Source organism: Falco biarmicus, chromosome 13, assembly GCF_023638135.1.
Source record: "Falco biarmicus isolate bFalBia1 chromosome 13, bFalBia1.pri, whole genome shotgun sequence".
Lineage (NCBI taxonomy): Eukaryota > Metazoa > Chordata > Aves > Falconiformes > Falconidae > Falco > Falco biarmicus.
Window position 1 is genome coordinate 18,022,375 of NC_079300.1, and position 254,893 is coordinate 18,277,267.

Below are 254,893 nucleotides of genomic sequence, written 5' to 3' on the forward strand. Positions count from 1 at the left end.
GCGCTCCCAGCCCTCAGGAGGCCATGCCAGCAGCACTTGCCGGCGGCGCCCCCCGGGTCGCTACCCGGCGGCGTTAGCAGGAGACCCTCGCTCTTCCCCAGCCCGGCGCTGCGAGCCCCTCCGTTCCTCACCAGCTCCTGCCCGCAAACGGGCCCTCGCTGAAGCCACTGCCGCTTCAGGAGCCGGGCGCAGGCCGCAGCCACCTTCCCTTCTGGGCAGAAGGAGGAGCGACGGCCGTGAAGCGAGGGGAGGGGAACGGCAGGGCAGAGGCCGCTCCCCGCCGGCGGGCGGCCCGGCACCCAGCTCCCGCCGGGCAGCGGCGGAGGGCCTGGCTGGCGGCCGGGGCCTGCCCGCGCGTCTCGAACGCGTTCGCCCGCAGCGGTGACGCCATTTTGGGACGCTGGAAGGCGGCATCCATGGCAACCAGGAAGAGGCGGACATCACGCGGGGTCACCGGGAGCCCAGCCCTCTCTTAAAGGAGCAGGGCCGGTAGTAACGCGGTGGCCGGGCAGGGTCCTCGCCCCCGCCGCCGGCAAAGCCCCGCTCCCCCGCCGGATCCGCCCCCCTCCCGCGCCCCCCGCCCTCACCCGAGGGGAGACAGTCGTGCGGACCCAGGGGTGACGACCCCGGCGGAGGGATACTGACCGCCCAGCGACGACCCCCGCCGAATGCAAGGAGCGGGGCGAGCATAGCAACGCAGCGGGGTCTGCGTGGGGGGCGGCAGCCGAGACAGGGGCCGCCCGTCGGCCCAGGGGTCGCGCAGGCCCCGGCAGAGCCCCGGAGACGGGAGAAAGTAGTCCCACAGCCTCCCCCTCACGCCGCTGGAAAGGGTTCGGCGGCGGAGGCGGCGGACGAGGCGCTGCTCGGTGCTGCGGCTTCAGCTGATAATTGAAGGGAAGAGAGGCGGCTGCTGCCGGGAGGAGGGGAGGCACGGAGCGTCTGCGGAGGCCGCATCGGGACAAACTAGGTACTCGGGGGCGCCGAGGAGGCGGGCGCGGGGCGCTGTAGCGTTGGGCCCCTCGGTAGCCTCCGGGTCGGGTGGCCGGGCCTGTTGTGTCATCCCCGGCATTAGCCGAGCTGCCCTTCCCGGCGGCCCGGGGCAGGGGGAGGGGAGCAGCGCCATCCCGGAGCATTGTTGCGGATTGGGGAGGTGGGGACGACACGACGCCGCGCTGGTGAGTGTGTGTGTGGCGGGGGGCCGGAGGTGTGTAATGGGGCGAGAGGAGGGGGCTCTTCGTTGAGGAAGGGAAGGGGTGGAAACGGAGCTGACAAAATGGCCAGGCAGTCACTGGAGCCCGCTCTAGGGACATCCCCTCTCCCCCCGGCGTCGAGCAGAGCTGCTGCCCGCGGCTTCGCCTCGCCCGGGCCGCCCGGCGTGTGGGGGGAGCGCGGCCTCCCCGCTCCGGGCCCTGTGGAGCTGCTGATACAAAAGGGCAGTGTCAGTGTTGACACTGCCGTACCGATTTGTATGCCCTTCCCCGTCTTCTCCCTCCCCCGCTCCGGCTGGCCCTCTTTTCCCCAATGGCTCTGCTTTTTTTTTTTTTTCTTTTCTTTTCTTTTTTTCTTCCCTTGAAGGAGCTATCGAATATCTTAAAGGAAAAAATAGCAATTCCTCTTGCCTTCCCCCCTGCCCGGCTCGATAAAAATGCTAAATAATCGGCCGACGTCCATCTTTCACAAGCCTTTGGGGGGGAGGAAGAAGGTGGCAAGAGAATGGAGGCGCCTGTAGGGTCGGAGTTTCAGTGCTGGCTAGCCACAAGAAGGGGTTATTTTCGCAGTTAATGTTTTAGAGCTGATGTTTTTGTTGCTTTCAGTCAAGAAGCAAGTTGCCTGGTCCTCGCGTTTGCTTGCATAATGCGTCGTACTTGGAGGCTGATCAAACGCTGGGTTCTGCCTTTCCTGCCTGGCGCTTCCTCCTTCCCCAGCGGGCTGGGGGGGCTGGGGAGTGGGAGAAGTTTTGAGGTGCTGGTAGCACTGACGCCAGCCACCTCCTGGGTCCTGCTCCGCTTATCTGGGGCTGGGAAACAAACTGATACCGGGGCTTTCGCCAGACCTGTAGGCCCATCTTCCTGCTGTTCAACTTTTTTATTGTTCCCCCTTCCCCCCCCCCCCCCCCCCCCCCCCGGCCTTCCTAGTGCACTGGCTTTCTCGACAGCCAGGGGTTTTCACAGAACGGGAGTCCGAAAGTCTAGACTGTGAACCGGAAAATAATAGGGGAAAGAATGGAAAGTTATGTCAAGGGCTTTGGGGGAAAAACATCGACGTATTGAACAAAGGTCCTGCCTGTATTGGAGAGAGAGGCCTGCATGTGAGGCCCGATTGTGTCGCATTTACACACGGGGAAGAAATGAGTGCTTGGTACTGGCCTAAATTTATTCTGTAAGTCTGGCATGCAACTTGGGAACGTTTTTAGAGTGTGTGCAGTTTGTTTTCAGGGTGGTTTTATTATGTGTAGCAATCTAATAATAATTTTAATTTGAAATAGTTTTTTTTCAAAAGGCTGTTCAAGTTTTTTTTTTCCTGGCTTGTTCAGCAGAAATAATATTGATCCACACTGTAACACAAAACTTTACTCAAACAGGTAAACTTCCACAGTTTGTGTTATGTGTATTATGAATATTGAGCTTTTCCTGGTGCTTTAAAGGCTGTCAGAAAGAGGGGTTGAGTAGTTGCTGCCTGACAAATATGAAGTACATTTTTCATAAAGAGAAAGAAGAGGAATTCCAAGCGCTTAAGTTAATTTTACAGGTTTTTATGATGGGAACTCTTGTTGTGGATATACTTTCATTGTAGGACTTTAAAAGCTGGTAAGCATTGCTGTGATTACTTCCGTTTATCTCCAGTTTATTATTTTCTCCCCACTTCTCTCTCTCTTCTCTCCCACCCCCAAGACTAGACTTTTTAATTGTATATCAGTGTTTTTTGGTATTTGATTTCTGCTGAAACAGAATTGTGAGGTTTTTAAGTTTTTCATTTAGCTTAAAGTTTTTTAAAATATTTTTTTACATATATAAAAAGTTGCATAATGAACATAAAAGCAATACTTGAAAAATACCTGTGTAGTGTTCTATTGTTTGGTAACCTGTTTATTAAATATTGATAGGGATAAAATGTATTTATGAAAAAAATAGTGTTTCAGTTTTTGCAGCTAATATTTTAACAATTAATATTAGATTTGAACTAAGAAGTTTAAAAGCAGTGTTCTGGTGAGTAAATACTGTAAATAATACTTCAAGTTTTCAGTAACTTACATGTTTTTAATGTGCAATAGTTGTAAAATGTAGCTGATGGTGAATGGCTTGGATCTGTATATACACTGTTTTTGATCTTAAAATGGAAGGGTATTTTTAGTTTTTATTGTTTGGTGTATCCTGTTGTTGTGTTAGAAATATGGGTAACCTGATTTCTTCCCCCCCTGCCCCTCACTCCTAGGGTCTTTCTGAAAAATTGAGAGTAGTAAGCTTGAATTGACAATTTTTAAGTCTGAATGTTTCTTCAATCTCCAGATAGTTACAAAGGTAGCAGCCTAAACAGGTCTCAGCTGTTAGTAGAAAAATTGTAGGTCATCCACAGTGTGACATTACTACTTATTAATATAGCAGATCTACCTCAATAGGAGTGCTGACCTGTTGAGTAAGAGGCTTATGAAAATGGCTTCTTTTGATGTCTTGCAAAAGTTCTTTAGGCTAAAGTGACCATTAGGGAAACAACCTGTATCTTCCCTGTAAACGAGTATTCAGAATTACCATTCTCAATGGGGAATCATGCACAAATTCATTTTTTTTTAATTATTCTTTTTATATTACATTTTGACTGTTTGTCCTCAAACCTGGAAAGTAAGTATTACAGGAAAAAAAATTGTAATGAAAACTTGTGTTCATAAAATAATTCCTAAATTTGAGGCTCAAAGCTATAGGCAACAAAGACACTGTATTCCTTCTGCAGCAGTTTAGCAAAATGTAATGCAGCTGACTTTTTGTCACGTCTTCATTCATGACATTATTTCTGTGTGGGTCATTACATCACTGATAAGTACAGTTATTTACTTTGAGACAATCCAGGAAGACAACCTGACTAAATTACTTTTGTTTCTAAGCAGTGAAGCTAAAGCACGAGTAGAAAGGTTATTGTTTTACTAACCTATGTGTTTGTACTTAATTTGCAGTGTAAGTGCATCTCAGAACTATCTGTGTTAATCTTAGATTTATAGGCCATGCTGTATTTTCCAACAAGCTAATTAGTAAGCATCATGTAGAACACTTCTGATCACGGGTTTGTCCTCTGTCACACAGACTAAATTATTGTGACAAAGAATAATCAAATCCTAAAGTTGCACAACATGGTGTACTATCACATTATGAAAAACTGAACCTTGAAAGTTTGTGGGATCTCCCACTGGCCTGTTGGATGATCTCTGTCCTGTCCATTACCTGTCAAATAGTAACGTTGTCTTTAAAGCACTTCGTGGACTCTGTGACACTCTTAATAGTGGAAACTTTTCACCAAGCTGTTGCTGCCCTATTCAGTGCTCCTTCTGAAGGCAGTAGTACATCTGAATTTTTTTTGTAGGGTAACAGATTACCTTTGGGTCAGTGGGTTTATTTTTCTGAAAAAGTAATACTTTTACTTTGCTCTTAATATTTTAATCCATACATAGTACCATAGATTTATGGCGGTATATGAAGCAACTTCTTGTTGAACATTTTTGTAGCTAAGTTATTCAGGACATGAGGTTGGTAACTGCAAAACAAAGTATCATTAACTGTTTCTTTTTTTCTCCTGATAATTTTTCAATTTGCACGAAATAACTTGTTTCTCAAGGAGCAGAATTGTTTTCAGACTTGTCACTGGTGATCATGACAAAAATGCTTGTATGTAGCTGCTTGTTTCAGGATGTCTTTTTTTAAACAAAGTGATTAACTTGAAAACATGAATTCTGCCATCTTCTGTAAGTAAAATTCCTAGCTACACATGGTATCAAGTGTACAGTCAGTGTGAAAGATGGTGCTAAATCAACTAGCTTCTTCACTGCATGCGAAATTTCAGATAGCAGTGATGGTTACTTTAGTGCAAAGATTAGTTTTGAGGAGCAATTGTTCTCCTAATCCTACCACGTGATAAAATTTTTCTCATCAAGTTGGTAGAATCTAACTGTGTAAATATGCAGTCATATTCTCCTTCAATTCTGTCTGGCAGCCAGGGTTCGAGCACATACAACCAATCTGTTTACGCTCACTGTCTATAATAAGGCTTGTCTTGCAATGTACTGACTGTTGTCAGTCTTCCTTGACTCATGAACATGCTCAGTAGAAATATGGCAGAAAACTGCCAGGTATAAGAGCAATAGATAGTCAGCTTTTGAAGTGAAGACTTTTATATAGGAAACATTGGAAAGGTTAGGCCTATATCAAAGTTAATCATGGTGATCTAATACTGAACTTCAATATTAAAGATGCATGAGAAGTACTAGCAATGCTGTTCAAGCCGTAGTTGCCTTCAGTTGCTCCAAAAAAGCCTCTCTTGTCATGATTCATAGAGTAAGCCAGTTTGGAGAGGACCTGTGGAGGTCACTTGGCCCTTCTCACCACTTGACTTTATCTACTCTTGTATAAATAAACTGTACTGATGAAGTAACTCCATCTTCTTGAGTAGTGAGAAAGGGGAAAAAAACCCCAAACAACCTACAGAGGTATATGTAGAGAGGAAACCAGAAGGATTCTATGTGTAACAGTACAATGCTGTCTCATAGAGAAGGGGGGAAAACACAGTTTCTCGGTGTTTTCTGAATGGATTGGTCTGCTTTGTGATGGTGTCCACAATGAAGTGTGCATGCTGAACTGCAAAGATTTGACCTTCTGAAAAGGTATGGAAGGGTCTGAGTCATCTCCTGGAATGTGAACCTGGAGTTATAGGGAGCAATTTGGTATTTCAAAATGGAAGCTGAGGTCCCTGGTACTTCTTGAAGATGGTGACTGTTTTTTTAAGATGTGAAAGGTGAAGTATATTTCACGTTTATTCTGCTTGCAAAGTAACTTGTTACTGACAACTTTTTTTTTATTTGTTCCATAACATTCAAATAAGCAAACTTAGTGTAAAGGGCATCTACTTGCTAGACTTCTGTAAAGGTGGAAATGAAAGAACGCAAACATTTTTTTTCTCATGTACATGTGTTATTTGGGGACAAAGGTATTAAACTTTCAGAAGTCTGTGTGATGTAATGAGACGGGCATTAGAGTCAATACCAGTGATATGCATCTCCTTCAGATCTGTGGCTGACTATTATTGTGTGTTTAAAGCATGGTTAGTATCAGTTGTTATTAATGCAGAGCAGTAACTATAATGAAGAATTTTTAATTGGATTTTTAGAGGTAGTTCCTAAAGGTAAAACCATTAGGAAAAACAGGCCTGGGACAAGCCTTCATAGGTCACCTAGTACAGATTTATGCTCCAAGGTAACTAGGTCTAGTCTCATGCTGTCTTTGCTTTTAGGAAACGTGTGTGCCATTTTCTCCCTAATCTTTCTCCATGTCTAACTTCTGTCTTACTTGCTTTGTGATCAGCTTGTTATGGTTTATCTGATCTATTACGAGTAGGAGAAATGATCTCTTTTTCTGTACTGTGGGATTTTATGTGCTTTAAGCCTGTTCTGTACCTCCTCTCTTGGTCCAAGACTGCTTAGATGTAAAAGCGGAAGTACAGGTAAATAAATGTGGACATCAAAAATATATTTAGGTACTATCTTCTAAGTTGAAACCAGGAAGTTTTCAGGAGCAATATAAATGAGTTGAGGCATCAAAAAAGGGAAGATGTAAACAAGGCATAGTAATGCTAGTGATGGAATTCAGCATCCCCCATGCCTGCCTCCCCCCACACCCCAAACACAAGGGAAAACACATGCACACATATACCTCTCCCCCCCCCCCCGCAACAATCAAGGCACTTGCATTAAATGTCTTTGATGCTGGTATAATGATTAGGTGCTTATTTAACTCCTGGAGTTAATGAGGAGAAGCTGTCTTTACATCATGTATCTTTGTGGAGTATGAACCTGTGGTAGATGCCTATTTTTGGACAAGATAATATTGTAAGACATGGTTAGCATCAGGGCTGGAAGATGGCATCTTATCCATGTTAATAATGTTCTGTGTCTTCCAATGTCAAATCCCTTATGTAATTATCCTATTCAGTATAAAGAGTGTCCCTTCCTGGAAGGTGTGTGCAATGTAACTGAACCTTCTGATCACAGGTGAGATGTGGCTATGCATTTAAAGGGAACTAATGAACAAAGTAACTTAAGGTGCATATTAATAGGCTGTATACTGAAATACAAACTTGGAACTCTGCCTTCCTTAGAGAGCAAATGTTCTCTTCCTCTCTATTTTGAGGATATACTCTGTTACAATCAAATTACTGACTGGGAACTGTAATTGCTCTTTAAAACTTGTTTCAGGTATAATAGCTTGATGAACTCATCCATGGTAAAGGGATGAGGGGAAGGTGGGAAACAGCTAACTTGAACAAGGACACGCAGTCATAGTCTGGGTGTATAAGCATGATATGATAGTACCTGAGAAGAAGCTGCATAGCTAGGTTTCAGATCTTTAAGTAATACCAGTAATCAAAATAAATGAATGGATGTAATTGAAGGGGCAGGAATACCATTGGTGTACGTAAAAATGCAATTTGATTTGAAGTTAATCAGAAAATTTCTGGAGAAAACCGCATTTCAATTGAATCTCATTTAAAGCAAGTGATAGAAGCTACATAACTTTGGCAAACTTTAAGCCAGGATTCCAAGTGTTAAAAGTTGTGCTTTGAAGATCTGCTACATTGTATTCCACAATGTTTTTCATGTTTATGTAATGACTGTGTGTGCTGCCATATCTTAACTCTGGTAGCATTCTGCCTGATTTATTTAGCAGATAGCTTTCTACAGTAAAACACTGGTAGTAACAATGAAGACCTGCATTATACCCTAAGATTATGGATTAAATAAGTTAGTTTCATTCTGTTACTCAGTTATGAAAAGCTGGACAGAAGAACAAATGTATTTCTTTGCCAAAAATAAGATGGCAAAGATCCTTTCTTAAAAGTTGTCATAGAATAAATTTGAAGTTGATATAGTTCTGTTGCATATTCCCTATTTCTCATTTACCTCAAGTGTTTGTAGACTTGCAACTGAATGTAGCCATGTTTCATACTAGAGCCTTGACAGAGGGAGTCCAGCTGAAAACTATTATCATCCCTTTGTAACTAGAATTGGAAGAAGCACTGTTAAGAGAAATGCTCTTTTTTTAAAAAAATACATTTAAATACTTTGTGGAGAGAGTGGCTCTCTTCAGGTTAACTGTGAAGAGGAAAGATGATTTTTGTGGAATTTAGTGTGTGAAGGAATGGTACTGCTTAAATGCCTTCCATTAATGTTTAAATACTTGAGCACTATAGTCACAGTAGTAAGGATGGGAGTTTTTTCTTTTTTTTTTTTAATAGCTTAGGGGTTCTTGACATACTGCCAAAACCAAAGTGGAGTTGGAACAGAATGGGCACTGAAGATTTTGATTTAACTGTGCTGTATGCAGATGAAGTCAAGTAAGCTAGAACCTGAGAACTACTGTATATTTGGAAAGTTAAGTGCAAATGTAGTAATCAGTTAATTTTGAGAGCACACTTAAAATAAATGTAAAGTTGCCTGTGATGCTCCACTGAAGTGACAGGCAAAGTAATCTCAATCTGTCATTTTCAAAACAATGCAATGAACACACTTGTTGCTGTACTTTATTGCTTCCAGAAGCTGTCTGGAGTAAAGTGTATTCTCTTGGTGTATTAGGCTTTTTCCTCTGTCGCAGACTTAGCCACAGGCTGTTAAAATTCTTGTAGTTCTAAATAAAGTAGACTGGTATTGGGTAACTTAAGTCAATGCGTAAAATCATTGTAGTTGTATCACCTATTTTTCAAACGTCTTTATTTCATGTATTTTGTTCAGATGAAGCCTGAGTTTCTATTAGACTGAGATCTTACACTTGAATTCTAGCTATGTTTCCTGCTGGCAACAGCTGTATTGTCACCAGAAACACCTGGTCAACTCCCTCAACTTGTTCTTAGCGGTCTGACTGTTCTAAACTAGCATTGTTTCTGTTGTGGTATCTGCTGTATTGTTGCAGTTTTGTGGCCACTTGAAGTTACTGGAAACCCTATTAGATCTCACCTGTACTATTAATGCAAGTAATTCTGATCTTGTTTTAGTGGTGGTAGAGCATTCTAAAAACTTAATCAAAAGTAAGCCAAGTAGGTTGCTGTGCATAACAAAATTGCTTAATATATTTTTATCTAAAAGCTGTTCCCCTTCAACTAAGAAATTGTTTCTTCCTTGCAGATTTTTAGATTTGCAATATTGTTTTGCTTAAACAAAATTATGTTAGGCTATTTGGAAAGACAGCTCAGTAAGATGGCAAATCAAGCTATATAGCAGGTGATATGGGTAATGGATCTAGCAACAGAGTTAAATCAGTACAGAACTTTCTCTGTTCTGTAACCCCTTCTGAGATTGAAGTTGTCTTGAATGTTGTTAACAACTCAGTTACAAAATATCTATGTTGTACTTGCATAGTGTTCCTGGGTTTTTGCCTGCTAGTTCTGGGTGGAGATCTTTCTAAAAAAATTGAGTAGCTCATTTGGTTTTCTGATTGTGATAACTCTGGCATATTTCCAACACCCCTACCTCCTTGCACACACATTGGGAGATATCAAACATGAACATATGGGCACAGAGTGACACAGCAGTAGAAGGATCAAATTGGGTAAACAACCTCTGCATAGAATAACCCTATCCAAAAGTGTGGTGTTTGGTTTGTGGTTTTTTATTTTTAAATCCTAGGACTTGCTGCTTACTGCAAGAACTTGCTTTGGAGAGCTATCTTCTGCCTTCCCCCCCCAACCCTTTCCAGCTGAAGGTGTGGGGACAAGTTTTCTTTCCAGAGTTTCAGTGGTAGGTACCATTGGACAGGACAAGAAAAACGTCACAAACTGTAGATAATATAGGTTTGCTTCTTTGCAGTGTCTTCTCTGACTTCTGCGTTCTGAGGTGTGGGTGTTAGGATAGCAAGAATGGTGTTCTAGTTATGGCCTTAGCAACAAAGTCAAAGTGGGGGTGGCCTTTGCTAGGAACTGAGCCTTTAAAATACTTTTTGTAGCAGAGTGTCTCAGTCCTGAGCAACATGAGCATCTTGTCTCTGTTGGTTGGCCTAGTAGAACAACAGAACTTGTTATTTGTCAGGTTTTGGTAAGGAGAATGAAGTACTAATGTCTAGGAATAATCTTAGTAAGAGACCTCATAATGCTAGAAGTGTAATCTGCTAATATTGTTGGTATATCACTTAAATCTCTTAATTTGCAGCCATCTAAAAAGCAGGTGTGTCTGTGTGTTTTGTTTTGATTTTTTTTCATACTTGCTTTTTTAATTCTTCAGCCCTCCTAGGAGATCCTTTCAGAATGTCATTTCTTGAAATGTAGGATCATCTAATTTCCAACCTGCAAGTTTCTCATAAGTTTTGCCTGCTAACTGCATCAGTGCTGTCTTCTCATCTTAAATAATTTTTTTCTCCTGGTGTTTTACCCTTTGCACTTACAGAAAGCATTTATAACCTTTCTGTTGCCAGGCTAAATAATACTGGCTTTATTAGTCGCCTTCTGTAAGAGTACTTTTCTTTCAACTGGAATTCATCTCTCTTGACCAAGGCCAGCTGTGATGGGATAGAGTATTCCAGATAAATACTTCTTTTGTACAAAAGCACTGGAGAATTCTCAGTTACTCTGTAATAGTATATATACTTAAGCATTGGTTCATCTTTTCATACCCCCCCTCCTCTCCATTCTTTTCCAGTTATCACTATGTAAGTAACTGTAACATATAGTCACTAATGCTCATGTCAACTGACAAGGGCTTGGCTTATAGCAAAAGTTCTTGTTTTTAGTACTGAGATACAGGATCTCTGTGCTGCTTGGTGGTTTTGTACTTCATATTCGTATCATTGCAGAATTTCTCATTAGAATATTTTACTGTTTTGTACTTTTGACACATACTTACTATTTTGAGGGAGGGGAGGAGGAGATGAAATGGAGCTTTTAAGTCTTGATAGTTTGGAGAACAGCTCTGGCTTTAGATAATCATATCACCTGGATAGTTATGCTGAAATAAGCAAGGCTGTAACAATAATACAGCTTTCATCTTATTTCATAGTTTCCTTTTATGGGTAATAGTCTGCTCATCATTACAAATGCTTTCTGCTGAAGTCATATGATGATGTGTTCTATTTGGATGCTACTTAACAGCAATTGGTTGTTTAAATGGTTAGGGATTTAAGAAAACAGAAATATAATAATGAAGGACCTCTCTTCTGTAAGCCTGGAAATAGTAGCAAGAGTCCTGAGTTCTGCCATCAAAAGATCTTTCACTTCTGGAATTTACTGGTGTCCTGTCATTACTGAAATCAGGGTTTCAAGATTTAATTCCATCACAAGTTTAAGGTTATTGCCTGTTTTCAAGTCTTATAAGTGTTTAAGCACCCATAGCTTACAGAAGCTGTCACTTTAAACTTTTTTGTTTTCCAGTGTGGGCCTCTGACTGCACATTAACAAAACCATGAATATCTTGAATCCAGCTATATCTAAAAGATAAAGTACTTAATCCAAAATATTCTTGCTCTTCTGTGTGTGTTTGAAACTGACAGGGGTGGAAAGCTCTAGTTTAATAGTCCTCATCAAAGAGTACTTGTACTCTTTTGCTAAACTCTGATTCAGTGAGGGTATCGATCTATCTATATATGTCCATAGAGTAAACAAATATAACTTCATGGCACTACTGACACAGTGGAGGAAGGTAGGCTGTCGTGAAAAGTATTTGGAAGAACCAGTCTTAAATCTTAGTTTCTCAGGAAGGGAGAAGGGCCTGTTCCTGGAAATACTGTGAATGCTAATGGGATCTCTTTTTAAATAGCATTTTAGTGTTTAGTTGTGGTTTTTTTTAAGCGAAGTGACAATTCTTCCTTACTGTGTTTTTTTTGGATCACTTCAGATTGAAGTACTTTAAATGGCTGACTTTTACCCTAAAATATCTAGTTGGCAGCTAAAGGCTAACAGGAAGAAAAAAACCAATATGCAGAATTGTGTCTAAGTGTTCAGCTTTTATACCATTAAATCTAGCTGAATTGTCATGAATGTTATAGGTATACCATGAAAGGCAGTTGCTCCCACAGGTACTGCTGTGTTTAGTTACCTTAAGGGAAGGTGGTCTAAAGATGTTAACTTGCAATACTTAAGCTTTGAACAGCTGAGGCAATGAAATAAAGGACCCAGAGTTTTGTGCCCATCGACTCATGAATGCTCCTCAGAGATCACAGTGTGAGACAAATAGAGAAGATGCAAACTACTGTACTTCTGGTTCTCAATAGCTTCTATGAGACATAAGTGAGCGTATCTTTGCTTTATATTATCCAACTCATTAAAAAAACCTACTTCAGAAGGATTTGGTCTTTCTGTTGACGATATCAGAAGTGGAAAGTGACTAAGGCAAGTCCAGACCTGTGACAAAGTCTTAAGTTTACTTAAATCAAGGTAGTTTGTTACTATGTAATAGTATTCGAGGTTATGGCAACAAACTAAATTTGCACCTACTCTTGGGGGTTTTTGCTGCATTGCTGGGAAGGTTGGTGGCCCAGTTACCAACTAATTTTAAAATACACATTTGTGGTTGGATGTAGTCTAAGCTGCTTTGTTTTTTATACCTGCATAGACTGGAGTAGTGTTTGTGGTGGGAGAGTAAAGGAGAAGCTGATGTAATTTCAGGTTGCTTCAGCAGAATTCAAAAACTTTTACTGGTGATGGTGATAGTTGGAAGTGTCAAGTTTTAAATAATCTATATAAACTTTACAGATGTAATTATTTTTTTTATCAGTTTCTGAAGTTTGTGCTGAATTCAAATACAGAACTGGTTTGCACAGGCATTAGAACGAAACTAATAGTGGTACTCTATCCCTGTACTTTCTGAGGTAATTGTGTAAACAAAGGGGTTTGAAATAATGTACTCTAAGGTAGGAACTTTGGATAAATATGTAGCAGTTGGAAAATAATTCCTATGAAGTACACATGACTTTCACTTAGGTTTTGTATCGGAGGAACTGACTTTCCTTTCTAATTTACTTAGACATCCTACTGAGTGCGGTCATCTCCTGGGAAACGTAGTTGGGTTTTTACTTCCTTCAGTACTGTTGTACTCTTTGTAAGATATAGTGGAGGTCAGCTGAAAAGCCGGTAGCGTTAATGCCCTAAAGTCTGGCTTGTTTAGATTTTTTTCTCCTTAGACTGTACTGTCATTTTGGTAGCAAGTTAAATCTTTTATGAAGAGTGTAAGGAAGTGTAATCACCATTAAGCTTAGTTAATGGAGTTACTAAAAAAAAAAAAAAAGTGGTGAGCCCAGAATGTCTGTCATACTTGAATATGTACAGAATGTTTATGCTGTCATTTTAATTAATTAGAGAAGTATCCATTATAAAACACACACTACTATACCACATCTGAAATGTTTTTCCAGAAAATAAAAAAAGCACCCCTGAAACTGTCAGGTTCTTATCATTTAGCTATTTAATGTAGTAAATAGTCATACTAGTATATGCTAATAGCATATGCTGTCATTGATATTTGAAATGACAACACCAGACCGCTGTTTTGAAAATTCAGTGTTAGAAGCTTTATACCCTCCACTCTGTAATTAGTCAAAATAGGTATTTAATAGGAAATAGCTGAAAGTGTTTATTAATAGATACCGCAAGTTTGGTGAGCAGTGTCTTCATTAACTTTCAGTTCTGTGGGAGAAGTTTGTGCTGGATGACAGATCAAGCTGTCTTCAAACTGCAGTATACAGTATCTGTGTCCCAAAACTGTTCTGCCAGGGGAGCCTTTAAGTACAAAGAAACATACAAGCGAAGTTTGAAAGGCATAGAAGAAGGACCCAAAGTTAGTAGTAGTAATTTGGCATGGTAGCTAATGGGGATTGGAGGTGCTAGGAAATAATTTTTGGGAGAAAAGATTTGCTTCAAAGATATGAAGTGGGAAAGTAGACGTAGTAAAGATACTGTGATTACTAGAACACTTCATTGCTCATTAATTATATTTGGCATGGGGATGTGCATGCTCCTAGCTGAGTATCTTTGATTAGCAAAACAGATGTAGGATTAAGAAAGGCTGCAGCCTTTATGAAATAACTAAATTTTGCATTTGATAAGATAATGTGTAGAGGGGAGGAAAGGAAGAAACTGTGCTCACTTCTGGGCCTACAGGTATTTTCCTTCTTCCTTCATAAGCCTGCCTATTTCATATTCCTTCTTTAATCTGAAGCCACTCCATTCCCTGTGTGCTTTTTATTCAAGTGCTCCAAAGAGAGTTATTCTGTCTTGCGTTGTGATGAAGCTGCCCTCTCCAGTGAAATCTCAGTTTGTCTTGTCTCCCTTACTAGTGTGTTTTACTAAATGACTTAAAATAAATAGTAAAGAGGATGACATGCGGAACAGTTCTGAAGCTATATGAGTGTCTCATGGATACTTTTTTAAAGATAAAAAAAAACCCAAACCCAAAACAAAAAGGCAATACATCTTGCGTAGGAGTTAAGTAAAGTCTGCTTCCAATTCAGTATCATCTTCATGGAATGGGATTATTTTCATGTTTGCAAAAATGTCTCTCAGGAGCATGGCAAGATGGATGCATAGGTTTGCTCCGAAGTATTCTATTGTTGATGTACACACAAAATACTTAAAAGAAACACTGTTTTCCTTTTTTCTCTTCCTCACCATGTTATCTTCCAGTCCTAAGCAAGGCCAGGATCAATACGTGGTGTTCAGGGGTGGTAAGTTGTAGTTTTGCTCATAAGGCATAGTTAAGTGTTAGTGTAGGATTAAAGGTCACGTGTATGGGAGGCAACTCTTGAGTGGTCTGACTGGGTCACAGAGCAAATTGCAAGAGCAAAGACTTATCAAATCAGCTATTGTAATATCTACTTCTTAAATGATAGTTTTGGTGCTAAAGTCAACCTGTGGAAGGCTTACAGCTCTGCTTATTATATCAGAGCTGTAGAGAAGATTTGTATTCTTCTGACACGTGTTCTGTATTATTCTTAGGTTGTGAATCCTTTCAGTACATCAGAGAGCAGCAGTTTAGCTGGGAGGTAACAAAAAGCATTGAACAGATTTAGGTAGCATCTATTGGAAAATCTCGTTTCTAGGAAGTAGTCTTTCTTCTGACTCTGAAGCAATTGACTATCGGCAAGGAATTCAGTCTTTGGCATGAACCACCTGACTATGCTATGACCCTGAGGAAAAATAACTTATTAGTGTCAGCTTGTTAGTTTAGTGAACTATGAAATACAGGCATCATTGTTGCTTCTGCATGGAAAGTGTGTGGGTAGCCTAGGAGAGAGGAGGTAAAAGTTATTGGTGAGGTAAAGCAGAAAAAATGGGCTGGTGGTACTTGCACATATGGGAAGGAAGAGAGGAACTTTGTAGTAGGCTTTTTTGGTTGGTATTAAGGTTTGATGATGGTGAGTTGTTGTCTAGCTTAATTTTAAGGCTGAGTTTGACATCCTGCTAAAAAGTATTTGAAGGAGCTCTAATATTTACATTTGATCAATATTTAGATTTGCTCAAGTTCAGCATCTTAACCCTCTGTATTCAGGTTCTTGGGACGCTCATTTGCTCTTCCCATACTCTGTGATGCCCATGTATGATGCTTCATTCCACAAACTTGTTTTGTTCGTCTAATAACTAATAACACTAAAAAAGTGCGTATGTGCAGAGTGGAATAGACAGTCTCATCAAGGAAGTGTGCCATAAAGCTGAGTAATTCTTTAATAAAGCTTGGTACTCTGGCTTTTGACAACTTGTTCTATGACTGTAAAGGTTGGAACCTTCCAAAAATGCAGTTGTGGAAGCTAATATTTTATGTTCTTTACCATGAAAGAATAGCTCTGAGCACTGTAAAGTCCTGATCCTATCAGTGATAGGATCAGCTTAAAGACAGCTTAATCCTTAGTGTTTAACAGGTGTTTCTTTGGGAGTGACTTCCTTTTGTTCAGCTTTACACAGAACAGAACTTCTCTTCTGTTTCTGTCATGGTCATGATTCTCATACAAGGTAAATGTCTTTGTGCCTGTGTCAGTGATCTGGTATGTATATTGAGTTTACTTTTAATTACATCACTGCAAAGTATGTTGATGTATAAATTATTTTGTTTTGGTCGAGAATATGCATGTGTGACATATGATTCCAAGATGTCATTGGTTCGAGCCCTACCTAGTTTAGAAACTTTACATGTGTTTTAATGCATTTGTCATTGCAGTATCCTTGTGATAGCTAAGGATCCATATGCAGTTCCAGTGCTGAGGAAGCCGGAAACTTAACCTGTTTTAATTGGATTTCTTCCTCAACAACTACAATTAAACCACTTCCTAGATTATATCATGTGGCATAGGAATCTTGCTATACATCAGGCCTATGACCTTTTTGGTGCAGCATTTGTTTAGAAGTCTTGGTTCAGGAGGGTACCATCATCTGCTTGAGATGTCTCAACAGACATCAGCTTGAGTCAGTGCTAAAATCCAGTTATTAGAAAAACAAAAGGAAAACTCCCAAGATCCTCCTGATTTATCCAAAACTCAAAAAGATATTTTGAAGATACAAAGACTTGAGACCCATTCTAGTTAAATAGAAAACAGGTGAGTACTCCCCTTCCCCTGGAAACATTTTTTTTTTTTTTAATTTTTGGTTTTATCTTTGAAGTGTTTCTCTTTAAGACATACTAGTATGAATGAACAGGCTTCTCAACTTTTGGCATTTCTGTATGTAACCTAGTTTCAGGCTGAATATTAACAAAATGAAGATCCAGTCTCCTCCCTCTTTACCTTGTTTTCAAGGTAGATCTGCACTTAAGCCTATAATCTTGGGTTTATCTGTGGCACTTGTCTGGTCTGCAGGTACAAGTCAACTGTTTTTTGTGGTTCTTCTAGCAGTAACTTCTGTAAGATCCAGTTTCTGAATTTCTTCATTCTACTGGCTAATTAAAGGCCTTTTTTTTTGTTGGTTTTTTTTTTTTTTCTTTCTGCCTCCCTCCTAGTTGTCTAGAAGACTGCAGAGATCATCTTATGCTAATTTAGACTTTGGGTGGTCAAATCATGTTTTGCTAGCTGTTGAGCTTACCAGGTTTCTGTAATTTAAGACACCTTTGTAAAAGTTGATTAGGAACTTGGCAGGGCTTAGGCAACCTGCCATGCTGCAGCTTGGGGCATGTATTGTCTAACAGGCTCTGCAGGTAGGACATGGGTATGTACCGTATCAGTATTTGTCTTGTGCTATTGCTCTTGATTTTACTTAAGGGCTGCACGTGCCAGATGCAGGTGAATGGCAGACTACAAATAAAGTACAGTCTGGTCCGTAAGGTTAGAATCGGGAAGAGGCTTGGTGTTGTAGCAGTAGGTTCTGCATTCAGACTCATAATGTTGAAGTAAATGGAGCTATGCAGCTCGAAGGCAGCTGAATGTTAAGCACTGGGCAGGACAGACTTAGGAGTGGGTCATGATTTTGGGTACTTTTTGGTTCACTTTCATGACAATAAAATCAGGCTTCTAAACTGAAATTTGCACTAATCTCTCAATTGACTTTTTTCTTCACTGGTAATAAATGCCCCCTGCCCCAACTTTGCTGCACCTGTTTACTTGGTCTTAACTTGACCACCTATCTGCTAGCTTGTCTTCATTTTTGGCAGTGTCACAGATTTGTACTTCATGAAGGATTCTGTGCCTTTGTTCGTGTGGTCTCACAGAAGGTAAAAACTCCTAATTCAAATTCATTCTCCTCTTCTGAAGAGAATGTTCTCCCTCATGCTTGCCAGGCAGCATGTGGCTTTTTTTAAAAAAAAAATGTTAGTGAAAGCTTAAGTCACTGCACAGATAGTGAATTTTGGCTCCTACTAAGTAAGGGTTTCTAGGGAAGCTGAAAATGAAGGACAGATGAGGTTTTGCTTCTGTTGCATGTGATTTATTTTTTTTGTTGTTGTAAGTCTGTTGGAAACAAAGAATTGACATCAATTCACTCTGGGTACAAATAGCAGAGCTTTGGTCAGAATTTGGCAGCTGGAATTCTTCTTTTCCCTTGAAGAGATACTGGTTGCTTTTGTTTAATTTAAAAAAAAAAAAAGAAAATTGAGTAGTATTTCCATGGCTGCTAACGAGTTGGAACCACGGTTGTATTAGCACCAGGTAGCAGAATTGCATACTGAGAGTCTCATAGTGTATAAACTTCTCTGTCTAGCAGCTTGTCAGTAAGTAGCAGTAATTTTAAAGTTCCCGTAGAAGTAAAGTCAGTCTCTTGCTATAGGATCCAATTTGGCAGAGACATTTTGCTCTGTGACACAAGTGTACAGAAGAAAAAACTTTGAACGTACCTATTGCTCACTTCTTCCCTTTTTTCCCCATTGCTGTGCTGAAAGGGAAAGAGATCTGTCAACAGAGACAAAAACTGCTTCGGTGCTTTGCAGCTAATGTTTGCTATGTTTATATGTGCCTGTTCCCTGTGTGTTATAACAAATGTTTCATGTTATTGAGATGGCTTAAATATCTCTAGGCTTCTTAAGCTGAGCTGTTGCTGGCTGACTTGTACCTATCCAGATAAGACTAATCTTTTACTGAATACAGGTAGAGTCAGAAGTTTCTGGGTTCTTATGCTTTTTGGTAATCTTCATATTTTTTTTCAGAAAAAAATTAACTACTGCAAAATTGACCGACTTAAGCAACAGAACTTAAAATAGAACACTAAGAACAGAGAAATTACAGGTGTTGTAAACATGAAAATATTTTCTTGAAGTGTTGAGTCCTGGCATTCTGCCACTGAGAGAGCATTCCCTTTGTTAATGAATTCAAGTCAAACCGTACACTGATGGAAAACTTACTGAGCTAGTTTAGACGTGTTAAAAGTGGTGACATGGAAAGGTGCCATGAGCTAGGTAGACTAGTTGTACAAATAATCTGATACACCTGAACTTACCTTTGTATCCCGTACAACCATATACAGAATAGAACATGAGCAGCATTTTTTTTGTTCCTTTAAATTGTCCAGCTGAACAAGAATGTTCTGTTAACTTCTGCAGGTGCTTTTTTTTTTTTTTTAGTTAACTTGTGGCCCTTCCCTCCATCCATAGGTTTCTCTTGGTTCTTGAGCTATTTAAATTCTTGTGAGGCACAGTTACAACTGACTATTCATCAGTTGTAAAGCCATCTGCTAACAGTACCTGTGCTACAGTTTTGGGTAGTGCTCTGTTTGCTATTTGTTTTACTTTTCCACAGCCCAAAAGAACTCACTAGAGTTCTGGCTGTGGTGTATAGGCAAATCCACTGCTCTCCTAAACCAGTGATGTGATGGGTGCTGGGTCTCAGTAATCTTTATGGAACAAGGTTTTAAGCTTCTTCCAGGTCACTGAATATATCTTCAGTTTGCTTTCTTGTATCAGGCCCAGTGAAAGGTCTCTACAGTCTCAGACTTCAAATTCAACTGACCTGCTTTGAAGCATGAGAGGCCATTCAGCTTCTGCAACTCGGAAGATCTTCCCTGTGTCACAAAACTATTCTTAACACTGGAGCATGTGATAGCATGTATATAGAATTTTTTTTTTTTTCCTCTTCGACAATACTTCTGAGTTCCCCAGACTATGTATTATCAAGCTATGGTATCTTTTGCACAGATACCTTCCAGTACTTTCACCAGACAGTAGCCAGTAGATACAGTGCTACTCTGTTGGCTTGGGTACATGGCATATGTAACCTGTTGGATCACACAGCCCTAACAGCCTGAGCATTCCTCTAGTGAGAAGTGTTGTGCACCTTTTGAGAGTAATTTTCAGTGTTCTTACCTCCTGTGGGAACCTGTAAATCTTCAGTCTGAGGCAATGAATATTGTAACTGCCAGTTAGCAGTGTAGTTCTGTGTAATTCTGAACCATGAGATCACAAATGAAGGTATTCTTATCTCCTCTCCCTTCCTCTTCCGTGCCAAGACTTTTCCCAGTCCTTGTAGGTCATTACGGCATGTATGCATAGATGCAGCCTAGAGAATTCTAACCTGGTGGTATATCCTTTCCAGTTCCTAGCCACTTATTTTGCTGATTCTGTGAAGGTGAGCTTCATTGCCACTATCGGCTAGAAGGCTAGGCAAGGTCTAGGCTCTTGAAAGACTGTTTAAGGGAAAGTCTTCTGATGGCTGTTTGTTGTAAAGTCAGTGGAATAAGGTGTAGCTCTGGCTCCTTTACTTCCCCCCCCCCCCCCCCCCCCCCAGTGGATTCCATAGCTTGAGTATATTTATGGCCTACTGGTGTTTGAGAAGTTTTCTGCTGTAGCCATACCTCTTTTAATATATGGGGTATTTTTAGGAATGGTTAAGAAGTCCTTCCGCTAATGATTACAGAGTAGCTGAATTAAAAAGAACTAGTCCATTGTAAGTGAATCTAGGAAGAATATTGTGCTGAAGCTTCTTTTTTTTTTTTGTCAGCAGTTTGAAAAGATCTGTTGCTGGCTAACAGCTTATGTATTGTATAAAGTTACCCAGTGTAAAAACAGACATGAGTTAGTCCTAAGTCTATAATGTCTTTGGTGACTGGACTGCTGTGATATTTGTAGTTTACATGCCCATTTTACTTCCTCCTCATAGTCTGGGTTACTGGATTATGTTTTTGAGGAACTGAAGGGGAGGGAATGTTTTCTGAGCTATATGCGATTGCAGTGAGCAACAGGCTGAGAGGTTGTCCTTGGGGGGATGGGAAGTGTGTCTTTGCACACCTGTGCATCTACACAGATCTGAGATCTTGTGTTACTTAAACTGACATCTGTTGCATGGGTTCTTATCAAATGCTTCTGCTGAAAATACTGTTTTTCATATATATATATATATAGTCTGTTAGTGATATCTCCATGCTTCTGTATTTGTCATGATGGTTTGATATCTTAATTTGTGATTATGTCTGTCTTCCCCTCCCCCCCCCCGCCGTCTTCAGGGGAAATCTCGTGATTCACCTTTTGCCTTTCTGCTTTTGCTCAGAGCTTGGAATATATTTTATCATCATGGTTGGAAACTGTCACTTCTCAGCAGAATGAGAGATCTCTAGTATAATCTAAGGTCCTACTTTAAACAGGAGGTTGGACCAGGTATCTTGAGAGATCCTTTCCAGCCAGGACTTTTAGAATGTTTCAAACTTAACTCTTGTACTCCAGCTGAGCCCTGTGGTTTGAAGAGGAGTTTGCTCTATATGCTGTTAAACTTTGCTTGTCTTGCTGTCAGTATGTTTTAATTGCTTCCAAGAGAACTGATTAAAGTGATGCAGCTCTTTCACTTTGTAGCAATTTTGTACTAGAAGAGGTGCAGAAAACTGTTTCCTTAACACCCAACATGCTTGTTTTACAAAGAAACTGCCTTGATACCTACTTGTCTGTCTTCCCAGCATTCAGGTAATATTACAGTACTAGAAGGCTGTATAATATTGTTTGTCGTGAAGATTTTCTTCCTGTGTACTGAATTTGTTCTAGTTTGTATGTCTGTGCATGTATTTCTGTGTGTAGGTTTTTTCTTTAGTATTGGAAAGGGAGAATAAAAAATAATACAGTCCAGCCTAATGTATAATTCACTGATTTTGTGTGCTTTTTTGCATCAAAGGAAGTTAATCTGATAAAAGTAATCACGTGACTCTTACATCATCAGATGCAGTGCAGCAGGTAAGCTTTAGTGTACTCTAGCATCTTTAAACCATGTAGACATCTTATGGCTGTTTACGGGGAGAAGGTAGAAATGGAAGCAGATAAGCAGTGTTGCTTTTATTCTTCCAACATAGGAAGAGCAAGCTTTGTTGTTCCTTAAGGCTCAATGCTTTCATGCAGCTGAATAACCCAGGATTTGCGTGAATGCAGCTGCAATTGATACACCTTTTTGTATCTTACAGCACCTTGCAGTTCAAGGGACAATATCTTTTTTTTCCCCTGTTTGTGTATAGAAATTCCCTGTCAGGAGGAAGGGAGGGATGATGAGACTATTGAGATGTCACTGAAAAATTTTCTAGGAAATCTTCAGGATGTTGTTGTACCCACTCCCTGAATTATTCTATGAACTACTTCTACAAGCAGAAGGCACAAGATGCTGCTAAACTGAGAATACAACCTTCTGCCTGCATGGAGCTTTGACGTGAAATTTATGTTTGGAGGTGAGGACTGCAGTGGAAAAAGAACTGAGCAGAGTGGATAACCATTGAATTTTGAGTACAGTGAGGAAGAATATTGTGTTAAAATCTGCTGCACAAGACTGTTGAAAGCAAGTCAAGACTAAAGAAAGACTAAAAAGTTATCTTAACTAATTTCTGAGTCAGCTGGTGAAGTAGTACAAGTAATTGAATGAGTGCTTGCAAGGGAAGAAAACAGGCGTGCATGTTTGTGGGTAAATGATGAGAACCTTTTGAGCAGCAAGCAAAAATGAGGTGCAGCTATGAGATCAGTTTAAAATGAAGGAAAGAGGTCCAAACCAATTCTGCTGTTAAACCATTTGCATTAAGTTCTTCAGTTGAATTGCAGTTAGTCTCAACTCTTAAATGCATTGTATGCTTATATATTTAGAATGTTGCTACTACCTTAACTGGCTAGACTTGTTACAGATACAGCTGATGAAGTAAATTAATGTTATCTATGTTGAAGGAATAAAAATCTGGAATATTAGACGTAACATTATCTGAGAAGTATGCTGAACACTGGATTCTGGATGGCAGGATGGGCAGCTTGCTAGAAGAAAATGTTCTGAACTTAGAAGGCATATAAACATCCTCCTGTCTTTTACTTTGTGCCCCCCTTTTGCCTAATACTGACTTCAGGGCAGTAAGTCTTTGCGATTTTGAGATTTGGTGCAGCAGCATCAAGTAAGGCACTGGGGTTTTTTTGTGGCCAAGGTACAAAAGAAGAAAGTATGCTGACCAGCAGATAACAGGTATTTTAATGGAGTATTATAGACAGAAGTGCTAGTCATATCCTTAAATATTTAGGAGTTAGGACTTAAAGAGCCTGAAAAAATCTTGCACTAGCAATACTATTGCATAAAACCTAAAACACCAAAAAAACCCCGAACAAAAACCCCAGGAACCAAAACAAACACCTTAAACAAGTTCTAGAGCTCATCTAAGTAGACAAAGCCTATTTCTTGTGGAAGGAAAGGGGTTAAATTCCATTTTTACAGGGGTTGTTACCAGTTTGCCTTGTTATGCTGTTAGTGGCCCTAGAGCCTGTTTAAGTGCTTCATTTTACTCATTCTCTTTCCTCTCTGTGGCCTACATCGCAATAGGCTACGTCACCGTTCCCAATATCCTTCAGGGAGTGGTTTTGGGTGTTAAGTTAAAAGACAGCACAGGCTTGTTCTATAGCTGTCCGTGTCCTCTGCTTCAAAGACGTGGAGAAGTGTCAGTTACTTCCTGTTGGCTTCTCTATGAGAAGAAAGGTAAAGGCTTCACTGCGTGTTAACAGGTGGCTTTTTTATCTTGTGTTCCTGTGGAACCTCTCCAAGTAATATGCTGGCTATACGTTAGCTGTAGTTTTCTAATAGGTATGTTAGGTCTACTGAAATTCTAGTTGCCTTCCTATACTGTAACAAAGATGGCTGTTAATGGTAATCAAACGGCATTTACTACAACTCAAGAATACTATGCTAGATAATAACCATTAGATGCCAGTGCTGCTAGATCTTCTCAGAAGATACCTTGTGGGTTTATTTGAAATACCGATTTTTAGAATTCATCCTCAATCTAAAGAGTCTGCTTATGAGGGAAGCATCTGCAGGCCAGTGCTTTGACATCGTTACAGGTAGGAATATGGAATTGTGAAACACTAATTAAAATGGCTTGTTTACAGAAAATTTTATGCTAGAAGTTCACAAATTGCAAATCCTGTCAACTGCAGCGTGGAGGTCTGATGTATAGTTGTAGCTTTTTCTTATTGTGTGTGTGGAGAATGCTTGATATATTTTAAGACAACTTCCTCAATTGTAACAGGACTGCACTGGTGTATTCAGTCGATCTATCAGGTTGCATATCTCCTTTGAAGGTAGGTATGTAAAGAGGGAGATGAATAAGCTAGGTGGTGGGAGTGAGTCTTACAGATGGAGTGACAAGTCTGAATGAGAACAGTTCAGACCTGGGAACCTCGGGAGTCTCTTCTTGTTCTAGCATGTGGAAGACACCATTGTGACCCACTGAAAAGTTCCCTTCCCTACTGGACTAACTGGGTACGTGGTATTCTGTGGCTTCATATGCTTGCAGTGAGACTTAATGTTTTGACGTTAAAGGCTGTAGCTGAATCATGAAGCAGCATTATATTTAAAGGCAAACTGGAAATCATATGGTAACACACTACACAATAAGAAATGCAGTTATGTTAGCTCTGGACATCATCTTGACTTGGCAGATGCCTTGCAGAATAAAACAGCTGCCATTTCATACTTCTATGCAGCTGAAAATGTCATGTGTATGACAACACACTATCTGCATAGCTTCTAAGCATAGCCTACTTAAAGTGGCTGGCTGACCCAGACAGATGAACATTAAAGTTTCCCTAGACAGCACCAGGACTGCCTGCGTGAAGTTTTCTTCAGCTGACCTAGCAGAACTCTGGGGTGAGTGTGTGTTCTTCTTGCAGCCAGTGCAAGGCGATGTAATAGATCTATGGCAACCATTTCGTGGTATGAATGACAGTTTGATGTTGATACCCAATTTCAGCCTCAGCAGACCTTTGTACAGGAGGTAACACTGCTCCCTCCTTTAAGAAAAGGCACAAAAGGTGCCTCCTTGCTGATGTTTATGAAGAGGTGTTTTTTTCATTTTGTGTTTGAATACAAAGAGATGAAGAGAGAATGCATGATGGCATTTGACAGTGCCTGTGATTAACTTCAGCAAGACCCTCTAGGTAGCGCTGGAGCCCTGGCCAGCTTTCAGCCTGGTTAATGCTAGGCTTGTTGTCTCGTATCTGCGGTGTACTCTGAAGAGAATGCTAGCACTTATGCTCTCCTAAACCTGACTAATCTGGCTGTACAGCAAGCTGGCATAATTTCCAGCTATAGCAGGCTTTTTTTGTTCCACTGTAAAGTATGTAGATTGTTATAAAGTATTAGTATATGAAATTGTAGACTGGAGGTGTTCTGTATTATTTAAAAGCTTTAAACCTTCCTGTTAGTGGGAATATTTGCTATGATTAAGGAGTTAAGGTAAGAGAAGGAGTTTCTCAGTTTCTGAGAAGTAGGGTTTACAGGTATCTCAACTTCCCAGTCATCAAGGCTTCTAGCTATGAGGTTCATTAAAGAACTGTAGTTTGTGGGATGGTGTATTTTATACTCTTACATTCTTTCAAATTCTTAATGGTTTGCTAATTTATCTGACTTTCCGCTTTTTCTGTCTGCGGCTGTGTTGAACCTCTTAGTGGAAAGAACACAAAGAACTTTAGAAAGATGCTTTTTGGCTCTTGTGATATGGGGAATTAGCTTGAGGAGCAATTCTTCTGCCTGACTTGTATTCTTGTTTGATTCCTGAAGCTTATCCTGCAGTGGTTGGAAAGGACCTTAAAGATCATCTAGCGCCAATCAGCCTTCCATGGGCAGGGACACCTTCCACTAGACCAGGTTGCTCAAAGCCCTATCCAACCTGGCCTTGAACACTTCCAGGGATGGGGCATCCACAGCTTATCTTAAATATTTCTGGCATGCTAACCAGGAGCTTTTAGTACTAGGTTGTATCATTACAGTATAACGAGATTGAGTCTGAGCTAGCAAAGTCCTGATCACTTATTTCTTGCGCTGTGCAGGTGTCTTGATCATTTATATGTGTTCCTTTTGGTATTGTACTAGGTATGTGAAGTAACGTTTGCGTAATACAGATTTATGTGCCTGGTTTCTTATGGCCTGACAGTAAAATGGAATAATTTAGGATTATTTTTTTCCTATTCACTTCTGTTCACTTCTATAGGCTCTTTCAGAGGAATAGTCTATCATAGTCAAGTGTTGTCTGGCTTTACTGACAATGCCAGATCTTGAGAGTTATTTAACTAAGGCTCAGTTCAAATTCAAATGCCTCCAGTTATCTGTAGCTGAAACGTTTTAAACTTTTCCCTGGCAGACTTCTTGCTTACTGTGCTATAGATATAATAGGTACTGAGTCAGCATATAGACTATTGTGTTCTTAAACCTGGTTTTTTTTTTTTTCCTTCTTATGACTCTTTTCACCTGCAAATACCTTTTTTACCAGATTCCACACAATCAGAAACAGTAAAACTGGATTTGCTAGTTGTGGTCCTGTTGCTATGCTGTCTGTATAGAAATACCAATTTAGCACAGGATATGAAAGTTACCTTAGCTTCTCAGTGAAGTGAGGCTTGTTCTTGAAATATCTCTGTTTCTGGGGACTGCAGCTGGGTGTTATGGTAGTCTTCCATAAATAACTACCAAAATAATACATATAGACCTGTAGCAGTCACAAAGCAATTCCAAAAGTAGTAATACAAAGTCATAATTGATTATTTTTTAAAATAATTCTGTACACTCATTAATTCTTCTGTCTCAGATACCTTTTCCTGCTAATTAAGCTCTCATGAGTAAGAAGGTCTTGCTCATTATAGCTAGATCTCTTTTCCGGAATTACTGTGTGTCTTTCTTTACACAAATGACAGTTGCATAAATCTGACTAGACAAAGCAGCTGTTTTACAAGCACGGTAGTTTACGTCTGTAATCTTGTGGATACTGCTGATTATTCCTGAAACTGTCATTGTCATCTCCCACAATGAGTTAAAATACTGGAATACTATTGCTCTGTCAAGCATTGAGTTTTCCTAGTCAGTGTGCTTTGTCTTAAAGTTGACAAATACAGGTTCTCCTAAACCGCATTTGTCTTTGTCTCCTTAAAATAGACACGTGCCAGAAAAGAAGCATGTCATCATAGAATAATTTGGGTTGGAACAGACCTTTTAAAGGTCATCTAGTTCAATAGGTCATCTGTATGCTATATATACAGAAAAGTGGTTGCTCTGTATCAAGGATCTAAATGCTCTTGAGAAGAATCTTGGCCTGTATGTCGTAACTAAAAATTGCCTAAAGGTTTTTGTCTTAAGTTTTTTGTGTTTTGCACATGCCTCTTCAGGCATGGCTGTGAGTCTTCATGTCACGTGTCCTACAACTGTATCTCTCTTTTCTTTCAGTGAATGATAGTGTCTAGAAAGGGTATGTCCCTTCAGGAGAGAGGTGCCAATGTCCAACCGGCCTAATAACAATCCAGGGGGGTCACTGCGACGTTCACAGAGGAACACTGCTGGGGCCCAGCCACAAGACGACGCAGTAGGAGGAAGGTATGACTGTTATTTATGACTGTGTTCTAATATATAAAAGCAAAATGGATGTGATTTAATTGAAGTCTTCCACCCTGCAGTCCAAGCACTGAAACTTAGTGAAATGTTTTTGCCCCTGAAATGCTATCTGTACTGTTATTGCATGGGATGAAAACATGGATAACTGGCTATCATGCATGTTCAGCATAGCAGTAGTAGCTTTATGGGGAAAAAGCATAATTGAGCTGTATTTCACAAGTAACAGGTAGTTTCGAATTCATTCCCCCTCTTCCTTTCTGGGTAACAAAACTATGTGGGGGAATGGGACAGGGACACTCTGGTATGTGAAATTTGGGAGTATCTGTGCCCTGTCACAGAAGTCTGAGTAACTGGCACCTCTGTGTTGCCTGGTGCTGCATATTAATCCTGTGCACATTTGAATAATTTAAGAAAAAAAGGCTTGCCATCCTTTAATATACTTGTACTTTGAGTGAACAAGTGGGCCAGGTTGTATTTGTTCTGTAAGTGGTTGGCTCTACAATGCAGAACAAAGAAGATCCTTGAAACTTATATCTGGATGCTGACTGTATAATTAATGCAATGTCCTTTAAGGAATTAAGAGTCTTCATCTGAGTGTAGCCTGTATGGATAAGTCTCCCTTGAATTTTGTTAAAATATTAGTCTAGTGAAGAAAGGTTATAGTATTATAGTAGGCAGCATCTGTCTGTATTCTACTTCTTCAGGTGTTTCTGGTGCAGTCATTTTAATGTATGTATCTTGGCCTTGGGTTTTTTGGTATAAGAGTATTGTGCCACTGACCTGCAATATTTTAAAACAAAAAAGTTTGTTACTGTGAAGAAATCAGGCCATAACATATAATGAAGACAAGGTGTATTTCTTACTAGTACAAAGTCTGACTGAGAACAAGATCACTGTTGAATAGATGAAGGAGAACAGCTGTTCTTCTAAGGAACCTTGTGGGGAATAATTCAGTCTGCAAAACACAGCTTCACTTTTTTCTGAACTGGTCTACTGTACAAATGGAAAACCAGATGATAAACACAAGGTTTCTGTCCTGGGCTTCTGCTGTAGCATAGAGAGAGGAAAGTTGCTGTGTTATGTAGCTGATTATTTTGCAAGCTAGAATTGCTTTGGAGAATACCTGTTTAACTGAGGCACAGTGAACCTTTCATTCCATTCTGTCTGTTCCATGTTACCTCTATATCTGAATGGATGTTGAGGTTAGATATTGCCCTACCAACTCTTTTCTTTACACTGAATTTGGCCTGGGGTGAATAACCCTCTGCCTAGAATAAATAATTAGAAGCAAGTTATTTGGGCATGGTGTGGGGGGTTCTTCTTCAGATATCTACTGTTTATTCAGATTTTATAGCAGAATGCAAGACAGAACCTCTACAGCAAGTCAGACAAATTGAAGAATTTTAGGGGTAGCACTGTTCTCTTGTGAGAAAGTTACTCATCTGGTGTTTTGGTGTATTGTGATCTGCTACTTATGCTATCACACAGTGATTTAAGATGCAACTTGTCTTAAGATGTCTGCACCTCTTCCACTCCTCACCAAATCTGTGTCCATCAGACTTCCAGGAGCAAGACTGTACTGCACTCTTGAGCTATGTTAGACCTTTATTGGAGCCAAAGCTCTTTGCTTAGTAACGAGGATGGAAGCTTAAAGTCTTCCTTGAAAATGTGGTCTCCCCTACCTTTCCATCTTTGAAGAAGCATGTTTGGTTGGCAAAGTGTATAAAAAGACCTGGATAAAGCATGGTGGTTAATATAAAATTTATAATGATTTCAGTTTCTTCTGCTGTCTTCTGTATCTCCTCTTCAGTAAGCTGCTGAGCAGAAATGGCTATTGTACAAGGAATGATATAAGACATCTATAGAGTCCTTGAAATTTTTTCTAAATTAAATGGAGGTAGACAGGCACTCAGGTAACAGTCACTTACTCTCTGGTTGCCTGTCTTTAGACATAAGCATCAGGTCACATCCTTCTATGCGTCTAGTATGCAGGGGGATATTGTGTTATAATTCTGCTGCTGAACAGCACATAGACATATCTAGAGATCACAGCTTGATATACCCTCTTCATTATGCCTTGCTGTACTCTGGTGATACATGCTGCTTTAGCTGCTGTATCTAAAAACAACCAACCAACCCCAAACCAGTGAACAACTTCTTCCCCTACCCCAACACACCTCTTCCTACATAAGTTTTCTTGGGGGCACCTGAGACACGAACATTTTCAGTCATTTTTTCTTGCATTTGTCATCTGTAAAGTGAAACGCTTCCATTTCAGCTGTGAAATCATTTAAGTAGAATGAACTAACTGTAGAAAGACCCGTTTCAATGATATGCTCATGTTGTGCAAATAACTGTGAACTTAAGATGCATCTATGTTAGTATTTTAGTTTGTTTGGAATGTTCTTTTGAAGCAAGCCTGTTATCCTCACCTGCTGTGCTTTGGCTAACGTCATGGAATAATCTTGGAGTGATTAAATTGGAATTGTTTTGGATGAAACTAAACTGGAAGTTGTGCTCTAGGAGAGCAGTTCATGCATCCTGGTCACTTGTGGTTTTAATCTGGCCTGCTTTGGGGTAGAAATCATAGAAGTGTATAGAGATGGTAATGGCAACTAGCTTGCTTTACAGATTTTCTTTTGTTGATTTGTACTACTTGTTGATGTCATTGTGCAGACAATGAGATCTTATTCACCTGCTTCTAAATCCACTTTTTAATTAAAAAACAACCCCCAAAAATACACATACACACAGAGGAAAATTTCCCCTCTGCCCCCCTTGCTCCAAAAAACTAGTATTGTAGAGGGAGTTAAGCAGTAATGTGAGTCTGTAAAGGGTTGTTGCCTCATGCCTAAAATAAGCCACAAAGTTTATAAGCAAACTTAAGGGCCACACCTACTAAAGTGTTGGGGAAGGTTACTTCACTTTGGTCATAGATACGCAATCATAACCCTTCGAGCAAGGACAAGTTTTGATGCTGTCTGAACTTGTGTACTTGGTTATATTTCTGCTTTATATAAATAGCTTTCTAAATGGTGGAAATGCAACAGCTTTTTTCTTAAAGCTGTCTTGTGGCTAAGGTGCATGCATTTTCAAAATACAAGTTAAGCAACAAAAGTTTGCAGTTTGTGCAGATTGTCACTCGTACCATGATTTTAGGCTTTAATGTGAAGTCCATAAATCTAATGTGAGTGGTTGTATAGCCAAATGGTAACAGCCTTAACTTTGTCTCTTACCCTCTGACTGGAGTGAACACTGCAATAGACTTCAGCTGAGGAAGGCGTTAAAAAGGAGAGAGGCTGGAGAGTGACATCACTTCTAAGCTGAAATGCTAATGCATGTCCTTCTATAGTCTTTGACCTCTTTGCAGCTTAAAGGCCTTTTGTTAACTTATCAAGTTAGCTTGCTCAGTGGCTACCAGTCACTTGCATGAAGACTTTGGAAATTAACCTGGAAGCAATGCAAACCTGTTTTCCTCTAGACTGGGCTTATTTGATACCAATCTAATAACATCTGTACTTGTAGTTGAAATGAGTGGGGGAAATGAGTTGAAATGAGAGAGTGTTTTCTGCTGGAGTTTTACTAGCAGTTTTACACTCAACACAGTAACCTCATAGGACATTTGAGTGTTTGATTTTTACAGTTGCCTTTTTTTAAAAAGCAAACTGATGCTAGGCTCACAGGCAGTGTAGAAAGATTGTTGTAGCACAAATTGGAAGTAAACTTAGCATCTATGATATGTGGCTTTCTTTAAAAGAAGTGAGGTGTGTGTTTGAAAACAGATTTGTAAACTGGTGAACTGTTTTTGCTCTCCATGTATGCACATAACCAAACTGGCCTTGGTGAAGTTGGACTAATATGTCCATTTTCTATCATCAGTAGTGATGTTGAAAGAACTCTGTGCTTTGGATGACTCTGCTCTTGTGGATATTATCATTCTTACTGGTTTTACTACCAAATTGAAAAGTATTCAGTGTTATCCTCCTAATTTAGAGTTACTGATAGGATGGCACCTTCCTAAGTGTACAGCATGAACCTTCTCTGAACTATCTCTTGCAGCACTTTCCACTAAAGGGTGACTCTTTGTAGGTTTGTAGGAAGCAATTATGGTACTAAAGCTTCCTTTTGTAGCAGTAAACCAAAGATGAGTGGGAAGCAGATGCATTAATCTGAGTTGGGGGGCAGGAGGGGTGGGGGGTAGAAGGTATTTACTGTCACTTTCTTGACTGTATCTATATTGTAACCATTGTGTATTGAAGAATTGTGCCCTTGTGGCTTAAGTTCCCAGTGATGCCATAGTATTTACTTTGAATGGGAGCAATTTGGAAGTGATATTGAGAGACACACAACAAGATCTTTTCTGAAAGTGGTGCAGTTGACTGTTCCTTTCAGTTATGGGCAGTTTCAGAATGTTGGTATGGAGTAATTGAAAAATAAGCACCTCTATTATCTCATGCCATTAAAAAAAGAGTTAAAACAAGTAAGTATTCTAGTACATGGGACCACTTCAATCTGCTGATTGTCACTCTTCTGAAATCTTTAGAAACAGCAGTATTTAAGCAGGATATCAATTTGACATAAATGCTGTGGTGTTGCAGTTCTATGTGAAAGTATGATACTTCATAAAAATTGTGAAGTTTTCAGAATATAATATGTATGTGTTCTTTTGCATTTGAGGTGGAAGGCTAAATGAGAAATAATAGATCCTTGTTAGCTGCCTATATAGAGGGCATTGGTATAAACAGAATCTGCAAAACACTTTGGTCTGACCTTTTTCAAATACTAAAGCAAGAAGAATGCTTTTGTCAGTTACCTTACTCCTGAACAAGAAGTAGGCCAAAAACGTTTGGTTTTGGACCAGTCTTGATATAGTAACTGTTAATATCTTACCTGAGACTTGTGTAAAAACTACACTTAATGTTTGAATCTGTGGAGAAGAAGATGGAGTATTTCTGAGGAGAGACAGTAGGTTTTCCTTACATGGTTTATTTAATCTGTGCTTTTGCTTTTATTTATCTCACTTTTGACAGAAGTAAAAGGGTGTTTGTTTAGTTTTGTAGACTTCATCTTTGGAAGCATTTAACACCTCACTTTTAGCTGCTGATGGACATGACTGTAGGTGAAATTTTGTCTATTAACTAACTTCAAAAGGTATTTTTTTTTAATATGTACAGAGTAACTCTTTGAGGACAGGTTCAAGTTGGTTTTTTATTACGGTTTTGCTAAGGAAGGCTAAGGGCTGGCAGTTTCCATGAGATTGTTTTTATATAAACACTGCAAACTAAATGGTGGGTCACTTGTCAACTTCTCTGTGTTACTCTGAATTGAGTGTCTGCTTGTGAATTGAAATGCATATCAGCAGACAGTTTTGTCCAGTTGAGTGAAGCTTTGGAGCAAGTCATGAAACTGTCTTTAAGTTGGGGGTGCGGATGGACCAGAAACAAGCAAAAAAAAAAAAACAAACCCCAAAACCCAAACAAAAACGCCAAAACACTTGCAGGTGCAGCAAGGCTCAGTCTTCCTTGATTTGCCCTTGTGAATGGAAATGGATGAACAGAAGCTCATAAAAAATTAACTTATTTTTCATCATTAATGAGGAGCTTAGCCTCTCAAAATACTTGTTGCTGGAATATTTGTTTAAATGAGGCTTCTGAATGAAGGATACATTAATGGAAAAGAATAAAGAGCATGTAACTGGGTAAGTTATGAATTAAAGGCCTTGAATTATGGTCAAAAGTACTGGTACCTTACAACCTTTAACAAAAGTTAATCTTCCAGCTGCCTATGTACCTTTCATAGCACGCACTTCTGCAAGCATTGCGCTTTTGTTTCTAGCTCAGACTATTCTAACTACCTTTGTATGTAAGTTAACTTTTAACGAGACCTTAAACAAGCTGTGACAACCTTAACATAAATTGGGACAATGATACTTGTTAGTCGGTGTATGGCTAAAGTTGTCTTAACTCAATCCTGCAGTCTCTCCAAATTGTCAATCTGCTTGCTATCATACAGACCTTAGAGAAAGGGATTTAATGTCATGTTTTTAACTGACATGCTACTACATGTACAGTTGCTATTGTGTACCTCTTCTTTGCAACGCATACAAGGTGAATGATTAAACTCAATGAAAAGTGAGAGCACAGTGTAGGTCTTTAGAACAATAAAAAAAATCTTTGTCATTTGAACTCCTCATGTTTCTAGTGTAACCTTTCTGCTCTGGCTATGAGTGTTATTTCTACTGATAGTTAGATGGATAAAGAAAATAAAGCAAGTGCAAATAGTCTGCACGATACAGTATTCACGATCCCCAGGCTATGATTGTAGCTCTGTTGCTCCATATAAATCGGCTGTTGGTATGAAATCATGTTTGTAAAATTTCTAAGAACCTGAAGGGTTTAAAGGTGAAAGTGGAGACGCCTGGAACAGGTGGAAACTCTTCAGTGCAAGATTTAAGTACTTGATGTTTTGATATATTGCTTTAGTTATATTTTAGTTGAAAAGATCTCCAATGGTTTGTGTTCTGTGAATACTTAAAGCACTAGGTTAAATCCAGTTCTGATTGAAGCAAACCAAAAATTTTAAGGTAAAATAGCCTTTTAAAATATATTTAGAATAAATGAACCCTGATCAGTTAGCTTACATAATTTACACTTGGCATGAATCTCATTTTTTATGTAATAACTCCTGTTCCTCCCATAATAAAAACATTTCAAGGGGAAAATTAAATTACACGCCTTAATCTTTTGTTGGGAGAAGGAAAATCTAAACACTCAAGATTAGGTGAAACTATTCCCAAGTTTACCTTGATGGATCTGCTATTGTGAGCTAAAGATCTAACTATTTTATTTCACTTGCTTTTGATAGCAAAAATGATTTCTTCTAGTATGAGAAATAAAAACAGATTACTGGAGTATGGAGAAGATGCTGTTAATCTGATATTTTCAGACTATTATGCTCTTAGGTGAGTCACAGGAAGTTTTGCATCTGTGCTGTCTAGGTCCATTCATCAGTTTGAAAAACTGATTACATGAGAATACTTCGGGGGGGGGGGAATAAACAGAGGAAGGAAAGTTTTCAAGAAAAACAGTCATGTTACAGAAGTTTTACCACTTTGCCTCTGTAGGCAGATAATCATGTGGTTGTCACTTAGGTGGTTAGGTGTGGGTTTTTTTGGTGGTGGTTTGTTTTTTTTTTTTTGGTACTAAGGGTTATGTTAAAGTTCATGTTGAAATCATTAAGAGGATGGTGAAACTCCCTGGTCAATAGCAGGCTTAGGTCTGCCTTTGGTACTGGATTTCTGGCATTTGATTGGAAGAAGCTGTTTGAAAGCTTGTGGAACTCTTCTTCCTCTTCCACTTACTCTTTTGGCCTAAACATTTTGGTGTTTTGGGTCATGGGTTGGATCAGGACACTGAAATCTGAAGTTACATTTCTCCCCTTCCCCTATATGAATCAAAGATGTTTGCATAGCTCAACTCAAAGAACTAGATAGCCTAGGTTAATAGTATAAGCATGTACTCAGCAGTTGTTTAACTCTGAAACGTTGCTTCTTCCAGCACTGATACTAGGCTAGTTTGAAGCCTCATTAAAGTTAGCGGTGCTTGGGGTTTCAGTGTGGGAAGTATATGAGCAGTAGAGTTTTCCTGGTGGCAGCTGAGTCAAAACTGTGTTTTATCCAGGGAAGTACAAATAAGATGTCTCTTGCCTCGGCAGTTATTTATACTATGCTGTTTTAACTGCTGATGAGCTGTCCCTGAGTCTTGCAGATGATAATTCTGATTAGTTTTGAAGATAGGTGTGGAATATATAAAGATGTAACTTAAGACTTAAATTTTATCTATGGTATAGTATGATCTTTGCCCTAAAGTCAGAGTTAATACAATACAGTTCTTTGCATACAATACAATTTTTTTTGCATGTAGCTGAAAGCTGCTTGGAAGATCTGTTGTGGCTTCTTGATGTGAAACTCTTTCTCTGTGTGTCTTTTTCTGACATCACAGGTTTTCTGTCTCATCTGGCTGCCTTCATTGCTAGCGTGCATTTCTTCATTCCTCTTACTTCAGCTGTTACCAAACGGCTCCCAGTCCTTTGAATTGGTGGATCTGCAGTCAGAAAATAACTGGCGGGGTTGAGTTTTCCTACTGAGTCGAGCTGGTTGCATTCCTATTCTGAGCATTTGATTTTGTTAAACTCAAGAGCCAAGAGACAAACTTTTAAAAACTTGTAGCTGGATAAAGTCTTAACACATGAAATCTTGAGGTTGATGAGTATGTATCTGTTTATGAGAAGACATCTTTGACAGGTGCTCTAATCTTGTGCCTTACTGTGCTACCTTAATGTTTAAGTGAATAATTCTGTAACTGCACAACAGAAAAAATTGAATTTTATCTGCACAGCTCAGATGTGAGAATGTTGTATACATCTAAAACTACTAAATAATCATGCGCTTTACAACGCAGTTAAAATGGTAGTGATTTGTAACTGTACCAGGTGATTCTTTTGAAATGTCGCTTTGATGTTAGGTGTTGATATGTAAAAATCTGAAGCTATAAACTACTATTTATAAATGGTCTAAAAAGCAAATAATAGTTCCACCTGCGGGTTTGTATGTGTCTTGGAATCCTGATAGCTTTCTGTTTTGACTTTCTGCTGACAGGTCACATTTTGGGCAGGCAAAACATAAGGCACATAGCCCTCCTGAGAGTAGAAAATCCATTTCAAAGACACCCAAAGTGCAGTCTAATACTACTTCTGAACAGTCCAAGGGACACTTTTCTAAAAGGTAATTGCACTTCATATTCATATGTTAACCAGTGTTATGAGCTTCACAACTGTGTATAGTTATACAGAGTGCTTATGAAATGTATGACTGATAGATTTTTAACTAATCCAGGTATTGCATTCAGTGGATAGGTTTCAGTGTTTCACGTTCTATTTTTGTTTCTTTTTATAATTTACCAACTAAGAGCATTACATCAGTGATGGGGAGGAAATGATTTCTGCGTAACTAGTACTGGAAAACTTGCACAGTCTTTCTCCTCTTCCTACTTCATGTGGGGGGAAGATTGCCCAAGGAGTTCTGAGCAATGTCCAGTATGAATTGAAACATTTAATAATCTAAAGTATGCCTGTGTTCAGGGTAGTAATCTTGGTCGCGCTTTGACTGCCTTTTGTGTACTTCTGCTATACATGCACTGGAACAGTTTTCTATCATGTAGAAGGGGATTTTGCCATTTTTGTGTGTGATTAATTGCCATCGATTTCAAGATGGTGAAACTACCTTTTCATTAAGAGTCTTCCTTAACTAGAATCCAGTTATGACTAGTTATGCATGACTGAACACTCTTTACGCTCTTGTGGGACTTAGATTCTCAAACATTCAGATGATAGCTTCAAGGCTTGGAGTTTTTTCCTTTTTTTTATCAGTTCGACGTACCTATTAAAAAAAATCAGATAGTAAAATCTACCCAAGTTACCTCATATCTTCCTCATTAAAAAAAGCAGAGCACTGTGCAATTTGTTCTAATTTTCATGCTAGCGAAGATTTGCCATGACTGTTCTCATACAGGCATTTTTTTCTTGTTTCAATGTAAACTTAATAATCAACAATAATAATCTTACCTGATGTTTCCTTTATTATTAGAGAACGCTGACATTTATTTTGCAAAACTATTGCAACTGTGAGGTTTCTAGAGTTCAACATTAACACTGTTCTTGCTTACTTCTACAGAGGCTGTAGTTCATCTACTGTTTTAATACCACAACAAGAAGATCCAGAGACAGTCAATACTTCAGAAAAGGAAAAAACGGGGCAAGTGCCTAAGAAAGACAATTCTCGAGGAGTTAAACGCAGTGCTAGTTCAGATTACAGGAGGACCGATTCTCCTAGCTCTGCTAAAAGACCCAAAGCACTTCAACACACTGAAAGTTCCTTGGAAACTAAGAAGCCACATACTAAATCTAAAAGAAGACATTTAGACCAAGAACAGCAGAAGTCCACACAATTGCCATCAACAAGCAAGGCTCACACCAGAAAGGGTGGAGCTGCTGGTAGCTCCCGAAGTCTGAAAAGGAAAAGGACAGAAAATCTGTCTTGTATAAAGAGTGGTTCAGCAGTTGAATCAACTGGCGCTGAGGAGAAGTCAGCAAAACTCTCCAAGCTGGCTTCAAAATCAGTGACCTCAGCCAAAGCTGGGTGTAGCACCATCACTGATTCTTCTTCTTCAGCTTCCACATCTTCCTCCTCTTCTGCTGTTGCCTCTGCTGCTTCTGCTGTTCCTCAGGGTGCCAGAGTGAAACAAGGAAAGGACCAGAATAAGGCTAGACGTTCCCGTTCTGCATCCAGCCCCAGCCCAAGAAGGAGCAGCAGGGACAAAGAACAGAGTAAAACAGGTGGCTCTTCAAAGTTTGATTGGGCTGCTCGATTCAGCCCAAAAGTCAGTCTCCCTAAAACAAAACTGTCTCTACCAGGCTCTTCCAAGTCGGAGACATCAAAACCTGGACCTTCAGGACTACAGGCTAAGCTAGCAAGTAAGTCCTATTTTTGTGGAAGAATAAGCATGTATGTTTTAAAATAGTCTTCTAAACAAAAATTTCTATCGTTTTTAGTGATCTTCTTGTGATCTTCCTAAAGAAATTTACTTTTAGTGTGTTCTGCTGAGCTTTTAAGTAAAGGAGTGACTGAAATTATTTACAGCTAAAGCAAATTACTTCAATACAGTCAGTGTTCTATAAGTTTAATTTGCTTCTGTCTTGTAAATCAATATTAAAAAAATATGCAAAATAGTTGAGTGTTGTGATGGGAACATGTATGCTATAAAACTCTTGATTGTTCTTCCTGTCAGATTTCTGTTTTTCCTCTTTTACTTAAGCTATCTGTCCTGAAGTGGGGATGTTAAATGATTGAAAACAAGTAGATAATGTGATTTCTCGTTTCAAGCCCGCTTACCTCATTTTTCCTTACTGTGAGAATATCTTCTCTGATACTACTTCAAAACCAGTAATCTTTTAAACCTAGTGTACCTAGTGCCTCAGATGTTAGTCACTTTATCTTTTTGTTCTTACAAAACATGTCCTCTCTGCCACTGAATTTGAATAGCAGGCTCTGTTCTTGGAAATTGTCACTAAGAAATACAGGCTGTCTCCAAGCAGAGCACCTGCATCAGTGTGCAGATACCTTTGTGGCTCTGTTGCTTTGAACAAAGTGGTTTTTTTTTTTTAAATGTGTTATGCTGCCTTTGTGTACTATATAACATGCTTATAACATGTATTCTTTAAAACTTGATTTAAGAAGTTGGATTCTTAAGCTTGCTTACTGTTGTTCCTTTCTCTGTGTATGGTCGCAAGTAGCCTGTCCCAAATGGGGCATGTCTATAGCTCATACTAATGCAGGAAATATGTGAAATAAACAAGAGCAACTGGTTGTCTTCCTGTATAAGCAATTTATGTGTAGATTTAATTGACCTAACAGGCTTGTTTTGGATAACTTGTGTGTCTGGAGTACTGATTCTGGAATGCCCTAACCTAATTGAGGAAGAGTAGCATTGGGGAAGGGGAGAGGAGTTACATTTTTGTAGCAAGCTTTTCTCTACCTGCTCCATGGTTCAAGACTTCATGGGTGATGAATTCCAGAGTCAAAACTCTGAATCCACAGAGTGGAATGAGAGGGAAGTGCATAGGAATCGGGCAAGAATGGGACTGACCCACCCACAAGTTCTTAGCTAAGTCTGTCACAGGCAACTTTTCAGCAATGAGGACAATCAACAGGGAGGAGAAAGAATTAACTCCATCAAGAGAGTGAAGGCAGCAAGTTACTGGCAAGTGACAAAATTTCAGCAAGTACTGAGAAGGGAAAGGGTGGGATAGCACAATGTAAAGGGAGTGTGTGGAGAATGACTTGAAAAACAGCATTGAGAAGATGAGCCTAAACTGTCTCCACAAAGAATGTCCTGAGAAAGCTAGCTTGACTGGCTTTAGCTCTGTCATGACTTGAAAGTGATCTCTTGCAAAAAGATAAACTGAAGTTGAACTAAGACATTCAAGTGTATGTCACAAAACCAAGTTGGTATGGACTATAAGGCTTGTGTGTATATGTATAAAATGTCACCAGTAGGGGACACAAAGCATGGTGAGGAATGCTTCTAGACTCAGAAGTTACTTTCTCTAGATGGTGTCCCAGTTTGAGGGGGAAAGAAAAGTAGTAACAGGTGATGCTAGAAGTCTGAAACATCTGATTCCTCTTCATTTTACTGTAGATTGCATCAAAACTTATTCCAATGGTTATTATATTGAATATCATTGCTATACTGAATACCACTTAAAGTAAGAACTCAACCTAGAATAGAAGTGTTAAACTGTGTTATTTTCAAATAGTCTCACTGTTTGAAAAATAGTGCATTAGAGCTCTTTGACAACAGATTGAAGTGATCTTGGAATCAACGGTAACTATTAGTGTAGAGCTCTTAGAGGAAAAGTCTGTCATACAGCTTCAGTAACTCAAATGTTGGGACAAATACTTTAACAAAATACACATTTTGGATAATGTTGAGAGGTGTCAAGAAAGCAGTAAGAAAATAAACCTCCAGTGTAGGTTTTTAAGGAAGAATGGTTAAGTTCAAATTAATTTTCTGTAGCACGCTAGTACCCTTAGAGGATAAGGAAGCAGGAATAGATGATTTTTTCACATGGATACTAACATCCTAGAGCTTTCTAAAGCAGTAAGGCAAAGTGATCTAAATTATTGAGAGGTGTATAGCTCTCTGCCTGGAAACGTGTCCTTAGAAGTCATAGTAATCCTGTGTAGAAAGTGAAAGCTAAAACTTGGTAGGCTTGCATAGGAGCATAATATCAAACAGATGTTTGAAATGGGGCTTATAGAAGTAGAGGCAGATAAACCAAAAACAAAGCTGCAAGCATAGCTCTTCAAGGAGCTGCAAAAATTGCAGGAAAGATGATGTGTGTGAGTGGTTCTAGGAAGAAAAGTGGGAAGAGAGGGGAGATTATTCTTGCTAGTACATGGTCAGTCATGTCTGTATAAATGCAGTGCTGTTCACTGTGGGGTATTGCATTTCAGGAAGTACAAAAGAATTATTAGTAGTTGTGGTCTTTAAAGAAAAGCCAGAAGAGCTGAGCTGTCTTAGTCTACTGAAGAGAATGAGGAGAGAAGTGGTTGCCATCATTGCAGAAAACTTTCACCTATTGGAGGGCAAAACCCTGAGGTTTCTTGTCTGGTCCTCACTGGATAATTAATAGGTGTTAAATGCAGCTGAGGTGACTTCCAAGGTTTTCAGCTGTACAGCAATCTGTAATTGAGCAGTGATATCACTGAGTAACAGCCGTAGAACTTGTTGGAAGAGCAAAAACAGGCTAGACTAAAGTTTTTCATCTCTCTTTTTGTAGCTGAATATTTTTTGACAGGGGAAAAAAAGCAAGTTCCATGTTTTGCTCTCTTGATTTGACTATTTTGACATCCCTTTCAAGCCCTATATTTTGTAGGGGCTTTTTTACAATGTTGCAAATTGGGTCATCTCACTGATTATGTAACAGTATAAAACCAAGCTTAATTGTGTCTCTGTTGTTATGGAGATCTTTACTGTCCTTTGTGTGTGGTGTCTTGTGGCCCTTAAGTAGGAAGAAGCTGGCAGTGATGACTAGGACAGCGATGAAGGCAGGGTAACTTAGCACAGCTGTCCCTGACTGAGAAGTCTCTACCTAATAGTTTAAGACCCTGGGGGTGGCAGTGGGCAGAGCTGGAGAGGTTATTGGGATATACTAGAAAGCCACATGAAGGTGAACACAAGAGCCTGAATGATGTATGACTCTTGGCTTCAAGGGATTTGGCAGAAGTGAGGAAGAAAAGAATCTGAAAATAGCTCTGGAACAGTTTATTTGGGGTTGTGGGTGACAGTACTGTCTCTGTGATGGTTGTTAGAGCCTTAAGAATTGTGGGTTTAGGATTGAGGCAATAAGGTGACTGGTTTGGAGAAGGTTTAATTGCAGTGATGGGCTCTGTGGGGCTATAATAGAGCTGGGAACATCTGGGTTGGTACTGAGGGAGGGGAATAGTGGAGTATTAGAGCAACAGGAGGCTGTCTAGTTTTCCCTTGCCACAACTATTTTCACCCCATCTTTATTGCATGAGGAGGAGAGCAGCCCAACACAGGAGCCAATCTGGAGTCTAAACTTGCAGTTTGAACAAGTAAATCTCTACTGATTATCTTTCTGAACTGCAAAATAAGGGCTTTTCAGGTTACGGACTGTAAAAGTTTGACTGATTTTGTTTTGGCTTGGGGAATACACTCAGACTTCAAGTGAATGCAGTACAGCTGCATTCAGGACTTGTTTCTTTCATGCAACAAAAAATGCTTTTTTAAAAAAATGCTGACCAGAAAACACACTTAAATGTGAAGATGTTCTTAAGATTTTTTTGTTTGTTTTGTTTGATTTCTGTTAGGCTATGCTGTTTCAGGTTTAGCCTGTTTGGGTCTGTTTTCCTTCTGAGTCATTAACATGAGTGTTTGGCATGCAAATAGGATGATGTCATGGCATCAGCAACAGATCAGTTTGCCATAAGGAAACCTATGCCTGTGCTCTAATTCTGAAGCTTATGCAGTTACTGAATATGAACTGCTTAAAGATAACTTTCTTCTGGTTTATTAAAAGTCCATCTCTGTTCATAAGTCTTACTAGCTCTTTGAAACAGATCTCTTGATAGTTCTGTGTATTACAGAAATAATGTTGAATAAACAGCTTCTGGAGATGAATGTCAAACCAATTCTGAAAGCCCTTGCTATCTATGGCAGTGTGACTGGTGTTGTCCTTCGTCAGGCAGTCACAGGGCATCTCTCTGAATGTGGGTTTTGCCCTCTTTGCCAGCGAAGGCTGGGGGCTGTTAGCCTCCTGCAACCCCTATAGATACAGGACTGACTCAGGCAGGAGTGCACGTTGGCAATGTGTTAATGGAGGATGAAATTTTGGTGACAATGTGAATGAAAGGATGAAAGTTCAGTCCAACGCTGAAGAAATTGGCAGTCCTGAGGTTTTAGGTTCATGTATGTGCCCTTGTAGATACATCAGAGGTAGAGAAGTAAAGACTCGGGAAGAGAAACATGCAGTAAGAGCTGACAAGGAGAACATTATTCCTGAGCAGCGGGAGAAAATGAGCTCAACTCTTCTGGGTGCTCAGGCTGTGATGTAACGTACAACTCATCCACCAAGCAGTAACTGGGTAACTCTTCCTATTTTCTAAAACCCTCTTATTGAGGTAATTCAGTTTAAAGAGGTGGTTGGCTAATTTAATGACTCTTACGGAAAAGGACAACCTATTTCACAGCTTCATTGCCCTACTGCTTCCTGGTGTCTCTGCTCATCTGACCCTTGTTAAGCAAGCTCAGCTCACCGAACTGGCAGAATACAAATGGAACGAGAAGGTGTATATGTGGTGTGCGCTCTGTGCATCTAGGAATCGGTTTGGGAGCAATGAGAGATGAGTGTACCAAACTGTTAAACAAGAGTAAGCTGTTAAGCTAGCTCTGCTGTTTTGTGAAACCTTTGCCCTTAGAAGAAATCCTTTTTTGATATAAATCCAGTCAACCTTACTTCACTTAGAGTGGATGTGTGGTGTGTCATTGATAGTCTGTTATTAAGCTGATAACAAGTTACTTAATATTTAGGTCTGACTACTTGAAAATCAGTACCCACAGATTTGAAGTAGTAAGTGGCATGCTGACATAAAGAATTAAAATGTATTTTTAAATTTTTCCACTGAATTACTACTGTAACAGGGTGACTAACTTATTTATCTAAAGCAGGGGTCCTCAAACTGTTTAACCAGGGGGCCGGCGCGCGGATGAAGTGGCAGGCAGTCATCTGCGGCTGTTTGGTTCCCCTCCCCCCCCCCCCCCCCCCCCAAACCCCCAGCGGGGGGTGTCTGTAAATACCGGGGGCTGGATTGAGGACCCTGGGAGGCCGTATCCGGCCCACGGGCCGTAGTTTGAGGACCCCTGATGTAAAGGTAAAGCAAAAGCACATCTCATTTAGAACTTCACCATACTGTTACAGGTACCGTACTGAGTAGCGTGCTTTTCAGTATACATAATATGAACTCAGAGTGGTAATCGTGTTTTACTCGTGGAGTAATGCAGTGCTATACCTAGTGCTAGTTAAAGCATGCATTTTCTGTTGTAAAATATAACCAGCTACGAGGGGTAGTTTTGTATCTGTGCGCTTCTACAGCTTAAAGGCTTACGTAGCTATGGCATGGGGTCCTGCTACAACTGTTTCAAACTGGTTTTCTCTTACATATCTATAACATACTCCCCCCACCCCATGTCTTATGGATATAAATAGGATTCGAGTCATCATGTATTTTTGTCATAGCAACTTAAATTTTGGGTTTGAAAGCGTGTGTAGTAAAAATATTATATTTTTTTTAATATTTGAGAAAGTTACATATTTTGTTCTGTATATACAGACCATCTGAAGCTTCAGGTGACTGGCCGGCTTTGGTTTAGTGCTTGGTGCCTGTTAAGTACAAAACCTTGTTGTTTTCCCAAGGTTGCCAGATTTCTTGAGTTAGTAAATCAGGTGTGTGCTAATACCTAAATATCAGGTTAACCTTTATCTCCAGGGAATTCAACTGCACACAGCATTGTGGTGTTGTGTCTAGCATAGTGTTTGAAAGGACTATAGACCAGGTCAGTAATAGTTTTTCAGATCACTTTTCCTTTCCTGTTAAATACGCAGTCAGAAGCTCCGTAGTGAACATGTCATCCCTCAGTACCACAAGGCAGCATTCCTGAAACGTTTTAGGATTAAGGAAATAGACAGGAGCCAGTTTGATAGGTAGTGTGCTCAAAAAACATAGCACTTTGCTATCTTTTTATTTCTGCTTTGTTGCCAGAAGGGGGAGCAGTGGTCCAATATTACCATCTTTTCAAATTTATTTACATCTGTTCTAGTAATAGTATCTCTAAAATGAATGTTATGGGGTTCTCCTTTACTTTATTTATTATAGAGATGGGGGGACGGAAATGTTGAGCTGGGTCTGATGAGGATTTTTAATTTTTGACCTTAACTATCAGCCTTCTGGTTTGGAAGCTGTTATTATAGGATATTTCAGCTTGATAATAACCTTGCTTATTATCAGAGTATGTTGTATTGCATGGGGGTTTTGTGTATTTAAGGTTTACCTGGTTCTGCAGTGAGATGTGTCATCAGAACAATGGCTTCGTGGCCTAGAGCAAGTTAATATCAGTTGGGTCAGCCTCCCAACAGTGCAAATGCTTCTAAATTAAAAATGTGAACTCCTTTTCCAAAGCTGTGAAGATATGCTTGGTTCCTTGCCTCAAGAAAGCCCTTTTGACAGTGAGAGGGGTTGAAGAGCTGTAGTTGAAATAGGAGCACAAATAATACACATCACAGATCTCAACACTGGCAGTGTTTGATTCCTGGAGGGGCGCATGGTTTTGATTTAAGGTAGTTATTCTTAAGCCACACTAATGTGAATAAAACTGACTGAAAATTATGATTTAGCTAGTGAAAAAGATTAAGTTTATGCTGCACAGATTTACTGGGGGGGAACAGATGCCACCACCACTGCTCTCCCCACAATGTAATTTCTCCTTTTCTCTTTGTCTAAAGCTGAAGTGTCATCTTTTTTTTTTTTTTAAAAAAAAAGTGGTTTGAACATAAATAAGTGGAAATAATAAACTTGTATCCTGTAAGGTGTTATCTGTTTAGCGTGAGAGACTTGGAAGCTTTTCTGTAACTGTAGTGTGTAGGTTAGGAAAAGGTGTCTAGGTAACAACTTCAAGTTTAATATTACTTGTTTCAAAATAATGAGTAAAAGTAAATACCTGAGCATTTCTCTTAGTAGTATAGCAATTAGTCTAAGGTAACTAGAAGCTAATGTGGGCTTATTGTGGTTCTTATGTTCTTCTACACAGAAGTTTCCTGTATGTAGAAGTTTCATTTCTTTGTAGAACTGCTGTGTATTTAAAAACTGATTTCCTCACGATTCTTAAAATATTATGTAGGTCTAAGAAAATCTACGAAGAAGCGCAGTGAATCACCACCTGCTGAGCTCCCCAGTTTGCGGCGGAGCACACGGCAAAAGACCACGGGCTCCTGTGCTAGCACCAGGTAAAACATTAAGATAATGAAACGAGATTACTGCTGTGGTTGACATGAATGTTGCTTCCATACATAAAACCTGAGCTTGTCTGTCTCTTACTTAGCTATTGTAGAATTAGCTGCAGCTTTTCAGGCCTGCTGGGTTACTCTACACACCACTGTTATGGACAGCGCATAGAATGTGTCACTGTCAGACCTTCAATAAGTCCCTCAGCTGTGGGGGTGAAGGGGAAGATGCATACAAAGCCTATATCACAAGTTTAAGTAATTCTTTCCTTAGGGAGGTGGTGATTTTAAAAAACAACCACTAAACACAAAGAGAGCATGTGCTGAACTACTGTCATCATGAAAAATAAAATAGATTACTGTTTTGAAAATTAAGTACCACACAGGAGTCTGTTTTAATAGTGTACATTGTTAAGCTGACTCAGCTGGTCAGCAGCTGCATCTGAACAATACTGCAAATATTGAAGAAGTTAATTTATGTTCTAATGCAGGGGAGAACTAGTCCTGAATTAATAATTTTAAACAGCTGGTAGATTAAGTGGGAGAGGAGAGTAAATGTCTTGTGATGCAAAAAATTTTTGTATATTTTTGTAGTTGCGTATATTCTGAAGCTAGACTTGTGACACCTTAACAAGCTTTATTTTTTTTCTTATGCCTAAACTACTTTAGTAGTTCCAGTACAACTGTACCCTCTTCCATGAGGGGGGAAAAAAAAAAAAAAGCTTCTGAAGTCTATTCTGTCATCAAGTGTGCATTTGAATTTGACTGTTTACTTTGTAAGCATATGTATTTGTAGTGGTGATGACAGTAGTGTTTAAAAAAGCAAATTCAAAGCAATTTGTGCTCTCAGACTTGTTCCGGCACTGAAACCCAAGTTGAACATCAGAGTTCTCTTTGCTTCCAGTAGTTTAGAACTTACTAGATAGTTACTCTGCCATTGAATTCTCCAATGTGTATGTGACTTGTAACTAACAGTTACTTTAATTGTGCTCATTTTTACTGTTATATTTTAGTAGACAGCTTTGTCTTGAAGGGTATAATGTAAGAACCTAACTGTGTAATGCATTAGTATAAACAAATGGCTACCATAGTGCAGGGCCTGAAGGGTAAAGAGGAGTTGGATAATTTTGTGAAGGTGGATTCTCACACACATCTGTTAGATGGCACAATTTTATGGTCATGATCCACATAAATGCTATGTGGTTTTAGGTAGTCTCACATCAATAGATCTCCTGTCTTAGTTCATGAGATCTGAAACTTTGTTTTTTGAATCTTTAGTCGGCGAGGCTCTGGCCTGGGTAAAAGAGGAGCAGCTGAAGCTCGCCGACAGGAGAAGATGGCTGATCCTGACAACAACCAGGATGGAGTTAATTCTTCAGCTGCACGTACAGATGAGGCACCCCAGGGAGCTGCAGGTAAGAAGAAAATCCAGCTGAAGCATTTTTAGTGTAGTTGCTGATATAAACTTCTCTGCATTTAAAAATAATTAAATAGATGAGTTCTGGGGAGAAATTGTTGAAGCTGGTACAGCTGGTAAATAATTCTGGAAGACTTTTGAGAGGGACATTTACTCTTGAATCTGGTCTTCTGGATATCTGGTACATGCTTCAGTTACGCTTTTTTTTTTTTGTAGTCTCCAAACCATGTCCAATAAACCAGACTTTAGTTTTCGGGCATCTACCTCTTTCTTTTTTTAAAGCAGCTATATCTGATGCTACGTAAATTACTGTACTGCCAACTGAAGAGACACCAAACTGTTCAGAATACAGAACCATGCATTTACCTGTAAAAGCTCTTTTTTGTAGCTACTCATAAATATTATACAAGTTTTCTTGAAATTGCAAGCATGTCTGTACTGGAGAAATTTGTAACAAATATTCTTACTTGCACAATTCTGTTAAATGGTACTTCATTTTACATCTGGTCATAATCAGGAGTGAGTTCAGAGGAGCTTTCCAGCTATTATGCTGGATTGTAGAAAAAGTCAGAAGTTCTCTCCTTAAAGCTAGCTAGTACAAAAAGTCAAAATTTAGAGAAACTAAATGCAGCATGACACTCAATTAAGAGAAATATAAATTTACCTAAGGATACAGGTAAACTTTTCTGAAAGATAATTAGCTCATCTAGCTGTATTCCCCACCGCGCCCCCCCCCGTAGGCTGGTATATTTAAAATTACAATTGTACAGTAGTATGATGGTGGTAGTGTTAAATGCAGGGCACTCTTCTGATGGTGGATGCTTTCGCCTTAATGATAGAATTAGTGCAAATTTTGTAGCTTTAAGGCACTGTAACTTGCTTTAATCTCTACCTTATTTCTTTAGCTTCTAGTTCTGTTGCTGGGGCTGTAGGTATGACAACCTCTGGAGAAAGTGAGTCAGATGATTCTGAGATGGGAAGACTACAAGGTATAAAAGTTTTTTATTAATTTACCTTTTTTTGTTTGCAGCCTATAAATAGCCATATCTACCCAAATTCTGTATTATGTGCAGTGGGAAGGCTGTATTTTTGTTTCTCTCTATGTGAACGTGTTGCTTTGCTTACAGTAGTTCTGAAGTACAGAGTTACAAGCCTTAATTCCCTAAAGATGCAGGAATTTGGAAGTAGTGTCTGGAGTGGCTGGCGTAGTGTCCTTACTCATTTACATGGTGTATAATACACTACTGTTGATGATTTTTCAGGAGGAGTTGGGGGGACAGAACAGAGAAGTCAGTCCTATTAAATGTGTAAGCTCAAATATGAAAATAAATCTCTGCAAGAATGTTTTCAGTTGACAGGCCAGGTTAGCACTACTGTTACTCTGCCTGCTTCTGGATAACATTTTTTTTTTGTGCTTGTCACTGATACCCATGTTTGCTCTAAGCTTTGACCAAAGAAAAAATCTAAATGTTCTTAAAATGCTTGCTTTTGTGCTTGGGCTAAAGGATTCAGGTTTTAAAAAACCTGAGAGTACAGGCGGGTATAAACTCAGTTTGCATGCCCTGCAACTGTTTTAATGATTCTGCCACTATGTCGCAAGGAATTCTGAGATAAAGATCTCTTTTGCAAATGACAGGTTTCATTTAATCTGGATATTTAATGTGGAAATGAGTGCTGTGTCACTACCGGTTCACTTGTTTATAGTCCTCAGTAAGCATAGGTATGCATTAGGAATATTGAGCTAAACTGATTTTTACGATTAACTATAACTATTAATCTGCAGTAGTCATGGTTGCTACAGTAAAGCTCAGAATCACCCACTTAAGCTAGATTAAGTAACTGAGAAGTATTTAAAAACAAAGCTAAAATCCCACCCTAATATCTAGCAGCGTTCTTCCCTTTCATGCTCATCAGCAAATAAAGCTGTGAACCTTTTTTTTAGTGTGTTTTTTTTAGATTAATACTGCCATTCAGTTCCCATAAAATGTGAAGATAAGCTTAACCTGTTCTATGTAGTTTGAGTTCAGGTTTGAAATTATGGGCTGGTATATCAGCTACTCTAAATCTAGAATTATAACAATTTAGTAGACCAGATTTCTTCTGTGAAGTATATCTCTGGAAACTCAGTGGGTGACTTCTTAAAGGACCTTAATGCTCTAATGCATACAAAAATGAGTTATTTGTTCCCTAAAGGTCATCTTTTTGGTGTTTTTTTAGAAACTGAGGTAGCTGCAGTCATCTAATCCTAACCCTTCTTTCTTAAAGTATCAAAATTCTAGTAGTCTTATAGCATCATGGAATTTAAGCTTTTAAAAATATACGTAGAAGCTTTGACAATGGCTGTTATCCTCTGTTTGCTTTTAGCTCTATTAGAGGCTAGGGGTCTTCCTCCTCACCTGTTTGGCCCTCTTGGTCCTCGGATGTCGCAGCTCTTCCACAGGACAATTGGAAGTGGAGCTAGTAAGCAAAGTTTGTCTAATTTGACTTAATTCTTTCCACTTCCAGACTAGCAGAATTCAGCCACTAGTGAATTCTAATATTTGTATTAGCTTCATAGTTTAATATTTTACATGTTGGAGACTTGTATGTCATGATAGTGCTAGACCACTGGTCAACGATATTGATTTGCTTGTCTTCCTGTAAGGAAGAGAAACTTGCTTTAGCCATATTTCTTTTCTTTTTCCTTTTTTGGGGCATTCCTGTCTAGGTGGGGAAGGGAGGGTTCTTGCCTTTTTACCCCTTCCTTATCTTTTTCTTTTGCATGATGGGCTGCTTAACAAAAGGCCTCTTCAATCCCCTTGGGTTTTTTTGCTAGCTTTAAACAAATGCTTAAGGTAGCTTTAAAACTGTCAGTAGATGTCAGTTCTAAGTATGTTGTTTATAGTTTCAAAAGCGTCTTAGGTTTCAGAAAGAAGTAATTTCCTTCAGACAGTGTGTCAGTGAGAACATGGGTCCTTAGTCTTACTCCACCATGTCTGCGTTAAGCAGCTGGATAAGATGCATACCTTCTAGTCCAAGTCTGTTTGGCTTCCCAGGAAAGCCAGAGGCAGCCTGTTACACTGCCTGCCAAGAAGAGGATGGGTCTTACGGATACACCCATGTGCTATGTTATCCAGGGGGTGTGTTGAAAAGTCCTTTGCTTTGTAAAGGTGGAGTGGTGTGGGTTCTTGACACCTGCTGCAGGTTGGCATGATGGCTATGGTGAGCAGTGTGGTGGACTCCCTGTGCTGACCAGTCTGCACTGGAAAGACAGATGAGTGAGATTTGGACTCCCTTTTCTATTCCCCCTGCCCCCTTTTTGTGACAGGGAAAGGAAGTGAAACTACAATTACAGAGGAAAACAAACTATCTCTGGTCTTCCACTCTGGCAGAAGTATAGCATAACAGTTCCCTTGAACACTTAAGTTTTCTAACATTATTTTTCCTATTCTTTTTTTCTGGATATCTAGGTTCTAAAGCCCAACAGCTTTTGCAAGGTCTCCAAGCCACTGATGAAAGTCAGCAACTACAGGCGGTGATTGAGATGTGCCAGCTGTTGGTCATGGGAAATGAAGAAACATTAGGAGGATTTCCGGTCAAGAGTGTTGTACCAGCTTTGGTAAAGATTAAATCTCGTATTTCTATTGGAGGATATAATATTTCTCTCAATATCTTGTTCAAATTACATATTCTTTATTTATATTATATGTTCTTAGTGATACATATGTGTGTATGTGAATTTATCTATACATCTCATTATTTGGTTTTGAGGGCATGTTTTGCTAAATTTTGATAGTCCTATTAATGAATAGCTCAAGAATAGGTAGTGGCTTTTTTGAAACTTTTACTAAAATTCAAAGTCCTGAGTCAAAAGCTACCATACTGATTTGTGCCCCTTTTTATGCTGATATCTAGATAATTTTTACTGAACTAACAATACTCTTTTTAAAAAACAGATAACGCTGCTGCAGATGGAGCACAACTTTGACATTGTAAGTGATTTGTAATGTTTTAAGATTATTTTTTTTAACTAATAAAATGTATCATCTGAACTTAAAACCAAATATCTGTATATTTAATAGATGAACCATGCGTGTCGGGCCTTAACATATATGATGGAAGCACTTCCCAGATCATCTGCTGTAGTAGTAGATGCAATTCCTGTCTTCTTGGAAAAGGTAAAATGAAATAAAAACAGTGTTCAACTAATCTGAGGGGACTTTATCTTTTGTTTTAACTTCAGGATATACCATTAAGATAATGGCTTCTTTTCATAGCTTACAAGGTAATACATAATGCTTGATAAGCTTTTAAAGACGCGTTCACTCTGTTTACCCCTTACTGAAAAGCACTATCTGATTCACTGAGAACTTTTTGTCTGATCGGTGTTGCAAGGATACTGTTTAATTATACAAACCGTTAACTCTTGGAGTAGCTATAAGCTGATCTAGCCTCTAAACTGGCTAGCTTGATTACAGCTAGCGGTATAGATGCATTAGCATATGTATCTCGGTACAGGTTAACTGTCCAAGTGTTAATGAGGATGATTATTTTTACAAACTGGTTTAGAAATTGATTTACAAGCTTTCTTGTCTTCTTGTAGCTGCAAGTGATTCAGTGCATCGATGTGGCAGAGCAAGCGCTTACAGCCTTGGAGATGTTATCACGCAGGCATAGTAAAGCTATTCTGCAGGCAGTAAGTAAAAAAGAAAGCAGTTTTACCTCTACTAGTTCTACACCTTGGTGCTCTTCTATGAAGATGAAATAAGAAAGCAAGTTCCTATGGTTTTAGCAGTACTGAGAGTGAAAATGTTTGTTCATTTTATTATAGGGTGGGTTGGCAGACTGTTTGCTGTATCTGGAATTCTTCAGTATAAATGCACAGAGGAATGCCCTAGCTATTGCTGCCAACTGCTGCCAGAGTATAACACCTGATGAGTTTCACTTTGTGGCAGACTCTTTGCCACTGCTTACACAAAGGTTAACCCATCAGGTAAGAAGCTATTATAAAATGGAAAGTTTTCATTTTGACCTGGAGACATTATTTTGTTCCTTAACAAATGCAACTAAATGGAAGGTTCCAGGTAATGTTTTTCTGTATTCTTGTGCTATTCTTCATTTCACCTACATCTTTTTGCTGAGAGACTACTTGAATCTTGGAGGCAGCTTTACAGAAGTCAAATGTCAGCTTTAGATGATGATTTGGAAATAGGAAGCACCATTCTTAGTTGTAGTAGGGACAAGTACTGACTCCTGCTCTCTGAAGAGAAGCTATGGCCCACAAAAGTAAGATTTCAAGAAATCTTGAAGTGGAATTTTTCTGGCAAAAAAAAACCCAAACTTGAGTTAGCTCTTAATTAGAACAGTTGAGGTTGGAAGAGACCTCAGTTGTCTAGCCCTAATACCTTGCTTAAGCAAGGTCTACTAGAGCAGATTGCCCAGGATCATGTCCAGCTGATTCCTGCTGTATGTACTTCCTTGCCCCTAAAATATCTCTAAGGATGGAGACTTAAGCTTTTCAGGCAACCGCTTAGTGTTCAACCACCCTTACAGTAAGTGTTTTATTATGTTCAGTTGAACTTTTTTTGAGTGTTTCAATGAACTTTTAACTAGAGCTATTTTTAGGGATGTCTTTACTGTCTTGGTGTTTTGGGATTTACTGTCTTACCTGCACTGCATGAAAAAATCAGGCTGCTTGTAGTCTGTAGAATGGTAACCTTCGCTCCTGCGTATTATCTGTATCTCCTGTTGCTTTGGCATTTGTGGCTCTCTTGCCTTTTGTTTCCTCCTTGTAGATTCCAAAAAGGATATTATAAATCTGTTTATTTGTCTCTAAAGGTCCCTCAAGTTATTTGTATTGTAAGTGTGGGATGTTTCTCAGGGAATATGCAGGAGCACAGCCTTATCAGGAGGTCAGTTTAGACTGTATAAACAAATTTAAAATTCAGACTTGTAATATTCCGTGAAATATGATTCATCTGGCCTTTTTGGAGAAACTGAGTGTCTCAAAATGACAGAATAACCTAATGCAAGTTAAAATATTTTAATTCAAATAAATACTTTTTTTATTATAGGACAAAAAGTCTGTTGAAAGCACTTGTCTCTGTTTCGCACGGTTAGTGGACAACTTCCAGCATGAGGAGGTAAGGGTGTGGTGTTTTGTTTCATTCCTTTTGGGGGCTGGATTTTTTGTTTCCTTCTTCCCTCCCTCAGTTTCTGCTTATGGCTGATCTTTCAAAGACTAACACTTTCAATTTTGCTGTTCTCTCCTGAAGAACTTGCTCCAGCAGGTTGCTTCCAAGGACTTGTTAACAAATATCCAGCAACTGTTGGTAGTGACGCCTCCTATCCTGAGCTCAGGAATGTTCATCATGGTGGTGCGCATGTTTTCCTTAATGTGCTCCAATTGCCCTACACTTGCAGTCCAGCTTATGAAGCAAAGTGAGTTCTTACATTTTCGTATTCTGGGGGTCCTATTTAAGTTAATGCCTACAGTCAATATGGAACTCTGTGCCCTTGATTATACAAATATTGTGGTGGTCTTATTTTTCTCTCTGTTACTATGCTTCCCCTGGGTTACAAAGCTTAGTCAATCTTTTTTTGAAAGGTGGTTTTGTTTTGGTTTTTTTTTCCCCTGAGGGTTGTTTCTCCCTTTTCCTATCTCTAGCTGTTGTCACTGGAGTGCTTGCCTAATTTTGAGTCTGTATTAGCTGCACAAGTTACTCTCATTCAAACACAAGTTGAAGAATTCTTTTTGTAGCATTTACCAGGTGGGGGAAATGTGATTTAAGTACTTCTAAGGGAAGACATTAAGAAAAGTAACTGCTGTGTAGCTGTCTTAGTCCTTGCTAGTTTTCTTTTTCTCATTTTGTCATTTTTGACTTGTCAATTTTACCATTTTCTTCTGTGGCCTGTATATTGAGTGAAATTTCCCCTCTAGATGTCCCTTAAACCCCAGACCTGACAGCGGAAACATTTCTTAGAACTTTCAAAGAGATGTCTTCTGTCTTACTGTGTACTGTCTGTTGGGCAGTCGCTTTGGGCAGTGGCTCTACTACGTAGTGTCCAATACAAAATGGAGTCCATATTCTGATATAGGCAATCTCATGAATAATAATTTCTATAGATATTGCAGAAACACTTCACTTCCTCCTTTGTGGAGCCTCAAATGGGAGTTGTCAAGAACAAATTGACCTAGTTCCGCGAAGTCCTCAAGAACTTTATGAGCTTACTTCTCTTATCTGGTACGTTATGCAGCCGGAGGTTGTGAGTCTGGGTGGTAGGTTAAAATCCCTACCTTCTGTGAAACGAAGGCAGTTTTCAGCTTGATGGACTTTATTGTATACTTAAGTGAAATACTGTTTTGATGTTTTTTACAGTGAACTGATGCCTTGCCTGCCAAAAGAGGGAATCTTTGCTGTTGACACTATGCTAAAGAAAGGAAATGCGCAAAATACAGATGGTGCAATATGGCAGTGGCGGGATGACAGGGGTCTCTGGCATCCCTATAACAGGATTGATAGTCGAATCATAGAGGTAGTAATTACACACATCTCTGTGGTGATGTTTTTTAAATATGCATGGTTGTATGGGGAATTGTGTGCTTTCTTTTTGGCTTTGAAAATATCAGCCTTGTTCTTTCTGAGTAAGAAACACATGAGTTTCTTCAAACCTCCTGCTGTGATATTGCACTGGTTTGGTGTTCAGTAATGGATGACCTGCTTAATCTCTGTTCTTACTGTATTTCTGTCAGTCGTTATTCTTCCTGCTGTTTTACCAGTCTCGTCGCCTTTCATATAGCTTCCTGTGTTTTAGGGATTCCCTCACCTTAATCTCTTCCTTGCTTTTAGGCAGCTCATCAGGTTGGTGAGGATGAGATCAGCCTGTCTACACTTGGGCGTGTCTATACTATTGATTTTAACTCTATGCAGCAAATAAATGAGGATACTGGAACAGCACGTGCCATTCAGCGAAAACCAAACCCTTTAGCCAATACAAACACTAGTAAGTACAGCTTAGGAGACACTTGGTGTGTCTAGCTATAGCCAGCTTGCGCTAGGTTATGCAGCAGTTTGCTACTTGGCTAATATATTTCTTATGGCTTTTGTGGAACATCAAACTACCCTGACTGATGTGAATGAAGACAGCTTTACAGCAAAACTCAAACTGTTGAAATGTATTCTTCTTTATATGTAAACTCTCTTCTGGGAACTGAAAACGCATAAAATCGGGGAGGAGCTGGGGTTGTTTCTGAATTGGGACTTGCTGAAATGGTTTTGTTAATACAGCTCTTCTATTTAATGAAGACTGTGTCAGGACTTCTTACTATCATACAGAAGTATATAAGGAAACTGAAGAAAAGATTTGACTTCTTGAAAGAGCAGGATTTGTACCTACATTCTTGCCATCAGTTTGACTTCTGGTTCTTAGTTTAGCTCTTGAAGAGAGATAATTACTTTCTTTTGTTAAAGCTGAAATAAATCAGAGCAGGGAGGTGGAGAACTATGCAGTGATTTGTTGCACAATTTTTCACAGGTGGACATTCAGAATTGAAGAAGGATGATGCTCGAGCACAACTGATGAAAGAGGACCCAGAACTGGCAAAATCCTTTATCAAAACATTGTTTGGTGTTCTTTATGAAGTATATAGTTCTTCAGCTGGACCTGCTGTTAGACACAAGTGCCTTAGAGCAATTCTTAGGATAATTTATTTTGCTGATGCTGAACTTCTGAAGGATGTGCTGAAAAACCATGCTGTTTCAAGGTGGGTTGTTTGACTGTTGTGAATGAAACTGATTTTGAGCTTACAACTCAAGCTTGTGAATATTTTTTAATCTTCTTTTTTGGGGGAAATTGTACTTTTAAATTCTTATATATTTTCCAGTTCTTCAGGAATTTTTTACATCTTACATTATGCCGTAGGCCCCAATTCTAGGCATTCTTGTTAGAAACTTAGATTATGGATATGGCTGTGTGTACTAGTGATGTCTAATATCAATGCTTACTGTTATCCTGATTTCTAAAACTTGCCTATAAAATTTTCTGAGGGCAAGATGACTTCTGAGGTAATACAATGTGAACGATAACAGACACTCATGGCATTCAACTGGTAAGTTCTATTCGTAGTTCTGTTCGTGAAACCTTTCTTATATATTATGCCATAAACCTAAAGGGATCTAGAGGAAAGAATGCAATTAGAAAATAAATTGACTAGTTTTTTTAAAGGCAGTACCAAGGTCCACAACACTATGTTCTTTAAAGGAAGAAAACTCTCTTTTTGCATTTATGCTGAGTGTTAAAACGTGATAGAAGTTATTTAGGTGGGAAGAGGACTTTTTCAGTCCTTTTATTTATAGCATTTACAAAAGCACAATGAAATTTGTTTGCTTTCGGTCTCCAGCACTATGTATGCAAGATGATCTGGCTTGATTTTTTTTCTTTTAAGAAGTGAAAAATGAGAAGACAAACCTAACCTAATTCTAATAAATTATTTGTTTTAGTCATATTGCCTCCATGCTGTCAAGTCAAGACCTTAAGATAGTGGTTGGAGCCCTGCAGATGGCAGAGATTTTAATGCAAAAGTTACCTGACATTTTTAGTGTTTACTTCAGAAGAGAAGGTAAATCTTGCATTGTTCTTCCCACACCCCACCCCCACCCCCCTTCACCTCTTTATTAGGTATTTTATAAGTGTGTGAGTGTAGAATCTATATCCTTTGCCCCCTGCTTCATTCCCCTCAAGCCCTAAAAGGTTAATACTGTTGTTGAATAAGAAAGGCAAATCCATATGAACACTATCCTCATACGACTAGGGAGGAGATGACCAAAACTCTGGAGGATACAAGCTGGTTTTTTTTCTGAATCCAAAACAAATTTGTACAGACTTACTAGATGTTAGGGAACTTATGTTTAGGTTGAAGGTGGTTTGCTGAAATTACATGAGTAGTCTTACTGGACAAAACTGATTTTGGCAGGAAGACTTTGTTCTAATCCACTGGGGATTTTTGAGTTTCTTTAGCTACTGTTCATGCTGCTGTCATTTTTTTAAACTATGTAGGTTAACTTTTTGAAGAAAGGATTAAACTGCTTTTAAAACTTTGTTTTGGTGGGTGGGGTGAGTCAATGCTGCCATAATCAAAACAGAGGTTTGAGTAGGTGACTTGTACCTTTTTGAGCACCTTTGTCCCTGCTGCCTGCCAAAACCAAACCAACCTGCTAAATAAAGATTTCTTCTTTTGCAAAGGGGTGATGCACCAGGTAAAAAACTTAGCAGAGTCTGAAGCTTTGCTAACAAGCCCACCAAAAGTATGCACTAATGGGTCAGGAACGCTGGGTACCACTACGACAATAAGTACTGGAACAGCCACTGCTGCTAGTAATGCAGCTGCGGATTTGGGCTCTCCCAGCTTACAGCACAGCCGGGAGGATTCTTTGGATTTGAGCCCACAGGGGTAAGTGCACTTTTTGTTGTGAAGAAACAGTCTGTTGGAGTTGCCTTGTTTTTGTTTGTGTTCAATATTGTTTTCTTCCTTTTCCTCTTCAAGGTTTGACTGATATGGGCTGCTACAGTATCATCTATGTTTTTGCTGTCGTGTTTTCTTTTAAGGAACTAAAATGGAGCTGTGTTGAAGCTATTGATGGGTAGTTTTGATTCGTTTATATGAAATGTTTAAAAAAAACCCCAAACCCAACAATAATACTAGTGACCTGATGGTTATGATGTAATGATATGGAACAATGTGCTGCTTGGGAAGACACTGGAGAATGTCAGGAGCAACAGATGTAGTCTCATGTAACTCTTGAGGACAGAGTAATTCTTTCAGAGAAATGATAGCTGTGGTGCATGGTTCCTTTATGCTGGAGACTGGAGGAAAAAAAGTCAACCTTAAGTTATGAAATGCAACCATTTTGAACACTTGTGGAATTAATTTCTTGTAGGAATGAATTATTTTAGTGTTGTACAGTGTACCTTAAAAATACAGCTGAAAAGTTTAACTTGATATATCGGCATAGTGAGGAAACTCACTTTGAACCAGAACTGAAATATGTGAACTTGGGAATTGTAGGGCTTGATGAGTAGAAACTCCATGAATTGTTTAAAAAGTGTTTTCTAGGCTTTAGTAGGGGAGGCAAGTCAGATGTCTAGTGTCTTGTGGTGTGTGTTAGAGAATTATATGTGGTGTTCAGTGGAAAATTGTGTAGTTTTCCTTTTAAGTGTATTCAAATAAATGAATAACCAGATGGTTACACAAATAAAAACATGAAAATTGTGAAACTCTTCTTTAGTGCCACTTCTGGCTGTATTTGGCAGCCCATAGTAGAAAGGTGACAGCAAGCAAAACCTCTTCCTGCTGGATGCCCTTTTGTCACTTTGTCCTCCCAATTAAAACAGAGTTGACACCGCTTCTCCCAGACCTCGTTCTTCCCTTGTGCCCTCCTTGTTGTGGGAGCGAACCTTTTTCTAATCCTTGTGCATATAGCTAGCAGATGCATCTTGAACTGAGGGATGGGAATGCGTGTGAATATAGCGGATGGAAACATGTTGTTTTATTTTTAAATTTGGACAGGCGACTGAGTGATGTTCTAAAGAGGAAAAGACTGCCAAAACGAGGGCCAAGGAGACCAAAATACTCTCCTCCAAGAGATGATGACAAAGTAGACAATCAAGGTAAATAAGTATTAAAATATGATATTCTTATCTCCTTTTAAATGTAAAAGTAAGCTTATAAGCCGTCAAAAGTACTAGCTGTAATAAGCTTGTTGATTATTTTTTCTTTGCTTCCTGCAGCTAAAAGCCCTACAACTACTCAATCTCCTAAATCTTCTTTCTTGGCAAGTTTAAATCCTAAAACGTGGGGAAGATTAAGCACACAGTCCAACAGTAATAATATTGAACCAGCACGAACAGCAGGAGTCAGTGGTCTTGCAAGGGCTGCTTCCAAGGATACCATTTCCAATAACAGGTACACACATGCAAAATGAAAATACTTGTAACACGGTGTTGGCTTTGAGGTGCAGCTACTTTCTTATAAGCAGCCATCAGGTGATTAAGTAACTGCTATCAAAGAAGTTTGAGTTTAACCACTATTAAAATAACTCTGGGAGATGAATCAAGAAATTAAGGTAGAGAAAGTAACCTCTTAATAGTTTAAAAGTAGCATACCGGGGAAAAATACGAGAATTTAGAAAAATGGTGCAAGAAGCGATCTGTAGAGAATAAGACCTTTACTGTGCTGGAGTAAGAGGGGAAGGGTTTTTGTCTGTGACTGCTGTTAAACGTGGGGAAAAAGGTACTCTGTGTTTACTTGTAATATTGGAGTATGTGTTTGCTAAGTGTGGCTGAATGACTTTTGTGTGCTTCCTTACAGAGAAAAAATTAAGGGCTGGATTAAGGAGCAAGCCCATAAATTTGTAGAACGTTATTTTAGTTCTGAAAACATGGATGGAAGCAATCCTGCACTAAACGTATTACAGAGACTTTGCACTGCAACTGAACAACTCAACCTCCAGGTTAGACGTGGCAGACTTCCTTGGAGTGGGTGTGGGAACGGAAGCAGTAGAATTATTTAGGAGGGAGCTAGAGGAAAGCTGACTGGTTTAGACAGTATGGCCAATATTTTAAGTATAGTTTTTGTTAACTTAAATGATGATACGATGTTTCTTAACTTGGAATGGTTTGCTAAGGACTTTGTTTTTTTAGTAATAGCGTATAAGTTCTGATACTCATCGCTTATGATAAATGACTAGTTTTAAGAATGGTATTCTTGATTCCTAGCAATATGTCACTTACACAGCATTTTATTTCAAATTTAAAAATTCTGTGGTGAAGTGTTAGGGGCTGACTTAATACCTCAAGAGGAACACAGCTTGTGATAAGAACTTGGGGCGTGAAGGGGAGGGCAAGGGAGATAGAAGAAATGCAGGTTGGGCCGTACCTACTAGTATCTCAAGAACTGGAGCCTTCCATCTCAGTTGTGATCCTTGATAGGTAGTCTAAACCTGTAACTTCTAAAGTAGCTAAACAGCCAAGTTACATTCTGTGCTTTGATCTAAGCAATCATTAAAATATGAAACTTTCCTTCCTCCTCTCTCCCACACAGATGATGTGTAAAATGTATGCCAAGCTGAATTGTGGTGTGATTGTTTTGGGTTTGGGTTTTTCTAATTAAAAACTTCTGTTTGGAGCTCATCTTTACATTGCATGGGGTAGAAATGGGATCTTGCTTTTCTCTTAAAATGGGGAAAATATAGATGTTGCCCATAATGGCTCCTCTTGCATAGAGAAATTGCTTACCCTCACGTTATTTGCCCTGTCACTGCTTGTATTGAATTAATATACACTCCACGCTCTTTTCCTCTCTGTTTAGAGCTGTTCCACACAGTAGGAGGAAAAATAGTATTTCTTAAGCCCTTAATACCTGGGTGGTAAAACACTACCTACATTTTTTTCAGGTGGATGGTGGAACAGAGTGCCTTGTAGAAATCCGTAGCATTGTCTCGGAATCTGACGTCTCCTCATTTGAAATCCAGCATAGTGGGTTTGTTAAACAACTGCTGCTTTATTTGACATCTAAAAGTGAGAAAGATGCTGTAAGCAGGGATATCAGATTGAAAAGATTTCTTCATGTATTTTTTTCTTCTCCAGTAAGTTTTCTTTTTTACTGTTTTGTCATTCTTAGCTGTCTTTCTCTCAAACTGTACTTACCTGACTGAGATGTTCAGGAATGACCTTGACTTAAAGATGGAGTATGAAAGGAATGTTTTGTTTATGCCTAAGCTGTAACGCTAACTTTCACATGGTTCTATGTCTTTACAGGTCACACGTTTTAGAATACCTTGTAATTACAGAAAATTCCACAGAACAGTGGAAAAGAATTCAAAATAGCCAGCTGTCAGTCTTGAACAACTTAAAAGTTGTTCCTGGTTTTTACAAAGTTGATATGGAAAGAGTTTGTATAGTAAGCCTATCACTTGCTCCTTTTGCTCTCTTTAATCCTAAATACGGCAAGAAACTAGATCGTCTTGCATTTAAAAGAAGAAATTCAAAGTGGAAGAGAAGAAGGTAGATAGCAATAAGCCTCATGGAAGCTTTGTTAAGGGTGAATGCTGAAAATCTGTAATGCTATTCATGTGAAACCATGAGAGAAATTTGCATTCTTTGAAACAGGTCTTTCATAAACTTGTTATGTGTCATTTAGTCATCTTGATACTGATGCTACTTTAATTTCCTTTTTTTGTTTTGTTTGTTTAACAACTCGTGGTATAAATTGTTAAAGATGGATTCATCCAAACACATAACTAAAAGATTGGAATATGTTTCAGCTTCCTGGAGAAGAACCCCTTGGAAGATTAGAGCCATTAGAAAATGCACCTTTGTTGGCATTGGTCCATAAAATGAACAATTGCCTCAGTCAGATGGAACAATTCCCTGTTAAAGTGCATGACTTCCCAAGTGGAAATGGAACAGGGAGCAGGTAAGGATTAATGCTCAGGTAACAGTTTTGTTGGAAGCTTTTGTTTTCCAAAACTTGTTTCAATGCTAGAAGTTCCAAGAGGTAATAGAAACTTCTGACCCTGTTAAAGAAGAAAACAGTTACACAGTTGGCTTTTTTATTCAGTGCAAGATTGAATATTTAACTAAATGTTTGCTTACCATCTTGAAACTTTTCTTACTTAGGAAACTTCTCTCACTTAGATTGGAGGTGGATGTGTAATTTTAAATAATATCTCTAAACTTAAGCTTTGAAAATTCTGATGTCTTCCTCGTCCCTATGTAACAAACAGTGGAAAGAAATTACATATTAATTGCTGAGACACTGATACCTTTCCAGTGAAGTAACTAAACTGCTGAGAGTCTGTATTGCAGCGCTAAACTCTGTTACTCAGATATGTTCTGGTCTTTAGGATGGTGATGGATTGAGTGATGACTGTTGGCTATCAACATAGTTCCATGGCTATCAACAAATAACTGTTGGCCTGCCTTGCATCTTAAGATAGATTAAATATGGAATCCAACTTGTTTTTTGCATTTTGAGTAACAAATTTGAGTGATTCAAGACCTATTTCTACAATTTCTTTTCTGTACTTTAATAAGTCAACACTGTTTTTCATTCATTATATAGCATTTAGTAAGTTTATTTCAGGCTTAAGTTGTGTGTAAATTTTGAAAGTGTTTTTTGGTGCTGGCTAAAAGCTCAGTTTGATTACAGACATATTCTTGTGACTATGTAGAAATCGGGAGGGGAGGAGCATTGAAAATTAATTTTTGAAAACTATTATTTAAAGTTTGAAATGCCAAGTCTTTTGTCTATTGGGTACTAAGGTGGCATGGATTTTTTTGTTGTTGTTGTTCCTAATTGTGACAAAATCCATTACAGTAGATGTATCAGAGCCTCAGACTATAGCATTCATCTAATTTACATTAAAATTCAGTACTTGTTTTATTGTGAAACTGGTAGAATTCATGGGAATGAATGCAATACACAGCTATGTGTACTCGAATGAATTAATTCTCTTGATACTGGCTTTTGCAAATGGTATGTGCTCTGTAATCTTACAACGTTTCTGAACATGCACTATTTCTGTAAAAAGTGAGATAACTGCAAAAGTTATAAAGCTGTTAATCATAGAAGAAAAACTGCTATTTTTGATGAAGTTAAACATGGGAAGTTAGACTATTGTAGCATTGTTTGACTGCTAGTCTTACTGTGGATTATGTCAATGAGGATTTTTAGGCATTAAGATTTGGTAGTCTTTCACTAGCACCTGGAAATAGTAGCCCAAGATAACACGTTTGTGTATAAGAACAGCTAGCTTGAGTATTGGTAGTTTGGGTGAAATGGAATATGTATATAAACTATACCTGACAAGAAAAAACAAGGGTGCTTTCAGGTTCTCTCTTTAGGTCCTTATTAAACATATGAATCAATACTTGCATTTTCCAGTCCTTATTTTGATTCTTATTGTACTGCATGTAAACACAGCTCTGAATCTCATGTGGTATTAGCTGACCACTGAACAAATTCAGATCTCAAAGGTGGTCGGTATAGGCCATGTTGTAGTCAGACCAATTAATCCACATGGCTTCCATTGGAAATCAGATTTTGTCTTAAGTTGGGTTCTGGTGTTCTTGTAGAATAAAATGTTTAATCTGTTCATCCAAGCCTTAATAGCTTATTTTTAGAGAAATAGACTAAGAAATAATATTTTGGACAAGTGAATTTGTAAATGCATGTATAAGTCTATTTAAATGCATTTTTAAAATGCAGTTATAGTTATTAGATTCTTTGTGTAGCAACTTTTTTCACAAATTATTTTGAGTTTTTCTCTTAACAGAGGATCCCAAGCTTTAAAATTCTTCAATACGCATCAGTTAAAATGCCAACTACAAAGACATCCAGACTGTGCTAATGTGAAACAGTGGAAAGGTGGACCTGTGAAGATTGATCCTCTGGCTTTGGTACAAGCCATTGAAAGATACCTTGTAGTTAGAGGTATGTATATATATTGTACAGTCACGTGTGTTTTGCTGCTTGGGATAGCCACTACTGTCAGTAAAAACCTGTGAGAATTACACTGAAGACAACCGGAGGTATTTATAAATGTATCTTGCTCCCAGGGGAGGAGACTAAGGCTGCAGACAATCTGTCCATTTCTGGGACAAACTTTATCCTGTTGTAAACAGTGCAATCTAAATACTAACAGAAGTATAATCTAGTTGACTGTTAGATTGGCTGTAACTTGGCATTTTTGATGCCAGATGGTGATACTGAAATCCTGTTCTAACATGTCTGAACCTTACATTTATTTAACTGATATATTTTGGAACTGTTTTGAACAGTGGAATTGATAAAATTCAGAGTACAAAAGCATTGCTACTTTTCATGTAAAGACAAATGAGGATGTGTTTCTCCTCTCTTGCATCAGGCTATGGAAGAGTTAGAGAAGATGATGAGGATAGTGACGATGATGGGTCAGATGAAGAAATAGATGAATCTTTGGTAAGCTGTTGTTCTGGGGGGAAGGGGAGGGAACAGTGTGGGGGGAGGCTTAAAGAAAAGCTAGCAACAAGTTTCCTAATGTGTGTGTGTGTGTGTGTGTTTTGTTCAGGCTGCTCAATTCTTAAATTCAGGGAATGTGAGACACAGACTGCAATTTTACATTGGTGATCACTTGCTGCCATACAATATGACTGTGTATCAGGCAGTTAGGCAGTACAGTTTGCAAGCTGAGGAGGAGAGGGAGTCTACAGATGACGAAAGCAACCCATTAGGAAGAGCTGGGATTTGGACAAAAACGCATACCATTTGGTAAGTTGGCTAGAGAAGTTGGGGATAACTTCTCCAGCTTCCTAGGTGTATATACATAAAGAAAATCTGATTATAGGTGTGGGGCATTGTTGTGTGTCATCCCCCCCCAAAATCTGTGAAGCTTTAAACTTTCTGATGTGCTTGAGATAATTAATTCTTAACTAAGATTTATGTGTTAGCTACTGTTGTTCTTTCTAGCTTATGAGCAAAGCTGATGAACAGGAAATGTGGAATCTTAAATGATACCTGCTAGCTGGAGAGAAAACGTGCTTAGTGTTAGGTAACTAACCGTGAATAATAGAGAACATGTCTACAATCTACAAATAACGGTCAACTTCACACTGGTTTTCATAGCTGGTTGCTGTGCAGGTACATATATTCTCTGGCCATACTTCGCAAGGAGCAGTATTGACCTATGATTGTGCCAAAAATTTTAACTTTCAGCAGTGGATTTTTTTTCTAAAATATTTCAACATGTTATTGAAAAGCAAAAAAAAGCCAACAACCCCCCAAAACCACAAACCCAAACCAATCAAATCAACTCTGTGCTTTTTGGGGTGTTTTTGTGTTTCTATACTTTCTGCTTCTCTTCTTCCAGTTCGTGGAGCTGGAGGGTCCCCATTTTTTCTTCTCCATGACATACTTTGCTTCTGAGGGCCTAGTTTCAAAGGCTGGATCATATCCAAATGTATTGTGTTTCTGCTTTTAACTGTCATTCAAGTAACATTCTGGTAATCAAGGAACTAACACTTTACATAACTGCTTTTGTTTTCATGTAAGTTAGTATTTCACAAACATGTTTCTAATTTTTAATTGCTTTTTAGGTACAAACCTGTGCGGGAGGATGAAGATGGTAATAAGGACTGTGTTGGTGGTAAAAGAGGAAGAGCACAAACTGCTCCCACGAAAACTTCCCCTAGAAATTCTAAAAAGCATGATGAATTGTGGCACGGTGAGTGTGTTTCCTTGCTAATGTGCTAGATCTGTGAAATTTCTGAAAGGTTGGGGAGGAAAAGTGTTTAGAGACACCATAGTGTTTCTTTTAAAGCAAGCATTGTATAAGAAAAGTAAGCATACATTTGGGTGTAGGACATTTAAACTAAAAATCAGGTATTTAATGCATTGTCTAACTGAACTGTTGTGGTTAAGTGAACGCTGTGATTAATGTTACTTAGGCTCCTAATAATTAAATTTCAGGAAGACTTCAGATTGATTTGTTTTGATAAAGTATTCTTTTTTTCTGCTAGATGGTGTATGCCCTTCGGTATTAAATCCTCTAGAAGTTTACCTCATATCTACTCCACCTGAAAACATAACATTTGAAGATCCCTCATTAGACGTTATTCTTCTTTTGAGAGTTTTACATGCTATCAGTCGATACTGGTATTACTTATATGACGTGAGTAGAGCACTTTTAAAGTCACTTTTGTACTAAAGACAGACAACTCTGTCCTGAAACACCTTAGAACAGCCTCCTTCCTCAGCTGGCCACCCCTCACCAAGACAGAATAATGAAATACTATAATCTTTCATCTTTCCCTATCTATTAGTCTAACTTCTGGTAAGATGAAGGCTATAAATTCTTAGTCAATCATGTTTTCTCCCTAGTGTGTTAAACATTTTTTCCGTGCTTTTTCCTTCCTCAAGTTCAAAGAGCAACATTAGTCCTGTAGTAAGAATCTACTTGGTCTTTCACAGCTTAGACTCTGTATGATCAAAGTGGCAATGAAAAGTTTTTTTTCTTTTATGATAAGTAAATTGTAAGCACAAAGGGCTTTAGTATTTCTTCCAGCATTTCTTTAACTAAAAGTACATTGTTTTCATTCATTACAGAATGCAATCTGCAAGGAGATAATTCCAACCTCAGAGTTTATCAACAGTAAACTGACAGCAAAAGCAAACAGGCAGCTTCAGGATCCTTTGGTAATTATGACGGGAAACATACCAACTTGGCTGACAGAACTTGGAAAAACATGGTATGAATGACATTCAACATAGTCTTTTGAGTTCAGTAGGCCTTGGACTGGGCAGCCCAGGTGCATCATATGTTACAAGGCTTTTGAAAGTGCTGGGGGAGAGTAAAATTCAGTCCAAAATCTTCTGGAGTTACATAGTAGACTTGGATGAATGCTTACACCTGTATTGCACAGTTTAAACCAAACATGGAGGGATAGACTAGCTGCAAAGTTTGGACCAGTTATCACAGGAGTTTCTGAACAATTTGAAGTTTTCTCATTGAAGTAGTAGTACTTGATTATTCAGGTCATATTTTTTTCTGCTGTTAAACTGAACATGCCAAGATAAATGTAGTGGTATGACAAAAATGCCGTTAAGCAATGTGGTATAAAGGAAAATATTTTTTTATCGTTGTGATAAAATATTATAAATTTTTATATAGCTATATTCATGGTACTTTGTAGTATCTGACTGCAGTGTATAAACTGTAGAATTCTTGCATTTGAAAGGTGAGAAATGAGAGTTGGCATTCTTGAGTTTTTGAAGCATGTTGACTGAAGCAATATTGGTGACAATTGACTGGAAATGTGTACTCTAGAGAAACTGTTTTTAAAATAAGATCTCTAAATTTCTGTATAAATGTTCCCAATAACAAATGATGAGCATGAATGTGTATTCTTAATACAAACGTGTAGCAGTTTGTTCCGTAAAACTGACTTTTCACTTAAATGTCAGTGGAGGACTACACTGTTAATGTACACATGCCTTTAAGAATAGTAGAACTGATAAATTACAATAAGAAGTTTCTCTGGTAGCCTTCATAGATATTTAAAGTGTTTTTTGAAAATAGTGGAATGTAGAATGCTGATGCTGCTGTAGGCAGGTTCTCATCTCCCCCTGTATGGGATCTTGTACCACCTTCTTAAAAATCTTTGATGCGAGTTGGATTTAGTAATTGTGAAACAAGTGTGAGCAAGTAAAAGAATATTGATCTTCTGATATAAACTTTGATTAGCCAAGGCATTTAAGTATTTTGAGTTGTTTTTCTGGAAGAGTTAGAAGTTTCTGAAATTTTTGCGTGGTTCCTTCTTATATTCTAGCTCTAAACCCTTGCTCGTAAGCATTGTGACTAAAGTGTGTTCTGGAAGGCTTCCTTTGGAGGCTGCTTTCACCACAGCGTTTTAATAAAGCATTGATTTCAGGCATATTAAAACACAACAAAGGATAACTGAACTATAGTCATAGATGCTAGTTGGAACCCATCTAACTAATCCAATACTCTTTACAGCCCATTTTTCTTTCCATTTGATACCCGTCAAATGCTGTTTTATGTAACTGCTTTTGATCGTGATCGAGCCATGCAAAGACTACTGGATACCAATCCAGAAATCAATCAATCGGATTCTCAGGATAGCAGAGTGGCACCACGACTGGACAGGAAAAAAGTAGGTATATCTTGTTTCAAAACAGAATGAGTGATCTGTTTGGTTTTAGATTGTTTTTAAGAATATCATTGTGAGCAAGACTTGCTTGTAAAACTTCAGGTTTTGATAGTATATACTGATGTAAGGGGAGGTTTGTTGTGACTCATTTAAAAGCTGCTGAGTAGCAAGCACAGTGTGTGCCAGGAGGTGGCACCAGGGGCTAGAGCATGCCACGCTGCTTTCTCACATCCTGCTTAATTTTGAGTTGGAAGTCTTTACCCAGTTTGTGCAACTGTACTTCAAGAATGTTTGCATTAGTGATACTCTCAATATATTAGCTTGTAGGCATCTGTTCTGTTTTATGTAGAATTTAAAAAGATTTCAAGCAATAGGATTTAGACTTGTAAGTGTTACCCGAGTAAACAAAAAAATTGCCTTGTGTTCTGGGAGGCTGTTAAACCTCCTACCACAACATGATAAAACTAAGCTGTGACTGCTTTAAATTGAGAGAGTCTTGGGTGTCTGCATTGAGTCTACAGAGATGTTTTCTTAACTGTATAGTGTAGATCTGCTATATGGTCTTGAATACCTCTGGGGGCAAAAAAGATGACACATGAGAATCTAGTTTAACTAGAATATAGCTTCCAGCATGTAGAGATCCCAGTGCTGTTGTAGTTTTTTTGGTGTGGTTTGGGTTTTTTTGGTTGGATGTTTCTTTTGTTTTTTGAAACCTTCCACTTTCCCTGCTAGAGAATCCCCAGAGGCAGGGTATAAGATTACTCCTTTAGGTTGGTGGATTTTTGGCATCTTTCTTCTGTGTTTTTCTTCTCCACATATTAGGTCAAGGTATGTAATGCCACATGACAACACTTCTCTGCTATGTTATAGTCCTACTGCCAGTTTCTTGGCAAGAGTAGTACCTAGTAGTTATAGAAATGTAAGGCATTGGTTTTTCATTTTATATCAAACACTTTAATTCTAGTCAGTTTTCATATAGAAGCAAGAATTATTTTATCAAAGTATAAGCTTACAAGTTGTTGAACTGTGGAACTATTAGCATGGGGTGGAAAAAATTGCATAACATTTTTCCTGTTGTAACTGCCTTGGGAGCTGTGACTTACAGACATAATTTCACTACTTAAAACTTCTCTAATGTGTAGCGCACTGTGAACAGAGATGAGCTGTTGAAACAGGCAGAATCTGTGATGCAGGATCTAGGCAGTTCAAGAGCCATGTTGGAAATCCAGTATGAGAATGAAGTAAGTAATATCAATGCAGTCTAATTTAACCCCTTTTTACTGAAGATTAATACAAAAAAAATCTACAGCTTTTCTCGAGTGACTCGGTCAGATTCTTGGTCCTTCCCATTGCTGGAGCCACAAATTTTATCTATTATTTATCCCTAATCAACTTGGTTGTGATTTCTGGTTGCTAGGAAAAACTTTTCTGACCTACTAAATTTCATAATCAGTCTTATTCTGCACAGCACACTTTTTCTAACTCTAAACAAACAGCTGTGTGTATTTCCTCTATAATATAATCATTAGGTGGCTAATACTTTCATTCTGCTATTATTCCCTCTGATATGTGGTCTTTCCAAGCTGTCTCAGTTGTGTTGTAAATGTTGGCATAGTTAGGTTCTCTGGATGCTTTCTTTTTTGCAAGTTGTCTTTATACCCAATGTTGCATTATATTTCTCAGGTTAAGTAAAGATTTTGATATTTGAACTGACCTAATCGACTATTTATTTATTTATTCATTCATTTATCTCGTTCCCCCTCTTCTCCCTACGCCCTCCCTCCCCCTGAAGGTTGGCACAGGTCTAGGCCCCACGCTAGAGTTCTATGCACTTGTATCTCAGGAACTACAGAGAGCAGACTTAGGCCTTTGGAGGGGAGAAGAAGTGACTTTAGCCAATCCAAAAGGTAAACGTTTTGCTACCTAAACTATCAATATTGTTCTAATATTGAATCGATTTTAAGTTGACTTTAATTACGTGAATGGCTTTGAAGGAGCACCACGGTTTGTGGTTAGTGATACATGCCTTGTGATAGTGTGTGGTTGTCGTTGTGGGTTTCTTTAATTCTGTAAGAAGCTTTATGTTATGGTTATCTGATAGTGTCATTCCAGATGCAAGTTTGAAAGCAACTAAGCAGTGCATGTATTGAACAAATGCGGGTTTTTTTCTTTCTTCCTCAACAGGAAGCCAGGAAGGTACCAAGTACATCCATAACCTTCAAGGCCTTTTTGCACTTCCTTTTGGTAGAACAGCCAAGCCAGCTCACATTGCAAAAGTTAAAATGAAGTTCCGCTTTCTGGGAAAACTAATGGCCAAGGCAATCATGGATTTTAGACTGGTGAGAATGAAATGGATAATGTGAATCTGAAGGGTTAAATTTAACTTCTGGCTCTGACTCTGAGGGAAAAAAAATAGCATCAAGAGTTGCATGGAATTAGTTTCTATTCTAGCAATTCGGGGGGAGGGGGGAGAGGGATGCAGCTGAACTTTTGAGGGGGGGAAGAGGGCAGTGTATGTTAAAGATCTTTACAATGGCTTTTGTGACCATAGTGAAGAAGGGAAAAGCTATTGCCTGCCATGTGTTGCAATCTCTCTGATCTTTTTTTCAAGATCATTGTGGGCTGCTTATTCCAGTTGCGAAGTTGCTGATTGCTCTAATGTATGTGCACTAGGCAGTCAGTTGTGTTTTCTCGGGTAAAACCACTCAAGACATGGTATTTTGGCATGTGCCAGAGCTATGATTTAGTAAATAATATTCTAGATCTAATGTAAGAGAGAAAACAGTGAAAGGTACAAAAGTTTTGGAAGATAGTTGAGTACTAAATATCTTGATTCCCAGGTGGACCTTCCTCTTGGACTTCCTTTTTATAAGTGGATGCTACGACAGGAAACTTCCTTAACATCACATGATTTGTTCAGTATTGATCCAGTAGTAGCCAAATCAATATATCATCTTGAAGATATTGTAAGACAAAAGAAAAGACTTGAACAGGACAAAACACAGGTGGGAAAGTAACCCTAAGAATGGAAGAGTGCATCTTCACACACGTTTGGATTTTATGAACTAGCCATAATTTGAGAGTGTATGGTAGTGCTTAATACTGATGGTAATAGTGGTGATTACTTCTTTCTAATAAAAGGGGTAGTTTTAAAATCAGTGGCAATTGTAACATGGTATTTGTGATGAGACTCGTAACAGTAGAAATTTATTATGGGATTCTTCTGTGGGATTAAACACGGGCTAGAAATGGCTAAAACTGCCAGGTGTTTGCCTAAGGTAACTTCTGGTTTTGGTTCACTTTGGAAAAAAAAAAACCTAACCAACTTTACTATTGGAGAAAAAAATTCTATCCTTGATTTTTGAGCATTCAAAAAGTTTAGGTTGTTTTATTAGTTGGTTTAGTCAAATCTTCAGGTTTTCTTAGAAGTGCCTTTTTGTACGTTTTTTTCCTCTGACACTGAAGAGCTTTATGCTGAACTGGTGTAAACTGGCTTCATATGTGAGCATACAGGTTCTTGTATAGATACAGAAGAGTCTTAATTTTTCAAGGTTATTCACTTGCAGAGTAGTGATAAAAGGTCTCTGGCATGCATGCTCTTTCTAGCATCCAATGTTAATAGATGGTAGGTGGTAATAACCTAATTTATACTCTTAATACATCTGCTTTGTTACTAGTGAAATTATTGCAAGCCTGTGGGCCTTTGTTCCTCTTCACCTCACTGTCTCACTCTCTCTCCTTGATCACCGCTTTTAATTTCCCAACAAGAGTTTGAAAAACCTGAAACCTGGTGGATGAAAGCTGAAAAATGTCAGTATGCATGCCAAATATGTATGCCATTAACTATTCTAAGGAAAAAACATAGCCTAAGAGCCTTAGCATATTACACATACCCTTCTCTTGCAGTAGTATTTTCCTAAACAAATATTGTGCAAGAAGTTAAAGCAATTCTGAAATGACTAGAAAAAAAGTGTAGTGTTATGATCTGTCAAGTTTATCATTAAGATAGTTTATTTGGTTTGCTTGGTTTACTGTTATGTATGAAAAATACAGAAAGAAAGCAAGGAGTACTGTAACAGTATTACTATTAATATTATAGAAATGTTTACTTAGTCAAAACTACTTTAGAAGTCATGACTTTTGGATAAGTTAATGTGAACGAATTGTTCTCACTGGTTTTTACTTAAAATTTTTTTAGACCAAAGAAAGTCTACAGTATGCATTGGAGGCTCTGACTATGAATGGCTGCTCAGTGGAAGACCTAGGGCTGGACTTCACACTTCCTGGGTTTCCTAATATAGAACTGAAAAAAGGTGGAAAAGATATACCGGTCACCATCCACAACTTAGAGGAGTATCTCAGAGTACGTAAAAGCAAAGACTAAAACTTTCTCTATTCTTGCTCCCAAGGAGCTTGTTTCCATCTGTATTTCAGTTCATTCTAGTCAACTGGGCACAGTAGTAATTTTCCTACTGATTGCTTCTCTTCTGCACTAGTTTATCACTACAGAAAGACAATCTAGTCAGCACACCTGACTTGAAAATTTTACAGTAAAGAAGTCTGGTTTATAGTTGATAAAGTCATCAGAAGTATGGGGTTTTTTGGATAAATATGTAGTAAGTGCAGAATTTGAGCTGTGGACTTTTAGAATCCTTTTAACAAGTTTCCACATTGAGGTATGATAATTAATTTGTTTGCAACACTGATTTAGCACCTGCTATCCACACTTCAGTGGCCTGTGAACTGTTATAGTAATAGTGAAATTTTTTTCAGTCAGAATTAAGAAAACATCAGTTCAGTTGTGAGTTAAGATTAGAACAGTAGTGTTTCTCAAAACCAAAAAGCAACTGATCACACAAAGACACACAAGCAACCCACCTCAACCATTACAAAATAAGGTAAGGAACAGAAAACAAAACAAGTGCAATAATAAGTTGAAAGTACAACTGCATATTGATTTATTCCTATGTCAGAAGGGACATAAAACCTAGCAAAACAGAAGGTTAATACTGCTGAGCAAAGGTAGGAAACTGTTTCTGTATAAGGAAGTGTTAAGGCGAAATTGTTAAAAACAGTCTGGAAGACATAAGGAAAGGCAGGAAGAATGCAATATTATCCCATAAACTCACGAGTAGGATGGAGGTAAGAATGACTGATTGCATCATGGAAGAAGTCATTATTCCAGCTCCTGAATAATAAATTTTCTGACAGGCTAGTCTGCTGCCAATGTCACTGTGAGGACTGTTAAGATTTTCAAATGCTGATGAGAAATATATCTGATGTTTTGGTAGGAATGATTCAGTAAGGGGCATATAAGCTCTTGGATATCAACTGAGAACTTTGCAAGTAACTCTAATCGTTACAACCGAATATTGAGCAGTTGCTGTTCACCTTCCAGAATCATCTTCCAATCGGTTCTTGTGCACATATTTAGTTCTTGTATCTTTGTTGAAAGCAAATTCTGCTAGTAAATATCACTTGCACAGTTGAAGGTATTTGGATATAAAGATGTTTGCAGACTTACAGAAGGGCTGTGCCAACAACCATCATTCATCAGAAACAGTATTTGCAGCCTCTGTTTATTGAGGGAAGCTGAGCAAGGTTGCTTTCAAGTCTGATTTTCATACAGCTTGCAGTCACATTTTTTTTCATGTGGGTAACGTATCGGGTATCTGATACACTGAGAAAGGCTTATGGGCATCTCAAATGTCCTCTAGTTGTCCTGTTGCAAGCCTCTGGCATGGTAAAGGAGCAGCAGATCACTACAGAAAGCTTGCTCTCTGCGTCTTTCTAAACAACTTTTGGGACTATTTTCTTGAAAGGGCAACGATGCAATTTTTCTATCCTTGTCTTTATATTCCTGCCTTATAGAGGAGACTTTAAACTATATCTCAGTGATTAGCATTACAAACTTGATGTCAAGGAAATAGAAGAGATTCCAGAAAGAAAATTAGTGTCCTCTGTATCACAAGTATGATGAATTGCACTTTAGAAACAGTGTATTTATCAGCTAGCCTGTACAGTTCCCTGTGGGTTGGCTGCTCTGCTTTTGAAAATGTCATTTTCATTAAAATGTTGTGTGTGGATTACCATTAAGAGTAGTTTATAAAGCTTGAATATCCTGCTGTTACTATTCATGCCTCTACTGCAGTCATTCCACTCACCCCACACCCCCCGCCCCTGCCACGGATGGTTCCCACAGGAGCTATCTTTATCAGAAAGTAGAACCATTTCAGCTACCAGTATAGTGAAAGACTTCATTCTTTCTCCCTGCCCCCTTCTCCCCTGTACTGTGAAAAAGGAGGCCAGCTTGCTTGTTCTAAATCTGTGGACAAAAAATTCCGTTTTTTTGCCTAGCAATTTGATCTCCTTTTTGAATCCACAGGAATACAGTGCAGCTTATTTTGCCACACACTCCTGGTCGTAAAAAGTAATCACAATTCTAAGTAAGCAACGCTGCTGCTAGGATAGCCATAGAGTATTCTGCGTTACAGAACAGCCTTCTGTGCTGCTGATGTTCACTAGCTTCCTCTTCAGTATTACAGCCTGATGTGTGAAGGTAGGGGTATCTTACCTTAAATTCAATGCCTAACTCCTTTATCGGAAAGCTTATCAACAGATCCTAATAGACTTTCATATCTGAGAGCTTTCTGGAACAAGTAACTCTTCAATTATTGGGAAAGGGTTAAATATTTAGTTCAGGAGTCCAGCAGTATCGATGAAGTTTTTAATCATTTTCAGATGCATCCATAGATGTCTCTAAGCTTTTCTCAGCATTCCAGGTCAGAGCTTTTAACACATCTAAAAGCTAGTAGCTATGTGTTGACAATGTATCTTCTGCAGCCAGCCTTCATTTCCTGCTAGAGCTGAGGGATATCCAAGGCGAGTGTAATCATCAGTGGCACTAACTGACAAAAGAATCTGAACTTGGCATGCAATATGCCATGTATAATATATTTTTTAATTTAGTGGAGAAATACTGGCTGCAGGAGATTTAAAAGAAACTTGGTCTTGCTTGTGTCATGTCCTTTTCCTTCCCCCTGGTGATCATTCTTCCAGTATGTGCTGCCCACTTTGAAAGGTGAGTTTAGTCCTGAGGGAGTAACTGCAGATACAAAATCAAAACAAAAAAACCCACCAGACACAAAAAGCTTACTGTCTTACTGTTGTTTGCCTTATGATTCCTAACCAAATCCCAGTAACATGAAATGATGCCATTTCTCTTTCCCATATATCCTTATAATAAGCTTTTAAATATAGCAAAACCACTAAAGTTACTTTTTGTAACAATGTATTAGAAAAAGGACCTATATATTTCCATGGGGAAAGTAATATAATACTGCCTGTGATGCCCTAAGGATTTCTGTTTCAGTTGCTGAATTTTAAATGGATATCCATATACACAGAGAACACCTGTGTTAGGCTTCTAAAAACACCTAATAAATGTTTAATTTGTTTTAAAATATTTTGTTAAATAGATTCAGTTTAACCAGCTATTCTGAATTGCACATATTAACCTTGTTATATCAAAAATAAAGGCCATTATGTTTAAATTCTGCATGAGTTGCATGCTTAGTGGTCTAAATATGGGGTTGTTTGGCAAAAGTCATTTGGGGTTCAATTTGCAATGACAGGCTACGTGACAGAATTGTAAAGGAACCCCAACAAAAATGCTGTCTGTTGCATTGCAGCAGGACTGCACTTTACACACATGCAGCAGTATGAGCTTATGAATTAAGGCAGGGTGAGGCAAGGCTGTGGATGGAGCAGCTCCATGAATCAAAGTTCAAACACTGCCACAACTACAGTGACCATAGGGCTAGGCTTCTGCAGGTTTTTTCTGCAGCTGTAGGCTTTTGTACAGTAGCGATCATTCCATGCTTCCTTTGTTCAAATGACTTTTTTTTTTTTTTTTTTTTTTTTTTCTCCTCCTCCCTCCCTGCAGTTGGTTATATTCTGGGCACTAAATGAAGGTGTTGCCAGACAGTTTGACTCATTCAGAGATGGATTTGAATCAGTCTTCCCCCTCAGTCATCTTCAGTACTTCTATCCTGAGGAGGTTGGTAAACGTGTTTTTGCCGATTCTTTTATAACCTTGTATCTGTATGTGTGGATAGTCTGAACTGGGTGCAGTGCATTTGTGACGGTCTGATTACATTACGTGTCTGATGCATGTTAGTAAAACTTGATGTCCTTTAAATTGCATACTTAGTTTTCTGTGTTCGGTGGTTATTTGATGCTTTTATCATGAACAGCTCAGTTTTCTTTAAGACTCAGTGTATCCAGCTTTTCTGGGTAGTCCTTAAATTTATATATGTAGGCTCTCTATTGGTATGGATACTTTAATTCCTTGTATTGCAGTACCTCATAGTAGCTATAGACACAGACATGGATGCTACCTGGACAGTCTATTAAAAAAACATTTTAGTTCTTTAATGAAGCTTTAGACAGTAAGAGGAAATTCAGATAGAGGGGTGAAGAATAAGGATAGTTGGTCTTGTTCTCGCCACCCACTATATCAATTTCCTTGTAAAATTCTTACATTTTTAAGTGGGCTGAATTGAGACACAATTATGGTTGTCTGGACTAGAAGAGAGAACGTTTTATTACTCTACCTTTAGGAAGTTTATTTGAAGACTGTACCTTGAAGGGATTTGTTTACCTTCATAAACTTATACCTTTAACTTCATGAAAAAATGTTAAGCATGCTCTGAAGGAGTATGTTAGCCAAGCCATTGTGTCACTCCCTTGTTCTTGACGCTTTGTGATATGAGTCTCTTAAAGCTGAGATCTGTAACTGCTCATAGTGATTCTTCTTTGTGCCTCTGTTGGTGCTGCTTTTTAAAAGTATCACTACCTTTTTTTTTGGCAATGAATTTAAGGCTAGTAAAAATGGCAGATTATTCTAGTTTCTCTGGTGTTTTACCCATTCTTCTCTGTTTTGTGGCATACGTGATGCTGTTCTTCTGTCCTGTTGTTTGGCATGGTTTGATGCCTACTTCTGCTTGGGAACTTGAAAATACAGACACTAGTCTATTGCTAATCTATTAATACACTTGATCAAAATTAAATCATAGAGGTAGTGAGAGAGATCCTATACCTTTCCCGTGGTGGAATACATGTGTGTGATCTCATGTTCCATTGCTGATAGCTATCCAGCCATTTGAACCTTTTTACAAACCTTTTGTAAACTATTATAAAGAGCTGGTAAAATTCTTTTGTTCATGAACAGAACAGCTAGGTGTGTCAAAATTACAGTTTTATTGAAATGGGGCTTTACAGCTTCTTCTGTAGCATAGAAGGATGCCCTTAGAAGTGCTCAGTGTTTTGGCTGTAGCCTGTCATCTCTGCTTGCCCGAATGCATAGAAGTAACAGGCAAAAGAATTTAAGTACAAAACTGCTATTTGACAGATCCATCTTTGTCTAATGATTATTTTTTCTCCCTTTATAAGAAGAGCTCAGAACTCTAAAAAGCAAGTGTAAACACTTTATTCTTCCCATTTCCCTAGATTTCTTTAAAATGCTGAGATTTCCAAAAAGTTAAGGCACTTTTGGTTCTCCAGTGTAAATTGCTTGTTAGGACTGTCTCTAGAGCTGTGTTCAGCTTCCCATGTGGTAGTGAATTGTGTGCAAAGGCAGATTCAGCAGATGAGGCTGTCACTGCGATGAAGCTATTGCAGTCAAAGAATTTGGGAGGATTATTTGGGGTGACTGAGACTGTTTTGCAGCAAACCATTCCAGAAAGTAGAACGCTGTAACAGTAGTCAGGATGGACAGTACTTGTTCTGCCTCAGGTTACAAAGGGGAAAACTTACTTCCTTATTTTTTAACTTTATAGTTGGAGCAGCTGTTGTGCGGCAGTAAAACAGACACTTGGGATGCAAAGACTTTAATGGAATGTTGCAGGCCAGATCACGGTTATACACATGACAGGTAATACGGTGGTGGTGTTTAAGAAATAAATACTAGCACTAGAAAAATATGTATTTAATCTTGAATGTAATTTTATTTTTTGATATATATAATGAATGTAACTGTAGCTTGAATAACAGTATATGAAACTAATTTGAAAATATTCATACTGCACTGAATGTGAAACTGATGCAATTATTTTAACTATAAACAAAATGAAAGTTTGCTTTTTTCCCTCCTTAGTCGAGCAGTGAAGTATCTCTTTGAAATTCTCAGTAGCTTTGATAGTGAGCAGCAAAGACTGTTTCTTCAGTTTGTGACGGGTAGCCCCAGACTGCCTGTAGGAGGTAGGTTTTGTTCATTACATATTGCTGTATATGAAGTCAGTGTTATTTCTGCTTTTCAGAATAAGTGGATTATTTCAGTATAGGAAAAAAATACTTTGTATTTTAGAGGTTGTTTGATGTTATTAGTTTCAGAAGTGGTGGGGTAGTCTTCAAGTAGAATTCTCGTAAGTTTTGTGTTGATCTCATGATGCTTCATTCAGTTGACTCTTTTCAGGTTTAATTTATGTTACCAGATAACCTATTGGAAGGCAAAAAGTAGTTCAAAACTTTAAAAAAAAAAAAAAAGGGGGGGGGGGGGAAACCACCCTGAAAACCTGTAATACTTTATTCCTTGGCTAGAAGTGCATTAAGTTATTATTCCTTGGCTAGAAGTGCATTAAGTTATGACAACAACAGCATGATACATTGCTACCTGAAAACAATAATCTCCTGTTTGGAAAGGAGACAATACTAGCATAGCGATAAACATTTTCCTGTGTTCTCAGCTGAATGCTTTGCTAGTAAAACCAGAATTTATGCATCTGTTCTGTTACTTCTGTTCTTTGGGGTTTGGGGGAAAGAGTTGATTAAAAAAAAAAATAAAAAAAATTTAGAGTTTTTTTGTGGAGAGGTGATGCAGACAGGATTAGGGTTAGGAGTGTAAAAACCTTAGCTGAAGTAAAAAAACTAGGTACCACGGTCATAGATTATTTCTGAGAATCTTAGAAAATGTGCATGTAACAAACAAACTCTTAAAAAAACCCAAAACAAAACTATTACAACCATAATGCTTTTTATACATGCAGAGAACAGAATTAGAAGTAGATGTGTCTAGCTTATTTCTTTTTTTTTTTCTAACTCATCTTGGAAAACTAATCTACAGACAGGATTTTAAGTAGTTTTTACCTTGCTACATGGCCTTATTAAGCCATATTCTAAACAGACTTCTTAATCTCCATTTTTAAAAGTTGCGAGATACACGATTCTGTCACTGTTGGATGTCTACAGTATTAACTGTGGGTTTTCAGGGCGAACAACCTGATTCTGAATGCTGTTTCTCATTTACAGGCTTTCGAAGTTTGAATCCTCCCTTGACAATTGTACGCAAGACATTTGAGTCGACAGAGAATCCAGATGATTTCTTACCCTCAGTAATGACTTGTGTGAACTATCTCAAATTGCCGGACTATTCAACTATTGAGATAATGCGTGAAAAACTCTTGATAGCTGCGAGAGAAGGGCAGCAGTCATTCCATCTTTCCTGATCACAATGAAAAATGCAATGTCTGCCTGTTACAGCAAAAGAGAAACTCTTGATTCTTTTCTAAATATATCACCTGAGTCAAGGAAACGTGTTACGCCTTCTTGTTGTAGAATAACGGCTTGCAGATTATAAACAAAGACACTTGGTTGATATTCATTAAAGGCCCCTATGGACTTAAAGTGATCAGGCCCTAAAAGTTGTTGTGACAAGGTTTCTTTAGCAAGTTCTTGTTTAAATTATCATTTATTTGATGAGTGAAGTTTTTAACTTGCTTTGCTGTGTGAAATTTAAAAAGGGATGTTTTTCCAGGCTGGAACAATAAATGTCGCTGTGCAGTTTAATACTGGGCTGTGTGTATCCATCTAGCTAAGTCTGAAGTTTTTCCTCCAAAGACAACTTTTGTACATAAGTACAGAAATTAAAGTACAGAAATTAAATTACACCATGTATTTGATGAATCTAGTTTAGTAGACTAGTTCTGTGTACCCTCACCTGCCTCTAATTTTACCCATCCTCATGTATCGTCTGATGTGCAATTCACTTGGTTCTTTTTGTGTGCAACATTCAACAATTGTTATGTTTTGGTTAGCACGGGCATTTATCTGCTCCGTGCCTCTTTCTCTGATTAAGATAATTTAAATTTTACTGAAATCAAATATATATTGTCAATATAATTCAGCCTTTGTAACTAGGTAGAACCTTTCTTATAGCATAGTTTTACTGTAGTGGTAGGATATAATGGCGACAGTCTTTACCAGTCAACGCTCTAGAGCTGTTTACACAGTGATTCAGGCAGCAAAAGCCTCTTACTAGAGGCTAGAAAGAATTATTTCTTTTACGTAGTTGAAGTCCACAGCTTGGGCTGGCCAGTGTGTATTGTGGTAAGGCCAGAGCATTTTGAATTGATGTAAAGTTTTTTAAAAGGAAAATTAGTTGTTTCATTCCCTGTTTGAGTAAACAGTTTTCTTGTTCCTGATCTAAGTTCCTGGTTACTTTTGTAGCTTTTTCTTTGTTCTTTTTTTCTTTTTTTTTTCTTTTTTTTTTTTTTTTCTCCCCAGCACTAGCTTGGAACAAACAGTTCAGCCTTTGTCTTTTGACACAGATAAAGCACCTGTAAGCAATGCTCTGTCCAACTGTTTTATGTGCTGATTTCTCAAATCTGCAATAATTTACTTCATCAGGTTAATGTTTTTACCTGAATATAAATAAAAAAGTTTGCTTCACCTTTTTGTTCATAGTTTTGTACTGTATGCATAAAGTTCAATTGTGTAAATTATTCTAATGCAAGTAAATCGTCCTAAATCTACTTGGCTAACAGCCTGCAACTTGTGGATGATTTACTACTAAAACAAGACCTTTTAAGACCTCCAACTCAGAGGGAAATTTTTTCCTTTCTATGGGTTCAAAAAATGGGCAATTACAAATATTCCTCAGATGTACCTGCTACATAGTTAATCTCTATGAAAATGTGATAGTTAATTACTTTTATTCAACTTTGAGAAATCAAAATTCATTTCAGTGCTTAGACATTGTTAAATTCTGGCTAATCAGGCTAGTATTTCCCCTAACTAACAAATTTTCTTTTATCTAGCTGAAGAACTTGTACTTCCAGAATTTGTAATGGACATTCTTCCAGTGAACATTAACAGAATTACATGTGGTTGCTCATACCAGTGCCACTGAAATGTAATGCAAATCTGTCGATGAGCATGAGTAGAATGTGAAATCCTTGCACAAAGAACCTGATAACTGAACAGTTTCTACTGTCGTATTAAAACTGAAAGAAGGTGCTTCACACTGTACATATAATAAAGGTAGTGCACAGTGCGGCATAGTTTTCATAAAACTTCAAGGCAGTGTTTAAACTATGGACTGGTGTTTAAATTGTTCTGATAACTTGATCAAACTGAGCACAACAAAGTGTTTATAGTGTGTGGATAGCAATTTGTTCATTTTTTAAGGTTCTATATTTTAAAAAAACTGACTTGTGTAAAAAGAAAAAAGAAAAAAGCTAATATTTTGTATTAAAATATCACGTGTATTGATATTTTTTTACCCATGTTGTCTCCCTCTAGAATCTGGCTTTCATCAACTTTGAAATTTTGAGGAGCTTTCAAATTTGATGTATAGCCATTGTGTAACTGTTTCAGTGGGAAAATAAGTTGTTGGTTGACTATTTAAAAAGGAAGGAAAAACCAGGTACCTGTGGTGATGATTTTTGTTGTGCTGTCTGTCATTTTCAGCACAGACTGAGGATGCAGTTGGCTTAAAGTGAATGAAACCCTTTCAGGTGATGCGCTTTTTTTTTTTTTCTTCTTCTTCTTCTTTCCTATCAAGGGCAGCTTTTAGTGTCCTAGAAGAGCTACAGTCTGGCTTAATAAGTTAAGATAGCAAACTGTAAGAATAAATTGAAGAGTCACAGTTTGCGTGACTGCAATACTTCCCTACAAACGAAGATGTAGTATCTAAGAGTAGTTGAGAACAAGTGGAAGGGTGGGGTAAGATAAGAATTCCTTCTTTTCAGGAATTTTGGTTTAAGGGAAAAAGCTCGCTAAAATCAATCATGGGTGTGTGCAGGTGCCTGTTGAGCCCTCATAAGAACATGTAGTCATCTTAGTACTGAACTGTTTTGTATGCCCTTAGAAGGTATAATAAAAGGTACAATAAGTCCTATTTCTGAAAATAGAGGCGCTTTTTTTTTAACATGGTACAATCAACTGATTTTAGGGAACACCAGCCTTTACTTACTCTGTTGGATGAGTTTCGTGTCCTAGATTAATGAGAGCAGCAAAAAATCATTCATGGAAAAAAGTGCTATTTGAGCACTGATAGCTGCTACTGAACTTGTTGCAGTGATTTTTTTTTATTATTATTATTATTATTATTTTGTGTAGGTGTTTGTGTTATACAGAAAACTTGTGTAGGGGAACACTTAAGCAGTATCACATTTGACACGAATCGGTCAGTTGTAGTGCTGCTTTACTTTGTATTCCGTAGGAAGATGTACAAGAATGAATTCCAAGTATGTGTAAAATCCTCGTGCCCGTTGCCAAACTCATGATATTCAAATTTTCACATGCTGAGTGCTTGCATCATTGACTCGCCTAGATTCTTCCTTGCCCCTCCACCCCCGCCGTGTGTTTTATTTTTGTTTTTTTTCTCTCTCTCTCTCCTTTCCCTAACTGCGCTGACCTCTGGCACCCACCTCCTCAGCAGAGGGCGGGCACTGATGCCGTTCCAGGTGCCTGCATCACTTGTGCCCTTTTTCTGGCCACTGCTGGAGGTTGCCGTGCCACCGGCGGGGTGTCTGGGCCCTCCCCACCTGCGTTCGGCAGCCTGGCTTCCAACAAGCAGTGCCAGCTCCCATCACCTGGGAAGCTGTACCTCCGCAGAGGGCTTTCTAACAGGAGCTTGGAAGTCTGCCTGACTTTGGGGATAGAAATGCCTCGTTTGTAACGTGAGTGTGCCTCCCCCAAGCTAAAATGCTTTTCTATAGGTAAAGCTGTTCGCAGAACAGAGAAAAAGATTCTGAGATGGATTGGAATGAAAAGTTTGGAAGGGGGGCAAAATCCTAGCGGTAGCTGAGCCTTTTCAGGGCTTGTCCCGTCTGATACTTTACTTTCCTAGTTTCTTGACAGCTTGAACTGGATAACCTCGGTGCTGAATGATCTCTTCTTGTGATCTGGCAGGAATTTCACAGCTGTGTACTCCCAGCTTGCTCTATCTCTCACAAGGCATCATGTTTGTAGTAGCTTTTCTCAGATTAATACAGCTGGTTGCCCTATGAGGAGTAGTTATTACCCCACCCCAGTGCCCCAGCGTAAGCTCCACAGTCACACACACTTTACCAGGACATTAATGCATGTTTACACAGGAGATAGGAAAGAAATTTCATCGTTGTACTGCCAGTGACTAATAGCGAATGGTTCCAGGAATAACTGCTTCAGTGCACTGGGGTAGAAGATGCCTTTGGAGGAATGCTGTGTCCTTGTCTCCTGGGGCTGGAGTGTGCATGTATTGCTGGGACATCAACCTGCTTTGGAGCTGGAGGAGGGACAGGTCTGGGGTCTCTTCCTTTGCTGCATGTGTCTGGGGAGGCATGAAATCCTGAACCGTAAACAGGGGAACATGAAGGGAGGGGAAACGGTGAAGATGCGGCCAGTATTTTCAAGGCGCTGAAGTTCCTGATAGCTCTAGATCTGGTGTGGCAGCGGCTTCTGGAAACCTGGTTCAAGGAGGGAAAAGGGACCCACACCACACGCACTCCCCCTGCCACACACGCAAATAAGGGGTGTGCGTGGAATTCCAGACTCTAGGACACCGTCCTGTAGTTAAGGGGACAGCTCCAGGTCAAGTTGTAAGCAGTGTGTTGGGGTAAGGTAATGTGTGTTGTGGGTTTTTTTTAGGTGGTGGTTTTTTTGTGGGTTTGTGTTTGGGGTTTTTTTTCTTTCTTTAGCCTTGTCTGTCCCTGTCCTGTTTTGCCCCTCTGTACTGCTGGGCTGTGGCTTTTGCTGAGACCCCATTAAAGACAGTGGTAAATAAGCTCGGGGGGGAAAAGTTGTGGGACGGCAGCCGCCTTGCCCTGTTGTCTGACAGCAGGAAGAGGTGGAAGGAGCAGCTTTCCTTTGTAAAGGTAAGCTTAAATGCAATACATGTATACTGAAAGCCAAGGTAGGTTGATGCTTAAAAAAAAATGCATTTATCCCATCTCAACAGCTATTCCTCAAACTATTTCCCCAAATACACAACTGAGAGAAAGGTAGAGAGGAAAGATGGTGAGATTTCATGAACTGTCCTTGGAGTGCTCTTGGCTGCTGCCTGCTTTTAACACCCTGGGTGGTGGGATCCTACAGGAAGGGAACATGGGAATTTTAAGACTTCTGTCCTAGTGTGGAAAACTACAACAAATTGGCAGTAGAAATTGTGGCAAATTCAACAGTGTTTTTGTGGATTTAACTTGGGAGCTACACACTGACTCCTGCTTCATTGCTCTGCCTGTCCTCCCATTCTTTGGTTCCCTTTTATTCCCATGGCCTCTTGGTGGCTGTTTCATGTGGTGGATGAGGTTAATGTTGACAGTGCTTAGGATAATTGTTTCTGGTGGGAGCAGGGTCTGTTTCATAGATCCTTGGTAAAGTAAAACCTGTGCTTTCAGGGAAGACGGCAACCTTGACTGGTGCTTAGTAGTGCGTTGATGAAATGGGTTATAGGAGTAAAAACAGAATTTAGTGGAACTCAGTCTGTTTTCAGAGGCCCCTGAGTTACAAATGATGGGAAATGGAGTATTCAGGGCAAACACCATGTACGTGGCTTTACTCTTCCTTTAGCTGCTCTCCAAGATATTCTAGGCTAAACACAGACCTGGCCTGGCTGCAGGTCTGCTGTTCCTCCTCCAGAGACCCAGGAATAGACAGTCTAGGAGGTGGCACTTCATTTCCCAGCCTCTTCCAACCTTTTTTTCACATGTTATTACTTCTACGTATTGAAACTGGTAAGACACTGGCTAAACAATGACAATTTCTTACCTGACTTATTTTCTTCCTGAAGCCAGTGTTTCCCATAGTCTGTGCTATGCTTCTCAAGCAAGTGGCTGTATTTAATCTTTATGTCTTCAGTCTGTAGCTTGGCATGCTGAATTTACTGAAAGTATTGATGTTACTAATAATTCAGAAAGGTTTCCTACAGTTGTTTGATATTTCTTTGGTATGCAAAAGAGCAAGCCTTGTTGTGGGGCACTAAAAGCATAAATGCTATTCAAAATAGGGGGGAAAAGCCTCTTTAAAACGTTTATCAAACACCAAATTATTCCACCTTTATGAACACTGAGTTCTAAGATGGGTAATGCCCAGCTTACAGCCGGTGGTATCAGCTGCTGCTGCTGGACCCCAAGGCAGAGGTACAGGGAGCAGGTGGCCGGAGCGCAGCTGTGCTGGGCAGGGTCTGCGCTGTGCCCGGCCGGCGCGTGCTGCATCGACGGGAGCGCAGCTGGCAGGTCGGGAGAAGGGGTTATTTCCCTTTGCCTCGGATCCCAGAGGACAGATTGTGCAGTCTCCCTGGGTTTTTCAAGACCCAACTGTATTAAATCTGTTTGTTGTACTAAAACATGTTGCAATTCTAAAATTAGGCATCTTTAGAATTTAAAATGAAAACTGCGTGCAGGCATCTTCTGATAATAGAGAACCAAAAAAGTTGGTACCAATCTTAAATATTCTTGTGCTGTTTTGTGCTACATCAGTCCTATCAATTTAATTAAGTTCAATGGGAGAAATTCATATGTAGAGAGAAAGGTTTTCTAAATTTTCCTATAAAATTAATGGAAATGACATGGGTCTTTGCAGCTGCAGATTATGAGTAATCTCCAGAGGACTGAAAATTATAAGCCTAAATTAATTCTACTTTTCTTAAAAGGATTTCAACATTAAAAAGTCTTTCTGGCATCTTATTTCTGTTTTTAATGTTGGCTCAAGTGGCATTTACCTGGGTTCAGAAGCTGTTATATTTCTGTGTCCTAGCATGTAGCTGGTCATATCCAATTTCTTCCAGAGTAAGTAGCTAACATGTTTTGACAGGAGTTGTGGAGAGATGCCAAAATTCAATGTACAGGATTTTCTAGAAAGAGCAGTTCTTACAGGTATTAGTCAAAAATAACATCCTGAAAGTGCTCTAAAAATGAGAAAATTAGGTAGAATCAGGAATGTGAAATGTGAAAGACAGGAAAAAGTTCTACTCCCTTCCCATATGTGGAATTTGAAAAATGAGTACAGAGAGGTGAGCGACCACAGCAGCGGTCATGGTCATGTCCACGATGATGCTCAAGATATTTATGATCGTGTTATGTAACTAACCTTCTGCTGTACTGTGTTCTTGCAAATTTTTAGTAATATGTACCTACAAAGTACATTTTCTACCAAAAGCTCACTGTGCAGTTTATGAACAGATTAATTTGGACTTGATCCCGTGAAACATATGGGCAAGGGAATACAGACAGGGGAACAGAGGATAAGATGCCATTTAATATCGGATGCCCATTTTTCTGAGACCATTGTACATTCCAGCTGCCAGTGAAATTTGGTGTTGTTTTTGAGAGCTGTGGGATGCCTGGTTTTGAGCTGGTCTAGATCCTGTATGTCCATAACAGCATAAACAGAAAAAAGTGTAGCAAGAAGTTATTAACTAGTTGAGATCTAGGAAGATTTCAGTTTATGCATCTATTAGTTGGTTAGAGGTATTTATTGATTAACCAAGCAATATTTGTTAATGTAGTTTCATAGAAAAACACTTGTCTGAGGAATGCCAGTGGAAAAAGAATGATGGGAGGTAGAGCTGGATAGGCAGCACGTTATAGGAGGAACATACGTACTTCCTGACCTAACAAAGCTGACACTAACTCAGCAGCTACCTGCCTTTTCTCTAGCAGCGCTGATCTCATAGATGTGATACCCCTTTCAAAAGTAAGGGTGTAAGTGATGGATGAGAGCAGTTGCATTAGGCAGGCAGAGTGGACAGCTTTACAACTAATCCTTCAGCTTGAATGTGGAAGCAGTATTAGTAATAAAATAGGGGGAGACTGTACAGTGCCAACTTTATATAGTTATACATTACTCTCATCTTGTTATCCTTGTTGCTACATATGTTATTTGTTACAATTACTGTCCCTCATTCTTGTTTTCCTGTCTTTCTCCTTTTGCAGCTTATTTTTCAGTAATCTTGCACTCAAATGTGTTCAGCTGCTACCTTCATAGTAATGATTTAAAGGTGTTATTCTTCTGTGCTGGAGCAGACTATTTCTGACCAAATTCCAGTCTTGACGTAACACCATTGATGTCTAGACATTTAATATCTCCAAGTCCAAAATAAGGCTTTTAATCATTCTTCCAAGAGCTGCAACTTTTTTTCATACTTTTTTTTTTTAAATATAATCATTCTCCCTGTCAGTCTGGCATCAAAAATAGATTCCTGCATCTGTACTGGATCTGACTGCGTTGATGCTTTCTGCTTAACAGGTCCTCTTCCATCCATGTACATCTTTCAATGGACATAACTGGCATTTTTGTTGAGGTTTTCATTTTTTTACTAGTGAAGGCAACTTTGCGTATTCACATTCAAGGGACAGGTATGCAGACCACTCTTAGTCTACTGCTTTGCTTGTGTCAACCATCTCTTCTCTCTACATGTATTTCTTAGCTCCCTTTTCTTCACCATGTTAAAGATCTTATTTTCAATGCTCCAAAAATGAACCTTTATTCCCTCTCCTGTTCTTCATCTCACACCTGTACATACTCTCAGGTTACCTCAGCTGCCTTTCTTTCAAAAGCTTCTTTGCTATGATGTTTACCCCAGAAATGATCATGATAAGCACAGATGGTGACTGTTGTTTATGGCTTGTTGTGATGGTTGGTATCATCTCGCTGTATCCTTTGTGCTGTGTTGTCTTTCTGTAACGCCTGCCTTTTGCCCTCTCTTGTGCTTTAATGGTGAGCTTTTTTTTTTGTTGTTCTTTCTACGTACAGCATCAAACAGAACGCAGTGTAAATAGAGTATCTTGGAACTCTTACCCAGTCTGGGAATAGGAGCAAAAAAGTTACCAGCTGCCAGGGATTTACTTTTTAATCTCTTGTGAGAAAAGAAAACAATAAAATCTAACAAACTTTAATTTCATTGTTATCTAAGGGAAGTAAGTTATTTTAATAGCAATGATTTTGGCTTTTTAATAATTCTTAAACAGAGTTAGGCATTTCCAGTTAGTTAGCTGTCAATATAAATACTCTTATCGAAGATATTATGGTTCTTTCTGTTATGTCTTTTAGGAGGCATACCTAATTGATTTTTAATCATGAAAATGCATCTGTTCACACCTAAATAAATAACATATAATACTATGTAATAATATCTTTTTCCCTTCATGTTATGGTCATATAGTTTTAAAAGGTGTTAAGAACTCCAGATTATATTTTGTTTATATTACACAATATCAGCAAAACAGCTTTCTAAAGGGCCAATCTGTGCCTTTCATTCAGTTTTTACAGTAAAATTATCCTCAGTGCAATGTAGTAGTCTTACTTTGTCAAGGCCATTTATGAAATTTACCGGTAAATTCAAATTAAATGCTCTTCTACAGAGCTTGCCACATTTTTCCTTTGTCGGAGCTTTGTTTCAGTGTGCGACTTTCCCCTCCAGAGCTACAGGGATTAGATATTTTCCATTTGCTGCGAGGTGGTGCGCAGCATAGACATGCACTGTACTGCTGCTTTTCTAAACAACGTGTCTTTTGCCAGAGAGACTGTGCTACAGCACCTATGCACATAGCTGAAGCTGTCAAATGGATGACACAGATTATTTCTGCCATATGCTTTTTTGTAAGAAGTACTTAATATCTTGCTTTTTTGACTATGGAGAGTGGGGAAAAAAAATCATGTGACAGTAGAAAACCAGACACCATGAGACATCCCTTGCTCTACACACAATCAAAGATAGCACTTTGGTTTTCAAGTTCACAATTTATTGAAGATTTTTAAATACAGATACAGGAATTTGCTAATATCAGTAACTCTGTTCTTCTGGTTTTTCATCATTATGTTGATTTTTGAGCAACACTGATAATGGCTGAGGAAAGCAGCAGTTTGCTTTGAAGTGATCAACACCTTGCCCCTGTCTTCCGCAAAACCAACCAGCCATGCTCCCAAAAGCAAAACCTTTGTTTACAGAGGTACCACCTAAGCAAAAACGCCTGCCTGCCTGGTAAAGTTAACTTGTAACACTGCAGTACACACCAAAAGTGTGTGCAAGATGTTGAGATAACTAGACGTAGATCTTCGAGATAGCATGCAGAGTTTTTATGACTATGATTTCTCATTACTTGAACAAACCCCTGTGCGCTAGGGACTTCAGTATGCACGCCTCTACTCTGCAGAATGCTGCAAGCATACTGTCTTTCCTTGTAGTTAATAGACACACAAACATTTTAAATCAAAGTAGAAAAAAAGAGGTAAAGCTGAACATGGAATATAAATGAATGGTTTTGCATTTCCTATTTTGAATTATTCACTTATTAAACCATGTAAGAGCATCAACTTTATAGCAACTTATGGAGATAAGCAAGAAGACATTTACAAAACCAGCGGTTGCTCTGATTTTATACTAGACAGTAGGATAGTACAAATACTAGACAGTATAGCTCTGGTTTTATACTAGACGGTAGGACAGTATGAATTGTCACTGCTGTGTTAATACAAAAATGTCTGGTGTGTAGCCTTAAAGATGAAAGGAAGTTATTCAATGTTTTCAGTACTGTAGATGTCTACAGTTTAGTAGTAATTTCAGAAACATGAAATATTAACATATAACTTATTCACCCAGAACTGTAACTTAAAGGAGTGATTTCACCCACTAGTGTGTTATATAGGACCTGCCAGCCGGACGAAAGCCAGATTGGCATATTCAAGTCACACTCTAACATTTTTGAGTTACAGTATGATACATCCTAAATCACTTTCTGTCTGCTGACTTCAAGGACTGAATAGTTCTAATACTAAGGCAGGGATTAAGGATGTCTGTATTTTGTGTTCCCAAGTCCCTAAAGACATTCAGGGCTCAAGGGTTACAACCCTGCTTGTATAATGCTGCAGCTGACCAGGTGAACACCTGCCAGACAGTACCTATCCTGCTATGATTACCGAAAGCAATTAAGAATTATTTGTATCTGCGTTACTAATACACTTCACATCAGGTATTATATTTATTTGTTAATGTGTATGTGACATTTATGCAGTCTGGCATTTATTTCTGAAGATTTTTATGGTAGAAAGAAAAGCCAGTGTAACTTTTGGCTTAGTCCTTATGAAGTTTTTGTAGGCCCACGGTAAGCTAAACACATTGCCTGTTTCCTCAGAAACCAATAATTGTTAATGGGAGATAAATGCATGAAGAAAATGTATTTGCAGTGATTATACAAGGAGAAATGGTGAGTGTTCAACTTTTATTGCCATGAAATGTCTATGTGAGCTATAGCATGTTAGTCTGAATAAATACAGTGACTAAAAGCTGTTCAGGTCATCTAAAAACATGTTAACAAATGGCTGGATCTTAGCATAGAATGACCTACAGAAATAAAAATGCTACATAAATGACTCTTGGCATGTTGCTCCTTAATCTGTGAGGAAAGAAGAAAAACTAGATCCAATGGGTGACTGGTGAAACTAGATTAATTCAGATTGAAATCATGATTGCAATTTTTGAGCAAAATATAGCTAGAGTATTCATCTCCTGTGGCTTTCAAATGAGGACTGGGTACTGTAATTTATGTATATTTCTAGTCTTGCCATAAAATAAATGAGAGGTTCTTTATGTGGGAGGCCCAAGGAAAATTGCCCCAGAACTGTCTTAAAATATTACCGGTTTGTTTCCAAAAAATTTTAAGAAATGGTGGATACCATATAGAACAGTGGATACCATATAGAACAGGCTGTCATTCACTCTATTACTGTGTGGAATACCAGTATGCACTCACTGCCTCTGCAAACGGCACCCGTACCTTTAATTTGTCAGGTCTCCTTTTCCCTAACTTTCAATTGCTGTTAACAACACATAACACTGCACAGTGTCCCCTTTTCCAGTATTAGTGCTTGTCACGCTGCCTTTGTTGTTTTCCCATAAATAGCGCATATATGACACTTATTCTTAATTTTTACAGAATTTAGATGATTGTTTTCTATAGCAAGCTATAAGCTATAGTGTAAGTCAGTAGTTCAGAGCTATAGGATGGGTTTTCTACTTACCGCTAGCTTTCTTTAGGATGTTAGACAAGAATCCAACTTGTTTGTTAGGTGTCTAAATAGTTTAGAATCTGGGCTGGGGCTTGAGCTGTAAAATTGGGATAACCACCTCAGTGGAAGGTGGTGAAGAGGTGGCAAGTCATTATCCGCACTGGGAGTTAACTGGGAGCCTGAAGAGTCAACCTATAAAGCAGTCAAGGTACTTTGTGGATCCACATTTATTAAAATGCATGTATACATCTCTTATTTGAAATAAATGCTTAGGGAGAGAATGAAATTGAAAAGACAAACCTGGACTGAGCCATAACCTACTAATAAATAACATGTAAAATTTAAATCTAGTGAGGATGATTATTGCTGAGCAATAATGAATTGAAGAACTTGAAAAGAAATGAATACCTGAAAAAGAAGGTTTGCAAGAATAACGGCATGAAGGAAAAAACCCTACATAAATTCATTTTGTATTTGCTGTGAAATTTTATGTTCTAATTAAACCCATAAAAGCAGTTTTCTGTTTAGGGTATTTTTACTTCTGGCTGCTACCTTAAGAATCCCAGGTACTGACCCTTGTATAACGACAAACTGAAAAAAAAGCAAACCTTTTTGTTTGCTGGTTAAGAAGAATAACAAAGAGAAAAATTAAGCCTTAAAACATCTCAGTAGATTACCGTATGATTTTTGTTGTTTGTTTTTCAGGTAAAATGTCTGTTGCTATTTTATTTATCCTTCTCTTCTCTGCACAGCTTCTAGTATGTAGGTTTTTCCAGTCAGCCAGAATACAGACGATATGTCCTCTGCCATATGTACCTTGAAGTTCATAGAAATAAAATGTCATTTACTTACTGGATATAAAAATAGCCCTTCTTCAGATATAGTACTTCAAGCTCTCATGGCCAAATGCTTGTTATGATAGCTGTCATGTTGCCATAATTTAAATTACTGAAACAGCTATTAAATTCTAAGATAAAATTTTAAGATTATTCTGACATTGTTTAAGATTCTATGTTTTTCACTTCCTCTGTTTCTTTGACTAAAAATTACTGCATGTATGAATGATAGATTTTTTTTTTTTATCTCTACTGAAATTGTAGTCACATCAGAGCATTATTTGAAAGCATAAGTCGTGGTTTAAGAACAGGGTGGAAGGCTGTAAATGTCAGAATTTATACATGCTTTCTTAATTATTTTGTTGTATCTACATCATAGGTTTTAAACAATTTAAGTGACAGCTGTGTTAGTTGCAATATGTTTTGTTGTGTTACTTTGTAAAGTCTTTCAGAAACAAGCTCCTTAGAACTTGATTCAAACTTACCATAGAGTCATTTAGGTTGGAAAAGACCTTTCAGATGATCAAGTCCAAACGTTAACCCAGGGCTGCCAAGTCCATCACTAAACCATGTCCCTAAGCACCACCTCTACACATTTTTTAAACACCTCCAGGGACTGTGATTCCACCACCTCCCTGGGCAGCCTGTTCCAGTGCTTCACCACCCTTCCCCGGAAAATTGTTCTAATATCCAACTTAAACCCCCCCTGGCACAACTTGAGGCCTTTTCCTCTTGTCCTGTTGCTTGCAATCTGGGATGAGAGACCAGCCACCACCTGCCTACAGCACCTGTCAGGTAGGTGTAGAGAGCAATAAGGTCCCCCCTGAGCCCCCTCCTCTCCACACTAAACCCCCCAGTTCCCTCAGCTGCTCCCCATCAGACTTGTGCTCCAGCCCCTTCCCCATCCCCGCTGCCCGTCTCTGGACACGCTCCAGCCCCTCTACGTCCCTCCTGCAGCGAGGGGCCCAGAACTGAACCCAGCATTCGAGGTGCGGCCTCACCAGTGCCCAGTGCAGGGGGACAGTCACTGCCCTGGTCCCGCTGGCCACACTGTTTCGGATACAAGCCAGGATGCTGTTGGCCTTCTTGGCCACCTGGGCACTCTGCTGGCTCATGCCCAGCCAGCTGTCACCCAGCACCCCGGGCCCTTTCCCACCAGGCACTTCCCAGCCGCTCTGCCCCAGCCTGTAGCGCTGTGTGGGGCTGGTGTGACCCCAGCGCAGGACCCGGCACTGAGCCTTGTTGGACCTCATACAGTTGGCCTCAGCCCATGGATCCAGCCTGCCCAGATCCCTCTGCAGAGCCTGCCTGCCCCCAAGCAGATCTACACTCCTGCCCAGCTTGGTGTTGTCGGCAAACTTACTGAGGGTGCACTTGATCCCCTCATCCAGATCGTTGATAAATATATGAAACAGAACTGGGCCCAACACTGAGCCCTGGGGAACACCACTTGTGACCAGCCACCAGCTGGATGTGACTCCATTCACCACCACTCTTCGGCCTCAGCTGTCCAGCCAGATTTTTACCCAGCAAAGGGTACACCCATCCAAGCCGTGAGCAGCCAGTTTCTTCATGAGAATGCTGTGGGAGACTGTCAAAGGCTTTACTAAGGTCCAGGTAGACAACATCCACAGTCTTTCCTTCACCCACTAGGTGGGTCAATAAATACACAGGATTTTACCCAGTGTAGTTTTATTTATTTGAAGGCAGGTCCAAATCAGTCTTTTCGTATGATAAATTTCTCATTTTTATGAAGTGCAGCAATGTTTGCTGCAGTATCGCACAGCATGGTGATGAAAAACATTATGAGTATAAAAGTACATCTTCTCTTCAAAAGTGTCTGTTTTCAAATTACTTACGCAGCTTTTTAGCAAAAGGTGCAGTAGCTATTGAGATAATTTTTCCAGCAACATCTAGAAAAATATCCTCCTTAAATAGCTGACAGTTATTTGTGTATGTGAAATATCTATAATGTGTAGAGGTAGGGATTGATTTTATTTGGTTGTTCTAAAACCATATAAAAATCACATAGGATGATAAAAGTTCCTTTAAGCCAAACAAATAGGTGAAGATGTGGGAAATAGTGCCACTTCTGAATTGTCTGTCTGCCACTGATAAAGCAGCATAATGGATTTTCACAGGACAGTGGTTTCGTGCTCCCCGATATAAGAGTTTAACTTCTGCTCTATGGATTTTGTCTTAAAACATGATTTATGAGTCCCAAGAATTTATGATTCTAACAATGAATTATGTTTCTGTACCCAGGTGGGCAGCTTTCTCTTGATACTGGTTGTATCAGCACCTCTCTACTTGTACCACAGTTTCCCTGAACAGCAGACATTAAATAACAACCTATATGGTCACTGTTGGCAGCGGTAAACAAATCAGCATGATTATAATCATTTTCCTATATCAAAGCTAGCAAACAAAAAGAAGAAGATATGCAAGCTTCAAACAGCTTAATACAGTGGAGAAAAGTAAAACAAATACAAATGCAAGAGCCAGGGAGGAAAAATCCATACACATTGTCAGGGAGCAGGGTGTTTGCCAGTCTGCGTCAAGATAAAAGAAAAATAGTAACTATTCAGGTGCATATGAAAATAAAGCAACATCTCCCTCTCATCCACCTATAGCAGTGAACTATGTATTTTTTTAAAACCTCACCTCTGTTCAGAGACTTAAACTAACCTTCTGTAGCCAAAAGCTGCCCTCACAAACAGCCAAAATAAGTTCCAATGTGAATCACCTGAGCGTGCAACTTCCAAGGTGAGAGTTCTTACTGAATTCCTTGGGCTGCTTACCTCTTTAAATGAGTATTTCAATATTTTGGCAAACTGAGGTGTGGATCATTCAAACAGTTATAAATAGAATTTGCTGGAATAGAAACTGTGTGCTTGGAAAAAGAAAGTTAAATACATGTAGAAAACATTTTGAATGAATGCATTTTAAATCTTATGAAACAGTAATATTTTCAGCAGTTGTGGCAATTTTCAGAGGATTTTGTTTTAATTTTGGCAGCTGTTGGGTATGGGATTGGGAACACGATTGGCAATTTTAGAAATCTGACTCTGGTTGCATGAATGGGACCCTTCTGAAATTTCTCAAACGAAATTAAAAACGCAGTCTTTTTGGTAGATCAGAAGTGAAACTCCTGAGATGCTTTAAAGCAGGCACAAGCTGAGGGAGGGATGAGGAAAACGTCCGTTCTGCTCTCTGCAAAACAGTATCATAAAGACATGGTTGCAAGCTGACCCAAAACAGCAGTCCAGGCACTGTTCGGAAAAGGCTGAACACAGTGACTATCTCATCTCAATTAACTCCTACACTAGTAAAGAAACATGTAACTAATAGTGGTTTTACAATAATTCATCAATACTTAGAAAAAAATTGCTGTTATGGGAGACATTTAAAACATATAACTTCCTTTTAAGAAATCACAGAGATTTTTGTTCCTCGCTAAATATTTAACCAAAACGGATTAAAAAAAACCTCTGAAAAACCTCCTTCAAGCCACTAGAGGATGAGTACTTCTCCATCAAAATAAATAGTTAAGCTGTAACGTAGCTTATCTAAGCCACACTAATAAGCTATTAGACTGGTAATATAATTAAAATTCTAGCAAGTGTAAACGAGGCAGCTTGAATCCTTATTGAACACTGAGATTAGTAACTTGTTTATGGAAAGCTGACTATAAAATTATTTAAACCACGCGTATTCGAACATTAAAACGCATAAAAAGATACAGCATTTTGGAAAACCACTAGCTAATTAGGTAGGCATAATATTTTCTGTTGTACAGATAAATATTTCCTTATGCAAATGGTGATTAAAATGCACACATTGCTTATATCACATGAGTTTCCTTAGCATTTTACAGAGTATATATTTGTGTCCGCTCTGACTCAGAACGCCATGTTAACGTTCTGCTCTGTTGGTTGTGCTGGCTGACTAGCTTATTTTTAAAGTTCTCCTCTGCAAATAGCATGCTACTACATCAACAGAATTCATCATCTGATCTAGCTGTCAGTCTCAAAACCATCTTTTCCAATACTCATCTATATTGTCTTACTACTGAAAAGCCTCAGATACAGACCAGAATTACTGAACCCTTTGCGGGTACCAAGAACAATTGAAAAATAGGGGCTCTACACAACCAGTCGATGCAGGCATCGTGTTTGTTATGGCAGTTTGTCAGCTTAGTCAGCACAATGAGCATCAGCCAGGAGAAAGAGCTTGAGCAGAAGGAAAGGTGGGTCAGGTTAGAGAGCAGAACATCTTTTCAGGTTGTCTGGTTCTGAGGACTTGTTCTATAAGATGTTTAGAGAATTGGCCAAAGCCTGTTATTAACAACTATCTTGGACAACCTGTGTGGAAGGGTGAAGTCCTAGGAGACTGGAAAAGGACAAACATTTGTATTGAGAAGGAGGACAGAGAGAATTACAGCCCATCTGCTTTAACATCAAATACCACAGCAATGTGAGAGATATACGCAAGTTATTTCAGAACACTTGGAAGATAATAAGGAGACAAGTAGCAGCCTCTGTGGACTTATCAAGAGCAAATCATGTCAAACCAAATTATTTTCCTGTAGAACAAGGCAACAGATCTTGTGGATGGAACAGAATGAATGAACAGTTATTGTAACCGTTATCACGGGCAAGGCCTTTGGCACCACTTTCCATGACATTCTTATGCACAAGCTTAGCAAATTAATAAGAATGTTTCTTACGGTTGCAAAATTGGTTGGGAAAAAAGCCCAACCAAAAAGATGCTTAAGGAACAGTAAGTAGTATTTCAGTTCCAAATTGTAAGAATTTCACTGAGAGATGGCATTTAATGATAATCAGTAAAGAAAAGATGAACTTGTCGGGTAAGTACAGCAGAGGTGTTTTGTCTCTGTGTGTGGAGGGCTCTGATGAATGAGTATCTGTAGAACAAGTAACCTTAAGGAGCAGATAGTTGTCAAATAAACAACTTAATTCAAATATATGTAACAAAGGTTTTCATTTGTGTTACCACAGCGCCTGTAGGCTGTAGTAAACGTCAGCGCCCACCGTTGTTAGGGGCTGCGAGGGAAATAAACGGGCTCGGTTCGGACGAAGGGGTCGCCCCTGGCGGGGCAGCAGGGGGAGCCGGTGCGGCACCGGAGCGGCGCTGCGCGGGGGGCGGCGCTGGCGGGGGCGGGGGTCGGCAGCGGGGTGCGTTCGGTTCCGTTCGCATCGCTCGGTATTTCTGCTCGTGATACAGCTTTTAGCCGTACGTGAAGCGTAGAGGTTTGTGAAAGTCGTAGCACTTTGTCCTGTACTCCGCGGTGGAGCTCTGGGAAGCCGTTAGCTACGGCGGGCTGGAGTATGGCGCTTTTGCAGGAGCAAGTGAATAGAAGGGCAGGGAATGGGGACTGGCTTCCTCGCTGGCTCTTAACTGATTAGAACAGATGCTGTCTGTAAATCAGAGGCAGTACAACCCCCCCAAAAGACTAGCAAACTATAAATAGATTTTTAAAAATCAGCGGTAGATAACCTCAATTGGGAAAATACACAGATTGGTTTGTTTTGGGATTTTTTTGCTTTTTTTTTGCTTTTTTGTTTTGTTTTGGCTTTGGTTCTTTTTTTTCCAATATGAGAAATGACAGGATTGATTTTCAGGCTTTTCATCTGCCTCCACTTTGGTCTTAACAGAACTTTAAAGTAATTATCAGAAGATTGCACTTGTGAAACAGCAAATAAGCAAGCGATGAATGTCCCGAACAAGGAGCATCTCTTCCAGCGTGCTTGCCCAGCCCAGGGCAGCGCTCCGTCCCGGCGCCGGTGCCTAGTCATTTATCCCGGCCACGCCGAGCGGAGGCACTGCCCGGCCGGGAATGCCTACCGGGCCGCTCGTGAGCGCGGCTCCCGCTGCGAACCGCTGCGCCGGGTGCGCGGCGCCGGTCCCCGTGCCCTAGCAGCCGCTCGCCTGCCTGGGGGAGCCGGGGCGGAGGCGCAGCCCCGTCCGCTGCCACCGTGGCTCTAGCGGGGAAACGACGCCGGCCCTGCTGCGCTCCGGGACGTGCCGCTCGGCCCGCACGGGGCGCGCCCAGCCCGGCTGCCCGGGGCCCGGGGCCGGGGCGCGCTGCGGGCGGACGGCTGCCCCCTGCCGGGCGCGCCGCAGCACGGCGGCCGGCTCCTCCCCGCCCAGTCCCCGCCCGCACGTTGCCCGGGGAACGGGGGTAGGGAGCAGCCGGGCGGCCGCTGCCTCCGTCTCCTCCTTCTCTCCCCGCCGGTGCCCGCAGCGGAGCGGCATCCGCACCCGGACGCCCCGCCGCCATGCCCCGAGCCGCCCCGCTCCTGCTGCTGCTGCTGCTCGCCCTGGCTCAGCGCCGCGCCTGCCTCCCCGGGCCGGCCACCGCCGCGCCCCCCGGCCGGGACCCCTGCCTCAGCCAGCCCTGCCGCAATAACGGCACCTGCTCGCCTGTGCCGGCCCGAGGCCCCGCCGCGCCCCGCCGCCTCCAGCCGCTCCTGCCCCAGCCTCCGGCCGCCTACAGCTGCGCCTGCCCCGCGGGGGTCACCGGCACCTCCTGCCAGGTGAGGGGCGCGTCCCCCTCGGCTCCTCCCGCGGGACCTCCGCTCGGCGCCCGCCGCCCGCCCGGTGTCCTTGTGCCTGTCCCTGCCCTTGGGTGTCCCCGCTCGGTCCGCGGCCGGCTCCCGCCCGCCGCCGCGCCCCTACCCCGCCTGCGGGCGCCCCAGCCCTGCTCCGCCCCGCCCCGGCCCGTGCCGGTGCCGGTGCCCGCTCCCCCGGCCGCTCCCTCCCGCCGGCTCCTCGCGCTGCAGCCGGTGGTGCCGTTAGCGGCCGCCGCGGCTCTGCCCCGGGCTGGCGGCGGCTCCGCGCCGGTGGACGCGCGGAGCGGGTGCCGGTGCCGCCAGCGCCGGGCTCGGAGCCGTGCGGCGGGCGGGCCGGCCGCTCCGCCCGGGAGTGGCCCTCACGCCGGCCGTGACACGGACCGGGGGCTCGGTTCGGGGTGAACGAGGACGGGGCTGCGCTCAGCCGGTGCCTTCCAGCATCACCTCGGCACCGCAGCCACTCCCCACCGCCCGGTCCCGGCCATTTGTGTGGCGTTGGCTTGCCGGCAGGGGTGGGACGGGGACGGGGACACACCGTGCCCCGGGGCCCCTCACCGGGGGGGCTGCCCGCGCCTCGGGCGGCGCCGGGCTGCGCTCGGTTCCGAGAGGTCAGAACGCTCCGAGCAGCGGTGGTGATCAGAGGCACGGAGCAGTTCATCTTTCTAACGTGCGTGGTCACGTTGGGGTTTAATGTAGTAATAAACCGAATTTAATTATTGTCACGTGGAGATCGTAATCTTTTTTTTTTTTTTTTTTTTTTAAATCTCTGGTATTAAGGATTATAGTCTTTCTTATCGTGTTCAGAAATTCACAAAAACCTTAATCTTCCATCCCTTCCGATAAGGAAAAGCAGGTGCAGGGACAAAGAGGTTTGTACGGTACTTTCCTGACAGCAGCGTACAAAGGGCTGGATGGATTAGCTCCCATTTCTGTCAGTGCTCTCAGGTTTAGCTGGATCTGACATCGAAGCAAATGAATTCAAGTAAATTCGATCTGCTTTTTTTTTTTCTTTAATGTTGTTCGGTAACATAGTGTCTGAACTATACTGTCGAATCAATGAAAAGGGACAGTACGTTTACTGAAGACTTAATGTGTAGGTGAGTATAAAAGTCATCATAAAGTAGGAGCGCTATGCACAGAGTTCTGTGCTTGCCTTAAAATGCCTCAGCTGATTCAGTATAACAATGAAAGTGAAAATATTTACGCTAATGAGATTCTGTAAAACCAGAAAGATGAAAGTGGATTTAAATAGATGTCTCCGGCTAATTTTAGGTTGTCCTCTTAGGAGTTTACTATGTTTCTATCGCTACAAAGAGAGAAAGAGCGTGCTGCGTTTTTGCCTTTGTTTGTTGCTGTTAGATGTGTCTGAGATCCATGACTGAAAGATTAATGACCCTTTCCAGGACTCAGTACAATGAAACGCTTGCTAGCGCCGTAACTCTTGTGAAGTGTTGTGGTTGGGGAACTGGATTTAATTGTTTTTCTAACAAAAGAAATAGGCGATATTTTCACAGCAGTTATGTTTTTTATTAACAAGTAAGAGGAGGCATACAGTGTCGTATATTTTGTTTCTTTTTATGAAATACTAAGTAGTGACCCTCGCAAGGAAAGCTGATAAATGAATGCCACTTCTAGCTATCATGTCAGCAGTTGAAGTATGGATGCCAGGTAGCTATGGGAAGTTAATATGGCTTTGAAACATAACTTAGCTAGAGAACAGGTATGTTTTTTAAAGGGGTAGTATAAATACAATATATCCATAGTTGACATTTTGCTCATTTTATTGAAATAGGAAATAAATATTGTACAAATGCATTAACTCTTGTGTTGCTCTGTCGTTCAGCCTAACAGCTTAACAAATGCCTAACGGCTTAAATTCCCACAAAGTAAGGTAAAAATAGTAATGAATTCAATGATAATGAAGAATTGAAAGGATTTAAAAATAACTATAAGGATTATTTTTTTCATATTCCTTAAGGGTTATGAGAAGACTATGGGTTAAATCAGGGGATCATTTGGATATATGTAGGCAAAAGGGCTTTTTGTCTTACTGCTGAGGTTGTTATTGAGCAGTTGGACTTGCAGAGGGGAATGCCAATAAGGGAAAAAAGAACAGGAATTATTACACTAAAATACTGAGATCATGGAAGGTAAGTTTGCACTTTTGGAATTTGTGATGGAGCTGGAGTTCTTCCGGAGCCCCACTTTCTGAAAATACAGAATTACTTTCATGTCACTTCTAGTAGTGAAGGCAATCTTTCACCAATTCGGCTCAGGTGTGTTGAAACACAGAATGAAAAAAAAAAAAAGTTCAAAATGTGCCTACAAGTCAAGTGAAGTTGTAATGTAGAGTGATTGCTGTCAAAACTGGAGATTGCCACTGAAGTTTTTACTGTAACTGTTTTTGATGCACTTGTCATTTTTTTTATTCTTTTCCCATGCCAGCACCAACATCGGCATTGCATGCACATGAGATACTTCTAAAAGTTCAGAGCTTTCCTGTCACCAAGTGATACATTTCATTTGGACATAAGCCAATTCCATGATCTTATAATTGCTTTAGTAACTCGTTATTTATTTAACAACAGAAATTGTAGGTCCTCTTACTATATCCATCCCATGAATTATGCATGTGTATATATCTCACATTACAGTTAGAATATACTTTGTTTTGCAAACTTCAGGTTTGTTTTGTTATGGCTTGTTTGGTTTCACATTGTGGGATGTTGCTCTAATTTAGCTCAATTCCTCTTCATGGTTGTGATTTTTCCCCCCACTTCTCTTTACCATGCTTCTCATCTCTGTAAAGAAGAAATAGACTTAATGTGTTGAAGTATCTTAAACTTTACTGTGAGAGAAGAAATCACATGTATTCCCAAGGAAATTGTACAAAAATTATAGAGAACTCAATGGCCTTTCTGCAGGAATTTGAACTTGGCTAATTCTCAGCTTTACCCTGAAAGAATTTGACAAAATAAATTGAGATGACCTGAGTATGAGATATTAAGTTCCCTAATGTCATGGTTTAACCCCAGCTGGTAATTGAGCACCACACAGCCGCTCGCTCACTCTCCCCTCACCCACACAGATGAGGAGGAGACTTCGAAAGGAATGTAAAACTCAAGGGGTGAGATAAGAACAATTTAATAATTGAACTAGAACAAAAATGAAAGAACAGTGATAACAATGATGACAATAACAGTTATAATGAAAAAGGGAAGGGAAAGAATAACATCCAGAGGGAAACACATGGTTCACAATGCAACAGCTCACCATCTGCCCACTGGTGCCCAGCCAGTTCCTGAGCAATGACCTGCCTGTCCCAGCCAACCCCCAGGCATGGAGTTGTTCATATACCAGGCGTGACGTCCCATGCTATGGAATACCTCTTTGGGTAGTTCAGGACAGCTGACCTGGTGGTGTGCCCTCCCAATTCCTTGTGCCCCTCCAGCCTTTTTGCTGGCAAGGCCTGAGGAACTGAAAAGTCTCACATCAAAGCCAGAACACGGCCCCGCACTAGCTCCTAAGAAGATATTGAAGTCCATCCCAACTGAAACCAGGACACCTAAACTTTATAGTCTCTAAATTTTTACTTATATTTTACTTTGATAAGCAGCCTTTAACCTTTATTTCTAACAACTAGTCTAATGACTAGTCTGTTTTTTGTAATGACATGTATTATCCAATAAAACTGTTTTTCTTTATCAGGGAAGTTTTATGTAAAAATTGATCGGTGTTAGTGCCCTATGAAATAATTTTAGAGACATAAGGTACAAAATTGCAAAATAAGAAATGAAAAATGTCACAATTTGCTTAAAACCACAGAATCTGAACTTAGATATTTGCATTAAATTGCATTATATTTATTTGGTTCCATGCTAGTGCTAATTTCATTAAAAGACATAATTTCATTAAAAGTTAATATTTTAAAATATTGTCATATATGCTTTGTTTTAGTTGCTGCTTTTGTTTTTGTTTTTATTTTTTTCTTCCCTCCTTTGATAATTTTCCCTCATTCTTTTCTTTGGTGCTTTTTAATATGCTCTTAATTATTGTATAGATTGTGTCAGTAATCAAAACTAGAACACAAGTAGTATCCGAGCATACTGAACCAGCATTCTGACTTTGCAGCAGTTCTCTTCCATATGGTCTGATTAGTGATGACTGGATGTTCCGCTTACTTCTGAGCATGACATAGGAGCCACTGATGTAATAGCATTTTTGAGTTAGTACTGAAATTATTATTTTAGTGGCAAAAAGATCTCTTTGGTCTTAGGGAGGATATGTTATGTTCACTCCAATGGCTACTTTTCCATACCTACAGTGGAAAGTATTTTTTTTAAATGTAACTGTGGACAGCTTGTTTAAAATGAAGTGTTAGAAAGGTGTCACGTGAGTTTAAAGAAGTCAAGGAAAGAACTGATAATATGAAAACTAATACAGATGGATGGTAGATTATCTTTTAAGTTTTGTTCTTAGAATGATTATTATTTTTTTATTTCCCCTCCTGAATTTCTGCCTGATTATGTTTTCCTTTGTTCTCTCCCTTTTTTTGTACTTGTGAATGCCAGATGAATTTATTCTTGTCTTTGATCATGGTATTTGAACATTTGTATACTGTACTGCAGCGATTCCATTCTTTTGCTCTGTGTCCCCTGCTTCTATTTTTTTTTATGCTGTGTTGGGGTTTTGTTTCTTTTTCTTTGAATTTCTGTCCTCAGTAGATTTCTGATAATGTGCTGTTTAATGCTGAATATGGAAATCCAGGGGTAGTAAACTGCTGTTCAAAGAAAGGTTACTGTTTCTTGACTCAGTGGTGTAATACCTCAGAGTAAGTGGTACAGAGTTTTTCATTGTCCAGGTTATTTCAGGTTGCACTGGACAGTGCTATGTAAAAGAACATCCTTTAATCAAACTGCTAAATCACCTTCATGTCAGTATCCTGATTAAATCTTCACAAGATCCTGTTTTCTGTTAAGTGCGTATATCCCTTCTGAAAGGTCTCTAAAGAATCCTTGAATTCACAATGAATTCTCTAGCATATTTTAAATGGTATTTTTTTCATTAATGAAGAGTATACTCTTTTATCTTTAATAAGAATAAATTGTATAGTTAGCAGATGCCCTGGAGTTTTCTTGTTTTATTTGGATGTAGTTTAGCCTGAGTTCTGAGGTACCATGTCATTTCCTGCTGACTAACTGCTAACTCTTGTAGTGCTTTCAAGTTGCAGAATTTAAATATTTGCATTGATATATATATATATACTGTGTGTGAGAAGAGGCTGTGAGAGCTCTGTTTTTCTTGGAGAAGAGGAGGCTAAGGGGGAACTAAATGCCATTCTCAGCTGCCAGATGGGTGGTCATAGGAGCAAGACTTCTGAGATGTGGTCAGTGAAAGGACAAGAGGTGACACGCATGTTATAGTAGGGGAAGTTCCAGTTAAATCTAAGGAAAAAAAATAATTCCTCACAATGATGGTGGTCAAGCACAGGAACGGGAACTTAGAACAGTTGTGGAATCTCCATCCATCCTTGGAGATTAGGAGCTTGAGTAGCCAAGGCCCCAAGCACCTTGACCTAGTATTAGCCTTGGCCAGAGCAGAGCTTGAACCAGTCCCTCAGGTCCCTTCCAGCCAAGACCATCCTATGCATCTGTTCTGTAATTCTGTATACACATACACATCTGTGTGTGTGGTTATGTTTTTGGGTTTGGTTGTTTTTTTATTTCCCCCTAGAGTTTGCATTTGACTATTACTCTTGTCCTGTTCCTGCCTCCCCTTTGCTGGATATTTCAATTATTTCCGTATTATTATAGGTATATGTTTAACATCAAGTCTAGACTGTACTTGGAAGCTGACAAACTTGTGCAGTGCAAATAGGAGTTCTAAGATGGCAACATTGCTATTAGATATCTGAAAAATCTTTAGTATTAATTTCAGGCTACTTTGTTTACAGCTCCTTTAGTCACAAATCAGTATACCCACATTTCATAGACATTGTTGAGGATATTTTTTCTTCAAGTAGCAGTTGCATGTCACACAGAACCGAAGGGTATTACTTGTTTTCAATGAGTTTTTTTGTGACCTGCAAGTGAAGTATTGTTGAGGTGCCTCATGATCTCCACGGTTGCAGTGGAACTGATGAAGTTCTGCAGTATGGTGGTGTGAGGTATCAAATATGGGGAACATTAGCGCAGAATAAATGAATGTGAAAAATAGTTTCTCCACCCCATTTATTTTAGCTATTATAACATCTGTTTTCTCTAAGTGTAGTAGAAATATATTTCCAGTCAGAATTTTAAGCTTTTCAAATTAGCATCTTGCCTTGAAGCATATAATGTAAAAATATGCGGGAGAACTATAATTCAGCAATTTCCAAAGCAGTCAATAAAGAATTGTGCTGTGATTTTTGCCATGGGATCTAAACAAATTTAGTCTAAATTTCTGTAGAATAAAACTGGAATAATGTAATAGCCCAAACTGTCCCAATTATATAAGTGGTTATTATTTGGATATCTGCACACTAACCTCGGTGAATCTTTGTATTCTGTCTTTCAATGTCTGGAAATACTCCTGTTAAATCTGTTCAAAATCGCTCTTTTTAAATGCTAGTCAGGTCATTACATAGTGCAAATTATTTGGTTCTGAAAAATTCCGTCATGTAAGTGGAAGTTTCAGGTATTGGTTTTAATAATTTTTTGTAATTAAAGTTTGTAAAGAGAAGGACCAGGTGTAAAGCAACCAAATAATAGTAGAAGATATGCTATACTAAGATGCTTCAGCTTTTTCATATGCTGTATTTCATTGCAGTTTATGCTCTTTGATCTGAGAGACTTTGCAATGATATCTGTTTAAAAACTAGTATTTTTTCACTTTCCTTTGAAATACGTAACTCAATGTTGTCATTTGTGTGTGTGTAGCCCTGGAAATCCTCTTTATCGGAGCAGGTTTCCCATATACTAGGAGAATACCTTATACTGAATACAAGATAAGAAACAACAGACTATGGATGGGAAAACAAACAAACAAGAATATTGCTTAAAGTACTGGAATTGTATGACTTGATTCAGTAATACAGGAGGTAGAAATGCTCCCCTCTTTTTGAGAACTCTCATAAAATCTTCTACATATTGCCTTTCTGAGAAGTACATGCCTTGAGATCAATAATTTCAGAAATGGCATTTAGCAGGATTTCAGCTTGATCATGAGACCAAAAATCTTAGAAGATGATGCAAGAAATTCCATTTTAATAGGCAGACATGAGTCTGCTGAAGATAGTATCCACTGAACTGTAAACATAGGTTGATATTTGTTGGGATTTGGGTTTTTTTGGTATTTGCTCTCATAACTTACTCTGTTCTTGTTAAATATCAAGTCCCTCATTTATTTCTAGTAACTCTTTGGCTGTGATAATTTGTGTTCCAATTAATCCCACAGATTAATTGCATGAAAAACATGAGTTTATTAGTTTTTATTTTCTTTCTTATTTTCTTATGTCCGTGTTGCATATTTTTCCCTCTTAAGAGTTATACCACTCTTCCCTCCCTGTGCATGTAGTGAATATTTTTCTTTTCTGTGGTGTCCTTTCTGAGCTGAATAGATTGAGCAAATAACAATGTCCCTGTTGGTTGCTGGTTAATCTCAATATAGTCTGTTTTGAACAATGCTAAATCCCATTTTTTTATGTATGCTGAGAGATTACCTGTTCTTCTGACAACTGCATTATAGTGAAGGCTTCAATAATATCCACTTTACTTTTTTTTTTTTTTTTTTAACTTTTGGTTGATATAGGTGAACTGAACTCATCAATTTACCTGGAGGTGTCAGATCGTGGTGTGGTGATCCCCGAATGAAAGCATCCATATTTAAAGTGCATTCATGTCAATTGAAAACACGTGTTTGGCAAGAGTAGGGCTAATTTCATTAAAAATTTCTTAGTGGCATTTAAGTCAAAATCTGAAGGTAAAAGCAGTTTAGTATGTGCATTTGACATTGTAGAGCATAATTTATTAAGCTTTTAATTGGTTCTCTGGTTTTTAAGAAAAAAACGGTTTGGTTCAACTTATTGTTCTGTATGGTTTTGTCAATGTATATGTTACAGGAATAATGTAAATGGTGAAATAAGTGTCCTCTGGAGAGAAACTTGTCACTCATCAATATGAGCTATACAAACCACCAATTATAATTGTATTACTAGGAAAAAGCTCTGAAACTGCAATTGTTGCAATTTTCCAACAGCTTTGTAACAGTAGAAATGCACATTGAGATATACAATGAGAGAAGTAATATTTGCTTGATAAGAAAACTCTTTAATTTGTTCTATTGGTTGGGTGTAATCTCCTACAAAGAACTCCTCTTGCATTCAAATGCTCGTTTGTATGCCACATATGTAACGTCTTTGCGTTCAGGAACTCATATCACTGCCCCACATTATTTTTCAAGTTTGCAGTGTTGTTTTTTTTTTAAAATTTTACAGACCATAGTAAGTGTAACATACTGTACTACTTAGCATTATATTCTGCTGTAAACCTGAAAAAATAGCTGTAAACTTTATAAAAAGGTCTGGAAGTTATACATCCTGACTAGGAATGGGGGTATCAAGGCTTGGTGCTTGGAATGCTGACTGCTTTGCTGAGTCACTCTTACCACATTCTTATTTAAATTTCTCCTCTATAAATTCAGATAATCCTGGGTGTTCTAAAGGTTAATTTGTGAGTGTATATGGAGGCTTTAAGAATGTTAGATGAAAAGCACTTTATAAGGAAGCATAGTATTGAAATACCAGAATCTGAATTACATGTCAGTGGCCTACCAGAATATATTTACCTAGTAAGGAAAAAAGCCTTCTTACGCAACGCCTCCCCCCCCCCCCCCCCCCCCCCCCCCCCACCACACACACCCCAAAAAACCCCCCAAAACCCCACCAAAAGAAAAAAAATCATCCATTTAGACTATTTCTTTGTCTGGCAAATATTTAGGCTAGCAGTCTACAGATTAATTTATTTTCATACTGTTCTTTCCCACTGGAAGCAGGGGCAATAGATCAATGACCAGTATTTTGAAGACTTCTGTAGCAAAGGTGTTTTGTGAACAAGGTGCTCTTGAATAAGTTAAGAACGGGATTCAATTTGACTGTGAAAGTAGGGTTGTTATACTGAGATAAGGTCACTGAATGTTAATGATTTTGGGAGCTTTGTTGTACTTCATGTATTGGTTACAACAGCAACTGTATTGTCAGTTTGAGAAGACCTTTGTGTATCTTCAGGAACAGTAGCTGTAAAAGGAGTAACAGGATACGGCTCCTTTTCTTTACAACAAGCCTCATTTTCAGTCTAGGTTGCCCTTATGTGCTGCTTTGTAATGGGCCTAATAAAACTGAAGTTTGTTGTTGACAAATGCACAAGAGAAGGAATAATTTCAGCTAACCATGTATATTCTAAATAAACTGTGATTATCTGGGAGGAAGACCCGTATGTTCTGATAGCGGTATGTTGAATAAGCCTCGTTGAGCCTGAGTGCTCAAAATGCAAATAATTTCAAGATTTGCAGATAATGTCACAAGAGAACAGAAGCTGTTAGAGAATGCTGTTCCCTTCTATGAATGAATAGCACTTAATCCCCTGAAATCAAGTTCAGGTAACTTTACTTACAAGATAGAGAGGGCAGAAATAGATATGATGCAGAGAAAGGGCAGCAGAAGTGATTAGTAGATGTGGAAAGATATGAATAACCTGGGAGAAACAACTTGTTCACTTTTATACAGAGACAAACAAGAAGAGTCTGAATAAAAGGTAATCTTATGACAAGGACAGTGCTTCAAAAAAACCCCACAACAGGTATGAGACATCAGCTAATGATCAGCTAATGTGGCTAAGGGAAATATAGGGACAGTTTTCTGTAATTTTCCAGACATAGTATGTTGCTGTGATCTCCATTTGAAGTATTTGGATAGCGTCATTTGTCCATAACGACAGTTAGGTATCACCATGAACTATATGGCAATTGTCATGTTTGTTATTCAGCCCTCATGGTTTGTGCTTTAAATTCAGCAAATCTGTAATAATGCATGCAAATTTTATTTGTGTTTTCATTAAAAAAAAATTAACAGATGTATTGTTTTTTTCTACAGAAGAAATTAGGCATTATTTGATATTTTTATCAATATGATAATATTATTTGATAATAAGAAATTATCAAAATCAAATTGAGTGAACCTCAGAAACCTAATACATGGCTTAGCTTTCATACAGACCTAGCAGTCTATTAATAACTTGTGACTGACTACATACATGTACTTCTATTGTACTAATTTTCAGGCAAATATAACTGAGCATTATTAAGCAGAACAAGGTAAAGATCGCCATGTAGAAGTTCAATTAACTTAAGAGCTAAGTAACTTTTGTGTTGATAGTCCTAATTCTGCTGTCTGGTTGCAAGAGAGCTGTTTTCTGGCATTTATTGTCACTATGGAACACCAAGGTTATGTTCCTGTATGTAGGGATCTGAGAAACTTTCTCATTTGAGAATGCCTTTGAATTTCAATGAGTTGAATTACGTGAGGTTTACTGACATAGGTAGGGTCTGTAAGACCAGATACTTGATTAATTCTTTTTAAGGCTACAGTGTACTGTGTGATGATGGCATATGTGACAACTGAAGAAAATGGTGTTGAGTCCCCTGGGAAATTAACATGTTTAATTGAAGGAAGGACAAATTGACTTAATTTACATAACTGTAATAGGACTCTAATGTTAAAATTTCCCTAACTACTGGCTCTTGAAAGTAATGGAAAGTTACTGGGTTGATGTTACAGAAATTCTTAATAATCTTTCTGAGGGTGTGGCAGGATCTGGCTTCTATAGAGCATGCTAAAAATGTGGAACATCTTCTTTTAAGGGCTGCTTGAGACTCCACTATGCCATCTCTTAAAGGTGAAATAAACTCATAGTAATTTCTCTGTCTATAAAAATAATAAATATAAGTTTAGAATTAGTTATTTTGGTAACCATTTGTGCTTGGGTTTCTTGGTGCTCCTGAAATGCAGCAAAGAAATTATCTAAGTGGAATGATTGCAGAAGGAAGCCCAGCTTCTGAAAGCCTTTCTCCCCAGTCAGCTAGCTTCCCTTGTGACACAAAATTTTAACTCTTTCTGCAGGTGAGTGAGAAAGAATGGATTAACAGTTCCAGTGAATCTGCCTTTTCACAAAGGCCTGCCTAAGAAAAGCATGATAGATTTATCAGTTACGGGTACAATTATCCAGTCCTGCTAGCGGTAGCATGCAGCAAATCAGGGTATGGGCCAAAACCTCACTATATTTGATTTAGGATTATGGAGGATTTTCTGTTAGCATGACATATTAGTGAGTGAGTGATTTAACCATATTTTATGTTCATATTAGATAATCTGTTGAAGGGTACTCTGGAATAACAGCTGTGCTAGCAAACCTTATTGTGTAAGTGATGTATAGCAAACACAAATGTAGCATCTTAGTTGATTTCTGTATGTTGTATATGCTTTTCGCTTTGTAATCAGTACTGCAGCAGCTTCCAACTTGGATTTCTAGTTCTAAGGATGACATTTTCTTTTCCAAAATATACTTACATCCAGTTCTGGTCTGTGTTCTCAGAGTTTCTAAGTTCCTTGCCTAGGGTGTGTAAGCAGCTCATAAGCTCTGAGAGCTGCTGGCTGGTAAAAGCACTTCCAAGCTCCTTGACACTAAGTAGGGCAGTTTTGTGAAGCTGAGAAGTCTTGAGAGCTTGTCGTGGTTTAACCTCAGCCAGCACAGTAAGCACTACACAACTGCTCACTCAGCCTCCCTGCCTCCCTTGGTGGGATGGGGAAGAGAATCAGAAGAGTGCAAGAGAAAACTCATGGGTTGAGTCAAAGGCAGTTTAATGGCTAAAGCAAAAGTGACACCTGCAAGCAGGGCAAACCAAGGAATTAATTCACTACTGCCCATCAGCAGGCAGGTGTTCAGCCATCTCCAGGAAAGCAGGGCTCCATCATATGTAGTAGTTACTTGGAAAGACAAATGCCATGACTCTGAACTCCTCCCACTTCCTCCTTCTTCCTCCAGCTTATATGCTGAGCATGATGTCATATGGTCTGGAATATCCCTGTGGTCAGTTGGGGCCAGCTGTCCTGGCTGTGTCCCCCTCCCAACCTCTTGTGCACCCCCAGCCTATGTGCTGGTGGGGTGAGGAGCAGAAAAGGCCTTGACACTGTATAACCACTGCTCAGCAGTAACTAAAATATCCCTGTGTTCTCAACACTGTTTTCAGCACAAATCCAGAACATAGCCCCGTACTAGCTACTGTGAAGAAAATTAACTCCACCCAAGCCAAAACCAGCACAGAGCTTCAAGTTATCCCAGCCTTCTTATGGCTTTGAAATTCTGTGCAGTGACTCCGAGAGTGGGGCTGCAGCTCAGGGCTGCAAGGTGCTTTGCTGTGCTCCCAGATCTTCAAGCACAGCACTAGTGCTGCAGTAGGGAGAGTACGTTCACCAGAAAGCTTCCATCAGAAACATGTCTGTGATTTGGCCTCCTCTGATCAGAGGTGCCAGCACAAAGCTCTTTTTATTCAATTAACCGTTACTTTCTGATAACCCCAATGTTCAGTCAGAAGTTTCTACCAACTGTAAGAAGTGTGGTATAGTGGTATCTAGTAGCAAAAGTTCCCAGGTATTTAATTATGTATTGATTTAGATGTTAACATTGCCATTATCTAATCTACTTTTGGAGATAATTGTAAAACTTTATCAGCTGTTGATCTGCTCAGTTTGTTTTTCTCTATTTTTTTAAAATAACACAGATGGGGTTCTCTGTGTTTTTCAAGGGAATTGTAAAGGTATTAGGTTGATTTTGAAAAACTTTAATATATGGATACATAAAAGCAAGACTGCAAAGATCTGGGTCTAAATATTTGCTACCTGCGTAATGTTCATGTTAATGATGCTTTTAGTGTTAATGCTACATTAAAGTTGAATTGAGATGGCTTATGTGTGTTGACTGTGGGGTACAACTATGTAAGTATGTGTACGTAAATACGTGTCTTGAAGTAGCTGATGCTCTGCAAGCTCATCTTCTGCCTGTAGTAACTTGCCTGTTTGTTTATGGAAATAAACATCAATGAAACTAATTCCTAAGGTCTAAAAATGTTGCTGTCTGGAATTGGGATGAACAAACACATCACCTTTTTGGCAGAGTGAGATGATGTAGTTTTTGTCTTTTTCTTACGTTGGAACCTGTGGTTTACTTTGTTTAGTAAAGTATTTAGTTACATTTTTCCATACTCTCTCTATCCAAAGCATATTTTTTCAATGCACCAAATTATTTTTTGTCCTATACATCTCAAGCTACCTTAATAATCCAACTGGTTTTCAGTTACTGACCTTCACTGTTCGCTCTTTTTTTCCTTCTTCCCAGTGTATTAACAAAAAATGTCACATGGGAAAGTTGCTGATGGAGCTTGTATCCCTTATTTCAGGAGAATTTACTTTTTTTCTAAAGACAATAGTGTCAAACCCAGAGGAAACAACAGCTGATGTAGGGGTGTTTCAGTGTGGAAACTAATTTGGTTGCAGTCATTGAATTGTGGGATGAGTAGAATAGTAAGTTATTCAGAGTCCCTTTAGATCTCATGAAATAAATGGGATGAAGAAGAGTATAAAATGTAATACTGTGTGTTTGCATTTCTTTACTTAAGACATGAAATATAAGCAGCATCAGGAAAAAAAAGGAAAAAGTTAAACTTTACAGTTTGACTATTAAGCTTGTATAAGAGATAAGCTGAAATATTCACTATAGATATTCATAATAGAATAAGGAAATCAATATATTCAGACTTATGTTCTGGAATGTGTGAATTCTAGGTCTGTGGAATGTGGCCGTTTTCTGGAATTTGGCAGTTGAAGCAGCTTTGATTTAATATACAAAATATTCTCTGAGAAAGGGAAGTGCGCATTGCCGTGTTTGCTGGTTTGGAAAGGGAGAACTGGGCTACGGTCTCTGGTGGGTTGACCTTGGGTGGGACACCAGGTGCCCACCAAGCTGCTCCATCACTCCCCTCCTCAGCAGAATGTGTGTCTGTGTGGGATGATAAGATAAAAAAAAACAACTTGGGGGTCAAGATGAAGGCAGTTTAATGAAGGTAATGGCAAAAGTCATGCATGCCGAAGCAAAGGAAAACAAAAGATGTTATTCTCTACTTCCCATCAGCAGGTGATGTTTGGCCACTTCCCAGGAAGCAGGGCTTCAGTATATGCATAGTGGTTGCTCCACAAGACAAATGCAGATAACGAATGCCTTGCCCTTCCTCCTCCTTTCTCTTAGCTTTTATATCTGAGCAGATGTCATATGGTATGGAATATCCTGTTGGTTAATTTGGATCAGCTGTCCAGGCTATGTCCCCTCCCAAGTTCTTGCCCATCTCCAGCCTACTGGGCTGCTCCCGAACCACCAAGCTGCCCTTGCCTTTGACCTTCACAATGTCTGGAATAAAACTGAGTATTCTAGCTAGATGAGTAGATACCACACTGACCAATAATGATCATTAGAAGGCAATCTATTTGAAATAATTTCTATCTATGTTTTCCTGGTTTTGTTCTGCCTTTATATATCTGTGCAATTCCCAGTTCGTTCAATGCATAGGCATCTGTTCAATGCCCAATATTCTTTTCACTAGTAGTTGCAGGAATGTGATTTCTGTAGCTTCTGCTGATGTCTTTTAATGCAGAGTTGCATGAATAAAGTTAACTTCTAAAAATAATTTTTATTTTCTTTTTAGCCAAAGAGGATTCAGATGCCGAAAAAGCCTGATAGCTTCTTTTCTTGCTTGAATTGCATTTCAATGGCACTGTAGGATTTTCATTTCAGTACTGCCAGTTCTTTAGGTATAAGCAGAAATGATAGTTGGTTTGAATTTTCTGTGTCTCAGCTAGGTGAATTGACATAAGGTATCTCAAAGAATTTGACTGTTGGCCTTTTCTTCAGCACCTGCCTGTATTCCAGGTCCAAATAAATGCATTAATGATGCTGCATAGTCTTCCAGGTGTCATTCTCACTCTCATGGGTATGAAAGGACTATGAATATCTGTATTCCTATTATATGTTATGTACAGTTCAAGTTCATTCAGCAACCCAAATTATTTTTACAGTTGTCTGTATGGATTTCTAAGTTTTACTTCCTCTTTCGACAGCATTGTTCTGTAATACAGAAGCAGGCATAATCAGACATCTGGCACAGGATTTCACAAGAATAGAAATAGAACTAATTTTTGGCATCAGGGTGTGAACTGAAATGTACAAAGAGGAGAGAGCTTAGAGAAAAAATAGTAAATTTTATTTGCTGATAACTTTCCAAATATAATAATATTTTATTATTATTTCTTTTTTTTTTTTCTGTAGCAAATCTGATTTGCATCTCCGTAGTGAATGCTAGAGAATTAATGAGAGCAGTCCAGTTAGTTTTCATTAGACAAATTATGGACTTTTCATAGGTGAAATATTATTGTTCAGCAGTAGTAACTACAGCAGTGACTTAACACTGTCAGAAATGTTTCCCAACTTTTTAGTTCTGAAGAATTTAGTAAAATTTGCTAAGCACTTGATAAATTTAGTAGATTTCTCTGCCTTTGAGTATCTGCTGAACCCTGTCCAATTTTAAGTAATGCTGTTATTTCAGAAGGGGTTTTAGATCTTTATCTTTTTTAGATCTTATTTTCACTTTGGCCAATGACTAGTGTAGAAGTTGCATGCCTTTTGGGTAAGGTCATAGCGCATAGTCATCTGCATCAAGTCGGAAGTGGGAGTGAATTGCATTTATTCTTATTCCAGATCAAATGAAATGATTCTTCTTGAAAATAACTTGTTTCTCTACAATTCCTTTCCGTGAAATATGCTGGGGTTCTGTCTTTACCATTCTTCACTGCCAATAATTTTTGGTTTTATCAATTAGACTGAGTTTTTGAGGGACTAAGGCCTTAAATGAGTTTTGCTAGATGCTGTTGCACCTTGGCAATTGTTCTACTGTTTCTGTTTTGTTCTGGAAATGTATTTCTGGAGCAAGTAGATGGCTTCTATCAACAAGTTAGCTGAGGAGAATGGCTCATACAGGAAAGAAGGAGTTGTACCTGTAAATCCTATGAAGCACAGAGGCATCATTGTGAACAGATTTGTTTTCAGTGTTTTACTGTTAAAGTGAAAATGCTTTGTGGAAAGTCAGGTGACAAAAGTACTGTGCATCTCTTACTAGTGTTGCAATTCAGCTCCTTGCTCTGTTTTAACTAACTAAACCATATAGTAACTTCCTTCTCTTTCTGTAATTGAGATAACTCAGTGTATCTTGGTAGTGCAAGTAAAATCTGAGGTTCAATTTTTTGGATGTTTTTTGGAATAGATTTTGAGTTATCTATTGTTGGAACTGTGTAACAGTAACTTCTTCCTAGCAATGTTTTAAATAGTTATCTACAGTGATACATTTGAGTGTAACGATTTTGCTAGTCTACCATCATTAATGTGTATATATAAATACACTAAAAATGGTGTGCCAACTGTGGTTTAATTTTTTGACAGCGGGTAGTGGTGCTGCTGACATTCTTAAAGAAGGTTATTTCTCATTAACAGTCTGTTATGCCCAGATTGTCCAGGTGCTCTGAAATTACTTGATTTCAGCAGCGCAGCTCAGAGGCCTTGCTCTGAATCCTTGAGACATTTGCTGTGCTTTATACATGTGGTAAGCGTAGTTTGTTCTAGCTACCCTTGTCTTTTATGCTTTCACTGTGCATTGCTATAGGGTGAGTTGCATGTCTGAAGTACGTGAAGATGAAAGGTTTGATATGACTCAAGACAAGATGAATGAAGGAAGAAAGAAATGTCTGCTATGCAGGCATATTTAGATTCATAATTAAAGATGGTTTCTGTTACTTTCAGCTGATTGTGGGTTGGGTCAATAGTCTGCAACAGTGATCAAGATCATATTGGTGGTCAATTCATACAAAGCAGTTCTGGCTACAAATAATTAATAGATGTAGGAAAAAATCCTACCTCCAACCTGTTTTTTTCTTCCTTGCCTCCTGCCTGATCTGTGTACATTGTCTTTTTGATCTAAAGGTTTGGAAACTTGTATTGCAAGGTTTGACTTATAATCTGCCCTAGAAATTTTCTCAAAATTTTTTCCTCAACATTACAAGCTTCTGTATCTCTATAATGTTGGAAAAAACCCAAAGCGTTCACACTCCACTCTGCAAATCACCTGATATTATGAGAATAATGTAGATCTTCAGACCACAAAATGGCTCTGTAATTTTCATTTCAAATATAGTACAAACTTTCAAGTACAACCTAACAATATGGTGACCTTTTAGAGCTCATGGAGCTACTCTTCAGAGCTGGTAAGTAATGTAGTTTTTACCCTGCTGATACTAATTTACTTTCATTATAGTCCATTTCAGATTTATTCTAGTTTTTTTAGTATATGATTTAGAAATCTAGTGCATTTTGGTCCTCCTGTATTTAGTTGTGGCAAGTTCTCAGTTTGGTCCCCCTTTTATTTTTACTTTTCCTACTTGACCTCGTCACAGGATGTTATTCCAGTGAATTGTTTATCTAGTTCATCTTAAATTCTGTTAATTTTCCATATCTTGAAATGTTCCCTTGTGTAGACTATAAACTTCTAGGATGCTTAGTAATGGTTAAAACTCTTCTCATTATAACAAATGATTTTCCTTCTGTGGTAACAAGCACACCAAGTGCACATCTTATTTTTTATTTTATTGTGGGTTTTTATTTGTGCACCTGTGACAATGCAAAGGGTCTGCTTTCTTCTACAGGTTAATTCATTTAACCTCCTCCTTTCCTTGTACATGTTTTGGGGGGAGGGAAGTGTTAACAGAAGGGCTGAAACTGGAGTAGGACATCTTTGGACAAAATCTTTCTTCTGCTAGTAGTCAATTTCCTTTACCTTTATTATTGGGGTAATAGCATACTCCGCACGGAAGAAAACTCCGGGGTACTGATGAGGATCACGTGGAGTCATCTACACATTTGTCTGTGTAGAGCTGAGCTTTATTTAGAATGGTTAATGCTGATCAGGAGCTAACAAAGCTCCTGACTCCCTGCCAGCTCCATGCACAATTACTCTGGTCCCTGGAGTGTGGTGCTGAGGCACTGCAGCTGACGAGTAATGCACCATCATGCCAGAATTAACCCTGCTGAGCCAGCTCCAATGTTTTCCCCATCTGTAGTCTGCTTATTTTCCACCCTGAAAAATCTGCTAACAACCGAAAGCTGAATGTAGTCATCAAATTGTCCACATGAAATTCCTCTTATTTTGTACAAATATGAACCAGTTCTAGTTTTGTGTCCTAGGAGACTTCACAGAATGCTCTTTACTAATTACAGTAACATACAGATGCAGAAATATTTTTCTGCTCATTGTTCCCTGGCTGCCAGGTCAACTCACTATAAAGTTTGATGCACATCCAGCTTTCTCTCAGCTGATTGCCTGCAAATTACAAAAGTCAATATTTTGGATGTCAGCAAATCACCTTTTCTGGACTTGGTTGAAGTCAAGAAACTTCTTGTGGGAGTTGGGTTTTGAAAATAGTAAATTTAATTTTTGGAAATAAGAATCCAGAATTGTATGTGTTTCTCCTTGGCCCCCTGGGTCCCATGCCATCATTGATTTCTGTAACTTGGTCTGCTACACAGTATGAGCCTTCTCCAGGAGAATGTCCTTAAAATCATGTGTGTGTCATCTGAAAATAAGTCAGTCTTGGTGTATGACTGCTCTACCAGCTTCACTGTTGGTAGATCAGGGACACAGTGTTATGGAAAAGGTAGACCTTGTTCAATTCTCCATTCCTCTGCCATTGAACTTATTGGAGGTATCTGGATTGTTGAAGTGGTTTGGAACAGGAATTTTGAATGGGCTGTGAAAGCAATCATGTAGGTTCACAAAGTGTATCTTAGCATTTGTTTATTAATTAACAAATCAGAAATGCCTCACAACTTTTAAACAAAACATGTAAAATTTAGTAATCAGAATATGTATATGTAAGATGTAACTAATTAGACAAAGAACTTTGTATAGGTATGATGGGTCTGCCTTGATAACAAAAGGTTTTGAACTTGATGTAATAGCTGTAGTAATAAAAAAATAATTCTTAATGGTTATCAGCCACTGAATGTCATCTCTTCTTTATGAAAGCATATTAAAACTAGAAGTTAAAAATACAATTCAGCACATTTTAAAAACCATGGCTTCGTAATTGCATAGTTTTGCAGTTGATGTCTTTTGATTTATACATCAGTTACTATCATAGCAATGTGTCTTGGTTTACTTTGACAGGACCTCCTGCTTCACCTTCTATGTCAGTTCAGCTCCTTGTCCAACTGGTAAGGCTAGTAGAAGAGTCCATTAATATCAGTTTTGAGGCTGGTGCTCTGACAGACTTTGAGGTTTCTATCTGGCAAAATTACCCTTGCATTTCAATAACAAATGTCTATGAGATTGTGCTAAAGTATGTCCTACTCATTAAAGGTTTTTGTCTCCTTAAAATTAACCTAAAAAATTCAGGTTTCATTCTGAATATGGATAGCTGATTATTTGCAAGTACTTCTGTTTATCTGGCTTCTAAAATTTAGATTATTTTATTAAGTAAAACTGTTGTTGCGTTACAGTGAAAAGTACTGAATGGTGAGCATTGTTCCATTTATCTTGAATCAAAATTCAGCTCTGTTTCTTAGAAATTCAGAATCATCTTATTCCTGTAATAAGCATACTATTTTATCCCTCTTTCCATTTTGTGCATATATGTAATTCTGAAAACCAACATATTTCTTTTGCTGTTGGAAATAGATCTATATGGTGATAAAAAGTGACAAAAACAATTGTTTTTTTTCCAGAGAAATCCTTTTGCACTGGACAAATAAATAATGTATATTCTTATCTTGCACCAATTTTCTTTGGGGAAAGTACTGGTGCTTTCTCAACGGAATGGCTGAATGCCTAGCTGATTTTTTTAAGAATTAAATCAACTTTCTTAGTTGTAATCCATGATTTGGAAGAATTATTTATATTCTTGTTACTGTTTGTAACACTCTGGATATATAGCCATTCATAAAGTAACTGTTCTTGCAGTCTTAAAATATGCTTAACAAGGCATTAATTTTATATTGGTGGTCCAGAAGTATAAATGTGTGCCTTGTTTGTAGATGTATTTTAAACCCTCAGATCAAAGGAATGTTGAAAAGTAAGTTTTACATGCTTGCTTTATTTCAGAAGACAGACTGCATGATTTCAAACTGCATGAGTCCAGTTGAGAATCATTGCTTTATTTTAGTAGTTTTACCTAGGGTTCTGAAAGAATGGAAACAAATCAGCACGTCTGGGTCTTAATTGTTTGAATCATCCAGGCACTGACCGATGTACATTCAAAGCAATTAAACACCATCAGTGTGAAGTCTGTTTATACAGCTTTGATGTAAGATCTGGAGAAGAACCTAAAATAGTAAAATCTAATACTAGAGAACGTATAATAGAAAGACGATGCTATGGAACAATTCTTTACCAACAGGGATTCCCAAACTGCACACAGATGTCTTGTTATTATGTAAGATAATACTAAATTGCTAAATGCTAATAGTGAACAGGCTCACATCAATTTTTGTAGACTCATTGGTATTCCAAATTTAGTTAGGCTATGGTCTTTGATGCTCCTCTGGTACGGCAGGAGCACCAGTCCTGCCTAAGCTCTCTGAGGTAAAACCATTACCCGCCTGGTTAGCAGGGACCGTATGTGGATTCAACAGCAAATTAATGTCTGTGGTTGAATCTGTCACCTGCCAGGAAAGAGGACCCATGGCTAAAATCCCACGGGTAATGGTTGGAAAATGAACTCTTCCCATCAGCGGGAGAGAAGGGCAGCGTTAAGAGGACTATGGACCCCGCACCTACGGTGTGCGCCAGTAGCGGCCGGGCTGCCTGGGCCACTGCCTCTGCCCTTCAGCCTTGACAAGGTCGCCCGTTGCTAAGCGACCGCGGGTGAGGCCTCTGACCTTGGCCTGCTGCTGCACAGCGCTGTCCTGAGGGAGCCGGGCAATCGGTGGCAACAGAAGCGCCGCGCTGGTTGTGATAAATCAGTGATGAACAAAAGGTTTCACTCTAGGAAATATTTCGATCTGTAGACACAAATTCTTGTCTCATTGCAATGCCATCTGCACCCTTTCTTTCTGCTTGCTGGAAATATCCTCACCGCACTATTTGCATTTTGCAGCTGTTAGAGATGTGCACTATTAGTAAAGCAAACTTCATGTGACCTCTTATGTTAAAATAAAATGGAAAAAAGTTGATAAAATTGGGAAATGTGGAGCTAGACCTGGAGGTTTTCTCGCTTGTCTGCCTGTGAGCAGGAGGGAACAAGTGTTTTTTGCCAAGTTTCTTTAATTGTAAAACCAGTAACAATGTCATTCTGATACTGCTGCATGCAGGAAAAAGAATTAGTATTATTTTCCTTTCACAAATGGCTGAATCATTGATATTTCAAATGTTTAACCATTTAATCTTCAATCTACCGATTGTGGCAACGACAGAAGTCTTGGGCATATGGTTGGTGCTGCACAGATAGTTTATTTCAGTCTTCTGTTCATCTGATGATCTCTTGCAGCAATGAAAGGACAGGGGAATGGAAAAAGAAACAGGGAAGTTCACTTACATAAGGGGCTTGCTTTACTTACTGTGGCATTACTGCAATGGATGATAGTAGTCAACTTAGACAAAGAAGAAATGTTAGTTATATTGATAGCTACAACTGAAAACATTAATTTCTGCAACAGCAGCTTGTGTGTGTCTGCATCCGTGTTCAAAAAGGGTAAAAGCTGTTCATGACTTTATAGTCAGACTTACCTTTATAAAACAAAATAAATAATTTTGGAAAATGGATGGTACAGTCTGCTTTGGGCTAGAATGCTAGGTTAGCTGTCCAGCTTCATTGTCACATTTAGCTGCATTTGGTGCCACCACTACGTGTGAGATGTTGCTGGATTGCACAATTTCAGGTATTAGCGGTAGTTCCTGTTGAAAACCATCAGCTGTGCCAGATTACATGTCCATTATCAGGAGAATAAGTTTTCTAGCTTGCACTTCTCTCATGAATGCCTAGTTTTGCCCAGAGGTAGGTATGTCGGTGAACTGGTTCACTGGTGGTGTAATAAACCAAGTATGTGTTTCCTAGATGCTTCTAGAAATATGAAATCTTTGAAGTTTTTTCAAGGCTGTAAGTAAAAATTCAGGATTTCTTTTGGCCTGAAAGCTGCAGTGCTTGATAGCTTGTGTGCTTGAAATTATCTAAAGTTTTGTATGGGGAAAAAAAAAAAAATTGTCAGCAGCATATGCAGTGACAGGATTTCTGTTCCATCGCATGTCACGTGAAACAGGTTTATGTGTAAGGAATTAAACCTAAAGGGTTTACATCTATTGGGAACAAGATTATGTTTTTAAAAGGAAACAGGCTTTCCCACCCCCGCCCCCCCCCACCCCCTACTCTGAACTACAGGACAGCTGATTTTTTGGCTTTGAAACCTAGTGTTAAGGTTTTTCTAGTTCTGAAATGTGCTCTTGTCTTGATGTCTAATCCAGGATTTCAGTCTTTTCTTAGTTGGAAAATTACAGTTTACTGCTCAACTGCTGCCAAAAGTGTATGTACTACTGCACTCTACATTATCTTTCTTAAATTGGAACGTTTTATATCTTGCATTGCTTATTATATTAATTCTGTGGCCTGTTCTTTGCCCATCTGACAGATATGTACTTTTGGTCTTGTGACTGGAAGGCTAAGTCACAATTTTTTTGAACTCTACTCACTCAACATGGATGAGGTAAGAGATGTAATACACAGTTCAGACAAAGAAGTTATTCTTAATAATAAATAATATTACCAATAACATAAAAATACAAATTTGGGGAGGAAGGAAGGAGCTATGTTACTTTTAGTTAGTTTCAAGATGTTATAGTCACAGTGTATTATGACTGTCATCTTTGTGCCAGTGTGGTGACAGTGTAGTGTCACTTCTGGTATTTCCTACCTTGAATAATTTTTGAGATTTTATTTCCTATCTAAGATGGTGTATGGTGGTAGTTCCTCATTAGTCTCAGTTTATTTCTGGATTTGCTTATCCACTTTAATAATACTTCTCACTCTTGGCCTGTGTTATATAGCAAATAAAAGATGCTAAGAAACATTCCTTGCTTACTATGATAGTAATGATGATACTTCCAATAAATCTAGAAGTGTGTTATTTTACTCATCTTTTTCTGCCCCCAGAAGTATATGACTCTCCTTTTTGTAATATGCGCCTCAATGTTAATGAGGTAGTCAAATTACTTTTTTTTTTTTTTTCCTTTTCTTTCTGGATGATTATCATGATCTTGACTGCTTCAGGCTTTTAGTAATAATGTGTTGTTCTTCTATTTTTCTCTTTGCTTTCTGCTTTTTAATAGGTAGGCATAGGATTAAATTTTAACCTTCTTTAATAGACAAGTTTGGCAAGCACAGAAGTTAATGGGATAGTAACAAATGTTTTTAATAACTTTTTCACAAGGTATTTACATGTGTTTTGAGATCTTGCCAGTTACATTACATCTGATTTTAATATCATATTTGTAATTAAAATATGGAAGTTTAATGAAGGTATGTTTGTCAGCTAGGGAACATTTTCTGCTGTGGTGTTTTGTTATGGTTTCATTAAAAAGTAAATGGTCCTACACATAAGATTCAATAGATAATGAATTCTCAATTATGGGTTGAAATGACTAGAAATGGGGAAGTCTGGCCTTACGGAGAAATTGCATCCAAATATGTGTCTGTCATGGCTAGCCTGCACTCTGTTCAGTAAAATGTTAAGTAGTTAGCCTTAATTATTTGCAGTTAAAGAAAAAACCCCAGCCTTCCTACTTTTTCATACTGTTCTGTTTGAGAGCTCATTATTGAAAAGAAACATTGTGCTGACCAAAATACTGCCTTTTAGAAGATTTTTGTTCCTTACATAATATTTTGGTACCAGTGAATGTTTCACATTGAAATCTGGATAACTTCAATGGCATACATTGTTTTCATGCTCTTAGAAAAATGAGCATTTACTTTGCATAAAATAACAGGAGCTGGATAGATGAAGTTGTGTGCTATACATGAAAAGAGAAAGAATTGTATTGTCAGGATGCAAATGAGAAAATATAGATTCATTTTTTGTTCCTTGATTTGACCATCATTATATGGATGATGTATGGGTTTATGTTTATGGGAGAGTTTGAATTTAAGTCTATTGGAGAATTCATAATAAATGATGTATAACACAAGTTTTAGAATTTTTTTTTATCTTTTGTGTTGGGCCTTTTTTACTTCTAGCGGAAACTGTTGGGATGTTAATCTTAATAAAGGATTTAAAAAGGCAACCTTCTAAGTTGCTTTGTTTGCTAGAAGATCTGTGCTTTACAGAGGGTGAAAACGAGTACATATAGAAAGATTTTTCTCAAACATTTTTATTCTGTTCCAACAAGAAACTAAAACCACTTTAACCCAGTGATTTTTATATTGTTGTTACTGCTTTTTGCACATAGTTCCATACCTGTTAAAACAACTTTTAAAGTCAGTTTTGTTACTGTCCTTTCATACAACCTTTTATGGGTAGGAACATTAAACAGCATCCTGAACAAGTGGCACTGAAAAGACTTCTTAGGCTTAGTGGATAAACCCTATAAAACACAAGACAGCTTACAAATAATGTAGTAATATTGGGCTGATGAAAATTTAATTTAGAAAATTAATTGGCACTGTGGTGATTAACAATGTTGAATGTTTGGATAGGAATCCAACGTAGTATTGATATTGCAGAAAGTCACGTGGGACAGGACTGAAAAAGTTGCTAGAAATTATTTATAAGAAAAATCTTCAGAAGAAATTGTTTTCCAAATTTTTGTTATATGCTGTCACAACAAATTTATTTTCAATTTTATTGTTTCAGAAGGTGTATGCACATGATGATTTTTTTTGAAATTGAATAAAGTAGTATATTGTACCATAGCATATTTTCTGAAAACCTGTTTTACCAGAGGGGAAAGGTTAACAAAAGTTTCTGAAGCTGGTAAGCTCATGACCAGAGGCTGTTAGATGCAGTGTTGTCTTGCTCTTGCTCACATCTATTAGGAAAAGTGTGTCTTCTGTTACCCCTTCTATCAGACTATCAGGATTTGATTTCTCCTACATGTATGGGTTCATATATCTGGATCAACTAATTAACTGAGTGGTGTAATAATGGAAAACCAAGCCCTCAAAGCAATATTCACCAACCTTGGCTAATGTTGGCTAGAATTGTGGTCATTGCCACATATTAGTTCAAAAGTAGTAAATGGAGGGGTTATTTTGTGAACTTTTAGCCCACAAAAAGGGGAAATACAAGTTTTTACGTAAGAACTAAATGTGATGGCAAAACTGTTGGACGGGTTTGGTTCTTGTTTTTTTCCTTGACATGCATTAATATTTTTCTCTGTCTTCATCTCTGTCAGCTTGCTGTTTATTCTGGATATCCATTAAAGAGTTAAACACTGTTAAATGTAAATAGAGAAATGAATTTAATTAGGTATATTACTGGCTGTAACAAAGCGTGCTTTCAGCTGTTTGGTTACTTCTGCATTTCATACAGGCTGCAGGAATATTTGGTTTCAAAATAGGATTTATTTTTATTTTGCCTCCTAAGCCACTGATTTTTTCCCCTGCGGATTTTTCATAGGTTACCTGAGGTAATTCTTGAGACATTTAAGGTCCAAATATAGAACGGCCACAATAGAATTCCAAATGAAAGCTCTGAGTGTGTTCCTACATGTTTTATTTAAGAGCTTCTCGATTTAGGGTCACATGTTTTAGATTCCAGCTAGTTAAATTTTTAGCAGTCTTTAAGGATGTAAAATAACATATGAAGCTCTTGCATGTAGGCTTTCTTATGGTAGATGTTCTCAGATATAATAGCTGAAAAGCAAAATGTAATTTTTCCTAAGTTACGTTCAGACAGAACTTCTGAGTTGTTAAACTATTTCTCTTGTATAAAGACTCCCTTCCAGATAACAATAATCAGTGAAGTGTATCCTTCTTGGGCCGGATAGTTTTAGGCAGAGAGTATAAAATATGCTCTAAAACCCTAATGCTCATCTTGAAAGCTGTTCAAGCTGATTTATCTTGTGAAGGATGGAGTTTGCATAGCCTGTCAAAGTTGGGTCACTTAAGCTCACTGCAGTAACTTTCCAAATAAGGTTCTGAACTTGCAGCCATGGTATCAACCACGACCACAATTTGCTAGTAGTCCTGCATGTAATAATCCATATATGTTGTAGCATCTAGAAAATAAGACATGAATGAGGATCCGGCTGTACTTGTATAAACAGAGAAGGAAAGGACAATTCCTGTGTGAAAGCGATTCCGGTTTGTCATTAAAAAGAATGGATGGGGTGATGTGGAGTCGCAGCAGTGTTTGCTCCATGGCTGGTTTAGAAAAAAATACAGTTAAAGACTTTGTTAACATGACATGAAAGTGAAATATTTTGACCTGTCTTCCAAAGTTGATGGGAAAGCTGCCTGCCTCTCCTAATAACCCTCTTGTTCTGTCTTCCCTCTCGCTGTCTTCCCCCAGTGGGAAAAGAATAGGATTTTGAAGACAAAAGCTCTCTTAAGTAGGATTATATAAAATTCCCATACAATGAGAACGGCATAACTTTACAGACACAGTTTAAGTTGAAATAAGTATTTGAAAACCTGTTATAGAAGAGGCCTTGCACAAAATATTTAACAAAACCTGTTTCAGTTAACCTGACATAGCTTCTGAGTATGGCCAGTAACCAGATTCTACAGGAACAGCATGCATTCTGCTAACCCTGGGTCAGTGATTCATGGTTGCTGTCTAAACGTTTTTTTTCAGTTGTATTTTTACTTCTCAGGCTCTCAGAGTTGAAGTTGCTGGTTTTGATCTTGCTAAACAGACAGTCTTATGTTCATTCTTTTCTGACTGTCTGACACATCCTCGCATAGATCTGTATAGTAGCCCTTTGCAGGTGCTTTCTGTGTCTCTTTACACTTTTACTGAAGTGAAATAAGTCTTGCCTGCTAGATTTATTCCACATCTTAATTCAGGCAAGTGTGACTTTCTTTCCCAGTGTCTGCTCTTTGTCTTATCTGACCTACAACTACCTCTCTGCAACTATCGGAAAGAAGGTTGTAGGCAGGTGGAGGTTGGTCTCTTCTCCCAGGTAACAAGCAATAGGGCAAGAAGAAACAGCCCCAAGTTGCAGCAGGGGGAGGTTTAGACTGGATGTTAGGAAAAATTTCTTCACTGAAAGGGTGGTGAAGCTTCAGAAGAGGCTGCCCAGGGAAGTGGTTGAGTCACCATCCCTGGAGGTATTTAAATTATGTGTAGATGTGGCTATTAGGGACATAGTTTAGTGGTGGACTCATCACTGTTAGGTTTATGGTTGGACTCTAGGATCTTAAGGAACTTTTCCAACCTAAATGATTGTATGATTCTGTATTTTCCAGATATGTAGTACTTGGTATGTTCCAGGTTTTATTTGGACTCTAGAACTTACCCTAAAGAAGAATCAAGGGATGCAGTGTCCCAAGCTACCTGTTTACTCTGCACTCTTCCAAAGAGTAATGGTCTGGTTTGTCTTTTATTACTAAAATGCAAGCGTGAACGTGGCATTGTGTGTTAAGAAAACATGTGGTGAGGGAGGCCTTCCACTGTCAGTCAGCACTATTTTCTATTTGTTTTCCTTGTTGAAGGAGTTTTCGGTACGTACTTTACATGCACAATGCAATGTGATAGATTAGCTGTTTTCATAAGTCAGTTATGAAAACTATAATTATTAATAAAAGCTAATAGGTTTTTTATATGTTCAACTACATTATATCAACTACATGCAATTTCACATTACAATCCTAATCTGTACATTGATGATATGAAGACTGATCCAAGTTTGAGAAGGGAAAAGCCTGTTGCTACCCAGGCAGAAAAAGATATAAAAGTTTGCTTTTAACTGTCAAGAAAGCATTTTTCAGGTCATTGTGTGTGTACTGTCCCCAGAGTCATGGGATACTGGGCTTCAGGAAGAGTGCAGTCTCCTATTCTGAATACTTCCTACTTCAAGTAGTAAAGTGTGTATGATGCAGAGCCATCTTATTTGTAGTCCTGAACGGGTTGCAAAAATACAACTTACAGTGAACAATTCTTTAGTTAAAATATTGGAGGCAACATATGGGGAAAAGGGACCTTTTCACTGATCAGGTTAATACAAGTTGGTACAGACTGCTAAACAAATTTTGAGTAAACAGTTCTCTTGAATTTCACAAATGAAAGAGTTTTATTTCTTGTTGTTCAGTACCTTTAAATTTTGGAGTTAACTTGATTTGCTTTTGTTAAAGAATTTTAAAGAACATCAAAAGCTGTCTACATTAAAGATTTTATGCAAATACCTTTATTGGCATTATTGTCCATATTTTGACTTGCAAAATACAGAGCAAAGTAGGTGATCCATTGTAAATGGGTATCCTCTTTCATTATTTCCTCATTCACTTCATTGTTTCCTTCAGTATGTACCTTCAAATGAAACCTTTTGAAAGCAGCTGATTAAAAACTTCAGCTAAAATACCTGTTTTTTTAAAAAAATACCCATATGCTTTTTCTTCTCTGCTGTTATGAAGTGTAAAGGTGTGACTGCTTTGGTTTGTTATGGCAATTCAGAGACATGTAAAGTCTTATAGGAACATGAAATAAGGAACTAAATTACACAGCCTTGAAATATGACAACCAGACTTATTTCTGCTATAGTGAAGTAAATTTTAAAAATAAAACCCCCACAATCCATTATTTTTTTCCTTATGTAGCATGGTAATATTACTTGGTAAACTTTCTTAAACTTTTCAGTAAAAATTTAGGGAAATTATTTTTAAACAGCTTGTACTTTCATATATTACTGAAAATTAGCTACTTGCTAAAAAGGGCAGCTGTAGTTTGTGGGACTTTTTTCATATTGCCCATTTCAACTCAAGTGCTTTTATCTCACCTCTCTTACACCTTTGGTGAAGATTTTTCCTATTTTTGCATCATGATAGCATCTTTGTTTTGGCCACTGTTCTTGAGCTAATGTATGTCTTTGCTGGAAAGTGCAGCCCTCCTCTCACAGTGTGAAAACATACTTTTGCTGCTTTGGAGATGAAACACAGTTCAATAAAGATTACTGGTGATTTTTGTTCCATTACTACATGAAAGTGTATTGACACGAGATCTCCAAAATGTGCCACGAACGCAAGGAAATGTGAGAAAAAAAAATTAAAATACCTGAAATGTGGTAGAGAAAATAAAACCTTTACTCAAATCTGAATGCAACTAGAGGAATATGACTCAGACATGCTGTCAGTAAGGTTGGGAAATAATGCATGGATAGTAGTAATGAACTGAACTTACAGCATCTGTCATCTTCTATCCATTTCCCACTGTCAGTTTAAAAGATGAGGAGCCCTAAAATAACTAATTTACAACCACTGGTTTTAATTTTGAGCTGTTTTGTTTTCTGCCTTCCACATGGGAAGCTAATGAACTGCATGCAAACTGCAGTACTGCTCATTAAATTTTAGGAAAGTTCATTTCTTATGATAAGTGTATGTATTTATAAGTAATTCCTGTTTATAATACAAGACAGTGGCATCCTCAATAGAATGTTATAAGGCAACATGGAAATGAGCAATTTGTATCCTGAAAACACAAAAATATGTTTGTCTTCTAAGGATACAACAATTTCTGTTGGAATGTGGTTTAGTCCTTGTTAGATAAAGAAGTTAGGAACATATTTGCTTTTGAAATCAGTGGAATTGGAGCATGTACCAAAAAAGGTACATGCATTTTTTATGAATTAGGGCTTTGAAGTTTGTTACTAAAAAGGCCATTTTTAATTAAAAATAAATTGTCGGAGGGGAGAGGAAGGGTGGTGCATGATCCAGTCCTGAAAAAGTTCTTCCTGCATTACACTTAACTCTTATACTTTTATATCTGCAGATTAATTTGGAGGCATTGGTGTATAAATATATTGGTAAGCATCTTTCTTTCAGAAGAGATGTATTTCTGAGAATTATATATACAGAGGCAGGAGAATTTCAGCTGTAATTACATTTATTTGTAAAATATGTGCTGTGACATTTATTTTTGTAAGTGTATGGTTACACTTGTTCTAAGGAACAAGGAAAGATTTCTCACATGGTGGTTTTTTGTTTGGTTTTTTGGGAGGTTTTTGCTTGGGTTTTTTGCTTTTTGTTTGGTTTTTTTAGCTTTTTGTTTGGCTTTTTTGGTTTTTGTTTGTTTTTCTGGGGTTTAAAAATTATTTTTAAACACTTACTAGGAAGGTTGCTTTGATTGTGATTGCAGCAAAAGTAAGGAACACAGATTTTTGGATCAAGTTAACAAATTAGCTGAAATTAATTGCTGCAATCTAAGATGCTGACCTAGTGGATTCTAGTGGCGTTTTTAAAAACATTTATAACAATTAGAAATTTCAGTGTGAGATGCAGAAATATCACCTTCTTATTTAAGCGTTCTTTTCTTGCTCTGGAAATACTGAATCATTGTAGTTTGAACATTTTGAAGGGTTTTATAATTCTAAGAACATTATTAGGGGAAAATAACTTCTCCGTCACAGAGAGTAAAAATTATATTACTTTATTAAAAGGACATTTTTGAAAGGTAATTTTTCAGGACCACATTTTTATACCTGTCAGTTACAAGTACTAGATATATCTAGAAAAATTCTTCTAGGACTGTTTTCTTCAATAAAAAGTAAAAATAACTATAGAGCATGTTATGAAACCTTTGCTTCCACATGACACATGCAATTTAAACAATCATGTTTTGTAGTCCAGCTTATGAATATTTTATAGCAAAACAGCTTTTAAGTGGGAAAATATAGATAAAATTAATCTAAATTGATATGTTTTTTGAGAGAAAAAAGCTTGGTTTTCAGTGTTTTATGACAGCACACATGTAGATGATATTTGTACTATATGGTATAAGGCTATGAAACAAAATATGTTATGGACCTGTTTTGGCTGAAGTTTGATGTTTTTAGGTTGTTGCTCTCACTGCTGTTTTGCTCTGAAAGAGTGAACCTGTTAAAATACCCTTCAAGTCCTTTTTTTTCTTTTAACTGCAGTTATTTCCTTAGATTTATTTAGAAAAAATGGAAAATATATGAAATACACATTTCATACGCTTATATAAGCTGTAGACGTGGCCCTTAAGCGTAGATTATAGATGGGGCTAAAAGTTCTAACGAAGTCAGTGCTAGATAACACAAGTCCTGCTATTTTGCTTACTGATAGCCCTGAGTGTTGTGACATGGATGAACTTTATGATGGCTTCTGGATGAAAATGCATGCTGAAGATTTTTTTTTTTTAGGTTTAGTCAATCCATATTGGTCCATGAATAAGAAAGTTTATGTATGCAGATGCTTAAAACATTGGTAGGTAATGTAAGGAATTCTGACAAATTGGTCACTGCTGTAGCTAATCAAAGCCCTGGATTTCCATTAGAGTTGCCAGTACTGGGAGTACTTAGACTTTGAAACTGAAAGTCAATTTTAAGAGATAATAAACAAACCTCTTAAATCTGTGATACCTGTTTCTGCAGGGAAGTTGTGTTACTGCTTTCCTTTTAACACAAAAGTACCTGGCGGGGTGTGTGTGTAGGGAACACTGTTTCATTTACCACAGAGCTGTCAGAGAAGTGCAATTTTTACTGTCTTTACACAAAAGTAAAAAGCTCAGTCTAAGACTGTAAATTTGAAGAGAAATTAACAATTAAAGCAAAGTATTCCTAAACCTGAGGTAGGGCTAAAACATAAAGTTGGAAATAAGAATAGGAAGACAGGTATTGATCCTTTTCTCTTTACCTCAGGTATGCTTAGAAATGAGAAATTTGGAGAGGTTTCGTCAGAAGTTCCCAGGTTTCCTTGACTGAATCACACATGGAGGAAAATTATCTTTGGGGTGCCCTATGTAAACCTTTTCATGTTTGAGTTCTGTCAAGATGGAGAGAAAATGTAGGCACCAAGACTGGGTAGCTGTGGTATTATAAACACTTGAAGATGCACCCAAGAAAGTAGTTTTATGCACAACGTGTGACCCAAGAGGACTCCAGTTTTCAAGAGAATGAGGGAGGATGACTGAACTATTGCCATCCCACTTCTCATTCGTTAATAAGATGAAAGTCATGCTCACAGTTTTCAGTCTTGACTGAAAATATTTTGTGTTGGGCTTTTCTTGTTTCACTGATCAATGTCAGGCCACTAGAATATGACATCTTTTAGAGGGTATGTGCAGTAGTAATCCAAGATCATTTATCAGTTATTTTTTGGATGATGTCTATGTCCTTTCTGGAGTTCCAGGAGTTCCATGGAGTTTCCATGACTAGACTTCCTCATTAATTTTTTACGTGGTGTATGAAGTATCCTTTCCTGTATTCACAAACAATGTTAGCAGAAGTACTTCCCCCCACTGCCTCCCCCCAGTTTTGTAAGCACACAAAATCTCTGAGGAATGGTGCTTCCAAATGACTGCCTGGACTTTAAGTGATTTTACAACATTTGTATGGGCAGAAGAGGTTAGGAGGATAAAAGTATCAATTTGAGATTATTTTATTTTTTTTAAATCCTCCTTATTTCTGTATAGTGGGACTTCAGATTTTTACCAACACAGGCTTTCAAAGCCCTGGCAAGGACAGCCCATTCTTTCTTATTTCAAAGGAACATTTTCCTGCTTGGCTTTAAAACTACAGGCTCTTGCTACAGCTGTGGCTTCTTTTCATCAATTACAGCCAGTTCTGGGTGCTGCAGAATTCTGATAATGACACTTTGTCATTTTATATAGGTCACCAGAAGGACCCAAGAACAGAAATCAGATAACAGGAAGCAATTGGAAAGAAAATGTGAAAAACCAGTAACAATATCTTTTCACAGAGAGCTAATTGGGTAAAACTTTGAGAAGTTTGATTAGCAAAGCCTCAGTTATAACTTAAGACATTATAGTCTATAGCCTTCCATTTCTGGATGGAATGTATTTTGTGAGGTTCATAGATTAAAGCACTTTAACCAGAGGGGTGAGATTCCTTTAGAATGCAGAGGTTCACTGTACATATTCCAGATTTTTTCCTTTGCCAGGTTTTTTCCTATAATCCAGGTGAAAACAAATGTTAGTGAATAGTTAACATTTTTGCAGGGATAATCACTATGCAGAAGACTGTATATTGGAAAGGTTCTCTCCTCCTCCCCCTAATTTTAAGCATCTTCTGGTTGACTTAGAAATGTAGTATTTAGCAGTGAAGGATACCCTGCAGTGTATGAAATCTCTCTGGAGAAACAAGGGGGTTTTTTTGTGTAGCAAGTGGATTAGAGTTTTCTTTGATCTTTGAGAAATTCCAAAGTTATGATGATCCACTCAAGAGAGGTTCCAAATATAATTCAGGAGATCATTAGTAAAATAAGTATTGGTGATAGCACTAAAAGGCCAAGTCAGGCTTGGATTAAACTATGATTCAGCATTATATAAGTACAAAAAAATTAGAACATAGTTCAGAAACTTAGCGTAGTATAAATTATAACCAGTTGATACACCAACAATAAGAGAGAAATTCTAGGTGCATGCCTGTGTGAATAAAACTCACAATTAAATGTTTGTGTTCATTTGTTGAAACAAACCAATCTGAAGAAATAACAAAATTTCAACAAGGAGACAATGCAGATGTGTGTCTATGAATATCAAGTTTTGGTTATAAATGTTGAATGCAGGGACCCACTATCAAGTCCGTGCTTTGCTTTGTTTATACGTGTCACTTAAGAATGTATGGTAACCTACAAAGCCTGTATGACTGTGTCCTTTCTGTAGGAACATTTCTAGTGCAATACAAATTAAATATCATCCTGGAGAAACTAAGACTGAAGAAATCCATGTCTCCATAAGAAAGGCACATGCCTGGTTTTTGGTAAACTTAGTTTAAGCACCTGCTTTAATAGATACATAATCATCTGTCTGAAATAAAACAGTGTTAATGGGTGAAGCAGAGACCTAATCCAGAATACTTATGCTGAAACCCAGGACACGATACATGAGTGGGATTCAGGTCTTCAGTCTCAGACCTTACCAACATAATGAGAAGATTTTCTTTTTTGAAATTTTCTTATTATTCTGGCTCATCCTTCAAAAGCTTACTGTATCTTCACACGGGAGAAAAACGTAAATCCACATTTATTTGTTGATATAAATATAAAATAATCTTCTATACTTTTCCGTGTATTGAAAGATAAAAGGGCCCTGAGTTAAAAAAAAAAAAGTTAAATGGAAAATATTTTAAAATACAATACATTTTGGGAACACAGAGAAAAAAAGTTTAATTGAACATTTCTTTTGCTTTATCTGTAAAGTTCTCTTAACTAGGGTGGAATTTACTACTGTTCCATCTTATCTCTAAGAAAATGCTTATAAAATTTGGTCTGCGTTTTCTTGAGGAGAAAAATGTTGAACGGAAGCTTTACATTTTAAGGATTAGTATGATAAAGTGAAATTGTGCCTAAATGTTGTTATATACAATCAAAATTAATCAATATTTAGTTGTGGAGTTATAGAAAGTGTGCAGAAAGTTACACTGTTTCTGCTAAGACATACTTTAAAAATTTAGCTTTGGATGGTAGTGGAGGAGGAAAGTGGGGAGTTTTCATCTTTGGCTAAAATAGGACCAAAGTTGTACAGTGAGCTGCAGTGGAAGCTCTCTGAAGTGAACATTTCTGAACTCAAGAGTGAGTTACAGAAGCCTTTGCTTGAGAGTGAGGTGAATTCTGTTGAAGTCAAAGGATTGTGAATGGAGTAAATTCCTATTTAGTTAAAAAAGCACTGGAGTGAAATTCACTTATTCAATCAAGGTGGGAAGGGAGGGTGAATGCAACAGGGGAAGAAAGATCCTGGATGGAACAGATGCAGCGAGAGGGCAGCCCTAAGATAGAGGCCTCTCATCCTGAAGATTAGTCTCAGCTGCTCTTGACCCTGGACCAGCAGAGAGAATATATCTGACATTTATGTGATTGCCCACTTCCACCCTCCTCACCCCCTCACCCCCACCTTGCATAAAGGTAAAGCCACATTTCTAATACAGTTAACCAGATTTCCACAATAAGTATAATTGAGCCTTTGTAGGATGGACCTACCTTCTAAATCATGGAAATATGGCCCATCTCTAACAGTCTCAGGCTGAGATCTTTTTTGAATGCCATGTATATAAAGAGAAGATCTTCTATTTTGTGTTATATATAAGGAGAGGGGCTATTGCACCATGGGTCAAACATAGTCTATTTTTCTCTAATTTAAAAAAAACAACAAACAACTTGCTATCTACTGTGTTATTATGTTGGAAATTATTGGAATGGTGGTTCTCAGAGTCTAAAGTACACTGCTGTAAGAAAAAACCCAAAAAGGTGTATAAAAAATCAGGGAAGTTTCCGATGCAGTTTTTGAAAATGCTTACAATTTTTAAGACAAGTGACAGTCATAAACACTGGACAAAATGTTCTATGGAACATTCTACTTGGTAGAAAGTGCAATCTTTTTGGTTCTAACTAGGCTATTCATGTATTTAGTATTTATACAAATAATTTACATTTTGACTGTGGACTGTCTCTCAAATTTTGCTTTTCCTCTCAAATATTTTTTGAAAACCACCATAATTGTTATCTTTCAGTTTGTTTACTCCTAACCCTTCCACCCCTAACACAATTTCATGATGCCCATGCACGCTGTCTGGTGCTTGGCTTTTGGCCTGTGGGTAAATATTGATTGTAAGAAAAATTAAGGATGATGTCCTGTTTGGTTCAGTTTTTCACTGCAGGGACCAAGGAATCTGTAGTATTAGCTAAGTAGTGTGCAAAGTGATACATTCCAAATGAAAATTTCTGTGATTTAGCAGGTGTTTTGACTTTTTCATATTGATTTTGGCAGACTGTTACTGTATTTAAGGAGTGTGAAATGTATTTGCTAGGGTTTTTTTTTTCTCAGCTTTGGGGCAGTTGCTTGCATTGTTGGATCATTTCTGTACTGCTAGCTGCTATGGGGTGTAGCTTGTTATATTATTAATGCTTCTGAAACACTGATGTTTGTTTCTGAGGATGTACTAATGATCTACCTGTGTCAGAAGTGTTATGACTGCTATAGTAAAAATAATGAAACTGAGAATGAGAGCTAGGCAATCTAACAAAATCTGTTTGAATGTTCGTCCATGTGTATGAATTCAGTAATTAATTAAACAGGTTTTTGAATTTTCATCTCAAATTTATTATTCTAAAAAAAAAAAAAAAGTGGAGAAAAGACTTTTGATGATAAACCAAGAGAATTTCTGTCATGTAGTTATGCAGATGTGTGTATATGAATAATGTATGTGTCATGCATTGGTTCAGTTGAAGGGTGTCAATAATTCTTCAAGAGTATAAACTGCTGTCTTGTCACATCATTAGGTATCTTATTACTTTGTTAATGAGTAGCTTATTCTGTCTTAGGGCTTTATTTCTTTTTTTTCTTCAATATAAAAATAGTTGATACTTCTTGGGATGAGGTTTGTAAATGAATACATTTTGCTAGGTGGGTTGATGTAGTTGAAAAATTACAACAAGCTAGTAAGTACATCTAATAGTGGTCATTGAAAGCATAAATCATATAGTTAACTTGTACGTAATATGGAGTAATACACATTTTTCCTCCGTTGCAACTTGGCAAGAGCTCTTTATGATAAATAAAAATTACAAGAAGAAAAGGTTGCAGTCTTCCTTGTGAGCAGAACAGGGAGTTATTAGTGTGAAAAAAAGTGGTTGGTGCACTGGATTTGCTGATCTGGGGTAATATAACTTGGCCATAGGAAGATACAGAATGTGTCTACTGGGATGGAGATAAAAAGATAATTCTATTTTTGGAAATATTTCTATAATAAGTAGAGCAGGCTAAATAGGTAGAACAGATAAGATAGGTTTTAATTAAAAGGAAAAAATATACCAGTATGGTAGTGCTTTGTTTTGCAAGGTTATTGCAATTTTAAATCTAATAAGAATTGGTGATGAAGAACAATAATAAATCAGCAGGCAAAATTTTCTACACTAAATAAAAGAGCAAGTACAGTTGCAGTATGGTATATCCTAAATTGTGAATGTAATTCTAATTTCAACACTCTAGAATGTATTTTTAGTTCCAAACTGATTGTATTCTGGGACAAGAAAATATGGTTAATTACCAACATATGGAAAGTAATTCCAAAGGAAACAGTAATTATTTTAGGCATTTTACTAGATGGTTTGTCGTCTAAAAACTGCTTTGCTTTGCTTTCATTTTTCTGACTGCGATCAAAATGTGGACAGAAGGAATATATATCCAAAGGAAATTTAAGGTGGGATCATGCCATGCTTCAGTCTGTTTGTAATGCTGGCCTTCCAGTTTCCAAATATTTACCTGGCAGATCGCCGTACGTGTGTTTGGAGGAATATGGCTGGCCTTTCATGTGGCAGATGCTACAGCAAGGAGTTATAGGCACACCCATAGCACTACTTGATGTAATTCTTCTGGATTATGAGGGAGAAAGTTTCTGTGGTTCGTTGTTCAGTTAAGATAGCCAAAATTTTTTTAGTTGCATTTCAGGCATAACATTGACTGTTTTCCACATAAGACAAAAATAATTATTTTGCATGATGTGTTTCTGTGGAGTTAGGAAATGCACAAATCTTTCAGTTTTTTTACAAATCATAACATGCACAATATGAGGAAGTCGTAATCAGGCACGCTAAAGGTTGTTCCCTTCCTTTTTGTATTTTCAGGAGAAGGATTCCATGCTTTATCAAAATCCAAATCTTGTTGGAGATCATGAATTAAAATGAAACTGCTAATTATTTTGTCCTTACTTGGCATTTTTGTGTGCAAGAAATTGTTTCTGAATCTCTTCTTAAAATATGCAGTCTGTTCCAGTAAAGGCTAATAGAAAAGCAACAGAAGTGTGACAAATCAAGCTGGAAATATATTGGCAAAGTCATATGACAAAGCTTGTGCAAGAGCCACATGCTTTTTTTCTTACCTTCCAGTCTCCTGCTTTTTCCAGATTCAGTACTAAGCTACAAGCCCAGGAAGATGAAGCTCCCTTAAAATTTCTCTGGCTTGCAGCTTGCAGGCTTCTCTTTACTCTCTCAATCTGTTGACGGCCAGTGTGACTAGCTAGAATTGAACTGACATTTAACCCGACTGTACATAGTCACTTAAATTCCAGTAAAACTGCCTTGGGCACTATTTCATTCCTGGTGAGCTGTTTTTTTGAAATTAAAATAATTAAAGTGAAGCTTTTGGAGAAATTACAGCTTTGGGTATAATTAAGTATTATATTTTATGTGTATCTGTGTCTTAAATACGTTTGTTCTGGCTAATTTTTTATGTAGGTGATGACACTTTTGATTTGAAACAGCACATTTTACTGCATGTGTCGTGTTAGGCTTTCTAGTAATCTGTCCCTTTGTTCCATTTGATATGGCAAAAGCAGATACTAAAGCAGAATTCAATCTTGCTGAAAGCAGTAATGAGCAAAATGGTTTATCTGTTTTAAATGGGAATCTAATGTTTCATTTACTCTTTTTCATTGTTGCTGTCAGAAATTCAGCGGTTCAACAGAGGAGACCATATAAATAAAACTTAACTTTTTATGTGCTCCTGTAACTTTCCATCCTTGAGGCTTTAAACATCATTTCAGTACCATTTCACAAATTTGGACTTCTTTCTTTCAAGGAGGAAGACCATGCAGATTTAGTATACGTCTAGTTGTGGTAGTGTTCTTCTTTTGATTTTAAGACCAGATTTGCTTCTGGTTTGTGTTTTGGTAGTTTTGTGTTTTGTTTTGTTTTGTTTTTGGTTTTTTGTTTTTTGTTTTTTTTTTTTTTTTATTAACGTGTATTTTGTCCTGCAGTTCCAGGAGATATTGACAGAGGATGCATGTGAGGAACAATTAAGAAAAATTGACTGGAGTTTCTCCTAATCAAATTGCAGGAATGTTAGGATAATAGATGGGTTACTGCCAAGAAATATTGATCCTTCTGGATGAGCTCGTAATTGAGCAGCAGAACATTTGAGCAGGGAGAGAAAATTGTATGGAATTGGTAAACTAGCAAAGCAGACTATAAGGTGGTAAGGGAGGGGTGCTTTTTCTTTGGCCACTTTTGGAGAAGGAAGTGGATTTTACAAGACTAAATGTAGTAAGAAAGCTTCAGGGACTGACTTGTCATCCAAGTATCCTAGTGTAGCCTGCACAATGGAAAAGGGTTTTGTTCACGTGCTGTTGTTTTTCCATCAGCTGTACTTTTCTTTCATTTTCACCTACCTAAGTGAGTGCATGTATGAAATCTCAGTGGCTGAGTGTTAATTGTCTTCATTGTCATTTCATTGTCAGAGGTAAACGATGAGCTAAAGAAGTCCACAGTAATATTGCCTTTAAGAACATAGAGAATTTCTCCTGAAACAAGTGCATGGACATCTGGATGATGGTATCCTCCATATAAGAGATTAATGAGGTGTTGGGGGTGCATTTGATTGTATTCTTAAGGATTTGGACCCGGAGAGACAGTATTAAAACTGGACGCAGCAAATCAAATGCTGCAGAAACCCAGGCTTCGTTACGAAGTTCAGCATATTTGTGAATATCCATTAGAACTCTATGGAAGATATCAGAGTTGTTCACAGATTATTTCCTAATACCTGTTTGGCAGGGTAACAGTATTTTCTGGGATATTTATTTATTCATTAATTCTGGGTCTTAGATCAATTTTGCAACTGCCACCTCTTTACTCAAGGATGCGCATATACATAAATGCCCATTGCTTCTTTGTGGCTCAGTTCCAGAGTATATTAGATCATCAGCTGGATAAAAAAAAGATAAAAATAGGAGGGTCTAAAAATCTGTAATCTTTAAGGATGTAATTGGAGTAGATGTCCCATGACAGTACTGCAATTATAATATATTTTAGCATTTATAGAGAACTTAGAGAAAATTTGAACAAGAAGCAGTAGAGGTATGCCAGAGAGTGTCACAAGAAAGCTTTTTGGAAGGTGAGCAACAGCCTGTTTTTTCCAGAACAGGAGATCTAGATCTAGATCATTATCAGATTATTTCTGTTCCAAATCGCAGGTCTCAGTACTTTAAAAATTCTTTCTGCTGTGTGCCCTGCAATAGATGAATTTTTTTGTATTCTTCCTACATATTTATCTTGTAAGCAAAAGTAATAATGGAAGGCTTATATGGTACACATGCATAAATAACCTTTTTTGGCTTTAATGGTTTAGAATTTAACTTTTTTTCCTCATTGTCCCTTTAGATTAACATTTCAAAAAGTACTACTTACTTGTGCTACTTCCTTTTTGTTTTAACATAAACAGTTGCTATTCTGTAAGTATTTTACAGCTGAATGCTTCAAGAACACATTTGTAGCTGGAGATTTCAGGTTAAAGATACAGTACCAAGTCTAGCAAGTATTTAATGCTGACTCTTTTAAATGTTTGCATATTGTTATGTAAAATACTTGCATTCTTCCTCTGTCCTTGCAATATAAAGCTGCTTTTTTGGGCTAAAACCTGCAGTGCTAGCCATATCTCTCCCTCTATTTCATCTGTAACTGTGTCTTGTTGCAATAGAGAAAGGAATCCTGAACCCATGATTCATCATCTTTAATATTAGAAAATCAGAATGATTCTGTGACTAGATGTTTTGATTAATTAATAGGTTTTTTTCTCTTGTATTGTCAAACTATGTTTTTGTCTCTCTTGTTCAACTTCTCTGAGCTTTTGTTCTTCCTCTAGACTCTCTCCCCCCCCCCGTATTTACTTCCTATCCTATTTCATTGTTGTTCCCCTTCTAACTAAGAAATTACTTGACAAAAGAACATATTGTTTAGATTTTAAAAAATATTTCTCAGAAAAATATTTCTTCAAATAAGAATTTCTGTAAGGCAAAAGGCAAATATATTAATGGGAAGTGGTTGGCCAGGATTGTTGGTTAATCCCATCATGGTTTTTAAATTTTTTTTTACTTTCAGTGGAATCTTAAAGGAATGCTGTAAATCTGAAAGGTTTCCTGAGCATAAGGAAGAAAACCTGAAGCATGACAAATCAAGAGAAAATATTATAATGGCTTTTCTTCTCTGGACTGCTGCAATGGATGGATACAAACTCTTCAGAAGAGATAGACAAGGAAGGAGAGGCAGTGGGGTAGCTCTGTGTGTCAGGGAGTGTTTTGACTGCCTAAAGCTTAATTATGGTAACAATAAGGTTTAGTGTTTATGGGTAAGAATCAGGGAGAAAGGCCAACAAGGCAGATATCCTGGTGTGACCGTTATAGACCACCCAGAAAGAATGAAGAGGCAGATGAAACACTCTACAAGCAGCTGGGAGAAGTCTCAAGATTGCTAGCCCTTGCTGTTGCGGTGGACTTCAACCTACTGGTTATCTGCTAGAAATACAACACAGCAGATAGGAAACGGTTTGGGAGATTCCTGGAGTGTTGTAGCGAGAGTCCAAATCAGTTTGCCTCACACGGGGCACCAATTGTTGCAGCACAGGCAAGCTGGCAAGCTGCAACATGGCTTTTACCATTGGTCAGATTCTACTGTCTGTGCTGTTTCTCCTTCCTCCAGAGGCCAGACCACACTGCTCCTCCTCCATCCAGCCTCTTTTCCCACACTCCTCAGTGATATTTAACCACTTTGCAGAAATGAGCTACAGCTGCACATTGTTCATGCCAAGCATCGCACTGCCTTTGAAGGAAGGCCACAGCTGCGTATTATCAATGTCAATCAACCCACTGCCTTTATTCCTCTACACTGGAGTGTATGGAAGATAACTTCCTGACACAGCTGGTCGGTGAGCCAACCAGCAGAGATGCCTGGACCTCCTGTTTACAAACAGGGAAGGACTGGCGGATGATGTGGTGGTCAGAGGTCATCTTGGGCATAATGATAGTGAGATGATAGATTGTTTAACTTTTTGGAGAAGTTAGGAAGGGCCAGCAGAACCGCTACTTCGGACTTCCAAAGGGCCAGCATTGGCCTGTTTAAGAGCCTGGTTGAAGGAGTCCCTTGGGAGATAGATCTGAAAGACTGGACATTCTTAAAGAGTGTAGCCTTATCAAGGCTCAGGAGTGGACTGTCCTCATGTGTTGAAAGACAAGCTGGCGGTCAAGAAGAGCAGCCGGACTGAACAGAAAGTGTTGGCTGAAACTCAGGAGAAAAAGGACAGATTACCACCTTGAAGGGGCAGGCAACTCTGGAGGATGATAAAGACATTGTGAGGTTATGCAGAGAGAAGATCAGAGAGATGAAAGCCCATCTAGAACTCAGACTGGTCAGTGCTGTAAAAGATAACAAAACTGTTTTTACAAATACATCAGAAACAAAAGAAGGGATGAGGATAATCTTAATCCTTTATTTGATGCGGTGGGGAATATTGCCACAAGGGATGGGGAAGACTGAGGTTCTTCATGCTTTCTTTCCCTTAGTCTTTAATAGTAAGCTTCCCTCTGGGTAGTCATCCCCCAGAACTCGAAGGCAGGAATGAGGAGGAGCAGATGAGGTCCCCACAGTCCAGGAGGAAATGATTAGTGACCAGCTGCTCCACTTAGGCATTCATGTCTATGGGGCTGGATGGGATCCACCCAAGGGTACTGAGGGAGCTGGTGGAGTAGCTCACCCAGCCACTCTCCATTGTTATTATCATCTCCACATCTCATCAACAGCCCTGGTAAACTGGAGAGGTCCCAGAAGACTGGAGCTTAGCCAGTGTGACACCTGTCTACAAGAAGGACAGGAAGGAGGATCTGGGGAGCTACAGGCCTGTCACCCTGACCTTGGTGCCGGGGAAGATTATGGAAGCAGATCATCCTGGGTGCCATCATTCGTGCACATGCAGGATAACTGGGGGATTAGGCCCAGTCAGCACTGGTTTATGAAAGGCAGGTCCTGCTTGATGAATCTCATCTCCTTCTATGACAAGATGACACGCCCAATGGATGAGGGAAAGGCTGTGGTTGTTGTGCGGTCTACCTGGACCTTAGTAAAGCCTTTGACAGTCTCCCACAGCATTCTCATGAAGAAACTGGCTGCTCACGGCTTGGATGGGTGTACCCTTTGCTGGGTAAAAATCTGGCTGGACAGCTGAGGCCGAAGAGTGGTGGTGAATGGAGTCACATCCAGCTGGTGGCTGGTCACAAGTGGTGTTCCCCAGGGCTCAGTGTTGGGCCCAGTTCTGTTTCATATATTTATCAACGATCTGGATGAGGGGATCAAGTGCACCCTCAGTAAGTTTGCCGACAACACCAAGCTGGGCAGGAGTGTAGATCTGCTTGGGGGCAGGCAGGCTCTGCAGAGGGATCTGGGCAGGCTGGATCCATGGGCTGAGGCCAACTGTATGAGGTCCAACAAGGCTCAGTGCCGGGTCCTGCGCTGGGGTCACACCAGCCCCACACAGCGCTACAGGCTGGGGCAGAGCGGCTGGGAAGTGCCTGGTGGGAAAGGGCCCGGGGTGCTGGGTGACAGCTGGCTGGGCATGAGCCAGCAGAGTGCCCAGGTGGCCAAGAAGGCCAACAGCATCCTGGCTTGTATCCGAAACAGTGTGGCCAGCAGGACCAGGGCAGTGACTGTCCCCCTGCACTGGGCACTGGTGAGGCCACACCTCGAATCCCGGGTTCAGTTCTGGGCCCCTCGCTGCAGGAGGGACGTAGAGGGGCTGGAGCGTGTCCAGAGACGGGCAGCGGGGCTGGGGAAGGGGCTGGAGCACAAGTCTGATGGGGAGCGGCTGAGGGAACTGGGGGGGTTAGTGTGGAGAGGAGGGGGCTCAGGGGGGACCTTATTGCTCTCTACACCTACCTGACAGGTGCTGTAGGCAGGTGGTGGCTGGTCTCTCATCCCAGATTGCAAGCAACAGGACAAGAGGAAAAGGCCTCAAGTTGTGCCAGGGGGGGTTTAAGTTGGATATTAGAACAATTTTCCGGGGAAGGGTGGTGAAGCACTGGAACAGGCTGCCCAGGGAGGTGGTTGAGTCACCATCCCTGGAGGCATTAAAAAAAATGTAGATGTGGTGCTTAGGGACATGGTTTAGTGATGGACTTGGCAGTTCTGGGTTAATGGTTGGACTTTATGATCTGAAAGGTCTTTTTCAATCTAAATGATTCTGTTGTTCTTTTTGTTTGTCCATATTTTTGTTATCCTTTTAAATACTTATCTTAAAAAAAGATGTAATCAACTAAGAGTGAGGGAACAGTGACTAATGAAAAAAATTATACCACATTGAGGTTATGCTGTGTTTTACAATTTTGCAAATATAGCATTAAGAATCTTACTCTATTCCATTGCACTTTCTGTCCTCTGAGGGAATGGCATTTGTGTGGTGTCTTAAAATATCATGTGACCTGACAGAATGAGATATGTAAGATATGGCACAGCAGGGATTTAATGAGCCATTTTTTTGTCCATCACTGGTAGCTTTCTGCAAGGCGTGCCTGTAGCAGTGGTTTAAAATTCTAATGTTTGCTTTTTTAATTTTCCTTTTTTTAAAAAAAAGTTTGTTTTAGTATAAACATATTTGCTGAAGGACAGGACAAGGATATAAAATACTGATGCAAGATGCGTCTGTGTAGTTTTCAATAATTTAAAAAAATATTTGACATTTGTCAAAAGATACTATCTCATCCTGGGATGTAAATATATGCATGTACAAACTGAATTTTATGTAGAGTTGGATGGGCCTCCGGTGATACACTATTGTGCAAAATGTGCTATACTGATTGTTATTTGTAGACTTAGAGTTTGGCTACTTGTTCAAATGTTTCCTAAATCACTGTATTTCAATACAGTTACAATAGGAAAAAATAACATTTTTAATATCATGACTAGCACTTATACCAGAGCTATGTATTAGGAACAACAGTATGGAAGTGTCTCACTAATGCATGTGACTTGGAGGCAATATGCTGGGTGATAACCCCAGAAATCAGAATCCTTTGATAATAGCAGGGAATAGTCCCTTCAATTCTTGGAGCTGTTTCAAAACGAAGTGCTTCAACCCCTAAAGCTCTTATAATCTGGAGGAAAAGAATATCCATAGACACTTTTCCTTAACTCTGGTGTACTATCAGACACTCTTGTGTGTCTTGCTACCCATTATATCATAAATTGGCATCTGAGAGTACCTTTCAAAAGCGCTGTTTGCCACCAAAAATGAATGTTTTGCTATAAGAATTAATGGAGTCTTGCAAAAAAATACACAGAAAATGATAAAAAATGCAAGCATGCATACAGGATTCTGATCACTAGAAGACTGCTAGAGCTATCTGCAGGGAAGAGAATTCTGCTACTCTTGTCTTTGCATTCAGTAAGAGCTTCCCAGCATGATTGTGATCAGATCTGCAAATCCTTGCCCTCCTGGTTCATGTGGGCAATCACCATTATGTTTCGTACGTGTGTGCAGGGGAATGGTGACATGCAGAACCTCGAGGGTCTGTTCCTAAACCAGTGAAGGCAAACAATTTTGTCCTTGATAGTGAGCAGAAAATGTTGAGTGTCAACTAGATAGGAAATGACATATAGTGACAAAACAAATAAGGATAATTGTAAGACTTGGTTTTCATATTTTGATTACTATGATGAAAAGACCAGAGAAAAAAACCAGGTAATATCACTATACCAGTATATAAATACTCACATCTCTGGTACTGGCTCCCCACCTCTGAAAGGGACAATGAATGAGAACAAGGTATAGGAAGCAGTGTCTGATTATCTGGGACTTTTCTTGTTCACCTCTTTTTCCAAACACGGTTGTGACAGAAGTCTCTAAAATCATGAATGACGTGAAAACAGAGCAGCATGTTTGCTAAATAATACAAGATAAAGAGTAGGGACATATAATAAAATTATGTGACAGAAAATTTAGATCAGAGGAAAGGAATATTTCCTCATTCAGCACAGTTCTACAGTTTAGTTATTGCCATAGAATTTTTTTAGATGCTGTGAAGTATTGCTGAGTTTAGAAAATGATAAAAGTAATCAAAACATTAAGAGACTAGGCCAATACACATCAATTACTATTGGGATTATTAATTAAGACAGCAGATTTGAAGTCATTCAAAGAGAGTGATAAAGGATTCGGAGAAGTAAAAAAATATGGGGAATGACTATGACAGAAGTTTCAACTTGTCTGGATACAGACTAATTCATGAGGGTAAACCATCAAAAGAGAAATTTTTATGAGTGAGAAACTGTGTGTGGAATGGTATTGCTTAAAAAATACTCTTGTTTCTAGAGTTTATAGGGGATAGTAAAATGACAGCATGCACACAGTGTAATTTGTCAGATGTAAGGTCATTTGGTGTATGACCTAATGAACAAAATTCATAGGAGAGCTTACTTAGGTCACAGCCCTGCTTTCTACAACGCTAGAAAAATGGACTGTAAAGTATTTTATCTGGTTTTGTAGATTCCAGTGGTTAGACCAATTGAAAGAGAAACTTAAGCAAAAAAACCTCTATAATAATTTATGCTCTAAAGGGACAGGGCCCCTTCATTTGTGCCCTTTCATCTAGAGGGAGCGCAAATCTTGTCATTGCTTTCAAGAGCTGTTCATTAATATTGTAATGCATTTGGCAACAGCTATGATCTTTAGGGCAGATTTAAAATGATAGATGATGAGTTTATTGCTAGGCACTAGTTTACTGAAATTTGACTCACTTTACCATTTCTACATAGAATTTTCATCATGTTGAACAATGAGAATGCTTGGCATCTTGGAGACACCAGTAAGAAGATTTTACTTACAACAAACAACTTTCTGCTTCTTATCTCTGATGTGACAGAGAGGGATAAAAAAAAAAAAAAGTAAACACACTGAGGAGTAATTCTTCTGCTAATGACAGGCTCCCTGTAACTTGCTGCAGGAGACCTGAGATTGCATACCACTGTCCCAGAGAGGTGGGCTAAACACCACGTGTCTTTGTCCCCAGATCTAGAGATTTTAGAGCTAGTTTCCTGTTCAAATTGTTCTATCAGGAAGGCACAGTCCTCTGCACTGAAGAGGTGAAAACTATGTATATAACTAGAAGTCGTGAGCATGATCAAGAAGCTGAAATTACAAGAAAACGGTCAAAACCTGACATTAGAAAAATTGTGTTGGCATAGTCTAGAAAGATAAAACCCTGAAAAATTGTCACTGTATACCACATGGGGAAAATTAGCATCCAGTTTATGGTAATACAAACTTAGGTTTTTGGACCACAGGATAAATTTGATTTTAAAAAATAGCCCCAAAAAGATTTTTCTAGTGATTGGGCAAAACCGTTATTGCAGGTAAGATTAAAAGAAGCACTGCCTCTAACCATTTAATATAAAGACCTATTTTATGCATCTGAAGATTGAGTTATTCTTGATGTTCAGGCATACGCTGCTGTTGTCATACCTTAACAAGTTACTGTGCGTTAGGTGCCATGAAGTAACAGAGTTCACTCTTAACCTGTCATAAAATGTGAGATAAAATGTTGTCGTTTAAACTGCTTTCACAGAGCAAAAATCACAGGGGCAGAGAGTGTGACGATGGGAATGTGTCAACACGAGAGAGTGATGGTGTTTAAGCAGGGAGGAGCAAAGAAATTTTGGGCATTTATCTCTGTTCCCAGCATTGTTCAAATATTTAATCCAATTACTTCTTGCAGCAAAACGACAAATTCTTCAGGGATTAGGAACTGGATGTTGATTTGAAACTCTTTGGACATTGCTCTTTATGTGCAGGCTGGTGCTTTGTTATGAGATAAAGATGCTGACTTTTCTATACTGCTTCCAACCATGTCTTAAAAGAAGAAAATCGCTTGTGACCAGAAAACTTTAGGTTCCTAACCCAAGAAGGAAGGCTGTGAGTCCTTGTCTGCTATAACAACTAGAGAACTGAAGGCAGCTCCTTCACGCTGGCATCCCTCTTCACTGATTCTTTTTAGATGTCAGTTCTGTTTAGTGTGCTGATTATATTAAGGACTTGATACATAACCCCCAATAACTATATTAAAAAAAGTACCTGGGTCTTGGAATTCTGATCCTGAACCTGAATGATTAAAATCAAGTATATATTACTATACAGAGGAAGGAGTTTTTTAAGTAGTGATCTTAGGGAGTAACAACACAACACAGCAATACAGACAATGCACACTGAGATAATGCATTAATATGTTGGCAGTTTCTTTCATCTTTCTTTGAGTATTTCTTCAACTAGATGGTATTTTAACTTTTAATCTGGCAGGATGTTTAAGTATAAGAAGGAAAAAATCAGGAGACCACATACCTGTGATTTGCTGTGTTGTCAGTAGTACTGGAGTGCAGTAATGCTGGTTGTTTGAAAGTGCTGGAGGTCCTATATAATGTTCATCTATTTAACCAGGTGCATAAGCATTTTCTGTTTTGTTGATTGCCAAATTTCTCATCTGGCAAAATGTCTCCTTTCTGTGATGTATTGTTGCTTGAAATTGTAACAACTACTTCTTTTCAAACTCCTTAAATTTTAATTGTTTTTTTCATACTTGGTTTGGAAAATGAGGCATCAGCTGGTCATATCACATGTCCTAGGTACCTTATGGATGTGTTTATCTTTTCCTATTTTCACCGCCTCTTGTGAGCAAAAAGCTATGAGAGTAGCCAGTTGTCACATCTATTGAGTTTTTCAGGATTTCATGTGGTGTTAATGGTTCAACTGCATAGTTTTATTGCACAACTCAGTGTTATTCCATCCTTCTCTTGTTCTTACAAAAACTGTGTGCCTATTTTGCCGTATCTCATCTAGAAAATGTTCAAAGCCTCAGACTTTTAAATCAAGAAATGCCATGAGTACTTGAACTAATGAATTCTTGGTTTATATGAATTTGTGTCTTGAGGTTGGTTGACGTTGATGCTAAAGAAAATGAGAATTCTGTTGCTGTTTCTGTTGTTGAACTTAGTAAGGGTGCCCTGCCTTGTAGCTAGCTTGCTGTATAATCAAATGTGAGCTTATGCTGTGGTCTTTTTGCCAGTTAGAGCAGTTGTACAGGCTTGATCCTCTATCTCGTTGCTTGTTCATGCAATGGAAGTAAAAGAAGTTTAATTATTTTTGAGATCTCTAGAAAACTATCAAATCTGGTTTGTTCAGTGGCGTCAAAATTTGTAGGGATGGACAGACATAGACTGTGTGAAACCTGGCATATCTGAATAGAGGCTATAGCATGCTGTTGTTTTCAAAACAGCTAAAAAATTAGGAATTCAAGATCTTACAATCAGTAGGATAAGTAATTTCTCTAGTCAGTTTTGAAAATCCCAGTATCAGATTGTTTGGGATTTTTTATTTCATAAAGATATTTGAATAGTATTCCTTCCTGGGCTAGTCCTGATCTCATCATAACTCGGAGTATTCATGGCAGAACTTTAAGATTTTGAAGTAGTATTATTAGCCTTGGATTAGACTGTGACCCATATGCTTAGCTTCAAACTTAAATTCATTAGAATTAATTAGAATTAGAATAATTTGTCTAAAAAATATTTTACAATCTTTTGCATGTAAGTTGGAACACTTTTTTTTTTATAGAATACTGCATGGCATTTTTTTAGCTCAATTAATGATTTCTAGAATAATATAAGGGAGTATGTTTACTTAATTGCAGCTTCTCACAAGTGAATAATGTATTTGAAATTAGCAGAAAGTTCATTCTAGAAATCAAAATGTTATGAATTTTCATATCCTTACATATCTTTATGTCCTATCATAAAAATATTGTGCACCCTACTATTGCTCAAGAAAACAAAATTCTAAAAAGGGAAAACAATATTAAGAATAAAGAGACTCTTGACAGTGCTTTCACTGCATGTTTTCATAATGAAATAATAGCACAAGATCTAAACAAACAAATGTATTGTGTTACTATAACAAATTTAATGCTTTGTCTTCTGAATTACTCCCTAGTTCTACCACCAGTAGTGACGGTGCTGCTGGGGTCCCATTTAAAATTATCCTGTAAGTTGCCATCCCTTACTGAGAGTAAAATGAGATGATGCTGTGGTAAAAAACCTTAATGCTAATCTTCACAGATCTATTAGTACTTCTTAGATACTTTCTGATAAGTAGTTGACCTATCTTCAGGATAGATATTCTGACTTCATTGTGTTTTTAAGAAGCATTTTTGCTGAGTATGTGTGTTGCTGAAAAACAGTAAGTCAACATAGCTTGTCCAATTGACATGTAATATTAAATCCACTATATCTAGACAAATATCAAATGATTTGAATGGCCTTTCCCAACAGGATAAAGGAAAATATATTAAAAAAAGGTGTTAAGATAATCTGATGAGAAAAAATGTGCTTCTGAATAATTATTCATGTACATGCTCACATCTAACAGTACTCTGTGGTTAGTGTGAAGTAGGTATTTTCCTTTTGTTGAGGGACAGGGAAAGTGATGTCAATTTATTTTGTAGTTATTTCAGTATACCCTGAGGTAAGAACGTGCCAGAGGATAGGCAGAGCAAAGCAGTTGATGTATGGTAACTTATTATGCAAGGGTAACTTAGCCGTTTGCCAGAGCTCTGTTTTTAAAATCTATCATGCTGCTTAAAATTTGTCTTGTTATGTTTGCTGGTTTTTCAAATAGATTTGGGCAGCCATGCTTTGGTTCTCAATTAAACAGACAATTTCTTTAGGCATTTTTTTGCTGCTTCACTGAAGTAAAGAGAATGCTTTATATCTATTTATTACATTCACTGGCAGTTTCATTACTCTGAATATTCAAAACTCATAGAATGAGAATGTCAGCTTGGAAGCAATCCAAAATGCTCATGGTTAACCGTGTTTCAAAGAATCATGTTCTGAATTATCTGATAAAGGTTGCACTTCTTTATTAGATTTATTGATGTCTTTCCTGATAGGTTGGGACATTGAATGGAATTGCTAAAGGAAAACGGTAAATGTTTACTTCTAGAAAGAAGTTGCTTACTTTGTAGTTTCAGTATGATACAGTTCTTGGCATTAGCCTTCTAAATCTTGATTAATTCCAATTCTGTGTTGCAGCTTGTAGTTAGTTTCCAGTAACTGAAACTGATGTAGCTGCCATACTAATGCTTTCTGTAATATATAAATGTTTTGTTCTGCTTACGTTGTTTTGAGGGATGGGAAAGCAAGCCTTGACTGCTCTAGTTTTCAGGACCTCTGTATAGAACTCTTTGTGCTACTTTGTGGCCTGCACATTCTTTGAAGTCCCTGATACCTAGGGCTTAAACTGATGTAGGTCACAGCATATAGATACTTGTTAGTTTGAAATGACACCTTACCACACTTTTTTTTTTTTTCTTGTGACAGATTGTAACATTCCAATTCCTGTATGGACTGGCTGGTATCTGATCAAGGTGCAGCTGGTCACTGGTCACTGCACCCTGTGAGGCAGTGTGTCACTATAGCATATACTAGTTCTCCACATGTTGTAGAATTACTTACCAAGAGCATCCTTAAAAACATCAGCAAAAGGAATTGCAGGCAGCTTTTTGGTAACAGCCATTTAAGGTGGCGATACCTATGTGAGCCACAGTGCTGATACTGGTTAATTTTTACATTCTCATAAGACAAATCTCATTCATCCTAACTCTCATAGGAGTGCCTAATACACTGTGATTTTTATTTCTGTTATGTTTGGTCGCAGCTGGAAAATTAATGTATCCTTCAACCTGTTTGTTTTCAAGCAGATCTTGTTTTGCTGAAGAGTATGATGTCTAGATCCGCAATATCAATATAATTTTACTGTCTTCTATGGGTTAATTAGAAAAGATAATGTAATTTAGTAATTTTTTTTAACTTTCAAGAATCTTTGCTAGATATTTCTCTGAACACTTCTGTTTGTCTGAGCAAAGTAAAGTACTATTCAGAAGAAGCCTGAATAGCCACAGAAGGAAACAAAAGAGAAATAGATTAAAAAGTGACTAAGAAACAAACAAACATGCCTTTCTGTACAGAGATTTATTTATTTATTATATTTGTTTATATTTCACTGCTGCTTCAGAGTTCCTATCTATATCCAGCTCTGTGGTTCCCATCCTGAAAAAAATTGCTTTCTAACCAGACAACACAGGCAGTGTAAGAAGAGAAGTGTAATCTCTGTTTTGCAATTAGGAGAGGCAGAGATAGAGTTTTGACTGTTCTCAGGTCACACAGGATGTCTCTGGGAGAGCCAGAAATTGAGCCCCTGTATGTTGCATGAGTCCCACTGAGTCACAAGACAGCCTTTTCTCAAAATAGAAGAACATGCATTTGTGTGATATACTTATCTCAATGCTATTTCTGCAGACACCTTTTGGAACATCTGGGGGTTTTTTTCCTACTTCAATTCATCCTGTTTTCTTGCCTTTCGTTTCCTAGTTTGCATTAATATTTAGTGTGTGATAGAATGAGATTTAAAACTTCACTGTAGGAAGGATTGAATGAGGCTGAGTTTAAATAATAGTTTGAACATAATTAAACCAGTCTTTCAAAGAGATTAGATTTCTAGATAATCTTTATTGCCATTGTTATGTAAAAGATTCAAGTCTGTTTCCATCTCTTTCATGAATTGATGCATATGCAAAGATAGTATATTTCAGATGTGCTTAGATGAAAAAGGTTTTTTCTACTTTATTAAAACCAAACTGATAATAGCTTAGACTGGTGGTTTTAATTATTTTCTTTCTATAATATTCAGAAGTTGATAATTTTTTATATACTGTGCATAGCTTGAAATTGGTGTGTCTGATCGGTGTCTGATCGATCCCCTTTCTCTGTTGGTGATATGTGGTGGATCTTCCCATGATCTGTTCCTGGAGAACAGTTGTCATATTGGGGAATTTCTTCAGCAATGTAGATGCAAAGACTGTTTTACTGATTTAAATTTCTCCTAAGATCTGTTTTTAACAGAATGCATGAAGAACCTAGCTGCCTAAATCCCAACCAGCTAAAGTTCCTTTACATACTTGAAAGTCACAACATTTTATCCTGTAACTGGAAAAATTATCTCAGGGAGCCACTGAAAAGTTGGAAACTTTTGGACTCTGTTGGCTTTTAATAGCTGAAGACTGTTTCGGAGGTAGAGTGCTACTGAACATGTGTAAAATAAGAGGTTGTGGCAGCTTGACTTTGTTAACACGTTGGCGTTTCCCATGTAGAATGGATTTAAATAAACCCCTGAATTCCTAATTTAAGGACTCAATTTGTTCTGCTTTTTCCATATTTTACTGAAGTTGCAGGCTGGTATGTCTGTGATTGTAGGCAACAGCAATAAAAACTGAGCCAAAAGGTAGTTTTGTACTAACACATCTAAGAGGAGAGTCACAGGTGGAAGATAGGTTTTGCATAGATCTTAGGAGCTCATCTACAGCCTTCTCTTTAGGCTTACCATTCTGTTTTTTTGAAGCTGTCTGGAGGATCTACCTGGACTGTCTCCAGGTAGAACAAGTAGAACCACTGTGAAGAGATGCTGAATGAGCATTAAATGACAAATAGGTGTCACTACAAGGAGTACCAGCAGAAAGATCTTGCAGATTTATGTCTTGCAGTTTTTTACCTGAAACTGAAACCCGAGGAAACAATTGGACCGGCTGGCAAACAATCCATGTTTGTGAGTGTGATTCTTAAACAAGCCTGGTGTTTATATATAATACAGTGTATATTCAGTCTGCCTTTGGAAAATTGACTGCAATATGAAGGGCACCTTGGAATGCATGTGTCTCAGGATTCTATTGGAAAAAAATACTGCAAAGATTACAGCTGTCCAGGCATATGGAATAGTAATTACATGCAAATACATTTTATGATTTTTAGCTTAGCTTTGTCAGCTGCAATTGCTGACTGTGCCTATTTAGTCAATGAATGTATTATGAAAACAGATAGACTATTAAATGAAGACATGGGGATGAAAACAAGAGACCTAGATATACTAAATATACTTTCTTAATCAAGATTATTGAAGTTCTACACCTAAAAAAACCCTGGATTTTTTTAGTATTAATTATATTGCGTTCTTATTTAATCATGGGCTATATGGAATGTAATTACTCGCTTCCTCCTTTTCTCCATGCAACAGTATTTTAAAATACTGTGAACTTCACGAGGAATGACTAAAAAGGGGCTCTTTTAATTGTTTGCTCACAGTATACTTGCAGTGCAGCTCTCAGTTATGAGACCAATGATGTTTACTTTTCTCTGTGAGCTTCAAAAGTTTGTTAAAGGTCAAGCCTTGAAATTTTGCTACCTTTGAATTCTGATGTAGCCATGCTGTTGTGTCACGATGTTCCTCAGAGTGCTTGCTAACCATTGCTGCCACCTTTGGAGTGGACTAGAGGAACCGCAGAAACATCACAAACAACACGAATCAAATTTATTTCCTCATCTCTTTTTAACTGCTAATTAAAAATAACTTCCTTTAGTTCAACATTAAACTAAAGTGTGCACAAGGGACATTGCTTTGGTAGCCTTACTGAAAGAAAAAGGAGCTTTAGAATTAATAGTAACTAAGAAAAGGAAATGATAAGTTAAAATTCTGTGAAGTGCTTCATAAAAATCAATTCTGAGAAAGTGCATGGCTGGAGTTCTGTATCTACACTTATCTTTTTTTGTTCTTCATCTAAACCAAACAGTCTTAATTATTTTCACTTCCACTGTATTGAAAGTTAGTGACGATTCATAAGGCACAAGGTGTTCTTCAGTACGTGGCATGGGCAGCAGTAAGCAGTGCTTGTTGGTAAGCACATCTGTCAAACAAGCTCAAAACAGTTTATGGCAAATAACACATATCACAGAGCACTTTTAGTTATTTTGCTTGCAAAGTAAATGGATGTATTCACTAAGGGGGAAAAGTACCCCTTGTGATTGTTTGAAAATATTCTTTTTTATTTCTTGTTACCAGGTTTGCAGGTAATAACCTTAATATTTTAAGGTGTGATAAGGACAATTAAATTTCCTCAGAATAGAATAAATGCTGATTTATTTATAAAAAAATGGGTTAATGTGAATTTGTATTAACTGTGAAAGAATGAGTAAAGAGCTTATCCAATAATAGGATAGCTGCATGTCTTTGTAACTCAAATCTACTCCAAGCAACTAGAATATGAAAAAAGTACTGCAAACAATTTTTCAGCTGGGCTTTGTTTGCACGTCAGTGCTTTTTATCTTCAACACTCCAAAAGGATAAGGAAATTTCTGTGAAAATCTGTGCTGCTTGGCAGTGGGAGCAAGCTTAAAATGTAATTGACAAGCCAAAGAACAGAACTGGGTTTTCTTCCTTCCTGGAAACTGTTCTGTCAGTTGAATATTGTTTTGGGGTGAAGAATTCTAGCAATTGTTCTTTGAGAACTTAGATATTCTGTTGATTTGCAGGAGAAAGAGACTTTGAGGAGATAAGCCCATGTGATCATAAAAATCCATACTTCCTTGATACATGATATATTAAGTATATATAAACTTGTTATAGAATTGAGTTTTAAAACTGAAGAAGAGTCAAAGCTTGACCCTGGTGTCTAAAGGCATCACCTGATGTGTGTGAGATGTGTCCCCAAGCAAAGTAAATAACAACTGGAGCTGTAACCGAACCACAAGATAAATGAGTAAAGCATGTCTTTTGGGCTGTCTTCCATGGCCTCTGACTCTTCTGTGTCAGTCAGTACAAAATTTGACATTCATCATTAACTGTCTCCAAAGTTAACTTTCATGATAACGTTTGCTCTGTTTTCTGTCCAAAAATATTACAGAGGTTGGAGTATACAAAAATTCTAGCGAAAGGAAGAATTCTAGCTGTGGTCTGTTTTATATAAGAAAGTGTAATAGTAGGATTTGGTGCCCCTGACACCAGGCCTTTAAACTGATCATAGAATCATAGAATTACTCAGGTTGGAAAAGACCTTTGAGATCATCAGGTCCAACCGTTAACCCAGGACTGCCAAGTCCATCACTAAACCATGTCCCTAAGCACCACTCTACATGGTTTCTGAACACCTTCAGGGATGGTGATTCCACCATCTCCCTGGGCAGCCTGTTCCAATACTTGACCACCCTTTCAGTGAAGAATTTTTTTCCTAACATCCAAAGTACACCTCCCCTGCTGCAACTTGAGACTGTTTCCTCTTGTCCTGTCACTTGCAATCTGGGAGAAGAGACCAACCCCCATCTGCCTACAGCCTCCTGTCAGGGAGTTGTAGAGAGCGATAAGAAAGGTAGAATTCCTACTGTAAGAGCAATACCTGTTTTTATGATATTAATGATATATAAAGCTTAAGTAATTCTTATGATAATTGAAAAAATGTTTAATAATAACTGTGGTGCTTTACTGAGACATACAATAGAAATATTGCATATACAGGGAAGGACTGGGTGACCTTTAGGACTGGAGCACTTGCGTGAAATTTGCATTTAAAGACTGAGAAAATGTCTGTTTCTAGTGATGGGTTATCACTTTGATGTGAAGACAAATTGGGGGAACTACCTGGCTGTCTTAGTTGGTCAGACAATGGCAGTGAGTAAGTGGTGTGGTTTAGCTCTAAGGCAAACATTTCTTAAGTAATGCAAAGGAGGCTATTTCCAGAACAAGCAAAAAAACCTGATGTATTTGCAAAAGGCAGGGCTAAATTTTAGAGCAAAAAATAAAGCACGTGAATGGAGGGCTTGTCCTCCACAAGGAAACTGAGCAAGCATGGCTTATTTAGTCTATGAGTTGAAACTTGACAAGAGTTTGTAGACGTATTCTATAAATACATTGTGGATGTAAATATCAGCATAAAGAAAGGAAAAAACATTTAACCTGAAAGTCAATGATGACATAAGAAACTGAGTACAAACTAGCTTTAGATAAATTTAAGGTAGAAATCAAAAAGCTGGCAAGCCTAGGACAGTATTTTACCTATATCACAGAGCTCAATCTTGTCCTATACTATAATGTTGTCCTATACTATAATGTCCTATACTAAAATGCTGTTTTAAAAACAAGTACATTTTTGCCTCAAGTTTCTAACTCCTGTTAGAAAGTTTTCAGCACCAGAATGAATCAGATTCTGAAACTGCTGTTCATTAAACAAAGTGTGGGTGAAAGGCCCAGTGTTTTAAAGTGGAAGTTGTGTCCACAGATAGGATTGTGTGATGTGGTTAACTCTGAGAACACAGAGGTGCTTCATGACCTGGTGATCTGTATGAGTTCTGTGTCTCATTCCTATTTCTGTTACTGCATTAAATTTCTAGTTGTATGGGTTTTTTTTTCCCTGGATAGGTTATTCTTTCAAGACTTTTTGAAAATTCCTGATTATGAACAGTGGCCACGTTCCTACTTTGTGCTTATCACTTTGCTCAAATGTGTCAACAGTGCATTAGCATCAAACGGTCTGAGAAAAGTGGTTAATATAGATTAATCTATAGTCTTTAGTCCTTTGAATTTACTTCCTTGAAGATACATCAAAGATGAGCTTGGTTCATAAATATGTTTAGAAGATAAACACAGGAAGAGAAGAAAATCCCGTTTTGTGATCTTTGTAAAGCTCAGAAATAAATCCTTTATATGCAGTAATTGACCTATACAATATGTTTTTCCCAGTTTGTTTCAGATCCTTGTGCCAGCAACCCCTGTCACCATGGTAACTGCAGTGCTGGTGGTGATGGCTACCTCTGTCTCTGTAGCGAAGGCTATGAGGGTACAAACTGTGAACACTCATTTCACAGCCTTCCAGTCTCTGAACGGACAGAGCTGACGTCGCCAAGACAGAGCAGACCGGTCTCATCCACCTTGGAACCTGACATTGTTCTTCCACGTTCAAGAGCAACCGTGACGTTACCTACGTGGCAGCCAAAAGCGGGACAGAAAGTTGTAGATCTGAAATGGGATGAAACACAGGTGAGAATATTCTGTCTAGATGAAAATGCACACATAACTTCTAAGTGTTAACATTGCTGGGTTGTCATTTGTGCATGATTTCATGGATGTCTGCATGAGAGGACTGAAGACACCATCTCTGTCCTGCGTCAATATACTAGTAAAATTAAACACAGAAAAAAATTGGTAGTTGTTGGAAGTAATAGGCTTAAGTTGGCCAACATGTTGTATTGAACATTTATTTGAAATGGGATAATATTGTTTCTTCCAGTCATTTGTATGACACCATATCTCCAAACATCAAATAAATTTAGGAAAATCAAAAGGTTGAAGCAATTCCTTTAATATATTTTTTTGCTATTTGCAGTTATAATCACGTGTTGTTTTGAAAAATACCTGTCCTTGTGGTGTTAAGGAAACATCTATTTGAGGATTAAAGCTGACAGTAAATACATTACACAGTGCACAACTCTGGAGATGCAATGATGGTGGGGGAAAGTTTTAAATATTTGTTGTACCTCTTAGTAAAATTATGGACTTAATATCTGGCAAAACTACAGCTGGAAAGCACAACTTATGATCCTTAAGAAATGTGATCTTTGCTTTCTACTGTTTTGTACACTGTTTTATTGGTAATTCTTAGATGTCTTGCATAGACTCTGCAAAAATAAAGTAGTATGAAACTTAACCCAGTTATCATTAAATATTAATCTTTACATGTGAAACCCAAGTATAGATAGGAAGTATGTTTGCTCACAATGAAGAATTGATTGATTATCTCTTGATAAACTTTTTGGTGGATTACATTCATTCTATTACATGGCCATCCTCCTCCCTTCTTCTTTGAAGTCCATCACTGCAAGGATGATTTTTAGCTCTCTTCATTGTTGTTCTCTTACTTGGAGGTGCAAGACCACTACTTCTGCATATACTGTTCCTACAGCAGTTGGTACTAGAAGCCTCCAACCTGATCCAGAGATCACCCACCTAATATAATACTACATATGTGCAAAATGCATCCCAAAGAACAAACAGTCTGGCATAAAGTGAGCATCCGTTTTGGGGGATAATGGCGATGCCTTTTTTTTAGGTCTTGTTTGGATCAACTTAGTACCAAGCACTAGGGGTAATGAAGCTTGTTCGTGAAGAAATACTATAGTTTCAGTAGGCAAAGAATTAAAAACTTTGTGACATCTTTCTTAATGGAAAATGAATTGTAGAGTAAAGTAATTTCATTTGAGTTTGTTCAGCAATAAATAGGTAAAATGTCAGCTTTATCTGTTTTTTGAAGCACTTCAAGGAGTGATTCTTCTGAGATGTTTTAACGCAGTGTAATGAGAAAGCGAACAGGCATGAGTTTAATCCTGGAAAAAGTATATTTTTCATCATTCTTTGCTAGCCAAAACAAATTTGTTCATGTTTTTACTGTAACATTTATTTAAATCAATTTTTGAAAGTAAAATCAATATTTAAAATATGTGTTTGATGTGTCATGACTCTCAGATTATATCTGAGGTACAAGTAGTTATAAAGCTGTATCCCATTCAGTGGGAGTTCTGGTGGGCAAGGTCTGGAGAACAGAGCTTTATTGCTTGGAATTCCACCTCCTGTATCTATTATTTTACAGTAGAACATACGTCAGGCACTAAGTATGGATTTTGGAGAGAGCTCTGAAGCAGAAACAAACAATGATCTGCTTTTATTACTCAGTTTAAATGCAGTGTCATCTCTGCATGGGTGCTCCATATGTCCTGATCAATTAAGGGCATGCTTTTCTCTGTACTAGATTTCCCTCGTGTGTCTTCCTCAATCTGTGCTCTGGTATGGTATAAGTAACATTTCTGCCTGGCTTGCATTTTAGGTAGATTCACTAAGCATTTCGGCCAAACAGATCATTCACAACCAGGTGTTTTAATCACTAAAATTCGCACTTCTGTGTATCTTCTGTTAACTGAGAAATACATATAGCTTATCAATTGTGATTGCATTATGAACACTAACATGGAAATTTCATGTGTTGATATGTTTTTAATGTATTATGATGAGTCTTGTATTTTTCACAGTCTTTCTAGTGCAGCATAATGACCTTCTGTTCTTGGCATTCACAGTGAGAGAGATGCTTATCTGAAAGCAAGAGATTTCAGTTGCTGATTCAAGACATTGTCTCCGATCTATATTAAAGAGAGTTAATTTGCCTGAAAGTCTGTGTTCCAAAGCCTCTTTGGTGGACACTTCAAGAATAAAGAGTTAGGTGTTAAGCAGGAAGATACTACCTTTCCTCATAGCTTTAAAAGCTTTGCAAAGCTTGATCCTTTCTTGCCCTCTTAAAAGGAAAAAACCAATAAAGTAACTGTAGGTTTTGTATTGCAAAAATCTACTGTTTTGTAGGTTTTGTATTGCAAAAATCTACTGTTTTGTAGGTTTTGTATTGCAAAAATCTACTGTTTTGTAGGTTTTGTATTGCAAAAATCTTCCTTAAGATTCAGTGGCAGCAAAGGCTGCTATTATTAAGTTTTGCTTTGTTTCAAATCTTTCAAGTCAACCTGTTTTTCACATTATTCTATACTGATACTGCAAGTGAACTAATGTTCTTCATACTCTTTTTGTCTGTCTGCTTAGAGAGAAATTTTGCCAGAATGTCTCCAAACGAAAGCTCTCACTATCTTGCAAAGATGAAGTTTCCGTGGAAGCTTTTCTGAAAGTTTTGAGAGCTCAAAAAATGAATACCTGAGAGAAGTAAACCGTCTGAGAGGCATGATGTATGGTTACAGTTGGACATTTTTTCTGTATTCCTTAGTTACTAGCATACACTTGGCAGTGTTTGCTTGACTGAACCTTCTCGACAATGTCTGCACCGTTACCCAACATACAGATGTCTTTGGATACAGTTTCATTTTTTAGAGATCTCTTGCTCTAAGAAGTTAGTCTTTTCCTGATACACAGGTTAAGGGCTGCTACCACAGACCATTGAGTGAAAAATTTTCTTTGTGTTTAGCTGTTGGAAGAGAACTTTTTTCCTTTTTTGGGCAACTAACTTGTTCCGCTGGCAAGCAAGATACAACTAGTAGTGCACATTTCCCCAGTTCAACAATCTTTTGTGTTATGGCATAGAAAAAATATATATTAGCCAATAATAGAAGAAGAAAGAAACCATCTCATTAATCCTACTCAACTAACAGATCCAAAAAAGGTTTCTGTATACAAAATAAACTGTAAGAATAGCAGTACCATACTCTTATATATTACTTTTCCTTAATAGCTCTCAATTTTTTTTTCAAAGGAAATCAGCAGTGTTATTCACATTTTACAGATGGAGACACTGAAGCACAGAGCAGTAAAGTGATTTGCCAGGTGCGCAGCCAGGAATTAGAATGCTAAGCACGTGAGTCCTAGTCTAACCTTTTATTTATACTGCAATACTACTGCTCAGATTCAAGCTTTTGGAACTAGTGATTAGAGGCTACAATAAACTTGTAATTTCCCTTGCAACGGGGACAGCATTTGTTTTACGTGTGTTCTTAGTCAGTAAATTATAAGCTTTTAAAAGAAGTATGGCTGTTTCAGGTGGAAAATCCTGAGAGTGCTTCTGCTCTGCAGCAATAGAATATATTTAAGGAATAATTCTGCTTGAAACAGAGACCTTTGAATCTTTGACTGCTTTATGTGTTGCTAAATGTTTGTGCATTTTTTGCCAAAGTATGCTATGGGTGCAGAAGGAGGCTGAACAAAATCATGGAGGAGAGATCCATTTGAGGTTGCTATATACATAGAAACTCCATCCTTAGAAATAACAGCTTAGAGAAATCTTTGACATGGAAATTAGTGGAGGCTGGAGGAAATATGTTTGCCCTTTTCTTGTCCTATTTTCTTGGTTTTCCCCCTTTTGACTGCTGTGGAGTTCAGGTACTGGAATATGTATAATTTTAGTCTGACTTAGGACAGTCTTTTTATACTTGTGTATAAGATTTATTTTGGAAGCCTCTATTATTTTTCATTTGCTCTTAGAGAAAGATATCATACAAACAGATAAAGAGACTGAAGGAAACATAGATTTACTAGAATAATCTTAACTTTTTTCTAGGAGAAATCCGTAACTTTGCCAAATATCTCCTATAATATTTGCATATGGAACTTTCTGTACAAATGCCGTTCTAATAGGCACAGCAAGAGTGTAAGCAGTTACTATATTTATTTTCAAAACACACACATAAAAATCTCTAAATGCTTGATATGCTCAAACAAAACTTATGTGAAGTTCACACAAACCTGTATGTTCTATTGCTAAAAGGTGTTTAATGGCTAGTCATAAATACTAGCTTTCCTAAAACCAAAATCTCATATCCCCTTTAAAGACAGAAATACCCTGTAGAAAATTCTAGTGAGTGCAGTTATGTCAAGATACCGAAGCCTTGCTCATCTCAGTCTATACTCGTGGGTGGGCTCAGGACTTTTGGTTATCCAGTGCTGTCTTTAAAATGTATCTGGATCCTTAACTGTTCCTTCAGGAATCATACTGTCTTCATGCCTTTAAGGGTCTGAGCATAAAACCCCCACCCCTCCTGGTGTGTTTACTGCCTTTCAGTGTTTTGGTGTAGAAGTATCTATGGCTGACTTGACAGACTTCCACAGAACTTTACGTCCTAGCTTACTCTCTGGTGACCTGAGCTCATACACTGAATGTAAAGATTTGACTATGTGGAATTTTTGGCAATGAGCTTGTTTCCACAGTGTTTACCTTTATTATTCACAACAGCTCCATACACCCTGGAATAAGGAATGACCATTATTTTTTCAGGGAACTAGTATTTATTGAATGAATATGTTATGGTTTAACCATGGTTTAACCAGGGAGTAGGCAGCTAAACCCCATGCAGCTGCCTGCTCGCTCACCCACCCAGTGGGATGGGGAGAGAATTGGGAGGCAAAAGTGTGAAAACTTGTGGGTTGAGGTAAAGACGGTTTAATAATTAAAAATTATAAAATTAATTTTTTTAAAAAAAATAAAAGGGAGGAAAAGGAAATGACAAAGAAAAACCCCAAGAAAACCAAATGATGCAAAACTCCCCCAATTACTCACTGCCACCTGAGCGATGCCCAATCAAGTCACTGAGCAACAGCATCCCTGGCCAACTTCCAGCTCCTGCACCCTCGTTTTATTGCTCAGAATGACATCATATGGTATGGGATGTCACTTTGGTCAGTTGGGGTCACCTGTCCCACTGTGTCCCCCCAAACTTCTCGTACGCCCCCAGCCTACTTGCTGGCAGGGCAGTCTAAGAAGCAGAAAAGGCCTTGATGCTGTGTAAGTGCTGTTCAGCAATAACTGAAACGTCCCTGTTATCAACATTATTTTCATCACAAATCCAAAACATAGCACCTCGCAAGCTACTGTGAAGAAAATTAACTCTATCCAGCCAAAACCAGTACAGATTGATTGTCAGATTTTATGAAGTTGACATTGATTTTGGTGGCCAGCTTGAGACAAGAAGGGACCTGGCTAATATGATTACCTAGGTAATCTATATGAGAAAGTGTTTCTGTGTAAGATAACCTACCGTGCCTGCTGAAGCATCTGCCTCTTGGTGTAATATTCACATTGTTAACCCTCAACAGAAATACAAAATTTGAATAGTGTTATCTAGAGGATTGTCATGCATTAAAATGCACTGGATCCTCTTGACAGTGTGACTGCTGGCTCTACAAAGTGCCTTTTGCTCAGATGAGCAAAGAAACACAAACTCTCAGCGACAGAATTTGCTGGGTGGATATGCAGCCTTCTTCACATCACATTCCAGTCCTACAATATCTGGCAAGCCTTCTCCATTTGATACTGTTTTTGGATGCAGTCTGTCAGTCTTCCCTTGGGGTTCCTCAGAGAGGTACTGCTCTTACTGTATACAGTTTTGCTTTTCTCTCCCACTGGTGATGTATATTAGAAGAAAGCCTTTATTTTCTTTCAAGCATTGTCCCATATGAAACTCTGGAGGGTAGAAACAAATACACTCATGGAGGTTAAGCTATGTGACACTAGATTTTCAGAAGCAGTAGTTTTTCCATACTACAGGGCAAGGGAATTGCTTTTCTTTCTTTTTTAATTTTATTCTGTCTGAATAGGATTTCTGTACCAGTAATGATTCTGGTTTATTGCTTGGCACCTTGACTACAAGAAGATGGCAATTGATCCCCCTCTTTATGGTTCTATTATGTTGCCTAATATTTTCCTACTTGTCTGTTTCCTTTTTAATTTCTTTGCAGGCACTTGTTCAAGATCTTATAGTCAGGATCTAACCTACTTCTTTCATATATTATATTTCCCTTCATAAGGAAGGCTGACGATCATGTTATATTTCTCAGAAAATAATAGATACCTCTTGCCACCTGTAGAGGGTTGGAAAAGAAGAAATACTGCAGGCCTTATCCTGATGGAAAAGTAGTTATATGTTCAGAAAAGGCAAAACATGCACATTATTAAACTTGTTTTATTGAGTTGAAAGTTTATAGTTCCTTACAAGATATGAGAGTTAGCGTTTGCAAGAGCATTCCTCTTGTGAGAATTTATGTGCATTTATTGTGACAGTTTCTGTCCTACTACAGAAATGAAAGGTTATATTTCTTAATGACCACGTCAGTTTTCATGGGAAACCACCCCAGAACATAGCCTTGTTTTTCTCAAAGAATTCATCTTCATACTTTTTACATTAATATAATGTCTTTTCAAACATGTTTAAGTTTCAAAGCATAGCGGTTTTTATTTAAGCACTGATCTTTTTAGTAAGATGAGTTTGTATTCAAGAATGATGTGTGGAAACAATGTGTACATTTGTGTACTCTGTTTAATTCCAGACTAATTTGCCCCACTTTGCTTTGGCTGCAAGACTGCACCGATTTTTGTGTTGCCCCATTGGGAGGTAAAAACAGGAGAACAGTTTTTTGAGATGGAAAGACAAGAGATCAACCAAAGAGAACCTTTACAGCTAGCACAGGAGAAAAGTGTCAACTAAAAATATCTAGGTGTTTGTGTGCGCATGAGTGTGCTCACGCATGTGCATGTACTTAGTTGTGTAACCTTTGGGGTCATTTTCAAAATGAAGCACTCGGTGCATGTTGGAGTGGGGGTTCTGTGAAAGCCGTGAGGTCACTGAACTTAAAACAGCAATTCACAGGAAAGAGTTGGTAGGCAACTGGCTCGAGGGTGAATGTTTACTCATAGAATCACGGTGTAGGTAAGGTTGGAAGGGATCCCTGGAGATTGTCTAGTCCAAGCCCCTTGCTCAAAGCAGGGTCAGCTAGAGCGGGTTGCTCAGCACTGTGTTCAGTTGAGTCTTAAATACTCTTCAGGGATGGAGAGTCTAAAAGATACCTGGGCAGCCTCTTTGAGTGTTTGGAAGTATCTGTTAGTTTTCAGAGATATTCATTAATATCTTGTTGATAGGGTAGTGAGGAATAGCTAAGCCTAATGTGAGTTTGGTCATTCCATTCCACTTCCAGACCACTTTTAGGTCTGAAGCAAGTGTGGCATGATTTGCAAGAAGTAAAAGCCTTCTGCAATTCTTTAAACTCAGGGGGTTGAGACACAAAAGAAATGGAAACCTGTGTCATGGTAACAGAATGCCTGTGTTTGGCACTGTTCAGGATTGGTCTGCCCATGTTGGTAAGGCCTTGTAGAATTGCAAATGTCTGGTCAGTTTTCCAAGAAACAAACTATGAAATTTTGTATACAACAAATACCTTCAGAGGACTACTTTCAGTAGTGAGAGGCTGCATATGTGTCACCCAGCGTAAATGTAGACTTAGTATGTTACTTCTCTTAGCCTCAGTGAATTAAAGGCTAGTACACTTAATTTGTCAAAGTAATAAAGGTACTCGTGAAAATATTGCCTTGGGATTTATGTATGTATCTCAGCACTTGTTGAATTAGGTGTGTCTATCCTTATTGTGGTTAGTGAGTAAGGCAGAAGAGTATCTGTATTGTTCACACTACTTAATTTTTTCAGAAAAGTGTAATATGGAAGGTCAGTTGCTCTGTTCTTAGGTATCACACCCGATTTCCTTTGCAATCTCATGTATCCTACTGCTATGCCCTGCTTTCTGAAATGATGCTGCTCTTTCACCCATGTAAAGACTCGGAAAGCTAATACTGTTATAAGCATTTGAAGCAGAAATGTAGTTTTTATATGTTATGTTCTCTTTTAAAAAACAAGAACATGATTTAGATGTGACCTTATGGAACACGTATGTAAAGAGGAATTCTGTGTTTCCTATTAACAATTTGATATTTAAGCATTTTAAACTCTTAAGTAGTATGTTGAAGAGCAGCTCTTCAATATATTCTGTGCTAATGTGGAAGCTTATCTCTGTAAGCAAATCCTAAATGTGCTTTTGGCTCTGGCCAGGTGTGTGAAGATTTTGGATTTTTTTGGTGATGATTTTTTAAAGTAGCTGCATCATTTGTGTTGTATGTCTAAGTCTGTTCCCCCAGGAACTTCCTGGCTGGCTTAAAGGTTCTTACTACTGAATGCTTCAAGGGAATTTTGGAAGAGTTTCATATCTTGCAGTTATATGTAATGTTTTTTTTAAGATTGTCTTTAAATTACTTTAGGTGGTCTGTTTGTATTTTTTACTTTAGCTGTCTCTCTTTTTAAATTTTAAAGAGGAATTGGGATAAGAATGCTTTTATTTTACCTTCTGGAAATCATTTAAGTATATTTTCCAGTGAGTTCTGTTTAAAATATCTCCTACCAGTTCTAGCAGTGTGTTTTTTTATCAGACTTACAGATTGTTTTCATCTTCTGAGTGTCCTTTCTCATTGTAATGTATTGGTGGTCTTTGCCCTCATTCTTCAATCTTCCAGTTTTGCAGAGAGCTGTTAAGATAGGAAAGAGACATACTTAGAAATCTTTAAACAAATTTCTTACAGCTGTGGAAAACCTGTGTAATTTCTTTCCTAATTCAGGTGTCAAAGCTGTCATTTTTGTCCCCATAATATCCGCCTGAAATAGGATACTGCTGGAACCATTTTTTGTTCCTTATGAGAGCTGCTGCTTCTTCCCGTGTTTTGTCTGAACCAAGTACAATTTTTTTTAATGTAACAAACAAACAAACAAACAAACATGTTTCAGCTGTTCTAAAATCTCATTTTTAGGGTGCTGCTGGTTTAGATGATTATTTCATCAGATTCTTAGAGCATGAAGTCAGGGACAATTACAAATGGAGTTCCTAGATAAAGAGAAGACATCAAACATTACAGATGTCTTTAATAGAAGAGTCAAAATCCTGCATTTTGCCTCTTGCTCTTCTGAGTACCATTAAAATATTTCCTACATGCTCTTATCATGTTGAATAATCCTTAATTCTGATGTGTTTGCAAACCAAAGTCTTTTTGGTTTGTTTTTTCCATTTTCACAAGGTTAATTCTCAGCTCTTGTTATACTGCCACCTTGTTCAGCTCTTGCTGCTTTAATTTTTTGTCATATTTTTATCCTAGTTTCAAAGAGATCAATACCCTTTACTTTACAAACTTCTAATATTGAATAATAAGTAAATGAAATGCTTAAATTACATTTTTTCTCCTTGTGTTCCAAGGTAATAGATGCATGAAATTGAAAAACTATAGAAATAGTTTAAAAGCAAGTGTGTTTTTAGATGTAGTATAAGACTGTGTGAGCACAGAGATGTTGATTTCTTCCCCCTGCCCCATTCCAGCAGGCATATAGAGTCTCAAAGAAAATGAAAGTTTAAATGTTGGCAAAGATAGGGTGTTAGCCAAATGAATTTTGAGTTCCTTGTGCTTTGAACGTTAGCTCTATAATTTTGACTTCCAAAATTGAGAAATTGTAATGGATATATTATCTTTCTTCAAAATATATTTGAATGAACACAATAAAATCGCATCTCACTTCATTTTCATAAACTACATGTATTCATATTATATGTGCCGGAAAAGTCAACAATTAATTGAATAATCTAGAAATTTTTGGGAAATGTGATTACTGAGTATTTGTCTTGCCTGAAGTCAAAACCAATTCTGAGTCTCCTAAAAATTATCACTTGTGTCATATTCTGGACTTCTGTTCATGTTTTCACTGGTGTTTCATAGTAATGTTTAAAATATGAATTTGAATTTTGTTTAAATTTACAAATTAGATTCTGACTTTTATTTTGATGGATGGAATTCATGGAAGTGTGTCAGGTTGCATTTTCCCTTTGCCAGTAAGTTTGACCTAAAAAGGTTGCACCCTTATTCTAGATGACTAAAAAAATAACATTGCAAAATCTGCCTAGCAATTTGAAGATGAAACTGACTGATATTTTTTTTTTTACAGTGTGATATTTCATAGGCAAACTGATGAAGATACCTGAGAACTACTTAATTAAAGCTACTGATGAAGTTAATTTAGGTGATAGAAAGACTGTTATGCCACATAAAATATTACTTATTTGAAATAAAGGTATCATTGGAAACACCGATGGTTTTCAAACTGCTTTTATGAAATTACTGTTCTATAAGACGTGAATAATTAAGGAGTCTGTCTGTGATTCCTCTGTGTTGTAGGGCATCCTGTATGGTGTCTTGATCTAGTAAATACAGTAACTGATTTCTATGCCTACTAGGCATCACAGATTTGGCAAATAACATCCTTTTACTCTCAACTGTGCTTATAGTATTTTTTTCCATCTGAAAGTACTGTTTGTCCAAGCAACTTTTATTTGGAAAGAATAGTAATGGGCAAGTGAGGGAGTATTTTTTTAAAGTAATCTGTGTTTGGAAAAAACATATTTCCATAAAGTAGAAAGGCAATACCACTATTTGCTATTATAAATCCTCCAAGATCACCTAAATTAATGATGCAATGTTTCTTTGATGTGGCAAATGTTAAAACTTTATATATTATTTTAAAAGACCAGAAGCTATTGATAGTTTTCTAAATAAAATCACTTTATTAGGAAGATGCCTTTAGAAGTTTGCACTTAGGTGCAGGAAGTTTTTGTTTTAACAAAAACCTAAAAGAATGGTTATGTGAATTTTTAGAACATTTGTCGATAGCATAAATGTTTTGGTCCATTATGATGATTCTTAAAAGTTGATTGCTGGACTGCTAGTGTTATTTTTTAAAAAATTCTGTTATGTTTTCTTTGGTCAGATTTTCTGGTTTAGAGTTAAATAAAACTATTTTTATTTTCAGATAATCCCAGATGTGGCTTGTGGAAATGCCAGTTCCAATACCTCTGCTGGAGGTCGTCTTATCTCCTTTGAAGTTCCACAGAATACATCAATAAAGTAAGAATATTTGTTGTATGTGATGAAATATAAAAAGGCTTTTATTTTAATTTGCCGAGATATTATAGACAACAGTTTTTCAGATAGGCAGATTTGTCAAATGGCTAAAAGCATATGAAGGAACTTCAGACAGACTTCAGGCATTTGGCAGTGCCATGACAGCTCTTTGGTATAATTTTTCCCACATATTTAATGTTTTAGAAGATGTAGGCATGTAAACTGTCTCTAGGCTATCAGAATGCATTAGAAATTAGGGCAGACATGTTGAAGATGTCAGTCTGGAGAAGAGATGACATTTCCTTTCTCCTTCATGCAGTGAACATTTTTTCCTCCTTTAATCTCAAGAAGCCCTTGCTGGTAGAAAGTGTTATTGTTGCCTATATAAACGCAGGTATTTTGTGATTTGTATTTGGTTTCTGGATTACTGCTTTGAGTGTCACCATTAGCTGTGAAGTCTTTGTGTATGTCCTACAAACCATCTCAAAAATCTGCATTTATTCTGTGTTGTTCACTTTTCAAACTCATGCCTTTTCAATCAAATACTTGCTTTTTTACATTTAATTAACAGAACTTGACTTCCTGGAAAGATCTGATTCTGTCAGCTGGGATGAGGCATTTGCTTATTGCAAATTTTATTTCAAATAAAAATCTGCCAACGTAGTTCTCTGGCTCACAGCTTTACTGCAGTTTTAGACTTAGATTTACCCAAAATAGCCTACTTTTCTCATACTGTCATCTTATCTTTCAGAATCCCAGCTTTCAGTTAAAAAAGGCCATGCTCACAGGAAAAAAACCCAAACTGATGCAACCAGACAAGCTGCAGACAGTTTGGAGCAGTAACTGTTAAATGTGGGAGCTGTCCTACTCTTCCCACTTCCCACGGGACTTTGAATCCTGCTCATTCATGAGCATTAAGCCTAAGTCAGGACGAGATCTGTGAGTGTGGATGCTCTGGCTGGCTGGAACCTGTAAGCAAACAAGTGTCTTTTCCTGAAATCAGGAGTAAACTGGCATCTGTGGATTCCACAGCTGTATTTAACACCCTTGATGGAGGGACCCCATTTTAAAGGGCGTTGCAGAGTACATGGTTACTTTTGGTCACTTTTTACACTATATAACTTTAGGAGTGTTTTATATCTGGGTAGATTAATGCAGGTCAATATCTATCTTTATATTTCCTGTGCTGAAGGACCAAGTAACATCCCTGGTTCAATGGCTATCTATGAAAGGAAAATATTTTTTGGTTAATAATTTTATTTTATTTTGGTTGTCAGGTGTGACCTAAACTGTGAAACTAGTTGCTTTCCTGTTCTAAAAGTGAGAAGGTCAGCTTTGGGGGTAGCAATGGAAGTTGTTTGCAAAGAAGACCCAAAATACTGTCAAAAATTTGCTTCTTATGGTGTCTAGTTGCAACATTTTTTCAACTTTTATTAAACATGATTAGAAAATGTGCATTTCTTGTTTTAAACTTGAATAAGTGGCAAGGGAGAAACTGCCTTGTGTTTTTAGGAGGATTGAAATGATTTCAGTACAGGAAATCGTGGATCAGAACTTCATCTCTGGGTATTTGGAGGCCTGTTTTCAGCAGGAGAGAATTATCAGTTTTCAGCAGTTGCGTTTGAATTTTTGGAGGATTGTTCAGATTCATTTGGGATTCCTTCAGAGGAAATTAATGCAGATATTTGGGAACTTGCCAGAAACATGACAGGCTTTTCTTTTTCCTTTGTGGAGGTGAGTAGGGAAGAAAGTACCCTGGGAGGAAAGAAACACTGCCATAGAGATAGTGCTCCCTAGTGGAGCTGACAGTATATATGTCATCGTAGATATTACTTTATCCAGTCTGTCAATATTCAGGAAGGCACCGTGGACTCAGTGACCTTGGGAACATTACATGACTCATTTGATTTACAAGAATAAACTGCTCTGAACCTTCGATCTGGTATGTCAAACAAATGAGGATTCCTACCAGGATCCGTCTCCATGTATTGAACGAACATTGAATGTTCTTCAGTAAACAAGAGGGCTGGATGTACTTCAGCTGCAGAAAATGATGGCATTGTAGATGTAGACTGAAAGTACTATTCAAAAAGGAATAAACACAAAGATTGAATAAGGATGCTTTATTATTATATAACGTTTAGGTAAAACTCTTCTTGGGCACTAAGATAGTCTCCTTCACATATTAGAAATTGAGACTCTGTATGTAATAGCAGATTTGATCATACACTATTATGCAAATTTTACAATTAAAACATTTTTTATTTTTGTACACATGCTAAAACCCTTCAGGCCTTTTCTTGATTCCATACTTGCTACGTTTAAGTTTCCCTTCTTTGTTGATAAGCTTTTGTTCTGCAGTGATGTACTTAATAATACCAATTTCCCTCAGTGTAAATATTCTTACTGTTTTTTATTCTTAGAATAAGGCAAGATGCTACTGCTTCTCTTATCCTGTTATGGAAGGTCACAACCACTGGATTTAAACAGTGTTCGCTTATTGATGGCAGAAGTGTCACCCTTCTCCAGGCACTGGGTGGACTTGTTCTTTCTGAAGAAATGCTTGCGCTAGGCAACAACTATTTTATTGGTGAGTAACATGCTAAGTTTATGTTTATCACCTCTAGGTGACAGCTGATGGTTTACCTAACAGTTTAGAGAAACAAAGAGGTAAATTCCCTTAACTGAAGTGCTGCTGAAAGATCCGGGTGTGATATTGGGACCACGTTTTAGCCATTTGTTCATTCAAAGCAGACAAGAGACACACTAAATTCTTATGCAGGTAACACCATTCACTTTAAAATCTGGATGGTGCTTTCTGCCTGATACCTTTAGATGATGCAAGGTATTTTATATGTTCTGGTTTAATCAGCTGTAAAGCTTTTGCTTTGAGGTGTTTCTTTGTCAGATACTGTATCATGGGATACTTTGAAAAGAAGCTTAAGCCTGTACACAGTGAACTTGAAAAAATATATTAAAATACAATAGGAGATCTGATCTCCTAACAGTATTTACCTGCGCTACTTTTTCCTCTTCTAGTTTTGACTCTGTGAATATGAAAACTTAGAAATATGCTATATCTTTCATCAGGCAATTAAATGTTAAGCATCTTTGAGGAAGGAGTGTAATGAAAATAGGCTGATACGTTATTTTTAAGTGTATGGGAAATAATGCTGATTTAATGCAGTATTTATGCATAGACACAATAGACTTAATTATATTGAGCTTTCTGGGCAGATGGTTTATTATACCAATGACATGAAACCAAAGTCGTTGTAGTAACAGCATTTATTGTAATCTGCTTGAAATGCTGTATATCTTATAATGAAGTATAAGCTGCCACAGATTGTTATTTCACAACTTATCATGCTAATAAATGTAAAATTAAAAGCATTCTGTTGCAGAAACATTGGGCCAATACTGTTTGTAGCTAATACAGAAAAAAAACCCAAATGCAGTAGTGGTGCCATGTTCTCTCCCTTTTGAGCTGTCACTCAGCAAAGATATTGCTTGAAGGTTGTTAGTATAATGATTTAATTACCATCAGTAGTGGTTTCTGTTTGTGATATTTATTTTCTTCTAATTTCCATTTCCTTATATTTTCTTTATTATTTACTTCCTTCCAAGATACTTAGGATTAGTGTTTTTTTCTTTTAATCCAGTTTTGCGTTTAATTTATCAAAGTTAAAACTCTCCTCATGTGTCGTCTTCAAGAATAAATTTTTGCATTTGACTTGTGATAGTTAATGTATGATAGAAGTAAGTAGAAACTTGCTGAAGACAGGCTAATTTTAACTTTTATGCACTCATGACAGTACCTAAAGCCATAGCTCGGTCCATAAGCTCCCAAATAGAGGGTCTAAGTTGCTCTGTGAAGGCTCCACTTGACTGTACATGCCATACAGCATAGGCTATTGATTTAGCTTATTTAAATGAATATTGTCTTACTCTTTCCTAGTTTGTCTTGTCCTACTTGTTTCTCTGTGACTGTCTTTCTGTCACTTGGACTTTTACTTTGAGTTGTTTATTGTGTGCTAGGCAACAAGGTGAAAATATACCTTTTCCTTGATGAATATAACCCAAGGTTTATTTCATAAAAATTGTACTACTGATCTTCCTTATTTCATGCAGTACAAGTTTTCTGAGGCTTCTTACTTTACTTCCATCTGGTTTCTGATACTTCTTTGGTCTTTCTTAATTTCCTGATAGTGAAGGTCTTTGTAGAATTTTCCAGGTGTTGTAGCATAATTTGATTTATGTAAAGAACATGAATCATAAATGCATACGCATGGTGCAGGAGGGAGACTCAAATAATATAGTGATATATTCATGAATAGGAGCATCTGAGTGCTTAGTAAAGATGAGTGCAGATATAGTGCATTAGAATTTTTATAAATCCTATTTATTTTAGCAAATGGATGGATTACCTGTATTGCTTTTGATAGAAAATGAATATGAAACATTCCCTCTGCATATCTTTTAGTCCTGACTCATTGCAACTCTATACTATGATATAATCAAGTAATCAGATAACCTTTTTCTGGAGTAAATTATTTTATAGGGCCTTAATTTAGTTATAGCTTTTGCCAGTATAAGTTCCTTTTATTAAAACACTTGAGCAGAAAATGGGTGAAGTACTAAAGGAACAGGGAAACTGAAACATGAATTTGTTAGTTTAAAAGTGTTTCTGACCTATCAACATTTGTTGTAAGAAAGAGAAAATGGAGTAGCCTCTGAATTTTCTTTTCGATTGTATGGAAATATTCTGCTTACTTTTCATCATCAGTTTTTGTCCAATAAGTTGTAAATCTTGTGTGTAAAACTTAAAAAGGAACTCAGTCATTTGGTCTGAAAAATGCCGAATTTTATCTGAACTCAACTGAAATCCATAATTCAGGTGAAGTCTGTATAAAAAATAATTAAATCTTTACTTCAGATTTGATCCAGATGTATGGAAATAATCTGTGAACGTGACACACCTCACTTAAGTTTCTCATTTTCAATAAGATCAGGTGAATAAGGTTTTTCTTACAGACAACTTTCCATATGTTTCTTGATATACATGAATATTCTAAGGTACAGTAAATTAAAATGGATTATTTTATACAAAAAAAAGCAACCATGTAGCATGTGCTTTTATTGATGATATTTAAGCTAGAACAATGTCGAGGCCACAAGATACTATAGGATGCTGTGAGCATAGAATCACACAGTAAGGCTGTGAACTATGCCAGTCAATATATTTACTTTATATAATTTCCTCCTTCTTCCCCTACTCTTCTGTTCAAATGAGATTTTAAGGATTTTTCTCTTAATTGGTGAATTCTGTACAATGCATATTATTTTTTTTACCTTTAAAATTTCTTCTAGTAGAGCTCTAAGTGAAAAAGGGGAAGATCTGAGTGTTTTGGGGTTTGTGGTGTTTTTTTTTTTATGTGTGTCTTTTGATCTACATCTTCTTTGGAGGTAACACAGTGACAAGTGACCCAAGTTTTGATACGCAGCAAGGTACTTTAATTACATCTTGCAAATCTTTCTGAATAAGGTGGTTATGTCAAAGATAAAACATTTAGGGGAATATTATTTGGTTTGTGTTGCCTCACAGCAACACAAATTTAAAGTTGTTTAGACAAGACTGAAAAGACTCAAAAGTCAGCAGTAATGTGCTGATTTGCTGATCATGTCATTCAGGGCACAATGTCTAGAGGTTGGAAAGAATGCTGTCACTGAGATCTAAAAATAGACACCTTGATCATAGTGCTGTTTACTCCAGAGACAGTACCTGCACTGCATGAGACTGAAGGGTTTGAGGGAAGAGAGGAACACAACTAAACGAAAAAGAGCAGTCTGTGTTCTATAATGTGATCTATAAAATGGCTGCTGCATCTGCAGCCTTTTGCAGTGCAGGAAAAGTTATGATGCTGTGATTAGGCAGTATGCTTACGTTGTCAAGTTAAAGTATTTACCCCATTAAAATAAGCCCCCATAGATGGGAAAGAGTACTGACTTAGAGCCTGGCTTTTACCTTCTGTAAAGCATTCTTACCATGACTGCTTTGCTTAGAGTATTTTTAATGAGTTTCTAAGATTTTATACTACACATGTGCCAGTCTTCTAAAATAATTTATTATGGCTTATTATAAATTAGGCTTATTGGCCAATGGGGGAAAAAATACCAATATGGTTCAGGTTTTGAAGTGAGAAAGCCCCTGGAAGTACTGCTTCTCTCAGTCGGTTAGGTGGGTCAGCTGTAGGATGAAGCACACAGCATATTCCAAGGTGCTGGTGGCTTTCAATGCCAAGTTACTACTAGACAAAGGTAACCACTGGATGGCAGATCTGTAGTACAGGCCAGGTGAACTGTTGATCTGTGCTCACTGTTTGCAACAAAAATGCTTCATCTGATGCCAAGAGGTTTTTGGAAGTTTTGTGCCAAAATTCAGGACTTAAATAATTTTTTTTTTTTTTTTTTGGAGGACATTTCCAGATGTTTTTAATACCTATACAGGATATTATAATTTCTATTATGTGGAGTGCTATAGGTGGATCTTGAGATTTGCCAGAGAGATAGTTGGGATGTGGAGGAGAGAATTAATCATATTTTTATAGTAAGAGATGGCAATTAAGGGATCAACATGTAAAACGTTAATTCCTGGAAAGTCTGCCTTTTGCTTCAATAGACCTATAGCTTTGTAATCTTTGTCCCGATGTTCATTGAAGTTGTGAGTGATTCATGTATCAACTATTCATCGTATTTATAAAATGTCTCATCAGCATTTATTTTAATTCCGGATCTTCATATCTTCATGCTAGCGATAATGGTACTAGCATATTTGAAAATGAATAGCTGTAAAACTTTACCCTGTTACGGTCACACACCTATTCTTCATTGCAATATATCTTGAAAAATTGAGATCAGATGAAATACATTTTACAAGTCTGAAAAAATGAGATAGGAGTATGCTGGTGCACCATCAGTTTGTGCATGAGCCTTTCAAACAGAAGTGCTCATGAATGTTAATAGGTTACAGAGAAGGAACTCTGTGTTGAGTTGAAAGTGCTGCTTGTTATATGTTTTGGGGGAATCTAATCCACCCAACATCGCGCATTTCTCTCAGGGAATAATATACTGCACTTGGGAACATGTACAGGAACATATAGATCTTTTTGTATACAAGTTTGTTGCAAGTGCATAAGATTTGCTAAACTGATTAAATAACTTCTCTCTTGAGAAAATAATGCATTAATATTTTCCTTAGAAAATATAAAAAAAGCCTTGCTGTGAAGGACTTTGAAGGGCATTTTCAGCTTGTATGGCAACTTTCGAAAATGTTCTATGAATTGTTGCATGCATCTTTTTTATCCAAAGATGCAATCACACTCTGAAAACCGGAGCGTTTATTCTGAAAACACAGTCTGCTATTGAAATAGTGAAAAAACCAAACCCAACATATAATAAAAGCATTACAATATTTATTACTATTTTTTAATACTCACATTTTAGAAGTTTTACAGTGACGAGACACAATCTGTTTCTTAATGAGTCTTAATTTACCCTAGTGCTAAAGTAATATACCTGTTCACTAAGGCAACAATTCTGTGTTTCATGACTCAGTAGATACACCTGTGGATGTGAGACTCACAGTCAGTTGTAATTTCACAGTCTCCAGTCTACTGGGTAAACTGGTAGAGTTATACTGGTATACAGTTGACAAATTATATTTAGTGGGCCAATTCTGCTGGTAATCAAAAAAGAACATAGCTATTTATGTTGGATTAATTTGGAAATTGGGTAATAAAATTGCATATTATATGATTATCATTTCAGTTTTAAGAACTGTTTGTTCTGAGCATAACATAGAACATGGAGTAGGCAGTGCTGGCTGTGCGCATGCAACCTATTTCCTTCTTTTTCCCAACAACGTAAAAACCCCCGCAATTATGTTTTCGGGTCTCTACCATGGTTATTAGGATTTTAACTCTCAAAAAAACCTGCTTCTCATCAGCTTCCATGATAGTGTTGGAAAAATTGCTTTTCTACCTTAGTGTACCCACTGCTGAAGCTGCAGTAATGGGAGCTGTTTCAGAAAAATAGTAAAACAGACAGTTGGGTGTTAGTATTTTGCCTCCATTTCGCCATAAGTAATACAATAGAAAAGTTTGTGTATCTATAGTTGTTTAAAAATGCTTGTGAATAGGTAGAAATTACTTGCTTTTTGACTTTGTGCTTTATTTAGTACTTCCATGATGCAGCTTAAATAGTTTTCATGGCATTAGTCTTTTAGTTTATTGTCTGGTGATAAGGAAAAGAAATTTATAAGCAAAACTGCTATTTCTCAGTTAAAACCTTACAGATAAGTAGAAGGTTTGACATTTAATATGAATGAATATTTTTATCTGAATAGAAAACTAATCCTCTGGCACAATCTTTAAATTTTAATGCTTACTTTTGTCACAGCAAAGACAAACTGATGTAGACCAGGTGTATAATCTAGTTTTCTGCAAGCCTTTTAGATCAATACAATTTAACTAACTAGTTTAAAATACAAACTATCTCAAAAGTATTTCCTTAAAATTGGTAGCTGTACATGCTCACTTGAAAGTGGATGCTATAGCATCTTTATTGTGAGATGAGGAATACTGATGGTATTCAAATGCCAGCACCTATAAGGCAGCTTGCTTGAATTCTGCAAAACTTTTTGAAGATTTTCTTAAAAAGGAAAATTAATCCTTGGCTCCTCAAGTCAAGAGATCTGTTGCATTTTAAAAAGTGTATGAACCATATACGTGTATGCACAGAAAGGATAATATTTTCCTATCCAAAATGCTGTCCAGCCTTTCTAATGCAACAAAGTATTTTCTTTAAGATCTCTGTCCTGAGCAGTTATATGCTCTTTGGGGTTTTTAATGAATCTTCTTGCACCATCTCATGGTACGTTAACATGTGGTCACCACTAATATGACTGTAGGTATATTGAATAGGCAAAATGAAACTTAGCGTACAAAATACCGTATTAAAAATAAATAATCTAGAGAGATATTTGGAAACAAGTCAGTCTGATTTTCTAGCTGGTTTTATCTGTCTATCGAATTTTAAATTAGGACGCAAGTTGTAACTGTGTCTTTTGGATGGTGTGGTTTGTGTTGTTACATGTCTTTTGAAACATGTACGTATTTCCATCTAAAGAAAGCAGTTTGCTGCATGTTCAAATTGTTTTTACATAAGCAAAAATGAAATAGGACAATTTTATTTCATAATAGGAAATGCTCAGTGGATTGAACTCACTGAAAGCCATGTAATCAAGTTACTCTGGCTTTAACATGTGTCAGCTGAGCATCTGTGTGAGCTCCTAGCCCGTGGCGTATGTGCAGTCATTTGACTTAACCCTCTTTCACTCTGGACTAAATTAAATCACATTGCCTTGCACATGCCGCCGTTGGAGTGTTCACGCAGTTCTGCTGCTCGGCTGAGGTGCAGTAAAGTGTGTCTGTGTGTGTGAGACCATTTAGTTACTTCTGCCCAAGTCAGCCTTGCTGGTAGGGGAATTTGGTGACAACTGCTCCAGTTAATGGGGCTTTCATTTTTATGTGTGCAGTATGCCTGGAAGGGCCCTATTGTAGGCAGTATTGAGTATTGTGCTCAGCTGTAAACATTTCCCTGGGGTTCTGGGCATAAGAGCTAACCTTGCAGAAAATGGCCTTTTGATAAACAATAGCAGCAGCAGAAGTGCAAACAGCGTAAAAAGTTCAATGAAGTGTTAATTTCAATGATTTTTTTTTTTAAAAGATGGCTTTATAAGGCAAAAATTTAAGCATTCAGCTGAAATCCAAACCATTCTGAAGAATGCTGTTAGGCTGTATGAGAAAGGGTATCTATAAATATGAAAAAAAAAAAAATTCTGCCCTGCCCTTCACGAACAAGTTATATGTACGCCATCTCACATATAAGCAGATGTAAACTTTAGTTTATTTTTATTAAATTGTATTATGTTTTAAGCTAGCTTCTAAATAATTTTACTCTTTAAAGTAATCTTTAATTGATCTGTAAATTATTCAATTTTTATTTTTATTCACTGCTACTTCTAGCAAATAACAGTGGGAATTATTTTTTTTATATCTTTGGAGGTTCATCTGCTCAAATTTGTAATGCTTGGCAAAATACCTTTGTTTCTTTATTCATTGTTAAGATTTCTCTTTTTTCAGATATGACTTTTGTGACCAATTCATAGTCAAGATATTTACATCTGGTTGATCACATGGTTGCTTGCACTGTGAGATTTTGGGCAGAGTGCTTAACTTGAGCTGTAAAATAAGGATACTAATGCATAATTTCAAGGAAAAGATGAGGCACATTTTAACACTATTTGTAAAATGCTTTGAGATCTTCAGCTAGTAGTCCAACATACCGTACAGTTTATTTAAAAGTAGGGTAGCCATTCATAAGTCTGTAAGTTGGTGTCAGAGATTCTGGTGGTCTACATTTCTGCCCAGAATGCTTGGCAGCATTGTTGAGATGCTGATAAGTGAGCACATAATTGGGAAATTGTGATACAGGAAATCTATTAGAAGATTGGTCTTGTCACCCTTGCTGGGCTTTCACCATGATTTTGGACAGTAACCAGAGTCCTTGAAGCCATGACAGAAGGTCACACTCTCAGCTACTGTCACATCTCTGTATGCAAGTGTTTTCATAAGTGTAAGTGTACTCTTGTTAGCTCTTTCATAGTCCTACCATGGGTTTTGGTCCAGTTAAGCTATTAAGTTGGGTAATTGTTTAGTAACAGTGAAATTCAGAAAATGCCATTTGTTATAGAGGAAAAGTAATGGAATGTGTTCGGGGATTTTTCTTTGCTAAGTGTATCCAACTGGTTTGCTCACTTCGCAAATATATTTTAGCTGTCAGTCCTGCAAAACTGAGCTCCAGCTTGAAAGTCAAGCAGTGTGGTATTTCTTCCTAAAGTTTTGGAAATAATTTTCTGGCACCCAAGTTTTGCTTTCTGTTACACCTGTGTAATGCTAACACTGTCAGTCTGCCTCTGATAGAATTGCAGTAATGTTACTGAGAATATAATTTGACCAGCGGCACATTTATCTTTGTCACTGTAATGGTGATTATGTCTGAGAAGAAAGTATATGTTTGATTTTCAGAGCCTAGGATGAGTTTTCAGTGTTGGCAGTGAAGGAAGAAAGCATACCTATTTTTAAACTGAGTGTGACTATGATATCAATTTGGAGAAGAAAAAACGCAACGAGAAGTTCTACAGTCACTTATCAACAACAACAAAACATTCCTTAAATTGCTGTTTCATGTGCATTTTTGAAAGCTAAAGTATCTGGAACAGTTCTTGAACTGATTCTCACTGACATCTATATATACTTTCAGAAGAGTATCAGATCAAGGCTTCTGTGACAAAGCACAGTAAGCATGCTGATCTGTATAAAATTTGGGAGAGTTCTACCGCTTATAAATAGTGCTATTTGTGGGCAAAATAGCAGTTTCATTATTGCAGCTGTATTTTTGTATCCCCAGATGCTATGTTGCCTAGTAGTATCATTAGAGAATGATCTCAGATGTTCTGTACAAGGATCCTATGGTACTGATGGCACAGAAGTACTGCATCAAAGACTGTGCATGTCGTTGACTACCTGTTTCTCACTTCATGTTTACTGCTTGTATATGATAATCATCCTAAGGCAAACTAGGAAAGGATTCCTGACTCATTTTTTTCAGATTCTGTAGGAGACTATTCGTGTCGGGGCCCTGTGAGAGTATTGAGAGGCCTTAATAACCCTGACCATTAAGGTCTCATGGAAAATGTGATAAATGATTGTCTATTTGTAAATCAAAATCATGCCTCCACTATTTCAACACGTATATTTTCACAATCAGGTGCATCATGAGAACATCTTGTTATGCTTTTTAATTTGTTAGGTTTCTAAATTGACTTGAATGTGATTTCCATGAATGAGTGGAAGGATTGAGCTTTCTTAGATTTTCTAGATGAATAACCACTATTTGAGACTGTGATATGCATTGCCATAAGAGAAGGAAATTGGCTTTATAGTTAAACTGAAATTCATACTTTATGCTTAGATCCAAAAAGGCACTTAAGCATGGTGGCAATTAGTATAGACACCTGTGGTGGCCTTCATAGTCTTTAATATTAGCTATACCATATGACACATAGACAGCGTAAGAGTTGTGGACCTGAAATAACCTTTGGATAAAATTTGGACATAAAAAATTTAGGAAAAGGGACTAGAATTCAAGTCTCCCTTTGTCTTTTTTCTGGTGAGTTCTGTAATAAAAATGTAGTCGTCTTTTTTTCCTAGCTTCCTTTCTTCAGATCTTTCTTATGTCTGTGAAGTTCAGTGGCCACAAAGGAAAAGTTTGAGCACATTGACTGCTCTGGTTCAGCTTGCCGAGTAACATTTTCTCCTGTGATGTGAGAGATGTGGTCCAACAGAAAATTCCTTTTGGATATTTTAAACTTTAGGTTAATTCTATAATTTCCATTATCTGTGGTTGAATGAACAGACACGCAGCTTCTATACTAGAGTACTAAGGGTTATAAACTATGGTTGAATATGCTCTGATAACAGCTGTATTGTTTCTGAAAGCTCAAATCAGGTCTGGAAGTATTATAGCTTCATTAGGTTACTACATGACATGAACTGAACATGTGGTGCAGGCACACCCAGTACCACTGCTTTGCTCCTGAAGGCCTGGTGCTACCTGTTTTTCTTCTATTTGTATATGTCTCATTTTCCAAATAATAAATAAGTGACTGTACTGTACACTGGGAATAGGGTGGAGAAATGACATCACCTTATTCTGGGGCCCTTTTTTGTTTTCCTGCCCATTTTGGCTTACTGATGCCCTTGGTGCTGGGTCTGTATACTGGCAGGGAAGCTGTAGGCACTTACGTGTCTTGAGAACTCCACTGCTTTGCAAAATGTTGAAGTTGGCTACTGACCTCAAAAGCTTTTGGTGTGGGAAAGTGTTGGGAGAGAAAAAGAGAACAGATGGAAACTGATAGACATCCCACTGCTGTCTCATTTCCTTGGGAAAGCAGGCTAAAAATAAGTTGAAGACTTGGGGACTGATGCTTCGCTGTGAGTGTCCAAAGCCCTTGGCAGTCATTCTTTCTTACCCAGGAAAGCTTTAGGTGCACTCAAAGACCTATACTTTTGTGAATTGGAACTTTAGCGTAGGGAACTATTACCATATTTCTGCTGTAAAATAATAATCTGTTGTTTCAGCTGTAGGTGTATATATGTTGGAATGCGTGTAGAATACAGAGAAATACATTTGAGCCAACTACAACAGGCAAGAGTGATTTTGTGCGTAATAGCATTGGGTGCATACCAAGAGTTAGTTACAATTTGTAGTTCAGCTTTATGCCTTCTGTTAACATAGTATGCAATAGGATAATGTTCTTGAGCTGGTGGCCTGTTAGCTCCAGTCCTCCTTTTGGCAGTCCGCAATGGGCCAGCTCTGACCTCAGCCTGCTGGGCGTAGGAGGAGGGAGTTGTTCAGAAATGGGGCTTGTGATGGAAGCAAATCAGTTTGTGGTGCCTAGAAAATCTACAATCAATTAATGTTTGAGTAGGGGTAGTCTGAATAACATGATATGATCTTGCTGAAAGCACCTGGACACACTGATGACACCTGTCATCCTTTATTTTGACTTTATTCCTTATTTTTTTTCTTAACTTCCTTAACGTGAGAGGAACAGGGGCATATGTGCTTTGTGCTCCAGGGCATAAGCAGGTGAAGCTACCAGGGTGGAATGAGCTGTAGTGTATTTTACCACGCACACTGCCAATGAAATCATGCAGGTATTTCTCAGACTATCAAACAAAGCTGGAAAATGTTTCCTCTGCAATCTGAATGACTGCTTACATGTTATGATTTATTAGGCTTTAAAACTGTTTCCGTAGTATTACTGTAAATATCTCAGCCCTGAATTCTTCAGCTGCTCTGATGTCATTGTGTTTTAACTAGCTTTAGAAAACCAGCAAGGTTAAACTGAACAGAATTACCTTTTGATATAAACAGCTGTAATGTTTTTCTCCAGCCCTTAGATGAAGCGAGCTGTAAACATGCTTGTGAAATCATTCTCCTACCCAGAAGTTAAAAATACAACTTAAAACTCACTCTAGTTCAGTTGCTGTTATGGGAATTGGAGAAGGAATTAATTGAAGTGCTATGACCTGACTTAAGCAAGGAGTCATATTTAGACAAGCTTCTTCTAGCCCTAAAACCTAAAGATCTCAGAAAGTTGTATTCACCTTCTATAGAGTGAAAATATATAGCCATGTTTTTATCTTTCTAGTCTTTGGAAATTAGATGAGGTAATTGGAAATTACAGGAAAATATGTGGCACTCCAGTGAGAAAAATTATTTTTTTCGGTGGTTTGCCTAAGGACTTTTGATACCAAAATAGTAACAAGATTCAAAGTACAAAGAAGGTTGATTCAATATTCCTTTAGGGAACTGTCCTGAAGAATATGTAACAATCTGCTTCAGACAAGCAAATGTGAACTCAAAGACATTTTCTAAATATCACATTCTTTCATGCTCTCACAAATAATTGCATGACTGCCAGTGACAATGGCATTCAATTGTTAAAGGAAATAATTCTGGCTGCATCTTTGAACAGATGGGTAAAAATGGGGTGTGTATTAAGGCCAGAATAAATTGGCTCGCTTTGAAGAGGTTGGCAGATTACAATAATCTTCACTAGCAAAACCAGACCGTTCCACATTTGGAACTATACCCAAGGTATTTTTTATTTATTTATTTTTTTAATCTGATCTTGTAGAAGAGTTAGCTGACTTATAGAGGCTGTACGCAAGCCAATGAATACTATATATATTGGACATGAGATTTTCCTGCTTTGAAGATATGGTTTAGGGATAATTGTTTCTAGCATAGACAACTAATTGTTCAAAGGATGCAGCATTTTATAAAGTGAAATCTAAAAATAAGAACAAAGAATGGAAGACTTCCATATGATTTTCTACAGAATTTGTAGAATTAGTCATGCTTGACACTTTCATATTCAGAATGTAAGTAATATTTAGCAGCTCTTCTAGAACGAGAATTCACCTGAAGTTCAAAGTGTTTCAGGAAACTTTGTTTTATTAATGTTCATTACAAATACTTTCTTGTACTACTTTTTTTCTGCTTGACTATATGTTGTGCTATGTCCAGTGTATAACAAAAAGAAGCTAGACTGTGTCTTTGATGTTCCTTTGAGGATTAGGCTGTAAATGGACTCTAGAATTTAAAGTGGAAAATATTAGAAAAAAAAATTCAATGTCACACTTCCTGCATAGGATATTTAGATTTTTAAAAGCATCAGTTTTTACTTAAATTCTCTTTCTATTAATTTCTAAAGAAAAGTATTATCCTACAATGATTCCGTGCCTGTAACTTTCCATACTGGTACTACAAACAGTCTTAGACCCTTAGGATTCTACCTAACTACATTAAGGATGGTGAAGTCAAATTTAAGTTTGACAATTTATGGAAGAATCTTTGGTTTTTTTCTTAATGCATATATTCTGCATACAGTGTATACACTCTACCAAACCCACACTTTTTATGCCACTGCACAATTATTCTGCCACAAGCTCCTAGAACAAAACAGCTGATTGCCACACATGGAAGGGCTGTAAGTCAGGAGTCTAATCACTGTGGTTGAGCAATCCAGTTGCGGTACAAGCGTAGTGTAGGAGCAGAGTATATGTATGTTGACATGAACGCTGACTTAATTGTGTATGTCATGGGCTGTGTATGTGCCTCATTTTACCTTTCCTGCTGTCCTTTATTTTATTTTCCAGATACATCTGTTAGAAATACGGGTGATAGGGGTGTTGTTACGCTCCAGTGTGTTTTAATAGTTTCCAACCATTTTTTTAATTCCATGCAATTACAGGTCCTAACCAGAGATTCATGAATTTTGCTCTTCCTCATCATATGTTCCCATTTTCATGTTTTGTTCAGCTATACCTTATAGAGTGATGAGATCAGACATTCAATAATACTTGCATTGCAAATATACAAAGAAATGCTGTCAAGCTGTGCATGTACGTTCTTGCAAACTTCAGAAAGAATAGTCAGAAGGGCTTGTCCATCTGTTACCAATGTAATGCAGTTTATCATCTATGAGCTTTTTAGCTCTGAAGTAACTTTTAGACATCCATTTAAACATTTTTCTCAGCTGAATTTTATTTTGTCTTGCCATTAAAAAAACTTAAGGAAATATATTTTTAATTTATCAAAAAGATAGCAGGCAAAAGCATTTGGATATTCAAGACCTAAAAAATGATAGCATATTAGAACTCTGGAAGTAGATCTGTTTCTCCAGCCTGCTTTCCTTTTGTTAGTCAATATGAGTCTTTGTTTCCCAACTATATTCTAGTTTGTATTTACATGCATTAAATTTAGATTGGCATGTATGAAATGTGAGCAGTGATGTTCTTAGTTGACAGTTTCTTTCAGTTTAGTTTTATTTGTTTGTCTAGTGGGTAGAGAATTAATATGTATTAGTGTATTTTCTTATATAGTAAGAATATTGTTGGTTTTTTTAAAGGTTTTTTGAATGATTCGGTTACTAAGTGCATTGTGGCTCTACGCTTGACTGTGATAGTGAAAGTCAGTACCTGCATACCTGTGGGAAGCCATTCAGATAACTTCCAGTGTTCGGGAAAAGGAAAATGTATCACCAAACCAGAAGAGGTAAGGTGAACTTATCAAGACCTTCATGTGCTGTGGAAATTCCATGATAATATAAACACTGAGTAAATTCTGCTTGGTCCTCTGAGTGTGTGCATACTTTGCTGCTGTGTAACAGGCTTCTAGAGCTCACAGGTGTTGCTGAATAACAACAATATATTTATTTGCTATTCCTAAAAATCAAGTGCTTGAAGTAAGGAAATAACTGATATGAGATGCAAAGATTCATACACTCCCCTGGCGATTAAAAAAAAGTAGTATTCAAATCAGGTATAAGGTAATGTGCACTGCACCTAACTGCCACTCTACAATAATATTTATGAGGGGCACGTGGCGGGCACTTGGGATCCCCAGTCTCCAGACCAGTGTGTTCCAGTTCATTAAGTCCTCAACCTTCTTTGGGTTTTAGGTCTGATTTAACCTAGTACTTACCTCTCCACCTCTCAATAATTGCTCACTCAGAAATCACTGATCAGTGCAATGGAAATGTCTGAGCATAATTATGAGAAGAAATGTAATGGAATTGTTTGGTAATGTTTGGAAGTTTTCCTGTACTTTCTCTTTTACATAATACTACATTGAGAGATTACAATGGTGACAGCAGTTCCACTGGCCACTGTGAATTTTTTGTGCCATCTAGTAACATGAGAAAAGAAGAACCAAATATGTCAAATTTGCAGTATGTGTACTGCTTTTACAAAACCCTACTGTCCTTCTGAGAATGAGATCCTGTATTCTCTGTTACCTTCTATAAGTGTTGATTTTATTTCATGGATTAAAAGTAATTTATAGCACAAATATGCGCAGTTAATCTTTGGTTTTATTAATATTCATTTGGGAGATAAAAGCAATAGTAACTGTTGAGTAAATATTAACAGCTGTGAGCGTGCTATGAGCACAGAAAATCTGGCATATTTAGGGAATTCACTGTTAGTTCATCTGCTACCATTTTCTAATTTAAATTCTCAATAAGCATGTTTGATAGAAAAAGGACGTTTTGAATTGTAACAACAATAATTAAATTGCTACAGTAATCTATATATACATGGCAGGGCTAACATCTGGAATAATTAAGTATCTACTTTATTTCTCACAAATGAAATTATAAAATGCTTGAGGTAGTGTGTGAACACAATTATTGCAAGATGCATTTAGAAATAAGTGCTACTTTACCATACCAGCTGGCTGCTATCCAAATAAATTATTCATTCAGATACAGTGTCCTATCTCATATTCCAGTTTAGTTTTTCTGCTTTACTGTATTTAACATTTTTATTTTATAAATTCAAAATCTTGAATTTTGTTTATGTAAATATTATGTTTAAATTTACCATATATAACAGCATATCAAAATGTCTTCTTTTTACATTTTTTGTCAAATTTAGAATTTTTGATTAATAGTCTTATTTTCTATTTTTTCATGTTGTTTGACCATTTTGATGACTCCAATTTCTTTCTCTTATTGCATGTCATATGTCATGAAATAAAAATAACTTACCCTGTATCTGTGCAGATGTATTAAGGCTTTTCTGTGTTAAGGAAAATGCTTACATGGATTTTAATAACGATCTTTGTTTTATAAATCTTTGAGACCTGGCAAGTAAAATAAAATCTTCAAAAAGAAAGATATACTGGTGTCATGGCAAGAAAGAGAAGCTATTATGTCACTCAAAGACAGACTAATCAGTACCTGTAACGTCCCCACCTCTAATCTTGACACTCAAAGTTTTGTATGTTAAAGCTAGAACAGTTAGTGATAAATGAAACCCCCTCAGGCACATGTAGTGTGTTGTTTTCCCTGGAAAATGAATAGAAAAACTGAGGATTGCTCATGTCTGTCCACCTATTCTTTCTTTGAACCTATGGAGTAATAGTGTTTTTGATGTAACATGCACTAGGCTGTAGCTGAGTGACACCCCTGTGGATGAAGCTGTGTAAGACAGAAATCATGTTGAAGTCTGTTTCTGAAGAGGCGTCTATCAGTTCATGGTACTCAGAGGACTGGAATTAGCAGGATTCTCAATATCTCTTATCTTCAAATACAATTTTAACTTCAGAATGGCAATTGCTTTTATTTTCACTGTCAAAAACTGCTCCTGAATTTTCTATAACTTGAACAAATGAGGAGTGTCCGCAACGATCCTGTTAAGTGCCATCAGACTTATGCCAGATAGCTTGCTGGGCTGGGTAGCTCACTAAAACCTCAGAGACAGTATTTCCAAATGTAGATAATTTATGCTGACCTTCCAACTCCAGGGAGAATAAAATGTCATGTTGTCTGTTTGTCTGTAGTGCTTTTTTAAATCTGCCAGTTTTACTTACTTTTTAGCCTATTAGTTATGTGATAGAACTTCCGCCAGAAAACTGATTAAGGCCCAGCATAAGCAACATAGTTAAAAAAAATAGAAGGTGCAGATTTCATTAAGCAGGATGTTTTTGCCATTGTTTAGCTCATCTCAAGTGAGATATGCCCTAAAATATCTTAATGATTTCCCTAATGATGGAGCAAACAACTGGTAATATTACACGCTTGACATGTACGAGCCGTTGTGTCAGCTTCCTGCAAGACACACTGCCTGCGCTTCTTTTTACAGAACCAAAACTTTAATTTTCTTTAGGTTTACAACATGCCCTTTGTGATTTTCTGTTTGTTTTTATCTATAATTCATTCTGTTTTGCACAACCTAGTCTTGCAGGATGCAAAGCAACTTATTAGCAGAATGCATAAAAGGCCTAGCGCCACGAACAAGCAAAGAGTTCTGCTGGCTGTAGTCATCGCTTACAGTGCCAAGAAGATTAATGATTGTCTTCGTGTTTTGATGTACTTCATAAGTTTAATCCAAATCTAGTTTAATGTAAAAGAATGTAGCAACACATCTGCTTAATGGGAAAGTTAAGTATAATTAACAATCTGCAGTGATATAAGTGCAGTGCTATACTGTTATCTACAGAGTGCATAAAACTACAAACAAATGAATTCTGGTCTAACCTGAAAGTCTCGGCCAGTTTTTACTCATTCCTTACTGATGCAAAATCTGGCTTCTACTCAGCTAGATGCTTTTTGTAGAATATGGATATGAAAAAGAAAGCTTTTATGGCAGAGTTTCTTTTTCAATTATTGTTGCTTTTGAAAGGAACATAAAATTTCACCACTTTGTTCAAAATTCTGTGAAGTGAGGAGATACTGATTTAAAGTCATGCCTTTTTCTTCCTCTGCATGAACTTTGTACCTCTACTTTGCTGCCATGCTTGCCCTTCTTCCACAATGGAAGTGGGAATGTGCCAGAAGGATAATACTGGTCTTGGCATCATCACAGTATAAATACCACTTTCACATTCATATACTCAGCTTTACACCAGAATAAGTCGTCCTTAAACCAGTTAGCTGTGAATGGAAGAGAAAAATCTTGGTATTAACCTAAAGGGAGAGATTTATTTGCTGTGAATTTCTGATGCCATGTAGGATTTTAAAGTGTACTTTGGCCATCCGTTGGATTTGAGTGCCACAATTTTGCTAACATATGGGGATAAAATTATTTCTTTCACAGATTGCTCCGTTCTGTAACTTTGGCTCTCTCGTGTAAAATGTGGAAGAGCTGACTCTGTAAATATGAAATTTTATTGCTGGATTTAGAACTCTTGAGATTTACATAAAAAATAACTGGCCTCTCCCTGCACTAAGAAATGATGTGTTGAACTGAATAGCAACGATTTCCATGTCTTCTATATGGGTTAGAAACTTTGAGGCAGATCCACTTGATTGTATTTGTAGAAAGGCTAATTATAAAAAAGCCTCATATATACCTAAAAACGCGCTCTCCTGCCTTGGGACTTCATTTTCGAAGTACAATATACTCCTAAATACAAAATATATAATTATCATACAGCAATGTTTTGCTCAAACATTATAGCAATTCACTGTGAGTTGCAATAAATACTGGAAGTCTTTCTCAGCAAGAGAAAGAGTAGACATTAATTTTGTTCCGGTCATCTTAACAGCTTCTCTACTGTAATTTAAAAAAAAAAAGACAAAGGTGAGCTTTTATGGTATTTCTAGTGTGAAATTTAGAATCTGACAAACACTTTATTACTCTGTTTACTTAAATTAGGAAAAAAGTACTATAATTCCAACTCTGTAATATGATAGTTACAGACTGGATAATAGGAAATTATATTAAAGGATTTATTTTATTGTCATCCAGAATGATGTATGATAGATTTGTACTTCCATAATCAAGTAAAATACACAAATGAACTCTATTGATCATAGGTTGTTTTGAAATTCTTAGATAGTGACTTTAATACTAGCATTATGGCAGTGTGTAACTTCTTCTTAACGTAGTTTTTCTCAAATATGCTAGTACATGTCATTTATTCAGGAAAATAAGTTAATAATATCATTTGGGAAAAGTGAAGATGACGTGCCTAATAAAAATGGTGACACTTAAATCTTCTCTACAGAATAACTTGTCTGTTTCTCAGAACAGTTATCTGTCATGAGACACTTCAGTTTGAAGAGCTACAATGTTTTTCTTTTGCTGCTTTCAAAACCCATTTTGTTACCCACACTTTACAGTAAATGGATCCTTATATTATAGTCTTCAAGAGATACCAATATTATTTAAGCGTTTCTTAACTACGTATTTCATTAGTATTTTTGAGGCCATGACTGGTTGTTGCATTGTTTAGATATATTAATGCTTACACTATAATAATCCGCTTCCATTGCTTCAAAATGAGATTTTAGTGCAGGCAGAGCCATGCTGTTTGTGTGTGTGGACAGGACAGAGATTCCCTTCCTCTCCGATGGGTGGTTCAGGCGCTGATGTACTTTGCATCTTACTCTCAGATCTAGCATAAAACAACCGTGAACCTGAGCCTACCTAACAAATGTGGTGCCTCTCTCTTCTGACAGAGTTAACTTTGATGGGATGTTATACTTCTTGGATCTTTTGATGTAGATAAACCTGTTCTCATTTCCAGTGCGTACACAAAGACCAGAAACATATTTAGACTATGATCTTTTTAAATGGCACAGAATCTAGGTACAGTGCCTGGATCTGATCTTTCCACATTCTCTACTCACTTTGATTTTAAGAAAAAAAATACCATTTTTTTCATATTATGGTATCGCACTTTGTTCATCTGGAACAGGTGAGTTACCAAGACAGGCATCAACCTCGATTTTAAGTCTAAACTCAACACTCCGTTCCAGGAATGATAACAAACACTTTAAGTCAATAATGCAATTTAGTATCAATAAGAGTTAGAACAGCTGTGAAGAATGCTGCAGGCAACACGTTTAAGTGCATTATTTACCTGGGTCCTGATCCTATATATGCACAATGGTACTGCATGGCTCCAATGATAGGACATGTTGAGGACAACAGTATTCTTGAACCACTGATTGCTGTTGTCGTTAGGGACCAAAGTGATCCCTGTGCTGCTGAGTTTTCCACCAATGCTATATGGAAATGCAGAAATACTTGCTGTGTATTCAGTTAATTATTTAGTTCTTAAATAAAAGCAATTATCTGTTTTGCTCTGTTAGTCACTTTTCTGTATAAGCTTACATGAATTACCTTCAAAGTAATTTTGACAAGTGGTTTCCAACTAGAAAAGAAAATAAATATTATGTTTGTGTTTGCTTTTATTGAGATAGTGAGCTTGGAAATTGTTCTGCATCAAGTACTATTAGGCTAAATTTTTTTTTTTCAAATTCCTTATCTCAGAAAAAATACAAGAATGATTCTAACAAAACTTGCCCAAATTCCATGAAGTCAGAATTTTTATTGGAATATAATTTTGATATAAAATATTTTCCAAGTGTGTTTAAATACTTTTAAGTTACTGTGCTATGTGATTACAGTAATTTTGGCTGTGTTCTGCTTGTCTGTCTTTTCTGTCTGTTGAACTACAGTCTTTGGAAGGCTGTCATTGCTCATGTGTGAGATTTTCATAGCTGTTTTGTGAAAAGGCTTGGACAGCCTTTTCAGAATACCAGAACATGTATAGACATTAGCAGGGACTTCTGGCACTCCTGATAATTAACATACCCATCATCTTGAGTTTTGGAGCTTAATAGTACTTTTCTCTACCAGTGTAATATTTGTAAGGAATAATGAAATCTGAGTTTCACTGAGTGAAGTCTTTTATTAATTTGAAGATAATTATTTTTTTTTCCAACTTAGGTCACAGCTGTTTATTCATATGAAGGAAACAGGAGTAAAAATAGAAAATAAAATACTAACCGCATCTCTGTTTCTAGTTCCATGCACATTCTGTACTTTGCATTACAATGTTTGTGCATGGGACAGCTGCATTCCAGCCCTGATGATCTGCCTTTGAAACATATGAGAGTGAGTGATGTTGCCATCTAGCGTTTAATGAACAAAGAAAGTAAGATATTTAATCTAAATATATGCTACATATGAGAGAGCTTTCCTTGCATCCATTCTTTGAGACTTTCTTGGCCATCTTGGTGACCTAAAGATTTTTTAAATCTATTTTCAATTATGTTATTGCTAACAAACATTTGCCATATCATGCCTACTATAGATGTTTTAAATGTATAACAGGTGTAGTGCTCTCTATCTTTTATTAAGCAGCAGGGTTTGGAAAAAGTAACAAATACGTGCAGAAGACATTTTAACAGAATTGAAGGGGTGTGCCACTACCGAAGGTGAGCCTCTGGGATCCCAGCGCTGCCCTTCACCTAAAGGGTGCATCTTTGTAGTAGGATTTGTTGCAATAAATCTGCATATTACTTATTCTGACAGTTATTCCTGTCTATAAATGTAATTTCTGCAATGGAAGAAAAAACTTATAGTGATTTAGATATTACAGATCTGATCCCAGCCTCCTCATCTAGATGAAATTACCCACATCATTACAAATTTTAGCTGAAAATATTGTCGCAGGTTTGGTATTTCAGAGGGTAACTTTGTGCATTTGATGTATTTATGGCAGCTACTGTTGTTATGAACAGGGAAACAACAAAACCATCTTTGTTCAGTAGAGTATTCAATGAAAACATAATTTTTGAAAATGTATTGTGAGGTACATATCCTGTTTGGTTTTAGGCAACTTTTTTCTGTGAGTGTGAGGATGAGTATCGGGGTTCCCTGTGTGAAGAATTTGATGCTTGTCAGAGCCAGCCCTGTCAGAACAACGCAACCTGCACCAATATAGCCCAGAAACATGACAGGAACAATTTCACCTGCAGCTGCCTGCCTGGTAGGTTTTGTATTATGCTTTGATTAATGCATTTTTTTGTTTTAATGTTCAGTGCATACCTCTTGCAGAGCAGTGACCTGTGCAACTTCAGATGCTAGGAAAGCAGGAGAATACAACATAAGGGCAGTCATTAAAACGGTGTGGAAGATTAATCTGTGAAAAATGCCACTGAAGGCACACAACCACAACCTGATGATGAGTGAATTATTCATAACTAATAGGACCTGGTTACCTAGTAAGAAGAGATGACCATAATTTAGTTTACATCAGCTTTTTCTTAATATTTTTTTTTCAGTATGGATTTTAAGGATACATTATAACCACCCTTTCAATAAACAGGGTTTCATTGTAATTAGCAAACTTTTCTTCTGTTGCACCAATCAAATGGACGAAAATTCTCTCCATACTATGCAGTTGTTGAATTGTTCCCCAGAATTAACTTAAATTTTGAAAACTTTTAAAAAAATTCATAAATGAAATAATTTGTGAGTTTTCTTAATGAACAAGTGTCTGAGTTCTCGGAAGTTATTTTAATAAAATTTGTTTTTAGAATGTAATTACATGAATATAGTCATCTTAATTAATTAAAATCAATATTAGACTAAATATGATTGTCATATGCTGGAGGGTAAATTAAAGATACGTGCTGATGGAAGAAACCTTACTAACTGGCTATTAGAGAAAGCTTTGCTCTCTCTGAACATTACAATTCAAAACCAAACACAGTTATCATAATAGAAGTTACTTCAATACATTTTCTAAAATCATTTTAATATAATAGTTGGCTAAGATTAGGATCAGTAGCAGGTAATTTATTTCACTTTCTACAAACATTCTACTGTACACTTTCATTTCTGTAATATGGGTTAGTTGATATTGGAGCGAAAGGACTTATTTGAACAATTAAAAAAAAGAGGGGTGGGGTGGGGAAAAAGGAAGATGCTTCCAGAGCAAGTCTTAAGATCTGCAGAACATAAAAACTGTATCATAAAGAACAGATAGAGAAATGAATGATTTGATCAGGTTTCTAGTGGTTGTGTCTAAATGGTTATTGACTGGTTTGAATGCTGGGTGGATACTTGTGTACATTAAATATACAGAAAAGGTATATGTAGCAATACTTCCTTTATTCTGCCCCAAAGCAGGATCATGGAGTAGGTGTTCTGATATTCCCTTAAAGATGGGAATATTCTTGTTCTATATGCTAATGCATTTCAGCACAGACTAGAGAAACTTCTAGCTGCACAGGATTATGTGCAACTACCAGCCTGAAAAATGACTGCGCCAGAAGTAGATGGATGCAAGTGATGCTTTAATGTGGCTGCCAGGTACCATCCTCTGAACAGACTGGTGAACTTTGCAGTTCAGAAAATCAGCAATGGCAAATTATTAAAGCCCCTTCTTTCTCTCCAAAGGCCAAGACATTTCCTTTTAATTATACTTTTTCTACCTCTAGGACTTCCACTTTTTCTTTCCTTGCTTAAAGTGCTTAGCAAATGTGCAGCAAGAAAAGGATTTATATTTGTATTTTTATATAAATTACCTGGATTTATACTGCTCTGAAAATAAAATCTGAAGTTATTATGGAGGTATACTCTATTGTATTTCATAAATTCACCAAAGGATCAATGGTCACTTTAACAAGATAATGTAAATACAGTTGAATAGTGATTTAAATATGAGAAGAGAGAGATCAGAGCGGTATGAACTTCAAATGTTTGAAGAATCCCTACTATTACTGTCATGTTTGAATATGGTTGATTCAGATTCTTTTGGATTTTGACAAGTGGTTTCCAATTAGAAAAGAAAAAAATTGTTATGTTTGTGTTTGCTTTTATTGAGATAGTGAGCTTGGAAATTGTTCTGCATCAAGTACTATTAGGCTAAATTTCTTTTTTCAAATTCCATATCTCAGAAAAAATACAAGGATGATTCTAGAAAAACCTGCCCAAATTCCATGAAATCAGAATTTTTATTGGAATATAATTTTAATAGAAAATAATTTTCAAATGCTTTTAAATTCTTGGGTTTACTTGTGTAAAAAAAGCTTTAGGGGGAACATTTACGATAATTCCGATGTGCTTATTTTAAAGCCTAAGTGTGTTTCCACTAGGAAAATTTAATATTTTCAAGTTGTACAACTAATTTTTGCAAAGTAACATAGATAAACTTCTCACTTATGTACAATACTCCAAAGGTATCACTGCTGTTGTTACGCTTCGATCAGGCTGTGATAGTTCCTGCTTATAGTGGTAACTTACAAATTCTAGTGCCTTGATAAAGCAAATGTTACTTTATTTGTGTAATGATATAAAATCCTAGGGTTTTGTGTTGTTATTATGATGCCAGATATCTGTATCAAGTGCTTATGTATTTTTTTAAAAAATTTGGCCTCTCCATATTTTTAAAAGCAGCCTACGAGTTAAAAATATAGTCGCTATTAGGGGCAGGCATTTCAGTCTCTTGCCTCATAAAGCGTTAACACAATCATAGAATTGTGGTGTAGATACCATGTGGTGCCAGGAAACAATAACTGAGATCAGGCCAGTTTCTTGAAGAAACTTCTCTTAAATATTTTGGAAATATATTTCTATTGGGGCCTTTACCATCTTTTAACTTTGGATTTTATCCATTCCATTTAAAACCTGTTCCTCTAAAATATAAATTATGCCTTGTTATTTTTACAAGTGTTTCTTCTTGTCTCTAGAATGATTGTTAGCTCCTATTAGAGGAAAAAAAAAGTAAAAATCCTAAATATTTCCTTCTACAAAACCTCACCTACTTCTTAGGATATAAAACAAAGCTTACAATAGATGGAATGAAATTATTTGATTACCATATGTGAAGGCTTCCCTTCTGAATGATAGTATGATCAAGTCCCTCTGTAGATCCTGAGTAACCCAAATACAGTTGACTTCATTTATTACATTCTGAAACTTGCAAGGGTGTGCTCCATGGACTCCACACATTATGTTTAGGTTTAGCTTTTAATTTTTAAAAAATAATTTTTCTTAAGTTTTTTTAATAGCAAATGTCTAATGTTCTTCAGTTGGCTTAATGTTTGTTAACCTCAGTGGCTTATGTTTCTACCCATAATTCACACACACCCACACACCCAATTTGTGTGCACACATCAAAAAATAGTCAGGAAAACTAGCTGTTTTCATATAATTATGAGGTTTTTTAAAAATATTCATTTCATATGGAAAAATATTAAAGAAAATGGTAGATAAGAGCTTGATTATCATAAACGTCTCCATATGCAAGTTTCAGAAACATTTCTATGTGAATAGGATCATGTTTCCCAAATCCTGATAGAAGGAAATGCTGTGAAGGCAGTACCAGCACAAAGTGAATGGGTGTAATGATTCTGTGAGTGTGTCTCACCAGAAAACTGCTCCTCCACCAGTGGTGACTGCTTAGCACCTCTTAATTTGTAGCACTTGTGGCATATTTGCTATGAAATTCACAAATCACATCCTCTTTCGGATGGACAAAACATGCCCTATAGATAATAATGAGATGGGACACGTTTATTTTTGTAAAGCTGACATAAAATATTCTCTCTGATGAATTTTCCTGCGAGCTACGATGACAATCGCAGGAAGTCAGATTCCTGTAGCAAGCTTCAGAGCAACACAATCGTTTCTGCCTTTCTGTGTCAACGTTCTTTTGGATACATATTGAATTCCAGGGTAATTTTTAGCTTCCACAAACTTGGTAACAGTTTGAAGATGGAAAAATGTTTAAATGAGTTAAGCATATTCAAGACTGTGTTATGATTCATAAAAATAATCAGCTGAATGTGAGAACTTGAAAAAATATGAAGCCTATAAATGAAAGAAATCAGTTGATGTAGTCTTCTATAATACTTCATTGCCGTTTTTGTAAATTTTAGGTTAATTTGAGACCAATTAGAATTACAGAAAATCACTATTTATCAGAGTGAGACTGACATCCTTCCAAGTGCCTGTCTGGTCCAGAGCAGCTACCTCATGGGAGCATAGTTCTGCTTTTCAGCATCGTTATTTTTCTCCCGTTTAGGTGATTTATGGGCATTACTGCAGACACAACATACACCAGAGCTGCTTTTTCCAGGTTTTGCATTGCAGAAAATAGGATCATAATTTAGCACTCTGTAGCGTATAAAAGCAGTAAGGTGCACAGAGAGGAAAGTCTCATAGATCCTTTCTATAGTAGGATACTATACTATATATAATAGTATATATAGTATAGTATCCTACTCTCTCTCTCTCTCTCTATATATATATACACTATGCTATACTAGCAACTCCCAGTATAACGATCTATGTAGACAGCTATTCCGTGGTGACATCAATAGATTTGAATAGGAATAGGTATTAGCCAGCACAAAAGACTTATAAATGTTAATTTTGATTACATTAAAAATATTTAAGAAAAATAAGATTTTTTTCCCCTCTTTTTTTTTTTTTTTCCTTCTCTCCTTTGTTTCCCCTGCATAAGCAAAATCCTAGTCCAGGCATGTCCTCTATCTGACTTTGAGATCTTTTCTGGAATACCTGTTCACAGCAGTGTGTTAGCAGTGTCGCCTAGTCATAGCTAACTGGTTTTTAACACCAGCCATTGTATTAAGCATGCTTGTTATGGCAGATATTTACAATTTTATGTAGAGTTCCTTTTAAAAAATGAAATGCTTCTATGTGTAATTTCTTCTTCAGTCATACATCCAAGATAGCTTCTTGGAGGTAAATAAAAATTAGAAATACAAATGTGTGGTATTTGTTAAGGAATGTAAATTTGGAGTGTTTAATCGTTTAGATTGTATTTTGTAAGTTTGTTCATTTTTTGGGGATGTGTTATAGACATCAGACATATGGAACAAAACAAACTTATGGTCAAATAGTACAGTACACACAATCTGTAGCTTGTGAACTTACAGGAGCTTATTTGGAAGAGCTTGCAACTGTGCTGAGCAGTTCTTCACAGCTCCCACTTAAAATAAACACACTTTTTGAAGCCCAGAAGTAGGAGCAAATGACAGTCATTCAGCATATGCACAAATAATTCTTAATGTCAAGTCCTGTTTAAAATCTTGCTAAAGTTTATTGACTTGAGATTCAAGATGCTTTTGAAAACCATTAAAAAATTACTTCTTTTTCGGTTATATGGATGCTGATGAGGACTCAGCCCCAACCTCCACTAGACTACTGCTGTCAGAATATTGCTGCTGGTAAAATACAATTGATGTAATCTCTAGATTTCCACTACTTATTTATGTTTCTCCAATAAAGTATAAGTTCCAATTAGAAGTCTCATTTTATAAGAAATAAGAAGACTGTCCTGGATTCTCTTTCTCTCTTTGGTTAATTTTATTCAAGAAAACTAATGGTACTTTTTGAATGACCTAGTAATGCATTTAGTGACAAAACCTCATTTTTGCTGTATTTTCTGAATGTTTTGTGTTGTTTCGTAGGTTACACTGGTGAGCTGTGCCAGTCAGAGATTGATCATTGCATCCAGCAGCCATGCCAAAACGGAGGTACCTGTTCATCCAGCATCCATGGTTTCACTTGTCAGTGCCCAGAAGGTAAACAGCAAAAACCTATCTAGTACCTCAGACAAACAGGTGTTTTGCAGGGAGTACTTAGTCTAAATTTTCAGTTATATTATAAAATTTATATTCTAATTTATATATATATATGTATTTATTTGAATATTTTTAAAGTTGTGCCTTAGGCCATAATTGTAAGCAGGAAAAACCCTTCAGATGAGAAATCTTTGTATAAGCAGCAATAGTATATGAAGTGCGGTGGGAGCTTAGAGTTTCAGTGCATATGTGAAGCAGAAATGTTCTTATTCTCTGGCACCCCTACAGTAGAAATCAGGCTCCAGCACTGTGAGAAAGGTGAATCTGAAGAGGCTTAGAGTGTGATCTGATTTTCGTGTTGCCCAGTAAATGTGTGAGAAAAAGATGTCTCCCTTGTAGTATTAGCATATTTCTGCATATGGGTCAGTTGGTTAATATGTGTGTAAGAGTAATAATTCAAAAAGTAAAGGGATCATTTCAATCCCTTGAAGTTTTTTAATTCATTCTCCTTTCTACTTGGCCTTATTCCTTTCTCTACATGAAAGCCTTCCAGTGACTCTCACTGGTGAGCACTGTACATGTAAGGATGTAAAATGAGGACACCACGATGCTGAAGTGTATGCTTTCATAACAATTTGCTGACTGGAATGGCAGAGGCCTAAATTGCTCATAAAAAAATTAACAGGAGTGAAAGCTCTCAATTATGAAGCATTCTATTAGCTATTTATAATGAAGATTAAAACCTTGAACTAATTATATTTCAGTTCTTACTTGATCTGTGGGTGTTGGTTTTATTCTGCCAGCACCTTACGCTTGCTCTAATGGCACAAGCCTTTGATAACTGCTCTGATAATATATACTCGCTTAATAATGAAGATTATTTGTGGTTTCTTTAGTCTGATTCCTGGCTTTTCTAGACTGTTAGGCTTTAATGAGTGACCCATTTAACAGCTGTGTTGAAACAGAGGCACTGACATTTTGACAGCAGTGCATATCTGCATTTAGAGGAATTTTGAAAATTGTTAGCTTTATAACTAGTAGCAAAATTCAGTGAGAAAATTATTAGATGTTAGACTCAGTCTTGCGTTTTTTCTTAGGGAATCTGTTCAAGGATCTTCAAGGATGTTTTGCAGGAAATGATCTTTCCAGTAACAAATACTTGGAAAAAGAGCTGCTGGGATTTTTGGTTGGTTTAGTACTGCCATATTTTTTTCTTCATTGATCATTCCTGATGACCTACTAATGAATATGCTGACCATCTCTCAACTTCTCTCCTACCGCCATTTGAGACCATGGCCATGGGACAGGGCTACTGGTGGGCTGAGGTCCCTAGATGGCCACATCACCCGTCCTCTGCTGTGGGCACTTAGTGGTGAGGTGGCTGGGGTACGGTGCTTGTACCGTAGCTCTGCAGTGCCCTGCTAAATGGCATTTGTGCCTTGGTTGCTGTGCAGGGCTGTGGCTGCTGTCCTGCTCGGGGAGCTCATGCCAGCAGCAATTAGCCTGTGAGGGGGAGCGGGCTGGCTGCCAGCTCCGCCTGGCCCGCAGGCCTGGCACAGCCACGGGCAGCCACGCTGCTCTTGCAAGTGCACCAGCTGGCTGCGCCGAGGGCCCTGTGCTGGACGGGAGACCCGGAGCGCAGGAGAGGAAAACCTTCCCTTCATCTCCTTCCAGAGCTGCTCTCCCCAGAGGGAGTGACGCGGAGGTTACCTCATGCTCTGCTGCTGGCTGTGTAGCACCCTTATCGATAGCAGCATTTCTGGTGCAGGAGAACCACGTTACTCGCTTTTGTCTTTTCTCAGTTTTACTCGTGTTGGTTATGCCACTTGGACCTACCGTCTTGTTGCCTGCTTTGTCTCTTGAATATTTATCTTCTTTTTTTTTTTGCCACTGATCCATATTTGTGTTTGGTAAGTTCCAAGTTGTTTCTGTTGCGTGTGCTGCTTTAGGCTTTTTTTGGCACTGTGTTGTACTATCTTAGTATTTAGGTTGTATGCTTTGCTCTTTTTCCTTCTGGGCACATTGGTACCATTTTCTCAGTATTCCGGTATTTTTGTTTGGTAGCACTTCTGTTCTTCTTGTGTTGTAAACCTGTGCTTTTCTTCTGCTTGGAGTTGAGGTTTTCTATGGTTTCTGGACTTTCCTTAAAGATACAATGTGCTTTTTGACCCTTCCAGTGGGGGGAAGAAAAAAATAAAAAAGGCAATTAGCAACTTCAGGAATTACCTCTCTGCATATAGACTTTGCTGATAGGCAGACTGTAGAAGAATGGCTGCAGAGGCATGGCCTTAGAATCTCTGAAGATCTGCACAATCCAGGCCTGGTATTAGAACAGGCCTGCAATCAGAATCGTGCTGAAGTTGCTGTGCTGAAGATAACGAGAAAGGTAGCCTTGAGCTATTCTTGAATCCTGAGACTGAGTAATTATGTTGTGCCAACAGGCCGTGGCTGTAACAAGATACAGCTGCTGGGAAAGCAGGTGCAGGGCCAAGAAAGATAGGGAGCGGTATGGGAAAATAGGGAGTAACAAACTACAAGGCTGAAGCACAGCAACACAATTAGCTACATGGATAGAATGCTTATTTTAGTCATGATAATTAGGGGTGTGAGAACCGCGCGCGTTTAGAGTCTACTAACCAATTATATTTCTGCTTTACGAATATGCATGTGTATCGGTTCTATATAAGTAGTGTTAGAAACTAATAAAGTTGAGCAAGATGCATAACTCATATTGAGTGTCTTCTTGACCCCGGCGAACCCTTCTTCCAACAGCAGACATGCTTGTTGGTTCACCTGTCTGAAACCTTCCATGCAGAATTATCAGTTCTAGTCTCCCAGTATAATTTCCGTGTTTCTATAGAGCAAGGACAGAACTGGGGGAAGAGCTATTACTTTGATTGCTTTGTATGTCTAACATGCTCACATGGTAAAAATGTGTTCAAAAAGCACTGGGGCAGCACAAGAAAAAAATATTTACTGAAGTACATTTACAGTACCTGTTAGAATCAGTTGTTGTACCTTGACCTGTAGTATTTCCAATGCAGAAAAAGCCTTTGGAGGGGAGAGAATGTTTCAGGAATCACTTTCTGGACTGCCCAGGGTTATTTCCCTTAGAAAGAGTCATCTTGTAATGTCCCATGTCTGATTCTCAGTTCCTTAAACATGACAAAATCATTCTTAGGTTTGCAGGAACAAATGCCATCTTGTGTGCATGCTCTTCTTAGGCAAGCCAGCGACAACTCAGCAGCAGCCCCACAGGTTCTCCCTGGCTCCCTAATACCTACTGTTGTTTCAAAGCGTGCACACTTTGTAGCTGTGCCTCCTACTGGTGTCCTCACCATAAAGGTGCAGGAGTTGGTGCAGAAGTGTCACAATCTGCCTGCAAGGGCCAGTACTATTGCTCTGGAGTAGCCTAAATGGGCATAGTGGGCAATGAAGTGTTGCTTTTCTGTCTTGTTCTGGAAGATCTACTAATGCCAGTGAGCTCAGGCATTCAGGTGTTTTGTGGAGGGAAAGAAAGGGTTGATTTAACAAAATATATTGTCTAAATTTACCGATGACTGCCTTTCCCATGATTCTTCTTTCTTCTATTATCCTCTCATAGAGGCATATTTTGAGAGCTTTTGTTTGGGTTTTGAAGAGATGTGGTTATTCTTGTAATTACAACAAAGGATACTTAATTGAAAATTGCAGATGCAATAACTTGCAGATTTGATATTTTTAGCATGTCCTCAAATTTTCCATTAACACCTCCTCCCCCGCCCCAAACCCCTATTTTTCTAAATTGAGGTCTCTTGCTCTCCTGCTACTCTTCTGATGTGCTTAATAGTAATTTCTTGCTGAGAAGATGCCTGCCCTTCTGTAGTGCTAGTTCAGCACAGTGGTGGAAAGGTGGCCAAGGAGCTTATATATGTGTAAAACCTAAAAGAGTGGAGATAAAATGTGGCTAGGCAGAAAGGGATGAGAGAAGATGGAAAGTATCACAAAGGGAAAAGAAAAAAATGGCAGAAAAAGAAATGAGATGGAAACGAGGAATGATCTCAAGATTGTGTATTTCTTTTACAAATGGGATCTGTGGTTCATGAAAGAAGCATGTGATGGTGTACAGAAGTTGAGATCTGCGACATTGAAAAAGCAGTCTAGATCAGATATAACCATTTCATGATTATTCTTTAGACAGTTTTACAATCTTAAGAGTCCTTTAGTAAAGAAAATTTCTTTATGCTTGCAAATTCTATTTTCTGTGTGATGCATTGTAGACTTTAATGTCCAAAATATGTCAGAAAATAAACTGCTATCTTAAAATGTTGAGTCACCTGTACTGAAGAGAAAATTGGATTTTATACTTAAATTTATAGTGAAGAAGCTTAAGAAATACTAAGGACTGAGGAATTTGTTCAAAATTTTGACCTTTTATTATTATGAAAAGGACATTTGGGATGTACTTACAATGGGGTGGGGATCGTGGATCATCATCCTTGAAGTTTTATGATAAGAAATATTTAGCAAGTATTACCTTCAAATGATCATGCAAAGAAATTTCTAGAAATTCTAAAAACTTACAGTTAGTAAACATTTGTCAACCTTAACATGGATATTTGAAATCAATATTCAGAATGATTCCATAAATACCCATGTCGCTCTTAAATATCTCCTCTGATTTTCTTCCATTTATTGTAATGTAAAAAATACTACTGTATTGACAGTAATATTAATTCATTTTATTTGAGTTGATTGGGGTACTGTCCATCAATTTGTAAGTTTTGTTACTTCATTTTCTGTAAGTCACTGAGAAGTTATGTGAATTCCCAGAGCACCCTGAAGTGGAATTCATCATACAAATAATGATCAGAAACATAAAAAAAGCTGGTTGGAATAAGCAAATAAAGTTACAGTAAATGTTTCAGCAATGGAAAAGCTAGTTAACCTTATTTATGTAGTTATTAAATTCATTGAAATCTTTCGTAGAGGTTAAAAAAAAAAAAAAAGTGTATGAAATTGCCTGATCATATGGTAAGGAAATGCAAGTCTCACTAATTTGTTCCTTACATGTGCACATTTTCTAAAGTTGATGGAATGAAAGACTGCGCTTGTGTATATATTTTTTTAATGTGTTTCAAACATTTGAAGAGCCTTTGTTAATTTTGCTCATAAGACAATATTAAAATAATTCTGTAGTGGAATATGGTTTTGAACAAAGCCAGACAATATTGAGCAAAGTTGTTATTATGATTACAGAGCAGTTATAATAACAAAGAAATGAACTTCTGTTGCAAAATGTTTCTAAAGTTCTGTTACGTGCATTTTTAATGTCCTGATTATATGTACAGATGAACTGCATTTAGTGTTTTAGGAAAACATTAATGTTTGAGAAAAATAGCAAGCATTCAGCTGGCCAACCACATGAAGCTAGCTTGGATTCTCGGGATTTTGCTACTTTCTTTCTGCGGAGGTCAGTCACAGCTCTGACAGAAGAAATCTTTTCATTCAGATTAATACATTTTTGAAAAACAGTCATCAGCAATAATGGAAAAAATAATGGTAAAGGAGACAGAGATATAACAATGCTATGATTAGGAATTGAACATACAGATTACTTGAAATTCACGTTTGAGGACTGATTTTATTTTACTATCGACTGTTTGATTTGTCTAGCTGCAGGTAACTACAGCTAGGCAACACACTGAGCAAAAGTGCCCTGAAATACCTGAAGGTATTTCTGGAAATACTGGAAAGCAGAAAATTTATGAATGCTCTTATTGTGGTTTCTGTAGTTTAAAAAATAGTTTGACAGCTATATAAGGTGTTAAGTTGTGATTGGTGTGTGTTGTTTTGCAATAGCAGCTAGAAAATGCACATTGTCATCGTGAATTTTAATTGCCTGGGAAAACAGAAGTTATTTGCTGCATTAAGAATAGTTTAAGTTTCAAGGTCTTACCTTTTTCTGGGCTTCATTGTCCATGTAAAAGCCTTTTTCTATAGCATATCTTGTAGATGTGATTCTAACTTCTTTAAGTTTAAATACAATAAACCTGTTATCTTGATTCCAGGAAACTAGGTCACGCAGCTGTTGCGTATGGAAGATTACTCAAGGTTACTGGTGATTGGAGAATGCAGAATTCTTCATATTACCATAACAGAGTTTAATTTACCTGAAGAACATTTTGCTCTTAATTAAAATTTTTTATGGCTGTTTAGTTTCTGGTACTTTCTGCTATTCTAATGTTTTTACCTGGCATCCTCCCAAATTGCTCTTGTTTTTAATAGACTTCTCCTTAATGCTTTAACAGGTTTAGCCTCTGTTCATCTTTATCCATAAGGACTTAGCTTGGGTGAATTTCAATCCAAATCTTAAAACTACATTTTAATGACTTCTTGTTTCCTTATGATGGAGCGTCTTTTTTCCTTTTACAGAATTCTGGTGAAACACCATTGGACTTCTTGTATTTCCTCACAAAACAATTTCATATAGAAAAAAATAATAAGTTGCCAGTATTTCTTTCAATATTTATCCCTGTATTTAAAATTTAAAGGTTGTGTAGTCACAAGTCCTGGCAATTCACAGACTTAATTTTTCACATTTATGTAATTCTTGGAATAAAACATCACATTCAGGAAAGTCGGTTCTTCTGCAGACTGTATAAAAAAGCAATTGTACGGTATCTTCAGAAAATGTTTCATTTCCTTGACTTGTACATGGCTCTCTTGCTTTCAATAGCCAAGTAATTAAAATCCCACCATGATGAGAAATCTGGCTTTTATCCAGAGCTTTTCTATCTCTGAAACCATTTTCTGATCTAATTTCTATCACTGCCCTGGAGGTCTGTAGCAATATATAAAGGATATCACTTGGCTTAATACTGCTATTCTTCTTGACAACTAGCCGAATAGTCTGATGTGTGTAAGCACAAATATTGTGTTGTGTTCTCTATACAGTATGAATCTTTTGTAATATTGCCTTTCCCCTTTACCTTCTGTGTTATTCCTTTGGTAAATTTTGCATTCAGATCTTTCAACTCACCTATAATCTTTACATTTCAGTCATGTCCCTGTTACACCAATAACGACCTAGATGCAGAGTTGGGTTTATGCTAGCTGGCTGAAGAACAATTCCGGGAATATTTATCTACAGATAACTAACCCTGATTATTATTTTTTCCCCCAAATTTGATTCTGTTTGCAATCAATACACCTCTGAAATTGATTTTTAAATTTGATTTGCATTATTTACTTTCAACAATTTTATTGATATTGTTTTAAATGTACATTCAGAAATGCCAAAATAATAGATCTTCAATTCAGACGTGTAACTACTCCTGTTTTGAGTAGTTTCAGATATTTAACTTATACATAAGATTTGAACTTCCAAAATCAACTAAACACATTTCACAGTGCAGTCAAAGATAGCACAAGGGCAACATGTTTTAATGTATTTTAAACCTGCATATGTTCTTGAAGTGCTTTGTCACTTGAAACATTAGCCATCTGCCAGTAAGCTTCTCTTTGTAGGGAAGATTATTGCAAAGGTTGTAGTAAAGCAGCATTAGTGTCATTGTGTGACCTCAGATCTCTTTGATCCTTTTTAATCTGGTTTCAGAGTTACTGTAGCAATTTCACCAGATTCATTGGCTGATCTCCTCCTGGTGATAGTTAAAAGTCCTTCCTGATTCTTATAAATCTGCTTGTTTTTTTATGGTAACAGTACAGGCTTTTTTAATTTGTCAGAAAACCATTGCTGCAGTTTGATTCTTGATTTTAGGGTTTCCATTCTTTTCGGTTTCAGATAGTTCTGCAGCTGCCGTCTGCAGGAGGGACCCCTAATACAGGATTCCAAAGCATCTGTTTTTAAGCTCTCCCTCTTGAACATGGGTGTACAGGCCATCCTGATACAGCCCATGAAGCGATCTGAGCCATAGGACAGCAAAAGGGAGAGTTCTTTGCCTGTGCCCTGCCAGACCTGCCTTTCTTTCCTAGTCTGTTGCTGAGTTACTTATGACAAAACTGTTAAACGTTTAATCTGTAAGTTGTTTCTTTATTATTATTTTTACTATTTTTTCAAAATTGGATTATTTTTTCTTTGCTTTTCATTCCATAGCTGTGACGAAACATTTATGAACATATGAAGGAAACGTGGCTTTTTAAGTCACTTGTCCAGGACCTAATATTTTGAAGATGCTCCTAAAATCCGGCTGCCAACAGTGGCCAAGAATATCTTAGTTTTGTCTGGAACTCACAGGGTGGTTGTGGCCTTTCTATCTTTTTCTTAGTTACAATAATCTAAGTTTTGTTAATTCTCTGAGTAGATATGTGTAGTACACTCGCTGTGGGTTACTCAGCTTTCTTGAAAGTCCATTTCCCTCTCTTTCTGATGCAGTTCACTGAGCTTTTGTGGATCTATAAAACATGGAGTGTGTCTCCTTAAGGAATTCCTCAGGATATTTAAAATTAATTGCTGGTCTCCCTTTTTTTTGGTGTTTACTGGAAATTTGAATGTCTTCAGGCTGATTATCTCAGCCCTCGCTTCCTCTTCAAGTCTTGGAGCTCAGTCAAGTTGACAGACTATGCTCAGTGCACTAGATCTTTCTGCCCCAGGTTTTCAACAAATCTAATCAATGAAGAACAAACTATAGAATTTAAGCCTTTTAGTAAATGTTTGGTTGTTGTTTTTTGGTTGGTTTTTTTTTGTTATGCTTTAAAATGGAGTTTAATCTATTTCTTATGCACTTGTTTTCAGAAATGCCAGCTTGCTTCCCATGGTTACAGTGCGAGAGCTACAGTTGAAGAAAGTTACAGTTTAGCTCCCCAAATGTGAATCGTGAATAATTAGAAAAGAAAATAAAAATGCCCAGAAAGTAACACATCTGTCAAAATTAACTAGAAACTATTTGCTGATGAATTGTACCTTGCTTGAAATGTAGAATGACATTGTTTAAAACAAAAATATTTACTGAGTCAGTAAAAGATAATGAGATGCTGTAAAGTATGCATAGAATATGGTATTTGGTCTCACTTTTGGTATTCATCACAAGCTTTACACAATACAGGGGCTCAGTTCTAATACATCAACTGCTTTTAATCCAGCAGTGAGGCTATAGAAATAAGGCCAAAAATTTGTTTAATTCCATCAGGGATAAGGTTTCAATATTGAGTGTTAATCCAAAGTGTCACCTGTCATTGTTTTGTTTTCATGCTCTGAGTCATGGCAGGCTGCTATACAACAAGAGACATCTCTTCCATCTTCATCCTTTCTCTCACCATTGGGTACATTTTGTGGTTGGCTTTTTTGGTTTTATGTTTGTTTGTTTTCTTAATTTGCTTTTCTGTCTTTTTGATTAAATATTTTTCAAATCCTAGCATGTTTTTTCATGCATTTAGTTGTTTTCCTTGGTGTTTGAAATGTTGCTACAGTCACCTGAGTAGCAGTGGCAATGCGGTCTGTTTTTCGTCTTTTAGACTGGCACAACTGAAATAGTTTACACTTTTTGTTAGAGTAGGATGGTAAAGCTAGTTTGCTGGGTCCTGAGTAGAGGCTGGCTTGATTTGCTTCTAATTTCTGAGTCCCAGTGATTAGTCTGTTGTAGTGTTAAGAGCTGTTCTACAAAGTAGGATATTCCAGAGAACTTTAAGCCTGAAAAGTGATGGTCTGTACAGACAGACCAAATATTCAGTAAAAAAATATTAGAATTGAATGGAAAAGACAGTTTTCTCTTTTCTTCTGGAAGGGTGGTAGAATTTGAATATACTTTCCTGACTTGCTTTTGGGTACCAACCATCTGTCATGTTGCTATGTATGCAATATATGTGTATTGTATACTGCAATTTTTTCAAATATTTTCTACATCTGATTAAAAAAACTCCCTTGCAAGAAGATCCTTTTCTTTATACCTAATTTTTACATGCTGTTGTTTCAATAAATCATTGTGTCTCCTGCTAAGGAGAAGTATGCTTTTGTAAAAGATATTCTCTTAAAATATTGAAGCTATTGAAGTTCAAGTAAACTCATGTGCTGCTTCAGAGGTTGTTATTCTTACCATACACATTAACAGTAATGAAAAAAAGGTCAGTTTGGGCTTTTCTTTTTTTTTCCAGGTTAGTCTGTTCCTGATCTTTAGAAAATCTCCTCTACTTCTCTAGTCAGATGCACTCTGGAAAGTGGATAAACACTGTTAGTTTGAACAAACATTTTTGCAGTTCACTGCCTTAATCATATCATAGTATGGTTCTACCTGAAACATCTTTTATCATACCATGTTTAATGGGTAAAAATAGAGTTTAATATATATAGGAAATCTGTATTTTAATATTTTTTTCTAGAATTAAAAAAATCTGCATATAGGTATATCAATGGCTTTTAACTTGCTTTAGTTATTAAAATTGTATGTATAGAAGAATGCTTACTTATCAAAACCATTTATTTCTTTTAGGGTTTTTAGGAACCTCGTGTGAAGACAAAATAGACCCTTGTGTGTCATCTCCCTGCCAGAACAATGGAACCTGTTACGCGGACAGACTTGCCTTCTCCTGCAGTTGTAGTCCTGGATTTACAGGACCTACATGTGCTCAGCTGATTGACTTCTGTGCTCTGAATCCTTGTGCACATGGCATTTGTCGCAGTGTTGGAACCAGCTACAGATGCCTCTGTATCCCTGGTTTGTACCAAACACTTAGATGTTTTGTAAATATTCTAATATTTTATATGTAGATTCCATATATAGTTTAAAATTAATTCAATTTTTTTTCTTTTCAGTGAATAATACACATTGAGCAGATGTTCTGTCTGTTTAGAAATAAAGATAGGAATCTACACATTCTATTTGGAAAATCAAAAATTGCAGAGTGAGCACTGAAAATACCCATTGAGATCCACATGGCTTTGTTGATATTTACAGCTGTATTATAAAACCATAGCCTGCAGGATAAATCTTTTTAAGGCGAGGTATCAGTGTCATTGGAATTACAAAATTTGGTAGAGAGAATGGGAAATGTGGTGCTAATCATTGAGGAAGGAGTAGAAACAAAGTAGCTGAACAAAGAAAGGTAGAGAAGGAAAAAAATAATTGGTTACCCTGAAGGGTTGAGTTCTGCCATTCCTGGTTGCATAAATTAACTCTCTTAAGCAGTGTCACTGGAACTTCTGAGGTGAGTATAGCTAGTAGACTCAGCTGGTAAGTGACAATAGAGCTGAACAGTGCATAGTATCTGGGTTGCATTTTGCTTAGCTCTAGATTTTTTTCTTCATTGTATTAATGTAACTGAATATTGGGGTGCTTACAACTCCCTTTATGCATTTAGCAATGATAATTAATAGCTGAAGTAGCAGTTAGAATGAATGATACCATGTGCTGCACATCCACTACTGCTTAAGCACTTATGGAGTGAAAGCCAATAATCTTTGTTTTCATTTGAATCATTTTGCCACTTTTTTTTTTTTAAAAAAAGGTATATTCTTATAAACCTGTAAACTTGAAAACTGCAGAATCTAAGGGAAAAAGAAATCATCAGTGTTCAAGGGATTAACTAAGGAGTGATATTACGTAGTTAGTAGCTCTACATATACATAACGCTATGACATGTGTGTTGTTCTACAAGGTTCTTTTCAGAGAAATACCTTCTCTGTGCTGCTTTGCCTTGCCTTGTCGAAAACCGGTCACAACTCTCCAGCTCTTTTTCCTTCCTTCTCAGTTAGCAGGATGTGCAGGTATGCTACCAATTGCAAAGGTTTTGCCTGAAGTACGCGAGTAGTCCTGTAGGTGGCAAGTCTGAACATTATTACATGCCACATCCATCCAGATTTTTCTTTTTATTCTGTGTGTCGAAAGAAGTCAGCTTCTTTTATTCCAAAAAGAAGTTTCTCCCAAGAAAGAAGCCTAGAACACCTCACATTAGGATAGTGAGGCTTAGGACAAAAAGAAAGTAAAATAACTCTTTAATTTGACTTCCATGTATTATTGGCATTTTGAGGAAGATAGATGTCACTGCTTTCCGCTGCTTCTGGCTTTAAAGCAAGGTGAAATGTAGAGAACTCTATTTTCCTTGAAAGGAATGAGTTTTATCTAAGATTCCGTAGCCCATAAAACTGGTAGCTCATCTGAAGAAAGGTCCCTGAAGACACAAGATTTAGCAGATGATGTCTTTGTCTTGGATATTATATTGAGTGCACACTTCAAAGTGTTGCCTTCAGTGATGCATGCGATCTTCAAGGAAATTTCCAAATGTTGAGACTAAAGTTTGAAACTGCTTAAGGATGAAAGGAGTAGGAATTATGGATTGATTTTTGAAAATAAGCCATCCATCACTCATCAAATCAATAAATGTGGGAAGAACAGGTTTCAGTGTTATGAATACTTCCTCATAAGGCTTTGTGTTGTGCAGCAATATTTTCATTCAGGTATGCTATCCTGAGAGGGAAGCCAACACATGGTTGTGGTGTTTCACAATTTTTTTGCTAGTATTTTTTTTTTTTCTTGCAGTATGTTTTGATTTTTGGAATGAAAATGCTTTTTTGTAACAGGTTAGACAACTGGCTATATAGTACTTAGTACAGTTACATATTACATATGTAATACAATTATCCTGATCCAGAGCATGCTGTAACAGTGGTCTGTTTTGACTAAGTTTTGTAAAGCCTGTTGAAAAAAGGAAATTTTTGGGATTCAGTTCATTGAGCAGTCCTGGCATTTCTAGATTGTCTAGTTTTCTTACATTTATTCTGATATGTCTGAATTTAACAGGTATGGAAAACACTAGCCTTCTGTGTATTTTGTGTTGAGCTGCTTCTCCACCAGAATGGATTGGTTTTATTTGTGGATATGGGGAGTTTGTAATAAAACCTACTAATGCAGCATTTTTAGAAAGTCTCAGAATTAATCACTGCTATTTAGAGACATTGAAAGAACCATAAGTTGGTTTTAGAGAGGTACTTATAAGAACAGAAGCTAGTGGAAATCTATAGTTTGGATTTGACAGATTTATAATTAAATTACATAATACTTTTTATAAAGGAGAAAAATCTTAAAGTGAAATGCAGACAATACCATAGCAATGTTATCTCATAATTCATTCATAATGTTGTCCAGCAGGTGTATATATACCTACAGGATTATAAGTATCTCATGTAAGAGCTTTAGCTGTTGAGACATATTAACTTATTCAACAATAACCAAACAAACATACCAGCAAAAAGCCTCCATTTTATGGACAGTTTTTCAGGAAGCATCCTCAATTCTTCTGCTTGCAACTTTTCAGAAACCAAAGGGTAGGTAGATTTTTGTGGCAAGATAGGTCCAGATGTTTTAAGTGACCTCAAATGTTTTCCACTCAGATGTTTCCTTGAACGGTGAGGGCAGTTTTCATCTGAACAGAATAACAACATTATGTAATGCAGAAGAGTATTCCTAACATGTGGTTTGTTTTATATATATTTCAGGAGGTGAAGATGGTAATTCTTTCATTGCAAATTTTCCGTCTTCCTTTTTGAAGTGTTTAATTGCTTTGCTGTTCATTTGCATAATAGAGGAAACCTTAGAGAAAAGGATTGGGTATTGAGATGAAGAGCAACAGGCCTAATCATATTTAAATAAAGCTGGCATATCCTGTCCTATCAAGAGCAAAAAATAGAATTCATATCGGTTGATAATTAGTTCCATGTCTGACAAAATATCTTTTTGATTGCAGGTAGTTGAAATTGCCAGGTGCTGTTTTCCTAAATTCATTTCTGGAACCGAGAATTCAATAATTTAATATTTATCCCTTCATTTGGGATATTCTTCTCCCCACCCAGTCCCCAGAAGGACTAAATAGTAAAGGGAGTGCAGTGTGGAAAAAAAGGTTTGACATTTATAAAAAAAATCTGGAAAGACTTGAAAAAGAAGTGCTCAACAGGTAGGACTAGGAAAGTTAGTTGGTGGCATCAACCTGTTCCCTGACTGGCCAGCAAGTATTTTGTTAACTTCTTTGGAGCTGTAACAAAAACCTGCTGCTTTTCTGGCTACTGAATGGTACCAGCAGTTAGAGTCCAGTCAAGAGAAATCTCTACAGAAGGTGGAGAAACTATTGAGATAAGGAGCTGCCTGCGTCTGGACAACACGTGATCAAAATGTATCAATGTGTTTTGACCTGTAAGTGGTTTTTAATATATGACTGAAACCACAGCTGCCTGAAAAACACAGAGATTGATGAAGGGCATTTTTAAGATTATCAGTACTGCGTATGCTCTGGGATGTTCTGAAAAGAATTGTCAGGATTCAAATGCTTTGAATTGTAGAAATCAGAACACAAGAAGAGATAGCCTACCTTTGTATATGTGATGGGCAGGTAAATCAACAGAAGCCTGAATTTCCCAATTAGTCTAAAAAAAAATTTCTTCCCAACTCCGTTATAAAAAGGGATCCAATTTCTGCACTGTAGTATTGGGAGCTGTCCAGCATGAGTGGCCTTCCCCGAGACATCCATGGTAGGAAAAACTAGGCATTTCTTTTTCCAAGTAAACCAAGGAAGTTTTAATCTTTTTCAGCATGTTCTTTGCCTGTGGTTCAAACAACAAAAATCTAGTTAAATATTCTTGGAGAAATAAAAGCTCTTTTTCTGAAATTTGTCACCTAAACCTAATTAATACTTGTTGGTTAGGTTTGTTCAAATTCATTCAGTGTCTCTCAGGACTCAAAAGTAGTCTCAGACCTCTTATGTTATGGAAACTTCTTTTTATTTAAATAATATTTGTGCACGTAAAAGTTAGCCAGATGAGAAGCCGTGGAGGTTGCATCCAAAACCAAACATGGCACTTCTTCAGTTAAACCTGTTGTGTTGCTCCATGTGTGAAATTTAATGGGATATTTAAAAAAAGTAATTTATTTTTTGACTTCTGTAAACTTCACTTTTTGAAATGACAATTTGTTTTGGAAGGAATTCCCTCTACAAATAGCATTACTTGCTTCATATAGAGATGGAACTAAAGGCCAAATTGTGTGAGTTTGTCATTCATCTGTCAATAATTTAAAAACTTGGATAACTTATTTCAAAAGACCATTAAAGAACTGCACCTAAGTGGTAGCAAGATAGGAATAGTACGAATCATTGATTTCCTTCTTTTGTGCTCTTTGATTATTATGAACATACCATCATGTTTTTTTTTTTTCCAGTTCTTTTAAGTCATAGCAGCAGAATTTGAACCAAGTATCTTCAGAGGTTTTTCCCATCAATTAAACGGATAGTAGAGAAATGGGAGTCAACTTCTGCGTAGATCAGCATTCAGGAGGCATCATAACACAAACTTTGCCAGTGGTTTGTGTAATTATTACATGTAAGGCAGACGAGCAATTAAACTTGAGGATTCCTAGGTTGCAATTCCTAAACAAAAAAGCCCTGAAGTAATGACTATTGAGCATGGTCTAATAAATTTTTGGTATCTCTATCAAAAAGCAGTTTGATAGAGTGGATGGATTACATCTCTGGTGTACTAGAAAGCTGGATTCTATTTACAGTTTTGCCTGGAGAGATTTCAGTGGTTACATTACTTGTATGGTGGATGAATGAGATTTGTGTGCAGTTTAGTAGCATTATCAAGGGTTAATAATAAACATACTGAACTAAATAAAGATATTACCATACACTAGTAGAAAGAAATCTGTGTGTCTTGACCCCGAGGCTTTCTGGCTCTCAGCATTGGTGTGCCAGCTCCTAGACCTCTGACTTCATTGTACTAGTCGTCTTTCACTTTCAGACATGTCCCTGAATTCTTTTTTTTTTTTTCTTTTTTTTTTTTTAAATATATTAATGGTAAGCCTATTAAATGACATTTCCGAACTCTTCTATATTGGTTGTACAATATATCTGAAACATACTGTTTTAAAATCTTTAGAACCTGCCACTTTGTGTGTCAACTCTAGGATGCCATGTTCTTATTTTTGGGGTATTTTACAGAGGATAGCATTTCATATTACACAAGCAAAACGCTGCAGAGTTTTGCTTATATGTGTGACCTGAATGCACTGGTTTTTTATGCACCTTTATGCACCATTTCTACTAGCAGGCATAGTGTCAGCTGCATTTTCATCTGTGTTACTTCTGCCTCAAAAATTAAGCAAGAGAGGAATTTTAAACAGTTCAAATTAGCCCAAGGTCTGTGGAAGCCTCCTTTTTTGGCAGGCAGTCTGGTTTCCATGCTTTTTTTTGGCCAGTGTACAGATTTGAAAAATGATAAATGGTAGTTAATATATTTGCATATCTGCACAATTTTCAGAACACACACAGTCATTTACAACTATTTTTTTTAATGTGTGGGCTTTTATTGTGGGTGTTGTCATGGATAACCTACGTAATCTAATAGTTTGTATAGAAAAGCTAGTTTCTGTAAATTACCTTGGAAAGCAGTCTAATACTTTTGAATGTTCTTATTTCCAGAATGGGGGGGGGGAAATTTGTAAGTTACTTCCAACTTGAACGTACTTATTTTTCAAATGTCTGCTGAGAGGGCTGTGTGGAATTCACAAGCCTGTGCAACCATACCTACTTTGCATTATGTGTGTGATTTTTCAATAACACATGAAAAATTTACCTTTAAATCTTTAGTTATATGCTTACACACCTCAATTACTGATACTTATCACCTGGCCCTTTACAGGTAACAAAGAAATACCCAGTGTTTGGACATTAGATTCATAGCCTGTGCCATGTGCTTGCATGCTTACCCCATGTTAAAGAACTAATCCTGATAAAAATTCTTATGCTTGTTCGTTGGATTGCTTGTCTAGAGCCTGGTTTGTGAAACCCGAGGGACTTCATTGTGTGTGTTCATAGAAAGTTTATCTAGTCCCTGAATCCCAAAGCAGTTTCTTCTTCCTCTTAAACCTTTCCTCTTAAAACTTTTTTCTCTTTATATTCCATTATTTTAATAGAGCTGCTATTATCAATTTCAAAAGCAAATATTTAATATATTCTTTTCAATTTTGTCTGGCCTAATGTGAAGAAATCTATCTAGAAAATGAATAGCTTAATGTTGCAGCAAATTTCTGTATTTGGCTTTCTTAAAGAGAGGGGCATAGAGTTTGAAACTACAAAGCACATGTACAGACATTAACACTTCCCTTCTACTTTATAAATACATATGATAGCACATATAGAACATGTGGTGGAGGGGGAGGGGGAAAAAAAAAAGAGGGGTGTCAGAAAAAACTCTACAGGATCTGAATGGTACTTCAGGAGTATGACCATGGAGTATGTTTCCTCTGCACTTGGTTTTGTTGTTGGGTTTTTGTGATTTTTTTCGATCGTGGAGCTTGATGGATGGTTGTAGGAGTGCAGGTTTATTTCAGTGCCTTTGCAGAGGCAAGTGCCATGTTTGTAGTGTACAATAAACATCACAGCAGCAGCAATTTTTCTTTTGTATTTTCCCTTCCCACATTTAGGAACCGGGGCAGGAAATGCAAGCTCTGGCAAAAGTGACTTTAGGTTAATTCCAGTTCTAGACTGTCTGTGAGCCCTTTATTGCTTCTGTTTCCTCACCTTGTTTCCCACTTCTACATTAAGACAACCCTCCATGCAATCTGGCTACAGCTGGTAAGCATGCCTTCTGACCTTCCTGCCATCTGGAGCAGCTCTTCTCTCTTTCTCCTATTTAATTGTTATATGAGGTCAGGCATTAACTGAACACATTTATTTCCTGACTATATAACACACAGCTCTCTGTTAGTGAGCAGCCATACAGATGAACTGTTGCTGTTCCCTGGAAAAATAGAGCGCTCTCGCATTGTATCCCAATAGACCTTCCCATCAAGATGGGCTTTTGTCCTGATGCCTTGATTTGCTGAACTGTTAAGTGTGGGTAAGCCCAGGGCATCACTGTTGAGGAGCTAGTGTCTAAGAAAGCTTCAAAAGCTTTCAACTTTGTTCTTTCTTGATTTATAAAGGGACTGTAAGCTTCTCCCTCTCTCTCTTTTGTTAACCTGATAGTGAAGGTATTCTCAAAAGGTTGCACTGCTGTATCTTTTGCTCTGTCAACTGCTCTCAAAGGCTTTGACAAACCCCATGGCTTCTCACCAGCCTGTGTGACACAGATTGTGTGCTGCCTTTCACGTTTTCTCGCTTTGCAGTTTTTAACATAGCCTTGTGCAAAGACAGTACAGCTTGGCGTGTAGCTGTCTGAAAAGCATACCAGAGAGCATCAGGCAAATATCCTGACCTCTTCAAGGCAGCCTTCTTGTTGCTTACGAAGTAGAAAAAAAAGATTTAGGAATCCAGAGGATAGTGGCAACAGATCTGTTTCTGCCTTTGTAAAGACCAGTAGCTGAGGGACAATCATGTAGAGAAGATGTAATGAAGGGACATGTTTATTTTAGAGGGTTTTTTAGATTTTCTGTATATTCCCCAGTCTCCAAGGAGCACGCATCAGAATAGGACTGTTACTGGCAAGTTCTCATTGAGTTCATGCTGTTATTGAAAGCATACCCAATTTCTAGTGACCTGGGGGAAAAAAGCTTGGTAATATTAATTGCCCTTTTCGGAGCTGCAATGCCCAAAGTGTTGTTTTTTCTTGCTCAGGACACAGTGCTGTTCACGTAGGTATTGGTTCTTTCTTTCTGAATATGTCCACAGAAATGTTATACACCACAAAAGAGGCAAATAGCTGCATTTGGCATTGTGAACACAAAAGCAGCAGAACTGTAATGTTACTAGAAAGACAGGAAGCAACAATACTAGAATCTGTTACTCTGAAGTTATCTACTCAAACTTCTGTTTCCATCTAAATCCTTTAGCAAAAATATAGCAATTACTTATGTAGTCTTTTTGAAGATACAAATTATATGAATAGTAAATCCTTTAACAAAAATAGCAATTATTTATGTAGTCTTTTTGAAGATATAAATTATATGAATAGTATAATAGATGTTTTATGTATCACCATAATTTAAAAGCAGTAATACAAAGAGAAAGGCTTGTTAAGCATGACATGGTGCCTCTGAGCTCCCTGAGGAGAACCGTGCCTTCCCCTGGGGTGCCTGGTCCTGAGGCAGCACTTTCTCCATCACAGCAGTCCCAGCAGAAGGGAGCTGCTGGCACCAGGGTGAGGACGAGGAGGGTGAAATCGTGTGTAGGAGAGATCTGCCCTCTCGTGGAGAGAGAAAACCTCTTTCCCTCACTGTGTGCAGTGCCTGACAGTGTGGGCAGCCTGGAAACTAAGGAGGTGATACTATAGTTCATGTTGATTTTGGAAACCAGACAACTATTGAGTCACAAAATTCCCTCTGTTCGCTTTGAAAGGTGAGAAGTGGAAAGCATTTTTTCTGAAAATATCTAATTACATCTGTGTTCAACACAGGGAATTCCCTTATGTTTTTCTTTTAGGTTTTCTGATTTTGGTGGTTCTTATGTTGGCTACAGATGTCGCTACATAAGGATATTTCCCTTCGTCATAAGCTAAACTTAATCATAGGCTACTAAGAGAATCCGTAACACTCACCATAATTAATTCTGTATTGCCTGGCTAACATCTTTGGAGAAAGTGTTTCTGAAATGTTTCTTAAGCTACTAGTCCAACTAACCCTTTCCTGTGAAAAGACAATTTTGTGCAGAATCAAATTTGTAATATAGACCTTCATCACAATGAAATTTCAAGAATATTGAGCAACGTTGACAAATAGAGGCAAGCTTTTGTTTAAAACAAAACAAAAAAAAAAAATCCCAGCCTACATTGCTTTCAGTACCAGGCATATATTATAAAATAATGGCCCAACAGGAAAAAAGAGTGCACAGTAACTACTGTATAAAGAGTCTCTGGCATTACTCTGTGGACAACAGCATGGGCTAGAATTTCTATCCTCATCTTTTCATGGATGGGTAAAGAAGAGGTAGTGCTATGGTTTCATGAAGCCAAACCATTTACTAAAACATCTGAAGCACTAATTTGTGCTAATTATCCAGTCAATTGAGGTGATGTTAACTGCACATCTTTGGCTTGCTTGAGAGAGGTATGCTGTGTGGTGCCCCAGGTCAGATGCTAGCACTTGTAGTTAGCAGCACGAAGCTAACAGTTGGAGATGTAGAAAATGTGAAAGTCTGGTCACTTGATTATTTGCTGTAATTTCCAGGAAGGGGGTAAACATTATGAAACATGCATGTTTGAGTAGAAATATTTGTACTATTTGTATTTGTACTTCCAAAAAGATAAGAACATATTCTGTTTAACCTATTAAATTCTGAACCTTCCCCTCAAGGTCATTGGGTAATTCCGAAGCAGTCCCTGTGCCCCCAAAGAGGGGGAGACAACTATTTAGAAAGAATTGAGCAAATTCCCTGGTGCTGTTTTTCACTGGTCAAACATACCAGCGGTTTTACAATTCTTCTGTGCTAATGCTCATCTATTGGGATGAAGCAAGAAGTGTTTATGTTGCGTTTAAATGCATTATTTGTACTTACTAAGCGTTATGACCAATCTATTTTCCTTCTTTTTTTTTTGTTGCTGTATTAATTGCCTATAAATTTAGACTGAGAAAAAAAGAAAGAAAAAAGTAACAGGGAAGAAGTGAGAAAGCTTTTCATTAACAGAAGTATACCATGAGTCTATTGAAAAGGAATTAAATAAGGTTCTTACTCTCAAATAGCCTTCAAAATTACAAGGCTTATGATTCTTCATATTTAATACCAAGTAACCAATATTATTAGGCAAATATATTAGCGTTTCCTCAGTTGCATAATCCTAATGAATGTTGTTTCTTAATGTAAGTAGGTGCTACTTTGACCTGATACACTATGTCTACAAAGTCATTTCAACTACTGTTAAGACTAATGATTGTATGGCACATTAAATAATGAGAAAAGCGCTATTTCAAGTAGATTAACTCCTTATTTCTTACCTCATGATACAAATGACTCAGTGGCCATTAACAGATCTCGTAGCTTTTCTGTGCTCCTACTTTCTATATCTGCATAATCAGACCATAATATCTGCCTATGGCTTGGGAATACTGTAAAAAATCAAGTATCTTAATGCTTCTACAGTGTTTTGACATTGCACAGCATTAAAGTTAAAATACGTTATCATTATAACTACTGTTACACAATTATCAGCACTTTGATGAAAAGTGCTTTGATGCAAGGATCCAAGAAAGCTAGGAAATACGTTGATGTTGGTTTATTCTGTTTTACAATCAGAGTGCAGGTATTCACGTTGTTCCTAGTGGTCACCAGCCTCGGTGCGTACGGCCTGGCTGTGGCTTGTCGCAGGGGCAGTGCCTGGGGCTGGAGCTTCTCTCAGAACACCCTGCTTCCAGGATCATTTTTGTAATTTTCACCTGGGCAACAGATGTCCTTAAAATCAGTGTCTTAACAGGTATCTGTCTGCACAGTAGATTTCAATCAGCAAGCATCTTCCCACAGTCTATAGCTGCCTAATTGTTAATTTTTACTGAGAAGTGTTTCATAGGTTGTTTTATTTCTTCTTCATGTGATGTAGGTTACCATGGCCTTTACTGTGAAGAGGAATATAATGAATGTCTTTCTGCACCCTGCCAGAACGGAGCCACCTGCAGAGACCTTGTCAACAGCTATGAGTGTGTGTGCCTTGCAGAATATGAAGGTAGGAGGGGGTTTGCCTCCTGTTTTTTTAATTGTTCTATATATTTTTTATGGTAGGTTCTGTTATAGAGATACACAATATAATCCATGGAGTAGAAATAAATCCCACGTCTAAAATGAATGGAAACAAACTTCTATGTAGATCATGATCCTATAATCTTTATTCAAATGAGTAGTTCAGATTTAGCTGCTCTGTGAGGAATGCATGTCCTTGTCTGGGGACAAATGACTTATCTCTGTCTTTCTTAGGTGTACCTTTCTGCTGTTTTTAAGGTATGTTAGAAAGTGAGGAGGTTTTTGAAGAAAACATAACTGTTAAATAAAATTTTTCATCAGTTATAGTTAGAAGCCATAATGTGGAGGGCTTTCCAAAATATTTGTTTATTTTCTCCAGTGAAGTGAGTTAAAAACATACTAATAAAAGTTTAGTATTTGAAACAGATGAACACAAGGAGTAAAAATGAAAGTTTTATGTTGATTATTCATTTAGAAGATTGTAAAGCCCAGACATAGTAGTAGGTCAGTAACTACTTCCCCATGTGAACTGCAGCTATTCCTGGATATTTTTGAATGGAATTGGTCTGTGGCATTTCTTAAGTAATTTATAAAATAGAGGAGAAAAGTATGTGTTTTGCTGTACAAAATCTTTTATCTTGCAGTGGATTTCAGCTTTACAGAATAGCACATATAAGCTGTCTGTGACATGTCCCTCTGTGGAAGGCTAAAATTATACCTTTTTTTGTGTATTCTGTTTTGAATCATGCTGGGAGAACATTTTGAATGTAATTGTGTATGTTATTAGTATTAAGATAGATATATAGATATTCTCATAGAATGACTATGTTTTAAGGAACATTACCCTTGCATTTTCTCATTAAGCATATCAATCCTTATCTGTGTTGATAAGTAATGCTTACTTAACAGCTGCTTGAGGCTAAACATGTATTTCATGCTGGTGATGGCACTGCTTTTTGACAATAGACACAGAATTCATCATTTTAGAGGCTTAGTGAGGAAATGACCCTCAGGTTTTCATGACAATATAAAGAACACTTAACTACCATGTTATGACTTTACGTTTTGTTCTCATCCAACCTGTAAATGCAGCTGAAAGCACATTTTGTTTTAAAGGAAAACAGGGAACCTGGTCCTGTAAGCAGTTGTTGCTGACTGCTGAGCTTTCTTCATTCCAGTACTTAAGGTATTCAGTGGCACTAATGAATGCAGCTGAGGTACCAGCTCAGGATGCTATGTGGGCCATTAGAGGCCTCAGTTTTGCCACCACCAGCCCAGACCTCCTTGTCTGCAGTGCCTCCTGCCTCCGTACCCCCCTTGCCTGCAGTGCCTCCTGCCTCCGTACCCCCCTGGCTGGCAAACAGGCAGGAGCTGTTACCCTGGCCTGGACTGCAGTATGTGCCAGCACCTCCCTGTGGGCTTCTGCTGCTGAGCTGCAGGGTGCTCAGGCCAGTGCTCTGCCCTTCTGCTGCTGACAGACTAATCAAATGATTTCAGCAGGTCTGTGGCGAGTGAGTACGTGTGTGTGTGTGTGTGTATGTATATTTCAAATAAGTAGGTTTTATATATGTTTGAGTTATCACTATTAACTTGAGATTATTGTTTTTGTGTAATTCATGTAAGCTTGCATTGCTGTCCGTAACTGCAGCGTTGAACACTAGAGAACCAAGTTCATTCCTTGTATTCGATCACTCATTATATAAATTTGCTTGTTTACATACATCTGATGTTACACATTCAATTTCTTCCTTTTTTGAATTGATTTTTCTTTCTTATATTCTTTTCTCTAAAGACTATTTTCTCACTAATTTTATGTCCATATAGTTCTACATCTCAAACTCTCCAAATTCAAATTCACAATCTGCCCAATTTCTGTGCAAGACAACTGGTATTCATGAAGGGATCTGTGAAGGAGTAGAGCAGGATCAGCTTCATGTCCACTTTTCACATGTGTTTGTCTAACCTCTTCTAGTCTTCCATCATTATAGGTTCTGTAATCTCTGCAAGCAACATAATTCCTTCACTGTTGTTCACTACCTCATGATTAGAAACATTTTCCTGATGCTATCTTACTTTATTGCAGTTTTTATACATAATAAACAATATGAGTTTATGCTTCTGTTGACTATGCATCTTTACAGTTTGCAGGACAGTAAGGATTTAGAAACATGAACCACCTTACAAAGTGAAAAATGTGTTTGTAACTGTTATCACATGGAAGCATTCAAAATCTTCTACTGCTCTTCAGTGTGTTGAAATTTCTGTAAAAAGTATAAGAATGGAAAACTTGAAGATAGAATTTTAGCTAAGTGGTTACTTTGGATTCATACCCCAGTAAAAAATGGTAACAAGACTTAGATTTAGACTTAAAACATATTATTGGATAAATATAAGCAGGCATTTTAAACGCAAGCTAAATTCACTTTTATAGATACATTATAAAGGAAGTCCCGCCAATCATTCATTATTCACATATGTACTTTATTTATTTATATATTTATTGTGTGTGTTTCAGTGTCATCCATGCACTGATTAGATCATTCACGTATTGATTTTTCTAGTTTTATCTGAAAAGTAGACCCAGGGAAAGTGATGCATGTAGCAGTGGCAGTAGAGCCTCTCTCCCCATCCCTGGGTGGGAATCTGCTGTGCTTTAAGTTCTGTATGCCAGACATGGCTTGCACTGTCTTCTGCTAGGCAAAGCTACTGAATTCACACAGCCTACACCTGAGAACAGAAGAGCAAAGGTAGTGTCACGAAGCTGAGCAACCGAATTATTTACTTTTAGCTATACATTTGAATTAATTAATCTCTTTTAATTGCCTTAGTTTTATACTCCTCAGTTTCCTGCAAAAGTCGATGACAGGCATCAGAATGCTTTTGTATATTAAATAAGTTATTACATAAAATTCTTACTGAAGACACTTATTGTTTACATTTTATTGAAGAATATTGGATAGCTGATCAGATTATGTGTTATTGTACCATTGGGTTCTCATAGACACCCCAGCAGTTCTTGTTAGCAGAAATTGCCCTGCCTCGCTCATCCCAAAGCCTCAGTGGGAGGGAGGAGCAGAGGGAAGGCATGGTGTGTAAAAGGTTTAGCCACCATAAAATATATGGCTTTAATCTTATGACATTAGCCTAATAGGACGGGTTTGGAGGCTGCACGTCATTGTGCTCATCCAGGCGTTAAGTTATCACCATGTACTGATTTCATGCTGTCACTATAGGTCATGTTAATGGCAATTACTAATTTTGCCTTTTCAGGAAGGCACTGTGAATTATACAAAGATCCTTGTGTTAACATCAACTGTCAGAACGGCGGCACTTGTGACAGTGAAGGTCTAAATGCTACATGTATCTGTGCACCTGGATATACAGGCAAGTAATTTGTACATTACACAGAATGTCTAGTTGCCAGTGTTCACTGTGTCCAAAAGAAGACAAATACCAGGTAAGACTGTGCCTCTTAAGGAAATAAATTAATTTGGACTTTGCTGAATTGTATTCAGTCTAGTAAGAATGAAAAGAAAATTTTGCAGCAAAAAATCCCCTGTTACTAAAGAGAATTCACTAAGATAACAGCTATTGAACGCTCTTTATGACCTTACTGCTTCAGACTAGATTGCATTTTAAAAGTAATGTTTTGAAGACTTCCAGGTAAGCCAATATACTAATTGGACACTGTTGAAACTGGAAAATGTTTTAACATTGACCTTAGTTACCGTGAGCTGAAGAAACAAATCACTCCATTACCTTAACATGCAATTGCTAAAAACTCTGAAGTGCTTGTTATGAATTGATTTACACTTTCAGGGTAATGGTAAGCAGCCCATTTAATCCTGTGGCCTTGTATTTAAACTGGCATGAGTGGTGTAATCCAACTACCTGCTGTCAAGATAATTTACAGCCTGATGCTTTGTTAGTCATGTAAGGTAATACCCAATGCGATAGTAGTAGATAAACCCATTCATAGCTGTTTTGTAGATCAAATTGTGCTTTTTGATCTGTGCCAGTTAAAGGGCATTTTTTTCAAAAGAATTAGCTTTCCGTTGTACAGTGGCTGTTTCTTAGAGGAACTGATCATCTACATTATTGTATAGCACAGAGGTCCTCAAACTACAGCCCGCGGGCTGGATACGGCCCCCCAGGGTCCTCAATCCAGCCCCCGGTATTTACAGACACCCCCTGCTGGGGTTTGGGGGGGGAAACCAAGCAGCCGCAGATGACTGCCTGCCACTGCATCCACGCGCCGGCCCCCTGGTTAAACAGTTTGAGCACCTTTGGTATAGCACTTCAGAATATACATGATAAATTGTTATACCACATTTTCTTGGGACGGAACTTGTATTTAAAGAAATGAGATATACATCACCTGGGTGAGGTTAGTCAGGTCACAGCCCTCAGACTTAGTTTTCATTGTTTTCACCTGCTTGAATGAGTATACTATTTGCTTGGAGGCTATGTGAGACTTCTTTCTTGAAACAGTTAGTGAATACTTCTGGTGTTCTGAGAATAAAGATGCGTGCTATTGAGCTATAAGATATTTTGCAGCTAAAGAAAAACTAAATGATTGGTGATGTACCTGCTACACAAGGCACCCAACTACATAGAAGTCTGGGTTTTGTTGGTTTTTCTTCTGTTATAAGGTGAAGAATGTGAAATTGATGTAAATGACTGTGACAGCAACCCATGTCACCACGCTGGAACGTGCATAGATCAGCCTGGTGGTTACATCTGCCATTGTCCACATGGATGGGTCGGTGCAAACTGCGAAATACGTAAGTTTTGTAGTTTTCTAAAACTTTCTAAGAATCATATATTATAATATAAAAACTTCTATTTGTCTGTACCTAACTGCAAAAATGCGCTGAATTATTTCTACATTATCAAATTTATGTTAAATGCATTTTTTTTTAGGCCATAACATTTCAGAAGTGTCTATGAAAGTTAGAAAATTCTGTTTCTGGGCATACTACTTTGAGATGTGTTGGACTAGATTGTCACAGATGCTGTCCCGCAGCTGGGCACTAAGCAGTTTGCCTTTTAATTGCACTTAACGCTTTGAGCTTACTTTCATACTTCCCTTGGGTAAGGTTGTACTTCCATGGCACTATAAGCATGGCCCTAACAGGCTTGCATTGACTTCTGAGCACCTGCAGTTCTAGTGATGTTTCAGCAAGACAATTTTGAACTTGCTCACCTACGGAATCAAGTCCTGTGTAGTTATGCTGTGACTTGTGTGTGCATGTATTTATCAACTTCTTCAGGAATGGCTTTTCCAGCCATAGGACAAATTCCACCAAATTTCTTAGAAAGGTAAAGATCTCCAAACCAAAATACTTCCTAGGCATTTGGTAAGATTTAGAGAGGTTCCATTGGTGGTTCTAGTGAAGGAACAATTTCAGTGCGATCTCGCTTCTTAGCATAGAAAAAAGCTTCAATGTAAGTGCACCCTTATGGAGCAGGAGGGAGTCCTTGAGAGGAAGAAAGTATGAAGCCCAACAGTGGAAGAGTTAAAACGGAAATTAGGCTTCATTAGTTCTGCTGCTCACAGAGCTGCTTAGCATTTCCCTGGTGTCTTGTTCTTGGGCTACAAATGTTGTCTTTACTAGAGTTTAGTTCTGTATTAAACTGCTTGAATGCTCAGGTAGTGTTGTCACAGATCCCTTCAAGTCGTTAAACAGATACACAAGTTTGTGTGAGGGGATTTACACCGCTTTAGCACAGCTAATGTTGCAGGCATAGGTGACATTAAAAAATAAACAGAAGAGACCCAGAAAGCTGCTATTGTACATTCACCAGAAAATACCTACATAAAGACTGGACTAAAAAATGTTTTCTGCATCTCATTTACACAATGAGCATATGAAGCTTCTCTTTTTTACTCTCTTTTACTTAAACTTTACTTAAACATATTGATTGCTTTTTAAGTTAATTTCCATTCTTGACATTAGTCCTTTAACTCAGAAGACAGCTCTGCTCACATCTGGACTGAAACAAAAGTTTTATCTTCACAGGATTATGACCTCCTCTCCCTGTAATTGTTGTCTGTGAATTCAGTTTCAGTGCTTTCTGTTGAAGCAAAGACTTCAGAAGCACATGGCTAGCTAGTCCACAGATGATGACAGCACTGCCTTTTTGTTGCCTCTGTGAGTGGCACGCATGCTTCCCTGTGTGCTACAGAACCACTAGGATGCTGGATCACAATGTTGCATGCTGTCTGTATGCCATATTGCTCATGCTAAAAAAGATGCTTAGATGAGCTTTTACTGATGAGGCTGCTGTTCATGATACCTGAAACATGCATGTCCAAGTTGACCAGCAAGGCAGTGTAATTCTGCCTGCCTTAGCTAATAATCTGACATACAGATGAGGTTAGTTCTTGGGGAAAGCAATCCTGGAAACACACTTACTGGAGTACCTCAGCGTAGTAACAATTACTTTTCTGTTCCGTTACGGAATGAATAGATGCCAAAGGGAGGCAGACGGGCTTGCATGCTTTCTGAACCCTGCCGATGTGCTATATCAAATCAGCAATGCTTGTTCTGGAGTCCTCCTTTGGCCATCATGCTTCAGTCACTAAGAGTTTGGCTGTTTGCAACACAGATACATAGTGAGGTGCATATAAACACATGGGAAAAGGAGAGAAGCAGAACAGAAGGTGGAAGGAACCTTTTTTTACTGTTCAGCTACTCAATTATTCCTGCTTCCCCCTGTGAGGGAGGCATCCGCTATACTCTATATATGACAGGTAGGTTCAAGCTTACATCTGCGGTTGGTCAATATTAACTCTCTGACCTCATTCCGAAGTGTATGAGAGAGTGGATAAAACTCTGCTTAAACTTTGTCCTCATGAGGAGGGGGTTGTCTCTGCTTATGGCTTATTTCTTTACACACAGCATCTGCTTGTAGTTGAACTGCAGTGGCCTTGCCTGCTGCTCAAGAACTTGGATTTTCTGCTTGTATTACACATTTGCAAACTGTGTAAATTACAATGACGAGAAGAAGCAACAGTACTTTGTTGTTGCCGTTTTAAGCCTTTTACTGACTGATTTATTCTTTTTTCTTGTGACTGCTATGACAGGAGGCAGGGAATTATCTGAGTGTTAACTGGCATTGATAATGCAACCAGAAATATTAGACTTTTTATTTCCATCTCATTATTTAGGGAATAAATCATACTATTGTTCATGGCAATTCTTCTCAATTGAAGAGGTTGAAATTACTGTGTTTGTCATGCAGCAAATCAGGATAGCTAATTAAGTGTGCATACGTAATAACAACATAGGAGATATTAAAAAATGCAGTCTAGAAAAATCTGGTTTGGATTGGTTTTACAGGAATGACAATAGGAAAAAAAATATCTCTGTATAGTTGCATAAAGGTAAACTTTGAAGAACAATTAAGTTTAAAATTTCAGGGTTACCAGTAGTTTCTTCAATAAGCTTAACATCAGCAAACGTCTGACGTGCCTTTGCTATTAAAGTCACTTTGACACAGCATCAAAGCAAAATGATGTGGTGTTACGGGGTGCCACGATACTTCACCGTAGTCGGATAGAAGTACGGACCTGCAGCCTCTCTAACCAATGCCGTGGCTTATACACGAAGCTGTGGAAGCTTTCATAAAACACTTGGATTTTAACAGGTATATAAAGGATTATGCAAATAGAGAGGGATTGAGTTTTGAAGAAATCACTTTACAGAAAGGATTTAAAAGCATTTTGATCTGCAGACTTTTTCTACAGAGCTACGTATCCATTGGAAGGCCTTTGCCCTCACTGTCTTTCCCTGAGCTGATCTGACCAGCTAGTGTGAACCCAATTCTAATTATATCTGGAAAGACCATATCCTACTCTTTCATAAAAAGGTGCAGAACTTCTGATCTCACTGGAGTTGAGTTAATGGTGCAGTGGATTTCTGTTCAGCTCTAAAGAATGAATCTAATAGTAAATCTGCTTCTGTTTGTCTTTCCATTTCTCCTTGTCATGTTTCAGCAGTTATGACATCAGGGTTAATAATGTATTGGAAATTAAATTAAAACACTGCACACTGGCTTCCTTTGTATTAGACCATCCCTCTGAATGCTAGAAAAAGACATGATGAAGCCAGGGTTCAGGCTTCTCAAGAGGGGGACACGCTGGTGTTCAGGAGTCATTTGACTAAATAGATCACGTTTTGCCTTTAGTGATTTTTCTGTAACTAGCCATAATGGAGGCTGTTGGTACTTAGTCTGGTTTTTTATTATTTTTTTATTTATTTTTTAGAACTCCTTTCTGTTTACTATTAGTAGTTCCCCATTTGTCACCAGCTGTTTTATCTGCCTGATGTGACTGCCCTAACAGGATTTCAGGGTTATCTTCTTGCCAAACTGTACTCTTTAATTTTCAAGTGCTCTGTACACAACAAACTAGACAAGATGCTTGTTGCATGAATGAACTGTGATATTTATTATATCATCTTATGGTCCTACCAGTGTCAGCAATATCATTTAAATAGGATTAAATCTGTTCTAATTAAAGAAGATATTTTTCCTTTCAAAATTAAATGTATTTGTCTAAAAAGTTAATGGAGCTATAAAAATGCTTACAAAATGTCTCATATTAATTCTCTGATGCCTGCTGGTTATTTGTTAATATCATTACCTTTGCCACTTCTGCAATCATTAATGTAGTTGCCAAAGTGAGCCAAATCATGTGAAATCATGTTGAAAATTAACATTATGAAGAATATATGGTACAAGCTGTGTGCTGTGCATTGAAATCTAATTCTTAATTAATTTCATGAACATTACTATGACGATTGAGAATACTGTGATTTTGAGCTGTCACATGTTCCTTCTAATCTTTGGATTTATAAGCTGTTAATCTTCATATTTTTATCTGGTGAGGAAGAAAGGAAGAAATTTCTCTCATCCTTATCATCCAGAGATAGAAGACTAAATCAGATGGAATCTGAACCAGAACTGCCTTGCCATATATCTGCACATGCTGGATCTGAATCTGGCCTAGTCTGACAGCCTGACAGAAACCACCATGTGTGACGAATGTGCTGCAGAACAGAAATAGAAAGCCATCCCCAAGTGCGCAGAGCACCACTGCATTCTCTGCCTCATACCCCAACTGGGCAAATTGCACTAAATGGCATTTCAGAAATGTTAAATGGCTGAATGGTTCAGGCTGATCAAAACTTTACTGATATCTCAAGAGGGTGACACAAACAAGCAGCCAGCCCTGTAAACTCATCTCACATTGGTAAAGAAAAAGACTAAGCAAGCCCAAGTTCAGAGGTGCTCTGGGACAACCTTTACTCTTGTGAACAAAGAGCAAGCACTTCTTCTAACAACTTCTGCCCATGCGCATCCCACGTGTTACAGCTTCAGGCATTCTCCCTACCTTCCTGCAAAACAGATTTTGGTTTTTCTCTACTTATACATTCCCCTGTATTTCTAGCATAGATGGAGATCATATCCACAGATGCCACTAAACTTGTGATTTCAGCTCAGGGCGCTCGAGTCAGTAATCGGCCATCATCCACATCCTCAAGAGGTCGCTTCTAAGAATATCTTAACATTCCCAAAGCATATGCTCGATAGCCCTGTCCCCAGACTGTGTTTAAAAGAGTTTCTAAACCAGTGCAAAGCAGAAATCCGTTTGAAAAAGGAACAGTCGCCTGCTAGAAATAAATTTTGCAATGTGTCAGACTTCTGTAGTCAGAATGATTCAAGTTTGAAATGATTCTGGTTTGAAATAATTTATGAGACCATAGGCTTTTAAAAGACTGCCAAAAAATGAACTCCTAGAGGGAAGTACAGGTTAATTGGAAATACTCTGACCCATGCTACAGAAAAACAGATCTGATGACATAGGCAATTGATAGACAATCTGGTTGGCGTTTATAGACAATAGTTTGGGCATCAAGAATATTTATAAAGATGGTCTGGAATACATAAATACAAGAAGCCTCTTCCAGATTGGCTTTACTTGAAGATCTGCTTTGAGACCTTGCAGGGAAATTATACTTGAGAGAAGACTCTAGTGGGCTCAGTACTGTAGCACCTTATAAGATGCCCTTTTTGTCCTTGAAATGCTGGGTTTGAAGTCTCTGCAGTCTGGTGGAGACAGGCATAACAAAAGCCTGCATTCCAAATTCAAACCCAAGCATGTTTAATATATATTAAATCACACATTTTAGTGGAAGGGTTCTCTATTCAAATGAACTGCACAGAGCACTGGTGAATTACTAGAAGCTTTTACATAAAAAAACCTGCCTGCCTTTAGAGACCTTACAGTATATTATAACACAATGCAAGAGTAACTAGATGACTTTCTACGACTTGGGTTATACAGGGGATCAAAGTAGACAGGTGTTCCTATATGACCTTAAAAATCTACAGAAAAGATGGGTGAATGATCAAGACAGTGCTATTCAAATTCGTTGCATGTTAGGCATGGTGACATATCCGTAACAGAGCCTGGGAAGGTTCAGATTACACATACACCTAGCTTCAAAAGTCTCCACAGAAATATTGAAAATTAATATCGTAAAATAATCCTATTCAGCCGGAAGGCTATAGATCGCTGATTAATGATAGCCTTTTATTTCTTATTGGCAGATCTGCAGTGGAAGTCCGGGCATATGGCAGAGAGTCTAACGAACATGCCTCGTCACTCCCTCTACATCATAATCGGGGCTCTCTGCGTGGCGTTTGTCCTGATGTTGATCATTCTGATTGTGGGGATATGTCGTATCAGCCGCATTGAATATCAAGGCTCTTCCAGGCCAGCCTATGAAGAATTTTACAACTGCAGAAGCATTGACAGTGAATTCAGCAGTGCAATTGCTTCTATCCGACATGCCAGGTTTGTTCTGGGATGGTAATTTCAAAGAAATCTGTTATGATACGTAATTTCAGTCCATCTGTAGTGCATCTAACTGCTGTTGGTGGAGAATGGGCTGCTTCGCTGTGGAAAGACAGGATCACCGGCATTGCTCATTGTTCTTTCTTGATCCCTATTCTGTTCTCATGTGAAGTGCGATAATCCAGCACAACTCCTTGAAAACAGGGGAGTTATTCTGCATGTATTTGGTGTAACTGGTGAAGAGGGACATGTGCAGAGTTCTTAGCCTGTAAGGTCTTCTGTTTGGGATGTAAATACTCTTTAACTGATACACAAAAGTAATTTGATTAGATAGCAAAGGCATGGTGATTTTTGTGACTAATTTAACAGATTTTTTTAGTGAGACTCTTCATATAACTAGTTTTTGTATTCCAGTTTGCCTCAAAACTGGGATCTTTCTTACTTGCTTTCCTAGAGGTAGTAATTCTTTGACTTTTAATTTTAATGGAGCACTTGCAGCCAGGGCATTGGGTGTCAGAATAATACAAAGGTAGGGCTGGAAGGGATTCAAGAGCTCAAATGTAAACCATTGCACTGATATAGCATTAATCATGCCTAGCTCCCTGCCAGCAATTGTGTTTAAAAACCTCCAAAGTAGTTGAAAAGAGCTAGAAAGGACTTTCCTAAAATCCAACCTAGATTTTGTTTGCTATGAATTAGACTGCATCTTTCTTACTGCTCTTCAGGTTGTCATGTACATCAGGTGTTGTCCCCCCTCCCTTTTTTTATAATAAAAACAGACAAAGTTAGTTTCTTCCTAAACTAACCCGTTCTTCCAGTATCTCCTCCTGGATTATGTTCGCTTCTTTATTGCCTCCCTGGGACACGCTCCAGATTGTCTTTCTCTTTTTTTGGAGGGTGGTCCCTGAAGCTGGAAATAGTTTGTCAGCTGAAGCTTTACCTGTACCAAATGAACTAAGTAATCATCTCCTGCATCTTATTTATGGCATCCCTGTTTGTATATGTGAAAACAAAACCTGCTTGCTTTTTTCTTTTAATTTGCATTACACTAGCTACTGATGGTTTAATTTTGTGACCTGTTAGAACTTTTTGTCACCCCAAGATCTTCTGTGCTGTTTTGCTTCCTAGCCAGTATTTTTTCTTTCATATTTGGCATTTCTCCTAATAGGGTAGAACTTTAATTTTTGTAGTTTCTTTTTCCCATTTCTTCGATTTGTCAAGATCACTTCAAATTCCAACAAGAGTGTTCATGTGTGTTACCTTTAAAATGCTTTTAAAAGAATGGAGGAAGACACGTTCCTGTGCACTGACATGGAGAAATGAATGCGTAATTGTTGGTGATTGCTGGTAATTCATTTTCCAAATGCTCCAGTTCTGTTTCAGTGCAAATGGAATAGGTTAATTTGTACCACTGCTGAAGTCTTCAAAGTTATCTGAAATGGATGAGGAGCTACCACAGACTCAGTTAATCACATCGCAGCACTGGGCAGTAGCTCTTTAAACTGTTCCAACTAGATTTACAATAAAACATTTGTTCGTTGTCAAAATATGTTACTCAGTAAATATTTTAAAAAGAAAGATGTGTATAGTTGATTTAACTAATCAGTGTTCTTTTAAGACTTCTCTTGAAGTTTCCTTTGCTACTTAGCCTTACATCTCTTCCAGTAGGAGCCCAGCATCTCCACACCGTACCCACCCTAAGAACTCCTTTTGCCTTTAGTAGTGTATTGGGAGAGGAGGGAGTTGCTTTATGGCCCATAAAAAGCCATACAGTTTTTTATTATTTGGCCTTCTGAATGTCTACTGTTATGTACTACACATCTCCAAGGGTGCAGAGCAAGGTGCAAAATGATACTGCTAATCTTTCAAATTAATCAGCTCCCTCCTACTGCTACAGCAGTGATGAATGTGGTACTTTGCACTTCCCCAGGGACAGCAATTAGTCTCCCGAGGTACAGCGTGAAACACTTGGGTTTTCTTTCTTATTTCTTAAAACAAATCTGGCAGCTTTCTATCTAAGGGTACCAAGGAAAAGTGTACCAGCAAGGAAGGATCTTTTTAATCTGAATTTTCCCTGCCTTTCATAGTTTCACTGGCAGGTAATGGAGACAGTAAAAAAAATTCTTGTATGAAACCTTTCAAATCTTGGAAGCTGAGCTGAGCTAGTTCAGGTACTTATCACTACTGTCTGGATTACTCTGAATGAATCTCTGTTTATTAGTGAAGGCAGAAGCTTAGGAAAACAATTTTTCATCAGGGTTAAATAACCTCTGAAGAAGTTCTTAGACTGGGATATATTCATGATGATTTTTCAGATCCATATTATGCACTTAAATCACATTATTGGAACCTGTCAATAGAGGGTTTTGCTATCTTGGGAAAGATGTTTCTACTTAATGCAAACGAAAATAAATGTTTTCATTCCAAATAATTCTCTGTGCCTCTCAGAGAATGGATGCCTTATGAAAATCCAAGATAGAGCTGCCAAGTCAGGTAATTCACAGAGGTCTAGTGTGAAGATTATTGTGTTTATTTTGGTTTCAGGAAGATATATAACACTCAATCCAGGAAAAGGAGCACAACTTTTATAGCCATCTTTGCATAAAATCTTAAATCTGCATATTAAAAATACCAAGGTCTGAGTTTTCAGAATTGCTGTATCTATCTAAGTGATCTACTTTCAAATAACAGTCTCAGCTTTTTCTGAAAATCATCCCCTTTCCCAGTTAGATACCCAAATTTATTAGTAATTTTGGAAAATGGAGACCTAAGCAAAAGTGAGTAGATTATTTTCTTTAAATGTAAGGTTTCTATTAAAGTCGGTAGGTGTCCAGGGAGTGCGAATGCCTGTTGCATATTCAGTAAATTATTTTAAAATTACTTGTTAATGTTTCTCAGCAGGTCTTTTTCTTTGTCATTTTTTATAATTTGATCTTTACTAATCAAGGTACTTGCTGTAAGAGAAAATGAATGTTCTCAAGGATCATTACTAATGAATGTCTACTTCTAGTGAATGTTCATAAGATTAGCAGATTAGAACGAGACAGTTTTCTAACCCGGTGAAGCATAGCTCTCTTCAATATTCATTATGCAGACAGTAAATACATACTCCTCTTATGTTAAAGCTTATACATTGTAAAGCTAGAAGGGAACACTGTAATGAAATAGTTGACCACTGGCTACTGCAGCCATAAGATTTCATGGAATTGGAAGCAGGATCTGTTGTTGAAACTGGATTGTTCACTTTAGAAAAGCATCCGCATTGAGTTCACAGAGTATCTGGTTACAGAGACTGACTCTAAACTTCTTGTGTGTCTAGATATCATTAACAGCAGACTTCATGCAGCGCTTACAGGGTAGTTTCTTAAGTTTTACCTCCACGTGCTGCCCCTTGTTCTGTCTGTGTGTGGGTATGGCTCTATGTAAGAGCCTGGCTCACCAGACTGATTAAATGATCCTGTCACAGCAGGGTATGCTTCTTTCTCTCCACGGCACATTCTCCATCTTCCTGTGTTTGAGGTGGCTGCAGTGCCCTAAGCTTCCTGAACCTGATGAGCTTCAGCACATGCTAGTTTCTTGCTGTTTCCTGACATAAGTTTCAGTAATGAGCTTGTCAGGTACCTCTTATCTGAGCACGTGCACAAGTATTCTGGTCTCCACAGCACATGCCAATTGCCTATATACATCCACTGCCAGAGTCTCAACTTTGGGGGGGACTCTAGGATTATAGTTAACACAAAACACCACTTGTGCACATGGCCTTTTCTCTGAATAATGCAGATGAACTTAATCTTCTCATTGTCCTCCTTTGGAGGCAAAAATAATCCCTTCCTCCTGTGGGCACGTTTGTGGTTTTTATGGTGGTGTTTTTGTTTTTTTCAAAAAGATTCTGGGGGTCTCTCTTTTCCTTCTCTTGTTTAAACTTTTTTTGTGGACTCCTTTTACCAGTTGTTGTTTTTGAACAAAGTAGCTACACATGGTTTGTTTCTTCTGCCTCTGGGAGAACTCTGAACTCCAGCCTATTCCACAGAAGCTGGAGGATTCCATTTCCTCAGGGTTCAGCTGTCCAGTGTTCTCAGAAGTCTTCTACTTCAATGGAATTGTTGAGGTTAATGACTCTCTATGGTTAGCCATCTTTTGAAATGTCCTTCTAAGGAAGTGTGGGGGTGAGCCCTTTCCAGACGTGAAGCAGAATTTGCAGTCTCTGTCACACACACACACACACACACGGAAGCATGGGGCTGCCTGTGCCCAGATGAATTCCCACATTGAATAGATACTGTCCCCAAAACTGTCATGGAACCCTCGGTCTCTCTTTGTCAAGTTACAGAGGTCACTCTTAATCAATGTTTCACTGCAAAATATATTTTCTAATTCTCATGCCATTTGCTTAACTTTGTGATGATCCCTATGTCACTGGTAAGTATGTCAGATACACACATCGGAACGGTATCACCACTCATGAACGGACATATCAATGCTAAAAGTAAAGGCCACCGAACTCTCCTAGCCCTACTGGTACACCGTTTGTTGACCTAAGCACGTAATTGTTCATCAGACACAGTATGGCATTAAAGCTAATGTTAAACTGTCTTTTTGCAGCCTCAGTGCTTCCAGGCTTGGGATTTCCCCACACAGTGTATACTCTTTTGTTAGATGAATAATCTTGTATTTGGCTGCACTGGAAGAAATCTGTATTCATTTGTTTGTATGCGCTTTCGTTGTAAGCTGCCTATTAATTGATCCAGTGCACTCTGTAGCAGGGACCTGCTTCTTTTCACTATTTATTACCCCTTGAATCGTTGTCTTTTGCAGATTGTATTGGTAATTGCTTTGTTTTCTTTTGTGTCATCAATTAAATGATAAAATAGCATCCTTGTGCAATCCTGCCAGCAACACGCCCACTGAACTAAGACTTCCCAGTTAGTAATTCTGTTTTGAGACCTCCAAGGTTTGTGTCAACTCTGATCACTGTTAGGAGCAGGGTCTGGCTTCTGAACTGCCTGATGAAAGCAATGTGGTCTACCAGCTAGATGGCTCAGCTGGGCCACAAACAGCTAACACATGTGCTGTGGTCTTTTCTCAGTGTTTTCCCATTAGGGGCACATGTCAACCCTGACCTACACGAGAACAGATTCCTGCTTCACTGTGTGCAACAAGCCATGTGTTTTCTACCTATTAGAAAGGGCAAAATTTTACTTAAATCACTGGAGAATGTTCATCATCATTTGTATTTATGCAAAGCTCTATTTCCTTTAAACCCTTGGGAGTTTAAAGAAAAGGGGTAACTAAGGATTCATTGCTGCCTCTGATCTAGTAAGATGCCATAACTTGATTCCTTCATTTGATTCTTGGAATTTTATCCCATTTACAGAAAATCAGGTTTATCCGTCATGATGCTGATGAGCGAATGTGGCTTGTCTGTATTTATTAAACTATAGAAGAAAACAGACATTCATGCATAGAAATTTATCCAGTGTGGCCTTACTGACTAAGTAAGCTAAAGTACTTTGAAAAATGAAATTTCCACCATATAGATCAAAATGCTTCCACCCATTATAGTTTTGTCAACAATTCTAGATCACTGAAAACAGCCAAGAATTAAATAGGAACAGTTGGGAAGTTGCATAAAAATATTGGAAGAAAATCAGGTTAATTTTGGTTTGGTCTAAATAATATACTCAAAATCTGATTTTTTTGAATTCCAGTGTGCACAACTTAAATTAATAGAGTCTTAATATGGTACATAAGAAGGAGATATCAATATTTCTGTTTATGTGTTACTATTTTCTCTGCATCAAGTCCATAACGACAGCAGAACTGACCCTTTTTTTGTCTCATTTTCCTGTGGTCCTTTTTGCAGTCAGAACACTTCAGTGATTTTTCCATTTTCAAGTTGCATTTGTAGCTCTATTTGTGTACCTTAGTAAGTGATTAGAAGGGTGATAGACTCTCTACGTGCACTGGAAAGGCACCTTAAGGAGGGCTGGATATGCCAGCCATGGGGCCGTGCTGCAGCCGCAGTGGCTGGTGCTTAGCAGTGATGGCTGCCCAGGAGCAGCACGCTGCTGATGTGATTCTGGTGCTTCTGAACCTTTGCTTGGTTATTATGTTTACGTGGCACTGCAATATCCTAACTGCCACTAATTTTGCCAGTGTTACAAATAACGTGCAGCATGGTGATAATTTAAATGTGCTTCTCAAGTGGATGTTAGGCAAGGGAAAGTTTCAAGTTTATTTTTCAAATGCTTTGTCTATAGCTTATAAGGCAATTCAGTGCACAACTATTGCATTTCCAAATGCAAATGTCACATAGTTGTCTATTATTTACTCTTTGTAAATATATATGACCTGGCCTTTATTCTGATTATTAGAGCAAACTGTAAAATAAAATTCTGGCCTTGCTAAAACTGTGTCAGTTTCACTCTCACCTTCCACAGTCTTCCCATAGTCTGATACTGCTGAATTGTGCAGCAGGATTCCTTTAGCCTTTGATATGAAATCTGTTTCTTGTTTGCAAGAAGATTTTTTAAAGTTTTTTTTATTTGATACATGTATTTCAAAAGTCACAGTTCAGATACTTAAAATTCTGTATTTCTGGCATGTTGCAATACAATTCAGGATTTCTCTAGGCTCTCCGGGTTTGTTTCTGACTGCTTACCATAACTCAATGGGTTGTTGCCATGAACTCATTTGTACTTCTGTTTGTCACCAAAAGCTTTCTTTTGTTTCCAGGTTTGGCAAGAAATCCCGACCTGCAATGTACGACGCAACGCCCATTGCTTATGAAGATTACAGCCCAGATGACAAACCTTTGGTTACACTGATTAAGACAAAAGATTTGTAATCTAGTGTATCTTTTTTGGATTATTTTTCAAAAGGATGGGCTACTAACCTAATTTAAATATTTTTAAGAAGAAAGCATAAGTAATTTAAACCATTAGATGCTTCAGAATTTTCTGTAGAATATTTAAGAACCAATTTTCTGCAGCTTTTAGTTTGGAAAAATATTTTAAAACAGAATTTGTGAACTTCATGAATTACATTTTAATGTACCTTGAGCTCTATAACTATAAGCTTATGATAGTGTGTGCTTTTCTCTTGGTAGACACTATTACTAAACCCAGATGAGTTTCTTGTGGTTGTTACAGAACAGAAGACAATAATCAATGAGGAGTTCTTTATGACATGTCAGTGCCAGCTTTCTCAGTAGAGGTAGGAAAAATGTGAAGCATAATATGATATATAATATATCCATTAATTAAAAAAGTCTAAAATGTTTGTGTTGTGAAAAAGAAACTAGTAAAATTTATTATTCCTAACCTGAATGAATTAGCTTTTGCCTTATTCCATGCATGGATAGATAACCTATTTCTCCATTATTTCCTGAAAGTTGCTGAAACATATTCTTGAGTTGATGTTTGACATTTTTGTAATAGTATTCAGGCTAGGCCTTGTATAATAATTAAAGTGCCTCTTGAGGCAAAGTAAGGGCATGATCCTTTAAACACTGAAATCAATGAGGGAACTTCCATTGACTTCAGTGGGCATGGGATTGGATCCTACAATTGGACTGAATCTATATTTTTCTTTAAAGGTTAAAGTTTTTTATATTGTGAGTAAACTAAGCATATGGTTTGAGTTGTTCGTTTCCTAAGGGTTGTTGATGTACAGTATTGTTTCATGAAATATTGTGTATCTCTCATAGTGCTTCTTATTTAGGATCAGTATGGGGTTTTTGTGGCTGTATTTGATTGCTTATGGGCTTCTTAAAGTTCTTGCTTATTTAAGAAAATATTGAATAAATGTTATCAAGTGAAGAATGCAGCTGTTTCTTTGTTTTTCTTCATTTGAAAGTGCAATGTTCTCTATAAATTTGAAAGGATGTGAGCATATAATGTGCTATAAATAATGCTGAAAGAAGATATCCCAGCTGTTAATTTGAAAAGGAAAAAATGAGCTTTATTATCAAGGTAATCTCTCAAAAGGGAGACAAATACAGCACCAGAGTAAAGATGCAGTCCTGCAGTCCAGGCCACATGTACCGCAACCTGTTCCTGAGTGGATCTGACTGCAAATCTGGGCTCTAAGCTACAACAGGAGCAAGGGTTTGTCACAGAACAACGTGTTCATGTGAGTAGGCTTGATCTAACTTTGTGTTTCAAAGAGGCCAGCTAGTGGGGAAGCCAAGACTCCATGGTATAGAGGCAAATTGCTGTAGCTACCTGCTGGATGGTGCTGTGCTACATTCAGTCAGTACTATTACGGGCTGATAAGCACTGGAGGACTAAGCTCCGGTTGACATCCTAATGTTGGGAAATCTTGGAATGCATCAAACCCCTTCATATTTCACATAAATGTTTCCAGACAGCAAAAAGGACATGTCACCAGGAACTCTGATCATCTCTCTGTGAGGACAGCCGTTGCCTGGGGCAGTCCTTCCCTTTCATTGCAACTGCTGACCTCTCCAGACCTCAGATCAGTCACTAAAGGCAAACATAATTAAGAATTGTAAAGATAAAAAAGCTGCTACTGGTTTTACTGTCTTGTTTAGGTGCACAGAGTGCGTGCTATCTTACTTCTAATTTTTAATTTTATTATTGTTATGGCTTCTGGTTAGTTATTGCAATTGAATTATTTTCTACGTCTTCCATAATTAGTGCTGACAAGAGGTAGAAAAATTATTGCAAATCAATGTTACAGTTGGTAAAATATAATTTTTATTGTGGGGTTACATTCTAGTTTGCACACCAAAAAATAATTAAAAAAAAAAAAAGAAGAGAGTAAATGCAGCAGATACGAGCCAAATTTGACATGTTGTAAAGGAAAGCAAATGAGAACCTATTTTAGTAGAACTGTCATCTGTTGAAGGGAAGCGCTGCTCAAATTATTCTGTTACTGTTTGGAATGGCTGGATGGTGAATATGCAGGTTAGTTAACACCATGTTGTATTTCAATTATGGAAATGCCAGATGCATCTTAGAAATCCAGAATATCTTTCCTGACATCCCATATCTGCTGCCACAGGCTTTCAGTGATGTTGGTCCAAGATGACAAGTACTATTAAGTAAGAGACCTAAAGAAACTATATTTGAGCCTCCCTTTCCCTCTTCAGGCAGAGTTTTCTATGACGAAGGTTGTGCATTGGTGCTCAGTGGCTGTCAGACTCGCTTTTTGCCTTGGTACAGTTTGCTGCTGCTGTTTTATTGCAGGTATAGAAACTTTTGTTTATGGTGACTTCTAGGAATGTTTTAAGAATCCCTTAGAAACAAGGGTCAAGAACAAGTTATACTCCATGCTATTTTTTGCAGCTTCTGTGGAACAGGGGCAAATACATTGTTGTTATAACTGATTTGTTAATGAGATAGAACGGAAACACTACTTTTTTTCAGAGTTTTTGGCCTTTTCAAATGTAAAATATTGGTTTGTCTTTGAAGAACTGCAAATCTATACAAAGCAGGGAAACAAGGAACTCTGTTGTTCTAGGGAACGTATGTATTCATAGTCCATATTTTACAAGAGAGACATTGCAATGAGCTGCAGCCCTTCTGCATACAAATCACACCTTAGTGGTGATTCTTGACCATCCTATATTTCTCTCAAGTGACTGACCTGAAAGATAAGTAATTTGTGAGGAGCTATTTTCCTGTCAGCTTGCAGCCTCTAGCTTCAGTAAATCATCCCGTGCTTCCTGTGAATTGTGCTTTGAAAATTACTTTTGCTTCTCCCAATTTATTTTATTGAACTCTGATGGCATGTTATGCATGCACTATGCCTGAATCCCTCCCTGCACTTCCGCGCTATCTGTGAGGCGCTGCCCTGCCTGCCAGATGGAGCAGCCCTCAGACCTGGAGGGAGCAAACCCATCCTGAGATTTTCTCCCCGCTCTGAAGCTGCTAGAATGGTTGATTACTGTCTTTATATGCCAGGTGATGTCTTTCTGAGGATATACATGCATGTGGGCAAAGGACACTGGTTATTGCATATCCTTTTTCCCAACCAGAGGAGGTTTGTTCTGTGTGAGGAGGAAATATAGACATATAGCAAATACCACCTGCTGTTAGTATATCATAGATGGGGTTTTCTTCCTGTAAATCACTCAGATGCAGAAGGGGGTGACTGCACGTGCTTGCCTCCCGGCAATGGGCTAACGGCCTCCTGCAGATGGGGATGAGCCTTTGGGCTTGTCACCAACCTCCAGTACTTGTGCGGTCCACAAGTTTGGCTCTTTTTTTCTCTTCCTCTTCCCCCTGGAGACAGGCTAGCATCTCACAGTGTTTTCCCCCCAGCAGCACGGTTCTTGCACGCCCAGTGGGGTGGGGTGGCAGGTGCCCTGCCCGTGTGGCTGGGCTAGCTGCGGTGTGACACAAAGCCAGGGCCCAAGGGAGCAGCTGGGCACCACGGCCAGGAAACACGTTGACTAAACCCGTACAGATTATCCCTGTTAAAACCTACAGACGTAACCCTAACCTGAGCTGAGGAAAGTGAGATGATGTGCGCAGCTTCAGCCTCTCTGTGCTCTGTCTCCGGGGGTGCCGGGGGACTCGCAGCCACGGTGGCAAACCTCGTACCCGGGGGAGATGTCGCCCCTCGGTCCTCCCTAACGCTGTCACACCTCATCTTGCGAAGGCACGGTGGAAAGGGGCGCTGCTGGGCGGTGCGGGTGTGCAGGGGGTGCCGTCCCCCCCAGCGGGCCAGGCTGCGTCCCCGCCGCGCTGCTCCTTGCCGGGGGGGGGGGGGGGGGGGGGGGCGGCCTTTCCGCGGCCGGAGGGGGCTGCCGAGCGCCGAGCCGCCCCGTCCCTTTGGGATCCGCTTGGGACGCCCCGCCGTGTCCCGGTGCCGGCCGTGCAGTGGCGGCGCGGCCCGGGCAGGCGGCAGCACGACGCTCCCGCGGGGCCGTGGCTCCCGGCGGCAGCTCCGCCCGCGGCTCCCCCGCTGCTGCGGCGGGTCCTCGCGGTGGGCTCGGGGGGAGCCCAGCGCCCGGGGGGGCACAGGCGGGCCGTGACGGTGGCCAGGGGACCCGGGCAGCCCCTGCCGTGTGTAACCCCGAGCTCCCCGGCCCGGGGACCCCCCGCCCCGGCGCCACCGCCCGATCCTGCCGTCACCCCCCGTTGCACACGCAGCCGCTGGGGCGGCGGAGCCGGGAGCCCAGAGGCGGCAGCTCAGGCAAGTGCGTATTCGAATAGCAACAGCCCTGCCGTGGTCAATCCCTTGGAAAACAGTGGGGGAGTGAAGATTTGTCACCTTTGGGGGAAGCTGGTTTGGTGTCTCTGCATCTAAATGTATCATAAAACCTGCCCGTAGGTACCCGGTGCTGCCGCAAACACGGCCTGCTCCAGCGGAGCCTCACGCGCTGGAACTTCAGTCGCAGCCCTGCCGTTTCCATCCTCTCCCAGCTTCGTTTCTTGAAACGGCTTGGCTTTTCTCCAGCAGGGCTTTGCGGAGGGATGCCTGAGCAGATACGACATTCCTGAAGATGTATAGCTTCTCTTTTGATAGCGACAGACACCTGATGAGGAATAAATTCAACGCCCCTGAATATTACTCTGTGTAGATGGCTGAGAGGAGTTAAACAGCCCCTCCTCACTTGTGTTGCCAGAGTTATGCCTACAGGGAACTCTTTGCCCCTTCGTGTCGCTAAATCCTTCTGCATCCAAAATGTCTCTGAGATTCCCGTCTTGTTTTGCCCACAGCCACTCAGCTTTTGCAGAGCAGATGGGCACCCTGCATCAGAGGTGCTGTGCCCAGCCTTACAGGTGAGCAGATCCAGCCCATCCTCCCTTTGGGTGCCTCCAGCCCCGTGTCTGTGTGAGCTGTTTGCTGCATTGACCAGCTTTGGGAACCTCTTTTTTCCCTACTGCCATGTTTCCAGGGTTCATGTGCTGCTCAGTACTGGCTGGGCTGAAATTGCTATTTGTATGTTACCGTGCTCTGATATTCCTGATCTCAGAGGGGGTGCAAAAGTATGGACCTCCCATGGACCTCTTCTTCCTGCTTGAACGTGGAAGGCAGATGAAAATCAGTTTGATTCAGGGAAGAGTTTAGTCTCCCAAGCCGTTCCCTGCTATGGATGGTTAAACCAATGACTGTATTACCAAGAGCTAATGGGTTCAGACATGTTCTTCACATAAGAAATGGGAGCGTCTGGGCACTCCAGTGTGTTCCTCAAAACCTCTCTTCTATACTTAGGCTACTGAGAGAGAGATCCACCGGGTCATGGCTTTCAGGCACCTTTTATTTTATAATAGAAAAAAATGAGTCTGAGGGATTGTTTCTTAGGGTTTTTTTGTTTAAATTATGTTTTGTCTTTTGGAGTCTGTTACCCTGTGAAATGCTCTGTACAAGCAGGTGAGCAATGAGCGAGGGGCAGAGCGCTTCGCCAGTGCCAAGTGTGGGATACGGAGCCAGTCTGCTTTAGCTCCTCTTTGCCAGTTTGTTGTCCATTCCCTGAGACTTTGGCTGAGCACCTGCCAAAATACTGTCGTTGAGTGGGGTCAGGAGGGGTGGCATAAGGCAAATTTGATTCTGAGCTGCCTTTATGTCCATCTTAAACATTTATTTCATCAGGGAGATAGGACCGGCCTGAGTCTGCTGGAGCAAACAGAATACTGCTGTGACCTGAAGTAGCTGGAGAGTGCAATGTGCTTTCAGCTCCCACCAGCTGCCTCTCTGTCTGAAGTTGTCACTTTGTTCTTCCTGACCCTTTCCTTCCTGTTTGCGCTAGAGGTGATCTCTCTTGTGCACCTTCCGCGCTGCAGAGCACCCTTATGGGACCCAGCATCTGAATCCTTTATATCGTTTTTCCTCCTCATATTTTGGAAGAGCTCCAATTAGGTGAAGGTGATTTCTTCTGATAGGAAGTGGGTCAACCAGTGAAAACAAACAAAGCTTCAAAGTGGCTATGCCACATCCAGCCTCATCTGGGCTCAGCTGGTTTCATTTCTTCTACAGTGCAAAATGGATAACAAAAATGACCTCTCTGGAAAAGTCAGATTTCTCTGTTGTTATGAATTCCAGTTCCAAATCCTCCTTTTAAGAAGTTTATGATAAGATGATTATTGTAAATAAGCTTCCCCTTTAGCAAAGAATAAATCATCAAATAGGCTTTGTTTGGTGAGATCTTTGGCAAAGGAATGTAAATAAATAAGCTAACTGAATAAACTTCTTTATCTGGTGCACTGAGCAGAAAAGGCAGCAAAGTTAATCATTTAGGAAAATAAGCTGGCCTGCTGTGCTTTCTTCAATAACAGACTGGGAAGAGTCTAAGGGAAACAATCTGCTCTAACTCGCTGACCCTGGAGTTTTTGCTAGAGTCCCATAGACCAGGAGAGATCACGTTTATCACTCTGGAAGCAATGTTATCTCCTCAAGGAGATGCCTTCAGTCTAGATTTTTGATTTGTTTCTTTTCCTGTGGAGTGGGCTACTTTCCTTCAGAGATTGCTCCTTGCAACAGAAGTGAGATCTCTTATGAAGCCAGCTGCAACTTCTCTTCCACCTCCTGGGAGTAGTACACGCGTGGACAATAATCTGAATTTGCAATGCCTTAAACTCCGGACTCCTTTAATGTTTCCATATGAGCAAGTCTGTGTGCATCTGCATGTGATCGTACATGGATGTCAGTCTACCACTGCTCAAAGATATCAGAGTGCAACTGTTCTGATCTTCACTGCAATTTTTAATTGACTTATGTGGATTTGTACTAATCTGAAGGAAATCTGCCTGGAATCTGAGCCTATAAACCAGATATAAATTGCACAAATTAACAAAAATGTGTGTAGCTGCTGTGGAAAGAGAAAACAGCCTGATGCAATTTAGATGATTTTGGCATGTAGCAGCTGCAATTATGATGTTTGTCAGTAGAAGGCTAAGTTCTCACCCCCAGTCGTAATGGTTTGAGGGGTGATCATTGCTGTAATGTATCTCATTGGCCTTTGCTTTCTCCCTTTGTCTGTGCTGTATCTTCTGCTTTGCTACTCTAGGGCATTAGCATCTTATGGGAAAATTTCAATGTTGGCACCATAGATGAAGACAAGCAAGAAAAACATGAAAATAGGTCAGTGACGAGTTCCTGGCTGTGAATCTTTTGGGTAAGTTGGACCAGGATGAACTTCTGACACTCCTGACTCATCTAACTGTGCAAGTCTTTGATCGGTTACATCTCTTCCTCCTCCATTCCCATAAATGCTTTGGTTGATGAAAGACTGCATCTGGTATTGCATCAGGACAGCAATATCTCAGCATGACATTGCTCAACCAGGACTGTACTGTTTAGTGCATAAACGATGCATTAATAGAGGCGGTGGTCTGTAGCCTATGCGAATGCCCCTGTTTGTCCCCAAGCCACAGCTCCCTATTGTTTCCTTGTTTCAATGTCTCATGATTTCAGCATAGTTGCACTTTTGCCCCTTTTGGGGTGCTTGGCACACAAATATAAAGCCAAGATCGCTTGAAGCTCTTCCTGGGAAGAAAGTATCTACAGCTTCTAATAATAAAAAAAGATAGGACTGCTTCTGATGGCAGTCAGACCACATGGATTTGACCTGTGAATATATCCACAGGAAAACAAATGTAGCCTCACTCCTCAGGCTTGTAGTTTGGGATGCTTCCAACGTTGGAGTAAAAGCCTTTGCATATGCAACAGCAGCACTGATGAGCACTGTCCTACAGTTATAGCTGCAGGAGATCACAAGAGATTCATGGGTTTTCACCATGAATTCCTACTGACTACCAGCACAGTCCTTAAACTGATGGGGTAGCTATTTAGTCTAAATACAAATAATTGCATGTAATTAAATTCACCTCCTTTGTACTAATGAATGTTTCTTTGAGCTAATGAATGTTTCTGAAATTTTATGAGATCTTTTCATTGTTTTGTATGTCTGTGATTCTGAAAAAAAAAAAAAAAAAGTTTCCCAAAACTTCCCATTTAGCTAATGGCTTACAATGTGTTTCATTACATATGAAACAAATCTCAGCCAGGATGAAAAATATGCTCAATGCCTTGTTGAATATGGAAACTGTTTATGACAGACCTTCACTGCCAGCTCTTGTATACTCTTTGCCTAGCATACGTGCCTTTGGGCAACCACCCATCTGATGGGTTAGTATACATTCTTGTATTAAAATAATTGAAATACAATAGTATCTTTCTGGGAATTATGTCTTATGCTCTCAAAGCTATGAAACCAAAGCACAGAACCTCAGTTCTTACTCTTTCATCTGCACTTCTGACCACTATGAGCTTCAGGAAATCTCCTAGGTAGTGAGGGCCGTGAGGGCAATTTCATGCATAATAAAGCTTCATTTACCCCAGCCACCTTCCAGAAGATTGGATTTAGCTTCTTTTTTGGAAAAACACTGGCTCAAGTGTACAGTTTCTTTGGTCTCCTAGAAGTCAGCTTCCTTCCTCTGCTGTATCGCGACACAGAATACATACAACAGGTTCCAGTTCTGATTCTTTCTCCAAGAGGACAGTGCAACACGTGGATAGATTAGAGAGAGCTGAAATTGGTATTAACTTGCTGAAAACTTTGTGTTTGGAGATCCTGTTGTATTGCATTGATATTTATTCTACAGGTTGTTTGACACTACATTGCATCTGTCATGTGAAGAAGGCAACCAGGCAATGACTGCCGTGATGCACATTAATTTCTTTTGAGGATTTTGTACTTAAGATGTGCTGTCCATAATGTTTTATTTGTGGTGCATACATGATACCAGTACCTCCTATCAATTTAATGTGAACACATATTTCAGTTGTTTTCCCTTTGGATGGCATTTGCTGGAACAGTGTGTCAAAACAAAACTGGCAAAACACCGTGTAAATAAGAGAGGATCAGCTTTCACATGTGCATAGTATGCCATTCCACTTTCATCTTGCCATGAATTTGAAATTGAGATTGTTCTACATATAAAAGATGATGACCAGTTCTTTTTACCTCCAGTACTCAGCACACTGCTTCCCCTCTTTCCCTGTGCCCTGTGCTGTCCTGCATGCAATAAGGACAAAGACTGGAGGAGATTTTTAGAGTGCTGAATTAGGTGCAGAGTTTATCAGTTTTCCTCCGTCTTTCACCCATTTCATTTCCACAGAGAGAATATTTCACAATTTCATGGAGATAACTCAAGTCCTGATAACTTTGTATTACATTTTAATACAAGTGAGATTTAAAACAGGGTAGTAAGCTAGCAGTATTGACAGCGGTGTCAATAATCAAAATTTAAATTTAAATCAAAATGTCTCACAGCTGTGATTTACTTAGTGATACAAGTTGCCAAATTTTGAAAGATTTCATTCGAAATAGATTATTGACGGGAAAATATGGTGATGCTTTGATGACATTTTAAAGTTTCGTGCAATACACTACAAATATTCTGTACGAATTGGTTAACATTATCTAATTTTGCTTCACTTCAAGGGACTCCTGTCTGCAGAGAAAATCAAAATCTCCCAACAAAATCACTACCCTGTCCTGACAGTAGGGCTGGCCCTACCTGTGTTGTTTTCAATTGCTTTTCAAGGAGCCCTGATTTTGCATAAGCAATAGAGCTGTCTTCTCTTTTTCCATTTTGTAGTACCTCTCAAGAAGGGCAGAAATTGCGGGCAGAGAAATAATACTAGACTTCAAATTAACAGTTAAATGTGCTCTTCATTCAAAAGCAACTCAGCCTTGAGATTTCTGAAAAGTCATTGTCTCTCTCTCTCTTTTTCGTTTATGTGTCATCTCTGATTTACGTCCCTCTTCTTCAAACTTCAGCATCAGACGTGATTTATGAGTGCAATTTTCTGTGTAATATTCTGCAGCAATAGTTGGCAAATCCCTTCCCTCAGCTTGGGGATGTATTCTTCTTTGTTACACACCAAAGAGGCACACAACCCTTAAATTTCTTTAAAAACACAATGCTTAATAAGCTTTTTGAAAGGAAAAATGCAAATACCATCTCATAATAGTCCATCTCATAATTACACATAGATACGTTACTTGTACAAGAGCTGCTCTGGCTACATGGCAGTGGCACATTATGTGAGGGATCCACTGAGATCCCCTCTGACTGACTGCCATGGGTCAGTCTGTTTAACCAGTCTCTTGCTTTTAGCTTGAAACAATTTCCTATGTGGTGCTGAGCAAAGCATGTGAGTCCAGCTGCATTGCTGCATTTAGCTGTCATGCTAAAATTTAAACGAGCTTAATGAAGGACTTTTGAGGTTTGTTAATTTTCTGTTATGTATTTTTGTCTCTTCTAGGATTGAAGACATTTTACATGTTTATAGAATTCTTCCTCGAGTTGCAAAACTTGATAAAATCGTGTGTGAAATGATGATGGCATCAGCCTTATAACTTCAGTGAGGGCTCTGCATTCACTCTGGTTCCAAAAACTTGGGACTCGAGTACCACTAAATTATTGTACACAAGAAGGTGATTCCTGGGATTCTCTGGATTATTTGTAAATCTGTATTTACAACCTCTATAGATATTTGCCAGCAAATAAGTTCTCATCCATCCAGCACCATGTGTTAAAAATCTTTCCAATAATCAGTGCAGTGCCCAGGTTACAGACCAAGCAGGAGGCCGTCCACAGTCACTGACCCATCTGTCTTTTCTGAATTAGGACTTGCGTGAATTGCAGCGTGGTTTCATCCCTGAACTCTGCTCTGTGTCCCGTCTCACACATTTTATAGCCTAGAACCACTGCAGAGCTTTTGGTTTTCTGCCCGTTCATGTCCTTTGACATACTCAGACATTAGTGTGTGTTGATTCTGGAGCACAGTGAGTGCATTAAACAAATGACACTGGTGCTGTTACACATCCTATTACACCCTCTGCCATGAATATCTGAGCAGTGTAATATGAAAATTATCTGGGTTTAGCTGTGAAAGAACCTTAGTATGCACAGGCATTTCTGGGAGAATTTGGGTGGTTGTAACAGTACCTCATAACATCCCTGTGCTCAAGTGGGGGAAGGAGAAACATCTCCCAGATTGCCACATAGCTGACCAGCCTCCTTGTGCCTATGAATAACTAGCGGGTACAAGTCACTGAAATAGGAAGTGTGGCTTCTAGCAAACTTCCTGTTTTAATGGATAAACTTGGGTAGGTGGAAATTGTGAAATCTAGGTGACAGATTGCCAAACCTTTTTCTTGGTATAGTGATGCTCTGCAACCAAAAATTTTGAATGGAGACTGTCAAAAGTCTCTTCCCCTGGTAGTTTCTCATTCCGAGGGAACATGCAGTGCATATAAAATTGCCCAAATATTTATTTATCACCTCTGATTCCCTATTCCTTTCCATCATTCCATTGTCTTCAGCGCTCTCTCTAAAACCAGCTCATCTGTACAGACATGATTCTTCTTTCACTTATGTTGTTAAAAATCAGAAGAAATGATTTAATAAAGTTCAGAGTCTCACCTGTGCAACTCAGATAAGAATCATGGACAGGAGCTATGAAGATGCCATGGACTTAGCTTGGTGTAAAATTGGTGTAGGATGATCGTGATCTTGGTACAGATTTGTGGACGTACATATTTCTGTTTTTCACAGACAAATGAATATTTAATAATCATCAGGGGTAATTCACAAATAAAGACAATATATTCAAAGGTGCACAGAGCTGGCAGGGATCTTAGTAGGTCTTGTTTCAAGTTCTTCTGGATCTAGGAGAGAACAAAGATGTGTCTGGCACTTGTCAACCTGAAGATTTGATGCTGGTTGTTTTCTGCTGCTTACAAGATTGAATCGTGCATTAAGAGCTGGACTTGAGGTTCTTTGGGTACATAAACGCAAAATTTGCTGCTAGAGGCTGTCTGGGCAATGTGCCTGCAAGGAGGTGTCTGGCCACCAGCTGTGTCACTGGAGCATTCCCTGGAGAAGTAATGACGTCTCCTGTCCCATCTCCCTGGCCTTTCCTTTGCCCACTGCATGTCATCGCCCCCCCAAGCCCCTCTGTCCTTTGGCTCTGTTCTTTGGGTTTTTCCCCTTTCTCATCCTTGCTGCCTCTCTCCTCCCAGTCCTGCTCCATCCGTGGGGACGCCTCAGGACACGTCCCTGTGCCCCAGAGAGCTCAGCCTTGCCCAGCATTGCAGCTGGAGACTGGTGGGTGGCTGCCATCACTGCTCCCTGCGCCTGCCCTGCCTTTCCCACACCCCCACACCCGCTGCCCCCCACATCCCACCGCAGGGCTGGTGCCTGGCCCGCAGCCTCTGAGCTGCGTCTGCCTCCTCCCGCTTTCTCCAGGCGCTTTCCTCGCCGCCTCCGTGGCCCAGATTTAGACGGCCTGAATTCCCCGCAGCCCGGCGCTTCCTGCTGCCTGGCACGAGGCCGCCGCGGCGCTGAGCCAGGAGCCTTCGCCCGGGCAGCTGGTGCAGCCACAGACCCCGCGCCCGAGCCCTCCCCCTGCAGCACGGCCGCTGCCAAAATCCACAGATTTTTCCTTCCTTTCCTGATGCTGGTTAGGAAAAAAGGGGCATGGCCGGTACCGATCTGAGGGGGTTGGCAGCTCCAGAAAATGGGCTTTGTGTTTGCTGGGAGGCTGACACCTCTGCTTCGCTCGTTCACCGCAGGCTCCTGCTGGCTGCCACGGAGGTGCTGCCCAGCGCAGGTGATGGAAATACTAAGAATAAAATTTGATTGCCCTTGTATTATCTGATATTTTGTCCTGCACAGAACTGATGGGGCCTTTTAAATCCATGCAGGGCCTTTGCAGCAACCTCCCTCCTACACCTGTTGACCTACCATGGCTTTGGTGGTTTATTTTCGCTGCTGTGAGCGGGACCGATACAGCGCCAATGTGAAGGAGAATATCTGCTTTTCTAAAGATGAGGCCAAACGGTGAGAAGAAAAAAGGGATATTACGTAAATGGCCAAATCGGTCACTACCTGTGCATTGCATGCATGTATTTAGTCCAGGCACCTTCAATACCATCCTCCAAGTCATTTTTGGTAGTGGAAGAGAAGTAGCTATCCTAGTACTTGGGGAAGGTGGTGGGGCAGTTACAGCTAAAGAGGTAATCAGAAACACAACCTCTTTTGGCACCAACACAGGTCATTAAAGACACCTGGTTGCTATGGGAACCCCAGCAAGATCATCTCAAACAGACTGGAAATCAGGAAATCAGCACTTCATTACACCTGGCAAGCCCTGCCCAGATGGGTGGGAGAACATGGCATAGCCAAACCTGAATTATCTCCCTTCCCTGGGATACTGCTGCCTCGATTTCACAAATCATTAACACCACATTGCTTTCAGGTTTATAGCATTTCCTGATGCCATTTTAAAATACTTGTGAAGGTGAGCCAGATGTACTGCCAGCAGAAGCAGCCTCAGCTGAACCACCCTTGGTGGAGCTGCACTCCTGTGTCTGTGCAATCATCTCAATCACCTACATAATCAGAATAAAAATGACTACCTAAATAATGGTACTGCATCACTGGGATTATACAAGTAAGCAAGTATGTAAATAATTTTCCTTTCAATTTAGAAAAACACAGTACTGAAAGGAAATCAAGGATCCTTGAAGATCTGCATTTTTCCAGCGTTTGAATGAAACATCTTTGCTGTTGAATTGCTGATACTTTAACAGAAACTGTGTTTTAGGTAGCTCCCAGGTAAGGAATACAGGGCCAGATCTTTAAAGCCGTACCTATGGAAGGGTGTATATCTGCCATTTAGATGTAACCATAATTTAAATTGCTTCTCAATAGCCCTCAGGGGTCACTGCAGGTGACTTGAGTCCCCTCAAAATTCGAGTTTCTGTTGTCATTCTTTGCAAACTGCTGATGTTCTGACGCTGCCCCTGGCTACCACTTGCCGGCATCCCATGGCTGGACGCGGTGCTGGATGCCCAGCCTGGCTGTGTCCTCCCCAAGCAATGCCCACGCAGTGGCTCCCCCATGCCAAGTCTCCGAAGCATGCAGTCTGCCCCGGGAGCTGGAAATCTCTAACCTGGGTATTTAATCTGCCATATTTATATGACATAAAGTTGAGATCATGCCATCCCATTTAGCTTTGCCACCTGCAAGAGATGAAGGTCTACATAAAAATTTATTTATTGTTAACTTGAATGTTAAAATATGATAGTTGTCAAAGAAAACAGTTTGAATTGCTTGGATAGTGTGTCTTGGGTTACTTGGGCACAAAACATTTTTTCAGAAAGATGCTGGAAAATCCATATGATGTATCTGATGTTCATCTGTGCAAAGATGCTGCATTTTTTTTTGGAGCAAATTGACAACCTGTTTAAGAGTAACAAGCGTATTTAGATCTTTTAACTATGTTACTAATTACAGCACTTTACAGAACATTAGATTTGCTAATTAGGCAAACTCTTACTCTGCAAAAGCAAATCCAAGGTAAACCGATTTTTAAAGTAAAAAAAACGAATGCGTTTAATGACTTGTGTACCCTTTGTAGACTTGCGTAATCAAAAAGAGGATCTTGGAAACAGGACTTGTGAAGTCTGCACAATATTTGGGGAAGCAGCATTTAAATAACCGAATGACTCTCCTAGTCATGTTTTGGTGAGAAGTAATAGAGCTGCTAAAGCTAAATGGAGCTTTTGAAGTCTAATTCATTGGGATCAGCAATTAGACAATTCTAGTTAATTAAAAAGGCAATGTCTACAGTTTAAAATAAAAGGTTTATTTTTGTTTTCAAATGCAAGGGCGCCGTGTTGCTATAAGCACCTTACATTATGGTATGAGCTCGTGCAAAAGGAAGACAAACTCAATAACTAGGAGCCATTAAAAGAGAAAATCCTGGAGTCACTGGAAATGCTTCAAATTTACTATGTGAATAAAAGTGAAATTGGTCCTATTGCATGAAATACTCCCTTTTGAAATGCAAGAACTCCCCTGGCTCCAGTATTTCTGTCCTGTGAGCACAGAAGTGAAGGAAACTGAGAGATGTGGGACCAACCTGTGTAATATATTGCAGTCTTTGGAAAGAATTGTCTTAATATTAACTCATTACAAGAAGAGAAACCCCACAATTTGGCACAGTAAAAGGAAAATTAATAGAAAAAATATCTGTATTTTCTTACAGGCACATTTTGGAACACAGTACATCCTGGAAATATGAATTCACACTATTTTTTTAAGCAAAAGCAAAAGATCTCTGACTGGCTGGAAGCAGGATTTACCTAATGCAGAACAGCTTAGATACCCAATAAAAAATGATGCTTGGATTAAAATATTAGAAAGCCTCGGTAAAAATGACCTCATTTTAGTGAGATTGTGACATGAAGTCACCCAAGTTTAATTGGTCATTTCCTGAGCTGGGCTTTGGCTGGTGCCCTGGCCACACCAGCAGCACCTGGTTCAGCCGAAAAGAGCTTCCTGCAGAGGCATCACAGGACACGTCCCAAAGGGCAAAAGCAGGGCTGAATTTCCTGACACAGCTGTAATCCACATGATGCTCGAGTATTCCTGGAGACTAAACAAGCTCGAGCAGGGTGGCTCTGTAGCTGTCTTGTCCCCACAGTGCTGCTTGCTGTTGTGGTGAGAGGTAGGGCTTTGGAAGGATGCTGCTGAGGCTCAGGGGGTGTGTGGGGGAGGTTTCACAAATTGCTTTTTAATCAACCACTTTGATTTCAGAAATCTGCACTCAAGCTGCTCCTCTCCACCTGTAACTGTATTTCTACTTCCCTGTCATACAACCTCAGCCTGAAGCCTACAGCGTTCATTCTCTGTTTTCATATCCTTTTGGAAATGGACTAAGTGACTCTTCCTGTTTGTTCAAATAGCATGCCACCCATTTCACAGTAAAGGCAGATTTCCCCCTCAATTGTTTTAGTTTGTATAAAAGTCATGTAAACTAAGAGAGAGGCAGCCCTCCGCCATAGGGGTGGTCTCCTTCTGCTAATAGCAGATCCCGAACTTCCTTTGTGTGCTGCTGCTGCTGACAGCCCGGGTTGTGCCGGCTCCCAGCTGCTTCAAGCAGCGACGGCGGGCCGATTTACCCGTATGGGACGGATCAGTGAGACTGCTCCAGAGGTCACTTGAGGAAGAACAAGGCTTTTATAAAATGCCCCTGCACAGGGGTGTAATCATCAGTCAGAAGAAAACAAGAGGGTGACAGGGACACAGTGTTTGCTTGGCAAGTGGGAAGGGGAGAGCTCTGGTGGGCATCTTGGCTGGGAGCTGGTGCAGGGTTAGCGCTTCCCTTCGTGGAGAGAGGAGGGTGGTGCGTCAGTAAACGAAGCTGCAAGACTTGAATCGCTGTAATTAGGCCGTCTCTGCTAAGGGATATACTGGTCAAGTGTTTTCAGAAACGGTTTAATAGTTCATGTTCATTGAGGCCTCACTCTGACCAGACACAGCCTGGCCCGGACCCTGCAGCGCACCTCAGGATGCTGGTCCTTGAGGCTGGCCATGTGGCAGGGCCACCCTGCCAGGGTCATGGCTTCTTCACGGGTGAACCTGTGCCTGCTCTTTGAGCAGATGCCCTTCAGCAAGTGCTTCGCTTTGCTCTTTAAAGCACCAACGCTCAAATGATAGCACACTTGCCCCTGCGGTCATGCAGTCACAGCCAGTTTGGGAGCCTTGAAGGCTGGGGTGGGGCAGTTAACGCTGGGGACAAGCGTGACACATGCTCCTCTGGTTTTTGAACAGATCTTCCTGGCACCCAAGAATGAGGCACTGCCTAGGTGGTCCCGGGTCAGCAGGGAGGACTGGGGACAGCTTTTGCGTCTGGAAAAATGTTCTTTGGTGCAGTTCAGGAGCCTGCAGAGACTCTCCCTTTTCTGTGGCATTTCTGATCTCCACAGGGAAGAGCAGTGTCTGTGTGTCCCTGCCCAAGCTGGCATGGACATGCCATGGGAGAGCTGGCACCCTGCCGCCCGCACTGCTTTCCTCATTGTCGGTGGGCACTACTCTGCTGGCACTGCCACCCCCTCATGCATGGCAGCCAGCACGTGGCTCTGCCACGGCTTAAAACGTGGCCCAAGCACCGAGGTCATTTAGATACTTCTGGAGCTTTTGCCTTTAACCTCCTGGATAGCAAAAGAGGGCTTTTTTTTTTTTTTTTATTTTTTTTTTTTGCCTTTTGCTGCTTAAAGGGATGTCCCGGGACGGTGTAGGGCACTGTTAGTCAACAGCTGGTTTGGGGCCAGTAATGGCATCGCCCCCCCTGCCTGGCAGGTGCCCTGGAGCAGATCCATCTAAGGAGATGGAAACATCAGGTCAGGTAATTGTCAGGGTGATATGAACGTTGCGATTCATACGTTATTTTAGTAACACTGACAACAGTTTTCCTTACACGTCCCCGTGGCGGCTGGAGCTGAGGCCAGCGGTGTGGCTCGGGGAGGCTGCAGTGTGGTGCATGGTGGCAGGGCTGGGGGGCATGCGGGTGGGGGCCCACCGCGGGGCTGGGGGAGATGGGCTGTTGCACCCCAGTGTTCGGAAACAGATCTGTCTACTCCAAGCGCTGTGCCTTAATGTGCTGCTCCCTACTCTGCCCGATTTAGGGGTGGACGTGGTCATATTTCTGCTGCTCCTTGTGCGGGGTGGGGGCAGGAGGAGGCCTGTGCTGAGCTCCACGTGAGGGCGAGCACCATGCCGCTTCAGCAGGTCCCCAAGGTGCTGTGCCCCACTCCTTCACCTGCTCCACAAACCTAATGCCAGAGGTTCGGGCTCATTGTGGGGGAAGGCGGTCGAGACACTCCGTGGGGTATTTTTCTGCCCCACCGCAGGAGGAGGCAGAACCCAAAGCCTGTCCTTGTCCCGCTGGAGGAATCGATGCCGGGCACTATGGCACAGCCGAGCGGGCTGTTGGCGCTGGTGTGGCGCAGGCCCCTCGGCCACCCGGGGCTGACAACGCGGGAGGGGTCCCCAGGAGGGGTCCCGGGCCCAGCCGCTGGCCTCCAGTGCTCAGTGCCTCTGCGCTGCCGGCGGCTGCCTGGGCACGGGCAGGGCCTGGCTGAGCCGGGCAGCGTCCCGCCGGCTCCTCAGCGGCTTCAGCCTCCTGCAGAGGAGGAGGAGGAAGAAGTTTCGGCCGCCGTGGGGAAGGCGGCCCCTGGGGAGGGCTCCCTGGGGGGACCCCTCCATCCTCCCGGGCAGCGCACAGCGAGCGCAGGTGGGGAGGCTGGCGCCCCTGCCCGGGCAGCTCGGGGCCGGGCACCACGGGGCTGGCACGGCGGCGGCCGGGGGTGCCTGCGCTGCGCCCCTTCCCCCGCACGCCCCCGGGAGCGCCCGCAGGTGGAGGCCGCGCCGCCGGGGGTGCCCATCCCGGAGGGGTGCCC

The 254,893-nt window shown here is 38.5% G+C and overlaps 2 protein-coding genes and 1 long non-coding RNA gene across 12 annotated transcripts; 2 read left to right on the top strand and 1 right to left on the bottom strand.

Moving 5' to 3' along the window:
* Positions 1-494: 494 nt before the first annotated feature.
* Positions 495-80,418, top strand: TRIP12 (thyroid hormone receptor interactor 12). 10 transcript variants are annotated; one of them, XM_056359050.1, is made up of 43 exons: positions 498-967; positions 27,288-27,434; positions 36,109-36,234; positions 37,183-37,844; positions 37,923-37,982; positions 45,488-45,593; positions 46,869-47,005; positions 47,913-47,996; positions 49,372-49,467; positions 50,457-50,605; positions 50,943-50,978; positions 51,069-51,164; positions 51,590-51,682; positions 51,818-51,979; positions 53,061-53,129; positions 53,262-53,427; positions 54,113-54,230; positions 54,366-54,522; positions 54,837-54,990; positions 55,522-55,750; positions 56,487-56,605; positions 57,229-57,436; positions 58,553-58,653; positions 58,774-58,948; positions 59,354-59,495; positions 60,438-60,629; positions 61,308-61,459; positions 63,306-63,478; positions 63,912-63,985; positions 64,095-64,294; positions 65,119-65,246; positions 65,542-65,693; positions 66,128-66,270; positions 67,539-67,695; positions 68,835-68,933; positions 69,485-69,599; positions 69,877-70,031; positions 70,533-70,697; positions 71,891-72,055; positions 75,638-75,751; positions 77,532-77,626; positions 77,849-77,952; positions 79,000-80,418. In XM_056359050.1, the coding sequence occupies exons 2-43, from the start codon at positions 27,337-27,339 to the stop codon at positions 79,194-79,196; spliced, it is 6,123 nt and encodes a 2,040-aa protein (XP_056215025.1). In that variant the 5' UTR covers positions 498-967; positions 27,288-27,336; the 3' UTR covers positions 79,197-80,418. The 10 variants fall into 10 exon arrangements, with proteins under 10 accessions (XP_056215029.1, XP_056215025.1, XP_056215020.1 ...); XM_056359045.1 differs by having other exon boundaries at positions 37,183-37,982; XM_056359049.1 differs by having other exon boundaries at positions 37,183-37,982; positions 63,321-63,478.
* A 17,563-nt stretch (positions 80,419-97,981) lies between these two features.
* On the top strand, positions 97,982-237,483 carry DNER (delta/notch like EGF repeat containing). Its single transcript, XM_056358853.1, has 13 exons — positions 97,982-98,353; positions 156,106-156,402; positions 167,565-167,659; positions 170,080-170,246; positions 184,260-184,405; positions 191,485-191,638; positions 197,094-197,207; positions 207,632-207,856; positions 218,653-218,775; positions 222,060-222,173; positions 223,442-223,573; positions 229,410-229,656; positions 236,392-237,483. Exons 1-13 carry the CDS (start codon positions 98,096-98,098, stop codon positions 236,501-236,503), a joined length of 2,184 nt encoding a protein of 727 aa, XP_056214828.1. The 5' UTR covers positions 97,982-98,095; the 3' UTR covers positions 236,504-237,483.
* On the bottom strand, positions 197,252-203,213 carry LOC130158257 (uncharacterized). Its single transcript, XR_008825225.1, has 3 exons — positions 203,146-203,213; positions 200,204-200,362; positions 197,252-199,377 (listed from the first exon to the last, which is right to left on the bottom strand). It is a non-coding gene; the product is annotated as an uncharacterized LOC130158257 (long non-coding RNA).
* Positions 237,484-254,893: the final 17,410 nt, after the last annotated feature.

Coding starts and splice junctions, on each gene's coding strand:
- TRIP12 (XM_056359045.1), top strand. CDS start 27,337: ATGTCCAACCGGCCTAATAACAATCCAGGGGGGTCACTGCGACGTTCA. Junction 36,235..37,182: donor AAGGGACACTTTTCTAAAAG/GTAATTGCACTT, acceptor TTACTTCTACAG/AGGCTGTAGTTCATCTACTG. Junction 77,953..78,999: donor CCCCAGACTGCCTGTAGGAG/GTAGGTTTTGTT, acceptor TCTCATTTACAG/GCTTTCGAAGTTTGAATCCT.
- DNER (XM_056358853.1), top strand. CDS start 98,096: ATGCCCCGAGCCGCCCCGCTCCTGCTGCTGCTGCTGCTCGCCCTGGCT. Junction 170,247..184,259: donor AGGCAACAACTATTTTATTG/GTGAGTAACATG, acceptor GTTTTTTTAAAG/GTTTTTTGAATGATTCGGTT. Junction 184,406..191,484: donor GTATCACCAAACCAGAAGAG/GTAAGGTGAACT, acceptor GTTTGGTTTTAG/GCAACTTTTTTCTGTGAGTG.